The sequence below is a fragment of the Ruditapes philippinarum genome, unplaced genomic scaffold, assembly GCF_026571515.1.
Source record: "Ruditapes philippinarum isolate M1 unplaced genomic scaffold, ASM2657151v2 ctg1723_1_1_1_1, whole genome shotgun sequence".
In the NCBI taxonomy this organism is placed as follows: domain Eukaryota; kingdom Metazoa; phylum Mollusca; class Bivalvia; order Venerida; family Veneridae; genus Ruditapes; species Ruditapes philippinarum.
This window is the reverse complement of record NW_026862113.1, coordinates 244-288,601: the sequence shown is the minus strand read 5'-3', so window position 1 is coordinate 288,601 and position 288,358 is coordinate 244. Positions and strand designations below refer to the sequence as shown.

Genomic DNA, 288,358 nt, shown 5'->3' with positions numbered 1-288,358 from the left:
TTGCAGAGTTTTCTACTTGATATTTTTTAAAAAAATTATGTTTAAAGGATTGATGCCCTTTAAAGCCGCGGATAAAAAACAACTTCTGCAGAGCAACACCGTTTTGGAGACAAATATTTGGTTGTTGCTAAGAGAGAATTGGCTGTAGAGACGTTAAATTTATTGTGCAGTCTATGGCAAAAAATGATACTGTTTTTGAACAGCGGTTATTGCTCTACAGAGGCCGTTCTACAGAAGTAACTTTGCAGTAATTTTTCTATATCTCACTAAAATTCAAAAAGTCCACGAATATAAAAAATGTCGATACCGTGATCAAGATATTTGCAAGGTATGAATGTTAACAAATATAACTTGAGATAACTACTTTTGATTAGTGAAGAGTCTTTCGATGGTAGAGAGTCGTTATCTAATTTAACGTTAAAATTTGCCAGCAAAAAGCAAGAAACCGATATAAGGAATTTAACATTATATGACAATTAAAATGCTTGTTCATATTCTTTCGACAAAAGCGCCCATAGTTGCCATGTGACAACAGATGTCTGTACTTTTTATACATAAAAGACAACTCTGATACTATGGTTGAAAGTTTTTAGGACTATTATTATTACCGGGTGGAGGGTTGATATAGATAAAGCCCTCTCTCCAGTTCTTTTCGCTTCTCTTTCCTTTTCTTTCTCCTTTTCCTCTTCGTGTCTTGATTTAGATTTCTCTCGTCTGCGTACCACGTGAATTATGACGTAAAAAATAAACGACGCCCACGTGAAGATCATACAGCCACACATCCAGACATTTCCCGCAGTGTTATCCAAGTATTCCGGAAAAGCGACTTCGATTGAAATGTACTCTGTCATGACGGTCCACACAACGAGGGTGCCAAGTTTGATCCTCGCAGAGGCTTCATCCCTGTGTATCCAGAAACTAGACCATGCCATAAGAACAGCCATGAAGCTTGGTATGTATAAACGATAAAAAATGGATGGAAAATGCCTTTTTACATACAGTTTAACCTCCACACATGATTGTCTCATTCCTAGAAATAAATATTTCATTTGAACTCCAATTATACATGTATATCATAAGTGATTTTCTGCATCAAGTAAAAGACATTTTCTCAGCGTTTAATATAGCTTGTTTGAATATTTTCATAACTTGTGACCTTCCGAATGCAAGGATATGCATTAACTCCATTTCTCGAACTTTGCATTATCTAATGCTACATAACATTTGGTGGTTGTTTTGTACAATTTCGTCATTTTTCCCCGTCACACGAAAAACTAAACATGTTACAAACCGGTCAATATAATGTTCTATCTATTTAAACTCAGGATCTATCTCTCATATAAATTCAAATATACATTCACTTTAATTTTAAACATCTCCTATTCTTTTGGAGTTGCTAACAATCTTTTTTGAATAACTAAGTTATACATACCGCTCAAGTAATTCCATTCGCATGTACCATTTTCTTCACCAGTAATTTGAGATCCATCGCCTACTGCACCATACCGGAGTTGCATCGGTTCAATATTGGTCCAGTGCAATCGCACCTCGTCAATCAGGTGTGAATCTGAGAAAAAAAAGTTAAAGTTGTCGGACTCGTCTTGTCGTTGTGTCGCTAACGATGTACGCCAAACGGCGCGTTGTCGTGCGGAGTGTTGTCGCGATGTCACTTTGTCGCTCGGTTCAGATCGAAGGATTGGCTTATAAGCCGAGCGACAGGGCGACATCTCGTCGCACGACAACGCGCCTTTTGGCGTGCTTCGCTAAAAACAGGACGGCAAGACGACAGCGCTATCCACAACGCAACGCGCAATGTACCAAATCAGCCACCATACTTATCAGTTGTTTTAGTTTTTAATGCATACTTATGGATCAACTTCGAGCCACATCAGACACATTTTATGCTCCTATTGACTGATTTAGCACAATTTATACTAAGCTTGTCACAATTTTTTTCGTCGGGACAAACGTGGTTGACCTCACCCACAAAATCCACGAACTTTAATTCCCCCATGAATAAGAATGATTTCACAGTTCATTATAGATATTTATTTAGATCAATAAAAATATCACTATTTCTATAACGTTTTACACGTACGTGGTATCACTCGAGTTGTGCAAAGGAAATTTACATGCTCAATTCCTACATCTCTAGTTGAACAAGGAATCGTTGCTCGAAACCTAAAATATTAGAAAAGTACTGAATTTATTACAATTTTAGTTGGTATAAAACAAATTTAAAATAGTGCAATATTGGACCATTTTTTCTGATTTATGAACGAAAATTAGCATAGAAGCTAAGTTACATAAGCAGGCAGAAAGAAGACAGAAAACATGAAATCACTCGCTCAATGGAGTGGCGAAAAGCCGTGATAGCATGCTTTTTGAAGTACTAGTATTTATTTCATTTACATGCAGGGGCGTACGTGCTTAAGTGGTTAAGGTCGGTGACATCAAACCACTTGCCCCCCACCGCTATGAGTTCGAATCCTGACATGAACTTTGTTTCATGTGAAGAAGCTATCCAGCTAGCTTATGAAACGTCGGTGGTTTTACTCAAGTACCCAGTCGTGCCTGGAATAATGTACAGAAGGACACCTGAGGAATTCCTCCACCAGTAAAGCTGGAAAGTTGCCATATGACCTATACTGTGTTGGTGCGACTTAAATCCAACAAAAAATCATTTACAGCCCTTGTTTTCATAAATTATTATACCTTTTACTGCTACCAACTGCCCCACTTGATATGATTCTCAAGATCAATTTTCCAGGATCATTATTCAGCGTCCATTCAGGCTCCAGATAAAGATCAGGTTTCCATACTTTGTCGTGGAGAGTATTTACCAGCGTTTCATTCACTGTTCCTGGGTTTCTCGAATGTGTGTACTGTAGACGCTGATCGTCCCATGTTGACTGTATATGCACAATGACGTCAATACTCTACGTCAAGAAAATTATAATATGTTCTATCAATTTTACATATCATAATACTGCACGTTTGTAACGTCGTTTTTCATTGGATAATAGTGACGTTTATGTATGAACTGTATATGCACGGCTGCTATTTTCTTTGCTGTATTATAAATATGTTATAAAGATTTTTAACATGTTATATTGTTCTCTTTCAATCTAGAGCAAACCAGCCATCGTTCTAAGGGAACATTTCAAAACATGTACTAACTAAATAGCGTGTTTTTACCTCTCTTTATTGTTAATACATACTTCTATTAACTATCACAAATTACTTGAGGAATATGTAAAATGACACGATTCTGCTTTGTAAGACGTTTTAATTTATGCAAACGTTATAGACCCATTATGCCCCAGTGTTTAAAAAAAATCATGTACTTTTGTAGTATCTAAAAAGTTACTCATTGGCCAATTACCTAAACCAATTTTTTCATCTGTTGCTTTTTGGCAATGAGTACAGTTATAGTGAATAAGTATTTTGTTTAGAAGTCAAATAGCTACTTTGTTTACATTTGCTTCTTTTAAGATAAAACCCTTACTGAGAATTATTGAGTTTTGGTTTGTTGGGCTCAGGGCCAGATTAACAAAACTAACTCCATCATGACCCATTTCCAAGTAGTCCAGGTTTTTAATGTTTCTACAAATACATGTAATTTGATGACCTATCATTTTTTGGGATGTCTATATGAAAATTCCATGCTAGTCAGCCAACAGTATAGAGCCTGGCCAAACTGCCCAAATGTCTATGCTTGCCTTGCTCTATACTGGTGGCAAAGTTAATCATTTCCGGTTCAAGCGTCGTAAGAAGATATCGTTTTTAAACAAATTGTTAAGTCTCGCATAGGACTCGAACCCAAAAAGCTGAAGTACGTAGACTTTATATTTCTATCTTTATTCTTAATTCTCTATGCAGATATGTTAAAATAATGAGAAAGAAAAAATTTGCGTGTGCTTGAATAATAGTTTTAATTCATGTTAACAGTTTAATTTTATCTATTTTTTGACAGATAAATGACTAAAATTAGAACAAACCTGATGTTGTATTGGCTGGACATCTGTGATAACAACCCTAACATTTACATGCGTAGCACCATCTACATTGTAAAAGAACAAACAATATAATTATATTATTATCTACAAAACAATAAGTTCATTCAATAAACAAGTGTTAATATATCAATTTGACAGCATAGAATATGATAATACGTTCATGTACATTGCTTAGAGCGTGAATATAAATTATACAAAAAATGATATATATTGTAGATGTAAAGATACGTTAGGCCATTATAATAAAAGATTTGCTGTAAAGACTAAAAATATGAACAGATAAAACAGCTGTCGATTGATAAACATACCTATATATGTATGTTAATATTTCATGTCAGTCTATAGCAATTATATAATTCTAGCACTTTCACTACTAAATGGGTATAATGGAATGGATTTCCTTTGAATTTCAAACTACATTTATTTATTGTAATTTTAAAAGGTTTCACTATTAGACCTAGCCCGTTCTAGAAAGTAGTTCTTTTATGTTTTGAAGTGGCTCATTTCAAGTCATCCTTGGTAAGACTGAATACATTTTAAGTATATTTTGTATAAATGTGGAGATGAAGTTTCATTTCTGAGTACTTTAAAGGTTGTTGTTCTTGTGTATCTTTGCAGGATTTCATTTCTTGGTGGAAGGTTTCAGGAAATACTATGCGCCAGAATACACCCCAGTTGTTATTTGGTTTATTTTATTGTGCTTACACAGAAAAAGTTAAAGGGCTAATGTATTATATTTTTGTGCTATATTTAGTTGGATACTTGTAGTATTGTTGTTGAAAGTTATAGCCAGCAAATGCCTGTTCGGGATATGCTGTTAGATGTAATGGATTTACTATAGGATACATAGTACGAAAATTCAGTAGGCCGTCTCCACATTTGACTAGCCAACAGTACAGGGTTTAGTAGCGCGTCCCGGTTGTATACAGACAAGCCTGAACTATGCCGACGGTATTGACCTGAATTTATAACGCTCGGGTGTTCCAAACGAGAACGGAATTGAGGTATTAGTCAATACAATGTAGTTTGCGAGGGGAAAAAGGTAAACACGACCGTTTTTCATGTAGTCGTGCTTAGTGCATCGGATTGATAACCCGGCCAGGGGTAGCGGGCTCGAGACACTGTGTCCACTGATCTCAGACATGTACTAGCATTTTTCTTTAAAATAGAGAAAATAAGAATCCCCGAAGGAAGCCCAACACGGCAAAATTGAACATGTTGCAGGCTCGTTTTGATTGAGCCTGTTCATGGACTCTTTAAAACACTGACTAAGAAATCACTTGTGAATGAATTGGTAATTACTGATAAGATATCCAGGAAAATAGTAGAGGTGGATTGATCGCTGAGAAATGACCAAATATGTGTTAAAATTGGTTTAACAGCAAAACAAACAATCGGATATATTTTGTGTTTTTGTGCCGCTACACGTACATAATACACGGTGCTAGCCTGCCACAATAGGTTACTATTATAACCTTTCATTTGAAGTTGTTGGCACAGTTTATTGAGAGACTGTCTCACTAAATCAGATAACAATTATCACAGAGTAATATTGATTTAGAGGTCATGCAAACTTTTACAGATTATTTTTTCCAGTCCCTGATAAAGTAAATTGATTTACGTTAATGAGGCTTTTCTCTTAAGTAAATAAGATGCTATCAGAATACGGAAATATAATTTTGTTTAATCCATTAGTCTCAGGTTAAAAGAAAATATGCCTTTACAACTTTCTTTTTTTTCTACTTCACAGGCCTGTTGCTTCTTTGCTTTTTCTCACAGAAATCCAAAAACGATATAATAGTCCATAAATTTAACTGAACTTCAGTCTACTTTATTTCGTAAATAGAGGCCTCCGGCCCAAAATACCCACACATGTATAAGTACAATATGATATACATCTATTGAATAAAAGTAGCTGCACAACATAAAATTAGAATAAATTTTTGAAGTTTTCAGCGAGTAAATACAAAAATACAGATAGTTTAAAAATGTTTTTTTTTCACTTTGTGAGTTCAACAGCGAATAAAAATCATTAATTTTGTTCCATTTGAATACCAGTTATATATAGATATAACTAGTTCAAATGTCATTATACTAAGAGCATTGAAAATAGGCATGAAATTCACAATTAGTAGCAGATACATACATTGTATATAATGTACATTAGTTTGGTAAAACAAACTGAACATATTCTTTCAAAGAAGTGGTACATTTTTGTCTCCCCATTTCAACGGGAACATCGAAACCTTGCAAGAGAAACGATATATTTCCCCGGAAAATCACAGTAAAGATAACGTTCAGGGTTAAGTTGACTCTTAATTTATAATAGTTACAACTTTAGATGCCCAACAAATTTGGCCAACCTTGTTTATGGACTTTAACACTTTGTAATATAAATGATTTACTAGTAATAGTTATATAGAAATTACCCGGATCAGAGGACTGAGGTCTGCTTGCATATTCATATACTGTATCTTGTAACAAGGCTTTCTCCAGTTCCTTAAAACTTAAAGAAAATACAGAATTATGTTTATTCATTTTAAACAGGGTTTTAATGCATTAATTTCCCCCAAAATATATTTTTGAAAAAGTAGGCATATTCAAAATCATTATCTTTCACCATCATCATCATCATCAACAACACCACCATCATCATCAACAACACAATCATCATCATCATCAACATCATCAACAACGTAAACAACACCATCATCATCATCATCATCAACACCACCATCATCATCATCAACAACACAATCATCATCATCATCAACACCATCAGCATCATCATCATATTATGCCTTTCTCCATAAAACAACAAACGAGATATACTGAATATAATGAACACTATCATAATTATTTTATATGACATTTTTTAATCTTATGTTTATTTGAAGACCTTATTCAAAATAAGATTTTGCATTGTTCGATGTTTTGGTTAAGTGTCTTTATAAGCTATCTTTGTTTTTATAAGCTATCTTTGTTAAAAAAGTGTTTATCATTATTATGATGATGATGATGATGATTATGGTGGTGATGATCATCATCATTGTAAATACAGCAACAACAACATTCTTAGTGCCATCATAATCATTAAAATCTACGATCGATCAATCAATCAATCAATAAATCAACCAACCAACCAACCATTCATTCATTCATTAAGTCAGTCAGTCAGTCAGTCAGTCAGTCAGCCAATCAATCAATCAATTTAATTAATCAGAAAGTCAGTCAGTTAGTATGTCAATGAATGAATCACTTAATCAATCAATCAAATTAATCGATCGATCGATTAATTGATTGATCCATCTCCCAATAAAGCAAACAATTATAAACAATTCTTTTTCATGGGAACGATCATATTTAAAAAAAACTACAAAAAAATGAGCTTAATCTGCATTAGTGAATATAAAACTGCATTAGTGAATAGGCTATCCTTATTGTATATGCATAACAGAAACCTTCTTAAATTAAAATAATTTTTAAAAAAAACTTCAAAATTGACCATATCAAAATCAGCAGTGCTTGACTGTTGAATGTACTACACATTTTATACATGCTTAACTGGATAATCGTTAAAAATACAAATATTTACAAAACGTTTTGGAACATGACTCTTTAGACAAATATATGCTTTGATAACTAAAGAAAACATGTAGAATAAATAATCGTTAAAATGCCTTTCCAAACTATTTGAGGTGTGAATATTATAAGAAATGAATAACCAAAAGTAACATATCAGTAAAAAAAAATCGAACAGCTTACCTTGTAAATGCAGCTGTCGCCAAATTACCATAGAGTATACAAAACACAAATACGAATCTTATTATGAACATTTTACTTTATATTACAGTCCAGGCTAAAATTTCTTAAATGTTGACCGTTTCCTTTTTTCTTATTTTTAAGAAATATGAAGAAACAAGTTATATGCGTACAGCAGAATACATCATGAAATACGCACGCTGTAAGTTAAAAGCAACACGAGGTCACTGTATCGTTGCGTTGTTTTCACAAATAGTTCAATTTTAAACATTTTTTAGTTTATTGACATGTCCTACACAATTTTGAAATACAAAGAGTACTGGGTTAACAAACTAACCCTTTATTATGGTAATACGATATAAAGCTCGTCTCGGATGAAAAACAAGGTCAAAAAGATTTATTTTTAAAAAAAATAGTCCGTGAAACTCGATTTACTCTGTAACTACATGTACTTGAACGTTAAGTCTATTCTGTATGTCGATCAGATGTTCAATAATTGGTTATATTGGAAATTTTTAGAGCTTTTGTCTATTTTTCTCACATGTTTTTCTTTCCTTCGCAGAAATAAACTTTTATAGCATTTGAATAATAATTGCTGAATTTTCTTTTTACAATTATTAAACACATTTTGACCAGATTGATGTCATAATTTGCTTTTAGTACATTATATTAGATCAGTTCAATTAATTTTTCATTATTAAGTCAGAAAAAAGTCAAACTTAAAAGTGAGATTTCATTTGTTTAATGATAATTTGTGCAAGTATTTTAGCAATAATTAGTAAACGTAAATATCCAAAGTTTAACGATCGGCTTATAGAAATCGCACACAAGGTCACTGTTGCATACAATTCAAAACGTTAATTATATTACTTATGAATATGTGCATTTATATTGCATATACTTACAAACCTCTGCATTTATATTGCATGTACTTATAAACCTCTGCATTTATATTGCATGTACTTATAAACCTCTGCATTTATATTGCATGTACTTATAAACCTCTGCATTTATATTAATGTACTTGTAAACCTCTGCATTTATATTGCATGTACTTATAAACCTATGCATTTATATTAATGTACTTATAAACCTCTGCATTTATATTAATGTACTTATAAACCTCTGCATTTATATTAATGTACTTATAAACCTATGCATTTATATTAGTGTACTTATAAACCTCTGCATTTATATTAATGTACTTATAAACCTCTGCATTTATATTGCATGTACTTATACACCTCTGCATTTATATTGCATTTAATTATAAACCTCTGCATTTATATTGCATGTACTTATAAACCTCTGCATTTATAATAATGTAATTGTAAACTTCTGCATTTATATTGCATATACTTATAAACCTTTGCATTTATATTAATGTACTTGTAAACCTCTGCCTTTATATTGCATGTACTTATAAACCGTTGCATTTATATTAATGTACTTATAAACCTCTGCATTTATATTGCATGTACTTATAAACCTCTGTATTTATATAAATGTACTTATAAACCTCTGCATTTATATTAGTGTACATATAAACCTCTGCATTTATATTAATGTACTTATAAACCTCTGCATTTATATTAATGTACTTATAAGCATTTGCATTTATATTATTGTACTTATAAACCTCTGCATTTATATCAATGTACTTATAAACATGTACATATATATTACATGTACTTATAATAATCATGTTCATTTATAATATGAAACTAGGTGCTACCTATGGCGCAGAATACACTTATAAATCTTAGATTCCGTAAATAATAAGTAAATGCAGGTATTTTGTACCGTTAAATAGACACGAATGCGTTTATATCACATGTACTTATAAGCACGGAAGGGCACCCGAGGTCTTCCTCCACAAGTAAAGCTAGAACGTCGCCAAATGACCTATACTTTGTCTATGTGACGTAAAACCCAATCAAAACAAACAAACAAAAGCTTGTATATTGTTATATCTAGTATTTTTTCCTTTTTTTTCTTTTTTCATTAAAAATTATCATTATACACAGTATACCTTCTTTTTTCTTTTTCTTTTTAAAAAAGCCAAACCTTTTGCATCCAATGAATTAGATTCGAGGGACAAATAATTTCGCACTCTAAGCTGTTGTTTCTTTGTTTCGTACAACATTATGTAGAGTTCCTGAAAAGGATCTGTTTTGTTGTTTTTGTATGTATATATTTTATATATTATATATATTTTATAATAATGTAATTGTAAACTTCTGCATTTATATTGCATATACTTATAAACCTTTGCATTTATATTAATGTACTTGTAAACCTCTGCATTTATATTGCATGTACTTATAAACCGTTGCATTTATATTAATGTACTTATAAACCTCTGCATTTATATTGCATGTACTTATAAACCTCTGTATTTATATTGCATGTACTTATAAACCTCTGCATTTATATTAGTGTACATATAAACCTCTGCATTTATATTAATGTACTTATAAACCTCTGCATTTATATTAATGTACTTATAAGCATTTGCATTTATATTATTGTACTTAGAAACCTCTGCATTTATATCAATGTACTTATAAATATGTACATATATATTACATGTACTTATAATAATCATGTTCATTTATAATATGAAACTAGGTGCTACCTATGGCGCAGAATACACTTATAAATCTTGGATTCCGTAAATAATAAGTAAATGCAGGTATTTTGTACCGTTAAATAGACACGAATGCGTTTATATCACATGTACTTATAAGCATGTGCATTTATATAACATGTACTTATAATCATGTATATTTATATGGCATTTTTTATAGAAATGTACATTTAAATTAAAAGTACTGAACATGTACAAATATATTGCACCTACATAAAACATGCGTATTTATTTTACATGTACTTACAATCATGTACATTTATATTACACGTACTTATAAATATGAACAGTTATTTTTTATGTATTGTCCAAGATCAGGGTTACAATCACAGGATAGGTCGAACTCGTTAGGGAACAAAGGGAAAACAACACATGATTTGAATATACTAAATACACAAATAGATTTCATAACATAGTTTAATAAAAGATTCCCGAAAGGAACTAACTGGGAGGCAAAACCCGCCCTTACAAAGAATCAAGATGTAATAACATAAGACCTGATGTATTAACAAGAAAACAAAAGAGACTAGATCAATTTTAGAGCAAGAATAAGTAAAAAAGCATGTATCATATTTTCATGGACCCTGATCTTGGCAACATTTGAAAGAGGTGGTGGAGTTGGAGGAGGTGGTTTTATTTTTCTTTAAAAAATTGGTAACAAACCAATGAAGGTCAAAATGAACAAAGATATGGCTTATCTGTATATCCATTGGCTTAGAAAGATCACGTGTTTCAATGTAAACATCTGATTGGGTAATAGCATAATTTATGCGTCTAGCTAAATTCTGATTAACATCGTTAAGTTCCGGACGTCACAAATAGGGTCCAATGACATTAAAACTTTTATGTGGGCATAAAATATTATGTATGTACTTTTAAACATGTGCAAGTATATTGCATGTACTGATAAACATGTGTATTGATCACTTATAAAAAAAGTCCGTCATATAGTTAGTTGTAGAATGGTTATTCGCAACAACAATCAAGAAACAATGGCATTTCCTTGTTAAATTATTTTGACAGTCTATATAGTTGAGTCTGTAGATTCTTGTCAGACAGAAAGTGTTTAATGTGTTCAAGAAATGACATGGAAGATGAATATCATTTTGTGCTTGTATGTGACCCTTATAAAATTTAAGGAAAAATATGTATCAGAAATATATACAAAAAGAGCTAGTATGTTTAAAAAGCGAGAATAAATACATTCTACATAGATTCCATTTTGTTGTGAAGGCTTTCCAATTATGGGATTCTAACTCAATACTCAAAATTAAATATCATTGTACTCTCTCATGCGCAACAAACTAACACAAATTAAATACATTTATATTTAACCGTAATGATGTATATAATTCAATCCATGATCTTTGTATGCTACTTATCTATTTGTAATTATTGTATATGTATGTATTTAAAGGTTGATGATGATAAGCTTTAATGCTTAAATCTAAATTCTGTTCTGTTAATATCAACTTGCGGGAGTACTGGAATGAGCTTGTATGGCGGAACGTCGGTGGTTCTACTCAGGTGCCCGTTGGTGCCTGAAATAATGTACGGAAGGGCTACCGAGGTCTTCCTCCACAAGTAAAGCTAGAAGGTCGCCAAATGACCTATACTGTGTCTATGTGGCGTAAAACCCAATCAAAACAAACAAACAAATTAAAAGCTTGTATATTGTTATAACTAGTATTTTTTTTTCTTTTTCATTTAAAATTATTATTAAACACAATATACCTTCTTTTTTTAAAGGCCAAACTTTTTGCATCCAATGAGTTAGATTCGATGGGCAAATAATTTCGCACTCTTAGCTCTTGTTTCTTTGTTTCGTACAACATTATGTAGAGTCCCTGAAAATGATATGTTTTGTTGTTTTTGTCGCCGACGTTCTTTATAGTTTGTTTGTATGTTTGTTGTTTGTTTACATCACTGGACTGATAATATTCCATTGTTTTTTCTCCGAATTGTATACAAATTGATGGAAGTCAGGACTAGAAACTCCAGATCATGTACTAATTCCAATTTTTCAAAAATTCTCGACGGTTCTCTGTGACGCTTAAATAGTTTCAGATGACCCAACATTTTAAACAGTTTAGACGCTTTAAACTCAAATCAGACTCAAATCGTACAAAAAATGTAAATTTAATTCTGACTTTACCTCTTCATTTTTTTTTATCATTGTGAGAATTTCATTTTCATTCATTCATTCATTCATTCATTCATTCATTCATTGTTATTGTTCTTGTTGTTGTTGTTATTGTTGTTATTATTATTATTATTATTATTATTATTATTATTATTATTGTCATCATCATCATCATCATCATCATCATCAATCATCATCATCATCATCATCATCATCTTTATCATCATCATTATTATTATTATTATTCATTTGAACTTCTTCGGAGCTCCTTCAAGACAAAAGAAGGCAATTGGAATGGTTTCAAATTTTATAACAGTTGAGTGTGTAACCCAGTTTGATTTGAAAACTGGGGACGGCGCAAAAGGTCGGACGACCTGTACCGCAGACCAGCTGCCGATGTACTGACTAAAGCCGAGGGGAGTAGCCCTACAAAGTAGGCTTTGAGTCGACGAGGATGGTGTGCGGGAGCCCCTAGCACAGATAGGCGGCTTAAACGGCACACCTTTTGCTGGCACCAACAGTCCTTGTAAGGGCTACCCTTTCATATTGTCTCAGGTTTGACATAAGGTTCTGATTAACCGCCGTACGGTGATCTACTTTTGGCTCAAAATTCATATCTTTGGCTAATACTCCGTGGAAATTGCATGGAGGTAAAAAATCACCACTTAACATTTTAAGAGCATGACTGGTGACAAGTCCGGGGTCCGTACTCGACAGCGAAAGCTGCATTTTAGCCCCTACGGGTGGATGGACCCTCATTAAGCAACGACTAGACTAAGAGGAAGATCGTGCCGTTAGAAAAGATCGCACGTGATTGTAAGCAGAGTTCTAGGTCAGGGTATCGCATTGTAACACGGCCAGCGATTGGCTGAAAAAAAGTGCAGGGAAAACCGTATGATTCAGTTTATACATGAGGTGATTGGATGAAAATGGGGTATTTTTAAGTGTAAAAACTAATTTAAAAAGTAACACTACAATGTTTTCTGAAGAAAATGAAATATTTCATGAGTCTCTGTGATAAATTTGACTTGGATATTTGCATTTATAAAAAGTGTATGTCAGTCCTGTGATCAGCAGAAAATTTCAATGAAATGGGGGGTAATCCTCTTTGAAGTCATTTTGCAAAAAAATTGGTTGGCTACCCCTATATAACAGGAACATTTTTATGTGTCAGGCATTTCATTCTGCTAGAAAAATTAGCTCTTTAGCATGAAAACTCAATTTTAAGGTAGGATAAGAGACCATTTCTTATAATGTAAGTCTATGGAAATATCAATGTGAGTGTCTGACCTCTAAGGTGGGTGTGTTATGTCTATGACATACTCGATTTTATTGTTCAGCTCCAAAGTTTCTGAAAGAATGTTATTGAAAGTATGCTAACTTTTCTGCCAAAACGGTCACCAGTTTTTATTTTGCTCGAGTAATCAAAGCCATTTAACCACAACTTTGTGTATAGGTATATAAAACACACATATACATAAGGAAACTTGTCTGTTATTTGCACAAATATGTTTTAATACTTTCAAATAGAAAACTATGCACAACTTTTTAATACAAAACACAAAATGTTCAGTGCAGAAACTCATGAAAATGTATGTATATAAGATAAATATCTCCATTGTCTTTCTTGTCTTTCAACAGAATAACATAACGCTAAATGTACACACACAACTTCTGAATCATATCAAAATATATACATGAATATGATAAATATACAAAATATAGACAAGAAATTGATAGAAGAATTTCTTATTTTTTGCCTGCCGGAAATCTTTTGATATCAGGAAAACATTGGCACCTTCCATTGTCAAGGAGTTTTGGAATCCAATTTCCGAAACACCTTTTCGAAGCGCACGGATTACTCCTGCAAAATATATCATTTACATATATAAAATAAACCTATCTCAAATCTATAACAAGAATTGTCTAAGCCAAGCATTTCTGTAACTTTTTCCGATGACGCGTATCTATTTCGGAAACAAACAAACAAGAGTGTAGTTTTCCCCTTTAAGTTGGGTTGAATGAATTGAAGTTAGATGAAAAAGGCATGTTTTTTTGGGTTTTTTTATTTAAACGCGTACGTTGTTAGTGTATTCACCAGAAATATTACAATATGGTCTTTTAGTATAGGCTCATATATTATTCCGGATTTAAATTATATGCCTTTAAATTTCATCACTAGGATAACCAACCATCTTAGTAGTCATGTTCTAGTGTAAAAAAGCAAATAAACATAAAATAAATATTGTTAATTTCTTTTTATACTAGCAACAGCTAGTGCATTAGAACTTCCTTTATTACGAATAAATTACTAACAATGTTAAGATGAAGACGTCTGGTTCTTGTTAGGCTAAATTTAGTAACAGTAGTTAACTAATCTGTGACATTAAGTTGGGATACGGAAAGATTTATAAGCCAATAATGACCGAAATGACGAAATAATTAAGCAGTCAAACGGAAAGAACAAATAATGAATAAACGAACGCGTTTCATTTTTACTCATGAACAACCGTAATAAGGTTTCTTTTAATGTTCCATTTCGTGTGACAAAATATAGTAACGCATTTTGTGCGTCTGTTCTACAAATTGAATATTTTTGGAACGAGAAATAAAACAAAAAAAAACATACTTGGGAGTCGGTTTTGGTGTTGGTTTTGGTGTTGGCTTTGGTGTTGGTTTTGGTGTTGGTTTTGGTGTTGTTGTTGTTGTTGTTGTTGTCTTCGTCGTTGTCGTTGAAGGCGATCGTGTTGTCTTATTCTCGTCACTATCATCATGTTCTTCCTTACCTGCAGCTAAAAGATGACCAGTTTCATTAAGCTTTAAACTTCAACAACAATATCAGGGTTAACATTTCCAAACATCCGCTATAAGTTAGTGCATATGTATTATTTCTTAATAAGTAACAACGAATTCGTGTTCGTAAAGCTTATATATTCACAGACACTCGGGGGTCACACCGTAACACTCGAGGATGCCACTCGGGGCTTAGACGTGACACTCGAGGATGACACTCGGGGCTTAGACGTGACACCCGAGGATGACACTGGAGGTTAGACCGTGATACTCGGGGATGACACTAGGGGGTCAGACCATGATACTTGGGGATACCACTCGGGGTTTAACCGTGACACTAGAGGATGACACTCGAGGGTTAGACTGTGACACTCGGGGATGACACTCGGTGGTCAGACCGTAATACTCGAGGATGACACTAGGAATATGACCGTGACACTCGGGGTTGACACTCGGGGGGTCAGACTCTGACACATCCTCGCTCAGCCATTGTTAATTCTCGATAACCTTGAACATTTAAACACGAGCGGCATCCCCTACTCATTCATAAACTTGGCTTGGTTTAATTTCCACGTGCTTTGTAAAAAGCACATTTACCATCAGGTCTCAGACTCAAATACGTAACAGACTTTGTACTCAACATGAATAAGGTGATAAGTTTCATTATATTTTAAAGGCTAACCAGGAACGAGTCACGTTCTGCCAAAATAAATCTAAAAATTTAAATGACGTTGATTCTACAGCACTCTGAAAATATATTAATTAAATTTTACCATCTGCATCATCGTCTTTTTCTTGTGTAACAGGTTTTTCTTTTTCTTCTGTAATAGGTTTTTCTTCTGTAATAGGTTTTTCTCCTGTAATAGGTTTTTCCTCTGTAATAGGTTTTTCTTCTGTAATAGGTTTTTCTTGTGTAATAGGTATACCATTTACATTGGTATCAATGCCCTCGTAGATCTGATTATTTGGCGTGTTCAAGAGAATATCTGGGTGGAGTTCAAACAGTTTGTCGAGGTCAATCTCTCCAGAGACGCCCATTTTCAATGTAATTCTGAAAATTGATTGGGTATTAAATAAACATTCATTTTGTACTAAACATGATTTATGTGCATTTTTTTTAAAATTTCTACAGATTCTTGTTATTCGTTGTTTTCTCATACCGTGTGATTTTGCGACCCGTTAAAAGGTAATGACGGCCGTGCATATATTTTGACGTGACAGTCATTTGCATTAAACAAATAGTTATGGAAGAACTGTTACACAAAGGATAGAGTTCTTACGATATCTTGTCACGAGTTCTTGTGATAACTGTCACGGAGTTCGTCGGAAAACTTTTAAGCACACTGGGCAGTAACAAAAGTTATCACACTCTAACTCTAGGACATCTTCAGAGTTATCACTCCAGAACTCCAGGACATTTGAAAAATTGGGCATAAATTTGTTAGCCGGGGCTTTGCATTATAATTAAGTAATTCTGTATGGCAAGGATGAAGATAAAAAATGAACGGGTCAATATGTGCGAATTTGCAAATAATTTGGAAATTTTACTCAAAACTACCATATTTTAAATAAGAGGCGATGAAAATTGGACTATAAATTAGCATTTGACACATACTGGCAAGCTTAATCATTTAAGTTTAATTTAGCACCTAAAACTCACTTTTTAAAGATGAAAATGATCATTTTTTACGAGTGTTTCTGTAGAATATACAAAAGTTTTCCGACGAACTCAGTGACAGTTATCACAAAAACTCCTGATAAGTTTTTGGTATGTGCTAGATATAGATAATAGTAGAATATTATATTCGTGTAGGTTCATTACTGTATTTTATCATTTATTGTCCAACAATTGTCCTGACACCGTAAAATACATTAAACATGTGGTACTTACTTGCAAGTAACAGAATTAAAATAGGACGGGTCCGGGCATTTTAGTGTATTTCTATTTGGACAGATACAGTCGCATTCATTCTCGTCCCATATTTGATCAGCTGAACAAGTCTTCATCAACTTAAGTCTCTCAGAGCGGCAAAGACACCGGCATCGTCTCGAGTCATACCTGTTCAAAGAAAAAAAAGTCTCAATTTACAAAAGGAGGTTAGTTTTATACGATTCCACCAAATGATTGATTTGAATTACTAATTTGGATAAGGAGTGGTCTTCTAAAAGCAATGGAAAAAATGGAAGGTAAATATTGCAGACTCGATTTGATTGAGTCTGTTTACGATCATGACATAACGACATATCTACCTCCCTTACACCGTCTTAAACACATATCAGTACAAAGTATTGAAAGGTAAGAAATACAATGACGCTTAGACAAAAACCAAGGAAACTGAAAAATACATCTGTACATCGCACAAACATGACCATTGTTGGTCACTTCGAGTCTTTTTCTTTGAAAAAAAAACTACAAGTGTCATATTCATAGAAGACCCGACATATGAGCCGCGTCACGACAAAACCAACATAGTGCATTTGCGACCAGCATGGATCCAGACCAGTCTGCGCATCCGCGCAGTCTGATCAGGATTCATGCTGTTCGCTATCAGCTTCTCTACTTGTTATAGCGTTTGTAGGCGACCAGCATGGATCCATGCTGGTCGCAAACCCATTATGTTGGTTTTGTCGTGACACGGCTCATATTCAGTTGAGTGGTTAGAAAATTAACTACTTGGCCACATTTTCAGGCAGAGAGCACCAAAATTTGTTACTAGTATTTGCTCGTAAATAAGCCTCCGAAATGAATAAAAAAATCTTTCTGTACAACATATTGCGCTTATTATAATTATTACCTATAATAATATGTTTACCATACTTCTTACTTATGATAATAATGTTTACCATACTAAGAGTTGCTAATATGGGTGATTAAATTCAAGATACTTGACTTCTATTCTATATCTTAAAAATTTTGAAACCAAAATATTTTAAGTTGATTTTGCCTTTTATATATCTTAAGTTTTGCTTCTAATTTATGTGATAAAATAAAGGTTAATATGTTTTCTTAGAAAATGCGTCACGTGATTCACATGAAACACTTACTTCTGAAATCTATGACACTCGTGCTCCTTCGTTTTACACTGTGCGTCACAATGCATGTGTTCAATGATTTTTACAATTCGTACACCCAGAAATTTAAACCTGTGTGCCCCAGGATACGGTAACCGTGTGTCGAAAACCTGTAATATATAAATTATGTACCAATCAAATAAAGAGGGTTTTTTCTCAAAAATATATATATAAAAAACCATTAAGAATTAATCTTAAAATGAGCGTAAGATATGACAGGAAATAAAAAAAATGTTAATCAAGTTTTAAAAAATTGTATCCAAACCGCATGTGGGCTTACCTTTTCACAATGTTGATAAATTGCATTCATTATAAGATATTTTTAGATTTAATATGCATTAAAGGATTTCAAAGGAACACATATGGTTCCTTACAACATAAAACTCACACAAATAAGTAAATACTGAATGTGGATAGCGTCTGCTTTTGGTAGTATTAGAAGCGAAATAACGTGTTATACAATGTTTAAATTATGTTCATTTTTTTAACGGATATGGAGCTAACGTTAGTAATATTATACTGCCCTCACACATACCTCGCGACCTTACTGCGTCCTTACTGCGACCTTGCTACGACCCAGGACGCAGCACAGTCGCCATGGACGCAGCAGGGACGCAGCGAGGTCGTAGCGAGGAACCCAAGGACGCACAAGGTCGCAGACCGTCGGCGACTATTTTGAACATGCACAAAACAGTCGCAGAAACTCTGCGTTCTTGCTGAGTCCTGGTTAGGTCGCCGTGGGATCGCAGTGGAGTCGCCATAGTCGCAGCAGCATCGTAGTAAGGACGCAATAAGAACGCAAAATAGACGTAGTACACTCGTACTAAGGAAGCCGTAGGTAACTGGTAAAAAGTATTGTTTTTATAGACGTAGCAAGAACGTAGTAGGGTCGTCGGTACAGTCGCAGGACAGTCGCCGGACAAACGCAATAGTCGTCGTAGAGTCGCCGTAAGGACGCAGAGAACATAGCACAAGTCGCAGCTGGGTCGCGATGATCGCCGTGGGGTCGCCTTGGGGACGCAATAACATTCGCAGTGGAAACGCATGGACGTAGAAGGTCGTATTGAGGACATAGAGAAAACGTACTGAACACAAGACTGCAGAGCCCCGGGCCGTCTGCGAGAGAAATTTGAAAGAAAACCAACGATTTTCGAAAGAAAAATGCTATTTTACTAGTTTTCAGGTCGCAGTAAGGTCGTGGTTTATGTGTGAGGGCACCTTTAAGGAGGTAGTTAGCAAATTTGTATAGAGCCGCGTGAGCTTGCACGTCAGTGAAGTCTGACAAACCTTCATACATGTACCCTAATTATTCAATTTTATTTTAATGGTAATGCAATCCCTGTAAATGCAGCTCAAACTTGAAAGTTCCGAATTCAAAGCAAAGCAAGTATTGCAAGCACAATTTCAACCTTGTAACATATACTTGTACGCTTTGAGTCCAAGTTTGTTCACATATTCAAACAACAGTTACCTTGTGATGTGAACGATTTTGGGAAACCGAATTTTTAATGTGGAGGATCAGAAATAATACGGAAACAACGTATAGTCCCGAAGGAAAAACTACAAAAATACAACAATACGTAGAAATGTATATTATTAGAACGGTTGAAATATGCACTTTAAACTTCAGTTTATTAAACAAGCTATGTACCTTCACAAATCTTTCCGATATAGCCGTTGGTTCACACGAGAACACGTCACTCGTGCAACATCCCCCGCATCTTAAAGCACGTGTACACGGAGGCCAAACTGTGATGTCAGGATCTGGATGTTTTGGTAAGGCTATAGTTTGTTCCCGGGGATTACAGGCATCGAATAATGCGACTTGAGGTGATTCTACAATTTTAGAAGAAAAAATATCAGTCTCATAAAGTTATTATTGTTGACAAAGAGTATATAGTTTATAGTTTAATATCCGCTCGTACAAACGTTTTATATAATTTAAAGAAAAACATTGTAAAGCATGGACCAGTTGGCTGTAAGTTTTTTTTTATGTCATACATTTTATCTCATGATTATAAAACAACAATAGCAACAAATGTTGAAGTCAAAAATCACCCGTTACATAGCATTTAAGCTTTAAAAGACATGTCTATCTTCGCCACGGAGAAAATCCTAGGAACAAAGAAAGACAACTCAGTACGTACTTACCGTATCCCGATACTAACTCCTTCTCTTCGTCAGTCGGTACAGCGTCTTCAATAACTGAAACAAAAATAGTCATAAATTATAGCCAAATGATAAAATGAAAAGAGCTTCGTACCATGATATGTGAAGAACTTTGCATTATTCATATTACAAAATATCTTTCCGTTTTTTTGTTTTTATTTGATTTTCTCTCAGTTGTACTGTCTAATTTCTAACAAAATCGGCATTAATTTTGTACAATACATGTACCTTAAAAGTATACTTTCTTAATGCTCCTTAGTTTTTTTTCTAAAAGCCAATTTCTTTGAACCACAGGGGATTGTATAAATCTAGTTTTTAATTACTATGATAAATAACATATCGATCTAACATACCATAATTGTACGAAAAATGTAATTACAACAAGGATGGCATTAAAAATAATGATGTCGATTAATACGTTGTTGACGTCGAACAAGATTATTCAGATGATAAGAACCACAACGAAAATGATAATGATGATGATGATAATGATAATAATGATTATGACAATGATGATTATCATGGCAATGATGATGATGATGACGATGATGGTGGTGATGATGACAATGATGATTAAAAAGATGATGATGATGTTGATAATGAGGATGATGATGATTATAATTATAATAATGATAATAATGATTATGGCAATGATGATTATCATGGCAATGATGATGATGATGATGATGATGACGATGAAAATGATGATGATGATGATGATGATAATGATGATGATGATGATGATGATGATGATAACGGCTACGAGGATTTGTAATATGATATTTACCTTGTTCACAGTCCGGCATGCCCATGAGTTCGCACCATTGCGAGATATTCTTCACCTCGGACATCAATTCAATCATGACATCATCTGGCTGTATAAATGATACAAAATACTGGTATAGAAATGTTCCCTTTATTCCAGGAGGGCTTTGTATTCACATACATTTATAATAGGAAAAGCAGTTTTCATTTATGTTAATAACAACAAATATATAAAGTATGAACCGAAAATTATGTAGTCACATGTCGGTTTTATATATAAACGATTGAAATTTTGTAAACATGTAAATAAATTTATATGCATATACATACATGTATATGTACCTTTTTACGTGTCTATGAAAGTTTTTATATACTCGTACATATACATGTACGTTGTTAAAGAGATATATACTTTACATGTATTTGTATTCTTCAACTCAAGTATTTCTAAATAAATGAACATGTTGGAGTATTATGGAAAAGAACATGTTTATAAGTTTTTGATTATCGCTATATATAATTTGATATAGTCTTGCAAATTTAAAAAATGGTGCGTCCTTTTTTCTAAATAAAGCGAAAATTTGAGTTATTTTTTATTTATTTTTTGTTCAGCATGGATATTATGATATCAAATCAATCAATTTTATCGTGTCAATGTACGGAAAATATATCGTTTTATTTGACTATATTTAATACTATTTCTTTGTTTTTATTCTTATTATTTAATTGAGAAAAAAAATCGTACAAGCGGATGTCCCACACATGTCTGTTTTCTGGATCACTTATCATGTAATTTCTGTTTAGAAATTATGATTGATGGGGAAGTCAGCAGAGAATTAGTCTCATGTAATTTTTTTATACTACTTATTAAATTTGTCCCAATCACCACAGTTTCCTGCATCTAATCCATTTCAATTTGTTAAATTTGCAAGTCGTGACGAAAACAAAATAAGTGTCTGGCTTGTTATTGTTCAATTTTGGTTTGTTTTCAAAGTTTAAATCGGGCTTCTATAGAAAAAAATAGTATTATCTGCATCATTATTACTATTTCATCATCATTATATCATTATTATTATTATTATTATTATTATTATTTAGTGATAATTCTATAATTCCTTAGGCACAATTTAGGCCGAAACCATTTATGTATTTAATGAATATTTTTGTGCTTTTTTTAACCCACCTTGCGAAACATATCTTAATTTAACGCCTTTTTACATTAAATGGACCCCACTGAGGGTTTTTGACAAGCATGAACTGGAAATATTTTTCCTAGGGTGTACGCAAACTACTTGTCTACTCATTGTACGTCGCAGAGAAGATACAGGGCATCGGCAGACATTTTAAGAACTTGAAACGGTGAAAAAGAAAACCGAAACTTGAATCCTGCGGACCAACTGCCGATGTCCCGACTAATGCCGAGGGGAGTGGTCCTACAAAGTAGGCAGGAACGACGAGGAAAATGCGCTAGGGTGCATGAGCCCCTAGTACAGAGTGACGGCTTAAAAGACATGCCCTTTGCTGGCATAACAGCCATTTTCATACTTCTTAACTTTTTAAGTTCGTTCTGATCCCCTTTCAAAATTCCATTTTATTTAGTTCTGCTAATTGTTTTCCCGTTAAGGGCAGAAACAATTTTTTTACTTGGGGACCATACGCCACTTTTCATGGAATGTCACGGACGCGTCACATTGAAGGTTCCATGATCACCCCAGACGTATGAACTCATTCATCTTCGGATGTTCATAAATTCATAATTTCACAATTACAAATGTTGAATACTGCTTCAGCCGAATCTAAGGGGCGTGGACGGTAGCTTGTATTTTCCAGTGCCGTTCAAGAACATACTCAATCAAACCGAACCTGCAACATTTTCATTTTTTCTCGTTTTTGAGCGTTCTTTAGCTATCCTTTTTTTTCATTATTCCTTTCGATATACATACATTTATAAATGATGATGCTACATGCTAAATATCTGAGTTTTGGACAGAAGAAGATTGGTTTTTAATGCTATGTTACTACTCAAAATGTAGTGACCCATGAAATGCCTAAAGAATAATTTATATATGCCTATAGAGGTCCACAAGGCATTGTTACATGTATTTACCAAATTTCTAACCTCTAGGTGCTCTAGCTTCAGTCAAGAAGAATGTGTTTACCCCCTTTAAGTCTATAAGTTATTCATTTGGTTTTCCCAGGATAAGGGAAAGGAAGATTTTGTTACGTGTACTCCAATCTGTAAATACGATCAAGATTGAATCGGATTTTGTTTCATTTAAATATCTAATTATTTGAAAGTTGATTAAAAAAGAGTTTTAAAGTCGTCGGTATTACGTATTGACAGAGGCACTATATCAATAAGTTATATTAGAAAGATATAAAGCATTTTAATAATGAGCATTTCAGATTATAATCTTCCAATTTTCACAATTTTGACGTCTGTTTGCCAATACGACACAAATAATTTTTATGGATTTTTTCCAGAGAAATACAATGGTATCTCATATTAAAAAGGAAGCGATTCAAAAATATTATTTCAAAATGTGTAGTTTATACAAGGATACAAGGATTTCATGGTCAACCAAATCAAATACCTTTATCAGATCAATGAATACGGCTCCCACAAATTTTTCAAAGTCGACACCATTTAAACCAGGCATCGGTTTGTCCAGTATGATGTTGTATAAAAGGAGTTACTGTATTAATTTTTATGTATACTGTCGGTAACATCAAAATAAAATTACTTTGCGATTGGGAAGCAATGTGTCGTTCATTTATTTTAGAAATCGTAGGTAAAATGGGAAAGTGTGATAACTTTCCGCATCTTTCTTAGCCCCAGATTTAAAAAATATGCAAACATGAGCTTCTTTCAGGTTATCAGCAAATGCTGTTGTTTATAAATAGTGTTTTTATATCACTATAATATTTAAATGTTTTTTATTCTTGAGGCATGCTGCTTTAAAATTATTTCTGAACAGAATTTATTCTATAATCGAGCAATCTGCAACATCCAGCTGTGTATAATACAAATATATCCACCCTTGAAATGAGTTGGGAGGCATCTTAATGAAACTGACTAGGTCCCATTAAATAAATGGATCTATATAGATTCAATGGCATGTAAAGTTCAATTTCTAGGCCGTATATATAATCTTAACGATTATCAATGTATCTTGATCCTTAATTAAGGGGAATATCATTCTAAATTGTGTTGCGCAATTTTTGCTTTGATCATACTCCTACGATCTTTTTTGAAATATATATATTCATTGTCATTTCATGATAATTATTCGTTATCATTTAACTGATATCTGCTGGTGATAACCTTTGGTGGTGAAATATATCTGGTGGTTTAGGAGGAAATGTTGTTGATAACCACGGACGACGGAAAGACCACAAAAAGCTCATCTCTGTGTACTTTGTTCTCAAGTTAACAAATACCGGAAATCATTCATCAAGAGGCCAAAGACTGCTTATGATAATGTTTATGATTCCGATAAAAAAATAAGGCACGTGACATAGACTTAAACTTTGTGATCATCATTGCTTTTTAGTATGTTTTTCCGTCTTCTTTTCTCCCTTTAAAACCCATAAATTACAGTATGATAAATCTTATCAGCCAGAATATTGTCAATCAAACAAGCATTCCGTATTTACAAAGAATGATCACAATAGGTAGGCAATTTCAATCAGAGACATCAGATTTTCCTCAAGATCTTTTTACATTTTTTCATTTATTTTGATTGATAACATTTCAGGTGTTGATTTTCCAAAATGTCTGAGGCTTGATTACATACTAGTAAATATTTCTCTTTTTTATAATAATCCTCTTTTATCTTGTACTTCAAATCATTGCTATCTTTTTCTGCAACAGTTGTTTTTCCAAGGAAATGATTAATTAACCATCCTTTTTGAAAATGTATTGTAGCTCTAGTCTACAATATGCGCTACAGTGGCACCAAATAATACCTCTTAATAATACTTCAGTTCTTAATATTATAACTTTGATAATACATTAATCATGGTGAGATCAGTTGAATGCCAAGTTCTTATCCTTTTCATGTGTTTAAAAGTTGAGATCTACAAAGTCGGTGCTGGGGTGGGCATTGGCGGTAGCTTTCATATACAACAAACGTGTATCAAACCGAGTTTGCTGAACGATTTCAACAATGCCATATTTAGCTATAGTCTACAGTTGTTTTTGTCAGATTTCCATTCTATCTAGCGCTTTTTCATAATTCTTTAAGAATACAAAACAGATTAAGAACATATGGCATGACGTCATATTCCCCGAGGGGTTGGTTGGCTTTATGGGTTGAGGCCTCAGAAGGGCAAAAACAGTTTCACCCTGTGCAATCGTAAGAGGCGACTTAATTCGAATTAGCTCCAGCAGGTGAGGTAGTTTTGCTTGAAGATTGGTTAGCAAAAATCATATTTCGCTTTTCGGCGTCATATGACCTAAACTGTAAAGCCAATTAAAAAAGGAAGAAAAATCATATCAACCAACTTAATTGTGTACGATTTAATTACGCCATGACTCCCCATCGCAAAATCATCAAGGTTTATGGTTATTATTTGAGTCTTCGTACAATAATATTGCTTATTGTTATGATATAATGCTAGTTGTAGAAAGCTGTACTTTGTTGTAAAGTTTAAAATTTCGAAATTATTTTCATATTTTTAATTTCATTTTTTTACTTGGCTTTTCATGGAATATCAAGGACGTGCCACATTGAAGGTTCCATGATCACCCCACAGACGTATGAACTCATCTTCGGATGTTCCTAAATTCATAATTTCACCATTACAAATGTTGAATGCTGCTTCAGTCGGGGCTAAGGGGCGTAGACAGTAGCTTGTACTTTCAAGTGCCGTTCAAGAACAGGCTCAATCAAACCGAGCCTGCAACATTTTAGTTCTGTTCTCCGTTTTTAGGCGTTCTTTATGGATTCTGTTTTTCATTTTTCTTTAAAATGATACCTTTTCGAAATACATAATTAATAAATGGTGATGCTACATGCTAAATATCTGAGCTCTGGACAGAAGAAGATTGATTTTAATGCTAGTTCACTATTCAAAATGTAGTGACCCATGAAATGCCTAAAGGATTATTGATATATGCCTATAGAGATCCACAAGGCATTGTTAAATGTATTTACCAAATATCTAACCTCTAGGACTAAGGTGTTCCAGCTTCAATCAAGAAGAATGTGAGTTCCCCCAAGTCTAAGCTATTCATTTAGTTTTCCTATGATAAAGGAGGATTTGTTTTGTGTACTCCAATATGATCAAAATTCAATTCAATTCAATTGAATTTATTTTACATTTAAATATCTAATTGTTTGAAATTTGATTGAAAAAGTGTTTTTTTTAGTCCGCATATAAAGTTATATTTACGTATTGACAGGAAGACGCTATATTGATAAAATATATTAGAAATAATATAGGTTCTGATATGGAGCCTTGAGGCACTCCTGAGTCCTGATTCTTTTTAACAATGAGCATTTCAGATTATAATCTTCCAATTTTTATACTTTTGCCAATAGGACACAAATAATTTGATAGATTTTTTTCTCAGAAAAATACATTGGTATCACATATAAAAAAGGAAGCGATTAAAAAAAATATTTCAAAATTTGTAGTTTATAGTATACAAAAGGATTCCGTGGTGCCTTTATAAGATCAATGAATACGGCTCCCACAAATTTTCCAAAGTCGACACCATTTAACCAGGTATGATGCTGTCTGTGTTCTGTGTATACTGTCGGTACCTCCAAAATAACTTTGCAATTGGGAAGCAATGTGTCGTTCATTTATCATAGAAATTTTAGGTAAAATGGGAAAGTGCGATAACTTTCCACATCTTTCTTAGCCACAGATTTAAAAAATATGCAAACACGAGCTTCTTTCAGGTTATCGAGAAAATACCTCAGCAAATGCTGTTGTTTATAAATCACTATAATATTTTAATATTTTTAATCTGGAGGCATGCTGCTTTAAAATTATCTCTGAACAAAAAGTATTCTATAATCGAGCAATCTTCAACATCCAGCTGTGCATAATACAAATTATCCATCCTTGACATGAGTTGGGAGGTATCTTAATGAAATTGACTAGGAAAGGAAACCATTCCCATTAGATAAATGGATCAATATAGATTCAATGGCATCTAGTTCTATTTCTACGCCGCATATATAATCTTCATAATTATCAACGTATCTTTATCCTTGACGGGAATATCATCCTGAATTGTGTTGCGCAATTTTGTTTTGAACATACTCCTACGATCTATTTTAAAAGATATTTTCATTGTCATTTCATGATAACTATCCGTTATCATTTAACTGATGTCTGTTTGTGATAACCATATATCAGTAGTTTAGGAGGAAATGTTGATAATAATGGACGACGGAACGACCACAAAAGCTCACCTCTGAGTACTTTGTTCACACATGAAGTACCGGAAGTCATACTTCAAGAGGCCTCAGACCGCCAATGATAATGTTTATGATATCGATAAAAAAATAAGGCACGAGACATAGACTTAAGCTTTGTGATCATTATTGCGTTTTAGTACGTTTCCGTCTTTTTCTTCTCCCCTTAAAACCCATAAATTACAGTATGATTAATCTTATCAGCCAAAACATTGTCAATCAAACAAGCATTCCGTATTTACAAGGAATGAACACAATATTGAGATCAAATAGGTAGGCAATATCAATCTATCAATCAGAGACATCAGAATTTCTTCAAGATCTTTTTTACATATTTTCCTTTATTTTGATTGATAACATTTCAGGTGTTGATTTTTCAAAATGTCTGAGGATAGATTAAATAAATATTTCTCTTTTTTTTATAACAATCCTCTTTTATCTTGTACTTTAAATCAATCCTATCTTTTTCTGTAACAGTTGTTTTCCAAGTAAATGATTTATCAACCATCCTTTTTGAAAATGTATTGTATCTCTAGTCTACAATATACGCTACGGTGGCACCAAATAATACCTCTTAATAATATTACAGTTCTTAATATTATATCTTTGGTAATACATTAATCATGGTGAACAAAAAATATCGATCAGTTGAATGCCAAGTTCTTATTATTTTCATGTGTGTAAAAGTTGAGATCTACAAATTCGGTGCTGGGCTGGGCATTGGCGGTAGCATTCATTTACAACAACCGTGTATCAAACCAAGTTTTTGCTGAACGATTTCAACAATTCTATGTTGGACTTTCTGTCAGATTTTCATTCTATCTAGCTCTATTTCATAATTCTTTAAGAATACAAAACAGATTAAGAACATATGGCATGACGTCATATTCCCCTACCCCTTGTCGCTGAGGGGTTGGTTGGCTTTATGGGTTGAGGCATCAGAATTGCAGCAACAGTTTAACCCTGCGTAATCGTAAGAGGCGACTAAATTCAGATTAGCTCCAGCAGGTGAGGTAGTTTTGCTTTAATTTTGTAACACCCAAGGTTAGTAAAACTCATATTTCGCTTTTCGGCGTCATATGACTTAAACCGTAAAACCAAACAAAAACGAAAAGAAAATCATATCACCCAACGTTATATTACGCCATGACTCTACATCGCAAAATCATCAAGGTTTATGGTTATTATTTTACGTCTTCGCACAATATTATTGCTTATTGTCATGATATAATGCTAAATGTAGAAAGCTGTTTTTTATTGTAAAGTTAAGGATTTCGATATTATTTTTTATATCTTTTAACTGTACAATCATAGTTGCAAGACTTGAGACAATACCAGTTTGTTCTTGCATTATGGAGTTGTGATATTTGCATCTGATGAAAGTTTTTTGGCTCACATAATTTAGATTCTCATAGGATAGCCTTACAAAGGAATGTGTTCACCTTCTTCATAGTCTCATATTGGAGTTTTAGTTTTTCTTCTTTGACAATCTTTTTCTTGATTTCCAGGTTTTTTGTCGATTTCGTGCTTTTGACGACGTAGAGCTGATTGTATTCAATATCTCAAGCTTAGCGATCGTAGGCATAGTTGACCATAGTTAAGGCACTGCTATGTGACTTGTATAAAACCTACGTCGTCACTTTGAAGGGATGTAAGTATTTGTCAAATTCAGTAAAAACCCTCAATTAAGACCACCATCGGGACTAGACCAAAGTGGTCTTAATTGCGGGGTGGTCTTAATTGTGAGTATTCTTATTGCTACACACTTTAAATTTATGACCATGGTCTATTTTAGTCATTTTTTACAAATAAACAATATGTATCTTAACCTGCAAATATTAAAGTATGTTATAATGTTACATCTGATGGGAAGAAAATATATTTCTGAAGAAATTTGATATCAAATTCTATTTGATATGATTTCAATATTAATTATTATATGATGTACATAATACACCCAACAAATAAGAAATAAATTCATAGCAAAATCAATGCACTTAAAGCAACATTAAACCACTCTAAACTTTACTTTCTCACCTTATTTCTTACAATATCCCAATAATATATGTGTTTTTGACACCTTGTGAAATGAAGTGTCATGCCTTAGAGCATTTAAGCAGAAAATAACAACATAACCTAGGTAGGTGTTAACTTTAAATCAGTGGTCTCAATAGTGGGGTCAAATGAAGAACAAAATAAAGGATTGGGACTGAATCTGGTGCTCTTAATTCTGGATAACGTAACCATTGACATAAAGAACAGAAAATTCCGTTCTTATAAAAAATGGTCTTAATAGTGGGGTGGTCTTAATTCCGGGGTGATCTTAAGGAGGGATTCTACTGTATCTAGATTTTTAGTTGAACCATGCTTTTGTTGATTGTTTGCATGTGAAAATATTTTCTTTATAGAAAATGATACAGAATTATTTCACGTTGTATGTATTTACATTGTATTTATTAAATCGTAACAATTTATGCCTTAACATTTACCTTAATTGATACAATAAAAAATATGTTCTGTTATAAGTGTACGCAACATTTGGCTCCCAACATAATGAATAAAACTAGCTTAAACTTGTTTAATATCTTTAGCAATATGTAGCTCTTCGTCAATAAAAAATTAAATTCATTTATGTGTGAATCTGACTTTCTTAGTAACTGTTATTTTAGATATCGTTCAAGTACAATATATGTAATATATTGTAATAAAATTATAACGCCAAAACAATTATAAGGAGATCTTTCAATTGTAGTATATATATATTTTTTTTATATATCATTATAAAATTACTAACCCAAAATAACTACCCCAAAATAATTATTAGAAACAACAGACAGTTAAAGAAAGGTGATTTTATAGACGAATCATCTTATCATGCTATATTAAACTAACAATATCAAAATTAACATTAACAATTATAAATTTTGGTACAATAAAGCTCACAACATTTCAAAACTAATACAAAAACCAACCTCGATATACGTCCAAGATGTCTGCGTCAGAAAAACTATTGTAATTCCTAGGCACAATAACAGTTCTTTTTTCATTATTTAAATTATTTAAATGTACCCGAAAATATCACACACAAAGTGCACTAACTGTTTTATTATGTGACAAGTGTTTCTCCTTTGAGCTTCATACAAAAATATGTTTATAATGTATTGTTCAACTCTATTTGAGTATCACTGCGGCAAACTATGTCCGGAACGCTTTGGCGTTCTTCCTACCTAGTTGAGGAGAAAAACAGGGGTGTTTTATACTGTTGTTGGCTTGGCTAATGAATATTGCGCGCATTCTAATCGTGTTTTTTACTATTGTTTCTGCCAAAGTATCTAGAGATGATGATGGATGGATAAGCTTGTTACAAACGATCTGGCAAAGGTCAGACTACTAACATTTTATCATTACATGGTGGGATATTGCATATGTTGGTTCCAAATCATTTTAAGTTAAATATTTAAAAAAATCTTTTTTTTTTCTTTTTTGTTACTTTCAGTCGAGGTATAACGTTTTGTTCGAAGTTATTATAAGTAATTTCGTTAAAATTTAAAAACCGATGAAGAAATATTATTTTAAAATTGCACGTGTTTGTAATTTTCACTATTTATAAGAAATATAATTTAGATACAATACCATAGAACAGTTGAAATAATAATTTCCATCAGTTCTAAGTATATGTTATAGTTTATTACTAAGTATTTACAAAATCAAATTGGTCAGGCGCGGCGCAGTGTTTTGAATTAATTTTATGAACAGTCGGTTTGCCGATTTGCCAAAGAAAAAAGTGTTTCGATTCAGTTGAATCACTGTAATCCTATGAACAAAAAATGATTTCAAACACTAAAGTGGTAATAAGTAACGTAGTATCGTTAAAATTACCAAGTTAGCTTATATTTTTTAAGAATCCATCGGAAGAATTTAAAAATAATTGAATTATAATACAAATTGATTGCTCGGATTATAAGGGGTACTTACTAAACTTGTGAACATTTACAACTGGAATATCTGTAATACCATAAATCATTAATTTAATAGTATTTAATATCATACACAAAATAATTACATATTGATGTTGTTGGTAGTGTGAGAAATATGATCCGATATTTCTATATGTAGCAGATAATTAATTTTACTAGAACAAAAAAAAATATTTTTCATCATACAATGTTCTAACTAAATCTCTTCCAATATTGTTTTTGTTGTTGTTGTTGTTTTTTTTTTGTTGGTTATTTTTTTGTTATTTTTGTTGTTGTTGTTTTTTTTTCGTTTTTTTTTCAAGAAATATTTTACTGGTTTTATAAATTATTAGCTCGACTTTTTTTTTTTGAAAAAAAAAGTAGAGGTATTGTTATAGTCAGGTCGGCGTTTCCGTTGCCGTTGCCGTTGCCATTGCCGTTGCCGTCCGAAAACTTGTACCTGGATCATAACTTTTTTATTTCTTGGTGTATTGTCTTCATACTTGGCCACAACAACCCTTGGGACAAGACCTTTCAGTAGACCACACTAACCTTGACCTTCATCCATAAATGACCTTGACGTTCAAGGTTAAAATCCAATTTTTGCTTGTTCATGCTGTTATTGGCTGTAACTTTGTTATTTTTGAATGGATCGTCTTCAAACTTGAACATAATAATCTTTAAGGATATCCCTTAAAAATAACCAGCCAGACCTTGACCTTCACTCATAAATGACCTTGACTTTGAAGGTCAAATTATTGAAATTTTCATTTTTTTGGCTTTTATTGGCTGTAACTTTGTTATTTTTGAATGGATTGTCTTGAAACTTGAACATAATAATCTTCAAAGATTACTGTTAAAAATATACCGAAAGACCTTGACCTTCACTCATTAATGACATTGTCTTTGAAGGTCAAATTATTGAAATTTTCATTGTTTTGGCGGTAACTGACTGTAACTTTGCTATTATCGAAGGGATCAACTTTATATTATAAGAGAACATTCTTAAGGACCAGACCTTGTTGTTTATCAAACCCAAATTTGCTTGGGCTCTTTAATGACCTTGACCTTGAAGGTTAAATTACTGAATTTTCTCAGATTTGTGCATTAAATGACCATAATTATATATTTATTGGTGTGTGTGTGTGTGTGTGTGTGTGTGTGTGTGTGTGTGTGTGTGTGTGTGTGTGTGTGTGTGTGTGTGTGTGTGTGTGTGTGTGTGTGTGTGTGTGTGTGTGTGTGTGTGTCTATATATATATATTTACAACAACAACAACAACTAGAATTGCGTCATTGTTTCTATTTATAGAATTGCTTCATTGTCTTTATTTATAGAATTGGGTCATTGTTTCTATTTATAGAATGGCGTCATTCTTTCTATTTATAGAAATTGCATCATTCTTTCTATTAATAGAAATTGCGTCATTGTTTCTATTTTTAGAAATTGCGTCATTGTTGCTATTTTTAGAAATTGCGTCATTGTTTCTATTTTTAGAATTTGCGTCATTGTTTCTATTTTTAGAAATTGCGTCATTGTTTCTATTTTTAGAAATTGTGTCATTTTTTCTTATTTTTAGAAATTGCGTCATTTTTTCTTATTTTTAGAAATTGCGTCATTGTTGCTATTTTTAGAAATTGCATCATTGTTGCTATTTTTAGAAATTGCGTCATTGTTGCTATTTTTAGAAATTGCGTCATTGTTTCTATTTTTAGAAATTGCGTCATTGTTTCTATTTTTAGAAATTGCATCATTGTTGCTCTTTTTAGAAATTGCATCATTGTTGCTCTTTTTAGAAATTGCGTCATTTTTTCTATTTTTAGAATTTACGTCATTTGTTCTATTTTTAGAAATTGCGTCATTTTTTTCTATTTTTAGAAATTGCGTCATTTTTTTTCTATTTTTAGAAATTGCATCATTGTTGCTATTTTTAGAAATTGTGTCATTTTTTCTATTTTTAGAAATTGCGTCATTTTTTCTATTTTTAGAAATTGCGTCATGTTGCTATTTTAAGAAATTGCATCATGTTGCTATTTTAAGAAATTGCGTAATGTTGCTATTTTTAGAAATTTTCTTAATGTTTCTATTCATATATATATACAAAATATATAAACAAAACTTATGTGACAGACCAACTAAATTTATAAAAAGGAAACATTAAGATATGTTCAAACCTTTCTATGTTTGCGTTTAGAAAAAGTAAAAAGTCGAGCGTTGCCCCCGCCCGGCGGTGGCTCTTGTTAAAATACTTATGATAAATGTGGCCATTGTTAAATATACTATAGTTGTAGTTCAAATTAACCGAAAGAAATATTACTTACAATTATTTTTCGAAAGTATTCGGGTGTAATCTAGTTATAATTCACTGGCGCCTAGATGCATGCATGATATTATGTAATTACCCATTAAAATATCATACAATTTTATATTGTTAAAATACAAATCAATTAATCGAAATAGTGCTTTAAAACAAATTACCGGGAGTTATCCAGTAATAATTGATTACATTTCCAAAATATATAATTTTATGGTTATCTAGTTTAAAAAATATATAATTATGTTGGTTCTACTCAGATGCTATTTTATTGCATGGAGTGGCTCCTGAGGTCTTCCTCGACCACTTAATTAAACTGGAAAGTTGCCATAGGACAATTACAAAGTACTGGTGTGACAAAATATATATAACAAATGTGTGTTATACAAACCACAAATGCAAATAAAATACGAATTAACCAATCAAAATATAACTTTATTAGTTTTCGCTATGCATAAAATTAATGATAATGTATGAAAGTAATTATTTTGGAATTCAAAGAATGAATTCTTGAACTAAATTAACAAAAATTATATATTAAAATAAATTTCTGACAGTTTTATTGTGATAATTTCATAAGAACTTTCGTAATTTTCTTATTTACGTTATATTTTCCAAAGTTGTTTTTTGTTGTTGTTTTTTTTCCACCACCATGGCACCAACAACAATAACAACAGCAACATGATTTTTTTCATGTCATGCTAATATACAGAACAACATGACATGTTTTTCAGGTTTATGAAAATGACGTTTCTTTCTTCAAAAATAATTGAAAATGTTTTGCTTCTTGAACAGAAGAACACCCCTGTGAGTATAATTTTACCTGGTTGTTACTCGCATTTTCAAAAATCTTTTTTTTTAATCGCACGTGATCATATATATCAGACGTGACGTGCCTACGATAAATATCAAATTTATGCTTCAAGAAGATTCAGGAAAAACTTCAGAATTATCTTATCCCTAGAATCAAATTTTGGCAAACCCGACTGTTTCGTGCGAATAATAACGGGATTTTCACGATTGTAATAAATAATAGAAAACAACAACCTGTTAACCTAGGGAAAAAGATGTTGTAAACATTTAGATAAGACTATGTTAAATTTCATAGTGTATTTCAAAACAGAGTATAGAGAAAAGATATATTAACAAATAGATGTTCGGTGCTTTTTAGTTTGTTTCAACTTATAGACAAGTCTGGTCAGTGGTATGTAACTTATTTGGGTTGTTAAATGTGTACACCTTCCTAATGCAACATTTAGGAAGTGGGTGTAAAAAACCTACACTTTCCTTGTCCAACATTTAAGAAATGGGTGGTAAAAAACGTACACTTTCCTTGTCCAACATTTAATTAATGGGTGGTTAGAAGCGTACACTTTCCTTATCCAACATTTAGTAATGGATGGTAAAAAGCGTACACTTACCTTATCCAACATTAAGTAAAGGGTGGTAAAAAGCGTACACTTTCCTTGTCCAACATTTAGGAACTGGGTGGTAAAAAGCGTACGTTTTCCTTGTCCAACATTTAGGAAATGGACGGTAAAAAGCGTACGTTTTCCTTGTCCAACATTTAGGAAATGGACGGTAAAAAGCGTACGCTTTCCTTATCGAACATTTAGGAAATGAGATGTAAAAAGCGTACGCTTTCCTTATCGAACAGTTAGGAAATGAGAGGTAAAAAGCGTACGCTTTCCTTATCGAACATTTAGGAAATGAGAGATAAAAAGCGTACGCTTTCCTTATCGAACATTTAGGAAATGAGAGATAAAAAGCGTACACTTTCCTTATCGAACACTTTGGAAATAATTTCAAATAACCGATATACCATACAACAATTTAAATGATTGTATAACCTTACACTTGGTACTACATTGTAGATGATGTTTGGTCTATAGAATAGTTTTCATCTATTACTGGATTCGAAAAATTACCGAGACAGTAGGTCACAATCAAAGGAATTTGGGACTTGCAAAAATGCACTAAAACCTACCCAATCATATATGCAATGCTCATCATTTCTGTCCTAGCAACCCTATAATTCAAAGCCTTCAGGAAATATTGAAAAACAACATTTGTTTTACTTTTAAACACAATGGAGTAACATTTGACGGTATTATATTTAGAATTAATCCCAATTTGCGACACAAAGATATTTTCATTGAAAATACATGTACTTCATGTAGTCCAAAAGCTATTCTAGTTACCTCCCCAGAAAGTCTGTCCGGTAAATACTTGTAAAACACATTCTGACATGTATAAAGAAATACGCACAACACCATGTAAAGTGTATATTTTCACATACATCTAAACGTATTTGTTCTCTTTTTTTGTATATGTGTAATAACATAACAATTATCCAAATCGTCTTGGCGGGAAACACTGACACCTGCCGTTGTCCAGTAACCTTGCTTCCCACATTCCAAAACATTTTTTGTCTTTGCATGGGTTTGACCTGAAAATGATATAGATATAAGTATACTAATCATCATATTACAAAAAGTGCATAGTTTAGGTCAAATCTACTCTCTCTTACAAACCGATGTTTGAGCCTTTTTGAAAAGAAAACCACCAAAAGATAAAATTTCACAAAAGGTTTAAACATTTACATTGAGCTACTTGATTGATAAACTTCTTGTGTCAAAAAATACCCGTTACAGGTTTTGGCATTTTTATCCTGGTAATTTCTAAGTTGTTAAAATGATTTTTTTATTGTAAACATTGGTGTTAAATGAAATAACTAAATGATAAATCTAGGTTTTCAGAAGTACTTTTTTCTTTTCTGTAAAATTGAAAGAAATGCTTACATAAACTATCAGATGTTATGAAGAAATGTTTCAGTTTAGGAACGACATGTACCAAGACGTTCTTTGTTTAATTCTTAACACTATGGTTAAAATTTAATCCATAGTTTCAAGGGTAAAGCTTATTTGAATTGAAATTCAAATGGTTTATCACTGAAAGGAAGTATATACCTATTGATACATCAACAATTAAAACCATAACATTGTATATTATTAACCAACAATCTTACACAGTCTTTACTGGTGGTTTCTTTTCTTGGTTTTCGTTCTTTACAACAACCTTTTCTTCTTTTTCCTTCTGAAAGTTCTCCACCACTCCGAATGACATAGTTTTCGGTTTAACATCATTAACCTTTTCCTCTTCATCTGCCTCGCCCTTTTCTCCAATGTCTTCTAAGCTCTCTCCAAACTCTTTGACTTGGACCTTTGTACCTTTCATACCAGCAATCGCATCGATATCTCTCTCTTCGTCTTTACTAGATTTCTGATTGTCGAGGAGCATATCTGAACCAATCAGACCTTTGTCAAGTTGTTCAAACAATTTATCCAGATCTATTTCTCCTGTTACACTTGTTTTAAGCGTGCATCTGAAATGAAAACAGCGAAGAACGAAATAACTAAAGTTGTGAAAGGTTTGTCTTTCCACATTTTTGAAAAAATATAGTAATAGATAAAAGGTGATTTCCAATTACCACTCATCAGTTGTATTTGAAAGTCGATCTCATAAATCACCATGGGACAATTCCATTACTTTTGCTGTCTTATTCAACAGCTTACATAGCTGAAAGCGATTGCAAATTTTCAAACCGTCAAATTGACGGTAAATGAGAAAATGAGTGTCATCGACTTCTAACATAATGATCCACAAGCAAATTATAACGAGATTCAACTAAAAGACTGATAAAAGAGTGTTCTTGTTTTATTCGATCCTTCCCTTAAAACAAAATTCTCCTCTCCTCTTTTTGTCTTAACAGTGTTTCCGATTTTTGTAAAATCCATGACGAAGTGTTCTATTTATGTAATGCCAAAGGTGGTATCAATAATAATTTGTTACAAAGAAAATATATTTAATTCATTATTTCTTTGCATAATCAATACTCTATATAAAAACCAAAAAAAAGAAGGAAAAATTGTCGTCGTTGAAGCTGTTGACATACTTGCATGTATCTTTATTGAAATAGGACGGTTCCGGGCATTTAATAGTGTTTCTGTTGGGACAAATACAGCCGCACTCTTGGTCGTCCCAGATCTGATTGTTCTCGCACGAATTCTTGTGTATGAGCATCTCTGGTCTGCACACACAACGACACCTCCTGGCTTCGTACCTTCAAAGACAGCACAAACATGCATATTAGCAATAACTGTAATCTTTAGTTTAAACATATTTTATTGCATATATTATATAGTCAAACATAATACATACATTTTAACAACCATACAAACATAATACACACAATGGATTTCCTTAGGAGTATTGAAATCATAACTGAAACGACACTGCGCGCTGCTTCACTGGCTTTGCCAAGGAATTTCTTGAACTATTTTATTTATATACATATACTGAAAACAACAGAATGCACTACAAAAAGTTCTTACATTTGATATTTATGACATTCGTGCTTCTTAATTTTACACTGGGCGTCACATTGCACATGCTCAATTATCTTGACAGCCCGAACGCCAAGAAACCGGAAACGATGTGCTCCTGGATATGGCAGACGTGTGTCAAACACCTGAAGTATAAATGTATTTTTGAGTTCATATTTAGATTTTGAAAGACACCGACTGTTCGTGTTTAAATTTGGACACGGAATAAGTATTACCATTGGTAATTGGTAACTCTTTTGTATTGGTGAATGATAACAATAAAACGCAAATATAAGATAGTAAAAATTTTAAGTGCTTCCGTTAAATAAAAAAGAGTTACGAAAATAGTGTCTTAACTTATTCATTGTTTAAAGTTTCAATTGATAAATTTAAGTTGTTTTGACGTACACTCTGGTTAAATATTCTTTAAAGATTTTGGAAACTATTGCTATGCAGTAATTATCTGAGCCGTCAATGGAGAACAATAGACAGTCAGTGTTTATATAGCCAAGTAAGAGACATTTAGTTTGGCTTTTAGGTCGAACCATCTATGTAAGGTCATATAAAACCTTGGAGGGCTATCTCAGGATCTTCTTGGCACGAGCAGACACCCGGGTTGAACCATGGACCTTCCGTAAACAATCCAAAAGAGACTTTCTACCTTCACGAACTTTTCTCTGATTTCCGTAGGTTCACACGAGAACATATCACTCGTGCAGCACCCACCGCATCTCATAGCACGAGTACATGATGGCCATATTGTAATATCTGGGTCAGGATGACGTGGTAACGCTACTGTTTGTTCACGAGGATTACATGCATCAAACTGGGCAAGCTGGCTTGTTCCTATAGTGAACGTAAATCAAAATTAAAAACATAGCGGCTACAGATTGTAGTCTTGACCTTTCCCAAATATGTTTAAATGTCTTATTTAAAGGCAGCAAGTGAATTTATATAATTAAATCAAATTTACCCTTGTTTGAACAAATATGCAAAGCAACACATTAGTGAGATATCAATGAGATAATGCTATCAGAATAGAACTACCAAATAAACATGTATGCTTTTCATAACCAATCATGTGATCATCAAAACAGTCATTAATTCAATACAAAAATGTTTGAATATATAGTACGAACATATTCAAAATCTAAGATATATTAGTGAATTGGTATATAATGAAAGGTCTGTTATACAATAAATAATTTTGTTGATAGAATTTTGTATCAGACATAACAAACCATGAAAGAATTATATATGGCTGTTGCTGGCAACTGTGAGATCCGATTTGGATATATATATTTATAAAGCATATGATAAAATGCTCTAGTGCAAAATATTATTATTAATCATATAATTGTTCATACTAAATCACTTATTTATCAACGTTTTTCTCAAGCTACATTTTATAAGAATAATCAAATGATACATTTCTATTGTTTTTATTGCTATCTTAAATACTTGATAATGTGCCCATTGTAGACCAATCCACTTTAAGCCCCGCTGTTAGTATCTCCAGATTTAATATGTAATACACGTAGCCTTTCTTTTTTCATCATTTACACTTTTTTCATTTTTTCAGTTGTTTTTTCTGATAACAAAGTACAATATTTCAGTACTACGCATTTGTAAATATTTCAAAATCTAAACGAGATCTCAGACTCTTAAAGATAAACTTCGCTGCGGTATATCAAGATATAAAATGTTATGAACTTAAGTAGTGTTTTCATTATTTACATGCTTTTTTCCCTCTCTGATAACAGACTACAATATCGTAAAAAGATTACGCATTTTCATTTATCTAGAAAATTTAGAAAAACAACATATTAACCTCCAACGAGCATTTTCTCACCAGTCTCGTCTACTCCGTTTACTGGTTCAGAATTTATCACAACTGCAACATAATGTAGGAGAAGATTGTAAGAAGATGTATTCTTTTAACATTTTCCTTTTTGTCATAAAAACTTAAAACTGTTAGAACTTGAATTAGAGGGGCTAAAAAGATATAGCAGTTTGATTGCAATGCACGAACTTGTTCTTATAGTACATGTAATATAGAAGATAATATTCTAAAATTCATTTTCAAACATGCAAAGGAATTATTAAATATATTTTTTATCGGAGATCACTATAAGTGCTATGGGGAAACATAGCAAAAAGTGATATTCAGATTCAACAATTTATGAGAACAAAGTTTACATTTTTTTCTATCAATACCAGAATAACTCAATTTTAAGAGAATGGGAGCATAGTTTAAGATGAGACGGATCTTGATTATGTATAATAATAACGACATATTTATTTAAGAAAGTAACGCGTGAAGATATACCATCATAAAGATCAAATGTCATACTCGTATTTTAACGACATTTAAGTATTTTTGTACATAAATACAGTTTTAGAATTGTCGATAGTATAAAAAATAAGAATGAGTTGCTACAATTATTGAACATATTGGTCAATAATCTTAATTTGAGGGAAATGTATATTTTACCGTTTTCCAAGTCGAACAAGAATCGCTTACTGTAATACAGTGGAACTATCATGGAAACAAATCAAATAAAAGTGATTTTGAAATTGTATTTTTATGACTTTTTCATGACTTTCTTTATTTCATATTGAATTCAAGGGACTTTTACGTCTGTGTTTTCTTGATATCGCATTTTAGAGATAAAAAATTATAAATGTTACAAAACAACAATGTTTCACCAAAATTAGGTGAAAGACCACATGTTAACATGGAAAAACTAGATTTTGGGTGATTCCAAAGTTTCCATCATTTTTTGTTAACCTTTTACCCCATCTATACGCGAAACAACGCACTTTCGACCACCCCCCCCCCCCTTTTTTTAGGCCTGAAATAGTGAAAAAATGTTGATGAAAACTTTGGAATCACCCAAAATCTAGTTTTTCCATGTTAACATGTGGTCTTTCACCTAATTTTGGTGAAAAATTGTTATTTTGTAACATTTATAATTTTTTTAGTTAACCCTTTCCCCCATGAGCATAATAATTGTGAAAAATGGCCGTTTTCACTGAAAAGCCTCATGTTACAAGTTCAAACTGCTATGAAACTATGAAAAATGCTTCAATACTAATCAAACATGGCACAAATGTTGACTGAACCATTGCCTTTGTAACGACATGCTCAGTCTTAAATTTCCTGTTACCATGGCAACGAGGGACATCTCAAAAAATGCCAAAAATCACTATTTTTGCCTCGACTTTTTCCATCAAAATTTATTTCAAAGTGCTGCAACTTCTCAAGGGATTGAGATAGAGTCAAAGGCTTTTTCAGCGTTTGTTACACGTTACCTTTTATGATCCACCTGTGGTCATTTTTAGCCTCTCACAAGTCCAAAATTATTTTCTTGGCGATGAGGGGGACTCCGCCCCCCTTCAAAAGTATAACACTTGCTTTCCTTCTTGGTTTATTTCAGTTGGCCTTTCAGTTTTAGTTGCTATTAGCGTCTCTTGTTTCGTAATCCTTCTTGTCGTCGTATCTACTCTCATGTGTATGACTGTCCGTATGTATAGAAACCAGAAACTCAAACATAGACTTGCTTCGCGGTCTACGCGAAACAACGCACTTTCGACCCCCCCCCCCTTTTTTAGGCCTTAAATAGTGAAAAATGTCCTATTTGGGCCCAAAACACATGTTTTCGTTTGAGAAATGTTGCTAAAAAAGTGAGCATTTTTTCGGCGCCGCCCCCATCCAAAAGATACATCAGGGGGTTGCCAGAAGGGGGATGTGCCCCCCTCTGTTTGGGGGTTTGAAGGGGGGGCGGAGTCCCCCTCATCGCCAAGAAAATAATTTTGGACTTGTGAGAGGCTAAAAATGACCCCAGGTGGATCATAAGGTAACGTGTAACCAACGCTGAAAAGCCTTTGACTCTATCTCAATCCCTTGAGAAGTTGCAGCACTTTGAAATAAATTTTGATGGAAAAAGTCGAGGCAAAATAGTGATTTTTGGCAATTTTGAGATGCCCCTCGTTACCATGGTAACAGGAAATTTAAGACTGAGCATGTCGTTACAAAGGCAATGGTCCAGTCAACATTTGTGCCAAGTTTGATTAGTATTGAAGCATTTTTCATAGTTTCATAGCAGTTTGAACTTGTAACAGGAGGCTTTTCAGTGAAAACGGCCATTTTTCACAATATGCTCATGGGGGGAAGGGTTAACTATCTTAAAGGAGCGTTTGTAAAAAAAAAACATCAAAATTTGTTTGTTATAGGTTAAAATCTTAATGGAATAGTTGTTATTGTTTTATGATGCTTTGTGTTTGTGTTTCGAAGGCCACATTTAAAAGTACGATATGTCAATTGTTTTCTACGATGGTATATCTTCATGCGTTACTTTTTTAAATTAAAAAGATATTATTATTAGTATTATTTTATTTAAATAATATATTAAAGGTTTTAAATGATATAAAAATCACCATTTTCACATTCGTATGGACTCATGCTCATCAAACCACAAAATTCTGTATAATTCTTGACATTCGACATGATCTTGTGCATGTATAAATCCGGCTGAAATGTTAAAAGTAAATGCATATACAAGCTCATTTCAATTTTTAGGAATATTGTTAGAAATGTCTAAAAAAATCATAGTTTAACAACTCATTTTGGTCGACATGAAAACAAATATTAAATTAAAGCAAGTTTTATGTTATGGACAGTAGATGATTAAATTACCCAGACCTAATGATTACATATATCTTTAAAAAAGGTTAGTGAGATAAAAAAAATTCAACATTATACATGTACGAATAATGTGCAATATTACTTGAATATAACCAGCAAGAAAAACTTCAATTCTGTAATATCAATAATAAATCAAATTAAATGGCTGCCTGCATGAGAAAGCGATCCTTATCGTGATTTTTAAAAATAACATCAAAAGAAATTTGCTATGTCTTTGACGTTTAATATAAAAGAAGTGAATCACCCTTTGGATGTTGAAGATAATTATGAATAGGTAAAGATAAGCTGAATTCTTTAGACGTTTTTAAAATTATTTCAAAGCCTGAAGAACTGAATATACCTGAAAAAGTAAAATATGCCAGTTTAAAAAATGACGTTAATGGAGTTTCCACGTGCGGGCGTTTTAACATAGTATTGTGTGATAGAACTGTGAAACTAAACCAACTGACTCTGATATTAGTTTTATGGGTGTCAATCTAAAAAACTTATTAACTAAGAACTATGACTTTCATGCCAAACGCTAGAGAAAACATTGGCCATTTTATTGCAATATATATGTTAAGAGGTGGTGTCAAAAGTTCATTGTTGTTAATTAAAAAAAGGAAGATTGAGAGGGTAAATCCTGGGGTCACGTATCGTCGTTATTTTTATGTACATGATAAACAATGTCTCAATTAGTTTTACTTCAAATTCTGACTCGTTCTGTGGGGAACCTTTCCTAAAAGGTGGATTGAAATAGAGAGAAATAGAATCCTAAAGAACGTCCTAAACAAATGAAAATATTGCATGCTCGGTTTGTTTCAGCCTGTTCATGGACGGTACTGGAAAGTGAGGGTACTGTCAACGCCCCCTAGCACCGGTTTAAGCAGAATTCAACATTAAACATGAAATGGCAAAAATTTAAAGTTGGAAACATCCGCAGATGTGTTCATGCGGCATATATCATGAACTTTCAATGTGATAAATTAGTGTCATTCCGTGAACAGCGGTATATGGTCCCACAAGTAAAAAAATGAATGTATGTGTCCAAAACGACAAAACAGTGGGCGAAAATAAACTAAATAAAATGGAATTTTGAAGGGGATCAGAGGTTATGAAGTCTGCAGTCTAAAGACAATTTAAAAAAAAAAACAACTTAAGAATCGTCGTCATTTTTTTCCTTTCTAAATTAGTAGCTTAGACATAAAAATGTCATTTATTAGTTTAACTGCTATCTATTGGCATTCCAGTGAGTTATCAAAATGGTAATAAAGTCGTATGCTATTTCATAAATAGTATATACAGACAGTACTACCTAAAGCAAGAGAGTACAATTCCAATACTTTTAAACAGAATGTCAAACGAAGCAAATAACTTTCAAAAGGTAAATTTATCCTGTGGGTCGGATATAACATAACAAAGATTCGGAAGGAAATTTATAAAAACAATCAAGACAATGTATGAGTTTTATATTATTACGAAAATGAAAGTACAGGAGGAATATTAATTTCCTTTACTTTCTTTTACCGACACGAATTGCTAAATTAGTACATCAAAGAAAACATCACACATATTTCATAATTAGACCCTTAGTGAGTTAATTGTTATGTTAATAATAGCATTAATATTTTTCTATAGTACAAAACTAACATTAATTGGCTGCGCGGTGCACTTTCAGTTGACCGGAATGAAAGGCTGAGGAGGCGTTCGTATTGTTACTTACAACATATTCCTGAAACCTTAGTATTGATACTTTTATCACCAGTGACTAATTGGATTGTTAATGTTGGTCAATAGTTCATTCTTTCTTCTGTTGACAATTAATCACTGATTCGGTTACAATTTTATCTATAAGCTTTCAGCCATCCTAATATTTCATACAAGTTTGTTAGCAATAAGAACAATAGAGACGACTAATTTTTGCCCTTGCAAAAGCACTAGAGCAATATTTTGCGACAATACAAGGATTCCGTGAGAACATCTTTCTTGCGTAAATGTCCGATTATTTTATCAAGAGCGAGATCGATTCCTATTTAACAAAACTTATTTTTGAAGAATATTCCCGTATGATTTTCATCTTGAAAAGAGTAGCAATAATTAAGAAATATGGCCAATACTAATATTTCGATCATTCATATTATTTGACTCAATATCATTTAACGAATTGCAAAACAAATGGATAACTGTTTCTTAAGCATGTGTTTTTGTAAAATAATGTTTTAAGTTGCGACCAAAATATTGTCTTTTCTATATGGTTATTCTGGTCGTAAAAAGTCGCAAATTTTATAGAGCCGCCATTCGAGATAAAAAATCAACTAAAATTAGGGCAAAAGTCATACCTTTTGCTTAACCATGCGAATTTTTAAAATGACATTCAAACCTTTCAGAATCAATTCTAGTCAAAAATATTCTTCTGTATTGTATTTGTAGACTAAAATGAAATTTTGATTATTTGAGAAAAAGTGCTAATTAACTTAAATAAGTTTAATGAAATGCTTGCCTATGGACATTTTAGAACAAAACTGGAAATAAGTCATTTCATTTTCTGACTGATTTCAGTTTCTGATTTACAATGAAGGTTACTTAGAATGACATTACACTGTGGCGATGACTTATTCATCAGTCTTTTTTCAACACATGGCACGCCACCGTTTTTAAAGCAGATTTTTTTCTGCATACTTATCAAGATTTCAAGTGTTAATTTAGGATAAACATACAAGATGTTCATTGTCACATGTAGGATGATATACTGTACATGTGATATGACATGATAAATACACAGATAAAATACTAATCTAAGAGAAGAAAGTGGAAAAACACAACAAACAAAAAATTAAAAACGTATTCCATAGTTAATCAGAAAAGACCGACAGATAACGAGTATCTTTGCGATAATGGATCTCTTTGTCCTTTAACTGTAAGCATTTCCATAAAAAATACATTGTGTTACTATATCTAATCACATTATGCCTCAGAAATCCATATTTTTTTTTAATTCTTTAGAAATGTCAAACACGTGTTTAATAATGTTTTAATAATAGATTAAGAGCATATCAGGTGTTTAACAGAACAGAACAGAACAACTGAAGAAAGTAGCGCTGAATGTGGTGAAATGTGTCGTTAAAGTACAAAATGTAAACAAAGTAGTATATTACTTTCATACAAAGCAAAAATTCATAATAATTATATCCATAGCTAAAGGAGCAAAAGACAATTCATGTGTTTGAAAAATTAGTATTCTCTTGGAACTTTAATAATATACCAAAAATTAAAAGTTTTTGAGAACTAAAAATGATAACATTTCTGAGGCATAATGGACCTTTATTGTTATAGTACCTTCTTTCAACCAAATAGTAACCAATAACCAATATGAATTGACTTGATAAATAAAACTATACATAGAATTAAAAATGAAATAAAAAAGTTTGACTTTTTTGGAGTTACATGAAGTCGCCCTTTTCTACTGCCACGCTGACAATTAGATAATTTGTACTTTGACAAATAGTTTAACCTTAAGTCTTATTTGTATTCAAAATATTTGCTCTTCAAATACGATAACAATGATTTAAGTCTACAAAATCAGAAAAAAAATGTGTTTGTGTCTTGGCATTAATTTAAAAATGTTGTGATTGCGTAATAATCTTTTCATGCAAATTTTAACAAGAAATAATTCGCATTAAATTACAGGTTATTGGTACCCATGTTGGTTTTTAAGTTTCTGATAATGTAAAAAGGGCCTCAACATGGCCAATGTATGGATACGCAGACATCTCTAACCTCAAACATTAGTATTAAGTCTTTCTCATTTTAACATTAATAAAAGATGTATCAGAGGATTACAACAAGCAACAAATAACCATTTACTCAGTAAAATTAAGCAAGACTTAATTACATTGAATTTAGTTTTTATTTCGTAAGTGGTGTTCAACATTTGTAATAACAGTGTTTTGATAATGACTATACGGTGACTAGCAACTTTTTTCTCCTTCAATTAGTATATCACATTTTGTAATATGTAAAGCATTTTGTAATATGAACTGGATTTTTTATATGATTTAGAATAGCACAAGTATATAAAGTTAATACTGTTTGTTAAAATGGCATCGTGAAATTTAAACAATACTAAAATAGTCGGCCAAAAATATTGTTGATATTAAGCCTTAACGAATCTTTTTTCATTCCGTACACAAACACACGTATAAACAAAAGAAGAAAAAAAAATCTTTTGAAAAATATAGTCTTAATTAAGAGATAAGATAAAGGAAACCATCTTAAATAAGAAGAGGAAGAAGAAAAAGGAGAAAACGAAGAAAAAAAGAAGAAGAAGAATTTATTTAACTTACACATTTACATATAACTCGTAATACATCAAAAACTACTAGTAATACATGTAAAAACATTTTGTCGCGGTCAGTATTAAAATGTACCAACATAAAAAATGTTTCAGTTTATACAATCTAGATTCATACATATACAGGCATGCCTACTATTACTAAAGCCATACCTGCTGAGCCGATACCATACTTGCCAAGAACACGACAAAGACTCCAAATTCAAATATCGTTATTCTCGTCATCATTATAGTTCAGAAAACAGTTTGTCCACTTGTAGAGTTCCTGACAATGTCCAGCGGTTCTATAAAAGGCAGATAGTATTTATACTACTGGACAAACTAATTGGATGTTACAGATATTGCGAGGGAAATCAGAAATGATATTGAATATTGGGGAGAGGCTTTTCATGCTGTTTATCTCCTTGGTCCATGTGTAATAGCGTTTTAATTTTTTGTTATTTTAAAAAGTAACAAACGATATATGTAAGAAGTTTTGCTTTTATATTTAATTTACCTTGAGAAAGGTAAAAATGACTCGTTTATCCTTCACTTTTTGTTACCCTCCGTTTTTAGCTTCGAAACATTTTTCATGTAGTTATGTTTTAATCTCAAGAATCGAGGGATAGCTTTTGAATATAAGAAGAGAATAAGTCTTTTAAAGGTGTTTATTTGAAAATGTGAAAATTCCCTGAAAAAAAATAGATTAAACAATAATTCTTTATAAAAATATTAAGTATTTCTTACATTTCATACTGGTACGACTAGAAAGATAAATAAAAGAAAAAATCAAATAGAATGGACAACACCCCTGTGCACCATAACTCAAGTGAATTGCATAACTTGAAGTATTTTAAAAACAACCATTTCCGGACACTATAAATATCTGAAATGAGTACAACTATGTTGTCCTTATTAATTGCCCTGCGTAGAAATTATAAATTAATAATTATAGTTGATATACATTTTTATATTATTTCGCTCCATCCCAGTTTTATTTGTTAGTGTACATGTCTGAAAATGTGAACAAAAACACATCCTCGTCATGTTGAGTCAAAATAAAAATTTGAATAGAACTTAATAATGAGTTAGTTTTTTCATTATTTCTGTATCCACAATATATATGTACTTTGTCTTGCGAGCCTATACAATTCAAGAAGTACTCTGTCTTGCGAGTACAATTCCGATCACTGTACCCTTCTTGAAAGCCTATATATTTTAACTTATATCTTTCTTGCAGGTAGAGGAAGTAGTATATCCCATGCATAACTTAGTACAAACATGTTAAAGACTTTATATAAAATGTAAAAACTACGACTGATGGCTATCAATTTTTGATAAATACAAACGGAAGGCGACTGTTTGAGAATACAGCTGGAGATTCTTTCTAAAGAAGAAGATATTTCATTTTACCCTCCTTAAATCAAAGGATTATGACTGATCACAATGATGTATAATTTTTAATCAAGGGTATGAGTCAAAATATCACTCATCGATCTGAATCAAAGTTCATTTTTATCGACCATTGGTCATATGTTTTATGACGTCATAAAACGGCGATCCTTTTTGTTTACAAATGATTATTTGACCCTTATTTTTTAAGTTTCACACTGAAAAGGTTTATTTGTCATCTTTTTTATCTTTGATGTGTTTAACATTATTGTTTCATAACTACATCTACTTAGAAATATGTAGTTCAAGATCTTGCTACTTACTGTACAGCTATCTATTATTACACATAAGTGAGTTTGTTTACTAAAGCATTTTTTATTGTTTTAAATACCGCACGTATACAGGTATCTGAAATAGAATATATAGAGGATAATGAATACTATGTAGGTTCGATACTGAATTTACTGAGAGAGTTGAACTTATATTATGCTAGTCTCTATTCAAAGAATTCAATATATTTAGTAATAAACCTACACTTATTCAATATCCTCTATATACACGAATCTATTTATCACATGTCCAAAATATGAATTGTTTATAGCAAAAAAGGAAACACCTTTTCACTGATATGAAGCGCCTATTGTGTAACGCTATCAAGGGTACGCACATGAAAGCAAATATCAACAAGAAAGGGTGGTATTCAATAAATACACCATCCAACAAAAACCAGCAACACAGGACCACCCTGCAAGGAACCCAACAGGGCACCTGTCAAAAACAGGACAGGACACAAGGGCGAATCCCTGACATTAAAGAGGGCAATTGATTGAAGGTCTGAAACAGGTATATAGTTAAGTGTAGAGAAAGGAAAAAATGGCTGGGGGATAGAGAGTTTTGTGTGGCAAAATTTGAAAAATAACAAGAAGGTGGATACTTTACTTTCGCGACAAAAACATTAAAGTGTCACCAAAACTATCAAGACTTAAAATATAAATTGAACAAGTAGCAATAAACAAGACAAATATTTTACCACTTGATATAGTTCATTGGCGTAATATGTAAGACTTAATACTACATGTATATAAAGAAATAAGAAAGAGTAGATACATAAGATACATAATTATGAAAGGGTTATTTTAAAAAACAACACCTTGATGCAATGTCATTTACAGCAATGTATTTTCATGTAAATTTATTTGATTCAGGGAAGATCGACTTCTTGCCGGTGGTCTTCCAGTGCGTTGATTGGATATGCCACCCTTAATTCTTTGTTGATTAAAAGTCTTCCTAGAGGACCAGGGCTTCCTTATTACATGTACTTTATTTCTTTACTTTATACCGTAGTACTTAATTCAAATGAGCCAAAATATGTGTATTTGTCTGCCCTAATTATATCGTGACTTTCCGATCCAAAAAAAATCCCTTACAGTATGTATCCGTGTTCTCGTAGTGTATCCATTGTCAAGAATATGTGAAAAAGAATTTCGTTTAAAATTAAAAAACAAAAAAAAACAAAAACAAAAACAGTAACAAAAACAAACAAAAAAACAGCAAGAGCAATTATCTCAGATTCATAAAAAGAAATGTCAAAACTTCAAACAAAAAGGTCAAAGACACTGCATTCGTGAATTTCTTTATCTTGTTTAATTGAATGCCATATATTGTAAATTAGATTTGTATTTCTTAATATGTTACCTTCATGAAACAAAGTGTTTATTATTATTATCAATTTAAGCTTATTTAAGTTATTATCAATTTAAGCTTATTTAAGGCCCTATAGTTAGAATAGTTTTCCGCAGTTTGGCATCCTTGGCAAAAATATATGGTTAACAAAATATAACAAGTTCAAATGTCAGCTGCCAGATATGTATAGGCCAAATATGTAAATACAGCTAGTGTATCTACAATGTTAAGTGTTCTTAACTGGCAAACTCTAGAGCAGAGGCGCAACATCAGCTCTGTTACTCTCCTTTATAAAATCCAACTCAATCTTGTGAGAGTTGACCATCACCATCCAGATAGGGCACCTGCCAGAAACCTTAACTTCCTGATACTCAAGGACTTAAACAAACTAATCCCAGCAGGATAGCTGCAGCATTCTTACCACTTGTGAAATCATTTTATCTCAGCCTTGTAGTTTCTTTTAACTTGCTTTTACCTAATATACAGTATTTGTAATAAGAGGAATTCCATGACAACGAGGTTGTTATGTAGATGTAGTACTTTGAACCTTCAGCTATCGTTCGAATTCGCCAATTTCCGCCTATTTCCGTGAAATCGAAAATATGGTATGGGTAAGGCGCAAAAACTTTAGACTGTACCCAATATGAAGGCAGTTCATAACAAATTCTGATTTACTCACCGACATGGAGCTTGTTTATAGCATCGATGTGTTTCAAAAGCCATATGAAAAAGATTGGGTTTCTGAAGAACGCAACTGTCTAAATCTCTCATGCAGAAACATTTTAGCTTTGTTGAAACAGTCTGAAATTCCTGACAGGTAAAAAATACCCCACCCACTCCTAATAGTGCAAAAAATATTTCTAGAAAGAAATACCCAATATATATTAAGACAAGGAGTTGAAAATGAAAAATAGCCAGAATTTCAAAATAATTCCAGATTTCAGTCGGTCTTCGGTAAAATATGTTAAGCAATCTCGGGCCTCGATAAAATCATTCACTAGCTCGCTCGCATTTGCGAGTGAAAGTTTGGGTCGGTCAAGTAAAAAGCTGATCAAACGTGCCAGGCCGGGTAAGATTCTCCCACACTTACAAACTTTTGCTATATGCAGTATTTCGATAGAGCGGAAATCAGTGCCCCAGCATGCGCTTTAGCATATCTCGTTCAGTTACCGTTCACGTTTTAAACTTGGTTGCTATGTAGCGACACTTAGTGTACATGGCTTTTACAACTAAAATATCAGCAAAATACATTAAAACAATACACATACACTACACATAGTTGATTTCCATATTATTATTTTGCATTTTCAACTGTATCAGTTCTTGTATCTCAATATTCTTAGCGATTTAATGTATTGTTTACATGTGATGACAGCAAGTTAGCAGGCGAACACTGTGTGTTAGATTACCTCAGGTCCAGAAAAATCCTTTGTTTACCATCAAAACTCATATGTTTACCATAGCAACCATATATAGATAGAAAGCAAATTATACAAGAGTAATGAAAAATTGTCCGTTTCTGGACAAAAACTCGAATAAATAATTTTAATAAATACAAAGTCTTTTAAAAAGGCCCTTTCTTTGAGTTCATTTAAAAGGGGAATAATTTAGTGGAATTTTATACATGGAAACAGGAGTTATCATTTGTGGTTAGGGAATATGGCCGACTGAAATCATGCAAGCAAGTTTGTAAGTGTCCCACTCCAAATGATGTTTCTTTAAACAGTTATAAATAAAGGTTTTTGGCAAACAATCAATCTGCAGATGCCTTTTCAATTTTAATACCTGTCCAACGAGAACTAGAAATCAACCTCCTGTCTAAGTATAAAACTTTACTGAACACATATGATGAATATATTAACCCCTCCCCCTTCTGAGACCACAACAGCATTTAACACTGTTTTATTTGCATTTGCTAAAGTTTTATACTTAGCCATAGGCCGATTCTGCAGCCAAGTCAAGTGCGTAAAAATTTTAGTGAAATAAGTGTATGGGCTACAGATTATGTCGAAGGTTATATATTAAAAATTTGACAATATAAATAATTTGTATTAAATAAAGCCAATTATACCCATAATGCATATAGACCGGTAAATATTAAATTTGACTATTTTTCTCCGTCGAAATGCAGGGCAAGTACATTTTGTGGTGTAAATTTGGGCCATGACATAGAAAAATTCTTCATGGCCTGACTCACCATTTCTGTTAAAACCAGGTTTTTATGTCTTATCGGGCATGCATTCAGCACTTGGGTGTCCAAAAATGTGTCTTTGTAACACTCCAGCTAATGACAAAATTGACATTGATTGGTTTTATTTCATGCAGCAGCCATTAATGTATATGTACATGTATGTAATATTTTCAGCTCTCATTTTGACCGCCAGTATGAGGTTGTTGTGTTGGATATTGATAAGCCGTGGGAACCACATTGTGTGACATCAGTTTCCAAGCAACTGTTACATATTGTATGGGATACGACAGGAAGTAAATTATTGCTTATAGATGTAGATGGAGAATGTCAAGTGTGGGCGATGAAGGTACATTTGTAATAAGAAATTTTGTGTTTTACTTCAAGTGACATTGTGATCAAGATTTACCGTTTATATGGTGATTTAACAATATTAAATTGATAATTACAAATGTGTAGGATTAGAATAAAGAAAACCTGCCTAAATTATAAACGGTCTGCCTCACTCTTTTTACATATTGAACATTATCGATATTGCCCGAAGGATATTTATAGATATTTATGTGGGTTACAAGGGTTATTGATTACTCAGGTGACGTTTATTAAGAAATACTTAACAAATATGACAAACTGTCAAATTATTTAACTTCTTTTAACTTTTAAGTTATTTTACTTTTACCTGAACACTTTCCATTTTCTTGTAGATGGGCATAATGTCACTTTTAGCTTAAGGATCCTGAAACTTTTTATTTTTTTAAAACTGATGTTCTATGATTTTAGTAAAGTTTCACAGATATGCAAGCTGCCCTGACTGTACAGATGGTATAGTTATTTGGTGTAAGGACTATTGAAACTTCATGTATCATATTTGTCCTTGCAGGTCCTTGAAATTTTTATTTGAATCTGATAAAATCTTGCAGAATTGGAAGTCAAAGTTGAGTTAACATTCAATACATAGTTTGAAAAATTTGCTTAGAAGTGATGAATAGTTTTTGTGGAGATTGAAAGATGGACAAGTCCATTTAAGAAGTTCAGCAAAAGAAACAAAATTATGCTGTGGTTATTTGATTTTAAAAACATGGCTGTTTGGTTTATCACTTGAACTTATAGGAACTACACTGGCACTGAGGTTTAACAGCCTAAACTTGTAAAATTTGAAATTATTTCATAAATCAACTTGTGCGCTTAAAAAAACAACTGTACAATAGGTAATATATAAATATAATCGTTTATAATTTGATAATCAATTATTTGTGCTGTAGTGCAGTTATTGTGTTCAATTTGCAATGCTTTTAATTTGAGCAATAAAATTTAATATCCCAGGGAAGCAGATCAGAGCAAATGATTTGAAACTGTGTGCACTAGTTATTGGTCCAGATCTTCATCAAGTAATACAAAAAAAATAAAATATTTTTGGTCTTTTCATGTTAAAAAACATCTGTGGACTGTGGAGTTCCTGAAGAATGTGGAACAACAATAATATAAATTGAAAAATGCATAAAGTGACAGCCATGTGATGTTTGGCTGTACCTCTATTGCCTGACTGTACATGTGACATTGATTAGTAAACTAATCATTTCTGCATGTAGTGTTTAAACTTGAAACGTTTATAATTTCAAACTATGTTTTGTTATCTGTTTCAGGATCATCTGTTGAATGAATGGCATTGTATAGGATCAGTGAACAATGCTGGTGAGGAAGTGCTCGCAGTGATGTGGTTCCATAATGGCTTACAGGTTTATACTTTATTTTACTTTTTCATCTGCAGATGTACATGTAGGTTAGTCCTGGTTTTTCCCAGTAGAATTATTTTTTAAATCATGCAGTTTTCCCAGAAATCAAAATTTACACCAGCTTTTTATTTTCCCAAATCAGCAATTTAAGTGATACTAACTCCCAAATTTAATAGGCGAAGAATTCTTCCCATGAAAAAGAGGAAAAACCCTGTTAGTAAGATAAGGACATGATAAACTAATTATTACCTAATATAGAAAAAAGTCTGGCATCAACATGAGACTAGTGTTTAGTGATTAGTCTCAGGTAAGATGTCTTCTGCAAACTACATGTACATTGCATTTGAATTTATATTTTTGTAAGACTTATATTTTTGACTTGACTTGTTAGAGGATTTTTATGGCTTTTTAGCTCACCTGTGATGGTCTTAAATCCATTTATGCATCATTTAAAAAACAACAATCATCATTACAAACTTCACAGGTATGATTATGTATTTGTTTTATTTTATTTCCAGATCATATTTGACCCAGATAAGCGAGATAAAACACAGTACATTGAGAAGTTTGTACGTAACATGAGATTTACACCATCACTGACACAGTTTGGAGGATGTTTTCTCGAGGGATGGGTAGTTGTCTCATCATCAGGTTTAGTATGTATTAACCTATAACAGGTTTTCCAACATTTCTCAATTAGTATAGTATATTGTTCACTTTAATCTTACACAAGTTCATAAAGAAATAAAGCTGGTATAGCAGACTCACGTGTGTATTATACACAAGTTTCAAGGTACATATCTAGTTTCCAGGTAGTTATTTGTGCACTGTACAAATTATAATGTAATTAATGTGCCTGTCATCATACCATGCTATTAGTTGACTACCAGCATTTTACTTGGTATTCAGCAACAACAAAATGAACTCCGTCAATTTTACTCGTATATATATGATCTTACTATTATGCATTTTAGTGTATACAAATTGTTTTCTAAGTTTGGATTGTGTTGGAAGCTATGAGGTTATTGAAGTTGTCTGGTAGCAGTGAATGTAAAGATTCTTGCTCACAGAAGAAATGGCTTGCCCCTGACAGGGTTTGAACTCGGGCACACAGCAATTCTAAAATAACTAGTCTGCCATGTTAACCAATCAGCCACGCCACGCCACCTTTATTTTATACATTTGAAAACTTATGCATACTTAACAGTAAACATGTGAATCAGTAAGATAACCAATTTTCAATTTGAGATAGCATGAAATTGATTTAAATTAAACTGAAGACACATTGATTAAAAAAAACAGAAAAAAACCCCAAGGTTTTTAGAATAAGATGTATATTATACCTGCTGTTATTTGTTACATCACTTAATAAGAATTTTTTTAATGTTTTAGGTGACTGTTGGTGTACATCAGTCTGACGGAAGTATCGTAACGTCATCTGAAAGTTTGTCTCGCAACCACATGCGTCTTACAGCTGCCGATATAGCTAACACAGGAAATGGTGATATCATGGTTGCTACAAGCGACGGTCAACTTTCCTCGGCTATCCAGTGTTTCCTGGTGTCGGTGAAACTGTCCGGAAGAAATATAGCTATATCTTGTGTGAACAGTGCTAGCTTGTATACTAAAACACAAACAGAGTATGGTAGCAGTGAAAATAATACAAGGTATGATCAGTAGTCTAAATAAAAAATAATTAACTTGTTCATAGCCATATAGTAGTAATGTAGGTTTGATTCATTTATTGTTTACTTTTTCAACTCTGTTAAAATAACAAAGAGGAAAGTGATAATGTTTATGTGTAAAATGATTGTGCTGTTAGTCAGCAGGCTTCTTTCAAACTGTCTTAAAGAAATCCTTTACATTTTAGTTAATGTAATTTGTTTGTGTGCAGTTTTCTTGTCTCATCCTCTTACTTTTAAAGGGACTACACTGAGGTTTAAAAGCCTAAAAACATAACATTTGAATTTCTTACATAAATGAGCACTAAACAGAAATATATGCAAAGATAGTTAAGAAATATACTTTGAAATGAATTGAAAATCATATTTTAATGCTTTTCTTAGCCCGAATTGAATGAAGTGTTTAAACACTTTTCAATTAAGGTCATTTTTTTTACAATATGAATAATTATTCTGGAAAAACGAAGTGAGCGAATGATCTGAAATTTTGCACAAAGATCAGTGGCAAATGGTAAATTTATCTGGAAAAAATATTTTCAGTCCCATCATGTCAAAAAACCTCAGTGCTTTAAGAATGAGTAACAAATTTGTTGTTGTTTTTGACTCAACTATACAAAGAAAAGGGAGACCCAGGCGTCTGCATCACACTTTGGTTAAGTTTTTGTGTGCAAGTTGGTATCTAAACTACTGAAGGGAATGGGTTGAAACTTCACACGCTTACTTGAAAGCATAATAGGAGGTCACTATCCAAGGCCTATAACATTAACATTGATTGTGACAGAAATTTGACTCTTTTTGATCTTAAATTATTCTACATTATCCAGTCTCTTGTTTATCTATGAAGCACTAAGAACAGCCGAACAGATTGTCCTACCAACAGCTCTTGTTCATCTACTAATGGGCCACTGTTGATTTTCATTATAAGTTGATTAAGTAGGAGTTACCTTTTCGAGATATTCTCATCATATCATAATGTTGTTTTATTTTGGTTTCAGGATCACTAAGGTGATGTTTATGAACAATGAGAGTAGTGATACTTTGTTAATTTGCTGTGGTAGCTCGTCTTACAGCAGTCTGGAGGTGTGGCAACTGCTGGAACAGATGCTTCCTCAACATAAAATGTTCTCCTTAAATACTGCACCATACAGTTCCATCAAAACTCACAAGTGGATGCATAAAGCTACAATACCCCACCCATCTCAAATAACCAGTATTGCCGGGCCGAAGTTACCGATGAGCCGCAACGTTGTGGAAACGTCCGGATTTCTTCCATACATTGCTATGACGTATAAAGATGGTACGCTACAACTGATTCACAGATACACGTTCCAGCCAATCTCGACGTCAAATTTAGACAGTATTTGTCAACCGGCTCAGTCATTTTCCCCGCAACATAGTAACAAAAAGATACACATGACACACCAGTTATCAGCGTTGACACAAACTGGAAGTGGGTGTGGTATATTTGGACTGCATGATGGACGCGTTTATTTGTTCAGCACGTATAATGGAAGTAGGGACAGTACAATGCAGTTGTCACCATCAAGTATTGTGCTCTTATTGGAGTATGCCATGGTTACTGGACAGGATTGGTGGGATGTCTTCCTAGCTGTCAGACAAGGTATACAATCAGTTATTTACTATTTTTGTCACACAGTTGCCGCTAGATAAATTCAACACAAATTTCCAGGGTGGATAATGGTACTTGGAACTGTAAATAGTGATTTCATTGATTAAATTAAAATATAACTTAAAAGAAATAGTTGACTTTTAAAAGCATTAATACATTTTGTAGTTTTACATATTGTGAATTTGTCTAGATTGTTACCTAGAATCCTATAGGATGTATTGCTATTTGTTTTAACCACTTGACTAAATTAGTATTCCATATTGTTAATTTTAGGAAATAATAGCAAATCCATGATAACAATTATGTGCCTGGCTGACCTGCACATTTGTACACTGACAAGATCTATTTTTGCTGTTTGATATAGTTAAATTATCTTCAATTCCAAACATTAACTTAGAAACACTGTTCTATAATATACCATTACCCTGCTAGTGGCAACAGATTCTGTCTATACCACAAGTGCAGACCAAGATGAGGTGCCTTATTTGTGTGCTGTCTTAACATGGCTAGCACTGGTCTCTGTTCAGTCAGTACAAAATTTGAAAATTTCCCCTAAAAATGAAAAATGGATTTGTCCAAATTGAAAGATTGGCAAGTAAAAATCAGTCCATTGGACAAAATAAACAAGGAAAGGGTAAAAATGTTATTTAATTTATTTACAGGTATGATAATGAGTATATGTCAGACATTGACAGATAATTTTGGGAAGCAGGTACATACAATGCAGGACTACGTGTTTATCAGATTACTCAGTATGAAGATGGGACTATACAGCTGTTACAGGTAAAACATCTTATTATACCCCTTAAAATTTTACCAATTCAATTGTAGTGTTTGAACCATGTGATGTTCCAATAGAAGTCATTGTTTCATTTTTATTTCCAGAGTAAAAAAGAATAGAACCTCAGTATCATTTTCGAAGTCCAAAATATCTTTATTAAATGCATATCATACTCCATCTAGCATTTATTTATTTTCTGGGCTAAAAAAAAAGGTCAAACAAATTTCTTAATGTACTTTAACAAAGTTCTGTTAAATGTAAAAAAAAAATTGGTGGAGTGAAATAAAGAGAACAATCATGGCCTTGTCCAATAAAGGTTTGGCAGCTGTGTACTTGTACTAGAATTCAGTATTGTACAAAACCTCAATTTATTATACCTGTACCTTTATCAGAAACTTGTCATGTTTTAATTATTACTTGCTGACACTTGCTGACCTTTTTGCTGAAGATCAGTGGTTCTAACAAAAAACTGTCGATACTTGTAATCATACAAAGATTGCATAAGAGGTCTTCCTCCATTAAAATTTGTTTTAAATGTTACTACATAAATTGACCAATTTAGATTTGACTTCAAACACAACTGTATAACGTCACAATGATGATTAGTGCAGTAATGGGTTAACACCTTATATAATTTAATAGGAGTTAACCCGCTACTGCACTTAGGTGGTGATAATTGTTATTAAGGTCAAATATGAATTTCAAGTTTCACAATACCTACATGCTATTCCTCTTACTGCATAACTTATTTTAAACTTTTTATGTCGAAATGGTTTTAATATTGAAATTTTATTTGGTGATAAATAAATGTACTCTAGAAGTATTGTTATATATTTTTACATTGTAGACACTTGATATATGTTGCTTTATACACCATCAGTTTATATTTGAATATGTTATGCACTTATTTACTATATTTGTGTAATTATTCAGCGCTGGGCATCAAAAAGCTGTAGATTACCATACACAGTTGGTGTTGTATTCCATTGGAAATTATATTAAATCCATATTGAAACCACGCAACATTACATCACAAGATAAAGTATGATTTCTCTTTTGTTTAAACATACAGTGTTTTTAAAGTTTTCTGTAAATATATTTCTACTGTTGTCCAATAAATACATACTTTTAAAGTTTTCTATTCACATATTTTCTACCATTTTCCTTTCCCAATATTTCTACCATTTAAAGTGAATTGGCCTATAATGGAAGGTATGTAAAACAATAAATAACTATGTTGATAGTATTAAGTATCAGATATAACATCAAACTACATGTACAAAAGATTATATATGGATGTTGCTGGCAAGTGTAATATACATGATCCGATGTTACATAATTATGTATATTTTATATAGCAGGTAGTGAAATGTTCTTGAACTATCAACATTTCTTTTCTAGCAATATTTATAAGAAAAAATATCCACATGATACATTTCTATCGTTTTTATCAATATTTGAAATACTTATTGAAAATCTGGTCATTGCAACCCAATCCACTTAAAAATCAGATATGTCTACCATTTTATACCAACATTCAAGTTTGTAATATTTTTAGCTCACCTGAACTTGCTCAGGGTGAGCTTTTAGGATCGGTGAATGTCCGTCGTACGTCGTCCGTCCACAATTGCTTGTGAACACTCTAGTGGTCGCATTTTTGCCTCAATCATCATCAAACTTGGTCAGGATGCTTATCTAGTTGAAAGCTCGGATGAGTTCGAATATGGGTCATCTCGGATGAAAAACTAGGTCACAAGAGCTAAAAATAGAAAAACCTTGTGAACACTCTAGAGGTCACATTTTTGACCCAATCATCATCAAACTTGGTCAGAATGTTTGTCTAGGTGATAGCTCGGATGAGTTCGAACATGGGTCATCTCGGATGAAAAAGTAGGTCACAGGAGCTATAAATAGAAAAACCTTGTGAACACTCTAGTGGTCACATTTTTAAACCGATCATCATCAAACTTGGTCAGAATGCTTGTCTAGTCAATTGCTTGGATGAGTTCGAATATGGGTCATCTCTGATGAAAAACTAGGTCACAGGAGCTAAAAATAGAAAAACCTTGTTAACACTCTAGTGGTCACATTTTTGACCCAATCATCATCAAACTTTGTCAGGATGCTTGTTTAGATAATAGCTCGGATGAGTTTGAATATGGGTCATCTCGGATGAAAAACTAGGTCACCGGAGCTATAAATAGAAAAACCTTGTTAACACTCTAGCTGTCACATTTTTGCATCAATCATCATCAAACTTGGTCAGGATGCTTATCTAGTTGATAGCTTGAATGAGTTTGAACATGGGTCATCTCGGATGAAAAAGTAGGTCACAGGAGCTATAAATAGAAAAACCTTGTGAACACTCTAGTGGTCACATTTTTGAACCAATCATCATCAAACTTGGTCAGAATGCTTGTCCAGTCAATTGCTTGGATGAGTTCCAACATGGGTCATCTCTGATGAAAAACTAGGTCACAGGAGCTAAAAATAGAAAAACCTTGTTAACACTCTAGTGGTCACAATTTTGACTCAATTGTCATCAAACTTGGTCAGGAAACTTGTCTAGGTCATTGCTGGGAATAAATCGAACATGGGACATCTCGGATGAAAAATTAGGTCACAGGAGCTAAAAATAGAAAAATCTTGTTAACACTCTTGTGGCTACTGTTGTGATCCAAATATTCTGTTAATTGGTCTGAAAGTTTGTTTTGATGATTTCTAAGTCAAGATCGAACATGGGTCATCTTGGATGAAAAACTAGGTCACACCGCCCAAATATGGAAAAACCTTGTTAACATTCTAGTGGTCACATTTTCAACTCAATTATCATCAAACTTGGTCAGGATGCTTGTCTAGGTAATTGCTTGGATGAGTTCGAAATCGCATGTGAAACTAGGTCACCGGAGCTAAAAATAGAAAAATTTTGTTAACACTCTAGTTGCTACTGTTTTGATCCAAGTATCCTGGAAATTGGTCTGAAAGTTTGTTTTGATGATTTCTAGGTCAAGTTTGAATATGTGTCACCTGGGTAAAAAACTAGGTCGCACTGCTCAAATATGGATAATCCTTGTTAACACTGTAGTGGTCACATTTTTGACTCACCTGTCTTGAGACTTGGTCAGAATGCTTGTCTAGGTAATTGTTTGGATGAGTTTGATAAGTCAGGTGAGCGATCTAGGGCCATCATGGCCCTCTTGTTCTTATACATATTGCTATGTTTTGCTTAACAATGTCCTTATACATATTTCTAATGTGTTGCCTTGTAGGTAAGGTATTTCTGTCTGAAGAAAATATTTTAAAATCTTGTTTCTTTATTATACTTGGCCACCCTAATTATTTTTTTAAATACACAGTTGTTATATATTTGTTTACTGTAGGGACCAGCAGAGAAAGTTGGGATATTGTGTAGTAAACATAATGATGGTGATATAGACATGGTATTGAGAAGTCTGGACAGTGAAGAATTTCATGTTGATGTCAAGAAGAAAGACAAGGCTGATGGTTGGTTATTTTCTTTAAAGGCACACATTTCTTCAGAAATGAATCATTTTTCTTCTTAAAAAAAAGGGGGTGGGGGGCAAACATGAGTTTTATAATGATTAAATTATGGTTTTAATGCATGTTAGATGCTTATCACCTGAAGAAAGTAGCACAGAATATTAAATTATTTGTTACAGTACAAAAGTAGCAAAATGTAAACAAAGTAATATTTTGACTTCCATACCAAGTGTACTATTTGCTAAAAACAAGAAATTTAAAAGAGGGTTTAGGTAATTGGCCAATGAACTATAACGGGACACCAAAAATGAAAAGCTTTCAGGAAATAAAAATATAAGCATTTTCATGGCATAATGGACCTTTAATTAAATCTTATGGACATTAGTCAAAGGATATTTGCTAAGTTATTCCTGCTATGAAACTGAGCAATAGTCATTGTTGTAACTAAGACAGGAATGCTTTTAACTGCCAACTTTTAACTGCTGAGTAACCTTATAAATATATACAGGTACTTTTGTTCTCATTAAGATTATTCTTGCTTTTTTGTAAAATATATGACTATCTACATGTATAATTTTAGGAAAAATAGATTTTCCTTTTCTAGAAAGATATTTATTAGGTCAAAGGAGCTGATATTGTTATTTTTAGTTTAACTATTTGAAAAAAGGGAGAGTTATTGTATTTACCTTTGCTATGGCATCACACTTTGGTAAAGTTTTTTGCATGTAAGTTGATGACTCTAAAAGTACTGAAAGGAATAAGTTGAAACTTCACACACTTATTTGAGAGCATAAGAGGAGTTCTTTGACCAATGCCCATAAATCTAACATGGATTTTGACAGAATTATTGCTCTTTTTGAATTTAAGAAATTCTACATTATTCAGACACTTGTTTTACTATGGAGTACTGAGAATTGTCAAGCACAGCTCTGGTTTATGAATTTTATATTAAACTTCAAAATGCAGTACAATGGTGATTGAATTTTTTTTCAGTGACCCTGCTAAGTATGCAGCCATTAATCCAATGGGTCTCAGACTTCAGTCTACAGTTGCTTAGTGCAGCACCGATGTTCCAGTCTTTCTCAAGCTTCACTGGATCATCTCTCCTCACAGACTCCACGGTTCTCCATCAGCTCCGAGAGCTTCTTGTCATCTTCAAAATGTGGGGCCAGATTTACCCGACTTGTCTCCCATCCTTTACAACAACATCAATAAATCTAGATATATTAAAACATTTGTATAAACTGTTAACTCGGGCGTGGAATTGTTGTAAAGAAGGTAGGAGTATAGAGTTTGATGATACGTTATTAGATGAATGCAGTGTGCTACCTAGCAAGGTCTTTATTCCCGGTCTGTCTCAGAGTTTTCGCATGGACAATATGGGCTTTACGGTTTTCACACAGACGTTACCGTTGGAGTTTCAATTTAATGAGGAACCGGATTATTTGTATCAGAAAAAGATAACAAAAACGCACAAAAGTATTGTAGATCAAACTTCGCACACTGATCAGCATCATGATATCGTCCGACAAATTCATCTGGGTACGAAAGTTTCCGGGGAGACGAGGAAATGTACGAGATGTGGCTGTTTGTCTCTGTTAAAAACTGTCGGTAAATCACAGACAATGATATCATGGGAACAGAGATGGACCAGAAATTGTCTGTGTATGGGACATTGGAAATTGGTTGCCCAGTGAATCATCAATGTGACTTGTTTAGGATTGATGATATACATAAAAGTACCGGAATGTGTTCTGTATTTCTATCGTAAATATATTGTGAAACAAACTTTTCGCTGATTCTTTGTGTTTCTTGTTTCATATTGGTACATATTGTTAATATACATGACAAAATTCTTGTATTTTAGCAAGTTTTACAAGTTATTAGATCTTAAAATTATTTATAATTTTCATAATTTTAGACTCAGTTGATTAACAACAGTTGATTATTGATAATATAGATGACTGATACATATATCTTCAGTTAATTAAAATACTTAGCATTAGAATTATATGATAATGTGATATTTTATTTACTGATCACTCACTTAAGAACAAATTAACTTTATCTCCATTTTTCCATTCTGTTAAAAATCAATTTTTTTTTTTAATTCTTTAGATAGGTCAAACATGTGTTTAATAATGTTTTCGTAATGGATCTATTAGGGCATGTTAGATATTAAACAAGTATCATAGTAATATGTTTAACATCATTCTAATTGTGAAAAATGACCCAAAATTGAATTGTTACAAAGCTTTTCACTCGAATCAGGCTAAGAATAGTGCAAAATACATTTTTTGATTTATTTCCTTTTGCAGTATCTTTTTACTTATTATCTTTAGCATATCTTTCTGTTTTAAAGGCCCAAGCTGATCTATGTAAGAAATTCAAAGTTAATGTTTTTAGACTTTTGAACCTGTGTGGAGTTCCTTTAAAATATTTGCTCTTTGTAGTTAATTGTAAAAAACAACACAAGACTAATTTATTAAATAACTGCTGTCATTTCTTTGATCTGGTCGGTATTAAATTTGCTGAGGAATATATTAAACTGTTTAGTGTTTGTAGCAGTAGGTTTCTATATACAAAATTTGAAGTCAATTTTCTACAATGAGAAGGTTCTTTGCGTGTTTGATACAGTGTAACTGTGTTAAGAATATCATTTAGTTTTGTGACAGCTTTAGTAATCATTTAAAACCATTTTATTTTACATTAATCAAGTAATTGTCATTTTACTTTTGGATTGATATATTCAAAATATAATTCTTACAAACAATAGCAGTTTGATAGTTTCATGCAATTCATGAGCACAACAGTCCGACTTGTTTTAACATAAATCACCCTGGAAGTCACATGTGTGATTGGATTTTCCTCAAACTTGGACATAATTTGACGACGATTTGTCTAATGATGTATTGAGCAAGCTCTAATATGGCTTATCTGTTATCAATACTAGGTCATTGGGTAAAATAAGCAGTAAGATTTTTGAAAATTAAAGTTAGCAGTTCATACCTAGGTGTAATAGGCATGTATTAGAGATTTTTACACAACAGAGAAGGACCTGATGGTGATTTTGGGCCTGCTAAATGAATAATGGCCCCCCGAGGGATATTGTATATTTTCAGCCAATTATTACTTTCAGGCGTGTCTCCACTGTGTATAAATATATTTTAGTACAATTGTTGTTAGATGCATTAGCAGCTCTAATTTTTAATAACTTGTATAAAATCCTATTTCTCAAACTAAGGCACAGAGTTACTTCCCTTTGTAGAAATAATCACTAAATAACTTCCGTTGTAATCATACAATCAAACCCTCTGTACTAAAAAATCCCATGTTCTCTAGCTTTTTGTCGATGTCTTCATGTGACCATTTTTGCACATGCTCGTGTTCAGCAGGTCAATTATATCAACCCTTGGCCACGAGCATGACACTCGTATCAGTTGAGATCATGGAAAACTTTGTTACCATCTATAGTAACAATTTTATCTTACTGAAATTAAAAATTTTGATTCCTAAAAAAATAACAAACACATATGACTAATTTATAAATTTACTTTAACATGAAATGACATCTATCTATGTATATGATTACATACAAAAATGAAGTGTTATACAAATAACTGTACATAATTTCTTAAAAATATGTTCTGAACACATAAAACACGTGAAACATTCAAACATTTACATCCAGAATTCAGTCACATGATTTTTGATACAGGATGATTAATACAATTTCATTTATTGTACATACTTAACCTTCACCTGCTGGAACTGGAAGAGATTAGCTTTTGCCACCAGTATAAAGCTAGGCCAGCCTTTACTTCTGAGCACTCTATGCTGGTGGTAGCTTTGATATTGAAAATGCCCTGAACATTTGAATGGACTGTTCCAAATTTGAAGCAGGGCAAATCCGGTACACAAATTCAGCAGGTTAAGGGCAAATCCACTTGAGCACCAGCAATTATTATGATGTATCATATACACAGGTGCACAGCCTAACCAGTCTATACTTAAGGGCAGTTCTGTATACAGGTGGCTGCTCCATTTCATTAATAGGTTAAATTATCCCATAAAGTATTATTATTATTGGGCAGTTTTAAGTTCATGAATACATAATTTTAAAGGGTTAATAGTTAAAGTTACCGAACCATTTTAGAGGGGTAATAATTAAAAGTACTGAACCATTTTAGAGGGGTAATGGTTAAAGGTACTGAAATATTTTAGAGGGATATTGGTTAAAGGTACTGAACCATTTTAGAGGGCTAATGGATATGTTTTTGAACATTTAGAGGGGTAAAATGGATATGTTTTGAACAGTTAGTGGATCAGTGATCAATCTATTGTATCAAATATTTTTCTAAGTAATAAACAACAAAATTCTAGCCATGACTAAATCTTTAAACACTGAACAGAGGCATTTAAAGCAAAAGAAACATTAAAAAACACAGAACATAATAAAGCCTAAAATAGACATAAAACAAACTAAGTCTTCATTTAAAGGCTAAAAACAAGTTGGTTTTTATACACTATACAGAATACTGAAGAACAACAAATAATGGTTTTATAGGTCACTACCAACCTGCAATAATTTCTCCCTTAACATACACAATAATATTTCCTTACACTGCAGGAACTGTTACCAATTTCTTGGTACAGGAAAATAGGAATACATGGTCCCATGTAAATGGTTTTTAAGTTTTAAGTTCAAAAATAAGCATTTGCAGAAAGTATCACATTTTGATTTGGAAAACTTCCTATTAATATAAGTAGGTGGCCGGGGCAACTTCCCCAGTAGAGGCAAGTACAAAGAAATGCCAAATTGTTTCACAAATTTTCATAGAGTTGTAGTAAAATTCTGCTTTTTCTATCACATAATATATATACTATGTTAATGATTTCTGAAATAACCTAATTCAAGTCATAAACAGGTCTGCAAGTTAAATGTTTTTTTTTTTCCAAGAAGAACAAAGTCATTAACTGCTTATATACAATTATGTATACTCATAGAATCTATTGCCATTTTACTTACTCGGAGGCTTTGACTTGATACATATATTTTCAAATCAACAATGTACAGCTGTTTATTCAAAATCTGCAAGTTGACTGCAGAAATTTAGAGAGGCAACAGTTCAGAAAATACAGTAATATTCTCTGATTATCATTTATTTGTAATTTTCTCTCTTACTGATAGGACTAAGAAGTGCAAAAAATTAATTCACAGCTCATTTTTCCTTGCCTGCAAGGGGTCACTAAACTTACCTATTAATACAGAATTAAAATGCAAGGTAAAACTTCTATAAAATGTTATAAAAAAATGTTGAAGAAAGTGTTGGGTTATGTAAAAATCAATTTTGATTTTTATACAAGTCTCTTTTTTTGCAAGTTCATTTCTGGACATTTATTTATTAATTCTGAGTAATTTCATACCTATTTACAAAACTTTAATTCTAGAAATTGATAACAGTCTTCTTTCTTTTTGTTCAAATGATTCTTACCTAAAACACATTTACAAAACATTATTTCTAGAAATTCATAACAGTTTTTTCTCTCCTTTTTTTTTTACAAATGATTTTTAAAGTCAGCTGCCCTAAATTTATCAAAACATTTTATGAACATATAAAATGAAATCACTGTAGCATAAACATAGATCTGTAGAGAGTTTAAATGCCAAATAAAAAACTAAAAACCTAACAGAAATTAATCAAATCTTTTTCTACTTTACTATTAAAAAAATGACATAACAGATCAATCACAATTAATCAATTGGTTGCTTCTATCTATAAAGTTAATTAGATTATAAATTTGTCAAAACCAAAACTGCTTGCTTATCAATATAAACATCACAATTAACCATGAAAATCATCATTACAAAATGCAGTATTAGAAAAAATTATTTCTAAAAAAATTGAATTCTAAAAAAATTATTTGATTAATTATATTTTTGTACATCATTCAATACTGGGATTGGCAGTTAGTTTCCTTGTTATTATTTCACTCATTCATTCATGTAGTGGTAGTTAAAAAATCCAGAAATCTTTCAAGATAAATAATGAGTCTAAGAGGAACACAAATGGCTGATATAGAGTAGAAAAAATAATCTTAAACCTGATCTTAAGTACTAACAACAATTACAACTATGCCTTTGCCACATGAATACAGCCATGCTAGTGATTGACGTCGACGAAGTATATTGGCATAAGAATAGCACAAGGCCAGCCTACACATTACTGCAGTGCTATATGGTCACAATAATGGAGCCAAACTAGAGATTGCACGTCCATGCAATGTATTGGCATAACAATAGCACAAGGCCAGCAATTACTGCAACCTGACAAAGTTCAAAAACTCATTTTTTCTTCTTCATATTTTAATACTGAAATCTATTTAACTAGTAATGGAAACTTCCAAGTTCCAAGCAGAACAAAGATGGCGACATCAATTCATTTAAGGTTAAGATGTAAAAGTAAACATAAATTTCACAATCATAACAATGGCTGACACAACGACAAAATGTGTTATGTTGATATATACAAACAATTTATCATGAGAGTTCTTATTTCTGTGGTCACAGGGATGATCCTTCTATAACAAAGGTTCTACATGAAACAAAATAGCCTGGGGTTTTACCACAGCCTTGAGGTATTCTTAACAAGCAGTTTCTAAAACAACAACTGTTTTATGGCTTGACATCTAACAGGGATTACACCTGCTCTAAAATTTCTCGAGGAAAGAAAATACTGGATATAATCGAAATATCGAATTTGGTGTAGAAAAGAAAACAAACTTCAATCGCATCTATATGAGATTGCTCAAGTGGTCAATCTAATAATGCCAAAATGTCATAAAGATTTTTTGTTACATTAGCAAATCTATAACCTTCAAAAGGTTCTTTGTTTGTTTTGTTGGATTTTAAGTCAAACTGACATGGAAAATGGTTTTTTTTGTGTGTGTGGTTTTTTTTTGGTTGGGGGGTTTATGTTGCACCATCAACTTTACCTTTGTAAGTAATAGATTTTAGTGCACATTGAAACATTAAAAATGAGGGAACATACATATGTGTCAATGGTTTTTCAAGGTTTGTATACACACCAGTCGTATGCTTTACAGAGACTCATATCATATCTCATTAAATATCACTAGGGGTCTTTCACATACATTACAAATGGTAACTTTAAATACAAAAAACGTCTTTAAGTACAAAAGTTTTTTTATAGAGCGTTTTTTTTGACATTAAGATTTATCACTAAAATAAAGGACTTGTATCCTACTAAAAATAGTCTAAACAATTCTGTATTTTAATGCTTAACAAATATAAACTTAAAATTTCTTAATCTAAAATAAAATTTCACTGAATTTCATTCCTTAATATTCTTCATAAAAGGCAAACATGCTTCAAATTTTTTTATATAATTGTGGCCATAATTTTCTTTTTGTTCTATATTCTTAAACAATAAGCAAGTATTCCTCAGAACAAAAAATGTTGGCAACATTATTCATACAATTGTTCATTAAACCATTGTGTTTTCCATACAATAATAATGACCACAGAGATTAATTAACAAGAGATGTATTGCATTCAAAATCCCACATCACTCATAATGTGTGATTAAATGTATAAATGCTAGACTTCAAAAAGTTCCAGTCACAAGAATTTGTTCAACATGCAAGGTACTCCTAAATTACTGCAAATACTTCATCTGTACATCTCTATGAGCTTTCAAGATGACTTCCTACATTAGAAGATCGTTTGAGACCAAAATCATACATGCCACAGTTGAATACAAGTTTTTATTCCACTATTCAACAGTGAAACAAATCTGTCAAGTACAGAAAAACCACAACTGGCCAGCCGTAGATGTCACCCATTGGCCTTCTTCGTACTAGCAGTTTTATTTCGTTTTTTGTTTTTATATGAACCCTGATTTAAACCTTTTCTTTATCCGATCTCATACTGGAGTCTGTACGTTCGTTCTGCAACTCATTTTAAAACCATCTACAGACACTTTCCAACTATTTTAAAACTTGTAAAGTTATTTTCACCATAAACAGTATATTGTCACTACTCAGTTACTAGCTGCCCTGAACACGGCTGAAATGTCACTCTCTCCATATCCTAACCGTCTTGCCTTCTTATATAACTGAAAAAAAACGTTACAAGCAAAGTTACTAATACCATATTCACGTCTCAAGCCAATTCATTTCATCTTTTCATTATACAAGCCCATTATTGAGAAGATTTTATGAGTTACTTGTATTTATAATTTAATGTACATTTATTGGTAGTCATGACAAAAAGTCTGCATTTTGACATAAAAGTGAAGGTCAAATTGGCTGGCTCAAGACAAGATTTAAACAAACTTTGTGGAGATCCAAAAAATAATGCTTATGCACAATATTTAAGAAAGATCCAAGCCTTGCAGTTCTGAAGGAGATTTTTTAGTTTCCCCAATATATAACTATATAAGACTATGTACCATGGATGGGGCCAATTTTACTACAGAGGCCATGATTCAAAGAAACTTGGTAGAGGCACACTAGGTAATACCTAATGCCTCTTTACTGTTGGTAACTCAATTGTTTTTGTGTTTGGTTTTATGTCACACCAACACAGTGTAAATCATATGAAAGCTTTCTGGCTTTACCAGTGAATAAAACCTCAGGTGTCTCCCAGTGCAATATTTCTAGCATGAGCTAACACCAGAGTAGAACCACCGACGTTTCACTTATTTTTTGGGGGGTAAAATTTCTATTTTTAAATCCGTTTAACTGTTAATGCACTGTTCCAAAACTCAAATCTCCGTAAATCCATTGCACATATTCAGAAATTTATGGGATTATTAAGTGTAACATGCGATAGAGACATCAATAAATGGGTTACCTCGTTGGCTGCTGCAGCAATATATAGTGGTTGCTCGACTTTGTCTCCTAACTGTAACGCTAATCTGAGATCTTTCTGCTGATGTTGTAATGGAAAATGTGGGTCATATTTCTGGTTTAATATTGCTGTAGGAAAAAACACAAATGCAAAACAATAATACATGCAAAATCAATATTTAAAAGAATATTCGACACTTTATTAATAGTTTATTCCATATCAGTTTATCATTTTTGTATCACTTTTCCATGTTGGAAATTTTACGCTAACAATATTGAAAATCACAAACTTTAATCAGATTCTTCATGAAGAGAATAAAAACAGTTCATTTACTTAAACTCAAATGTTACATCTCTGACAAAAACTCTTGGAAAGAAAGGTGCAAAATAACTTCCGAATTTGTTTCACTTAAAATGTTTCTTTTATCATATTCTAACAACACGCCAAGTTGTAAGAAATTCTATTGAACAGTTTTAATTTTGCCTATAATGTCTATATGAAAACTTCGGAAAATATCCTTAGTAGGAGTTAACCTGTAACTGTATTAAGAAGACAATATATCTAAAATAAAAAGATGTAATCTCACATTTTCATTTTTTTATAGGAAAAAAATGTATTTTCGTCGAGACTCATTAACTTACCTTGACTTTTATGTACTATGGTTGGACAACATAATGAGCCGAGACTTAGGACCTCTGCCACATCTTCAAGGTCAAGGCCAACCTTTTCAGCCATGGCCATACCTTCAGATAAACTGGCTACAACAGAACCCATCACCATGTTTATAATCAGCTTCATTCTGGTAGCTGCCCCAGGATCAGATCCTACAATGACATCCATAATATTGTAAGTGTACAATTTATATAAAAAATCAAAATTTCCCACATGTATTGATAACAGTAGGTTACTTAACTCATGAAACAGAACATCTATCTTAAATTGTTGGATCCAACAAGTTGCCCTAATTCTACCATCAATGATGACTTGCCTATTAGTAAGGCAATTCTATTATTCTACAATTCAGTCATAGTAAACTTAAAACTGTTGACTGCTTAATTGCAACACTTTTTTATATCTAAGTTTAAATCAAGGCAATGTCACTACCGGTACACTAATTTAGTATGGTAAAGGTTAACCCTTAACTTCTTGGAAACAAAAATGATTAACCTTTGCCACCAGTAAAGAACCAGGCAAACCTGTAGATCCATGCATTCTGACCAGGCTCTATACTGTTAGTAACTCAATTTTTGTTATCAAAATATCTTAAACTCTGCATACACAGTTCCTTCCATAGAAATAGAAAAAAAAACCTCTATTGGCACTCGCAAAAGGCCAGCATCACTTTTAGTTGAACATCTCAAGAAGTGGTATTTTACAGAATTTCTAATTTCTTAGAAAACTTCTAGTGACAGTTGAACTGCTATATCTACCTAAAGGTCATAAAACATCTGACTGATTGTGTAAGTATGATAAAATCTAGCTAATTAGATAGCTCTACATTTCTCTATTAATGTCTCTTCAAAAACCATTGACAGGAACCATTGAAAAACATTTCGCTGTGTATAAACAGCCTTTTCAATGTATAAATGTCATGCATACATTATGCAACACCTTACAAATCAATAACATACCCAAGTATAATGATTTTTTGCCTATGGCCTCAAAACATGAGAAACAGTCATCAAATAGTTTCCTATCGCCGGATGCCAGTATAGTGAGCTGCCCTTCTAGAGCTGGTACCCTGCTGCCAACAACTGGTGCTTCCAAATACACACCCCCTCGTGCCTGTATTGCCTAGATAATGAAAGTTATAAAATTAGCATTCTTTATTGCAGTGACAAAATATGTTAACATCTTCTATTCTATCATCATATGTTACATCATATGTGTTAAGGTCTCCGACTTCAAACCACTTGACTCTCACTATTTTCTATCTAAATCCTGCAAGGGCTTTGGATTCTTTCATGCAGTTATCCAGCTAGCTAAAGGTGGTCCTACTCAGGTGACACTTCAACCTGAAATAATACAGAGGGGACCTGAGGTTGTCCTCCCCTAGTAAAGCTAGAAAGTTGCCATATGACTGTTAAAATGTTGGCACAACCAGAACAAACAAACAATTCTTCATCTAAATTGTAGAACTTTCATTTCAGTGCCAAAACTATCATAACTAAATCTTATATTTTACATAATAGTTCTGGGTCTATATTATTGGCAGGCACTGGTCTAAATCTAAATCAATGGCAGGCATAACTCTTGATCTAAGTACATGACAGGTATAGCTCTGGATCTATACTAATGGCATTTATAAATGTGGATCTAAACATGCCATGTAGTGTATTACTCTGCATCTATAGTAATGGGCACTTTTCATTCTGGAATTATAGTAATGGCACTTTTTTTCTGGATCTATCTAATAATTGCTCCAAATTCAAACAGGACATTTTCATTACACAAATTCATCAGTGTATGTAGTAAGAAAAATACGGAATACAAACCTCTGCCACATCCTGTACAGTTTCCTCGTCTATCGTTGACATTTCTACAAAACATTTACCTGAGGCTATACCCCGCAATACTCCCTGACTACCAAACACTATCTGTAAACAGAGAAAATATACAAGACTTTATATCATGAAATGTTGGGAAAAAAAAGCTGCTGCTTCTCAACAAACAAGTAATGACTCCTGCATATTTCAAAGTATGAAATAAAGATGAAGCTGAACTCTGCTACAAGATTTCAGCTCAAATACATGAAAATATAGCACACCATTACAGTCATATACTAATAAAAGAATTATTTTTAAATAAGTATTAAATCAATCATTAATGAAATCTTTTTCCTCCTACATGTATTTACAAAACAGGAGACTGTCAATTTACATTTAAAGCAAACAGCAATGAAAAAGTTTAAAATTGTCTTAAAAACATGAAATTATATACTACAACCAGAAAACACTTCATTATGCTCATGTATAGCATAAAATCACCATCACATGCCAAAATACACTGATTAAACTTCATGCACTTCTCACCATAGAGATAATAAGAGGAATATTTCTTTGAAACATGTAATTATCTGGTAGCCACTATAGCAGAATTAAGCCAATTTCTTGGCAATGATTCTGTGCTCAGAACTGCAATGATGTCATTAAGCTTGCCATATAATTGAGTTCGTGTTTCACCCTTAAGTTACTGGTATAATTGTCATTTCTTGTTCTTAAAGGTGACTGCTCCAATCTTGGTAAATAACATATTTTTGTAGGCTTTAAAAAAAATCACAGTAACTTAAGAGTCATATTACAATTTTGCAAAGCTTAATGGTGGAGAAAGACCTGATTATCTATTTGTGCATAATGTCAAGCACAAGCAAGCAAGAGCAACTGTAAACTTGCTGGATAGCCTCCTAGTTTTAAAAGGGGACTTAAAAGGTCAGTATTTATAATGTATTGCATAAAAAAGGGAAGAAAATGTGTAAGTGGGTCTGGTTGCTCAGTAAATAAAGTTGTAACATCTTATCCTAGGATCAAGACTTTAAACACTGGTCAGGATGCACATTGTTTTCACCCTGTGTCATAAATACCACACTATATAGACCCTGTCAAACTTAAAACTGTCACAATCTTGTCACATTCTTACATTGAAATACGCCACTATATGTCTATAGTTCTTCAGCTTTTGTTTGTTTAGTTCTGATTTTTTTTACACATTTCTACACATTTTTGGTCATTCCTCAATATTTGTTCCATCTTAACTGGATTCTGAATCGGTGGTGAAAAAAAACCCCAAATGACCATGAGACAGGGCATAGTGTGACTGGGTGTCCAAGATCACTTCTCACTGTGAAATGTCACCTCACCCAAGGATTGAACCAGTGACCCCCTAGTTAACAGATCTAACGCTCTCCCTATTGCCCTAAGCAAGCTTCAGGAAAACTGCACTTTAGACCATAAACCTATTTAACTCAAAACAGCATTGGCATTTTTAAAATTGGTATTTCTACAATACTAAAGAAGACAAACAATCAAATATGAAAACACAAAAAGAATTTCCCCCAATATCAATGCAACATCCTTTTTGTATCAATTTATTGCATTACTTCCATGATTCTTATTCTTCTCACAAAAATGTGATGATTTTTTATGATGAAGATCAATTAAATGAAGCTATCTGTTTCCAATAGTTACTATCACTCACAGATCACATTTTCCTATAGAAGCAATCACTATAGTAACATTTACCATGTTATTTATATAATTCCATCTGGGGCTTGATTAATTTTTATTGAATATAAAATAGATCACTCAGGGCATTTTTTAATCCACCTACAGACATAAGCAACTTAAGACTTATTCTACTGTTTTTTATGGTAATGTTTTACAGTAAGAATAAAACATGTATGACATATTCAGTGATTCTCAAAGATACAGTATATCTTTTTTTTGAATTTCTTAAAACTATCAGTACCCTTTTTTGAATTTCTTAAACTATCAGTACCCTTTCAAGCACTTTGATAAGAACCAGTTACATTGTATTTTCAAATTCGACCCCCAGTTTTCAACACAACCAAAATATGCACCGTCTTAACTGATATCCATGAAAGGCCAGGGGCATCTAGCTTTCAAGTTAACAATCAGAACTTGTTGATCATGAATATTTTAGAAACAGTATTAATCTTCATAAAAACACTCAGAAGATCTTTCCTCCTTAAAGTTGACTACAAAACATATTTAACTGACTCACTTTAGGTGGCTGAAAACCCTAGATGCCAGTCCTAGTATTATTTCAGCAAAATGCAGGTACAAAGGTAGCTTTAAGATCTATAACCCTATTAGAGAAGCTAGATGACTTTTCCACATAAAAGATTTCAATGACAGGAAGCTTTTATAAACTAGGAGCTTTTCACAACTTGAAACAGATGTGTCACCAATACTGTGATGTTATATTGATAGTTATGAAACAAAATACTTACATCTTTTACAGCAGTAGTGTCTGCAACACAACAAAATGTGATATCACACTGTTGAACAACCTCACACGGGGAACTACCCTTTAAAGCACCTGCTTTTACAAAGTCTCGGCACTGAAAACAGAAAAAGACAGATCATTATTATGACGTCATTTTTCAGGTCAATTTTTAAATCATATTAAGTCATATAAATAGCAGGTGCCCCTTAAATAAGTATTTCTGGCTTAAGGTTTAATCCAATCCCTCAAACTAATTCAATCCTGTATAAGTTAGCTTGATCAGGAATCCCGTACTTGTTAAAGGCAACAAGTCTACATGGTTGTGTGAACTAGCAACAGTGTCAGGGCCAAATAATATAAAAGTCTGTGACTATAACCATTCCACCATGGATGTTCCGCGAAACCATTCCACCATGGATGTTTCCCTACCATTTAACCATGGATGTTCCAAAAAAATCATTCCACCATGAACGTTCCAAAAAATCATTCTGCCATGGATGTTCCAGGTGAAAAAAAATTATGACATGGATTTTCTGCAAACTATTCTATTCAGCCATGGATGTTTCATAATACTAGTTCACCTTGGATGTTCCAAAAACAAACAGAAGGCTTCTGTTTCATTTCTAACATTTGCTGTTGCCTAAGCCATTGATTCAATCTATAAACAGTAACCATTTATAGACCTTAACAACTATTTTTAACACCTTTATTTCAGAATGCTATATTAGTCCAAGAATATGGAAATGTGTTGCTTCTTTTAGACTGCCAGGAGCCAGAAGAACAGAATCTGTCTGTAAAGGTCAATGTTTCCTTTTACTCTTTGACAAATTTGTACTTAATAACATTTTTTTCGCATGTAAAAAATCTTTTTGATCATTTTGATAAAACACTGTGAAACAATCATACATGCAATTTTAAGCTTTGTTCAGAAACTAAAAAGTCACAAATTTTGAGGACATTTTCAAGGGGAATGAAAAAGCACACATTTTTTAGTATCAAATAAAGAAAAGAAATAATGAAAGTTATGTTATTTTACAAAATATCAAATCTCACATCAGTCATGAAATGGATAATAGCATACACTGATACAGGTTACAGAGCAATAGCTGGGATGCACTTTAAGTGCACATGTACACATATAACTTAAAATCCATATCATTGCCTCATTGCACAGAACATTCAGTTTGACAAGTTAAAGATAAGATAGCAAATGCTAATGAAGGGTAAATCCTGGATGCTTTGTTATAAGGTCTATAATACCACTATATCACATTTTTGAAATCAATATAAAATGTTTTTTGTCAGGTAGTAACCCGTAGCAACTGAATATTTGAAAGGGAGAAAATTTACTTTATCACTAAAATGACTAGAGAGTTAATATCATATAAACATCACCAGGTCTTGCTAAATCAAAGTACTTAATTATCAAGTCAGTCCACGGCACCTCAACATGATAAAATGCAGGTCTCTCAGGGTCTTCATTATAAATAGATTGGTGATCCATATCATTGATCGAAATGCTGTTAAAATCAGTTGTATTTTCAGCCTGAAGATTAAAATACCCCCATGACCCTTGGCCAAATGGCAAATAAAAATGAAAACCCTGTCTCTAAGGGCTGATGAAGGTGGGGAAAAAAATCAATGAACAGTTATGTCACAATTAAAACGTAATTTTCACCAATCAAGATTATTCTTTAACCAACCATATATTGGGGCTAGAATTTAAAGTTTGTCACTAATCCAGTATGCATACGTGAGTTTATGCAAGTAAATACTTTAAACAACAGTGTTAATGTAATATTATCTGATTCATTTTCACAATATTGCCCATTTAAATCTGTTACAGCATACTTTTATCATCTCTTCACTGGAAAATGTAAACACTTTAAATATTAATAGAAATGTCCTATTTTGAAATTGTCTATTAATGTTTTCAAGGATTTCTAAATAGGCATCTGTAGCATGAACCCATTATCAGACTAAATATTGATATAACATAGCTAGAGTCTGTCCTGGTGACCTAGGTTTGTGATCATCTCAGCAGCTAGCAATTGATGAATTCCTGCACTTGGTTAAGTATCATTTATTTGCTAAATTAACGCACTTGACAAAGTAAACTTTACTTTTAACATTCATATGAGAGTGAGCAAACAAAATGAGACATTTTTTATTATAACTTTTGAAAAATGACCGAAAAGGCATGTAAACACTGTGAATATATTGACTTCAAAATTTTAATGTTTACAACTTTACACTATCACTAACACACGCTTTGTTTTTAAGCAATGCAGGACACAAATGATAACAAGACTGTCCTCATGACTTTGCATAAAAAATTTTAAGGATTATCTGCCCTTTTGAAATGTCATCCTCTAATGACAAAAAACAAGTACACCAAGTTTGAAGTGAATAGTTTTAATAGTTTCTGAGAAATGGTTAAGCAATCAGAGGGTCAACTTTTTTTTTCGGAAAGTGGAGCTAAAAATACAATCTTCCATAATCAAGCTGGATGGTTTTGCATACATAATTTCAACATCCCTAGCTACCAAAAATTCAAATCCTATACTGGAAGCATCATATAATCATACATGCACCAGAGTAGATGATAGACCAAACTTCATAACTAAAATCATTGTTTTAAAATGATCTAAAATAATTGGGTGTGGAATATTCAATATGTCTATACATTATATATGATATAGAGACATATGAGCCGCGTCATGACAAAACCAACATAGTGCGTCTGCGACCAGCATGGATCCAGACCAGCCTGCGCATCCGCGCAGTCTGATCAGGATCCATGCTGTTTGCGGATGCGCAGGCTGGTCTGGATCCATGCTGGTCGCAAACGCATTACGTTGGTTTTGTCATGACGCGGCTCATATGGTCATATGATATTCATGATACACAATACTCTTTTTTACCTGATAATGCTTAAATACAACAATAACTAATTACCTAGGCAACCGTTTCTAGGCTCTTCAAATATCACTAGCGAACATCAATAATTCACATAAATGAAAAGATAATCACATGTAAAATAATAGCTATTTTTACTACCTGACACAGCAACTTTTGAAAAGAGGAAAAATTTGTTTGTCTGTTTGTTTGTTTCATTTTACGCTTTTTCCCAACAGTGTTTCAGTCATATAGGCGGTTGGTTTCCCAACCATCATTCCTGGAGAGTAATACACCAGTACTAGACTACCTTCCTCTGAGATAAACTACCAAAGCATCTCCCGAGGATCGAAACCCTCAGCAAGATATCAATGAAATTAAAAATATACATTATGTGGAAATCACCGGACAAAGTTATAGAGAACCCATGCAAGAAAAATAACATATTATAAGGAAAGGTATAGCATTTAAAACGGCCCCCTACTTGCAGCAACAATGAGATAAATTCAATCTTGATACTGCAAGGACTTGAATCAATGAAGAATTACAAGGAAACTTTTTACAACTGAACCTCATGCCTCCTTTTTAAATATTTTGAAACAGAAATCTCTAAAACTCAGGAAAGATGTCTAAAAATCAAAAGCAAGGCATGTCCATTATATACAAACTCTGCATATTAAATACAAACTCTGCATATTAACTGGGTTAATGACTCCCCTATTGGTTGGCATAATGGATGTACACAGTAAATAAAATTAACTCAAGATTAATAAATAATGAAAATGGGCTCTAGGCATAGTGTTATTATTCCCTTAAGACTTTTTCTATCACCTATTCAGTCAATGTAGACATTAATTCTATTAATTCATACATAAGATGAACCCAAAATGAACAAGCTGCCAACTTGCTTCTTTCACAAGAGTCTGCAGTCAGTGACACACATATTTCATGTTTCTAAGGCATTGAAAGATGCAATGTTATCACTTATTTCTCCAAACTTTACTAACTACAACACATGGCCGGTTACATTTTATCAGCAAACTATCCAATAATCTATACATTCCCCCCCCTCTTGCCATGCCGGATATCACTCCTATACAAACTTATTGGAAACCAATATAACCTCTGTCAGCCTCACGTCTGTAGAGAGAGGTACAAGTCACATGACCTGAATCAGCCAATCGGCAAACAGAACCTGATTAAAAGCAGCCACTGTGTTCATAAAGAGAAAGCTGATATATACAAGTTAAATACATACGGCAAGATTTAGGTTAATGCAGTATATCAAGAGTATAACTACGGATATTGTACATCATTAACAAAGGAACATGTGTTTATAACATGTAGAACAGTGTTAAATATACAAAGATGTCCGTGTAAATTGACATTTTTCATGTAAAGTTTTGGTGTATGCTTTATTACATGTAATGGAAAGAAATGGAAAGGTTGACTCGAAGTAAGTGACTTTTTTTTCTTATTATTATCACATCATGTGCCACATGTAAATCGTTCTACAATAACGTGCCAGGATATGCCAGGTATGAAATCTATATTGTAATGAATGGAAACCTGTGCAAGATTAATGTCACTGCCACTGGTAAAAAAGTAAACAGGTGTCAGAAAATATATGCTGTACAGGAATAAGCCACTGGAATTTATCACCTGGGGTGCTTTTTATGAAGATCTGTCTTTACTTTATACTTTACAGTAACTTACAATAACAAATACATAAACAGTGAGCAATAAACATATAAGCATTACCTAACCGCTAAGCCGTGTCTATTTCCATCATCAGGAATTAATAAAGAACGTGACTCAAGGTCAAGTAACTTTACTATAAATGTATTATCCCGAAACCTAATAAAAATTTTTTAACAGACTTAAATTGATAAGCCACTGTAACTTTATGCAGGTAATTAAATTATCAATTTTATTTGTGATCAAGATAAAAATATGAAGATTGGAGTCTGGTGTGACAGCTAACCTGGCATTATACAGGTGTTAACAGTTCAAAAGTGCTATGGTTTATGTACAGATTCTCACTCAAGACCTCAGATGTTCAAAGCAAGACTCAAACTAGTAACCAATGAGAGTAAAACTATCATTAATATATGCAGGCAATTTGACTGAAATCATATCAATTTAAAAACACATACCATTACAAAACAACCTGTAATTTCAACAGTTCAAAACTTTTCAAAGTACAATATATGCCAGTCAAAGTCATTTACTAATTTTACAAATTCTATATTATCTCTAAATCATAATGATAAATACAAAATCAAGAAGCTTCCAGACCAGAAAATTGTTCAGACTGTTGAGCAAAATGATGGGAAACATACATTTTCAATGTTTTTTTGCACTGTGTCCTTTATGTCACATTATACTTACAATTTAAAACAATTTACATAACACAATGGTTTTGATTGATCCAAACCTGCTTCTGTTACCACACATTTGTCATTTTATATGTACGTGCTGGTAATTAAACCTCTATTTTCTCCTTCCAGTGAGCTATATATGAATAAATTATTTATAATTAAGTGTCTATATTCATCATATCACATGTATGTGTATATAAATACACTATATATTAATGAAACTTTACATTCTTACTTGAATATGTACATGTATATAAGCATAACATTTATGTAGAATACCATATTTCAACTTGGATTAAAATTTAACATATTTGGCAGATTCTAAGTTTTTGATTTTATTCCAAACTTTATTGCATTGCTAACACATTGTAGCAAATATCTGGCTATAAGACAAATTTCAAATGTCACTGTACTATTAATTCACGCCACTTGGAACACAACTAGTTTCAGAAGAACAAGAGCTGTTCATAAGCCAGCGTGCTTGACTATTCTCAACACTCCACAGTAAGAAATGGGGTATAACTCTGTAGAAAGGTAACTCAGGGTTATGAGACATGTACCCAAAATGTTTTAATCAGATTGACCAAGCGTAACAAGTTTCTACTATTTTCTTCAATAATTTTGGAGAAGCAAAAGCTTAACTAAAATGTGACTGTGATGCTCAAATGTGGTCAGTTTGAGTATAAATATAGCTCTCCCTTAATCTTCAAATAATCGAGCTAAACAAGGTATCTGAAATCAAACTCTTCAGACTTCCTCTAAACTTGACCAGCAGTACATCAAATGTAAACAGGAGATTAACACATTCTCACTTCATCCTATTATTTTCTCCATCTCAATTGAATACAGGAAACATCTTGGTAATTTATTAACTTAGTAATGAATCTATTTCTCTTATGAAGTACTTGACTTTCATATTACACAAGTGACACCAGTATTTAAGCTGTGAAGTATGTCAAGAGTTAAACATTCAATGGCTTACATTCAAACATATAGACAGACAAAGAACAATCAGTCCCCGAAAACTCTGAATGCACTTAAGTTAACTCTGTGTGCTTGAACTGGTCAATGGGATTATGAATTCAGCTTCTAAATTTCTTTTAACCAATCAATTTACAAATAAATTATGTAAACATTACAAACCATCCTCTCCTATTGAACAGGATAGAAATTATTTATACAAAATATTGGAAATCAAGGTTACAGATCCCTGTGGAATTCAATCTAAATAATATACCACATAAAACTAATTTATAGCCTTATGTATAATATATGAGATTATTTATCTAATAACAGAACTTATTCTGAGTTATATGCTTCTAAAATGTGAGTAGTTAAGAATGATTATAAATCATAAGGAAATGGACCTATGATTTAATAAGATTTATTGTTCTGTAACTGTAAACTGCAATTTCTAAGATTATTAATCCCTATGGATCATGATTTCTAAGGTTAAATGTCATTTTATGGGTTATAATTTCAGACTTTTAAGACCCCTATGACCTATTATTTGTTAGGTTATAGAACCCTATAGATTGTTATTTCTAAAATTAACCCTAAGAATTGATTACAATTTCAAGGTTATGGAACCCTATAGACTATTTATTAGGTTACAAAACCCTATAGATTTAAACTTTCAAGACACCAGTTTCCAAGGTTTATTTAAAACCCTATGAGTCTGAAGCTCTCAGACTACAAGATCACAATCAAATATTGCATTTCTCATAATTACTGGTATATACCTCTTGAAAGTAACACAGTCTAAGGTATACTAGCCAAGCTTCCTTTCCATTATTTAAGACAACACTGACTGACATATTTTTTTCATAAAAGTTGGCAAAATAAAAACTGACAAAGAAAAATGAAATAACCACTGGGAAGTTAATAAATCATTTCATGGTCACTTTTGGGTCTTAAACCATTAAACTATATATTCAACAGAGACCTTTCTTGTGACAACTGTCTAAAGAAGTTACACATCTCGTCACATCAGATTAATTCTGTTTAATTAGGCTAATGTGCTTGTCATAATGAAAATTTTATTCCCCCATTTAACACTAACATTGGGAGTCAGCTGATGTTTATGGGGTCCTATTTTCACATTTACCTATGTATTCAACTATAATAACTGCATATCAAAACAGTGGCACAGGAGCATCTTATAGGCTGATAACCTAGTTTTGAACTGTGATAAACACTTGTTTATAACCACTACACTCATTTACAATTTCAATTAAGGAGTGAAATTATTAAGTTTATATGGTATTTAGGACTTGGCTATATTCGACTATTCAGCTACAACTTGACAACATATTAAGGTAAGAGATTAAGGGTTTCTTCTCTATTCTTGATAGCAAAAGAAGCAAGGCTTCTTCTGGCAGTTCTGAGTAATAATTTGAAGTCTAATTAACGAGATGTTTTAATTAATTGTAATCAGTTAACAGCAATGTTGTCTGAACATATTTTGAATTACTTCAAAATTTTACTTCAAATGCGTGCCTGTGCAATGTTTTTTTTAACTCTTAGCTTGATGATGGCAATTAATGCTACCCATGTAACCAGTGCAGACCAAGATCAACAAAAACCAAACTTCAAATATACATTTATTGCCAAACAGGCTGTAATTCTGACTTTTTGAAAAATCAAAATCATCTTTTACTAACTGTAATTTTCTCCTTGATTGTGTCAAACTAAAATCCTAACAACTGGCATCAAATATTCCATCACTAACATATAAAATGTCAAAATAATGCTGCTAAAAGTTTTGATTAGAAAATGTGTCCTCCAAAGTGATTCTTCTACTTAAATCAAGCAAACCTTTTCTACAAAATGTTGTCCTTTGGGTTCAATATAATGAGAGGAAATGACTGCTGCTCAATTCTGCGGGTGTAGGAAGCAATGTGTGTATCTCTAACTTTAGCAGCTATTGATTTACAACTTTCTCCCTATATTTTTTCTCCTACTATTTTCACAGTTCTTTTTCTCTTCCATTTTCTCTTCCATTTAGTGAGACAGTATGATAAAAGGTCAAATAAAAATATTCTGCCAATATTCATAAGAATGTTTCAATAAAAAAAATGGCATTCTTGTTATGGAAACATCGTGTGGAAAATAAACAGTTGTTTGGGTTAAATTTCAATCTTTTACTAAAAATTTTCACATTTTATGTTTTTAGACTTTTTATTTGGACCTCCGTGGAGCTTCTTTAAGTTTAATGTGTGGCTGAACAAAATAATTCATCTCATGTTCCTTTGAAAGTTAATCGCTAAATACAGCAAATAATTCACACACAAATTTTAAATTGCAAATTTTCAACTGCACTTAATTAAATACCAATCACAATGCAGCAGGGGAATCGAGCAAAAGATTAGGAATGTACCCAAATCAAATTAAATCAAATTACCGCCAAGATTAAATGCACAACAATGTTGCTGATTACACTACAACACAACAAACAGTCTTACATCAAGTGCTATGTTTGGAAAATTGTGCTGATGCAGCAAATTTCTCTTTAAAACTGCTGGCATCCATTCCAACATGAAAATATTGCATTAAGTGAAAACAAAACCCATTAGCAGATTTTTTTTTAAATACTCCTGATAATTATAAAGAAAAACACATGTAATTATATGCAGCTTATTAAGATTAATGTTGCTATAAAATTCTAAATATAGCTTAATCAGCATTAGATACAACAGAGAAAGAGCTGTGTCAGGGGTACAATTAAGAGAACATTAACAAAGCAGTCAATAGAGACAGCCCTCTGGAGTTTAATGTTTCATGAACATTTCTAGCCTTAAATTTTAATGCCTGAAGCTTGTAAATCAAACATTATATAAAAGATTCCCCTTCCCTGTTTAATGTGACAATGTCCATGATTATAATCTATATCAAGACTTTTACAAGATCGCGCGCGACAGATTTAACATAGTCCTTAATATAAAGACATACTTACTTTTAACCCTATGTTAGAGCAAGGTGAACTTAAAAATATGTGAATAAGATATAAAGATATATGTATGTGAGAACACAGTTATCTATGTGTACATCTGTCTGTAGAGATATGCCTTAATAGGTAGGTCAGACTTGTGTACTGAGACTATTGTACTGATGATAATGATAACAGGCACCTGATAATAGGATAACAAGAGGGTTGTCATCCTACAGCAACTTCATCTTACTGACATAATGCCTCAAGGAATACAACATCATTGTTATAAACTTCACATGGCCTATATTTCGCCGTATATTTCTTTATTTTTTTTGTCTGTTGATGGCTAAGTCACGGCTAGCACTCCATACTTAACTTGCATGCCTTACATGCATTTTTGCCTGCTCTTGTTTTTTATAGATTAAATGCACATTTTTGTTTTTCTCTCCATGAAATTCTGCTTCACAATACAGTGTCACACAGCTTTCCACTAGATCAAATCTGGTTACTTAAACTTACATGTAAATTCTGTTAAAAACAGTTTAAAAACCAGAAAAGCAAAATCAATAAACATAGAGAATGACCAAGCTTCTTTCCACCCTTACTAATGACAATATACTGGAGCAAACAAAGGGACAAGGTATCACTTGATTTTGTTTAAATTATATTCCATGCTTAGAAAGACTGAAAAGCAGCCGAAAAAAATTAATGCTTTATCATATAATCTCTTAGACTTTTTGTCTTTCTTAAGTATAATTTATGATGAATTGTTTTTCAAAGTAAAAGCAACACTGTTTAACATAAACAACACTCACTTAAATACAATTCACACCAGGGCGTAAATTATACTACATATGGTAAAAGGCACACTTATTACACTAATTATTTACAGATAATGCAATAAATGGCTGATAAATACATAGGTAGAACAAAGGTTAATTATCTATAGCCAATACCTGCCTGGTACACTCTCAAACCATGTTAACAAGTACAATTAACATTTTCCTTTTACCTGCTTGCATCAGTAAGTACTGCATTTTTTTTTATAAACCCCCACCCACCACTCTCTTATTCACCTTTTGGCTTCTCAAACTTGCTGTAAACTAAGCATGAAATTAGATGTTCAGAAAACCTGCCTGTGGCTTAAAGATTCTGATTGGGAAAAGTATTTTGTACTCAACATTACATGTATATCTGGATATAATTTCTGTGTTATAAAGGAATAACCATTTTTTGTTGTTGCCAGTGGCTTATGTGATAAACTGTACATAAAACAATCTAAATGAATTTATTTATGCATATCAATTTTTAATAAGACAGTGGGAAAAGGTGGTCTAGTGGTTAAGGTGTTGACCATTACACTTCAGCCCCTACTTGGAGTCACGACAAAGCTTGGGTTTGTTCACCGGGCGCGGACTCGGAAATATAGCTTAATAAAGGCAAGAACTTTGTTCCACAATAAACATAAAATAAATGTGTTCAAACTAAATAAGAAAGTAAAATGTATACAGAGAAATATTGAACTGTTTACAAGGTATCCTGATGACAAAACATCACATTTTATTGTAAGGAAACAAATATATCTTCAGAAGAAGAAAAAACTGGGTAGTGAATCAATATAAGTAACACATGTTACAAGGCAGTGCATGGAGGTAATTAAAGTTGAGAAAAGCAATTATGAAGAAAGTGAATCTGTTGGCAGAATACCCTTTACCAAAATTGCTATACCATACCTTGATTCCCTCCCTGTGTTTGCCATACCTTGATTTTCATTGTGGTTCTTGAAAGTATATATTCTTGTTAAACAAGCAGTGGGGGATTCCTTATCTACTTATGCAGACTGCAGTATGACTAAATTCATAACATAAAATTATACACATTATTTGCATAATATTTTCTAGCATTTCTAACTAAAGCTGTTTATCTCTTCTTGAGCTACTGCAAGGCTCTCTTTTGATTGCCTTTCCTTTTATTATTTTCCCCCAAAGACAACTAAATATTAATGCATGTAAACACAAGTGTTTTAGGCAACATTTCCCACCGACTAGCTTTATTTTTACCTCCCTTGGAAAATGATTATAATATAAATATTTCTAAGTATTTATCACTTATTGTCACTGAAATTATCAGAGTAACGGCAATCAAGTTTAATTATCACTAATTGACTAAAAGTAGCTATTTTGCCAGTTCCGGAATGATGGACCGACGCAAATATGACACGGCTTTGGCACTCATTTATCGTAAATTGCAGCAATTTTGTCAATATTTGATAGCAGGACAATTTTGTAAACAGATCTGTCAAAGGCAAATATATAACAAATCTATATCTGTCTGTTTGTTATATCATATTTTATGGTGCAGAAGCTACATGAATCAATATCTCCTCAATGCCAACTGTCAAGGGAGCACTGAGATGTAGTGTGTTGACAAAAATCCTTACAATCTTTTAGGAAATAACGTGTTTCATACAGGAAAGGCTCTATTTTTTTATTCACAGTAAATTCAAGCGTGAATCTCATTGTTTAATTCTATAGAAATAAACTGATTTCTAAAAGGAAAATTTCCTTCAAAGAAGTTATACATATTTCTTTATGACAAGGGTTTTTATGAGAAAAATTAATTGTTAAGAGATATCATGTATCATCAAAGACAAAAAGTATAAAATAATTGCCTACTCATATATGAAAAGTAAGAGGAAATATAATTGTGTGTTTATTTCTTTCTTCAGCATCTGAACTTGTTTTTTTAATTCTCATTTCAGAAACCAGATGACAATAAGAGAGATGATGTTCACCTCTCCATAGGCTGCGGCTGAACATAAACATCAAGGTCAGGGGTCAAAACCATGGTTACACTGAAATTGCTATGGCTGACCATATTCACCATAGCAACAAGTGTGGAATACACTTTAATGTGCCCAGCACAATGTCTGTGTCGGATAAACGATCAAACGAGTCATGTGACCTGTGCCAACCAATCACTGAAACTGATTCCGGGGAATATACCAATCACAGTTACAGACCTTGATCTCCAAGGCAACAACTTATCTAGTCTTACCGATGTCTTTCAAAATTTCACACAAGTGCAAACAATTAATTTAAGCTTTAATAAAATAAAAGCATTCCAGTCTAAAGATTTCAAATACAACATACACTTGGAGCAACTAAATCTGGCAGGAAACCTATTACCTTCTATTGAGGAAAATTCTTTCCAATATTTACCACGGTTAAGAGGAATTAACCTTGCAAATAATTCAATTACATCCTTAAACGGTGCAATCTTCTACGGTTTATTCAATTTGGAGGACTTACAACTTGAGGCAAATCAGATTTCCAATGTTTCCAGTGATGCTCTACAGTTTGCTGACACATTGATACATCTCGATCTCAGTGCTAACTTCATCAGGGAATTACCAAACAACGTCTTTGTTAATCTTCCAGCTTTACAAGAAATCAATCTTGGGAATAACTTACTTACTACCTTCAATGGGCAAAACATGTTCGGTGAAAATAATGTGTTGCGTTCTATTAACATTTCACATAACGCTATTCGAGACCTGTCGAATCTGACTTTTCTGCAGTTAACGACTTTGGACCTGAGCTGGAATAACCTTTCTCACCTTACAGAGGATTATTTTGAAAACCTTGAAAATTTGACGTCATTGGTTTTAGATGGCAATCCAATAGATATGATAAACACAGCAGTATTTGAAAAGCTGAAAAATTTACAAAGCCTCTCATTGTCATATATGCCCAATCTTTTCTATTTGTCAAAGTCAACTTTTGTTGGGCTTGGTATGCTGGAAGTTTTAAAACTCTCAAACAATCCCCTCCTGTCTTTCATTCATAAACAATTATTGCTACCCTTGAATTCAGTCAGCATTATTGATATGAGTTATAACAGTATATCTTCACTTCATAATGAAACAGTATTTGAGAATTCACGCTTGATCAGTCTGGATATTACAGGAAATAATTTCACGTGTGACTGTGCAATAGAGTGGCTAATTTTAAATTGTCAGTCAAACCAAAGTTTAATTGTTCATTCGGAAGAAATAAAATGCGTTTCTCCGCATTCTAATGCAGAAATGTCAATAATGGATATAAATGTGGATGAACTTCATTGTAGCGAAGTGAAAATTCTCAACCATTCAACGGATAGTGCTTTCGAACTTGGAAAACCTGCCCTATTAAAATGTGTCGCTTCAAGTAACCCGGCACCTGAAATAGTTTGGATCACCCCACGGAAAAATATTCTTACATTTCACAACTTTCATCACCTAGCAGCAACGGAATACCTCCATCCTGAAGATCAGGTATTACTGATGGCCTCTAGTAATGCAGACGGATCTTATCATTCAGAATACGAATCTAAGAATGATCGGATTAAAATTCTGGCTGATGGATCTTTATTTATTGAATACTTTTTGAGGAGTGATGGCGGACCTTACAAATGTGTCGCCAGAAATCCTCAAAACTCTACGGAAATTGTGATAAACGTAACTGTTGATTACGCAGTGTTAAATATGGTAAAAATATGGAGTTTCATCGTAGGATTTTCAAGTGCCGGTGGATTTTTTTTGCTAAATTTAACCTATTCTTTAACGCTGGCAGCTGTAAGACGCTGTGTAAGTCAGCGGAGGCGAGAACGTATTCGACATATCTTTGAGAACATGGACCAGTATAAGACGGCTCATTTGGCGAGAATTAAAGAAAATTATAATCATCAGGTTGGGAGAATTCGTGATCAATATAACTTTCAATTAGGAAGACTGAGAGAGCATCACCAAAATCAAGTGGGGAGAATGGGGCGTATGCGAGAGGGCGCTTCTCAAAGAGTTGAAAAATTGAAAGATAATTACAACAATCAATTAGGCAAATTAAAAGATTATAGTTCTAGTCAATTGCTTCAATTGAGAGAAAAATATAACAGTCAAGTAGACAAAATCAAGGACTACGGCAATGACAAATTGGACAGGATTCACGAAAAATATAAGCTAAAACAACAGCATGTGATAAAACTAATTGAAATGATGAACCTTGACAGCTGTCGAACAGTTTTTGAAAGCGAGTGCGTACGAACTGAGTCAATGATATTACATTCAGATTTATTCCCTGCTGATGTCCCACTTCACAGCAGATCTGGTTCACTCAGTACGAGTGATTCCGAGTATGTTACAGCCACAAGCTCAGAATCATCATCCATATATTCAAGTAAGCAAAATATCGATCAAGATAGTGAGAATGTAAAAAGTGAGATTGACAGCGATCAATCATGTCCAATCAATCCTTATTTACCTGAAAGTGAGGATAACTACGATGCAAACCTACTGCAACTGATGAGTTCTAACAATGAAAGCTTACCAAATGAAAATGATCCTGGTACATCAACTGGTATAAAGCCAGTCAACACTAAGCAAAAGCATAGTCAAAGACGGCATAAATCACACAGAAAGCACAAAACTAGAGGCGAAGCCTCAGCAGAAACTCAAATACTTCATGATTATTGCAGTGATAATGAAAGAAACGAAGCTTTGGACAGTGTAGACAGTCGCGTGAAAAAAAGCAAACAAAAAGTCGTCAAAGACAATGATGCAAGGGAAGTAGAAGGGAATGTAAGTGAAACAGAAGATACAGTCTGGCATACAGGTAGCAATGCTATACTTGCTAAACATACAACTGATGACTCAAACACTATAGGTGCACATTCTATAAGTCAGCATGTGAACCCAAGTCAAAGTCAGACCAGAAGAAGTAGAAAACATAAGAAACGATATAAAAGTGAAAGACCTAGTTATAATGACAGTCAGGAATCTACAAAACATGAGGATATTACTATTGATATAGGTGATGAAAACGATGAGTTTAATAACTGGACTATAGGTGATGAAAACGATGAGTTTGATAACTGGACTGTCAAAGAATCTGTTGTGTAATTAAAAAAACGTTGTAGGTAATGGGCCTGATTAAACATTTGTCCATTCCCAGTCCATTTCCTATTGCAAATGTTGATTTATAATTATATGTTTTATTGGTGTAAATCTGGATTTTTTTGTGTAAATCTTATTGGTGTAAATCTGGAATTTTTTTTGTGTAAATCTGGATTCACATGATGTTATTGTTGTTAAATATGTGTGCTGAACTTTTTTTGAAGTGCCAAAAATGGTTACACTTTATAAACTAAAATTTTATAATTTGGCGGAAAATTGATGACGGCTATTCTGAAACTGTTTTCTTTATCATACATAGAACCAAAATGTTTGACTGGGACCATCATGTACAGAAACTTCTGGGATATGAACTTATACAAAATATAACCTACATATCTCATAATGATTTGATTTTTTTTGTTGGTGTTTGAGAGCTTGCAACAGTTATAGCCAAGGAATATATTCGTTTAGAATGATGGGTAAATGATTTACTTCTCAATTAAACATTTAGTTATTTGATTATTTGGATATGATAATTATATATATACAATTATTCAGAAATACTGAAAACTATGTGGAGCTCATATGATAATTGCTGTGTCATGCAGATATTAAATTTTCATTTATTCATTTTGTCAAGTATCTTTCATTCCAATATTCAAAGTAAATGTATTCATATTCCATAACTTTTATATAGGCCAGGAAATTAGCATTCTAGTTAAAGAGCAGTCTGTAACAATAAACAGAAAATATAAAATATGCAAAAATAAAACATACAGAGTACATGATTCTAACTGTTTCAGAATGCTGTGTGCATTCAATCTGCACCTTTTTGGTGCTACCTCTTTTTACATTTCTTTACAAATGTACAGAGAAAGCTTGGAGCTATAACTGCTCATTTTCTCTCATATTTTCCCATGCCTTATCTTTTTTTGAAAATGAAATGAACAGATTATTTTTTGGGAGGTAACATTTTACCAGAAGCAAGATACGGACTGAATCAATTCATCAATCTAACAGAGAACATTGCACATGGAATTTTGTTCTCAATAACATGAATCAAAACATAAAAACATTTGAGCATCTGACTGCCTAACCAGTTATTTATCAATTTTCTCGATATGCCTACAGCTTCACTATTTCTCAATTAAAATACAATTATAAACATATCTTTCATCTTGAAAAGCCCATTGTCTTAATGGCCTGAGCTCAATCTATCATAATCTGGAACCAATTTAACACAAATTTTAAGTGAATAAAAGGTTTTCAGGAAAACTGCAGAATCTTTCAAAATTTTCTGCCAAAACAAAAACACATCAAGCATCAAACTATAAACAAAACAAGGCCAGAGTACTTATCTACATCTGTAAATAACTATTGTTGTAAAAGTCGATGCCGTCAATTGGTAATTAACTTAGATTCTTACGCATCTGCCATCATTTTATTGTTCACTATGTACAGCTACAATATTAACCAGGTTTGAATTATGTATGAATCAGATATTTATCGTAATCACATTATCTTTTGATGCACATAAACAGAATCAAGACATCGTAAAGTTTTAGTTAAGGCTTAAAATCAATCCAGATTCTAGTAAATATAAAGCGCTCACACAGCCCTTCCCTAAAGTTGATCAGTTATATTTAAGGCTCATTCAGCAGAAAAATGCCCCCCCACCCCTAAATCTTTACAATGCATAGACTCACCTTGCTTTAACTATTGCTGTCTGATCAGGGTATTAAGTCAATACTTATTTTTAAATTTTCCCTTAAAATGATGAATGGTTCTGTCTAGATTAAAGATGGACAAGTCCATTTTAGATATTACACTCAGTAAGGGTGAACTTTGGAACTATCCGTTGTTGTTTTATACCATAGTTATATACCAAACTAAACAGTATACTTTACAAACTGTACATCTTAACATTATTCTTTAATCCCATTTTCCACTATTATAAAACATAACTTCTTCACATTCTATATCAAGCACACCCCCAACACAAAAAATAATATATTCTTCAACTTCTTTTATAAAATATTAATGTTTCACATTAATACCATCACAAAATTCTCAGAAATCAGCAGTTTCAAATGATAAATGTACATGTGGATCCATGTTCATATAAATTTCAAATTTTTAAAAACATTTTCGTATTCAGTTTAATATTTAATATTACACTTCCATGGTTCTCAATTCAATCAGTTTTATAAATATTTAAGTAAACCCATTTTTGTTGCTAGGAAATAATTAAAACCACACTAATTTTTTATCAGACTCTAGATTCTAGAAGCTTGTCAGCTGAGGAGCTGTTATTAAAAATTTATTGATGTAATATTTTAAGACAGACTTAACTTGATATCTCTAAACTTTGAACAATTACATTTCAGTTGTGACTTTTCTAATAATAAATGGCACTCTGAGAAAAAATTCATATGAATTATTAATGATTGGAAATAGGTACCTTTACTGTATCTGTCTTATGAAAACAACATAGAATTTTATATTTACAGGAGTTTCATTATATAACCTGGTGGCCGGGGTAAAATTGTCCCTGTAATATGTTATAAGTCATTTGGCTATAAGGTGATTTCACATAAATTTATTTCTGTATTTATGTACCAACCAATTTAAAGATGTGACCCAGCTTCTTTCAATTATAATGAAACCCTTAGAAAATATGAAGCAATTAAGGTCTCAGCATGAAAATTGTTTATTTTGTATATTACATGTTTTAATACTTGTATGTACTGGTGTTTAACTTTATTATGATTTTTACATAACACTGATTGTTAGGTAAGAAGCCACTGATTATTTCTGCCAAATAATTATTTGATTAGCTCATAATTTTTGTGCCAATATAAAATCAATTATTTTTTTTGACAATGAACTTCATATATGATTCTTTTATGATTTTCAATCATCAATGATTACTTTATCAAAATTTGTAGGACTTTAATTATTCTCCTTAATTTGTGTATATTTGAGGATTTTAAATATCAAAATAGAACAGCCAATAGAATAGATCAATCTTTTTGCTCATACACTAGTCACATAGGCCTAAATTATTGCTTCCGGGGTTGAAAAAGTCCAAAACTGTTTTTCCATTATAACAAGTTTGTAATTTGTGCTTAGGTAAATCGTACAATTTACTTGCTTTGATAGATAGATAATTTTCACATCTTACTTCAGTCACCTGTACATGGCCAAATTAATTAGTATCATCTAAATAATTATGCAAATTAGTCTCCACAATATTCATATGATATATGTGTATAAAGAGTTTCTAGTGACTGTGGCAATTGCTACCACTATACTATTTTCAGCTTTTTTGAAAATATATTTATTATCATATATTATGTGAATAATAATTGTCGAGTGTGCTCTTTTCTAAAGTTAGTACATTATGTTAGATACATTTCATGGGCGCAAGTTAAAAATATCAGAAAAAACCTGAAAAACCATGAATTTAGTATTATTTCAATTGGTTTTTATATTGAAAAAAAGAGAGCTTTAAGAGTAGAAGAGATAAAAACAGCTTGAACTTCAGGCAAATGCCTGAAAACTTGTACCCATGCAATTTATCACTACATTATTGTTGGGGTTTTATTTTAACCCAGGATTTCCTCATCAGATGCTAGGAAGCTATCCATTCTTTGTTATATAGTATGAAAGTCATATTTATTAATTAATTGCTTTTTATGCATGTCACATGATGTTTAATCTAGAAAAAAGGAGACATTTTTTCCATAGATTTATTTAAAAAAATATTGGTATATTATATATTGTTGTGAAAACTTGTTATAACTATTATCTGGAAATAAAAATTGTTTTCTGGTTAAACTGTTTTTTTTTTTACTTCTTCAAATACGACTGGAAGAAGAGATAGATATCTTACTAGAAAATGTGTAATACTAAATGCATTTTTGATGAAGCAAAAAATATGACACACTTTGAAAGTGCACAGACATTAAGCTGGTGTAAAAAGTACATATCCTGCAAGCCTCTACTGCAATTTCGTAGTATGACTAACGCATTTCTGTAGGTTCAACCTATGTGAAGCATAAGTTTTTTTCATGACGAAAAAGTAAAAAGCCCACACAAAAAACTACATCAAACAAACATTTATCCTGCAACTCGACTGGCTACATGAAATCAATGCACAATGAAAATTGCTACATTTTGCTGTATAAAACAATAGTGATTCGTACAGTAGGAAACTGTCTGCAATTTCCTCTTGTATCCCTGCACATGAATTTCCCTGACAGATTACTGTCTACAGAAGAGAAAACATCGACATTACTTTAAATTATTGTCTACGTGAAATACGTCACATAAAGACTAGAATAAGTAAGAGATTCCTCACTAAATGCCCCTGCCTTGTGAGTTGGACATATCCTTCGCTGTTACAGCACCACAACAAAACCACCACTGTCCACATTTACTTAGAAGTCTGGGGTTAGATGAAGTTGGGTTTTTATTTATTGGATTAAACATAGCACCATGTATAGGTCATATGGTGACTTTCCAGCTTTACTGGTGGAAGAAGACATCGAGTGCCCCTCTGTACATCATTTCAGGCCCAAGCGGGCACCCGAGTAGAACCATCGACGTTCTGTAAACTAGCTGAATAGCTTTCTCACATGAAGAGTTCAAAGAGGCTAGCACGGCTCAAACCTAAAGAGGTGAGAGGCAAGTGGTTTGAAGTCAATGACAGTACTCACTCGGCCTCAGTAAAAATGTGACTCATCTTCCCTACTATACCCTGTACCTCCCTTATTGTTAGGTTGGAAATGTGGTTTTTTATTGACTGGTGCTTTAATCAATATATACCTATGACAATAACCTTGATGATAAATGATAACCATCTGCATGTTTCCATATAAATATCTTCTCTGAACAAATACCTCATTTATAATATGTAACTTAAAACTTGTATTATATAATAATCTATTATTACCTCCTATTATATAACAGTTAAAGAGTAATGACAAAATTCATCAAACAATATAAATAGCCAATTAGTTCATTACTAACAATCTGTCTCTGAAACCCATTACTCAGCTAAATCTGTGCAAATTGTACTTGATTTTACTTTAAAGTTATGTGCAGTCCATTAAAAGATTTCAATATCATAATACTAAAATGATAAGTTACTTTTCAAGACACAAGTAATCAGACTGTTTCATATTGTAAAACAAGAGGGCCATGATGGCCCTGAAGTCGCTCACCTGTATATAGGCCTTGTGACAGGTGAGCTAAGTCGTCCGTCCAGACGAAAAGCGATCAAAAACAAAATTGTTTCTCTTCTTTATTTTCGCTAAAAGTAGAACCAATTTCATTAAACTTCTTTCCGCAAATAAACTTGTACAGAAGAAAATTATTTGCAGATCAAGAAATCAAACAATCAGCTATCAAAAACTTAATGACTGCAGCATGCAGCTACCTGGCTTCGAAGCCAACATAATATTGTTATGACATAAGTGCACTGAGGAACTATTAGCTGGAAATGTTGATTACAAAATTCCAATGCTATCCACTTCATAGCACAATGAACCGACTCTGAAAGTGTTCAAAGATCTAGGGCCTAGTCTGTCAGTGAGAGATGAATGTCCTGGGAGATTTTAAAGAAGCACGACTTTCTCTGATTAGTGAGCCAGACATGTAAATCAAAACTTCTATACCTTATAATGTATAAACCCTGAACATGCTGAATATTTTAAATGGACTTGTCCAACTGCCATTTTTGGGACTGTCCATTATCAATTTTAGGGATGTCAATTTGAATAGTTAAAGTTTGTAGAGCCTGATCAGACTGCACGGATGTACAGGCTGACCAGTAGCTCTATACTGGTGGCAAAGGCTTAACACTTTCAGTTCCAGCACTTTAAAGGTTAACAAGAAAGTAGTTTTTCCCAAGATTGTAATCTGAGACTCTGTTATATTATAAAAAAAATGTGTCATGTGAACAGAAAAGAAGATAATTGTCACCATCAATTATAATAATTAACTCCCTTTATGTACTGTTTACGACATATTTACGGAGTAAGGTAGTCTAGTACTGGTGTAACTCTCCAGAAACGATGGTTAGGAAACTACCCGCCTATATTACTGAAATACTGTTGGAAAAAGGCGTAAAATGAAACAAACAACATATTTATACTGCAAAAAAAAAAAAAAAATACTTCTTACACCTTAAAAAATACAATTTTCATCAACTTTCGGGAAAAAAATGCTTTTTCCATATCCAATTGGTTGCCAACAATATATATAAGCCATAAATTCGTTCTCTATATTATCAAAGAAGTTGAAGCTTCTGGTTGGAAGTCATTTGGAACTGGTACAATAAATTATCATAAATATTTGTCAAGAAATTGCCTTTATGGACGTTTTTGGGAGTTTTCGTATAGACATATAGGCATAATTAAAACAGTTCAATAGAAATTCTTTAAACTTGGCATGTTGTTAGAATAAGATAACAGAAACATTTCAAGCATCTTTATTTAAGTACATTAGGAATAATTTACTTTATACAGCTTGTGCTTTATTCTGCAAGTTAACAAACAATACACAAAATGAAATTAATACAAAATCTTTTTGATGCTTTTGACATTTTCTTAGAATTTTTTTCTTTTGTTTTGTTTTTCATTGTTGTTGTTTTTTTCTCCAAATAAATGAAAAGTATAAATTTCTAAGGGCTTGTCAGTACATGCTATTTGATAATAATATACAGACTGTTTGCTTTTTGAACCTGTTTCTCCGAGTATTAACTATATTGATTGATAACAAAGTGATAAATTCAGAATAATTGAATGAATTAATTATTTATTGTAATCTGGCTTACACATGCACAATCAAAGCAAAAAATCAACCATCATAAAAAGGCTGACTAATGTTATACATCATACAGTAATTATCTGCCTCCAATAATTCTACACAAATTTTCCTTGTAGACTTTTTTTTCCCGTTGCATGCAAATTATCAGTGAACACACGGATCCTATAACAAAAAAGTTGCTGTTTTCATCTACGTTTCTCTAATTAAAATTGAAACCAATAGGGTGCATTTTGCCTGCCTGAAGCATGAAAATAAAGATTGATGTTCTCTTCACCATTATTAACGAGATACATTCATTAACACAGCAGCTACAATATATACATAATTCCCCTAAGGATCCAAACTGACTTTCACCTATATGGGTTCAAATCCTGATTGTAAATTTCCAAAAAGGAGCACTGCGGGTATAATTATTTCAATTAACAAACCTGAAAGCAGGTAAACAGCTTATACCAAGTCACTGACACTTAAAATGCAACTGTTGAACAAAAAAAACTGAAATCTGAAGAAACAGGTCCATAGAACAAAGATGCCCCCACATTACACTGTTTTGTAATAATTCTACTAACGAAGCATAAAAGCAGTACAGCCTGAGGGATGGTCAAGGGCAAATATTAATCTCCCCTGCCCCTCCTTAAAGTGATGGGGGCATAAAAATATTCAGAAGAGTGATGCCATAATGTAATATCAAACATGCAGATGGCAGTGTAACGATTCAAATATCTGCCCATGGACTTGGTCACTAATTTGACCAGAGTGAATGTTTCTCCCCTGGTCATTCATCATGGATTGATTAAACAAGATAGTTTGACTGGTGTAACAAGATATCAGATAGAAGACATTGGTATATTCATTTTGCTTTTGTAAGACCAGATTTGTATCAAGCCAGTTAAAATTTATAAAAGAAGAGAAATAAGCAAAATATAAACTTACTATTCACATATTTTGGCTAGATGTCAAGAAATGTTATGAAGTACAAGAAATAAATTTTCACTAATTCTTTATTTTAAGTTATAATGTGTTCTTAACATTAAGAAAAGTACATCCTTGGAGCAAACACTAATACAAATTTATTTGTTGCTTTCCCGTTTTACTGTTGGTGACCTTGTCAAATATGTATGACATACATTTTTAATGCACTAGTGCGCGCATTTCTGTAGAACCACAAAACTATCAGCTCAGGCCAGCCTTTTAACATTAAATTCTTCAACATCTATTTCAACCCAAAGAAACCATTCTGTCACAGGAACCGCTCAAACTTTCAAATTATAAGATTTATTTCATTTATTAGAAATATTCTCAAGCCTAACTCCTAAATCTTAACTCAAACAGCATGCAACAACTATTTATAAAAGGCACACATTTCTGCACATTAAGCAAAAAATAACTTCACATTTTGAGTATATTTACACAGTCAAAGAGACATGCAAAACACGAGAGACTTGGTAGCACGATATCTCTCTACATCAAATTGTTTCCACTCACAAACTTGACATATTTGGCATGGAAATTTATTCCAAACAGACATTATTCCGGAGAAATTTTCCTGTTATACAAATAATGCGAGGGAGATAAAAAAGAAAACCTCTCAATATAGTATCAGTTCATGAATGCATTATGAAATGACATTTCTGAAAGCATCTTTACAAAGGAAATCTAGTTATTATAAGAAAAAGCTAGTACTCTTGTGTTAAGAAAAGCTAGTACTCCCTATTACGAAATTGGTTAAGGAATGATTGTCATAGCTTCATTTAAGTTAATTATTACCAAACCCCTAATATTTGTGATTGACAGTTCCAAAGTGATTATAGGACAAGATCTTCATACAAATTAAGCTCGGTAAGACTTATCATCATTGATATTTCTAATAACGGCTGTCTATTAAATCATAAAACTTTCTCCAATATCATTTGGAAGCATGACAGACCAAACACATTAAGGAAAATTCCATCGGAACCACTCTGAGGAATTATATGCTTTGTCAAAATACAGAAATTCATATATAAAGAAACGCGTCTGTGGGCGTTCAGACAATACCAATAACCTGGTAGGCTATTATAGCTATATATATATCAACTTTGCTGCTACGATAGCCAAATGTTACAATAATAAATACAGGGCATTACGAGCCTTGAAAGTAAACACTTTGTTAACCCTTAACCTACTGATTTTGCTACTTTGATATGTCCAGTTTCCATTTATGGATCTGTCAATTATCAATTTTAGAGAAGAATCAAAATGAAAACTAAGTAAGTCAGTTAACAGTGTACAACCTGGTTAGACAAGGTGGCAACAATATGCTCTCCCTTCGCGGAGCATATAAACAGGCTAGCCTTTTTAACATTAAATTTTTTAACATCTATTCAAATCCAAAGAACTGTCGATTATCAGTTTTATAGATGAACAGTGAACAACCTGGTCAGATTTCTAAGACCTGCAAGCTGGCCTTACTCTACACGAGTTGACAAAGGCTATTCACCATCAGTTCCAGCAAGTTATAGGTCAACATTTATCCTTCTAAATTTATATCCATAAACTTGCTCTCCATCAATTTAAAACAGTCCTTTCCTAAATCTAATGTATTTAGATGAATTAATCAGTTGTTTTTTCTCTTGTTATTTCACATTAAAAAACATCTATAACTGCAGAGTAGAAATTGCATCCATATATCAAGATATAGTTTAAAAGACATCATAATAATAACAGGAAGGCTGAGAGTGCTAAAATACACTCAGAAAAATTCCACTCCATCCAGGTCTAATACCTTATCACTCTAACTTAAAATCAATGTGAACATAGCTCATTTTCTCTAGGTGAACTGTGTGTGCTAAATCAACTTCAATTTATTATGGTATCAATTCTGATAGAAACGTAGAAATAATGGTGTTTGACAGAGATACAGAATTAATAGTATTTTTGTTTATTCATCTAAACACCAGCCAAGAAATGGTGTTTACATTAGTTAACAACTGAGATAAGAAACCTGTCCAGAGTTAAGACAATAAGAACAGATAAAATGAATATGTGAGGCAAAAGGGGCTTTCCCTTACCCACCAAGAGGCTTTTTGTCATTAAAAAAAAAAATCATCAAGTTTTCTGTTGGAAGTTTTCTCTGTTTGGGTGCAGTGGGGTGTTTTGTTTGATTTTAATCTAAAGGTCATATGAAGACATTTCGATTCCTCCTCCATGTATTATTTCAGGTACAAGGTGGTACCTGAGTAGAACTTCCAACCTGTTGTCAGCTACCTAAGTAGTTACCCAACATTACAGAATTCATGATCCCACCCACAGCGGTGATGGGCAAGAGGCTCAAAGTCAAAAACCATAAACAGTCTCCCACAGACAGTCCTCTATAACAATTAATGCATCACTTAAAAAGGGGTTAACAGTTCCTTTTTCCAAACCACTTTCATATAAATGCAGAGGAAAATAACAATATAGGATAAATAGCTTCAAAATTCTAAATTTTTGTCTAATAGAAAGTGACATTCAAAAGTACAAGAAACTATTTCACATTACATATGTTTACAGATCTTTTAACAGATAAATTGTTGTTCAGAAATGTCAAAATATAAAAAACATTAATAACTGCATGGAATGCATTGTTTTTTTTCCTTGTCATAAACAAAACTATGATGAACAGAAATTTATCAGATAGAATCTAGAACAGAGAATATAAGAAAGTAACACTGACTGCTGGTAAAGATCAGAATATCTGGCACAGGGGTAACTGTTTATGGCAAAACATTTACCCAGGTGTCAGATATTATTGTCTGTGATGGAACACAGTATTTGATCCTTTTTCATGCATATTTCTTATCAATTAAAACAAATACAATACAAAATTAACAGCAGGAAAACAGCTCCCCTACAAAATGTAAGGAATTTCATTTACAAAACAGCCAAGACCCTCAATATTTGGACAATACCATGGATGAACAAGACACCTTTTATGTTAGACACTATAACATTGATGTTACGGGGGGGGGGGGGAGAACAAGCAACGAGACAATATTTGAATTTGTTATCAACTTCCTTGTTTCTCACATTTAGATACACGACACTGGTGCTATATATAACTTAAATAGCCTATGGCCATTATAACTTATAAAGCATAGAGCCGTTATATATCAATATATATAAATAACTAGCAACTGTAAATGAGACTGACATAAAAGTCAAAGACCTCTTGTTACTGACTTTCTATATCAAAGTACTTACATTATCTTTAAATCAAATATTACAGCCCAATGTTTGTGTCAATCTTGCAAGCTAGGTCATAAAACCTATCTATTTTTTTGTATTTTTTTTTTTGATGTTAGAATCAATTCAAGGGAGATAAATACATCTCAAGGATTGTATTAACATCAGATCTCATTTTGCCAACTGGAAAGTCACAGAAAAGTATCTCATTTCTTGAATATCGTAATTAGTGTCACATCTTTACAGGCAACTTTTTATTAAAATGACATAATACCATAGATATCTCAAGCCAAGATAACATCATTCTTGCCTACAATAAGGGCATATCGGAAAACTATTATAACTCACACCAAATAAAGTAAGAGATACAACTAATTAGCGCCCATCTTCATAAATCGTATCATCAGAATATAGCTAGCTGTTAAGATTTGTCATTAAATCTAGGATCAGGGAATGCACATGTTTGCTGAGTAAAAACATGCTGGGAACTAGATGTCATATGAATGCCTCATTGTTAAACTATAGCACGGGAAAAATTCAATTATTCTAAGAATCCACATTTGGTGATGTCACAGATTTATATAATCTTAAAATCTTTTCTGAATAAGAAAATTAGATTATTGTAGTTAAAATTCTAGTCACTTTTTACACACAACCTGTTTGTGTTACTAAACAAAATCGCCTTCAGTATTAACAACATAAACCTGAAAAGTTGAATGAGATTTAAATTGCAATCATTTTGTATTCTTTAAAAGAAATACAAAATGGATCTAAACAAACCATATTATGTTTGAGTGCTAACAAATAGTATTAATCACCTCCATACTTATCCAATTTGTGTATAGTTCCTAACACTTTTCTTAATCAGCTGACAGGGCTTCCATTATGTTCCAAAAGTGAGAGACAGCAAACTATCTGACATCGGAAATCACATTATAAAGGTAAAGGAAAAGGATTATATTTTGGAAGTCAAAAGCTAAAATCAGGAGTAAATGGTTCCAAAACTTCCACTAATGGTAATCCTATAAGCATTTCTACAAAAATTTGAGTGTAAACTTTGATAAAAGCAACACAAAAATACCAACAACATCAATGACAATGTACATTTGAAAATGTCCATATGAAAATATGCAATACTCTGTCATAATCTTACCTTTTGTGCTGTTCTGTTCCACACAGTGACCTCATGCCCTGATCTCAACAAGTTCATCACCATACCCTGTCCCATAATGCCCAGCCCGAGAAATCCTATCCGCATTGGAGTAGGGATTACAGATTTAACTGCGTTCTTTGAGATCTCTTCGTCCTCCAATTGTGTCCCTGAGGCTGTAGACAGAGGTTGACCTGGTGCTCCTAAATTAGGGTCATAGCCAAGGTCACTTTCTACCTGTTATAATATAAAACATTTTATTATCATGATAATAAAGTATTCCAATATTCCTAATCTAGAGACTTGCCAATTCCTGAAACATGTATTTATAAAAATATTTTAGCTTAACATGTTGTTCAAGTACTACTGTAGTCAAATCTATTTTCTACCAGTAAAAAAATACTATATTTAACATGTTATGTTGATTAAAAACACATGAACTTGTTGGCCTAGCAATCCTAAACTAGGCATGTAACCGAGGTCACTTTTTAGTTGTTTTAGACTTATGGCACAAAAACCAGTTAATTTAAAATCTTGATCCAGTGCTCCAAAAATAGTGTTGTTAAAAAGGTAACTCTCTCCTTGTAAAAAATGTAAACCATATTAACTGTATTGTCTTTATATGTAGATCAACTGCTCCTAAAGATGGGTTAAAGCCAACGTTATTTCATGTTATAATATGAAACATGTAAATTTTATAAATTGATCCAGAGCTCCCAGCCAATTACTTTCTAAAACCTGTAGTAATTTCAGAATTTTATTATCATAATTATAGGAAAAGGTGTCATAGAAAGATTTTCATTAAATATTCATAACAGATAAATGCATATATACTGAAACAAAAAAGAAACTTTCTCCAAGTTTGAATGTAGATATGTTAGTACAGTTTTTCAATCCTTTTGAAACTCGATTTTTACGTTGAATAAACATATCGGGCTTTTATATGGGTATTAGCCGACCGATTTTGCAAACAAAACGAGTTTTACAAGCTACTACATGTATATAAGTGTTTACATCTAAGTGATACCCTTGAACAACTGGCACATACTTTGCGAAAGTTTCTTTTTTGGTTCAGTATATAATATACTGTATATACATTGCAGTCATACATTTATGAAGTTTTTTACATATTTCCTCAAATAATAACTAGGAAATGTGCAGAATATAAACTTGTTACAGAGATTGTTCAGTGTGTTTGATCCTTGAAATGACTCTTTGACCCTTCAAATTTCCAAAAGGCCTGATTTGACCCTCAGGATTTTAACTGGAGGGTCAAATTTTGTTAAAATCACGGAGATTTGACCTTGTAGGCGGTAAAACTTAGTCAAATTGACCCTCAGGATTTCATGGCTAGTGAACACCCTGATTGTTGTTAAGTTATATGGCCACAAATAAATGCATATTTTTGGCAATATAATCCTTATCTAACTGTTCATTTCATATAAGCTTACAAAGGTTAATACTGGGTCATATAACCCCTGAAGAGTCTATAACTTACAACACATCATCTATAGAACAAACTATTTACATTGAGCTAATCATGAATGAAATCTTATAAATGAGTCAAAAATAGATTTAAATGTCAATTTTACTGGCAAAGCTAACAACTGACTATTAAGTCAGCAAAGTAGCACTTATTTTGTACTTTAAAAAAAATTAAAGTGGCAATACTTTTAAACTGTTATTTGGTAAATGTCAGTTTTCAGTTAACTCCGTTATTCATATATTAGATCCATATTTCTGATTAATAATTATCTGTTTTAAGTTTAAGATAATTATTTATAATAATTCAAGTTATGGCATGACTTGCTCCTGATTTAATAATGTTAAACATCATTTAGAAAGATATACCTAATTTTTATATCAATTTAACAAATATTTCACTATCAAACATAAATCACCCAATATGGTAAGATTAAATAATACACAAACAATAATCCTTGTTATTTATCCTTCATTTGACCTAAATATTACAACAGCTTCACAATTGACTTTCTGTATATACATGTATATCTAATTTTAAGTTAACAAGTGTTATTATATTAATTTACTACATGTCAAAATACATTCAAGTGTTACCATGGCAATATATAGTGACAACCTTGTTCCATTACATTAGAAATAAATATAATATAAATGCTGTTGTTTTATATAGTGTAATGAAATCTTTACATAATTCATAACAGCTTTTCACAAGTAAATCACAATGTAGGCCACATTTATGTTATTTGTTTTCTACGATGGTATATATTCATGTGTTACCTTCTTTAAATAAAGATATTATTATTATTATTATTATTATTATGCAATTAATGACAACTGTTCTTTTCAATTAAGATAACAATGTCACAAGTCAAAATATTCTAACATTTGATGTTACAAATTTTTAAAATTTGATCTAACAAATTTTTTCTACTATTCATGGTTAATGTAAACAAAGTTTGACACTTCTGTTTCTTTTTTCTTTGTTTCTATGGAATCTGAGTCAAGACTGTGAAATTAATCTGACAGACTATAAATTGGGGTTGCCCTGCCAACAAAATGTTCATTTTTTACTACATAACATCTATTTATTTCACTGACAGATGGATTTGACCAGCAAATAATTGACAGTAAGAACCACATTTTCTGTTGGAAAGACTTTCTTTAACGAGACATTATGCCCATCCAAGGGTTTATAGTGAGTGAACAGGTGAAAGTAAAAATAAGTTTTTATTTTGCCATTTTTCCTTTCAATTAAATAATTTACTTAAATAAATAAGTGAGGTTGACCAATGACATTTCTGTAAATATCTTTTGGAATTGAACTGTAAAGGTCACTTTATATAATTTAATAAAGAGCGGGGCAGTCTTTTTATAGCAGATTTATATTCTATCATAAACATTTTTCAATATTAAATGTTGGTGAATCACTATTTTAACAGTCAATCTTTTAAAATGTATAGTCAATTCAGCTCAAGTTGACAATGAAATAATGAGCATAATGTCAAGTTAAATCATTTGAAAAGACGCAACAAGAAACTGTTGACAAAGTATGCACAATATATTGTAATTTTCTACAAAATTTTTATCGATACAATTAAAATTTCAAGATCAGTTTTAAGAAAAATTATATCCATGGTTTGGATGAACATTTGCTGTTGATTCTTTTATTTATTTAATTATCATTTCATATAATGTCAATATTTGAAATAACTAATAATAGTTAATGCAGTTTTTATTATCTCTCTTTATCTACCTCAAATTGCCTTCTAAATTGATTTTCCCACTATTTGTTTCTATAAACACAGCTGATAATTGACTAATAAGAGCACCTCTGCTGTTATTGACATTGTCTAATTGATGTTTTAAAGGCAAAATTGAAAACAAATTTCTTTTTGCAGGATGCTTGAATTGAAAATGTAAGCTATATTTATGTTATTTAAATATCATTTTACTATCCTTAAGCAGCAGAAAAGAGTAACAGAAAATCATTCATTAAAACAATTTTATGAATTTGAATATTACTAACTAAGCAAAAAAGGGAGGTAATAGCAGGAAAACCCATTAAAAAGTAACTCTATAATCAAGATGGCTTATTATTTCAATTTCAATACTGCTGATCTTTACATAAACTGACTTCATTTTATAAACATTTCACAGCTATTAACCCTTAACTTCCTTGAGCCTCAAGTGATTGGCCTTTGCTACCAGTGCAGAGCCATGTGAGGGTGCACATCATGAAGTCTGACTAGACTCTATTCAATGTTTTGTGCAATTTTTGTATTTTGACAGTTACATTCCTTAAACTTTGAATGGACTGTTCCAAATTCAAAGCATGACATATCCATTACATAAATTCAGCAAGGTAAGAGTTTTGTTTGTTTGCTAGGGTTTACCTTGCACCAACACAGTAATTGTCATATGGTGACTTTTCAGCTTAACTGGTGGAGGAAGACCTCAGGTGCCCCTCCATGCATTATTTCAGACACAAACAAGCACCCGAGTAGAACCACCAGTGTTTCGTAAGCTAGCTGGATAGCTTCCTCAAAAGAAAGAATTCAAAACCACTGGCAAAACCACAGCATTCAGGGGCAAATGGTTTGAAATCAACAACCTTAACAACCCAGTCACAGATGCCCAAGCATAATACACTACATAATAATTCCAATGTCAGACATGCAAGGGAGATAATCCAAGAGATAATATGAATAAAATATCAAGTACAAACCTTGAGCTCTGGTATTTTTCTGTCTTTGATCTTTGGGGAGAAGGATTTCTTTGGTGATAGAGCAGAGAAGATGTTAGATGATGGGGAGGAACCTACTGTCTTTTTTGCACGCTTTAAAATCTTTTCTGATGGTGTTAATGATTTGACTGGTTTGATCTTCTGAAATACAAGAATTTTCAACGTAAAAAATCAGGGGACATACCTCTAACATCATATAAATGCACATCATTTGGTACAAATTAAGGAAATGACTAACTACAATTGAGTTAAATGAGAATAACTAAAGAATGCAGTGTAAGATTAAAAGAAAATATGTTTGTTTTGATTTGATTCGGAACAAATCACACAACAAAGTGAGATATTTTTCTATATTTTTCATCCTTTATTTTATTCAGTTTTAGGTTACATGGCGACTTTCCAGCTTTATTGGTGGAGAAAGACCTCAGGTGCCTTTCTGTGCATTATTTCAGGCAAGAGGTGAAACTTAAGTAGAACCACTGATGTTCTGTAAGCTAGCTGGATAGCGCTTTCTAATATGAAAGAATCCAAAGTCCCTTGCAGGATTCAAACCAACAGCAGTTAGAGGCAAGTGGGTTTATTTTTCATTCAGGCATTGTACTCTTGAAAATGTAAGAATTTTAATTCCATAATGAGACATATTCTAATTTCACTTAAAAACATTTACTCTATTTCTTTACCTTTTTACCGGTGGAGTCGCCTGCAGATGTTGCTTTATTTTTATTTACTTTTGGTGTCTTTTTTGGTGATACTTCATTTCCCTGAAAAAAAACAAACAAACAAAACATTTCAGATATGTCTCGAACTTTTACTTTTTCTTGTTTTTGCTTTCTTCATGATTTCAGCAAACAAAATTTCAAACATGTATTAGTACCTGAAGCGAAAAAATAAACATTCAACTTTGATGAAAACATTTATTGTTTTTCATCTTGACTGTCTTTAACCCTTTTTAGAAATTATAAATACACATTTTACGCATAAACTCAGTGTGGAACATTCTGTGAATTCATCCCCAAACATCCTGGCTAACAAATGATTATTTTACACTAATCAGTTGTAGAAGAAATTGACTTCATAGCAATCTGTCAGTCAGAACCCAATTAAGAAGACATTAGTACTCAAAAACAAAATTTCCATGAACTTAATGACCCTGACAAGTCTAATTCATCAGGAAATTGGGAATTTCAGTGTCAGTCTAACTGGTATGAGACAAAATGAGTGTGATCTATTACTTAAACAATGTATTTTTTCTGTTTATAATTAAATCAAAATCAGATTAAATCAGTCTTTTCTTAAATTATAGTTTCTGGAAAACACCTCTCTATGTGCCTCATTAATATCTATTTTCTGCCTTTTACCACAAAATATCAAAGCAATAAATAACATTTATAAACTTATCAAACATACATGATTCTATGGTGTTTTTTAACCTCAAAAGACAAAAACATCAATCAATTACAGTCAATTTTTATTATCTTGCCATAATTCTACAATACACCTTTTTTCATGAATAATTCTAGCAAAATAAAATGTGTTTCTCTTGTGGTTAAATAAAATGTGTTTCTCTTGTGGTAAGAAACCGGTCAATGTGTCAATTTGATAAAAATAAGATTTACATTATGACTGACATAACTTGAATTATCTCCCATTTTCAGTGTCATTGACTCATTCCAACTATATCATATGCTTAAAATTAGATAAAAATCTCTCACAATTGTGAGCTAATAAAAATCTTTTAAATTGGTGATTTACTTATATTAAACTTTACACATGTAAAGGAATTTGAAAATTCACCTTGAATAATCTGTTAAATTTAATTAATTTTCATATGTTGTCAATTATGTATATTGGATTATGACCCAATTTTGTCATGGGGGGTCCATACCCTCAGTGCCTGAAAGGGCAGATGGACCCTCATTAAGCCTAGATTACAAAGGAGCTTAATATTGCAAAAATCTGGAAATATCTATGTAAGTGTAGGTAGTTTAACTGGGTAACCGCTACTTCTCAGATTCAAAACCATTTTGAAAGTGAAAAGGTCTAAAATGGGCACATTTTCCATAATTATTTCAAATACTGATAAATACAAGAGAAATGTGTATTTGAACATTTTATTATCCACTTTATAAAAGTTAATACATGAAATATTCCATCATGCATCTCACACTTGCCAACAACTTCTATGTATTATTCTTTTGCGGCTTGTTGTTTATGTCTAATACTATTTACTATCAGAATAAGTAATAGAAAGAGCATCAAAACACAAGGCTATCTGATTTGTATGAGGGGGCCACCAAGTATTTATCAGATTGCTGAATGTTTTATGTTCTTTCTTTTTTGTATCATAGTAACATGAAATCACACTCCCTCTTGTCACAATATGAAACCCCAGAAAAAAGTAACCAATGAACGAGCATCTGAAAATGACATTTCAATCGCTTTCCCTTTCTCTTCCGTAACAATAAGTAAATCCCAGCAAAAATCAGCCAATCAATTGGCATATTCTGGAGTGCAGGTAACTGATACTTGCACTCCAGTTAACGCACTGTGCATGTATATGTACACGATTTAACTCTGACAAATTTTCAACAGAAAGGTCCCCAAATTATGATACAATTATTCATTGTTTAACAAACCTTCCATTACTGACGAATTCACTTTTACATGATCAAAGGAAAAAAGATTCACAAAATTAAAAAAACTTTAACATATGTTATGTGTAGGGCTGTGCATTGCCATTTTTTTCTGTCACGATACGTATCACGATATTTGTTTTTCAAAACGATGCGATTCACCATATGTATTGCATACTTTGAAGAAATGCGATGCATATTGCGATTCTTATGTTGCGATGCGATACGTATCACGATACTGACTTTCAGACTTAGTATATAAAAATTTGGCCATTTGTTTACAGCATATTTATGAATATTATACAAAACTATTACAATAACAAAAAAATAAACTCTATCTCGTTGTTACAACTAGGTTTCGGATTTTGATCTTTTAACAATTTACTTTTCTGATTACTTAAGGATTAAAGGTATTGTTAATTATACCAAAACAGCAAACTGATATCTACTATTCTAACACTTAAGTCCACTACTGTAAATATGGCAGTTTAACATTTCAGTCTTACAATACACCACTAAAGATTTTTCTTGTGAAAAAAAAAATAGTAACAAGTGGTTAACAAATAGGTCAACAACTTTGAAAATAACAGTTTATCCGTTTCACTCTCAGTTTTCTCGAAAGATTTGTGCTCAACCCCAGAGTATTATTTTTTTTGAGTTTGCAAATTTTGCAAACACTCGACATCCGGTCTTCCACATTATACATGTTCCCAAAACTCGTGAATTATATGACAAGGGAGGATTAACTATAGTTTCCCCTGCTAATTTTTTTGCAGTCTACATGTTTTCTGTTTGTTTATTTTGTTGTTTTTTTTACGGGAAAATGATGTCAACGGAAATGAAAGTATAAATACGTGACGAATATCACATGGGAATGTTGTCATCATCACTATTTTAATCCGACATCAAGTGCGACTAAATAACATTACAAATTCATGTTTGTACGTTGTTTTTTCTTGAAAACGGATAGATCTCTAATTATTTTTTAATTATAAACAAGTTCAAAGAACACCAGCCCATTTATATGGAATTGATAAAATTTGGTTAGTTACCGTTAAATGATTTCGGACATGGGGAAACGAGATGACAACGATGATATGATAATAGTCGCGCTTGTTCATTGTTTTCATCCAAGCCTGTTTTCTTTCTTCAGTCTTTCAAAAAAGACGTTTGTCCTTATATTCCTAGATATTGTTAGTGTATTGCGATACGTTCCTGCTATATCAATACATCGGGAGATGAAAATTTGTATTGCATCGCAATATATTGGAATTTGTAATTTCATTACGATGCATACATCGAGGACAGGGCAGATCGCCATGCATCGATGAATCGTTACACCTCTAGTTATATGCCAAGCTGTCAGAGAAATAACTGCATCAGTCCAGTCTCAAACATATAATTTCAAAGTCATAGTGCTTGGATTTCTTAATGTTACTGAATGTAGAAAACAAAATGTCTTTGAGCAAAGAAACATTTTCCCTAAATAAGTAGTAAATTCCAGAAGCAATGTGCTTCATGCAAGTCATTATTAATTTTATGAGGACTTATCTTCATTAAAATCATCGGTATGTAAGTTGAAGTGAGATTATGCCCATCTAAGTGTAAATGATGGGTGTTAAAGGAAGAGTCAAAATAATGTTACAGTTTGCTGTAATTCTATTCTGCTTTCTAAAAATAATCACAAACTCACATGATCTACAGAATGTTTATGTAAATTATTGTTAATATTCATATGGTTAAAAGATTGGGCAGTCTGTTTTATGTAGTTTTATATACCGTAATACTTATCATTTGTGATTATCAATAATTGGTCAGTCACCATTTAAATAGTCAATTTTTTGAAATGTATGCTAATTCTGTTCAATTTGACAATGAAAAAAATAATCATAATGTTACTTTACTTCAATTTCATGATCATATACCTTTGCTTGCCAAAATATAATTTAAGTCAATTTTCATGATATACTTCAGACCTGCCTTTATACATTCAAATCAATTTACATGATATTAAGTCAGTTTTCATGGTCACATACTTTCACAATTTCATATACAATTGTCTGGAATATTTATCATTCATCATAACTAATTTGCAAAAATGCCTTTATAAATCTGTCAAACTGCCTGCCAAAAATTGACTTTACAAAAGTCAGGACACACAATTACCTGCAGCTGCACATTCCATTAAACTGTAACAGTCAGTAAAACTTTAAACAATAATAATAATGTACAAAATAAAAAAAATCACTATAAAATGAAAACTAACAACTTCCACTAAAGATAAACTTAAACACAATTTCTATCCCCTTTTACAAATATACAATTTAGACAGCTAATATTTGTATATTTAGTAAATTAAACATTCTATATATAACTTGGAAAGTTATAAATTTATGTAAGTTTAAAACCTCATCCCCAGGCAAAATTACCTTGCATACTCATTACATACTGATCTGATAAAATTCTAGAAGTCATTTCAATTTTACAATTATTTCATAACTAACTTGTCATTTCAATTCAAAGCTGATTTATCATTAATTAATCTTTGATGTTCTCCTAAATGCAGTCAATGGATTAACACTGTTCAGAGTTGCTTGCCCTACATAGTGAACAAGTATTTCAAGTTTTATTAGAAAGTATAATGATTTCTGAAAAACTTAAGAAAATATTCTAAGTGAAAGAAGGGGGAAATAATCAAGCAAAAGTTACTTTCAAAGTTATATGCCCACTAAAAAAGTATACAAAGTATAAAGTGCATATATTGGACTGGATATTTCTGGACTTTTTAATCCTCAGCCTGCCAGAGGCAACTGATTCTACTGATGTAACCAGAAATTACCAAGATCAGCCGGCAATAATGTGCTCTCTGATCTAAGTCTGCACTATTCCCATTTCAGGCAGTGCTTATTTAAAAAATAATACGTAAAAAGGTAGAACGGTTTTGTCTCCATTGAAAGATGGACAAGTCCATTTAAAAACAATTCTTATATCTTATATCTACTAACTAGGGATGGCAACGAATACAAAAATCAATACTCGAGTACTCGGTCATTTTTCCGATCGAGTACTCGGTTACTCGGATGATTCCAGTGATCTTCAAAGTTTATCACACAATATCAACACCGTCCGCTTGCTACTTTCGTTTTCTATTTAAATTCATTGAATTCGTAACTATAAATAGGACTGCAATAAATACATATATAAATATAAACATAACAAATGTAAATGACAGCATTTATTATATACCTACACATTTTCTCCCTAAAATAAATGAATACATGAATTCTGTAGATAGTAAATAGGACTGCATGGGAGACAAATTAATTATAATTTAATCAACAACATAATATTTTACAACGTTTTAATTAATGCAACATGTATAACAGTTCATATATCTTTTTTCTTCTTGAAAAAAAAAGTTTAACATGGTCTAAATAACTGTTACATTTATTCTTACATTCATGATAGCAATCGGCCCTTTGTTGTTTTCAAAACAGTTACACAATTAAAGGTAATTAATATCATAAGATGCTGGATGACATAAGCGACAAAGGTGCGCGTGTCAAACTGTTGATCACCTCGTTAAATTTATGATATCATTTTCGCACCTCTGCAAGGATGTTTTGATTGCAATTAACGGGTATTTATGAAGATACATGCACATCTCCGAATTTCTGAACTAATTGGATACACCAATCTTTCTAAATCGCAAAAAAATAGAAAATATATATTTTTCCGAGTAATCGAATATCAATTTTGTTAACCGATATTCGGACGTTCGATCGAGTACTCGGTTAACCGGTTACTCGTTGCCATCCCTACTACTAACTGATTTAAATTTTTTAAGTTTTAAATGGAAACTTTCAATTAGAAAATTCAAACAAGAGGGCCAATAAGGCACTGGATTGCTCACCTGAAATAGATTGCTAAAAAAAGGTCTTTCTGTAGGTTACAATGGGTTTGGTATTTGTTATCAAAGCATAGAGCCGGGACGAGTATCCGAGTACTCGGAAAATCACGAATCAAAGTAAAAAATCGAGTTTGAATATTCGTAAGCCAAGAGATCGTGGATCATGATTTAATATTTTTTTATATACATTCACTGTTTCTCACACTCTTAAAATCGAGAAAAATACTATTTGAGTTTAAATTATATGATAATATGAAGTTTAACTAAATACAATTTGCCGGTTAAAGACCACGTACCATGATGCTGAGCAAGGAAGTAATTGGTTTCAAAAAACAAAACAAAAATACTCCTCCAAAGAATAAAAACATAAACCTAGTTTATATGTTTAATGTTTAGTATTGTTGTTTTTTTTTAAAAAATAAACATGTTTTTTTATAACTAATGTACATGTTTTTATGGGTGTCTTGATAACCAAAGATTTGTGGTTCGATTTGTGAATCGTAAGTGCTGAATCGTGGTTCGGATCGGATCGTCACTTATCCGACGATCCACACCCCTATCAAAGCATCATAATTCTTAAAAATATTTGTACAGATCTGCTACTATTAATGCTTCATGACAAGTATCTAAGCTCTAGGCATTGCAGTTTCACAAAAGAAGACATAGGATTTTTCTTTTCTTTACTTTTTCTCTTTAAAGAATATAATCATAAGTTATATATTAAATGGTCGATTAGCTTTGTTAAAGGAGAGGACAACCATGAGCTAAATTGCAGCTATCAGTCCAATTCCTTTCCGCTTTAATGAGTAAATTATGTACATGTATAATATCTTGAATAAATGTGTAGATCAAAAGAGGACATAAATGTTTTTTCAAGTGATCCCATGCACATAATTTATATGAATTTTGTGAGGGACCACAAGGTAATGCTACATGCAAAATATCTAAACTCTTGGCATTGTTCTTTCAAAGGACAAGATTTTTAAGACATTTTTACTAATCAAGTCTTTGTAAACTAAATGTTACCCAGAGTGGGCCCATTTTTGACTACTTATATAGCTTTTGTAGATGTCCACATGCTACATGCCTAAAATCTCATGTTTGGGCATTGTTTTCCTATACAAGTCTATATAAATTAAGTCACCCAAAGGCATTCTTTATATAACTTTTATAGGACATTGTTGTTTCACAAAAGACTAACATATATTTTCCAATATTAGTCTATGTTAATAGGGCACCCAAAGAGAATACTTTATATAATTTTTGTAGAGGACCTCATTAAAGATCTGGGCATTATGGTTTCTGAGAAGCAGATTTTTGAAGATTTCACTTTTAAAGTCTATTTTTATCTCCTGTGACTTATGTGTCAGACTCAAACAATTTATATAACTCTTGTAGATGATTATTCCTGTGAAGCTTGGTCTCAAAATCCATCACACAGTTTAGGAAGAGATGTTTTCAAGAAATTGTGGACAATGACGGACAACGGACACAATGCTATCACAAAAATTTCACCTGGTGGCGCTCAGGTGACCTAAAAGACACCTTTTTTTAATTTGGGAAATGACGAAAATTTTAGCTATCAATCTTTGAAATAAATTTTAACTTATCAATTTTATAAGAAATGCATCAGCTGTGAAATGCCTCTAGGGCACTCAATAACATTCCACTCTTAAATGAATGACTTTTTAAGGCCAAGGTCCATTTAAGGTCTTTATAAGGCCCTACACAAAATTTTAGAAACTTTTCAAAGTCTGAACTAACCATGTCAGCACATCATTTCAAGCACAACAACCAGCCTCTTTCGGGCAATGTTGATCAAATAATACAATTTTCTTACCTCGTCTCCATTGCCTGCACTTTCTCTAGGTCGTTTTTTCTTCTTTGGTTTATCTGTTTTATCTGATGGTGGGCTGTCTATACTGTTGTTTAACTATAAGCAGAAAAACAACAACAATATTACTGTTATTATCTCATTAAGTAATAAGAATGTTTTCAGGAGTCTTCATATGTTTTCATAACTTAAAAACAAGGATAGTGATTCTAATTTTAAAGCTTGAAATGTTTCCATTATCATATACCAACATTTCTGTTGTAATGTATCAACTGATGAAGCTAATAAAGGGAAACATGTATTGATATCTAAAATTGTGTTGGTTTTTTATCTTTTTGTCCTATCATATTCTAACAACATGCCAAGTTTGAAGAAATTTATTGAACAGTTATAACTTTGCCTGTTTGTCTTTATGAAAACTCCTGTCTATAAAGAAGCTCTCACTCAGATAAAAAAGGTCTAAAAAAATGAAATTTGAAATTCTTAAATATTTAAAAAAAAAACCTAAGCTAACTCTGGACATCTCCAATTCAAACTGAGTGATGTCAATCACACAAAACAACTATTTTGAAGTAATAAAACAGAGTATATGAGTATGAGAGTGTGACATTTAAAATGCTTCAAAAATAAACTGTTCAAATATTAACCAATACTTCACAAATGATTAATGTTTCATTTTAGTTTCTGATAAAGAGCTTCTTTAAGAAATGGTGAAATAAAGGAATAGGAAAAAATAGAGATGTTAACTTCTCTAATTAACATTTGTTCCTTTTCTCTGCCCAAACCTAATAAAAGATAACATGCAAGTGGAAGTATATCCAGAGGTGGCTATGATTCTCTACCCTAAGCATTTTTACAATACAGTACATGTTTGATAAACTATTTTTTCAAGGAACAGTTATGTTTATACAAATTTTGCAGATATATACAATTTACTTTGAAGCCTTAACTGGCTTTCTTTCTTTCTTACCGAGATCTTGGATGGGACATAAATAGATTTAGTGTTTCTTCTAGGACAGGATTGCATTAAGGACACCAGTCACACCACATAATATATTAGTGTTTGATGTACATATATTAGTTCTATCTTCACTAACCTTATCCATTTGTGTGAACAGCCAATTTAGTGAATGCAAAGAAGAAAGCAGGTAATTAGATTAGCCAAAGTAAATTACCTACATTTTAACCCCAAAATTAGTTCAAATAACTAACATAAAGAAGCGAATTCCAACCATTATTGTCTGTTAATTTCAGTTTAAAATAATAAAGTCACAGCAATAACACGTATAATATCATTTTTTTATTTTTCCAACCTTTCGGCAAATGTATGCCTTTTCAAGGAAAATAAATAATAATGTTTTTTTTTTTTTTTTTTTTTTTTTTTTTTTTTTTGTTAATTTCAGTAACATTTATTCCTGACATGAACTCAGATATTCCCAAACAGGCTTTTTCTATTATAACTGCAAATTGTTAAAAAAAAAGTTTCAGAATATGAAATAAATGAACCCTAATGAAGCAAATATGCTATAAAACTTGTGTTTGTCTTCTTTTTCAAAGTATTGGTCACAATCAAAAATTTTACTTATAGATTGAAAACTTGTTCACACATAACCTTGCTGCTTTTATGACTCTGTAAAAATGGTATTGCATGACCAATCACTAATCACTTATCTTGATGTGACATCAATTGTGTTATACAAACAAAGTATAAAGACACGCTAAATGTTAGTGTAACAAAATAGATGCATCAATGAAAAATGTCACTTTTCCATTTTAAACAGTCTTTATTTTGGGTATGTGATAAAATAGAATACTTTATTTGTGTCAGTTCATTACCGATCTTTTTTTAATTGCTGAATAAAATAATATTATTTTATTCAAATTGTTCAATCAATTCAGTACTGTACTTAATTTATTCAATATCTTTTTATATTTAATGATTGCATCAAAAAATTTAAGTTTCTTCAAACCTGACTCCCAACAAACCATCGCATTTTATAAATTTCATCATCAATTGACATACCATCTCAAAACACACGTACATTGAAATATTACACTGATGGAACACTATAGTCAAAACTTACTGAATCAAACAATGGCACAGAATTTGTGTAAATGTGTGCAAATATTGTTATGTGCATATGTGTACAATTACAATAAACAACAACATCGAAACTAATTTTTTCCAAAGTTAATATATAGAAAGTTTTACAACATGAAAAGCATCAATACTTAAAGCAAACTGAATAATTCAAGTTTACAAGGTACATTAATCTGAATATTTTTTAAACTTACAGGGGAAATTGCCAAATAGAAAAAAAGACAATAAGAAACAAACATAAGAACATGGAAATAAAAATCTTATTACAGTTTTCAATCAATTTTATACGTATAATCTGTTTTGTATAATTTTTAGGAAAAGTATCAGCTTATGTTCGTATTTAAAAGGAAGACAATTAACATTTCTATCCACATATATTTCCAAACTTGTACTCTAATTAAAATCCTTTCTGGACAAAAACTTTTAATTTAACGGTTGCTTTACACTGTAAGTAACTGAACATAATTGAACGGTTTACAGAAATTGTTAGGTCACATTATGACAAGTAGCCCATAACATGTTATGGCACATAACTGATCAAGGGAGGTAATTATACACAAAACTGACATCTAAACTTGTCATCCCATACAATCAAGTCAGACATATGGATATATTTTAGTCAATCTTACATTTAAAACACGACTATCAGTAGGACAGCATGCTTGACAATTTTCAGTGCTTAGAGTATGGAAAATGTAGAATTTTCTAAGATTAAAAAAAAACCCATAATTCTGTCAAAATCCATGATGGGGTTGGTTATTGGCCTTGGAAAGTGACATCATATCATGCTCTCAAGTAAGTGGTTAAGTTTCAACCTATCCCTTTCACAAGTTTTGAAGATACCAACTTGCACAAAAAAGTCTTAGCCCAAGTATGAAGCCAATGCCGAACCCAAGGTGAGTATAATAGTTCCCCCTTCTCTTTGAAGAGTCAAGCTAAAAACTATACCAATTTGAATGTTTATTTACCAGTTTGTTTCTTTGCTTTATTGGGTTTTATGTCACACCAACACAATATAAGTCATATGGCGACTTCAAGCTTTACAGGTGGAGGAAGACCTCAGGTGCCCTTCTGTGCATTATTTCAGGCACAAACAATATTTACCCGCAATTTACAGTTTTTACAAATGGGAATGAAGCTCAAGTGTAACACAATTTAGTCTAATGTTCAGTCTGTTTTGCCTGCAGATATATACAGTGATATGGTTTGTTTTTGACAAATGTAACATGTACCATGAGCTATAAACCATAGAGAGAACTGATGACTATCAGAAAATAAGCTGGATAAATTTAAAATTAAATCTTGCTAACACTGGTGAAGTAAATAGAAATAGGACTAAGAGTTTAGCAATACAGTGACAGATGTTCTTTAAAAAAAAACATTATACCACAAAATCAACCACATATTAAAACAATACTGGAGTAACTCATTGAAGTTACATAAAATATATGCCATTGGCATACAGGTAATATAGATATTATGCTTAAAGCTTTCATGGGTCTAAAAAGTATTTACTTTCATTTCCTCATACTGTTAATAACAAATTTTACTGTCTATAGATACAAGTTTTGTCATATTTACTGTTCGTTATATGAATATAGAATATCTTCTTTCATTGCAACATAATGTAAAGTCAATGGACCATTGGTAATATCACAGTAGATAAAAGAAGTCACAGTACCCTGAGCTTATACATTTCAATGTGTACCCTGTCAGCATTTGTTATTTCTGATCAAAGTACATTTCTTGGTAGCCTATATATATTTTAATTAACTTGATAACATGAAGTAGACTTGTTTATATACTGTGAATATTTTTTATTACTTTTAATATACAATATTGTAATGAACTTGACTATCCAGATTATTAACTCTAACACTGCTGAAACAGAAAGAAATTAGCCTTTGCCACCAGTATAAAACCAGATGAGTCTCTTACATCTGTGCAATTTGACCACGCTTTTAACTGTCAGGTGACAAATTGAAAATTTTAATTTTGATATCCCAAAAATTAATAATGAACAGTTCCAAAAAAGGAAGATGGACAAGTTCATTCAAGAAATTGGTTAAAATTAGGTATATTAACATTATTTTTTGGTAGGTCTTCCACCATAGCTCATTAATAGAACAACTAGAAATGTGTCATCATGCCACGGATGCCCCCACATGCAGCCAAAATTTCAAATGTTATAATATTTAGTTTCAAATTTGTTTGCACAAATTATTTTTTTCATTCTATGTTCAAAGCCCTTAAAACTTTACAATGTTAACACAAACCATTTTTAAACAAATTGTTCAAGGCACTGAAATTATTCAGTCTTAACATTTTGAAAATAGCATATTGCATATTTGTAGCCAAAATAATGGCTATATACATTTCCACAAAAGTATGAGTGCTGAAACTGAAAGTTCAAAATTTTTCCAAAATTCAGGAAAGATGACTTTGTCCAAAATCATTGAACAACGACCAAATTCCAACTTAAACTGCTTATTCCTAAGATGTATCTATATTATTTTCAAAGTGAAAGGGACATAACTCTGCCAAAAATTCATCGAACCATGAGCAAATTCCAACTTGACCTGCGCATTCCTTTGACATATCCATATGTCAATTTTAAGTTAAATATGTAACACTGTTTGGTTGATAATGAACAGAAACTGTAAATTTCATATCATTTTCAAAGTGAAAGGGGCATTACTCTGCCAAAAATCATTGAACCATGACCAAATTCGAACTTGGCCTGCGCATTCCAAAAATATATCCATATGTCAAATTTGAGTTGAATGTGTAATACTGTTGGGGAGATAATAAACGGAAACTGAAAATTTCATATTATTTTTAAAGTGAAAGGGGCTAAACTCTGCCAAAAATCACTGAACCATGACCAAATTTGAACTTGACCTGTATTTTCTCATGACATATCCATATGTCAAGTTTGAGTTGAATGAGTTGTACCTTTGGGGAGATAATGAACGGAAACTGAAAATCTCATATTATTTTCAAAGTAAAAGGGGCATAACTCTGCCAAAAATCATCGAACCATGACCAATTTCGAACTTGACCTGTATTTTCTCATGACATATCTACATGTCAAATTTGAGTTCAATATGTGCAATGGTTATTAAGATAATGAACGGAAACTGATGATGACGGAAGGATGGAATGACGGAATTACAGAATGACGGAACAGGGTAACACTATATGCCCTTGCCATTATATGGCAGGGGTATAATAAAAAGTTGGATTTTAAATTTTCAATACAGTATAACATATTGAGATAAGTAAAATATCTATTTTGAAGTTAAGTTATTAAGTTTTAGTTTTTATATTAACATTCATAAATAAGAAAATATTCATTTCAACCTTTCTTTTTCTTTTCTGACAACATCAAAGCTTCTATTATTTAAGAACTCATTCATACTTTGATAAAAATAAAGCTTTTGTTATTTAAGAACTTTGGGATCAAGGACCAAAAAGCTTTTGCTACTTTAAATCTTCTGCTTGAATTATTACAAAACTATTATCAATACAACAACTTCCACACAATACAATATAGATCAGTTTTAAGAACTTCTGATTACATAATCATTAGGCATAAAGTTGTTTATGAGTTAACTTGCATTTTTATAATTACAAAGCTGTCTTTATGTTTAGGTCACAACTGCACAAACCTTATATTGTTATATGGCCATAAAGACTATATACTTTACTTTCATGTTTTAGAAAAGAAAACATGCATAATTTGTTCATTATAAATGATTATGGATGGCCCTTTTCCCCTTACATAATTGGTACTGACAGAGGTATGAAAAACCATGAAAATGTATGTTTCTTTCACAAATTTCTAAAGGTCAGTCAACATTAAAATTGTTGCAAAAAGTATTTTCATTCAAAAGCTTATCTCTTGATATTACTAACATAAGATTGAGAAAAAATATGATTATAAAGGCTTTCAACAGAAACTTCTAATATTCTTTCATTCATTATAAGTTTAACAGATTATATAAGTGACTCTTAAACTTGCAATTTGGACAATTTAAACCCCCCCCCCCCCCCTTAAAAACTGCAATGGTGTTAGTAGTATTAACAAGAATGCCAACAATAAGATCCGGATTATTATAGCTCATTAACAAGAGCCATCTTTGACCTCAATGCGAAAAGGTCACACAAAATTGTTTTCTTAATATAGAAAAATATCAGGAACAGTAGCTGTTTAATGTAACAAAGAATGTGCAGAAAACAAATGATGATGCCTTTAAAATGCAAAGAATTTTTTTCATGCTCAAAGAAGTACACCCTTTGCTTAAAATTTCCAATAAAGCTGAATGATGTGCAAGTCTGTCATGCAATTTTGGGTGTTTGAAAAACCACATCATAAATTGAGGAGGCAGAATGCATGTTTTTAAGAATGTTTGATATAACAAGGATTTGGCCATGTTTGATAAAGATATATTTATAATAACAGACAAGACCTGAAACAGACACATGCGTCTCAAGCAAGGCCAAGTAGAGAAACCATGACCTTTGACTTGCAACAAAGGCAGACACAAACTTCAGTGCAGTTTTATATAAAATCATACAATGATTATGGACATACAAGTACGACCTTGACTTTTATGCCAGGGACCAGATTATTTTGCACGACAAGTCACCATTATACATTTATGCTAAGTTAATTAAAAATCCATCCAGGAGAGATAAAATTGATGATCGGACCAAACATCAGTGCATTTTTATGAAAAAATTCATAACATAGTGGATCTTTGTGTGACCTTGACCTTTGATCTAGGGACTTGATTCTTTTGTGAGACACTGTCATGACATATTTATGCATGGTAATTTTTAAACTATCCAGCAATGACATAACTGTTGACAGGACATGTCGGAACATCAGTGAATTTTTGTGAAAAATTTTCTTTAAAGTCAAAAAATGAACTTAACCTTTAAGCAACAAACCTAGATCTTGTGTGTGACAAAAATGCTATTAGTCTTGGGGTCCTACTAATTTATACAAAACTAGAAATGTGTCCATAGGACACTGATGCCCCCACACGCCACTGTTCTGTCAATCTTATGACTCTAGGTCAAATATTTTTTGGACTACATGTGCCACAAGTTGAAAACTAAAAATCAACAAAGGGCCAAAATTCTGTTAAATTTGGTCGCAGCAAAAAATCCTTCCTTTACTACAATCTACACATTAAGGTTGTTAATCCCTGGAAGTTTAAGCAAAATCTGCCATCCGGTTTAAGAGGAGTTGCGTTCACAAAATTTCTATATAGTATATAATGAAAAAATCAACAAAGTGCCATAATTCTGTTAAATTTGGTCGCAGCAAAAATTCCTTCCTTTACTACCATCTACACATTAAGGTTGTTCATCCCTGGAAGTTTAAGCAAAATCTGCCATCCGGTTTAAGAGGAGTTGCATTCACAAAATTTCTACATAGTATATAGTGAAAAAATCAACAAAGGGCAATAATTCTGTAAAATTTGGTCGCAGCGAAAATTCCTTCCTTTACTGCCATCTACACATAAACGTTTCATCCTTGGAAGTTTAAGCAAAATCTGCCATCCGGTTTAAGAGGAGTTGCATTCACAAAATTTCTATATAGTATATAGTGAAAAAATCAACAAAAGGGCCATAATTTTGTAAAGTTTGGTCGCAGCGAAAATTCCTTCCTTTACTACCATCATCACCTTAAGGTTGTTCATCCCTGTAAGTTTAAGCAAAATCTGCTATGCGGTTTAAGAGGAGTTGCGTTCACAAAATTTCTACATAGTATATAGTGAAAAAATCAACAAAGGGCCATAATTCTGTTAAATTTGGTCGCAGCAAATATTCCTTCCTTTACTACCATCTACACATTAAGGTTGTTCATCCCTGTAAGTTTGAGCAAAATCTGCCATGCGGTTTAAGAGGAGTTGCGTTCACAAAATTTCTTCATAGTATCTAGTGAAAAAATCAACAAAGGGCCATAATTCTGTTAAATTTGGTCGCAGCGAAAATTCCTTCCTTTACTACCATCTACACATTAAGGTTGTTCATCCCTGTAAGTTTAAGCAAAATCTGCCATCTGGTTTAAGAGGAGTTGCGTTCACAAGATTTCGGGACATACGGACGGACTGACGGACGGACTGACACTCGGACGGACAAGTGCAACGCTATATGCTCCCACTCTGTGGGGGCATAAAAATTTCAGAATCTATCCATACATGACAAAGTTATGGACCTGACACAAAGTTTTGGATGAAAGGACAGAAAGATGGAACAGTCGCTGCAAAAAAATATGCCCTAGTACTGGGGGGCATAAAAATGCTTGCAAATTAGCACCCACCAAGCTGAAATATTTTCTCCTGAAGCAATGAGGTTATACTAGAAACAGTGTTCTCTCTATCCAATACCCAATTGTTATAGTATACTAATATTTTAAATTTTTAATAAAATATAAGCAAGTTTTAATACTTTAAAATTCATACTACTGTCTCACTGTTTATATTGGAAAGTGCAGGGAGAAGAACAGTATGAGTGCAAAATTTTGTACATGAGAGTGCTTTAGTAAATATGTAGCACAACAATTGGCAACATTATAAAATTTGGATCAATTGGGTCAGAAATAGAGAGAATGCTGTTTTTTTAAAAGTGATGCACAATATAGTACAAGATAGATATACGATATAAAGTCACTTGATCAACAAATGTTACCTACTTCAACAGGCTCTGGGTCGGGTTTAGCCATTCGCTCTTGGTATTCTTTCATTGCCTAAAGTATAAACAAAATGTTATGATTATGCAAGCAAAAACAGTGACTGTACCTTTATGGATTGTTCATCTGCAGAGGCGGAGTCTGAGAAAATCTGGGCCAGCTCTTCATCAATGGAGGGAAGGTCTTCAGCTTTAAGGCGGTCCTAAAATTGGATGGATGGCATGATTTCTTAAGACTGTCATTTTTTTTCTGATGGTGAACAATGAATACATTTTTGTTAATGACATGCCTTTGTTAGTCTTAATAATAAATAATTTACTTCTTAACTGTAACAAATATATTCTAAAGCACATTTAAAAACAGAATGCATATTCTTCCCCATTGGCTGAAGAAATACAAAAGTAACATATACGAAATTGGTATTTTCTAAAAAATTAAGAATTTATCACTAGTTTAAGACATCAAGATATTTAATTTGTTGCTTTTTTTTTATTAAATATCAAAAGTAATATTAACAATGTTAATGCCATATGGCAACTGTCCAGCATTTCTAGAGATGATCTCAGGTGCCCTCTATGCATTTTTTTCAGGTAGAACCATTAATCTTCAGTATGTCATCCGAACAACTTCCTCACAAATGAATTTCAGGCCCCGACAGAATTAGAACCAATGCTGAGAGGCAAGAGGAGCAACTGATTTAAAGCCAGGCACATTAATCATTTGAACTCGCCACCGCAATTTATTGATGCTCAGCTTTTATGTGTACAAAATTCCTCTAAAATTGAATGACTGAAACATGTAGGAATAATTGTGATAGAATATGACACGGAAAAAAACTGTCACCTGCAAAAAATAATAATATTGTTTAATCTTAGGTTAACAGATTTATTAATGATTTTAAGACATTTGAGGAATGGAAGATATCTAAATAAAAATATTCAGAAACGTAACCCATCTAAATCACAATAACACATCTTTTTTGGCTATAAAAAATCATACTTGTGCAAAGAAATAAACTGTATACAGAAATTCTCCATGAATCAAGTGAAGAAAAACCATATCCAGTACACAGTTTTAGAGATGAAAATAATATAAATACTAATCGAACACTCAATTAAACAATACAATTATACATATTATTTCATATAACAAATAAAAAATCCATGACAAAAATATAATATCACCTGATTATACATGGTATTGTTTTATATTTTTTGTTCAAGAAAAGACATAGTTCATATTTCAAACTAAAATACGACAAACCACATATTTACAAACTTAACATCAGTCTGTCAGTTAAGTTAAATATAGAAATTTTACAGAAAATTAATTTCCATCAAACACACTGTGCTTTTATATATATACTAGTTGCTGTTGGCAGATAAAAGCACAGTGAAATCTTATGTAAAGATTTCAAAGATCTTATCAGTCTTTCCGAAAGACCGTCGGACCGTCGGCCCTGACCGGTAAAAAATCAGAAGGTCCGATAAAAATATATGTTTTGACGGCCCGGTAAAAATTAAGGATTTATAAAAACCTTACAATACATTCAACATTTTGCAAAGGCCGATCATTTACCTACATTCAAAACAAATCAAAATGTTGTCATTACACAATATAAGCTCGTGCAATGCTTGTCAACTGTTATGCATTCTCATAATGCAAACTTTAATGTAACAACGTAAGATAAAAATATCCGACAACTAGTACAATTAAAAGTCAATAAGCGGCCGTGTAAATTACATAAGCGGCCCAGATGTGAAAGGTCAACCGCTATTAGTTTGTTTACACAGATGAAAGTGTCAGTGAATTAATTGGAACAATTTACGTCTTTAATCCACAGACTTAGAGAAATGTTAAATTACATGTGTGCTCAACTGGTGTTTAGCTATGAAAGATCGTCCAAGATGTTGACAAAAATTAAACTATACTGTGAAGGTACCAAAATCATTGAACAATTAATCTGTCAACTTCACTAAATTACCGATATATATAATTCTGTTTACATATGCCAGACTTTTGCTGAAATTTACCCTCTCATTTTGCTAGTATATAGTCTGTATGAAATTAAAGTTTAAATAGCAAAATCCATTGAATACATGTATAACAATATTTATGTTTACATTTTGATTGTGGTGAAAAAAGATAACTTCACTTCGTTGATAATACAATTTTCTTTTTGTACACAAATTTTTTGACTGCTGACACTCAAATGACTCAAAATGCTATACCAATCAGGTTTTTTTCGGTCCAGTAAAATCATGTTTGGTCCAGTAAAAATTTTTCAGTTTACAGGACCTACTGTCCAGTAAAACTCAGAAGTCTTTCGCATAGACTGTCTTATGTAAAGATTTTAAAGCCGGTTAGCAAATGATGATGATTTTCAATTTTATTTTTTTTCAACATTTTGTGACCAGATTGCACTGGACCTTTCTGGTATTTACAGTTTTATGCAAATTGATTGAATGGCTATTCAACAACAACTCTGGGATTTTATATGGTCACTAGCTGACCAGACCTGTTTACACAAAAGAACACGTGGTTTTATTTGTGATACTGATGTGAAGCATTGACCAAGAATTGAATAGATAAGGTGGGGCTAAACTTTTCACTCAATTATGTGAAAAACAAAAAAGTGATATGCAAAAAGTATATGTTTAAAACAATTAGAAGTTCTGCACTAGAGATAACCTTATACTGCTAATAATCTAAATATAAAAGCTGTTTTTACAATTGACTTTAGACAAATCTAAACAATGATTTGTTGAATGTTTGTGCATTTTACCAGCCAGACCAATACCTTACCTCTTCTGGCATTTCCTTTATAGCATCCTCTATTGCATCAATAGCTTCCTTAAAGCCTTTTGGCACACGTGATCGCAGCAAAAACTTTTCTTTGTTCCCGATGTAGGCATGCACTTGTTCATGTGGCAACCAGGCACTACAAAACCATCATTGATATTAATCACATGAACTTATTTTCAATTTGTTACAATGTATATAAATTTCCAGAGTTTAAAAGAAAATAATAAAAATATACATCAGCAAGAAAAAATTAAACTGTCATTATGAATAGGAATATCAAACAAATTAATTATTTTACTTGTTTTTTTGCAACAATACACACTCAATTTCTAATCAATTTGGAAATCTTAGACAATTAAACTTTGAAAAACAAAATTTACTGAAAATAAACATGCACTAATGTCAGCTTTCCAAATGATAGTAAACTTGGGTGACTATAAGAAATAAAAAAAATGTACAGATACAGTATAACCAGTTGTTTGAGCAATACTGCCATATGGCTATTTACTGTTACAGTAACCACTTTTTAATGTTTGGTAATTACAGATATCTTTAAGTAATTTAACATAAATATATCACACTTACTAGTTTTCAGAACCAAAGAAGTAAATGCAATGGTGGAGCTTATCTTTTTTAGGCTTTTTTATCTCTGGCTTTGCCTCTATAATCTAAAAGAATTAAGAAAAATATACATAATGTAGAGACAGCAATTGCAAAACTTGTTAGGACAATGCATTAGCTAGGTATGTGTGGAAATTATTTGTCAGAAATATATATAAAACTATTTACAGCATAAGGCTGATAAGCTGTTTATTATAATAAGAAAACATTCAAAAATTATAATAAGCAGCAGTACAAATTATAATTTTCAAATTCCTTTAAGTCTCACAACTATTATTTATTAAGTTCTAATAGATGGCATGAATATTAAATCTTTGATGTAGAACTATTCTTAGTCAACACGACTCAACAGGCTGGTGAAAACGCCCGATGGGGCTTACAATATAAAAACTCATATATCTAGAAAAACAATAGATATTTCTTTTTAAAAATTGTTTTTTTATTGAGCAAAATATATGACATTTATATAAACAGAAAGAAAAATATTTGGTTACTGTCACTTTTGTGAGAATTATTTCCCCTTTTTCATGTTCATGTAACATATAATTTTTTCCAAAATAAACAAAGTTTAAAAGAAATATCTTTATTGTTTTTCTAGATATAAAGAGTTTTATGTCGTAAGCCTGATTGGGCATTTTCATCAGCCTGGTCAAGTTAGTGTTACTTAAACACTTAAACTGATATTCTACTTCTACATGATACTCAGCTTTAAAATCGTTTACGATCACTCCAATCAGGTAAACTGCTCTGATAAAAATAGTACAAAAAAGTATCATTTATGTTCATAAATGAATACATGAAATGGAATAGCCTCCGCTTATTAAAGATTTCTTTATTAATGTTTACATTACACAACTTTTTTTGTTTTCCTTCATAAACTGATTAACAAGGCTTAAACAGTTTAAGATAATTTTGGTTTGCAACCACAAATTTTATGCTACTGAAATTTCTATGCTGATGCCGTTGAGTTCTATCTTAAATAGAACCCTAATTATGGTGCTACATATACAAATGCTCATGTAATTGTTATTTAAAGATCATAATGTCATTGTGTTGAAAATTCAAAGATTCCATGGCTAGACAGGGTTAACTCCCTTGAACGTCCCATTCAAAATGAACACAAATTCTTACCTTTCCCGGCCATGCAGGAAAGCTCTTCATCTTAGCCCTGAAATTAAAGGAAAACAAATGATTAACTTAATTTTTTTCACATTAAATGTGGCAAACATGTTTTAACTTCAAGGGGAAATAAAGTAAACATACCACACAAGATCGCCGATTTGCAACTTAGACGCCATCTTTGTTTGGCTAGCTAAGGATTGTGGGTCAAGTCACAGGCGCGTGTTTTGAATTTGTTTGTTTGCTCTACCGTACTGTATGCAAATCGGAGACTTGGATAAATACCGTAACGGGAAAAGATACTTTATACCGGGAGATACTTTGTACCGGGAATGTGAAGATATTACAAATAATGCTTTTATGGGAAATTACTATTGTGAGCAAGTGTTTTGATATATATTTCATAGCAAAATATGTCATATTTCGATGAAAGTTTCTAGTTTTCATAAGCATAGCCGCACAAATACTTTTTTTACATATTTAAACCAGTACCTACATATAGTTTTGTTAACCATTTGAACCCAAAACATGACAATTAATTTTGAATCTGTGTGGAAATGTATGTCAACTTTTTACCCTTTTACTGTGTATTAAATATTGAATAGAACTTTATTTTATTAGCAGTTTTGTTAAATATATTTTTGAGGGAAAAGAGTCAACTCGGCCCTATACCAACTCGGCACGGGTCAACCCGGCCCACTTTACAAAAATATATATGACGTTTTAAATTTGCTTTGCATGTTGTTAATGTAAATGAATATTAAGAAATATCTTATTATTATATAATTATACATTGTACTTCTTCTGAAATAAAGTATATCTAGAAAAAATGTTATTTATCTGTCTTGCAGATTCAATAATATTAATATAGATCTAGAATCAAATAAAATGTGTTTCCTTAGATGCATTTTGTTTGTAAAGTAATATTTAAAAAAATGAAACAAAAACGTGTTTACTTAATATCATAAGCTTCTAATTAAATCTTCCGTATAAGCGCATTGATTGCTGCCGAAATTCATTTGCACGTGTCATACGTTTTTTTCTTCTAACAAATAGAAAGATTTTGTCTGTGCATTATATAGTTACAGAACAGAAATTAAGTATGTAGAAATACAGTGGGATTCGCAATCGGTTATCTTTACTCTCAATTAGAACTACTGATCAGAAAATCTTGTCTGCTGCTAGTTCGAAACTGTCAACCCGTGTATTATAAATAATTACAAAAACTACAATAAATAGTGTTAACACAAACCTAAATATTAATAATTGAAAAGTGGGCCGAGTTGACCCAAGCCGAGTTGGAAATGGGGTTTTTTAATCATGAACCAATAAATAAAAACATGCGAACAGCATGGATCCTGATCAAACTGCGCGGATGCGTAGGCTGGTCTGGATCCATGCTGGTCGCAAACCTATTATGTTGGTTTTGTCATGACGCGGCTCATTTCAGCCAAACCTGAGTAGAGCCATCGACGTTCAGGATGTTAGCTTCCTCACATGAAAGAATCTAAAGTCGCTCGCACGATTCGAACCAACAGCAGTGAGGGGCATGTGGTGTGAAGTCAACAACCTGAACCATTCGGACACGGACGAAAAAAAAATGAATATCTAGACAAAAAATAATTCTAGTTAATTAAACGCTCGTGCATGTCCCGTAAGAAAATATGGCACATTTGTTTCAAATAGTAAAATATTTCTAAATGCTAGGAAATAACCGTTTCGTGAGAGCGATGTAATTGTTTTGATTTGAAGAGGAAAATAAAGTTGTTGCTGCATGTAAGACAAACTGTTTACATATAAATATAACAGTTAAAGCTGCCTGAATGTCAATTTGTATATATATTGTTGATTTATATGAATGATATAGCTGAAAAACTTACAAATGTTACATGGTTATTTGCAGACGATAACTCATTAGCATTAAGTCTATATAAACTCTGATCTTGTAATTATATCTACCTGGACAAATCAGTGGTTAATAGAATCTAACGCTGCTAAAACTGAAGTTATGTATTTTTCACTTTCAAAAAAAAAATCAAAAAAAAAAAAAAAAATTCGCGACACCCCGAATATTTACTTCAAAATAAACATCTTTACTTCTTTCATTCTCATAAGCATCTAGGTGTTACATTAAGTGATGATGGTATATGGTATCAACATATTTCAAATATAACTAAGTCTGCCTCTAAAATTCTTGGATCAATGAGAGTGGGTACATAGAAAAAACAACAACAAATTAAAAAGAAAAGCGCTTCATCAAATTTATAAAGTCTATCGCGAACCTTTTTCATGAAATTGGTTGGACATCACTTGCTTAATTCTTAAAAACTTAATTCTAGTTTTTAAACATAACCAAGGCCAGATTCCCTTTTATGAGAGTGATATTTTTCCAGAAATAGTTCGTAATACTAGTACATGTACATATAATTTGATATCCGACATCTAGAAATTTATTCAAAATCAGTAATTCTATTAAATTATGAAACAGTTTAGATCTTGAAACTCGAACTACCCGTACACTTTAACGTCTTTCAAAACCAAAATTAAAAAGCTTTTTACGCCGCCTCAAGTTCCAATATATTTTCTTACTGGCAAATACACCACGCGCGAATAATGCGTAAGTGGCGATTTGCACTTCAATCACTTACGTGACAATTCGAATTATGAATGCGTTTTTCTTTTATTCTGAAGACGCAGACCACCACCCTCTTAGTGCCCATAAATTGCTTTTCGGTATCAATCACCATAGTGATGAAGAAAATAATAGGTTATTCCTTCATGTTCAAAATTGTATCTTCAAGAAGATTTGAAAATGACTAACAGCTCGAATTTTTAAACAACGTTTTTAAATTGTTGTTCATAAGTATTATATCGATGCTGAGGGAAACTTCTACATGGTGCTTTTCATTCTTTCCCTTTTCTTATAATTAAATTCTATTATTCACATGACATCATATTGTTAGCTAATATGAACCATTCATTCGATTCCAAATACAACATAATTTATGCACATATTTTTACTATTATTGAGACAATGTGGGAAGGGCCAAATCTCGAATGTTGTTAAAACTTGTTTGTCCGACCCTAGCTTTTCCTTTTTATAAACAATTACAGCATCCATGTAAATTTATTCGTTATTGTTTTGTCTTATGTTTGCATGTGACATTGTATCTGTTTTTTGATAGAAAAAAAATCCCAACAACAAACCCCAAAATATGATCAAAGGCACATTATGCCCCAGAAATCCATATTTTGCAAATTCTTTAGAAATGTCAAACAAGTGTTTAATAATGTATTAACTTGTATGTTAACAACTGAAGAAAGTAGCACTGAACATGCAGTGATGTGTCATAAAGGAGGTAAAATGTAAACAAAGGAGTATTTTGACTTCCATACAAAAAACTTATTGACTATAATTATACCAATTGCCAACAGAAGCAAAATTTATTCATCTATATGACAAATGATTGAGTTTTTGGAAACTGTAACAAAAAACAAACAAAAAATTGAGAAATTAAAATGAAAGCATTTCTGAGGCATAGTGGGCCTTTAAACTAAAATGGATCCTATCTTATCATTTAGCCTCGCGTTCAAAATATTTGTGTTCCGTCTGATCTCGTTTTCATTTTCAGGGTCAAAAATGCAACTCTAAATGTTCTTTAAGTACCAAAAAATCTGTCAAAATCTAAAAAAAACATGGTGTTTTAAAATAAAAAGGACATTATACGTTATTGAGTACAATACTGATTGTTTTCTATTTTCGACTGGTACACAGCTGAAAACCCAATATTTGACTCGGCTAGCGTCTCGTACAATATAGGTTTAAAAGTTGTGTGAAATAGAAGGGGGCTTGTAACTTGTTTCTTAAAAGTTATATAATATAAAGCCCTTGGGCTGTTGATAGTTTTCACAGATTAAGAATGCTGTTTTTGATTCAGTTTATCATAAAATCTAAGTTAAAAGGCTGACAAAAATTATTGACCAAAGGGCGGTAAATGCTTAATACAAGTTTTATGAGTTTTGCAAGGACAAGTAATGCTACTGCTCTGGCAATTAAGTTTTTATACAAATACTTTTCTTAAGTCTGAAAGCGATGATAATTTTTTGATAAACGAATTTAATAATCAACTATTGTTGGGCGGGCCAATAGGATGTATTAATACCAAGCTTTGTTAGCTCGATTCATTAGACCACTAACTGTCACTCCTGAGGTCCCGGGTTCGATCCTTGGTAACACCATTGGGATTTTTCAGAGACACTTTCAGTGTTTCCCATCTACCTAGATGTGTACTGGTATGAAATCCTGTTTACCCTCGCATGTATCAGTGCTATACACTAGGCATGTAAAAGAACTAAAGGGGTCTATATTCTATAAGAGCTAAGGACTGGTTCCCGGATTCCCTGGTATCTCATAGCTGTCTCAGGAGTCATGTTTACGTCCCCGCGAGGGGGAAGATAAATTAATCAAGTGGCCCCTGGGGCGGGCCAATATTGAACCAAGACACATGATTCATATCACTTTTGTAAAAGTAAATAAGGAAATGCTAAGTTTTATTTTTTTCTACCGGTTCAAAAGATATAGAGCGGACACGAAATTTTGAAATTGATACAAAATAACCAAGTGACGTTGTCTCATTATGGTAAACATCTCTGCCGAGTAGTTGGTACAAAACATAGACCGGGCACAAAAACTGCTACAGAGGGACGGACAACCAGGTGCATAAATATTGTCCAACAATATTGACCTGGCACTTCATTAACTTTCGTAAAGGTCATTTGAATAAACATTGACCAGTATCTATCGAATATATAAATATATTTGCTAACTTCACTCGTCATTGAGGTGTGGTTTATTGGTATAGATGTCAGACTACCGATCTGAACGTCTGAGGTTCGAATCCTTACCAACATCACGTTATGATTTTTTTTTATTTACTTGCAATAATCAATTTGAAGCTGGTTTTAGAATACCTTTTAAAGGCTGTTTTTATACACAGCTATATTTTGTTATTTCATTACAGAATCATTCAACATAATTCTTTGTGACATGCAATCTTATAATTATGCTTTAGCTCACACACACTATAAAGGCAGTTACATGTATTAAAAATACTACACAGATAGTACACAGAACAAAACGGTTTGCAATAGTTTTTCGAGAATATGAGTTTAAAAATTAAAATAAAAAAGAAATCGCTGAAATAGGATTCGAACCTACCAGTTTACGTCTACATTCTTCTAGTAAAACCCCTTTACCAACTGCGCTAAGAGCGATCTTCAATTTTCAACATTGTAACAATTGGATCGATTTAAAAGTAGATCGTAGCGGTTACGGAATATACCGATTGCTAGGTCATATGCAAGAGTGCCAGGTCAATGTTGTTGGACAATACGAGTTTTTTTTTTCGGGCGTATAACAATGCTTTTGAGAAACAAAACATAAAAGCATTTCTAGGGCATTAATGGATCTAAACCTTTTTATATAGTCACTTGTTTGACTTTCCTTCCTTGATTTCGGTTAACCGTTATAAGAAAGACATCTCGGGGCAAGTATATCACAAATGTTTATATCTGACCAGAATAAATTTAAGCATAATTGGACCCTCAAACATCCGCTCTTGGAAATAATACGCAGAACTTGCGGTCTTCTTCCACCAATTTAGCCGGAAAGATGTCACACGACTTTTAAAGATCCTGTAACACATTTTTATATAATAAATATGATGCTCAAATTAAGATTTATCAATTTTGTAAGTTCCAAAAAGCATTATTTATAAAGATATTACAGAATTTAACATTTCATGTAAATAACGGGAGGTAATAAATTTTTTTTTATTTTCTTTAAAGACTAGGTCAAATTTTTCAATAAGAAATGAATGCATATATTTTAATGCTTACATAATAATATGTACTAATATTTGCAGTACATATTTTTCGATGCTTGAATATTGTTTTATAAGCATAATTACATACATATATATAATTTCATTTAAGTGTGGTTAACAACCTCAATTACAACATACAGGACCTTTAAATCAGCTTAAACAAGATATGTTTGTAAAATTGGCAGCCAATTAGTCTTGTGGTCAGGTTATTGTGGCTGACTTTTGACCTAGTGACCAAAAATCAATAGGGGTTATCTACTCCTAATGACTAGTTTGGATTTTTACGGCACGTCAACACATAACTGGCCATATCGTGCCGAATGCTATAGTTATGTTAAACTTTGTAAATGACAATAAAAATGAGCCAATTAGATCTTAGAATACAAGTTTAACTCTTCCAAATAATCAATGAATTTTTATGAAGATTAAAATCTTTCGTTGTATTTACACAATAACAATAAGGGCAATTTGACATTTACTACCTAAAAATAGGGTTATCCCCATAGCAAATGACAGATCCAAACCTACCAGTATAATATTGTGAAATTTGATAAAATTTTTACTCCTAAAATTGTAATTACATCTTAACGCCGTGACCCCTTGACCCAAAAATCAATTAGAGGTTATTTTCCAAAAGCCGAATATCTGGAAGTTTGAAGGTATAAGGCCCATGAGATGTTGAGATATTGATCAGAAACTGTTTTACCTATAATGTCAATGTGATCTTGACCCCTGACCCCAAAAATCTATTGAGGTCATCTTTTTACCAAAAGCAATCCACCTACAAAGTTTGAGGTCCAACAACGCATGGCTTGTCAAGTTTTTGATCAGAAACTGTTTTTTACCTACGAGTCAATGTGACCTTGACCTTTGACCCCAAAATCGGTAGGGGTCATCTACTGGCTGAGTTCAATGCACCTACAAAGTCTGAGGGCCAACAGCCCATGGGTTGTCAAATTATTGATCGAGAACTTTTTTAACTTACAAAGTCAATGTGACCTCAACATTTGGCCCCTTGACCCAAAAATCAACAGGGGTCATCTACTGGTCATGAAAAACCATCATACCGAGTTTGAAGTTCCTAGGCCTAAGCGTTCTTTAGTTATTGATTGGAAACCGTTTTTACCTACAAGGTCAATGTGACCTTGACCCCTTGAATCCAAAATCAATATGGGTCATCTGCTGGTCATGAAAAAACATCATCATTGAAGTTCCTAGGCCTAAGCGTTCTTTATCGGTACAAGGTCATTGTGACCTTGACCCCAAAATCAATAAGGGTCATCTACTGTTCTAGAACAATCATACCAAGTTTGAAATTCCAATTAAGGCCTAAGCGTTCTTAATTATTGATCGGAAACCATTTGATCTACGGACCGATGGACAGACAGACAAAGGCAAAGCAATACTAGTATACCCCACTTCTTTGAAGTGGAGCATAATTAATCGTGGCATTTGATAAATTTTGTAATTTCATTCACCGGTCATCAGATATATTGTACTAATGGAAACGTCATAAAATAACAATTTATTTTTAATTCATTTTTTATTCACATCTATAAAAAGAAACATAACAGAAAAAGAGAAGACTATAATACTGGTGTATATAAAGTGTATGATTATGGCTCTGATAAAGTAAAATAAAGATTTATTCAGGATCTTATGTGCATTAATTTATATAAATACCTTTCTCATATACTTTAAGACTTTTGTTACATTCACACAAGTGATTATATATTTAACATTCAAAACATACAAATGTATATATATTTTAGAAATAAGAATGATCAAGAATATACACAAAGGATAACATTATAAATTTATATAAAATAGAAATTCATATCACACAATATTCAATCACAGAATAATAGCTTTGATGAATATAAAAGATAAGGCTTAATAGATGACACATTGTTACTTTTGAAATAAGAAAATTTACATACTTATACTAATTAACATGTTTTTGGTTCAGCTGGATAAATAGGACATTCCCAGTTTTCAAATATTTCAATACTGTCCAATAATAAGACACTAACACTTATTCTAAGCACTTTTTTTACAATACTGTCCTAATATATTTGATCAACAAAGAAATCTTTAAAACGTAATGTCATAATGTCACGACAGCAAATGTCAAATTTTGTGTACACAAGGTGGCCTTTATCATTATAATCTTGTCTGCTCTTCCTTATCATTAGGAGGCAGATCTTCTACTGCCTTTTTTGGTTTAACTTTTGAAGACTTTTTCTTTTTAGTGTCCCTCATTTTCTTTAGCGGAGATGGAAGAGTTGCCTTGTACTTCTCCCAAGGGGACGTTAAACTTGAATCCGTTGTAGTTAGAAGACTTTTTTGTTTCTTTTTCTTCTTCTTTACATCATCTAACCGTGGTGTTGACGCCCTTGAACTAGATAATGAGCTTGCCCCGCTGAAGTCGCTATCTAGTAATGGGAGAGGTTTATCTCTTGATCCGAACAGGTCCTCATGAATCTGTGTAAAGTCGAGGGGATTGGGATGGACGTTTCGAGAGAAATGGATATTAGGTGATTCATTATGTTCCCTTGAAACTCCATGCTCACCTCGGCGTAGTCTTGGTGTGATTTGTGGACTTCCGCTTCCACCCTGACGTTCTCGGGAAAATAAGTCTGGTGAATGTCGACCTCTTAAGCTGGTAGGTGCGTTTGGAGCATGCGCAGGAGAAGTAATTTCTCGTTGTCCAAATGTTCTAAGGGGCGATTTCAAATGCTCGTCAATTTCGTGTTGGTTATCATGATGTTCTTTAAACCGCGACCCATTTGGGTGTTCATTGTCGCTATTAGGAGGAGGATGTGGAGAGAATGGTCGGTCGGACTGAAGGGTTTTATGAAACATTTCTTTTACAGTATGTGGTACAACAGGTTTATCACCCTTTTGATGCTTATCTCTATTAGTTTTTTCGTCATCGTCTGTCGTCTTACTATTAGGATCGACATCTATATGTTCAATATGCCCTTGATGTGGTTCGACCGATTTTCTTCCAAGAAATCTATTAAGGGTGGTTGAAAATTGAAAATTTTCATCTGTAGAAGTTTCATTGCGCCCGTTTTTATGCTCATTATCCATTGTCTCCGAAGGTGGTTGACCTATGAACAACATTGGAGATTCAAATAAATCGTCAGTGTCTATTGAAGGCCGTCTACTGATATGAATATGGTGACTGGAATCAGGCAAATCCCTGTTATCATGAGCAAAGTGAGGGCCTATTCGAGTACTGGTTTCCCATCCAAAGGAGGTTTCGTGTGTTTCATGCAATCCTTCATTATCATAATGCATAAAAAGCTCATTTCTAAACTTTCGACTTCCAATCAACTTTGGATCTTTATCCTTATTTTTCCTCCTTTTCTTTTTCTTCATACAAATGCAGAAGCAACAACAGGCGACAATAATGGATATTATCAAAACCCCAACACATATTATAAGTATAATAGCCCATACAGGAAAACCATCATCTTTTTCTTTTCTATCACAGAAATAGAAAAACCCATCATACAAACAATCGTCAACACCTACAACAGTCACGCAGTAGTATATAAGCGAATAATGCAGTATTCTCGCAGCTTCTTTTGCACCAACCCGTTGATGTTCACGAATACAAGCCTCAAGAAAATGGTCCACAACACCACTTGCTATGGCCTTGCAATTTTCGACAAAAGTTTCGTTGTTAAGTACATCAAGACAATCAGTTGCTGCAGTTGTGTAGTTTCTGTCATGATGACTGTAAGTTGTCAGTGTTTTAGGTAGGTGCACTGCTGGTACAGGAATTGTAGACGGAACCCATGTTTCATTATTAATGGCTCCTGAAGTAACAAAAATTACGAAATAGAGAAGCACTGTAGAAATTTATTGGCCAAATTTATTGACGATGCAATTTATCAATATTCTGAATAAGTATTGAATTATTCATGATTTTAAACTGTGAAGTTGCATGAACGAGAATAATACAACAAGAATTTGTGAAGATTTCTGAAAATTTAATGAGAAAATATTAATACGCTTACAAGAATTTGTAATTATAAAATATTTATGAAAGTAGAACCCATGGCGATATAAATGGTTATTTGGGTTTAATGGCACATCGGAACATTATTGGTGAAACTGCGCCAAACACTATACATGTACTTATTATAATGAAATCTTAAGTTGAAACATAAATCACTTTATTTACCTGAAATAATACCATCAACAGTTCCAATAACTGATCCAGAGCTTGTTCCATGGTTTGTTTGGTATGTTGTTACCAACGACGACTCCCCTGTTCCCTCATCGAACAGTACTAACAGCATTAACGTCTTATCAGATGTTATTGACTCTTCGTAGATATTCATTTCAGTTATTATTTCATTTTCTGTTTTTGACTTAGCCCAAACACGAATATAATCTAACGTCACACGAGTAGTAATAGATGAGAACATTTTAAATTCCTTCCAGCTCACGGTATAACCAGAGTTCAGTGTGAGGATTTCCTTTTCAACAAGCCCATTTCTGATAAGATAAATAACAGCAGAGCCATCGGAAGATCGCCATGTAAATGCAAAGTAATACCAGCCATCTTGTTCAATTTTCAGGGAAGTGGTGAAGTTTTTAGTCCAGTTAACCGTCAAATAACCAGACATAACACTGAATATAACTTTTGTCGAACCGACATCAACAGTAAATAGTGTAAAATTCATTGTTTGAGATGAGAAATCAGTTGTACATATCATCCAATAACTGACTGTAAATGCTAACACATTTTGTTCAACAATAAAGTCTTTTACACGGAAAAATTGTTCATCTGACAGTGACAATGCGTATCCACCAGAAAAAGATGTTTTGAAGTTCAAATGAGATTTTGTAATAATGATGTCCTCAGTACTTGGCATAAACTCTTTCAAAATGCATTCTCCAGCACGATTTCCTGTCATGTCATCTCCTAAATCTTTACACTGAACGTCATTTTCCCAAGAGCCATCAGCTGATCCTAGTAGCCCTTTGTTTGACTTAGACAAATCTTGATGAATTTTAGACGATATAATTAAACCAATTTCTGAATCATACACAATAATATACGAACTTCTAAACTTTATTTTTATGAATGGGTCTTCTGTCCAAACTGTTTCAATTTCCCCCGAAACTTTTGTTGAAGGGAAGTACAATCTTTGGTCGTTCAAAGTGACAGTTAAATTTTCTTTAGGATTGTGTTGAATTACAAGTATTTCGCTTCCCACATTGACAGCTAATTCTTTCATAAAGCGACATCTGTATGAGCTATAACAAGGTAAAAACAAACACTGAATGTTGACGGAAACTGTTTTAAGAAGGAAATACACTCCTGGTGCTATATGTGTGAAGGACAGACCATCAAAAGTAGTTATATATGATCCATACACAATGCCAACATAACTAACTTTCAACGAGTTTGAGAAGTGGCAATCAGTTCCTATCCAGCTCTGCGAGCATTGGTTACAGGTATATTCCACTGAAATATTCAATTTCAGGGATGAAACATAACTCTTCCAGACATCTGTCAGTGTGACTGAACTAGAATAATGTCGAGGATGGCAATAACAGAAACCAGCATTGGAGGAACATACCCCATATGAGCTGCAAGCTCCTTGTTGGCTGAACGGGCAGACAGATGTACATGCAGGGTCCCAATGAGAATCTAAGCAAACGCATGACTGTTCTTTAACACTTCCGAATATACATTTTTTGCATGTTTTACCACTTGCTCCTATGTACTCAGAGAGTGATTCTACTACGTTACATATACTATTAATTGGATTGGAAGAAGAATTATCAGCCCCCATGACTAAGTCTGCCGCTCCAGCCAAAATGTTGTCAGCTTGTTTTGAATCGCCAGTGCTTATAATTTCATCAACGCAAATGTCATCTAAAGTCTCTGTTAACATTTCAATAGTAGATCCAATTATTGAGTTGGAAAAATTACTCATTAGAGTATGGCACTTTTCTTCTGCTAATGCTAATTCATCTTCATTTATTGCAAGTTTTGTTGTCAATTTTTGTTTGTTAAGGTCAAAGTTTTCGGACAATTCAAGGTCGGACTTTACCCAAAGTGGAGGATTCACAGTATCAATAACAACCATGTTATCAATCTGCAAGCTTTCATATGCCGTTAAACCAATTCCTTCATTGAAATTCCAGTTGTATAAAATATCACTTGTGTCGGACGTGACTTTCATTCTGAAGTTGCTAACAATAATAGTGGGGTTGTGTGGCCTGGACCAGATACGAACTTCATCTATATCACCCTTGAATTCTCCCATCGCAATGTCTATATCCAGACCAGGAGTTACCTGACCTAACGTTAACGTCCCGGCATTTGTAAACTGTATACTGGACACCGACAGCACTTTAACAGATGTTACTCCTGAAAAAAAAGTTATGAAAAAATATCTTACTAGTATAACGAGCAATTGTAAATTATTTATAAGTAAATAATAACTTTAAAGAACATTCATAAATTTTATGATTAAAAAGTAAAATATATAAGACATCGGAAAAAAATAAACTACTTGTGAAGTGATTATTCATGACTATTTATTTTTTACCTGCATTATTTGTATGGTAGACTTCCAATATATTTGACACATCCCTCCATGCCAGACTTATTTGGTTCCAGTCATTAAGTTCTAGAACAATGCCGGTCGGATGATACAATCCACGGAGAAGAACAAGAATCCCTTCTGTATGATGAACAAGAATGAGGTATTCTGTTTGAATTGTATAAGACAGAATAATTCCACCAACAACTGTTGGTTTAACATGCAGTTCAATAGTGAAGTCAGACTTTGGTAATGTTATTCCAGTGGCCGATACACCTGTTCCAGAATACATCAAACAGTTGGATTTCAAAGTTTGTAAAACCATTCTTTCAATTTTTGCAATAAAAGTGAAATCATAATATGCGAACATCTTGAAAAACGTCTCAGAAGTATGGTATATCAATGGCATAACACAATCGTCTGGTAAGGTTTGTGATGGATTGGAACAAACCGAGTTTCGACTTATATTACATTTGTGTCCTAAAATTGCTAAAGAAGTGTTACAAGATGTAAGAATTCCATTTATTACTGACTGCATCTCATCCCACTCTCTTCTTGGAATGGATATTGTTGCCAGCAGCCTTTCATTGATAACCGATATTCTCATCATTGTATTGGAATTACCTATAGTAATTTTAACAGTTGTCTTGGATTCTAGTTTAAGAGTGATATGGCCTAAAACCAATGTGTCATATAATGTAAAAGTTGACTCTGATGCCATAATTTCGATTTTTGTACTTTCGTGAGCCTTGTAACTTATGTAATAGCTTTCACCGTTGTGGACTATTATGATTCCAAAAAGACAGAGTTGTAGTGCCGAGTCTGAACTGCAGACAGAAACTCTTCCATAAATTGAAATATCTAATGAATTGATGGAAATAAGATTGTAATATCCAGCTACAGGAATGTCCAGAATAACACCGTCAAATGTTGTTAGCTGGCCAATCAGACTGACCTGAGCAACAAGTATATTCGCTCCTTTTCTAAGGGGGTCATACGATGATTGTTTGAAAATTATACAGTCTTCACCAAACCAATCAGTGTCACACATATTGCAAATAGAGCCGGTAAAGTGACCATTGCATTGGCATTTACCGTTTATATCACAATCACCATTTCCGCTGCATGGGGTTTTAGCGCCGCCGGGGCACACACTGTCACACTTCACTCCATAGTATCCGTAAAAACATATACATTTGCCATTGCTTTCATATCCAAAGACACAACCAGAGCATTTCTGACTTAACCATTTTGGAAAGTTTATTTGTAGTGTACAGATTCCTTCATAAAGATGTGTTGCATTACCACCAGTCACTTTACATACCGAGACAAAATCTACCATTGAAATAGCAGTGTCAGATAAGTGTCCTGTTTTAGAAGCCGTTATCTTGCACGTCTCTTTGTACCACATTTTTGTAAAGTCTGAAACACCGCTACATTCTTGTTGTATTATTGATGACTCAAAGAATGATAAACATGCATTGTTGACAGATGACTCAACTTGAAGATCATCCCCTTCCTTTATAACTGTATGTAAAACTTCGAGTTTAAGATCTGAAAATGTCCATGTTGGTGCTTGCCATGGATAACTCGGTAGCTTTAAGTTATTTCCGTTTACTTCATCAAATGCTACAGTGCCGACTCCTTCAGAAAATGAAAGCAAAATCGATAATTTTGAGACAAAGTTGGAAGCTTTAGTATTCAGGAGATGCGCTTGATAGATTAGAAAGTCAGGAATAGAATCCTTCCATACTGTGAATTCATCAATGTATCCAATAAACACGTCCGAGTTGTATGTATATTCATCTCCTTGGATAGATGGCAAATATGCACCTAACATTACAACACCTCCTATCTCAAAGGTTTCTGGACTGTCAAAATCGACTATTTCATGCGTTATTGTTACATCTTTTCCAAAGTGGTACACGTCAATCTTCTTAGAGCTACGTCTAAAGGTTAACACGAGTTGATTCCAAATGTTTAGCTCAGCAGAAATTGAAAGGTGCACGGAAGATGTTCCATATTGTAGTTCCATCGGATTTGAGTTCAAAATAGCAAATGAAACATTTTTAGCATATGAAATAACGCATCCTCCATATTCCAATGGTTTGAAATACACTGATATACTAATGTCATGACTTGTTGATACATACTCACTTTGGTACACTATTGGCCTAGATAAAACTGCAGTATTGTTGAATTTTAGAGCGTAACTTGATCCATAACTACTATTCACGCTCGGAATATTGAGTGCTTCAAAGATTATACTAGTAAAGAGTCTGAAGTTTGTTGTAACATATTGTGTAATCTCCGCTTGTGTCAAAGAAATATAGTTTTTACCATTACTGCCGCATGTTCCAAAAATACCAGTTCCTGTTTGACAAACAGTAGAATCAGTTATGACAGATGCTTGAAGAAACTCATTTTGAACTATTACCGTTACTGTTATACTTCCGATGCTTGTAATTTTAATGCTTATTTCATTAAGTGAACCATGTATAACTGTCATAGCACCAAATACATTAATGATTTGCTCTAACTTTTTTGGCTTTCCGTCAAGGTAAAACAATGGGACATGATCTTGTCTTGGTGTTGTTATTACTGCCTTGTTTGTAGATGAAGATACAGATATTGCCGCAATACACGAACCGTAATTACAAGATACTTGGTACACATGGACCTCCACACCTAAGATAGAAGATTCAAACAACATAAATGCTCCAGTTTCTCCAATGAATGATATTTGCTGGCCATTAAATGTCATATAATAGCCATTGCTAGATACAGCTGCTATTATTGAAGACTGAGAAGAAAGTGACGCAGTTTGTAAAATAGTGCATTCTGGGCCTATCATTGAACCAGTACCATCTGATGTGCAAGAAGAACATTCGTTATTCCCATTCCAGTTCCATAAACATTGGCAAGTTCCATTCAATAGACATGTCCCGTGGTTACTGCACGGAGTATCTGAACCTCCCGGACAGACCATATTACAAGATGTTCCATAGTAGCCTTTAAAACAGGCACATGAGTCGTTAGCTTGTTGGAATCCATAAACACAATTATCATTAATGCAAGCTGGTATATAGTCTCCGTAACTTGTATCTTCACAAATAGAGTTGACAAATGTGCTAGTCACTCCATGTTCCACAATACATATACGTAGATAGTCTAAAATTACACTAATTCCCGATTCCTTCAGATTTGCTGCAGCCATTGCTTGCCGGCATATAATGTAAAAGAATTCTTTTGTGCTGTTACTTATACCTGGACAATCAGTATTATAAATATATGCCAAACAAAGTTTTTCCGCTTCAGTTTCAAATGATTTATTGGTAAAGTAAGTGAAAGCAAAATCAGGGAAGTAGCTACCTGTATAGTTAAGATCAGAAACAAACCAATCAGGAGCTTTCCATGGAAAGTCTGGAAATACAATGTCTGTATTAGCTATATTATCTTTGGTCAGAGTTCCGTCGCCTTCATTAAATTGAAGGGAAAATATAAGACTTTCAGCCGGAACTGCCGGATCCATTTTCCAAAGCTGACTTATTTCATTTGGCAGTACCATAATATTCCATATCATAAAATTTTCAATGTTGCCATTAAATCCTTTTGGAAGCTGATACATAGTGCCATCAGACGGGGGATACCAGTTCCCAACAGTAAGTACACCTGTATTGTTGAAAATTCCTAATGGAAGTTGAAATTGACCAGAAGTTGAAACTGCTGAATTTGTGTCAATCACAAACAATGACGTGATGCCGTTGCTGCTATCATAAGTTAAAATAACTTTGTTCCAGTGACTTTGATCAAGAGAGAGATTAGTATCAAAAACGGTTTTATCTTTTGTGTATGTGTGTACTTCAAGTGATGACTTGCCGCTTAGTATAACCAAAGATATGTCTCCAGTAAATGAAAACAAAACACCACTGTCATTGGCCATATTCTGTTTAACTAAGACTTCAAATGTTAGCGCTGATACAGAACTGGTGTTTATACTAAATTTATGATGTAAGCTTGTTTTCGTAAAGCTTAAACCATATCCACCTTGAGTCTGGTATCTATACTCACTACTAGGGTAATGAATTACATTGTCACAGTTCGAGACAGAAAATCTGGAAATGCTGAATATGGAATCATTTACGTATGTTTGTGTATATGGATCCAAAACCATCGTTATAGAGCTTTCTAAAGCTAATGCAGTTTGAACTGAAGCTGGACTGTTACAAATGGATAGTTCTGGTAATGATATTGCACTCAAGTGTTTCAGTTTTTCTATTGGAGCATCCATTGCAGCACCACTCAATAACCCTGACGTCTGATTTATTAAGGGTTTTTCCAAATCTATATCAAGATGAAGAAATTGACCGTCAGTTCTAATCGTGAAGTTGACTATATCCTTAACATCAATTCTTGCAGCAAAGAAGCTTGACCTGTATACATTAAACCCACTGAAAAATACAGTTTTATCTAACGAATTTGATATTCCATTTATATAAATGAGTGGTTTTGAATTGTACTCTTTACTGGATTGAACAGTTATGTTCGTAAACCCATTTAGACTATCCCCAATTCGTGCACCTATAAATGTTATACAAGAATAATTTTGGTAGCAAGTCACAAACTTTCCTTGAATAATTATGTTGTTTGATAAAGATAGCAGCAGAAGTTCTCTTTGTAATTTTACTGCATAGCTTAAGCCATCAAACGTGTAGATTGAACCAAGTTGGCCAACAATAGCAATGTACTTGTTTTGAAAAGATCTTTTAATGTTTGCTGCAACAGTGCAATTCTGTCCATGCCATTCATTAGAGCACATACTACAATCATCGGCCATTTTTCTGTTCAATGGACAGTTACATTTTCCGGTAGTCTGATTACATGTGCCATAACCACTACATGGTATCGAAGCCCCACCAGGACATATTGCCTCACAGCTTGAACCCCAGTAACCAATGTCGCAAATGCACTCTGAAGTTGATGTCTTTCGACCACCAAATGTGCATCTTGGTAAACAAACTTCATTCATGAAAGGGAATAAGTTGAAATCCTTTTCGAATTCAGAACATGTATTTTCTGCTGGCCAGAAATCCATACCGAGAGCATCTTTACAGTCATCAGCAAACCAAGATATAGCACTAGCAATATCGTAACCATCACCATCAGCATCTACACAGTCAATATATGCCACATTTCGTTTAGGGAGAAGATCTGTAGAACTGCAACTCCTATCAAATACATATAATATACGGATATAATGTTCAACAGAAATGTACCAATTCAGCACAAAGAGGATATTGAATAAGTATATGTTTAATACTGAATTTATTGAACGAGTTGAATAATATTATGCGATTCAACAAGTTCAATAAATTCAGTAATGAACTTACACAAATTAAATATTCTAATTATCACATTTCAATAATAATTTAAAGACCGTCTGAAGTGAAAAAGAACCTTTTTTTATTGACGCGCCTATAGTATATAATATAATTTATATAGTCATGACGCTATATTTATATTACACAAATGACGTCATGCAATACCATTTTTACGGGGCCACAAAGTGGCATAAGTATGTGATTAAGTATTTTAACACACATATAAAATTTAAATGACCTAAAAGTCAATGATTCTTACATTATTTAACAAGCTACCGCCAAGTGGGGATCACCCTTGACTTTTTCTAAAGTCAAATACATCGGAGAATGAATATTGTAGTAAAGACTGCTCATTATAGAAAAAGATCATTTTCTTTGTTCAAAATATAATCTAAATTTCATATTTTATCTTGACAATTCAAGGTCAAACTTAAATTATTCAACATGTCAATGTCAAAGTAGTGCTTTGTCCCAGTTATGCATGATATTTCATAATTATCAATAACAAATTTATGACAATTTAAGCTGAATTTACTTTTATTTTTACTTGTCACTAATGATCAAGGTCATTCAAAGGTCAAGGTCACATTAAAATTATTCAAGGTAAGTTTTGTCAATTTTCAACACTGTAGTTTTCAATGCAAAAAGTAGGTCACTAGGTCAAAATCTGGGTCAAATTTCAATTCTGCATCTGAAAAGTCTAAATTTCAAAGCTTTACTAATAGAAGGTGACTGAATCAAAATCTTGACCAATGTCAAGTTCAATTTTGCATCTATATATAATGTGCATCTAGTCTAAATTTCATAGATGTAGCTATAAAAGCAAAACATGGGTAACATTTCACAAAAGATATGGACGATAAGAATTGTGGCAAGGAAGTTGGCCCCTTTACATATTTTCATCTAAAATTTTATCTCTATGTGTGACCTTGACCTTAGTTACAGAGACCTTAATTTTATGTGCGACCGTGACTTTTTAAGCAAGAAAACTTGTGCCAAGATTATATTTTGCGAGAGACACTACGCCCACAATGGCGAACATTTGTGCCAAGTTTAATTGAAATCCCTCTATGCATGTGAAGTTTTGCTGCGGACAAGCATTTTTTAATGAGCTCTAATTGTGACAAAGAACTTTGACCTAGAGACCTGGTTATTGTACACCACAAGGCTTCTCATTTCTGTGAAGGTTAATTTAAATCTCTCCATTTGTGTAGGAGTTATTTTCCTGGAAAAATGCGACGCTGCCCGCCTGCAGGGCTATAATTTAAACAAAGTTGGAAGAGGTCCACAAAGCAATGTTTCATGCAAAATATCTATTGCATTAAGTCTTTATTGCCTTTGAAAAGAAGAAAGGTTTTACTTTATACATACAAAGAAAATTTATGACCCCCTGAGGCAGTTGTTGCTATATAGACCTACAAGGAAAATTCAGGACTACCAACCTGGGGATGAAACAAATTCAGAACCCAGGGCTATTATTTGAAAAAATTTGATACTAGGTCCACTAGACAATGCTTCATCTTTAATATCTTAGCTAAAGCCTTCATCATAATAGAAAAGAAGAATTTTTACTTTAATTGTACATATATGTATATGGACAAGATATGTTTGTAAAACATGTGTGCCCCCTATCGGCAGCCACTTAGTCATGTGATCAGGTTATTATGCATGACTTCTGACCTAGTGAACAAAAAATCAATAAGGGTTATCTACTGGTCATGACAAGTCACAAGGTAATAATTATTGTGACCGCATAGGTTGTGTGCAGCAATTTAAGCTATTAAAATCTTACCAAATAATATATGCATAAATTTTATGAATCATGTAGGCTTCATTAATGACAGCCAAGTTGTTATATTACATAAGACCTACGAAAAGCATTTTTAGTTTAATATAAAAATATCAACCAAGGCAACTTGAGTTGTTGAGTTATTGGTCAGAAAGTACAAGGTCAATATGACACTGACCCCTTGACCCCAAAATCAATAGGGGTCCTCTACTGGCCAAGACCAATGCACCTACAAAGGTTGAGGGTCAAGTTATTGATCGGAAACCTTTTTCACCTTTTTGACCTTTGACTCCTTGACCCCAAAATCAATAGGGGTCATCTGCTGGTCATGACCAATCATCATACCAAGTTTGAAGTTCCTAGGCCTAAGCATTCTTTAGTTGTTGATCGGAAACCGTTTTTACCTACAAAGTCAATGTGACCTTGACCTTTGACCCCAAAATCAAAAGGGGTCATCTGCTGGTCATGACCAATCATCATACCAAGTTTGAAGTTCCTAGGCCTAAGAGTTCTTTAGTAATTGATCGGAAACCGTTTTTATCTACAAGGTGAATGTGACCTTGACCTTTGACCCCTTGACCCCAAAATCAATAGGGGTCATCTGCTGGTCATGCCCAATCATCATACCAAGTTTGAAGTTCCTAGGCCTAAGCGTTCTTTAGTTGTTGATCAGAAACTGTTTTTACCTACAAGGACAATGTGACCTTGACCTTTAACCCATTGACCTGAAAATCAATAGGGGTCATCTGCTGGTCATGACCAATCATCATACCAAGTTTGAAGTTCCTAGGCCTAAGCGTTCTAAAGTTATTGATCGGAAAACGTTTTTACCTACAAGGTCAATTTGACCTTGACCTTTGACCCCAAAATCAATAGGGGTCATCTACTGGTCATGACCAATCATCATACTAAGTTTGAAGTTCCTAGGCCTAAGCGTTCTTGAGTTATCACTCGGAAACCATTTGGTCTATGGACCGACAGACAAATGCAAAGCAATATACCCCCTCTTCTTTGAAGTGGGGGCATAATTATTCTGAAACTAACCCTGGTCTGCTGAGCTACATGCAGTATATTTTTAACTTATAAAACTCTTTATTATAAAACATACTGAAACTTAAACCCTGGTATACTGAGCTACATGTTGTATAATTTGCATTTAAAATACTGACACCCATAAATTTATCTGTTTAAACTTTCAAAACAGTTATCACTGGTTAAAATCAATAATAAGAGATAGCGCTATATAAAACTAAATATTGACTTAAACAAGAGGGCCATGATGGCCCTGAAATCGCTCACCTGTATATAGGCCTCCGGGGCTGGGCCAATTTTAACCCAAGAGCTTTTATTTAAACAAACTTGGTAGACACCCATTAGAAGATGTTTCCTGATAAATATCTAAGCTCTGGCTCTTTGGGTTTTTTCAAAGAAGATTTTTTAAGTTTTTACTATACACATATAGGGAAAAACAATGAAACCCCACCCCTGGGGCGGCGCCAATTTTGACCCCAGGGCTTTTATTTGTTCAAACTTGGTAGACTCTCACTAGAAGATATTTCATGCTTAGTATCTAAACTCTAGTTCTTTGGGTTTTTTAAAAGAAGTATTTTTAGGTTTTACTATACACATATAACGAAAAGCAATGAACCCCGGGCGGGCAAATTTTAACCCAAGGGCCCTTATTTGAACAAACTTGGTGTCTCACTAAAAGATCTTTCATGCTTAATATCTTAGCTCTAGCTTTTTGGGGTTTTTAAAAAGAAATTTTTAAGTTTTAACTATTTACAAATAAGGAAAATCAATGATTTACCGGGGCTAGGCCAATTTTGACCTCAACTTGGTAGACACTGACTAGACAATGTTTCATGTCAAATATTTAAGCTCTAGCTCTTTCGGTTTTCTATAAAGAGATTTTTTAAAGTTTTTTCTTTCGGTTGCCATGGCAAACAGTTCTGCATGAAATTAAATTCTTTGAACAATTTTTAAAGTTGACAACAAATTAGGTACATTCCTGTGAAGTTTGGATGAAATTGGCTAAGAAGTTTATAAGGAGTTGCGACGTTAAATTTAAAGTTTACGGACAGACAGACGCTGGACAAAAAGCGATCACAATAGCTCACCATGTCACTTTGTGTCAGGTGAGCTTAAAACTGATAGCAAATTTTTTTTTCAATAAAACATTTTTGTGTGAACTTTGGAATACTAAACATTATTAAGATAAAATGGATTAAATGATTGGGTAACAAAAATTGGAATTTTATTCATGAAAATTGAAGTGTTTATAAAATAACCAACTTTATATTAATATGGATAGAAAACAGTGCTATTTAGCTATAAATAATGCATATTTCCTACCCATGCATTAGTTTGTTATTAATAAAACCTGCCAGTATTGATGCTTAACAAAGTTTAGATAACAAGTGTATTTAAAAATAGGCTTAAGATACTCAAAACAAAAAAACATTCAAAAGACAAAAAGATGGAAAATTCAGTAAAAAACAAGCATGGACAACAAATGAATGAGTTTACAGAACAAACACCTGAGATCGGAGACTCAGCCAAAAAGTCTGGAAAACTAAAAAGTGATGTAGGATTCCAAATTGAGAAGAACATAAACAAAACAAAAATATGCCAATTCAATGAGTCTGCACAAGTAACTGATGAATCTGATACAGAAAACGAAGATTCAACAAAGATCACCACTGAGGAGACTGAAGCATCAATACAAGATCTTTATAAACAACCCAAAACACAGATCACTCACAATACATCTTCAAAAGAATTCAGATCTGAAACAGGAGTATTTTACTTAAATTTAGGTCATGACTTTTCTGATATAGGATTCCAAGCTAAGAAAAACAAAAGCAAAAAAAAATGCCAAATCAATGAGTCTGCACAAGTAACTGATGAATCTGATACAGTCAACAAAGATTCAACAAAGATCAAGACTGCGAAGACTGAATCACCAATATTTCTCAAAAAACCAATCATGAATTCAAGACCATCTAGATCTAAAAAGCCAAGAGGATATGACTTTGACTTCCATCCTCTTGATAGACAGATGTCAAAAAAGATGGAAAAAATATGTTCTAATGACAAACCATCACCTTACAGATGTAATAGTTCTGACAATAATGAGACACGGAAATCAAGAATGGATAAAATCATAGTACAAGGGAATATCACCTATGTCCATTGCAGATCTCCTCCTCCACATCCACGTGGTCTTGATGAACTTTTTGATGAAAAAACTAAATTGAGCAGAGGATCATCAACTCAATACAGATGTAGTAGTTCTGACAATAATGAGGCACAAATATCAAGAATGGATAAAATCATAGCACAAGGGAATGTCCCTGAGTATGTCCCTAGGAGAAATCGTCCTGCACCTCCACCTCCTGATCCTCTAGCTTGAACTTCAACCTTGCACTTACTCACCAGAGTAAATATTGAAGACTACACTTTAGTGGAATCAATAGCTCACATTTACGCTCTAGTTGACTGGTTTGGTTTTAAGTCACACCAACAATGTAAAGGTCATATAAATTTATGTATACAGTAGAGACCTGCCTTACAAAGGATTATTGCTAACAAGCAAATTTATTGCTCAAACATCTTTATTGATTTATAACGATACCTAAAAATTGAACTTAAGTTTAGAAGTTTGTTTTTCTCCACTGTTTTGTTGTTTGTAAATTCTGCTTACTTTCAATTGAATATTTTTGTAATAGTTTTTTTTAAAAATGCTTTACTGATGATATTTCATTAGCATTACAATATCAAACTATATCAATAAATAGTCAACACCAAATTTCTTCCCTTCATTCAAAAGTCAACCTTTGTGTAGTTATAATTAACAAGAGCCATGTCAACATGGCCATCCCCCGCCAAATGTGTTTGCTCATTGGGAGAATGTATATGTAGAAGAGCGAATAATTCCATTTTAAGAGGTCTTTTGGTAATGAAAACTGATGGCTATAGTGATTACAGATTTAAAACCTATGTGAATACTGATGGCTGAAAATAACAAAGGGCAATTACTGAAAAATAATGCAGGGTAGGTTATCATTCTTGTGTGCTGCATCCCTCCTCAGTATAATCTATCCACCTTTGAAGTTTCAAGTTGAACATCAAATACTTTTTGAGAAAAAAATTGAATTGAAAAATTAAGTATGAAAAAGAACAAAGGGCAATAACTCAAAAATTATAAAAGGTAGAGTTATCATTCTTGTGCAGTGCACACCTCCTGAGTGAGATCTATGCACCTATGAAGTTTAATTTTGATATCTCAAAGGCTTTTTGAGTTATGCTCTGGACAAAAATTAATTTTGAAAAATAACAAAGGGCAATAACTCAAAAATAATGCAGGGTAGAGTTATCATTCTTAAGCAGTGCACTCCTCCTCAATGAGATCCATCCACCTTTGAAGTTTCAAGTTGATACCTCAAATACTTTTTGAGATAAGCTCTGGACAAAAATTAGCATGAAAAAAAAACAAAGGGCAATAACTCAAAAATTGTATAGGGAAGAGTTATCATTCTTGCGCACAACATTCCTCCTCAATAAGATCTATCCACCTATGACATTTCATGTTGATATCTCAAACACTTTTTGAGTTATGCTCCACTCAGGTGAAAAATTAGGTATGAAAAATAACAAAGGGCAATAACTCAAAAATACTGAAAGGTAGAGTTATCATTCTTGTGCACTGCACACCTCCTGAGTGAGATCTATGCACCTATGAAGTTTCATGTTAATATCTCATAGGCTTTTGGAGTTATGCTCTGAACAAAAACCAATTTTGAAAAATAACAAAGGGCAATAACTCAAAAATCATGCAAGGTAGAGTTATCATTCTTGTGCACTGCACTCCTCCTCAATGAGGTCTATCCACCTATGAAGTTTCAAGTTGATAACTTAAATACTTTTAGAGATATGCTCCGGACAAAAATGTCGGACGGACGGACGGAAGGAGACTATTTCTATATCCTCCGCCGAAAATTTTCGGCGGGGGATAATAAACAAACTAGAAATGTGTCCATAGGACAGGGATGCCCCTACACGCCACTGTTCTGTCAATCTTATGACTCTAGGTCAAATATTTTTTGGGCTACATGTGCCATAAGTTGAAACTAAACATCAACAAAGAGCCATAATTCTGTTAAATTTGGTCGCAGAAAAAAATCCTTCCTTTACTACCATCTACACATTAAGGTTGTTCATCCCTGGAAGTTTAAGCAAAATCTGCCATCCGGTTTAAGAGGAGTTGCGTTCACAAAATTTCTACATAGTATATAGTGAAAAAATCAACAAAGGGCCAAAATTCTGTTAAATTTGGTCGCAGCAAAAATTCCTTCCTTTACAACCATCTACACATTAAGGTTGTTCATCCCTGGAAGTTGAAGCAAAATCTGCCATCCGGTTTAAGAGGAGTTGCATTCACAAAATTTCTACATAGCATATAGTGAAAAAATCAACAAAGGGCCATAGTTCTGTTAAATTTGGTCGCAGCAAACATTCCTTCCTTTACTACCATCTACACATTAAGGTTGTTCATCCCTGAAAGTTTAAGCAAAATCTGCCATCCGGTTTAAGAGGGTTTGCGTTCACAAGATTTCGGGACGTATGGACAGACGGACGGACGGACACTGGGACGGACAAGTGCAAGGCTATATGCTCCCACTCTGTGGGGGCATAAAAAAGTTTATCTTATCATTAAGTAAAAGTAAATTGTTCCATTATGTATTTGTGTCTAATTGCTCCAAACCTTTTAATTCAGAATTCATTACAAATCACTTTGTGCCTACATAATGCACAAAAAATGTCCAATAAAGCCAACACTATTGTATGAGACAATTGGAAATTTTGACAACCCCACAATTAAGACCATTTTTTTTCTCCAGAACCACATGCAGTCTCATAAGTGGGGTTTTACTGTATAAAATGTTCCAGCTTTACCAGGAGAAAACACCAGGTGTCGCTCTATGCATGTCTCCCTGTTTGAGGGGCACATTATGACTATAACCACCTAACCAAGGATGTCCCCTCTTTTTTAACGGAGGGCACCAATTTTTCAAACTTATAAATCAATCAATTACACAATACTACAAAGTACATTGTACATGTATATATCCAAAATTTGAACCTTTTAATTAAAAGTAGGAATTTTTAAGTCATATCTTAAATTCTCAATGATAAAAGTGATGTGGAATCTTTTTACCCTAGAAGATAATTTACATGTATTAAAGATTTGCAGACAACCATAAGAAAACACAGGTTCCAATAATGCTTAAATCATCCCTAATTTCTAAACTCTGATGTTTCCACAGGAGGATTTACATATTTTGCTCATAAATAATTCTATGGAAAAAAACAGTGAAGTCTAAACACCAGATGAATTTTGACCCTAAGGTTACGTAGGGGACCACAAGAAAATCTATTTTGCGCCACTTAGGTGGCAATACCGATCTTTTCTTAATTATTATGTTACACCTTTTGTAAGTCAAGACAGCTCCAAAATTTGTCATTAAATTGAGACTGATTTATGAGTCAAAGTCCTGATCTGTCAGTTTTTACACCAGTCCCTTCAACTTCAACTTACGTAAGCTCTACTGTATATATACATTTAATACTAGAAATGTGTCATCACGCAACGGATGCCCCCACATGCAGCCAAAATTTCATATGTTATAATATTTCGTTCCAAATTTGTTTGCACAGATATTTTTATTTTTTTTCATTTCAAGTTCAAAGCCCTTAAAACTATTCAATGTTAACACAAACCATTTTTATACAAAGTTCAAGGCACTGAAACATAATTCAGTTTTAACCTTCTGTAAATTGCATATTCCATATTTGTAGCGAAAATAATGGCTACATACATTTCCACAAAAGTATGAGTGCTGACACTGAAAATACAAAATTTTTCCAACATTCAAGAGATATAACTTTGTCCAAAATCATTGAACCACAACCAAATTCAAACTTGAACTGCTTATTCCTAAGATGTATCTCTATGTCAAATTTCAGTTAAATCTGTACAACAATGAACAGAAACTTTCAAGAAGGGATAACTCTGTCCGCTATCATCAAACCGTGACCAAATTCGAAATTGACCAATGCATTCTTATGACATATCCATATCTTTAATTTGAGTTGAATATGTACAACTGTTGGGGAGATAATAAATGGGAACTGAAAATTTCTTTTTTTTTTGAAGTTAAAGGGGCATCACTCTGCCAAAAATCATTGAACCATGACAAAATCGCACTTGACCTGCCCATTTCTTTGACGTATCCATATGTCAAATTTGAGTTGAATGTGTAATACTGTTGGGGAGATAATGAACAGAAACTGAAAATTTCATATTATTTTCAAAGTGAAAGGGGCCAAAAATTATTGAACCATGACCAAATTTGAACTTGACCTGCGCATTCCTTTGATGTATCCATATGTCAAGTTTGAATTGAATGTGTAATACCGTTGCGGAGATAATGAACGGAAACTGAAAATTTCATATTATTTTCAAAGTAAAAGGGGCATAACTCTGACAATAATCATTGAACCATGACAAAGTTCGAACTTGACCTGTATTTTCTCATGACATATCCATATGTCAAGTTTGAGTTGAATATGTACAACCGTTACTTAGATAATGAAAGGAAACTGATGATGACGGAATGACAGAATGACGGAAGGACGGAATGACGGAACAGGGTAACACTTATATGCCCCAGCCATTATATGCCGGGGGCATAAAAATCCATGACCGCCCTGATGTGGGGCTAATTTATGTTCACCTTACTGGCTTTCCTGTATGACCAACCTCAGTTATTACTGACTTCTCCCCAAATGACCGACGATCTCTGAATCAGTGGTAAAAGACAAATGACCATTAGACTCAATGTTCAAGATTAATTGTCAAGTAAAGATTTCATCTACCCTGAGGATCAAACCAACAACCCTTGGATTACAAATCTGATATTATGCTAAGCAGGCAAAAATGGAATAAAATTATACTTACATTGCTAGTGTTGATGTAGCACCATTGAATATATTGTTACAGAGAGAGTCGTAATTGACAATGACAATATCTCTTTTCATCTGCTGATGTAGATTTCTTATAACATCCGCCCTTTTCGTTATCAAATCACTGTGTGAAACAGTAGGTGGCCATGGTGAAAAAACACTTCGTTTCTTACGATTTTCATTCACATTGATTTGCATATCATACTGAGGGCTGTCCGAGACCCTTTGGTAACATGATCTAAGAGGTAAATTGTTTATCTTCATTCGATTCCTTTCATCCTGGTTACCGGAATCACCAGCTAAATCTTCATCCAGTTCCATATATCCTTCAGCTAAATATTGAAAAAGAGAAAAAAGTACAGCACTTGAGCATCTAAACACACCAAAGTTATACATCCATTCTGTTTTTATTGTTCAATTTTATATTAAAGATTATTATAAACTAAGCAATATAATTTCATCTTCACAAAACAAATGACAAACACAAATTCACAACCTCGTAGTCTTGTAGTTACATATAATATTCACTTTTTAAGTTTGACTCTGGACAACTATTATTTAAGAGTTTTATGCATCATTTTGGGGAATCATTCAAATATTAAGCCACAATTATGCCACATTTTCCTTCATTAAGGATATAATAAATTATCATGTGACCAAAAATGCCGTCCATTCAATGTTTTTGTTATTTTTTTATGAATATTCTTTTTCACGTAAATTTTTCACTTGTTTGTACACTAAGCATGATTTCTTTACTGATCAGGGAAAACTACCACTGTTTTTTGAGTTGAGTTTGAGATAAGCATGTTAAAGTATTATAAAGGGAGATTATTAATAAAGCATTAGGGGGCAGGGGACATATTCGTATGATGGCCCCGGTCAAATTTTTTAATAACTCAGACATGGTGTTTTGAAGGTACTGATAACTTCTGATATTTCTCTGTCATTGTAATTCTTTCTTGTTTGTGTGTAGGAAATGAGATATATTTTTGGGTTTTTACCCGAAACTAAGCATTTTTGTAGCTTTGTATGTATTTCTGACTCTCCGAATGGAGGTGAAAAAGTTAAAAATCAAGGTTTGACAGTTGGCGCCAAACAAGTAAGAAATTTCAGATAAATTTTGTGAAAAATCTAAACGTATGACAGACACTTTATTTGTCATTTCTGAAAATGCTATAGCTTGCACTGCATGTTACTGATATTTTTAAAGGAATCGGGCGGATTCTGGAGTATGCTGCACCTTCATGAAGATTGCCCATATTGGTATTTTTTAGGTGTGATTTTGGCTGGGTGGGGGTAAATATAAATTGCTGTCAGTCATTTTTTGAAGGAGCAATGCATGCAAACTATTATTTTCTTCAATGTTTGTCATATATCATTGAATAATGCTGTGCAACTGGTTATCTGCCTGTGAAACAGATTTTGAAATATTTGGAATTGTGTTTCTGGTCACACTGAAATACAAAATTTTTCATTTTTAGGTCCCCTGCCCCCTTAAGGAAATTTTCAAATTTATAAAATGTGTTGGAATTGACCCAAATGGGCCCATAAACATTCCTTCTACATTTGTTAGTCAAAATTTGAAGTGACTGGTAGGATTTATCAAGTTATGTAAAGTTAGTATACTGTAAAGTCAAGGGAGGTAATAAAAATTTGGAATTTTGGCAAACACTGTACTTCACAGAATGTGCACATTTATCCAGATTTAACAGTTTTATATTGTGCAAATTGACATAATAATGCATAATTGAGCACTTTTAATTGTTACAAATGTATATAACGTCATATAAGTCAACAGTGGTATCTTTACTGCACTTTCAGGTGTATGCCAGAATAAATGGGGTCTGGTGTCCTGTAAAATGCATTTTTGGACATTAAATGTGGCTGTAATATTGTTTTTCTTGCTATAATCTCTTTCCAAAAGACTTTAAATACTCTGAAAATACTTTATGGTATTTAAATGAAGGTGGAATACAGAAAAATAACCATCTCACAGGTTCCTGGCACTTGATATTAAGTAAATCATATAACAGGCATGGTCATTGTACTAGTTACTTCCCCTGAAATATGGTCTTTTTTAAATATTTGATTAAATACAAAGTAACCGCAGTATTCACTTTTCGAAGTTAACGTTTAATGCGAAATACTCCATATTTTAAGAAAATAAAAGGAAACGCTTTAATGCGGATCACATAAAAAATCTTAAGGGGGCAGGGGACATATTCGTATGATGGCCCCGGTCAAATTTTTTATAACTCAGACATGGTGTTTTGAAGGTACTGATAACTTCTGATATTTCTCTGTCATTGTAATTCTTTCTTGTTTGTGTGTAGGAAATGAGATATATTTTTGGGTTTTTACCCGAAACTAAGCATTTTTGTAGCTTTGTATGTATTTCTGACTCTCCGAATGGAGGTGAAAAAGTTAAAAATCAAGGTTTGACAGTTGGCGCCAAACAAGTAAGAAATTTCAGATAAATTTTGTGAAAAATCTAAACGTATGACAGACACTTTATTTGTCATTTCTGAAAATGCTATAGCTTGCACTGCATGTTACTGATATTTTTAAAGGAATCGGGCGGATTCTGGAGTATGCTGCACCTTCATGAAGATTGCCCATATTGGTATTTTTTAGGTGTGATTTTGGCTGGGTGGGGGTAAATATAAATTGCTGTCAGTCATTTTTTGAAGGAGCAATGCATGCAAACTATTATTTTCTTCAATGTTTGTCATATATCATTGAATAATGCTGTGCAACTGGTTATCTGCCTGTGAAACAGATTTTGAAATATTTGGAATTGTGTTTCTGGTCACACTGAAATACAAAATTTTTCATTTTTAGGTCCCCTGCCCCCCAAGCAATGTAGGGTAATGGTTCTTTGATATTGCGTTTTCTCTTACTGGTCTCTATTTCAATGTGACATAATTGACAGTTTAAGAGTTATAATTTGGTCAAGCATTAGTATCTAAAGGGATTTAAGATTATATAAATACTGAGCAATGTATAATTATATTTCTTATTATATTTCTTGGACATTGCATTTCCTGGTCTCACTGGTCTCCAACACTGTGTGTTGTAATATTTAAATTCATTCAATACTTTTCAAGATTTTTTCCAGACAAAAGTTTTCAAGGACGAATAGACAGAATGCGGAGACTATTATTTGCTCTGCCTTTGGGAGGCATAAAATACACACTCCAACAATCTGCACAATCTTCTTGTACTTTACCAAAGTAACTTGCACATTGTTTAGTTATTCAAGAAATGCACTGTAACCAAAGCATAATTCTGATCCAAGGAGACATAAAATAACTTTCAAAATATCAACAGTGTACAGTTTACAACATTGTAAATGCTGAAGCAAAGGGAGTTCATGTAATAAAAACAAGTAGGCACTGACATGCCATTATCATCTCGCCTTAATACTAATTTGCAACACTATCTGTATATATGTTACAAAAAGTAACAAGAAATTTATTAAAAAACAAAATTATAAAATTAAAATTGTCATTTCATTAACTGTGACACTTTCTTTTAATCTTTAGTGTCTAAATTTAATTGTCATCAAATGAAAACGCTGTATTTCTTAAAAATTTCTGTGAGTTAATTTTCATAGAAGTACAAAGTCCATACTATATCGTTCATAGTCGACTTCTATTATTCATAGTACTTCATAGAACTGCATAGTGACGTAATAAAGTGAGTGATTGTTTGGCCAAATAAAGCTTGACATAAAGTATCCGTAGCTGTTATACAGAACAGAAATTAGAAACGTTCTCCTGTCACTGTCGTTCCCAATGAAGTTTCTTATTTCTGTAGAACAGCACGGATGAACACTAACATATACTTAGAAAGAAATTGCTCTTTCTCTCGACTTGGAAAAAGATAAGTAAACTTACAATAAAAAGCATCATCATCAAAATCGTAGTAGTAGAATTTTGCACCTATGTCTGTTATATATTGTTTGACCCAATCCATTGGTTTTGTGAACAGTTCAGATACAGTAGCGGCATCAAGGTATCTAAAATAAGAATGATAGGTTAAAAATATTGAAGAAAAAAAACCACAAACAAAAACAAAACAAAACAAAAACCAACAACATGAAATAAACAAACAACAGTTGCTTTGTACATCTGAATGACTTGCACAAGTGAAAGGAAATATCAATAAATGTAACTATACACAATTATACCATACGCTCTCAATTTTCAGATATAATTCAGTGTAATTGTAAACTTTTAACTGTCGACATAAACAAAGGAAGTACCGTAAGTGCAGATATTTTGGTTTCATTTTGATTTTATTTTAAGGTTGCAAATAAATCGTTTGATATATTTTATTAGACAATATGCATACTTTTATTCTTAAGTTTACATCTTAAATATGTATGTTACCTGGAAGCAAATCCTAATGAGTCGTAACACCCAACAAAGGAATCAAGCTTTTTCCATTTCTTTATTTCTTGGCTGACCTGGAACTTTCCGAGTGAGAGATCTCCACCATTCACAAATGGATTTGCTGCTTTAAAATCATTAATTGTAAAAACTTCGGGGCTTGTTTTATTGTAAATATTGAAAACATACAAATCAATCCTCCTTAATTGTTTGGAATAAGATAATACAATCTGGTACCAAATGTTATCTGACAGTCTAATTTCTGACATCCATTGGTTTCTACCATAATAAATACTTAGAGTACCGTTGTAGTCTAGACTGAAAGGCTTCTTGTTGTCGTATGAAAAAATAACACCATAACAGCCAGAACAAGTTTTCAAATAAAACGAGATAGTTGTTTCTTCCGTTAAGTTGTCAAATAATTTGAATGAGGTAACACTGGCACTTGCTGAATTACAACAAATTGCTGATCCAGTGACCTTATCTGAGATGTCTGTACTGTCAATGTAATAATCTATACTGAAGTCTGTATCCGCTGTACACTGAAATTTCAGAAAAAAAAAGTTGTGCAATAATTTTCTTTTATTCTATTGTCATAAATATCAAATCAAACATGAAATGCATGTGTATAATCAAATTGGTATTATGATGTCGTATCAAACATATCAATATTTTAAGACAAAAATGTGAACATAATTACAATTGGAATGCAAGAAAATTAAAAGTTAGAATACAATACCTATGTTTCTTATTAGTGATCTGCATTGACCTTATCAAAGCCTTTAGAATACAATACATTTTAAGACATAAGATAAGTTGAATTGTTGCAGAAATAATAATTTATAAATACCTCTTGTTTATTTACTTAAATTATTTTCTTAAAAGTTACTTACATAAGTTCCCGTTTCCGATCGAACTGGTTCAGATGATGTGTACACCTTGTAGTCTTTTTTTATCAAGTAATTCACTGATGTTGGAACGTAATTACAGAGACCCGTTGTATTCCACTTGCTTGACAATAGTTTTATGTCTAATTGAAAGAAGACACTCCCTCTTTTAACGTCCATTGTAAACCCTATTTCAGAAATGTTCACTGTAACTACTTTTGGATTTTTATTGATTATCCACATGCCACCAATGGTTTTGTCAATTTTCGTTTTCTTTTTCCATCGAATTCCATTTACAAAGGCTTTAAATTTACGTTTGCCACTTTTTGTAGATCCTTTCTGAATGGTTTCAAAGTTTATAAATTCACTTTTGTATGTTAAAAATACTTTGTCGACCACCAACTTTCGTTTTGCTTTCTTTTTTATTATATTTTGTCGGATCTGCAATAGAACATTTATTAAATTAATGAAATGCTTTATATAACATTGTTGCACATTCAAATATTACCGCAGAAAAATAAGCATTTAATTAAAACATATTTGTTGAATTTTGTCACCAACACACGGTGTGTCATATAACGCCTTTCCAGCTTTACTGGTGGAGGATGATCTCAGGTGCCCTTTCGTGTATTATTTCAGGCATGAACGGACACCTGAGAAAAAACACAGACGGTCGGAAACCAGCTGGATAGCTTCTCACATGACAAAAGCCAAAGTCCCTGTCGGGATTTCAATCCAAAGGGGTGAGGGGCAAATAAAATCAATGACCTAGAGCATTCGCCCATGGACACACAATCTGTAAAGGTTCCACTTTATTTTTATCATTAATGTTTTTGATATTCAAAGTTTTTATTTGTTTTTTTTTAACATAAAAGATCTCTGCAAAGGTTGAAGTGAAGTAATAATAACACCAGCCTTATGTTACGAATCACCTGATTGCTTCTTGTATTTAAAGAAAATATTTTAATAGAATATTGATATTTAAATTATAAGTATTATTACCATCATGGGTAAATACAGAATGTTCCCAAGATGACATTTATAGGACTCATGGGTTTGTTTTGTCAGAATTACGCTATTCTAAATGCATTTTTGGTCGTAAATTAGCAATCGGACAACCTTACTTGCTTTCATGGACAACTATCCAAAAATGAGCAAAATGAACTAATCCCACATGATTTCTGATTGGTGTCAGATAAATGACATTAGACTCGTAAGTTCGAGATCAATTATCACAGAGAAACTGCCTGGCCCGATGAAATAACAATCTTAAAATTGTCTTGTTGCTCCGTTATCAAAGGGGATATGTCTTACCTTTTGTTCATTTTGTTGCAATATTTACACAGACTTTATCTTCAACATTTAATAAACAGAAAGTGTTCTATAGAAGGTACATACATAATAACTTTGTTAAATTTGTCAATAAAAAATGTTTCTCTTTTCCCAACATTAAACCAAATATTATGCATCTTTTACTATTAAACACTTTTATAGCACATGTTTTTTTCTAGATTGCAAAAAATTATTATTAGAACTCACCAAAATACGTAGATTCTTCACCTCAAGCAACAGAGCTTTGTCGAATGTTTTGCTCAACTTCTTCCCCTTGGAGTTGAACATTGTAACCTTCCCTTTTTTACCTTTAACCTTGCACGTCATTCCTTTACCATCATCTATAATAGATGGTATTGTACTGTTTACATCAATAGAGTCATCAATGTGATCTTCGTCATCTCCAATATCAATGTCACCAATATTTGGGTCTGCGTTGAATAGGTCACAGTTACTTCCACTCCAATCCTTATTACAAATACTACAAACGTCATTTCCGCTCCATTCAACATCGCAATTACATTTTCCTGTCACAATATCACAATTACCATGACCAGCACATGGCGAATGATGACCACCTGGACATTCTAACTGACACTCTTCACCATAATACCCACTGTCACATACACATACTCCTGCTTTGAAATTTCCATACGAACATTTCTGCTTACAATCTTCTCCTCCAAAAACTGGAAATTTTCTATTGCCAAAGGATTTGCACAAATCGTCGGTTGGTTGCTCCGTGTATTGGTCTTGACGAACACATTCATCTAAGGTAGCTACTACGGTATCAATGGCATTATTATTGTCGCCCGTTTGAAGAATGTCGTTTATACAAGATACAGAAAAGAAATTCAAAAGGTTTGACATACTGGGACATTTCTTTTCAAGATTTTCCTTTAAAGATGAACAAAAACTGGTTGCGTTAGCATTTGACAAAGATTCCGGTATAAGATCAACACCATTTTGAATAGGTACACTGTAATGCGTTATAGGTGGATCACTATTTACCCATTCTACATTGCCAGTCAGGCCAATATATCCAAATTTTCCATGAACAAAATCTTTTATAACAAAGCCAGCACCGTCATTGAAATTTACTCCTATTATAAGATAAATCATCAATCTTAAAGATGTGTCAGAATCGTGTAATGGCAGATTAACGGGTGAAATTTTATGAATATTTAAAATAAAGAGATCAACAAAGTCGTTAATTGATTTTAGATTATTATAAATAAGAATCCTATCACAAATGAATACAGGCAATAATTTAGCATCACCAGGACCAGGTGTCTTGATAATTGTGGTTATATTTTGCCATTTCCCTAGCAAAGTTGTACTCCCTTCTACAATTGGAGGCCCATATTCTTTAATGGCATCTGAAATGTTGATTCGCTTGTATTGTCCGTAACTTGTCTCATGTATTTCATGGAAAAGAAGCAAACCAGATGTTTCATTTAGTGATAAACCTATACTTGTCCATTGTCCAGTTACAACGTGTATGTTTGTATTGTAATTCCATAAACCATATTGTATTGAATATTTATCATTTACAATCACGATACCAAACGTTGCCATTTTATTTGCAATACTCATGATTGTGCAAGTGAAAGCAATTTCAAATTTTAGTCGTATTTCGATTGCTAATTCATAAGTGTGTACACCAAAGGTATCTGTATCAATAACTGGCAAAGACACGTATCCACCGCCTGAAATTCGTACTGCTGTTCCTGATGTTACTTTTGATTGCCGAATATTTGCAAATATTGTTTCCGTAAAAGGTTTACTTACAGATTTGAAATACTTATATAAAGCTGCCTTGTCAATATTGTTGGTTTTTGCTGCTTCAACAATACCAATGTGGTCAATTATACAAACAAAATCTGAATTTGAGCATTTGGTAGAATCACCCTGTGAACATTTACCGAAAATACCCTTTGATGAACTGCAACCCGTTTTACTGATAGACATTCCTATTTGCAGACCGTCACCTTTAATGATAGTGCATTTAAATTCAAAGTTGTTTGGCCCTGTTACAACAATCTCTGTCTCACTGATTTTCTCAATTTTATATCCAAACTGTAAATCCATCTGACCAAGGTAAATTATCTGACCGTTCACCTTGATGGTTCCTGAATTCTGCGGATAGATAGTTATAATTTTCCCTTCAATATTAATTGCTATGGCCATTAATGCGCTTAGGTACAAGTCTGTTGGTCCTTTGAGTGCTTCAATTTGAATTGTAGGATCTTGGAAAATAGTAAATGGTCTGTCGTCATTGTTTATTTGTATGAAAGCTCCATCAAACGTTTTGAGATAACTGTTACTTGTTATTGAAGCTGTAAATTTATTTGTCGAGAAAATTTTGCTTTGAATCATAACATTGCAATCTTTACCATACCAGTTCTTTGCGCACTGAGAGCAATCATTCCCTTGCCTATTGAAGCTACATGTGCACTGGCCGGTTTGGGAATCGCAAATACCGTGATTACTGCAAGGCATCTCTGCACTTCCATGGCATTCAAAATTACAACTTGTTCCCCAATAACCTTTAGCACAAGTGCAAGTAAGACCGTCTCCAGTTGGTTCAGGATAGACACATTTAATATTACAGTCCTTGCCAACGTAGCCGGCACTGACAAAATCTTCATGGCACAGGTATCGCGTTGTATCATTATCTTGCGACTCGTTTTCCTCGTTTTCGTTTGTTTCGTAAAGTTGTTCATTACAGAGAGCTAAGTAAGACTGGAATGAAAACACAGCATTACCATCATCAGCAACCTCATCCATACAAATCCCTATAAAAAGTTCTTTTGTAGTTACACCTAGACTTGAACATGAATGTTTTATGCTTGGAGTGTCAAAGATCTGAGTACACTTGTTCCTTGTTTGTTCATACATAGCCTTGTCAGAAAATTCAGATTTCACTTCCGTTGATATTAAAACTGATGGTTTAGTCGATATTGTGAACTTAGATGCACCTTTGTTGTATGGGTCATGAATTTTTAGGTAATTTATCGTACCTAAGGAATCAGTAATTTTCTGACCCACAACTTTATCAAAATTGAAGTAGATCAAAGGTTCTTTTTCATTTCCTTTATACACATAGAAATCATCTATTTCACCAGTAAATGATCCACCACAGACCACTCCTAAAGATGTATTAAAAGCTCCGATAGGTTTTCCAATAACTAGTCTTCCATTCGGTGTAAAACATCGTGCAGGTATAGGAAATATACTTGTTTTTGTAATTGGCTCTTTTCCGGTTTCTTCGTTGCATGTTACAAGTAATGTTATGATCTGCCCAATATCATCATATGACATTTTAATATCACACCAGTTGCCTGTCTGGATATTTATAAATGTATCAATAATAGCTGAATCCGCATGCACTTTAATTCTACCATTTTCTATGTATAGCGTGAATGTTGACTCGCCAACATACTGAAATATGCCACCTGAACTGCCTTCATTCAGCCTTAAACTGAATTGTATAGAATTTCTTTCAGTTGGCGAGAAGACATTAGTCAAAATATTTGATGATATGATCGTGAATTTATCCCCTGTAGCGGAAACATTTGATATGAAAGGCTCATTAAAATCATCTCTTTCGTCTGACCGATTTAACGTTAAACTAAATAGTGCTTCAGTATTTGGTTCATCTAAACTATCTGATAAACTCTGGTTTGATTTGGGAATAGTGATATGACTAAAACTTGATGAATCATTTGGCTTGTATGTATCCAAAAATACAGAATCCGGTTTACACAGTGTGCTTCTTGTGCAGTTATTGCAGTCAAGTTTCATTAGAAGAGACAAATATCCTTTTCTTGTAAAATGCACCCGTAGTTTAAAATAATTGTTCAATGTACTTTTCTTGCTTTTGAGAATGAAAGTGTTTTCTGACTTTGATGTAAAAAGGAAATTTTGCATCGTAGATGTGCCAAAGTTTTCATTTACTTTTATTCTTTCAGATTTCTTTTTACTCATGCCACCAATAAGAATAATTTCAGACAAGTATGAGATTTGAATGGACTTTAAACAAATTTTCTTTCTGCACTGAATTGTTCTTACTCTTATTTCAGGGTAACCGTTTGTTAGAGGGTCTATCAAGATCCATTCATCAGAATTCTGTACTGAAATGACATTATTGTTGAATGTTTTTACTTTCAAAGAGCCAAATATTTGACAAATCTTTCTGACAGGGTTGGTGACATTCTTATTGATAGGTAGGTCTGGCAGTACCAGTTTAGCCTTTTCACAATATTCACCTGTAAAATTCTCTAAGCAACGTTCACAATTGTTAGTTTCATTAAAGTTTGTAAAACAAATACAATTTCCTGAGTCTTTGTCACATGATCCATGGCTATTACATGGTAATTTATCGGCACCTATACGATCTGGACATTCATTTGCACAATTCCAAGACCAAAATCCAATATCACATGTGCATCCATGATACGTGGGCGTGCCATGCTGGCAAAACTCTCCACAAAATGTGTCATAGTGACTGGATCTATGATCTCTGCATAAATCTGTAACTGGATTTATAACCGGACGTAAAATGGCGATACAGATGGTAACATAGGCCTGAAGTGTTGGAACGTAACTGTTGTCATTTTTACAAGCATCTATGTAAAATGTTGAAAAATCTTCACCAAATCCATTACATGCATTACTCAGTGATGCTATTGAAAACATTTTTTCACATTCAATAATTCGCTTGACCTCTTGAGAGCTTAAAACGGTTTGGCTGATTGTTGCCTTACCAGGTTTGTCGGAGAGAATCCAAGCCACTTTATTTTCAATTTCTGCAATCGTCATTCCGATATGAAACACCAAATCATATGAAGTAAAACCAAAACCTTCTGTGAACTGGTAATTTAAAATAAGTCCTGTGATTTTACTTATGTCTGCATCATTGGCCAACTGGTATGTCATTTGAATGTCTAAATATATATTCCACATTCTTAATTCTCCGATTAGTCCATAAAAAGGAGATAATGGTAAAGGTGGATCAATGATCCACTCCCCTGCAAAAAGGTTCCCAGATGGAGGGAAAAATAAGTCAGTTGCATCAAATCGAGTAAAATATTCGAGAGATCCACCAGAGTACACAAAAACGTTAAAGAAATTATCTGTGACCTGGAATGATGTTATGATATGATACCATTTCCCAATGGTTAATTGCATGTCTGTTGTAAAAATTTGTTGATGTATATATACTTCAAGCATGGAATTATTCACGTACAAAGCAAACTGTTTTGTCGAATCTGACACATAGTATCCTACAATGAAACCTGTTTCAGCTAGACATTTGATTTTTATTTCTAAAGACACATTCAAATGGCTTTCGTCATAAAACAAATGTGAGGGTACTTTGCCAGTCATAGCACCACTTCTATTGAAAAACAAACTATACCCTTTAGCCATATTTTCTGGTTCTGTAAGTGAAGTGTCTGGATATCCATATATAAAATGGTTACGGACAGATATAGTTCTTGTAAAATATAAAGAAAACTGGTTATCTATGATGTCATCACTGACGTCTTTATAAGCAACAGCTCGACCTGCACTATCCAGAAAGTCATCATCGGTATTACGATTGCAATTTCCCAGTAGCCCTGTTTGATCATTGTAAGAGCATTTTGTTTTAACGTTCACTGAAAGGTAAGGAGACAGTCTAACGTATGACACCTGAACAGTAACCTGTCCAAGAACGAACTGTAAAGTCACTTTATCAATCCATGAAATTGAAGCATCAGCATTTATTCGGTAGGTACCAAGGCTATCTAATGAAATTCTTCTGTTGTTGTGATGCAAAATAATTGGTTTGTTGTCGGTCAATGGCATTTTAATTGTGAAGTCATCTGAGGCTAAATGAAACCAAACTTGCTGTATACATGTCCTACTTCCGGCACAAGGTTTCATCCTCACAAAAACCTTGAGAACAGCTGACGTTTTCTGAAATAAAAGATATTCTCCAGGTGTCCTTATATTAAACGCTTGGCCATCAAACATGTTACAATACCCCTGCCCGAAGCATACTGCTGAGAACTTAGGTAAATCGTCTGGAATATTTGCCCCAACTGACGAGCAATCTTTACCAATCCATCCACGAGTACATAACTCACAACCACTCTTTGGGTCATACCTTGTTGATGAACATGTACATTGGCCAGTGTTTGTGTCACAAATACCCCCACCGCAAACTTTTCCACGAGCAGATGGGCATTGATGTTGACAGCTTTCTCCGAAGTAACCAGGGTTGCAGCTGCATATTTCTGATGTTAGAAGGCCAGCTCCAGTAACGCAATATCTATTACAATTAATGCCATACCAGTTAGACAAACCTGGGTAGACATTGCAAATAGATTTCAAAGGGTAATCTGCTGATGTCCGATCAAAGTTTATTTGTTCACTTATTGCAGTAGCAAGAGAATATATTCCTTCGAATTCTTGAACAAGATACTTGCTTATGAGACATTCTGTAAGGAACAAATAAGTTACAGATTTTGCAAGAAGTTCAGTCCCAGGGATATTGGCTATTGTAGCTTTACAATTTTCAATATCAGAATCTGATGACTGTGACAGAATAATGTCTTTTTTACTGTGAAAAAATGAATATTTCATTTTGTATGCGCCGATTTTCCAGTGAATATCTGCCCAATTGCCAATCTGCCATTTGAATATTTTCTGATGACGTGTAGAATCATACGTTTTGAAACCTCGACCTTCATTAAATCTCCAAATGTAAGATAGGTCATCTTCCCTTTCAACCATAATGACAGTAAATGCTCGAGCTAAAATTTCCTTCAAAGTAAATGAAGACTTCCAGATAAGTAAGTTGTCTATAAATCCATCAAAACTATGGGAGAGGTAATGAGTTGTACCAAGCATGAATGTACCGCCTGGGGCAAATGTGTTTAGCCCAATGCTTCCATGTATAAATGCATTACTGTAAGATAAACCATCCTCTATTAGGTAGAAATTTAACATTTTTTCTGAACTAGTCCAAACCATGGACAACTGATACCATGTTGAAAGCTGTACGGGTAACGTATTTATAACAGTTATTTGCTCACTTTGTGAAAAATATAGAAATGAAATATACATCTCACAAACCAATACAGAAAATACATGCCCAGACGGATTCTTGTACGACCATAAAGTGGAACATGTCCCGTGATCCGAATCTATACGAAAACTAATGTCAACGGTAAGTTCAGCATCAGTAAAGAAATGTAAGGGTTCACTTTCCATTGGGCTAGATTTAATTTCAAGACAAGTTTGAGCTGAACTCTCAACAATCCCATGTATTATGTGTGTAAATATTTCATCATCACTCTGCCAAGATGGCAGAAACAAATTTTCAATGTTGGAAACTGTAAGATCATACAATAAGCTGCCTTCTTGAAGAATGTTGCTATCAGATAGTTTAAAATCATTTGTTTGATCCATATCACATGATCCAAGTAAACCAGTGGAAGAAATACAGACAGTAGCTTTGCTTTTCACAAATATGTCAATCGAGTATTTACGGATGTCAATATTTACATAAAAGTTTGTTGATATTGTTAAGACAAATTGAGTGGGTGACATTTGAATTACTGTAACATCAGTGGCAATTTCAAGTCCACTTCCAATTGCAAATATTTCACCATTTAGCCATGTTTTACTACCCAAGCCTTCTTTATCTATTTGTATAACTAAAATTTTACTTGATAAAGTGATGGCAACAGCTTTTGTGACTGCAGTAACCAATCTGTTAGAACTTGCCACCTGAAAAGAATAAAACTTGAATTTACACATATTTTTCTAAAATAATTAATTGTGGTCTTACCTATCAAAAAGGAAAATATTTGGCACTAAAAGTTTCCCAATTGTTAATTGTCATCATTTAATACATCATGACAAAGCAAATGCTGATTGATAAATTTGAATGTTTTTCTTTTTAATTTGACGTTATTTATTCCAAAAGCAAAAGTCATCATGTCAATTTTCACAACAATACTATTTCTGTTGAAAACTCAAAATCAGTTAAATTGATTTAACGTTTGTTTACCCTTAGTGCAAATATTTTTAGTTCTTGAGATATTCCAATTTTTACACTTGTCACAAGGTATTGACCAAATGCATTGCAATCATATTTAGTTCCGTCAAATGTCTGGCAGCTACCAAAGCCATATATCATTCCTGTGTACCATTCTTTTGATGAATCTGAAAACAAATATTCATGATAAACAATATTTTTGCCATTTTTTTTATAAAATATTTCATCAGCTTAGATTTATTTCAATTGGTAATACACATAAAATCTTACCAGGTTGAAATTATAGCTGGAAATGCCAAAGCAAAAATAAACTATATAATTCTGCAATTTAGTCAGTATCATTTATCATAATCTGCTTTCATTCTGCAGTGGGTTAAATGGGTCCAATTCTTTTTGTTTTAATCATTACCTCTTACGGTTAACGGGAGTTTGCAATCACTACCAAACCATCCAGGGAGACAAGATTGGCAACTGTTGTTCTGATTAGCACCTATGTCACATTTGCATTCGCCAGATGCCGTGTCACATATTCCATTACCAAAACATGGATTGCTGCCTCCACCTGGGCATTCATTTCTACATGATTCTCCATAGTAACCATGCTTACATTTGCAATGTCCAACAATTCTAGGTAAACCATCCTGGATAGAATAATAAAAATTGTTTAAAAATGCAATATTTCTGCAAAAATCTATTATTTCAAGAAAGTCCTATTAAATCCTAGATGAAATTCTCAAGCTTTATTTAAACTTAAGATGATCTAAAAATAGAAAAAAATCAAATGATAATTAAGTTGGTATAAATCCATTGCAATTGAAGTACAAACTGTAATTTGCAATTACATAACATGGACAACTGCATTTTAATTAAATAGAAACATGCAAAATAAAAAGCGTAAAGAATATTCACTACTTTGTTAGGGTTCCATTCTACTGCTGTAACTACTGAAATTGGTATTTTGTAAAAAAAAATTCAGTTGAAAATGTACAATGAAAGAAATTTCTCACCAATTCAGGAGATTCTTGACAAACAATAGATGGGTCAACACTGGCCAGGATACTTGTGTAATTAAATTTCATTGTAATTATTCGCCAACTGTATTCTTTTATAACTGTTAAGTTTGCAGGTCTGTAACAAAATGTTTCATATAACATGACTTTACCTTAAAGCTGAGATCAAAAAACTAATTTCTAAGATGTTTAACTCAAAACTTTGCAATGCTAAACATTTAATTCATTATTTGCATAAAAATGCAGGAATCTAATAATTTGAGAATGTGTGAGAAAGAATTTCGACAATTAAATAAAATATTGATTAAAATATAAAAAGCTTAGATTGGTCATTATAATTTTTACCAGCTACATGTATCAATATTATAAAATCAAATTATAAAAATTATTGAAATACTTACACCTAAACTGAATGTGATTTAATATCCTAATGTCACAAATGACATTATCGCTATATTAATTATCAAAATTCAAGCATCAGTTTAAACATGTTTGTAACTGTCATATTTGTAATATCCCGTTTCAAACTGCCGACATATATTTGTATAATTCATCAATATGCTGAAAAAGATTGAATTTTAACTTGTGACATAAACTATCAGTCTTCTTTTATGAAATCTATGACTTACCCTATAACCATTGCATATTTCACAGTTCCAGATATGAATTTTGTGGGTAGGTTTGTGCCAGAAGTCACTCTTCTTTTGTTTAAGTAATTTGAGTTTTCACCTTTCAGTTTAATGTAAATGTTGTTCGGATTTAAATTCTCGTAGCCAAACCAAGCTTTGTAATTGTCAGACCCAATGTTCTCTACACATCTAAACACTGGGACAACTGAGGAATTTACAACTTCACCATCGTGGTCATCCACAAAATATCCCTGCTCGTCAATACATTCTATGTCACAATATGGGCCATCAAAATCTAAAACAAAGTTTAAATAGCATTAAAATTTAGTTTTTAAATAGCATTAAAATTTAGTTTTTAAATAGCATTAAAATTTAGTTTAAACATATATATTTCAATATTTTACATTTATTACATTTTATATGTATTTAATTGTTACATGAAAGGGATTAGAATGAAAGAAAACTTATATGAGTTCCTCTCCCTCATTAGAATTTAACTTGAAAAATTGATAATTTCATATTTTTTAAATCAGATAAATTCTAGAACTGACTCCCCCAAAATATTACCAAATTATAACCATTTAACACTTATGAACTCTCATACATGTGTCAGGGTAAAACAAGTCTCGGCATTAATGATTTAAAAAAAAACCAAGAGTATGACATGTGCAGTTTTCTACTTTTATATTATATCTTTAAAGTTTTTGGTTACTATGTGTCTTACTGATGCCTTATTTCAAACTAGCATTAGATAAGGTATCTTTCATTGTTTCCCACATTTATTTCTAAATTTTAAAAATTTATTCAAGTAACATAATATTTGTCTGTATTTGATAAAGGTATGGCTTTAATACTTACTTGAAGCACACTGTGTACATGTAGGTTTACTCCAGCCTTTTAAACAATCAGTACAGCCAGTTTGAGGATTGATCCAGTGTCCTTTAATGTCATCATCATGACATTCACAAACTCTACCACCTGTAATTAGTCATAAATCTAGTTAAATATGATTTTTAGGTTTCTATATTTTCCACATCCGCCTGCAATCATTATGTTTCTATATTGACACCAACCACCCAAATATTTTCACGGTTCTATATTGTCCACATCAGCCCAATTACCTTAGTATGGGCAATGTTCTGTTAACCTACCTCAGAATAACAAGTTTGAGCACTGGGCATGACACTTATGTTAACCCTATGTATTTCTTAAATAGATTTGTTCCAGATTCCAGTGTCTATTACTGTTAAATATCAATTTTAGGATCAAGATAAAAATGTGAAATTAGTAAGCAAAACAGTAAAAAACCTGCATAGACTAAATTGATATATACTTGTGGCAAAGGCTGCTTACTTTTCAAACAATACACTTTACTACATCTGTTCAGAAAAGTTTTTTGTAATAACAAACATTTCTTAAAAATGCTTATGTCTTCCCCCCCCCCCTTACTTTCTGTAATACATTTGAATGCAAAATGCCACAAGCTGTGCCTTTAATATTGGGACTAAACTCTTTGTTATATTGGAATTAATTTTGCCTGTTACAGTAAAGTAAAGTCAAAAAGAACATCATTTATTTCTCTCATTCCATGCACAAACATGACACATTGAGGTAACATAAGCTCCATAACATACAGACCTTTTTCTGTAGCAAATCCATTCACACAAATGACATCACAAGTTGTGTTGTAACCAATATATCCTGTCCTACATCTTTCACAGTTGTTCCCTTCAAAGTTTACCATACAAGAATCGCAAGCAGTTCCAGTGAAACCGTGGTTACATACACATTTTGGGGCAGTCTCTTCAGGTAGTAGCAGACATTCACCTAAAAAAGATACAATCCATATTTTGACAAAACTAAGACTCCAAAATGTGACTGTATGTATGTGATAAGTTATTGACTAAACAAGTCATAATATGAGAGGGACGCATTAGTTCCAAATTGTAGTCTGACTAATCAGCTTAACAGAATTCTTCTAAGTGTTCTAAGCCAATAACCATATTTTTCGTGTGTGTATTCAACTACTATGAGCAAAAAAAATCTATCAAGGGGTAAAAGATTTATAGGGCATGAATTTGTCTGACATTGGATGTGAGAGGTCTATAAAATGGAATCATTTTGTCATGTACTTCGTCAAGTCCATCACCAGATATCATGCCTGCTCTATCAAGCTTACATTTCTTTAAGAATTTCCACCAAAAGAAGACAATGTGAAGAGCTTATGCACCCTTGTGCCAACTCAAGGTCAAAGTCACACTTGAAGGTCAAATGTCAGACAATTCTGAATCCACTCAAATGATTAAGTGACTTTATGTTCAACATTAAATAATATTAAACAATACATATCCAATAACTGTTTAAGGTAATAATGTTAATAATTACATATACTATGGAGAAAAACTTGATCAATATTCATTTGTCACTAACATTATATCATTATAGTATTAACCTGAGTAACTCAAACCTGACGGTTTTCATAAAGCTGGCATAACTCATTGTAATAAATATTTTACAGGTATTGTATTATGAAACTTTTCTATAATTTTTTTTAATAATTTTACCAACATTTTGGACATGAAAGGTAAACTATGAATGCTTATTCTCAACCACTATTGTTGCTGAATAATTCATCACTCCACAAGAACAAGTTTTCAAAAATATCTTATCAAGCTCTTAAGTAGTTGGTAAAAGAGACTGATTAAATTTAACTCTTTGTTCAAGTGATCTAAAATTTGAGGTAAAGAAATCTATACTTATTATACAAAAAGCTTACCGTTTCCATTGCAGAAGTTATCTTGGGGTCCTGGACATACAAATTGAGAGCAGTCATCACTTTGGTAACCAGGATCACAGATACATCTAGATACACCCAACTCTTCATTTCTTGTACACGTTCCATACTTACTGCAGTCTGGCTCTCCTTAATAAATAGTTTTTTCATTTAATTTTTTATTATCTCAAAGACACTGATAATAGTCCAAGGTAAATCAAGAAATTTCCTAAGTGCTAAAAATCAGATCTTGGGTATATGTTTAGGAAGAAACTGGCGCAGAATGCACACAAACAAATGGAAATCTTGTGATTCCTGACAAGAGCTCAGGCAAAGTTATAGTGTTTTTTCATCTTTACTGGACTCCAAGTTCCCCACTAGCATTACATGAGATTCATTTTATCACTTGGGTATAACCACAAAGGTTTACAAAAAAATTTCCATGATAAATGTTCTTGAAATTTTTGTTAATCAATTTTAGGTCTGCTGGTGTTGGTGTCATATGAGGAAACATGGCTGTGACCAAAATAGGGCTCATACTCACAACACCTGGGCTTAAGAGTAGGCAACCATCCAACTTAAACCTGAAAAATACCTTGTGATTATCCTACTTTCTTGATGCTTCAGTTATTAAATCCAAGAGTTTTTAATCAAATTCTAGTATGAAATATCTATTTTCATCTGAAAATATGTATTTGCATTTCAAAAATTTTAAAGATATCTATATCTCAGTAGAATTAATTGACTAAACTAGAACTGCCACTATCATGGCGTGAATACCCCCGCATACCACTTTGTCAGAATCAACAGTGGCCATTAAGAGCTCAAGGACAACCTCCCTGCCAAATCTGAGGTTACTAAGCCAGTGCATTGCTAAGTTATGTATTCTACATGCTTCAAATGTGAAAATGTCAAAATCAATACATTGCGGACAGGACATTCTTTAGCAATTGAGAAGAAAAGCTTTTGTCAAGGTCCCTGTGACCTTGACCTTTGACCCAGTGACCTCAAAATCAATAGGGGTCACCTTATAGTCATGATCAACATCCATGCAAAATATGAAGACTGTGGGTCAAAGGAATCTTAAGTTAATGGGTGGACAAACTTTTTGAAGTCAAAGTCCCTATGACCTTGACCTTTGATCCAGTGACCTCAAAATCAAAAGGGGTCATCTACTAATCATGATCAACATCCATGCCAAATATAAAGACTGTGGGTCAAAGGAATCTAAAGTTATTGGGCAGACAAACTTTTTGAAGTCAAAGTCCCTGTGACCTTGACCTTTGACCTGGTGACCTCAAAATCAATAGGGGTCATCTACTAATCATGACTAACCTCCATTCCAAATATGAAGACTGTGGGTCAAAGGAATCTTAAGTTATTGGGCGGACAAGCTTTTTGAAGTCAAGGTCCCTGTGACCTTGACCTTTGACCTGGTGACCTCAAAATCAATAGGGGTCATCTACTAATCATGACTAACCTCCATGCCAAATATGAAGACTAAGTGTCAAAGGAATCTTAAGTTATAGGGCGGACAAGCTTTTTGAAGTCAAGGCCCCTGTTACCTTGACCTTTGACCTCAAAGTCAATAGGGGTCATCTACTAATCATGACTAACCTCCATGCCAAATATGAAGACTGTGGGTCAAAGGAATCTTAAGTTATTGGGCGGACAAGCTTTTTGAAGTCAAGGCCCCTGTGACCTTGACCTTTGGCCTGGTGACCTCAAAGTCAATAGGGGTCATCTACTTATCATGACTAGCCTCCATGCCAAATATGAAGACTGTGGGTCAAAGGAATCTTAAGTTATTGGGCGGACAAGCTTTTTGAAGTCAAGGCCCCTGTGACCTTGACCTTTGACCTGGTGACCTCAAAATCAATAGGGGTCATCTACTAATCATGACTAACTTCCATGCCAAATATGAAGACTATGGGTCAAAGGAATCTTAAGTTATTGGGTGGACAAGCTTTTTGAAGTCAAGGCCCCTGTGACCTTGACCTTTGACCTGGTGACCTCAAAATCAATAGGGGTCATCTACTAATCATGACTAACCTCCATGCCAAATATAACGACTGTAGGTCAAAGGAATCTTAAGTTATTGGGCGGACTAGCTTTTTGAAGTCAAGGCCCCTGTGACCTTGACCTTTGACCTCAAAATCAATAGGGGTCATCTACTAATCATGACTAACCTCCATGCCAAATATGAAGACTAAGGGTCAAAGGAATCTTAAGTTATTGGGCGGACAAGAAAAAACCGCCGGACAGCCGGACGGACAAGCTGATTCCAGTATACCCCCCTTACAACTTTGTTGTGCGGGGGTATAAATATATAACAAGAGGGCCATGATGGCCCTAGATCGCTCACCTGACTTATCAAACTCATCCAAACAATTACCTAGACAAGCATTCTGACCAAGTCTCATGACAGGTGAGTAAAAAATGTGACCACTACAGTATTAACAAGGATTATCCATATTTGAGCAGTGCGACCTAGTTTTTTACCCAGGTGACACATATTCAAACTTGACCTAGAAATCATCAAAACAAACATTCAGACCAATTTCCAGGATACTTGGATCAAAACAGTAGCAACTAGAGTGTTAACAAGATTTTTCCATTTTTAGCTCCGGTGACCTAGTTTCACATGTGATTTCGAACTCATCTAAGCAATTACCTAGACAAGCATCCTGACCAAGTTTGATGATAATTGAGTCGAAAATGTGACCACTAGAATGTTAACAAGGTTTTTCCATATTTGGGCGGTGTGACCTAGTTTTTCATCCAAGATGACCCATGTTCGATCTTGACTTAGAAATCATCAAAACAAACTTTCAGACCAATTAACAGAATATTTGGAGCACAACAGTAGCCACTAAAGTGTTAACAAGATTTTTCTATTTTTAGCTCCTGTGACCTAGTTTTTCATCCGAGATGTCCCATGTTCGATTTATTCCAGCAATGACCTAGACAAGTTTCCTGACCACGTTTAATGAACAATTGAGTCAAAATTGTGACCACTAGAGTGTTAATAAGGTTTTACTATTTTTAGCTCTGATGACCTACTTTTTCATCCCGAGATGACCCATGTACGAACTCATCCGAGCTATCACCTAGACAAGCATCTTGATCAAGTTTTGATGATGATTGATGCAACAATGTGACCGCTAGAGTGTTAACAAGGTTTTTCTATTTTTAGCTCCGGTGACCTACTTTTTCATCCGAGATGACCCATGTTCAAACTCATCCGAGCTGTCACCTAGACAAACATCTTGACAAAGTTTGATGATGACTGATGCAAAAATGTGACCACTAGAGTGTTAACAAGGTTTTTCTATTTTTACCTCCGGTGACCTACTTTTTCATCCGAGATAACCCATGTTCAAACTCATCCAAGCTATCAACTAGATAAGCATCCTGACCAAGTTTGATGATGATTGATGCAAAAATGTGACCGCTAGAGTGTTAACAAGGTTTTTCTATTTTATAGCTCCGGTGACCTAGTTTTTTATCCGAGATGACCATGTTCGAACTCATCCGAGCTATTATCTAAACAAGCATCCTGACAAAGTTTGATGATGATTGGGTCAAAAATGTGACCACTAGAGTGTTCACAAGGTTTTCTATTTTTAGCTCCTGTGACCTAGTTTTCATCAGAGATGACCCATGTTCGAAACTCATCCAAGCAATTGACTAGACAAGCAATCTGACCAAGTTTGATGAAGATTGGTTCAAAAATGTGACCACTAGAGTGTTCACAAGGTTTTTCTCTATTTTTTAGCTCCAGTGACCTACTTTTTCATCCGAGATGACCCATGTTCGAACTCATCCGAGCTATCACCTAGACAAACATCCTGACCAAGTTTTGATGATGATTGGGTCAAAAATGTGACCTCTAAGAGTGTTCACAAGGTTTTTCTATTTTTTTTAGCTCTTGTGACCTAGTTTTTAATCCCGAGATGCGCCATGTTCGAACTCATCCGAGCTTTCAACTAGATAAGCATCCTGACCAAGTTTGCATGATGATTGAGGCAAAAATGTGACCGCTAGAGTGTTCACAAGCAATTGTGGATGTACGACGGACGACGGACGGACGGACGACGGACATTCACCGATCCTAAAAGCTCACCCTGAGCAAGCTCAGGTGAGCTAAAAAAATATACAATATTTACGGGGGAATTACCAAACTTAGAGGGGAAAAAAATTGAAAAATATTTATCTTTAGAAAAAAATAACCCAAGAATATATCAATGAAATAAATTCTTGTGATTGTAAATCTAGCAATCTAGACAAAATTGAAACAAATAATATATGTGTACAGAGAGTATATGTACCTGGACAATCTAGTTGTTCACAAAAATCTCCCTTATAACCTTCGGAACAGTTGCAAGACTGAAAATTATTAAATATATGTATTATATATATTTCAATTTGAGTAAAAAAGGACTTCATTTTATCGTACTGGTGACATATAGGTCCAATGAGACAAGTGTCTTTTCTTGTCACTATATATTATGTTATTGTTATATACCCATGCACATGTTACAATGATAAACAATATCTTATCATATAATAGTTACCTTAAATTATGCACTTTATCTCCCTCTAAGTACTACATAATTATATTAAAGTCTGAATTTTTTATATTAGAAATAGTTTTGTTACATTGAGCTGAATGTTAACTATCATTTTTTGGAAGCATATAAATTACATCCATTATGACAAAAAATTGACTTAGACTGACATAGATAGTTGTATTTGTTTCCAAATAAATCACATTTCCCACACTACCATTATTCATCAACTTAATCTTGTTAAATGTAAATAAGATGATAAAATTAAAGTTTCCAAAAGTATATTATTATACATCATATGTCAAACAAAAATGGTTGAATAATTTTTTTTTTATATGAATGAATTTAAATAACTGCTTCACATAAAGAAATTAAAATAGCAGCCTTTGCATGAAAGAATGCAAAATTTCTAGCAAGAAAACAGTCATGATTTAAACCCTTCTTAATTAAAGCATTTAAACTGATAGAGTTACTTACCTTTGTTCCATTACCATTAGTTGAGCAAGTTCCTACACCATTACATTCAATATTACAGGCAGAATCATCATAGCATGGGTCACACTTGCAGAAAGAGGAGAAAGGTGGAGACTCTACACCATGTATACAATCATATTGACATTCTGGTCCCATTGAGTCGGTGCAATTAACACATCTAGGTGGCCAGTAGTTATTTCCATCACAGTCACCTGTATAAAGTAATTCACAATATACGCACATTAAAGTGGATTGGTCTAAAATTAGCACATTTTCCATAAATATTTCAAATGTTGATAAAAACAAAAGAAATGTATCATTTTAGTATCCATATAAAATATTGCTGGAACAAACAAAATTGTTGATTATAATAAAGCATTTTATTAATTTATTTTTCAAATAGAGTTTTAAGTCACACCCAACACTTTAAATGTCATTTGGTGGCACTCTTCTTTTTTATTGGTGGAGGAAAACATTCGGGTGCTGACTCTGTGCATTATTTCAGGCAGAAGCATGCACCTACGTAGAACCAATGAGCGTGCTGGACAGCTTCCTTACATGAAATAACTTTAAGCACTGGTGGGAGACAAACACACCATAGTAAGGGCCATGTACATGTAGTCCTTAGTCAAGAACCGTAAACACATGGCCACAAACACCCCTAATTTTCTGTACATATCATATAACTTCAAAAAGATGTCAAAAGCATGTACCACAAGAGGATAGTTAAGTCATTCTTTTAACTTTCTTGCTTCTTTTACTTTGAAACACTTGAATGCATATTTTTGCTAATAAGTAAGGTTTTATTTCAATGGCATGTTCTTTTTTTGCAAAATTAATCTACACAGCAAATTGTATAAATATGGAAAAGCACTCATTAAGATGGACTAATATTTTAGTCTCCTATATTGAATGATAAAATCTAAAACTAATATGTGTTGTCAAATATAATGTTACAATGTAAAACCGAAAATAGTTTTGTATATACCTTTACTGCTACAGTCTGGTGTACCGGGACAGTTAAAGACGTCACAACCTGCAGAAGTCCATCCAATGTTACACGTACATGTCTGTTCCCCTATATTACATATTCCATGTCCAGAACAACTTTCTCCTGTACCTGGGCAACCCTGTGTCTCACATGACTTTCCTATAAAATTCACATTTCGTTTCATTAATTTTAAATACTTTCTCTTTGATATAACAGTCTAAACATGCCAATGCAACTACGTGTATTTAAAGACTTTTGTCCTATACAACCATTTTTCACCCTTGATCATTTTCTCCGTATCTTTCATGTTTTAAGCCACTCTGCTCAACGTGATGATATTTTAAATGTATTTAAAAAATCTAAACAAATTAATAACAATTACATAACATTAAAAATCTTACTTTGTAAAATGAAAACAGATTAAGACAAAATCTGCAAATATAACAACAGCGAATTATGTAACTGATGATTTTGCCTTGAAATTTTTAATACCATAAAACAAAATTTTAGCAATTTCATTTTAATAATATTTTATTATAGTTGCCAAATTTTTATCAAAAATGATAAATAAACATGTACCCCAATATCCTGAATTACAGACACATGTCCCATTTTCACATTGCCCATGATTTCCACATATCTGTTTACAAGCTGCCCCAGTATAACAGGGATCACACAGACATGTGTTGTCCTCCTGTGCTGTACCATGAACACATTCATACTGACATTCTCGGCCCATGTAACCTTTGTTACATTTACAGCTAGGGCTTTCCCCACTGGCATCACATGAACCTTTGCCACTACAATCTGGTGTGCCAGGGCAGTCTGGCACATGACATGATGTTGAATTTATTGTCCAGCCCTCATAACAGCTACATTTTCCGTGTATGCATTTTCCATGACCACTACAAGATTGTCCGACGCCAGGACATTGCTTCTGCTCACACAGTTCTCCCCAGTGTCCTGTTGGGTTATATCCGGTGCCATCGTGACATTGGCATGTTTGGGTTTTATTGTCACAAATACCATGGTTATTACATGTAGAATAACAGTTATCAGCAGGGCTCTGACACTTGCTTTCACACACGCAGTTACCTTTAAAAAGATCAGACACATAATTAAATAAACAAACCTGCATTTGAAAATATGAACAAGCATTATAACAAGTTATAGAGCTTGTACGTTAGTGATTTTTAAACACATGTTCATCATGAAAGGTTGCAAAAGCATTCAACAGACAAGAGCATTGCATGCATTGTTAAAGCCTGTCTGTCTGTTAAGGGCAATAAATATTCTAATTTAAATGGGACATAACTCTTAAAAATATTGCTTTCAGGATAATGCCCCATGTCTCACAACTGTACATTGTTATGATGATCAAGAATTTCACGTTTCATGTTGATACTTTTGATAGTTTTGAAAATCATTCTATTTACTAAACAATATTCATAACAAATTTTATTTAAGCAGGGACATAACTAACAATATTTTTTTCAGAAAATTGACACTTGTCTAACAACTGTGCCATGCATTATAAAGAAATATTCCAAATTTCATGTTGATACCTTTCATAGTTTTAAAATAATTCTTCTTTGAATAGGAAATTTTGAGAGAAAAAAAAAGCTTAACTTAAAAAGGGACATAACTCCTTATAATAATGCTTTTAAGATAATGCACCCTGTTTTACATCTGCTAATTATCATGATAATAAAAAACTTTTAAGAGCCATGTTTATATCTTCATAATTTTGAAATCATTCTACTTTATAGGCAATTTCAACAAAAATGTTAACAAGTCCAAAAAGTTAGTTTTCAGAATTATGCCCCTTGTCTAACAACTGTGCCTCTTGTCATGATGAGCAATATTTCCAAGTTACATATTGATACCTTTAAAATTGTTTGAGTAAAGGGCCCCATTAGTAGTATAGTTTTTGCACATCAATTATGCTAGAGCAATCATAATAGCTTGGCCTTTTCTTTGAAACAGGCAAGCTAAAAATGACAATTTGTATTAATCCAGCCAATAACAATTTCAAAAGTATCTAAATATTTGAAGAACTGGCAAATTAAAATGTTTTCAATATATATTTCCTTTTATTATAATCCAATAATTGTGAAATTGTTAAAGATATTTCCATAATTTCAACACACAAGTTTACCACATGAAACAATAGAAATAAAATAAAACATTTTTTTCCGAAGTTCCTTCAGTTTAAACCTACCACTATCCATTGGTTCCTGTATGCCATAGCATCTAGTGTTACATTCTGGTCCGATCCAGCCTTGTTCACAGTTGGTACAGAATGGGACATCAACTGTGTCATTACACTGACCATGTCCCGAGCAGTTGTTTGGACATTCAGCAGTCCAGCAGCCTTCCCCTATCCAGTATGTCTCACATGTACATGTTCCTAAGATTTAAATAAATAAAAAATTCAGAACTCATTTTACAAAGTGTTCTATAGATATAATTCCCATAACTTTTTGTACTCTGTTGCATAGAAATTAGACATGGAAATTTTAGACTAAATATCTGGATTTCTTGATTTAATATTGAACAAAAAGAAATCACCATCAACTGTGTCAAACCTTCTTTGAAACAGATATCTATGCATAAAATCCTTAGCTTTAAAAAGAATATTAATGCATAAAGTTCTTAAATTTCAAAACAAATACCTATGTATAAAGTACATGTACTCCCCTCTCAAAACAAATATCTATACATAAATTTCATACCTTTCAATATGAACATCTATGCATAAACTTCTTACCTAATGACCAATAAATATCCAATAACACAATTTACATAAAATATTCCAGACCTACCTATATCAAAATTTGACTCTGTTAAACAGCTTCCATGACCAGAGCAATCACGGCCATATTTTCCTGGACAGCCCGCTCTTTCACATTTATCTCCCTTCCAACCAGTTGTCCCGCAATCACATGTTCCATTTACACAATGACCACGTTTGGAGCATTCTTCACTACACTCTATCCCTGTGTAGCAAGAGTCGCACTTGCAATATTGCGTAGTTAAATCGTCTGAGTTGGGTGTGAAGACGTTTCCATTGTCGCAATAATGCTCGCACCCTGCACCGAAATATCCACTGGTACAGTTACAAACAGGCTTGTCGAGTGGCAAACATACACCATGAGCACTGCAATCTTTCTCACATTTGGTAATATGGCAACCTGTTCCTGTCCAGCCAGGCTCGCAGGAACAAATTCCTGTAGATGGATTACAAGTACCATGACCTGAACACGAGACACCATGCCCTGGACATTCTTTTCTCTCACAAAAGTCACCTCTGTATCCTTCAAATCCACAATCACATGTTCCTGAAATAACAAATATACATACATTAAATATTAGAAAACTTTCAAAGTAATATCAAATAAGATTTATTGATAGTCCACAATTATTTCATTACATAAATTAATAATCAAACAAGTCCTTATAGCAGTTATTTTGAATTAACAATTTTGAGACTGTCATTAGGTTAATTTATTAACTCACTTGCTGCATTTCTAGATAGAAGATGTACAATTAAAAGTCTTATATGTTTCTTAGTTTTTCACATTGTTACCAAAATAATACCTTCAGATAAGGAGAAGAATTCTATAACACTTGTCTTTCATTCTTATCCTTTTCCATTATGTAAAATTTTTTTTGTTGTTGTTTATTTGTATGTATATAAATATTTGGGAATAAATATGTTTAAACCAATACCTTCAGAAGTGCAAGTTCCATGGTTGTTACATAGTTTGTCACATTCAACACCAGCAAAACACTTGTCACATATACAGCGGAAATCTCCTGGATTCTCAGTTCCGTTATAGCATCTTTTTATCGGATAAAAAATAAATATTAGAAACCATATAAATCATTTTTACATTTTCAATGTATTTCAAGGAATAAGGCAAAAATAAATTGGCACAATATTGATAGTAAAAGTGCATGCAATAGATAATCTGTACTGAATGAGCAGAGAAACACTGTAAGTAACAGTTATAGTGTTATGTGCGACAAAATCTTACTTTTACTGATGGGAAAAGACTTCTGAAGAATCAAAGTACATTACAAAATAATCAGGATAGAGTCTGAGCAACACTTTGATAAAAACTAGCTGCATAGGAAAAATTAAAGGTCCTTTGTAAAAATTTTACTTTTAAAGGTGACAAACATTATTGGTTACTGTGTGAAAATGATTTCAAATACATGTACATAGTTTTTTTTTGTTTTTTTTTGTGGGGGGTGGGGGTTGTGGTTGGATGGGTTAAACATTCCGTACAGGTAGAATGTGTACACAATTCAAAGTAACTGTTCTTGTTGAATTTAAAATTTTCGTTTAATTGATCTGCATTTATATCTTATCCTCAGATACTGTATAAGTTCATGTTCAGGAAAATATGCAGTGGAATCAATTGAATATGCCTCTCAAGACAAAAAAAACATTGCACAGCGCACAAATTGAAATATACATAAGATGTATAAGCTTCTAAATCTATAAGTGTTAAATGCTACAAATAAGCAATTATAAAGGCAAGTTTCTTATAACTAGAAATGTGTCCATAGGACACGGATGCCCCCACACGCCACTGTTCTGTCAATCTTATGACTCTAGGTCAAATATTTTTTGGACTTCATGTGCCACAAGTTGAAAACTAAAAATCAACAAAGGGCCATAATTCTGTAAAATTTGGTTGCAGCAAAAATTCCTTCCTTTACTACCATCTTCACCTTAAGGTTATTCATCCCTGTAAGTTTAAGCAAAATCTGCCATGCTGTTTAAGAGGAGTTGCGTTCACAAAATTTCTACATAGTATCTAGTGAAAAAATCAACAAAGGGCCATAATTCTGTAAAATTTGGTCGCAGCAAAAATTCCTTCCTTTACTACCATCTACACATTATGGTTGTTCATCCCTGTAAGTTTAAGCAAAATCTGCCATGCGGTTTAAGAGGAGTTGCGTTCACAAAATTTCTACATAGTATATAGTGAAAAAATCAACAAAGGACCATAATTCTGTTAAATTTGGTCGCAGCAAAAATTCCTTCCTTTACTACCATCTACACATTAAGGTTGTTCATCCCTGTAAGTTTAAGCAAAATCTGCCATGCGGTTTAAGAGGAGTTGCGTTCACAAAATTTCTACATAGTATCTAGTGAAAAAAACAACAAAGGGCCATAATTCTGTTAAATTTGGTTGCAGCAAAAAATTACTTCCTTTACTACCATCTACACATTAAGGTTGTTCATCCCTGTAAGTTTAAGCAAAATCTGCCATCCGGTTTAAGAGGAGTTGCGTTCACAAGATTTCGGGACGTACGGACGGACTGACGGACGGACGGACTGACTGACGGACGGACAGACGGACGGACGGACAAGTGCAACGCTATATGCTCCCACATTGTGGGGGCATAAACATGTACATACCTATACTGGCATTTATCCCCTATGTAAGGTGGTGCACAATCATAGCATCTTGGTTTCTCGTCACCCTCTCTCTGTTCACATTTTGCATTCACATCGTTACAATCACAGTCAGGTATATGACAACCATTGCCTTTCCAACCCTGTTCACAATCACACTGGTTTATAGCTTTATTACAGGTTCCATGTCCCATACAGTTATCAGGCCAGCCTGGACATCCTATCTCATCACACTGTTCACCTGTAGAATGTTAAAGGTAATTACTGCTCATTTTTAAAACAGTACATAAACAGTCATTTCCTTGAGACTATATTTATAACAGTACATAAGCAGTTATTCCGTAGGGACTATATTGTACTTCTTTTTGATATACATGTGTATCATAGAAATGCCAGTCAGTGACACTTTATTAAACATTAGTTTTTCTGGTCTATATATCTTTTTGTCAGTAACCATAAACAGTAAATGAAGGCTGTGAGAGAATGTCACCTATTTAAGCTTGAAATTACATAGTTTATTTGTTTTTGTTTTTTTTTCTTTTGTGAAAATAAGAACAAGGCATAACAATACCTTTATATCCCAGATTGAAATTACAGATGCATCCACCATTTTCATTGCAGACACCATGATTATTACATGTCATGTGACATGATATACCTGCAAATGATTATATCATAACAGACTATACAAACTGTATAAATGCAAGAACAATTTTTTTTTGTAATTCTAGTAGTAAGTAAGACATTGTTTACTACATATACAATGGACATCCACTTTATACAATAATAATTAAAGTAAATGGTTCAAGTGTAAAGAGCTTTTATGCAAATTATTAAATGATTTCCAGTTTTCCAGTCTGAGCTGGGTGCAAAGCTGCCAGTACCTTAAGAGCTTTGATGTTAAAGGCACATTATGGCTCAGAGACAAATAAATTTTTACTTTTTTAGAAAGTACAAACATAAATTTTATAATATTTAAATAATACTTTTAAAGCATGTTAGATGCTTGTAACTGTAAGAAAGTAACGCTAAATGTGACATAATTTGTCATAAAAGTTGAATAATGTAAAGAAAGTTGTATTTTGACTTCTATTCAAAATACTAAATCACTATAACTGTACGAATTGCAAAAAAGAAACAGAAGAAAAAGATGGTTTAGGTAATTAGCCAATGAATAACTTTCTGGAAACTCAATAAGTACACTAAAAACTAGAACTATCGCTAAATGCGATTCATACCCCCACCATTGTCCTTGACAGAAAACCACTTGGAAAGGTGGTTAAGGGAATAAAATGTGGCACAAATACATAAAAAGAAATTATCTCTGGTGAAAAAAAGACTAATTGTACAGACAATAGTTTATAAAATTTATATTTATCAAATCATGCTCGAAACAGTGACAAATAAACCTTTCGATTTTCCCAAAGTATTTTTAAACATTTTTATTTATAAGTCAATTTTTTGGACCTTAAGAGTGGCCTTGACCTTAATCTGGCACAAGGTAAGATGGTTTGACATCACCCAGTTTGGTTGAACATTTGAGTAAAGTTTGAAGAAAATCCTTCCATTAGTATAGAATTTATTAAGTAGACACCAATATATTGTCTAGTATTGGTTGTATGTAAATTTGAAGACTTAAAAAGCGGGCATAACTTTGTCAAAATGCAATACAGGAGCTAATGAAACTTTGACCTGGCATAATCTTATTGTGCCACACCTCATATATTCTTTTTAGTTTCAAGGGCCAAATCCTGCGCTAGTTTCAGAATTATTCAAGTACATTTGTTAACTTTTAAGAACATTTTCTAAGTTCAATTTTTGACTTTCAAGTGTGACCTTGACCTTTACCCGGCACAAAAGGTGACATGGATTCTGCAACATACCTTGTTGAGTTTGAAAATTTTGAGTAAAGTTTGAAGAAAATTCTTCCATTAGTATAGGATTTATAGAGCGGAACACAACATATTGGCAAATATTTGATTGCATGTAATTTTGAAGACTTTAAAAGGGGCATAAAACTTTGGTAAAATGCAATACAGAGTTATGAAACTTGACAAGAACAGGCATATCAGAATTGTGACCCTTCAAAAAATATTTTAAGTTTCAAGCAAAATACTTTTTCTAGATTTAGAAATATCAAATAAATTTTTAAAATTTAAGAATATTATCTAAGTCAATTTTTGACCTTAAAGTGTGACCTTGACCTTTAAGCCAGCAAAAGAGTTGGTTAGATGAAATTAAGAGCCAAGATTGAAGAAAAATTCAATTGTGTAGGACTTACAGAGCGGACACAACATACTGTGTAATATTTGATTGTTTGATATTTGACCTTCAATTGTGACCTTGACCTTGAGCTGGCACATGGGCAACATGGGTTCTGCACATCCCCTTGTTGAGGTGAAGATTTGAGCCAAGTTTGAAGAAAAATCTTACAAGTAGTGTAGGACTTACAGAGCGGACACGACATACTGTGTAATATTTGATTGTTTGATATTTGACCTTCAATTGTGAACCTTGACCTTGAGCTGACACATGGGCGACATGGGTTCTGCACATCCCCTTTTGAGGTGAACATTTGAGCCAAGTTTGAAGAAAAAATCTTTTAAGTAGTGTAGGACTTACAGAGGGGACACGACATACTGTGTAATATTTGATAGTGTTTATATTTGACCTTCAATTGTGACCTTGACCCTTGAACTGACACATGAGCAATATGGGTTCTGCACATCCCCTTGTTGAGGTGAACATTTGAGCCAAGTTTGAAGAAAATCTTTCAAGTAGTGTAGGACTTACAGAGCGGACACGACATACTGTGTAATATTTGATAGTGTTTGATATTTGACCTTCAATTGTGACCTTGACCTTGAACTGACACATGAGCAATATGGGTTCTGCACATCCCCTTGTTGAGGTGAACATTTGAGCCAAGTTTGAAGAAAATCTTTCAAGTAGTGTAGGACTTACAGAGCAGACACGACATACTGTGTAATATTGATTGTTTGATATTTGACCTTCAATTGTGACCTTGACCTTGAGCTGACACATGGGCGACATGGGTTCTGCACATCCCCTGGTTAGAGGTGAACATTTGAGCCAAGTTTGAAGAAAATCTTTTAAGTAGTGTAGGACTTACAGAGGGGGACACGACATACTGTGTTATATTTGATAGTGTTTGATATTTGACCTTCAATTGTGACCTTGACCTTGAACTGACACATGAGCAATATGGGTTCTGCACATCCCCTTGTTGAGGTGAACTTTTGAGCCAAGTTTGAAGAAAATCTTTCAAGTAGTGTAGGACTTACAGAGCGGACACGACATACTGTGTAATATTTGATAGTGTTTGATATTTGACCTTCAATTGTGACCTTGACCTTGAACTGACACATGGGCAAAATGGGTTCTGCACATCCCCTTGTTGAGGTGAACATTTGAGCCAAGTTTGAAGAAAATCCTTCAATTGGTATAGGAGTTATAGAGCGGACACGAAAATGGAGACGGACCGACGGACGGACGGACCGACCGACGCGACAAAGCGAATCCATTATAGCCCCCCCCCACATTTTGTGGTGGGGGTATAATAAAAAGCTTTTGAGAAATAAAAATAAAAGCAATTCTTGGGCATAATGGGCCCTTAAATGAGGAGCTATGTACAAGTAAATATGGCCTATGAAGGCTTGGTTTCATATATCAGTACATAAATATACTTAATCTAACTGTTTGCCTGGATTTTTACTTTGACATTTTTTTTATTGTTTTCATTGATAACAAGGGATCTCCTTATTTCAGAAATAAACTTTCTATAGTAATTCTTTAGCCAATACTACTTGAATTAGATTAACAATGAGTATTTAGAGACAGAACATACCTGTATCGCATGTCCTATGACATTTACAGATACCATCACCATGGTTTGTACCATTTTGACACGGAAAATTACATCTATCCCCTACCCAGTCCTCATTACAAACACATACACCAGATTCCAATTCTTTATCAAATACACAAGTTCCTCGTTCTGAAAATAGTAATATATTAAACAAAATTTCCTTTTTCAAAAATGCACATTCCTGTTATTCCTTATTTAATCATGTAAATATTTCCTATTATTGTTGTACATCACTTGCAGCTCCCCATTTTAAAAACAGTCATCTTTGGGTCCGAGTTCTCAATGTGGGATAAAAACAAGGTTCTGATATATAACATTATTACCCCTCACTTTTTTCGTAATTCTAATTTCCCATAGGCCTCTGGGAGTTATTTTTACTGTTAATGCAAGTGTACCATGTGACTAAGAATTTTGTACTGTTACATAGGTAACAGTATTTTTTAACAGTATAATATCTGGTCACGTGGTCTATTTTCTAAATAAAATGAAATAAAATGGCCGCCATTTTTCTCTCGATTCATTCTTATTTTCCACGTTAAACTCCAATAGGACATCAATTTCTTCTCTGGAGTAACTTTGACACCCATAAAATTTAGTTGTTCGCATCCTGGTGTGCTTTTCGTGTATAAAATATCTTTTTGTTCAATAGTCAAAAAGTGAACATCTGTTTTCAACAGAAGTACTTGCAATGTAAATAATTTTGTGTCAAACTGGAACTACAGACGATTTAAGCATGCAACAAAGGATAATTTAACAATTTTAATAAGTGAAACGTTACAGATATGGTGGACATAGGATATCATCGTTATTTTGTCAAAAACCATGCTAAGAATATTCTGGAAACAGAAGGATCAGATTTCACAGATCATAATCGTGCAAATGGGATAGTGTTTTGTTTTCTAAATAAAACCTAGCTTATTTCATGTTTATGATTTGTAGATATCATCACTTGCATAAAGAATAAAAGAAAAAGAAAACTTCTCAAGTAGGCCTAAAGTACACTTAAAACTTAAAAGGTAAGGACAGTATAGTTATTGTTACTCTTGCTTTATTTTCATCACAGTTCAAGATTTAGTTGACAATTTCAGATTATCGCAGTATTTTTGTTCGGGGTAATAAAATAAATAACACATGGGTTTGTGAGTAACAGTAAAAATATCATCTCTCGTAAAATACTGTTACCCTCGGCTACGGCTGCTGACAGGTAGAATTTTATCGTATCAGTGACAATACCCCAACCATATATATGAGCATATAATTTAACAGTATTGTATTTGTTTGAAATAAGACAATTTGTTTCTAATTCATTTAAACAATTGAAACAAATATCATTTTGTGAAACATTACTGGTTATGTATTATGAAATTGTAAAAATGTCATAAATGTGTAACAAAAATGGTAAAAATCATTAAAATAGCATAAAAACAAGACATGACAAGAAGATAATACATGTTTAGGATATTTCACAACAGCTTATTCTCCTACAATATAAGTATTACTGAAAAGTCATTGATTCAGAGGAAGCTTTCCTATGAAACAATTGAATATGAAATTCAGAGTCCCTAAATAATGTCTCAAAATATATTAAAGCTACCACTGTAATTCCAAAAGCAATGATGTCAAACACATGTTCTCTATTTAAGTTCTTTTGTGAAGAAGGCCAATGACTTTTCGAACAATTCCATTTTTAACACATTTTGGTCATATCTAAGCAGTCTGTCCACCGAACCGGCTTTCTTAGATAAAATACCAGTAATTACCAATGTCTCTACAAGTGACTAACTTCATATATTCAGTTTATGTCTGATCTGTTTAGAACATTTTCTGGACTTGCTAGTGTCTTATATGAGCAGACATAGTACTGAACAAAATTGCACTCACTGGGCTCAACAAAATCTTTGATCACCAAGATGGAGAGTAGACATTTACAATTAATCAAAATAATTCTTTCTGACATGTTGTGTTAACAGGTGAAGGTAACATACCGTTACAGTCTTCTGGACATTTAGGAGTGTTACAGTCATCTCCTTTCCAGCCACTGTTACAGACACATTCCATATTGATACAGGATCCATGTTGGTCACAGGCCCTATCTGATCCCGGACAACCATCGTCTTCACACAGAACTCCTCTATATGCTTTCTCTGTATAGAATGGAAAATGGAATTAGTAACAGAGCGTAAGATCCAGTGCTTGGTGCATACAACTCTTTGAAACATTTAAAAATCCAACAAAGTTGAGAAAATCTAAATATTTAATCTACTTTTTCCAGATAATATATGTGAATAGCTTCGAATATCTTCAAGCTGCATACCTCAAAATGAGCCAAAATATTTCAAGAAAATTAAACTTAAAAAAAAAATGAGCTTTTGAGAAAAATAAAAAGATTCAAGATTCAAGTGATGATATACATGTAATTTGCCATTAATGACTGATTTTGCAGTATTTATTACCATGTGCCATCTGCAATGTGCAAATTTCTTCACAAAACTTAACCTTTCAATACAATTTCAAAAGTTTCATGAAAATTAGCATGAATCTGGAGGCATGCTGCTTTAATTTTTGAAGTTATAGATGTAACATAGATAAATCCTATATAATATTGGTAGATTTATAATAATCTAACCAAATCAAATCAAATAATATGTTCTGACTTTTTATTTCATGCCAAATAAATTGAGCAGTCAAGGTTAAAATTAAACTAACTTGGTTGATCAAAGCAGATGCAGTGTTTGCCAGTTGGATCACATACACCATGACTAGAACACTCTAGTTGACACCTATCTCCATTATAGCATGGGTCACAAACACATTCTCCACCCAAACTGTTCATTACAACTGTACCGTTCTCACATTTCTTGTTACAGTCTGGTCCAAACCAACCCTGTAATATAAACTGACTTTTATATGTCCTGTATACCTTATGTATCAAATATAATAGTCAAACCTGTGAACAGAGGTCATCTAAAGAAGATAGCAAACATGATCTGTATATACAAGCTGTCTTTATTAGGAGGTCACTCTGTTCTATTTAAATCAATGACAAGTTGTTGTCAGTGACCTACTAATATACTCTCAAATAAGTGTATGAAGTTTCAACCCAATTCCTTTATTAGTTATGGGGATACCAACTTACACCAAAAAACCCCTTAAATTAAGTGTGATGCTGAAGCAAACACCTTGAGGATAAGTACAATAGCTTTCATTTTTCTTTAAATAGTTGCGCTTAAAAGAAGCTTACATTTTCAGTGTTACAGACACAAATAGGATCTCCACTTGAACCATCACATCGTCCTCGACCCTCCTTAATGAAACATGCTCCATCTCCACAATCTGGTATTTCACAGCCATCCCCTGTCCACCCTAAATATCAAGTATTACTTTTATATACAAATTGTCAACTCTATGTATCTTACAAGTTTTTTACATGTATGAAAATTGAAAAGAATTGTTTAAACAGATAATTGCTCTTTATACACTGGAACAGATAAAAAAAACACGGACTAAAGCTGAAGAAAACAAATTTATTGACTGCAACGTACTGTAAAAAATATATATTCATACAGAATATCTACTGACAGCCTTATACACAAATGTCAAACATTTGTAAATTGTATGTTTGGAAAGAAAAAGCCAATGCATTAATATGTTGTATTAGTGAAAAGTAAAATTATTGAATTAGTGAAAAATAATTTTTTGCCATTAATATGTTACCTGGTTGGCATGCACATTGGTGTAAAGCTGAGTTGCATGAACCATGACCAGTGCAATCTTTACCAATGCCGGGACATCCTGGTACTTCACATTTCGAGCCTCTCCAGCCTACGTCACATTCACAAGTGCCGTTGTCACACTTACCATTCCGGTTACATTCAAGATTACAACCTTTCCCAGAGTAACAGCTGTCACATTCACAGAATCCACTATTCATAGGTTTTTGTTCACCGTGTACAGCATCACAAATGTCTTCACAGGCCTCGCCCATCCATCCTTTGCTGCAGTTTTTACACTTTGGAGTGAATAACGTATGGTCACAGATTCCTTCACCGTTGCAGTCAGGTTCGCCAGGACAATCTGGGATATCGCAACCATTTGTTAGTGGGTCAACATATCCCATGCTGTCTTTAATACCAGTCCATCCACTGTAGCACGTGCATGTGTGTGCAGCAGAGTTACAGTCTCCGTGACCCGTGCAACTTTTATTAACACCAGGACAGCCTGGAATATTGCACACTTTACCCCACCAGCCAAAGTCACATTTACACTTTCCATTGATAATTTTACCATTTTCTGAACACTCAGAATCACAATTGAGACCAGCCCAACCAGGATCACATTCACAATTTTGACTTCCAACAGGATTCATCTGTCCATTAACGCAAGGTTCCTGGCATGCTTCACCAAACCAGCCATCAGAACAGCTACATAAAAAATAAACATAGTGTTGGAGGTTAAAGCAAACTAAACAACTAATATACGACCCAGCTTGCACATCTGTGCAGTCTGACCACTGGCTCTACATTGCTGGCAGATTAATTTTAATATCTGAAATAGAACTCCCTTATACAACAACCAAATGTTCGCTCTTCAAAGCAAATGTTTTTAATAAAAAGATGTATAGCAGGAAAAATTATGCATTTTTGAATTAGCAAGATTGGTATTAAGATTTACTCTTGGTTTAACATAAGTAGCTGACAATTCTTGATTGAATTAAATTAAGGCAAAAAATGCAGTCTACTCCAGTTGTAAAGAAATCAGTTAACGAGGTACCGCTTATAACATACATTCTGCTGAAACAATGAGGTTCTTTTCACAAAATCATGATCACTTTCATATTCTACAATATAAAACAACAATTCTATATATTTACAAGCATTGTGGAGGATCTGTTGCATCGCTACATTTGCCATGGTCGTTACAATCTGGTTCTCCCGGACAATCTGTATACTCACACCCTATACCAAGCCAGCCTTTGTCACATGTGCAAGTGGCTGAAGCGCTGTCACAACCTCCTGTGTATAATGAAATATACAGTTGGAAAAATTTTCATCATTTTTAATGTCATTGTTATTAAAATTAGAATTTATATCAAGATCAACTTGTCCTCATATCATTATTGTAACATTTGGCTGATGAGAATGAATTTAATGTTTCCTGCATAAAATGTATCAGTTGAAGTAAGCATATTCCTTGCGCTGATTATCGTTATTTCAATTCATAACTGAATTGCAGTACTCCACCCATTAGATGCATTGGATAAAAAAATTAAAACAATGTGTATGTTACAAACGGTTCCTAGACAGGATACATGTGTACAAAGTATTTTGGGACGACAACCAATTACAGACTGCCAAATCTCCTGCCAAACAAAATTAAAGTAAGAAGATAGTCCATTTACTCAAACTGACATTAAAAACATATTCATTACCAGTTATTCAATACATTTCCAAAAGGCAGCATACAGAACAAAATACTGACGGACACTTATTTTTAATTATTCTCTCCTCAACATATATAATTGTCATATTATATTAAAATTACCAACATATTTTAGTGCAAGAAAACTTTCATAAAATTCACTGTACTAACCTCTACCACTGCAGTCTTGACCATTCAATCCTGGACATCCTGGTATATTACACACACTTCCTTTCCAGCCCAAATGATATGTACAGTTACATTTTCCCGTGACACTGCTGATTTTACCATGCTCTGAGCATTCTGAATCGCATCCGACACCAGTATATCCCTCCTCACAGACACATATTCCGCTATCCATGGGCTCTTGTTTACCATGGAGACATGGATCATTGCAAGCTGGTCCCATCCAGTTTTCATGGCAGCTTACACATCTTGGCGGACTTGTCGTTTCATCACATATTCCACGACTGAAGCAGTTTGGATGACCTGGACAGTCACCTATGTGACAGGCAGCACCTTCCCAACCAGCATCACACATACACTCACGTTTCTCAGAGTCACAGTTGCCACGCTTACTGCATTCAACATTTGTAACAGGATGTCTCGGGCACCCTTAAATCACAATTGTATTATTTATTAAATCCCATCTAAAATACTAAGAGGAGACAATTTCAACATAAAACTTTTTCTTTCAAATACAAAACATAAAATAAGCCTGAGCAAGCATTAAGTGTTATCCCCTCCCCCTCCACAAATGCTTAATTAATCAATTCTTTTCTTTTCTGAGTGGCATAATATTTTCCCCATTAACCATGCTAACAATATGACTATACCTGTTGTTGTACTATAAGGAAGTTTATTTTATTTAATGCTATTTTTTTTGTTGCCATATTTGTGGTAAAAATAAGTCAAAAAATAAAATTCATACTCTTTCCAAAAGAACTCTGTGGTGTTTTTAAATTTGTCTGGCAAAAACACCAAACATGTACTTATACACTTAAACATAATTTCTGGCAAGAAAAAAGGATTAAAAATACAAGCAAACATTATGTAACAAATATGTACCGGGTATTTCACAGTAAGTGCCATCCCATCCTTTTAGTGGGTCACAATAACAGTCTCCTGAACCGTCAGAACTGCAAACACCATGACCAGAACATTCTATGTCACATCCTTTACCATGGTAACATGTTTTAGAACAGTTACACACAGTGTTATCTTGTATAGGTGTTCCATACTTGCAAACATCTCCACAACCTGTACCCATCCAGTATTGGTCACAGTCAGTACAGATAGGGGGATTAAAAAGCTTGTTACAGAATCCACGGCCATGACAGTTAGGCTCTCCTGGGCAATCTGGGTCACCACAATCAGCTCCTGTTATTACAAAAATAGAAATCATTTCGTTATGATATTTGGAGAATTTAAAATTCCAATAATTGTCCTGCATTATTTTGATTTTAAAAGTACAGTGGAACTTCGGTAAGTCGAAGTTGAAGGGACTTGCGTAAAAACTTCGACATATCGGGACTTCGAGTCATGAATTGCTCTCAATTCCGTGACAAAATTTCGACCTGTGACTAGTTCTAATTATAAGATCTATAACAAAACCTATTTCATGTTTTTCCATCATAAATCTGATATTTTTACATTTTACAATGATAAATATAGTATGTTATTTTTTTTTTTCAAGGCTAATTATTTGGATTACCCGTTCACGTAAACAATAGAGTTACAAAAGGCGTAACAACAAGAATGGGCGATAACTAAACCAGCTTATAGTAAATATTTCGCGTGTTATTCTCATGCGACACCGGGTTACCGATGTTTTCAAATGAAAGTAGTTTACTGTTTACTTTCAAATACCACTACGGCAATTAAAATAGTAATAGAAAGAGCACCGAAACACGAGGCTATCTGATTTGTACGAGGGGGCGTAGCCCCCGAGTATTAATCAGATTGCCGAGTGTTTTGGTGTTCTTTCTCTTTTGTATCATAGTCAAACATAAAAGCACATTCCCTGTTGTCACAATATGAAACCCCGGCAAAAATGAACCAATGAACGAACATCTGAATATGACATTTCTGTCGCTTTCCCTTTCTCTGCCGTCACAATATGTAAACCCCAGCAAAAATGAGCCAATCAATGGGTATGCTCTGGAGTGCGGGTAACTAATACCTAATACCCGCACTCCAGTTAACGCACTGTGCATGTATATGTATACGATTTAACCCTGACACATTTTCAACAGAAAGGTCTCCAAACTATGATACAAGAAACAATTAAAGCATTTTATCACACATTTTATCGCAAACAAAGGCTGTTTGACACACGGCTATGTAATTAACACCTGTCACATAAGTTGATTGGAAATCGTCTTCCCAGCCAGATAAGGTGTGAAAAATGTCTCGAGATCGAAGGTGTCAAAATAATTCAACTTATTTGTGGTAAATTGCACTAGATTTACTTTACATGGACCACGAAAAAACTTCGACACATCGAAAAATTCGACACATAAAATCTCGACTCATAAATAGGTTTTTATAAGGAATATAAACGGGAAAAATCGGGACTTTCATTTTTCTTCGACACATCGAGAAAATCGACTAATCGAAGTTCGACTCATAGAAGTTCTACTGTATGTTGTTTTTTATCAACATTAACAAAAATGAATTAGCAGTCTAAAGAAAAAAAAGTATTATTCATGCTCATCCTTTGAGTGACTAAATAAGTATTTTGCTACTTGAAATATATGATGAATATCCTACCTCTCCATCCATTGTCACAGAAGCATTCACCTGTCCCTGAGTTACAAATACCATGTCCATTACAGTTAAGATCTTCTCCAGGACATCCTTTATTTGTACACTTTTTTCCACCCCAATTTGCATCACATATACAGGCATTGGTTGTAGTGTTACATGTTCCATGATTGTTGCATTCTGATTCACACAATACTCCAAGATGGCAGTCATCGCAAACACATTGATCTGCTATGCATGATCCCGATTTGCTACACTCGATTGAGCAGTCTGGGCCAGAGAAACAAGGATGACATATGCATGTTCCGCAAGGGGAGCATTCCCCGTGTCCATTACAATCTGTATCTCTGTGACATTGGCTTTCACAACGTTCTCCAACATAACCAGTGGTACAGTTACACTTTCCTTCATTATTACAGACACCATGGGCACCACATGTATTAACATTGTGGCAGGAAAACTGGCAGTCGTGACCTACATACCCATCATAACACTGACATGATGATCCTTTCCATGTTCCATGTCCACTACATGCGGCACCGTGATATCTGTATGTTGATCCGCCTGAACCATGTGCCTTGGCTCCAGTTCCACCTGATACAGATCTCTGTTGAAGTAGAACCTTACTGGTGTATTCTGATCCCCATGTTCTAACTCTCCCACCAGCTCCTCCCCCTCCTCGGTGCCAATGTGACCAATGTGACGAACATCTATCACTACCAGCTGAACCCCCATTTGCATGAAATGATCCCCAACCGGCAACAATATCCCCATCAAGCCAAATAGATCCTCCTGCCCCTCCTCCACTACCACCTGAACCGTGACCGCCATTCATTGTTAGAGTGCCTTCTACAACACTAAAGGTATGTACCAGTCTTACTGCAGAACCACCAGTACCACCTGAGGTATGGGAACAAGATCCCCCACCACTGCCTGACAAAGATGGTAAAACTGTGCTGTCATATGCTCCTCCTCCACTGCAATCTGAACCACACTCATTGGAACAACTTCCACCACTCCCTCCATGCCCACCACCAGAGCCACAGCCACTGGAACATCCTGCACCTGACCCAGATTTTGCTGTATAACCTCTTGCATTCCCATCTATTTTAGCCCGTTTTGCAAATTCTAATACCCTACCCATTACATTTCCAGATTTCTCAATATATCCATGAGCAGTACCTTCCATACGAAATACGTCAGTGAATACTGCAATGCTTCTGTTTACATTGTACTGATTATTGGAATCAACTAAGCTGAAATACCCACCATACATGGTAGTAAATGTAAGGAAGTGATAGTTTCCAGCATGTGGGGCTACTATAGAACAACTGGACTGCCCATTTGCCATTAAATATGTATGACCGCGAGAATACCAGTGTCCAACCCCAACAATATAACCTTCATTATGGACATACTGTTCAATATATGTTGTAGTGGGAAAGTTCACTGTTCCATATATGTACAGGGAAGACTGTATGTATGTGAGCATTTTATCTTGAGCAATATCCAGTGTGACTCCAGTATTAATTCTAAGTGCACCTGTACCATCTCCACCTATGTGTTCAACTATGGTGTCCTATAAATGCAATAAAAACCTTAAAATTAACATTTATCTTGAAACAAAAATTTGTTTGTTTGTTTTGTTTTATTGGGATTTATGTCACACCAACACAGAATAGGTTATATGGTGACTTTCTAGCTTTTACTAGTGGAGGAAGACCTCAGGTGCCTTTCTGTACAATATTTCAAGCACAAATGGGCACCAAGCTGAGTGGAACCACGGACTTCCCGTAAGCTAGCTTAAAACAAAAATAAGAATAACTTTCGGTTTTAACTGCTTGAATGAAGTATGAGAAACTTTTTATGGAAATTTTGAATTTGACTTATTCTTTATATTTACATAATCTGATTTTATAGTTCTCCTGAATTTTAAATTTACATGCGTTACAATACAATAGGACATAACTAACAATTTATTCATTCACAAATTTCCTTCTTCAAAAATTACCTTTGTAGGATAAACACATGCTTGTCTCATAGGATGGAAGTGATTTATGCTGGTTTCATCAATATAAACAGGATATTTCCCACAGTCTAAAGACCTCATTCCATTGTCAACCCACAGGTGAGTTGTTACATCTGACCCTGTTGTAGATTTTATCCATACTGTTCCTGGTGAGCCATGATAGGTGGCGCTATTTCCACCGAGAGCGATAAATGAGCCTAGGAATCTTAGAGACTCTAAGAGATACGCACAGATTCTACCTCCTGATCCCCCACCATTTCCTGTAATCAATGTTGATGTATATATATACATGTCATGCTTTAATTTTTAAATAGACTTACTCCGGAATTAAGAATATTTGGTTTTTTCCCAGCTAATCCATAGGTACAAACAAACTTTTTACAGTTACAGCTTCGAAAATTAGTGAAACAGGTTTACTTATCTATTGTGACGTTCAGTGCATCGTGAAGCTATAATGGTTAAAGTTAGTTTGTACCTACAGATTAGCTGGGAAAAACCCACATTTGCCTAGTTCCGGATAACATCTATAAGGTAGAAATTTTCTATTTTCCTAAATTTTACTAACACTAAAATGGATGATTTATATTTTACTTAAAAAATGTATTAGTTTTTCTATTTTATTAACACTTAAATCGAAATTTTCTATGTTTTTTTTTAAAATGAGGTACTGGTTGGGGACCACCAAAACTGGACAACCACCTAACCCGGACGGTCCCAAAAATGCTTAATTTAGTTTTTTTTCTTTGTTCATTGGTTGTCGATCTATCAGACACTTTTCTTAAGAACAATAAATGCATGTTTTTTCTATAAATAAGTAATTAAATTTATTTCAACAGTGATATTTCAATGTCGTTCAAGAATGTTGATGTTGAAAATTTGGGCATTAAGAGTGCAATACCTGACCTGACATACCAGCTATAATCATTTGCAGAGTAAACAAAAGAATATCCAAAACTTTAGCAATTGCTGCTGAAATATTGTTTATCATGTTTATAATGAAAAATTAAAATACCCAAGCATTTAACAGAATTAAATCACATCATACACATATCTGTCTGGACACATGGTACTGTAGTGTAGACAATTTAGGTAATTTTGATACCCTCCTTAACGAGCCTCAGATATAAGTATCAATATAATCTAGTTTGTTAGTTAGGAGAAGAACCTAGCTGTACTGTGTCAAATTTTCAGGTCTCTCTGTTTGAAATTATGAAATCTGTATGAAAAAAATGTTCAAAAGTGTCTGGTTGATGGTCCCAACCAGTATAGTTTTCTATCTAATTTTCAATTTCTAAAGTAACTAATATGAGAGGAACACACGATAACTTCGGAACAAGTAAGGAATATTTATTAACAAGAGCGATCAGTAATCACATGTGTCGCCTCATGATGGCCAATTTCATGTTGGGACAAATTTTGTGACAGACGGACAGACAGACGGACAGTGCACAACTAGACTAACAACTTTGTACTGATCATTCCTGTAAAGTTTGGATAAAATTGCACCAGTAGTTTATGAGGAGTAGTCCGGACAAGCTTTTGTGTATCTGGCAACACACAGAAAAAAACACCTTTTTATCAAAGGGCCATAACTCGGCCAAAAATCATTCAACCAGAAAACCCGTGCAATATGCGCAAGGACTTGAGCTACAGATCAATCCTGTAAAGTTTCATTGAAATTGCATAAGTGGTATAAGAAAAGTAGTCTGGACAAACTTTAAAAATAAAAATTGTTAAAGGGCCATAACTGAAACAAAAATCATTGAACCAGAAAATGCTGACAATATGCACAACTAGACTTGGTACTGATCATTCGTGTAAAGTTTTGGATGAAATTGCACCAGTAGTTTATGAGGAGTAGTCCGGACAAGCTTTTGTGTATCTGGCAACACACAGAAAAAGAAACCTTTTTATCAAAGGGCCATAACTCGGCCAAAATCATTCAACCGGAAAAACCCGTGCATATGCGCAAGGACTTGAGCTACAGATCAATCCTGTAAAGTTTCATTGAAATTGCATTAGTGGTATAAGAGAAGTAGTCCGGACAAACTTTAAAATTAAAAATTATTAAAGGGCCATAACTCTGACAAAAATCATTGAACCGGAAAATGCTGACAATATGCACAACTAGACTTGGTACTGATCATTCCTGTAAAGTTTGGATGAAATTGCACCAGTAGTTTATGAGGAGTAGTCCGGACAATTTTTGTGACGGACGGACGGACAGACAGACGGACGGACAGACAGACGGACGGACAGACAGACGACGGAGAAGTGATCCCTATATGTCGCCACTACTCCGTAGAGGCGACACAAAAACCTAGCTCTTCTACTTTTGGGTATGCACATACATGTATGTATAATAACCCTTTTCAATTTTGTTTTAACAATGAGGTAAACTTCCTATTTTGTTAAGAAAGATGTTCAGACTATTTTACTTATGCTAAGACAGATATTTTCAATTTTACTAAAAAAGAAGGTAGTTTTACTATAAAAGATGGTAGAAATGATCTACACTGTATTTCAAAAAATTTGATATAAATTTCAATTTTACTGGCTCAGAGACTGCAATTTTCTCTTTGACTAAGTATAAGAAACTTTTTAATAACTCTGAGAATGAATTTATCAAGTATGTTTCCATGACAACAAATACGATATTCAAATTCTATATGTAGTTACCATGATGCTGAGAAAGAACTTTATATTTACTACAAATTGCGAACAAAAGAAATAATGAAAAGCATATATAAAAATTTTAAATAACATCTGCTTCATATATATGTTCATAAAAATAAACCTTTAATGTTTACTCACCAACAATTACATTATTGTATTTTCCAGTTGATGCAGAACCACCAATGCTTGAGAAGATTCCTCGTCCTACAAGTGTACTAGCCTTGACCTTGATTGTACCACCACTTCCACCACCACCTCTATAATTACCAGCTAGACCAGCTTCTCCATTCACAGATATGGTACCATACAGTGTTAGTCGCTTAAATTGTAAATTTTTTGCAATATCAATCATGTGTCAATAATGAAATAGTAATATCTGTCATGGGGATGTTCAAATCTGAACACCAAAAGCATGTCAGACATTATTCTTGCAAATATTACCGTTGTTTAAATTGTTAATTTTAAAGTAATTTTTCAAGAAAATTAATGTCATTTCATCCACTGTATTATTGTCTTACAGTAGCATATGAGCTTACAACCTCAATCATAACCACAATATGTAGTCTTATACTAAGTTTGCAGTTTATTCCTAAAATGCACAGAAATATGTATAGGTATATAAGAATACCAACATATCTTGTAGGATTCATATTTCTATTGTAACAAAAAAAGAAGGAAACTTACAGTCCCAGCATTGATTTCTATGTAACTTCCTCCTGCACCCCCATGTTCACCACCACCTCCACTGCCATAATGAAACCCATCACAGTTTGTTGTTCCATAGTATGATCCTCCTACTGCCCCATGTTGGCTACTGCCACCTGGATGACAGATTGAATTATACATTGTGTTTGAGAAGCAATTTAATTGAACATTGAATATTTATTATCATTAAAGGACCTCCACTAAGGTCCAAAAGCCTAAAAGTATAAAATTTGAACTTCTTACATTATGATCGACAGGGTCATATAAAACCGAAAGATTTGCAAAAGATAATAAAGAATCGTACACAGAAATATATTAAAAATCACATGTGGGATATTCTTAGCCAGATTTGATTGAAATGCCTTGCATAATAGACTTTTCAATTTTGGGACATTTTTCACATTAAGAATTATTATTATTCCACAGCAAAAAATCTGAAATTTTGCACCTATAACCTAAAAAGTCTTTAAAACTTATTAGTATAAAATAAAATTAGTAAGATCTAAGCATCATATAGCTTTCTTGAAGTTAGAACATTTAATGATAGGATTAGAAGGAAGAAAACAACATTACCTTTACTGGCAAGCCCGCCTCCACTAGCATCATAAGAACTTGCAACTCCTTTCCCAGGTCCTATAGCTTTCTCATATCCTTGACCTGTGCCATCAATAAGTCCTCCATATTCCACATCTAGATCTGCTGTTTCCAAGGTAACCCTTTGAGTTTTTGCTGCTAGTTTTCCACCATTACGTACAGTCAACAGTCCTGACATTATCGTTACATGATAGGGATTCATATTTGTTGTAAATAAACCTTTATAGTTTATTGATATTATAGCAACATCAAATATACCAGGAGTAGGTGTTTGCAATATTCCAAACTTAAAATCTGTAACAGCTAGAGTAGAGGCATCATTATCAATAATAAATTCAGCATTCCTTTCAATTATTAGTTCCTCAACGTTGATCATCGTTCCGCCGAGGATGGTTTTCTCTGTTAGCATGACAACTGTAGAAGGCAGAATTATTTCACCATCTTTGTCGACATGGAAACCACATGGAGTATCCAGATACGTATGAGTGGATTCTACATAATGTATCATCAACTGTTGATTATTTTGTACCCTAATCATGCCCTGTTTGTTGCCTGTTAACTCGTGAATTTTCACCTGTACAACGTGAACAGTGCGAGGATGGTAAAAATGAACATAGCTGTAACCTTCTACTTGTACTTCTTCAAACTCATAATACATACTATCTGTCTCCATGACAACAGCTGGGTTGGTAGTTTTCAAGTTAAAATTCTCAACAGTAAGTTTTCTGTGTTCTGGTTCTATTAAAGTTCTGTTTAGTCTAGGATTGTATTTAAGTTCACGATATTGTGGACCTCTATTTGACTCAAACTTGTATATTGTTCCTGGACCACCTGCATTTTGTGCATCATTTTTGCCACTTGTGCCTCCATGCGAGAGATATTTACCAGCATATAGATTAAAACTTTCTATATGAGCAGCAATTCTACCTCCACTTCCGCCATATCCTGTTCCACTACCATCTCCCCCTGAAACATCCAATGTGCCATAACCTGACATGTTGTAGGCCTTTATGAAGATTGTTCCACCACTACCACCACCTCCGTTACTACTGGCATCTTGTCCATATGCATCCACAATGCCATCAATATGGAATGACTTTCCTATCGTAAAGTTCAACGAAGCCTCCTCCAGATCCTCCTGTGGAAATACCGCCACCACCACTGCCAAGATTAATAGGATCAAACACTGAACCATAAGCTTTGTAGTCATCAGCACCACCTCCAACTCCACCATAACTTCCTCCCATATTCCCAATACCTTTTCCAGGTCCATCTTCAGCTTTAAAACCTTTACCTTCAAGACTAAACTTGCTGTTTGATTCCAAATCAACATCCCCAGCTACCACATAACCATGATTCATTAATACCAATCCACCATATTTAAGTTCAAGGAAAGCAGCACCAATTGTAATGTCTGATAATATTTTTCTAAATTCCAAAATTCCATCCATTCTTATATTAATTGTCGGCAATTCGAACTGACCAGGCTTTGTGACATCAATATACTCTTCATCTTGAAGTTGAGCAGTTGTAGCCTCACTGAGTACAGTAAGTGTACATCCATCCTCGATATATAAATGGTGCACGCCTACTATCAGGCCATTAAGGGTAGTGTTAATCCCTTGCATATGAACTTCTGTTGGAAAGATAACTTCAGCTCCCTGATCTATAATGTAACTTACAGGAGCTTCGGTGACATTTGTTTCTGATTCCACATATTCTATGTATATTATTTGTTTTGATCTGATGTGAACTTGGCCTGAGCGATCCCCAATAAATCTGTGTATGGTAACATTGACAATGTTGTTTTCAGGGTGATAAAATAATACCCTTACGAATCCATCAACTTGCATTTCATCTAGTTCATATACAGCTGTTTCATTTTCCATTACCATGGTAGGTACTGGAGACTTAATGCCCTTATTATCCATGTGTAAGTATCTACAAAGATAAATTTAATATATACCGGAAATACTCAATGTAATTCATAACCCCATCAATGTCTTTGATAGAAATTGGCTATGATAAGTGGGAAAGGGGGTAGCTTAAGGACATTTAAAAGTCATTTCTAAAGCCAAAAGAAAGATATAATTGTACAGATAATAGTATTAAAAAAATTGATATCTCAAATTAGGTTTGAAACAGGTCATAATAAACTTTGATTGTACCAATTAGGTACTATAACACTATTATAAAAGCTTTATCAAAATGCCTTAAAAAGATGTGAAATCTGGTCTGCTGTTTAAGCTCGTGATCTTTCAGATATGTTTCAAATATAAAGTCAACCTTGTTTCAATGATAATCAAGAAAATGGAAATTTCAGACTTTTAAGACTTTACAAGCATTTTATTTTCAAAACTTAACTATTTTATAAATTATTTTAAATTTTCAGCCACATGAGGGCTTTATCAAACATTTTTGGTTAGCAAACAAAATTTCAACAAACCTGTGATCGACCTCAAAGTAAGTGATATTTGATCCTTTCATGTATTTTAGTATCCTGTACTCTAAAGGTCTCCTATTGTTTTTCACATAAGTTGTGCCTGCTGCCCCTGCATGACTGTGCTTGGTATCTATGGTACCACCTATACCACCTTCATTCAAAAATGAACCACCATACCAATATCTCCACTGAAATCAAATGTGCAATGATTCTTATTTTGAATCATACCCCATTGGATACACCACTGGTTAAAATATTTAAGCAGAACATTGGGAAAAAAATTCTGTTTCGTACAAAAAAATCAAAAACAATTTATCGATTCTTAGCAGTAAAAGCAAGATATTAAGTAACAAAAATTAAAAAGACAGCATCATGTATCTTAATGAAGTGCAAATTAAGTTGAACCTACTGTCCAGTGAATTCATTGGCTGAAAGTGTCAGTTATGTTTTCAACACAAAGTTATCACATATTAACATATGCATAATTTAATAAAACATTTAGCTAATGCTTTCAAAAGTTGATATTTCCAATCAGATGATTTACTATTACTGTTTTGCAAATGTAAAATGTGTACTTAAAAACATATCAATCAAAAGGTCTGCTTTTAAATGCAATTAATTTCTATAGAACTAGCAAACCTTGCCTTAATAAGGTTAAATCAAAATATCTATATACCAAAAATATTTATGATAATTCTTTCAAGAAAAAGTTTGAACTCTTACTTCACAATGTATAGCAGCTCTGCCACCTGAACCTCCGCCCCCTTTACCAGAACCATCCCCACCTGCTGTATCAATTATCCCATGTCCAGTAAAGTTCATTGTCTCAATGAGCAGGGAACCACCACTGCCTCCCCCTGCATTATTTCCTATTCCATTGGTTCCCTGTAGAGCAAGTAGACCATGCAGTTCAAAGTAATGGCTATTTATCCAGTGTAAAACTCCTCCACCACTACCGCCTTTTCCTCCACCATTTCCACCACCACTGCCATCCTTTTTCGGTATCAAGATGCTGCCATATGGATGAGGTGCAATTGTAGGATCAGGTCCACCACCGTAACCGCCATGAGCACCACCATATCCTACACCAGACCTGGTAAAACCACCACCAAACCCTGCCTCTGCAGCTGACCCATGTCCATTTAGATGGAATACACCTTCACTTTCAATCCATGAGTAAGTGCTATTAATTTTTGCAGCATTCATGTATAGATTTCCTTGATATTTGACCTTGATTTCACTAATTTCTAAACTGAACTCTTCAATATCTAAAAATCCAGCATATCCATTTCTTTTAATGTGTAGTTGATCCCATGCAAAATGACTAGGATTTGTAGCTCTGAAATGTTCTCCATTTTCAAGGAATGATGTGTTTCCTGTACTTTTGAATTCAGCTCTTGCAGCATCTTCAATATATAAACTATGCACTCCAGTTATAAGACCAGCAAATGTGCTATTTGTTCCATGAATATGTACTTCAGATGGAAAAACAATTTCTGAATTATCATAAATAATGTAACTTACAGGAGCCTCTGTAATGTTGGAGATAGATTCAATGTATTCTACCCATGCTCTTTGATATTCCCTAACGTGTAGAGTACCAGTTTTGTCTCCTATGAATTTATGAGCTACAAGTTCTACAAAGTATGTATTAGAGCAGTTGTATAAAGACTCATTTACACTTGGAACATCACCTGAGCAATATTCTATCCAGGTGAAAGTAGATCCGGTTGGAACTGGTATTGAGCAATTGTATATCCATGTGACTGTCGAACCTGTGATTTCCATTTCATCAAACTCATAGCATTTCATTGGAGGGTCCTGTATTAATGTAGGGGCAGGGCTGTACTTCAGACGATTATCAGAATGAATCATTTTGTGGTCTACATCAAGAAAAGTGGTATTGTGCACTGGGTCATACTTCTTATGACGATATTCAAGTTCTCTCAAGTTCTCTTCTTTGTAAGTAGTACCTGAGGCACCAGCATGTTTACTTCTGTAACTTCCAGAACCATCTCCCCCGTAATTAAGATACTGACCACCATAGGAGTAACGCATTTCACATCTGATTGATATTCTTCCACCTGAACCTCCACCACCTTTCCCTATACCATTTCCTCCATTAACCGCCATTATCCCATGTCCTGTTATATTTGTTGCATACATTAAAATGCTCCCACCACTACCACCACCAGCATTCCCACCAACTCCATTAGAACCTGCCACAGTCAAATATCCATTGATTTCTATCAAGTCACCAGCATCCCATTCTAAATATCCTCCTCCTGATCCCCCAACACCACCCCCATTGCCTCCGCCACTTCCTGCTTCAAGAGGTGTTTTGTGGGAGTTGTACGGGTATCCACCAAAATTGGGGTCTGGACCCCCACCGTAGCCTCCATGCCCAGCACCTAGACCTGTCCCATCTGATAGTGTGAAACCTGCACCAGGACCAGTTTCTGGTGTATATCCAACACCAAACATATTTAGTTCACCTTTGCTTTCAATGTGCCCGTATGCAGAAATAACCTTTACAAAGTTCATGTAAAGCAGTGCTTGGTATTTCACATAGAATTCTGCCACATTTATTACACAAACTTTTTTTATGTCTCTAAACCTAGCTACTGCTCCAGCCATTACTCTTAGTATTCCAAATGTGAAGTTTCCATGTTCAGTCTCCATTACATATTCTCTGTTTTCCATACGAGCTGTTTGGCCTGTTGCCATAAACAAGCTTGAGCCGCCTCGGATCATCATATCCTCAACACCTGTTATTTTACCTGCCATAACAGTTCTACTTCCAAGAAGATTAGTTGTGGTAGGCAGAAAAATTTCGGAACCATTATCAATTCTAAAGCTACATGGTGCTATTGTTTCGTTAGAAACTGATTCAACAATCTCTACATATAACCTTTGCCCTTCCCTTATTCTCACCACTCCAGTTCTGTCACCATGGAAAAGATGTATCCAAACTTCAACTGCATAACGGTCTCTTTCATTTGTACCAATTGGATACTCAATCAAGAGGTTAGAATGACCTTCAAGCATTGCTTCATCAAATTCATATTCTTTATCTGCTTCTTCAAACAGCACTGTGTACAGCCATGGTTCTTTGTGGTCTACATACAGATGACTGTCCAAATCATCATTATTTATTTCCAACCTACCATGTTCCGCTGTAATGATTTCCTTTCCAGTAACATTATCATACTTAATATCTTCATATTGTAGTCCTCTAGCATTTTCTTGTAGATATACTGTGCCAGCTGCCCCAGATGGTAAACTTCCACTTCCTCGTCCTCCAACCACATTCAGCCTGCCAATAAAACGATTTGAGAAATTAATATGCACAGCAATCCTCCCACCAGATCCACCACCACCATTTCCCTTTCCTGCACCTCCATGACAGTCTACATGACCGAATCCAGTGAAGTTCATAGTTTCTATAAATATCCCACCACCACTTCCTCCTCCACCATTACCACTTTTACCAGCTTCCCCTTCAAGTGAAATTTCTCCATCAATCCAAAGCGTTTCTCCAATTTCCCATCTAAGATAACCACCACCTCTTCCACCTTCTCCATTACCATTACCTCCTCCACTTCCAGGATGAGTTGGTCTGTAAACTGAATCATGTGGCTTTTCCTTTACCATTTCAGGATTAACAGGTTCTGGGGCACCACCATGACCTCCATGAGCCCCACCATGACCATTGCTACCACTACTACCCCCAGCTCCAATGCCATTCGCTGCACTATGACCCTGAAAATCTATGTTTAGCAAGCCAAGACTTTCGACTACACCATTTGCTGAAAAGATAGTACCCTTATTCATCCACATTAGTCCCTCATACTTAATGCTAAGTTTAATGAGATTAAGAACAAGATTAAGTCCAGGATTCTCTGTGAAAGTCACTTCTGAGCCTCGCTGTATTGTAAGATGACTCAGACTTATGTTTCCTGGTTTTGTCTCATGAACATATTTGCCTGCTTCAATAAGAGCAGTTCTGGAGGTAGAAGTGAACTTACAATTTGCCCCTTCAGCAATTGTGAGATTTTGTACCATAGTCATGAGACCATTCATGTCTGACCGTGTTCCTAGAATAATTGTAGTTGATGGTAATATTATCTCTGCATCTTTTTCAATCTTGTAGCTCACTGGGGCAACTGTGTAACCAGGTGTAGACTCCTCGTATTCCGAGTAAACTTTCTGATGTCCAATTAGATGCATTAAACCAGTTCTATCTCCATTAAACTTGTGAACTGTTAGTTCTGAATCATCGCCATCAATCCATAATACTGCATGATTTACAGCATCAACTTCATTAAATTCAAACTTGTATGGTTTTTGTCCTTCATCCATCATCACCATGGTTCCTAGAATCTTGTTTCTATTACTGTTATCTATCAAAAGGTAAGTGTAACCATCAAGGAATGTTTCAGTACCATTTACTTTGGTCACTTCCTTTTTATCAAGTCCAACATCATTAGAGTCAGTGGTATATACTGTTCCAGCAGCCCCATGTCTTGTTTCATCTGTTTTGTCAACATCACTCCCAGCATAACCACCATAGGCTATTAAATCTCCTGTGTACTCCCTGAACCATTTAACATGTACAGCTACCCTTCCTCCAGCACCCCCATATCCTGTTCCAAACCCACTACCTCCTGTTACATCGATGAGACCATGCCCTGAGAAGTTTTGTGTGACAACAAGCACACTACCACCACTTCCACCTCCACTGTTCAAGCCAGTTGCTGCTCCACCAAGGTTTACAACATTCCCGTCTAGATGGAAACCTTTAGATACTTTAACATCAATGCGACTTCCTCCCATGCCAGGCTTAAACCCACCACCTCTGCTTCCGGTGTGATGTGGCTTACTGTAAGACCCATATGGTTTACCTGTAAAAATTAATGACCTGATTGCAATATATGCTGATTGCATTGTATGTATCTATTATCTATTAACTTCTTTACTAAAAGTTTTTTACTTTTGACATTTTTTTCATTCTTAACAAATTTTGCAATTCTTAATATGGGTAAGTTATTGTAAAACCTACTTCTATCAAACAACGTTATCATGGTACCTCAAACTATTCTTAATATAATTTCTGACATTGTTATACACTATAAATCATGAAGCCTTACAGCTATGAAAACATGCACCTTTAAAACCACATATTTATGTGACATTTAGGAAACACAGTATGAATGGAATTCAAAAGTAATCAACCCAGCAAGCTTATTGTTGCTAATTTGAATCAGGCAATACAAACATCAAATCAAAGAAATAAACAGATTTGTAATAAATTTACACTTGTTCTGAGTAATTTAAATATTATTCCTCTTTCACTGAAGTTCATAAATTTACTTTCCATTAATAGGTATCAAATATTGTGTAACATACCAGAGTTGTAATTATCATGATCAGCCCCACCACCATAACCGCCATGACCAGCACCTAGACCCACACTGCTAACTACAGTAGTTAGATCGGCCGCATACTTCACATTGATTTCACCTCCTTGTGTATTTTCTACAGTTCCTTCTCCTCCACGTCCTACAAGTGCATGTACATGTATCTCATACAAGTGAGTAGTGTTTACTTTGTTACATATATTTAAAGATAATCCCACTTCATGGGTGACAGTGATCAAACATTTAAAAGGTAAATTCTGTTACATCAAACATTTCTATTTAATGCATACAAATAATTGATAAGAAATCAATATCAAAGCTTCATGTTTTAATTAATCATAGATTTTAATTTCAGCATAAAATAATTGGAATTTGGTCTTAGTGTTCTTAACATTCTATGTCCAGTTTTAATTTGGCCTTTTTTGTGTGTTTTATTTTGTTGTTAGTAATCTTAATCAGCTGCAGAGAATGTCCACTCTTTTATATTCAACAAAACAATATGAAGAAAATAATCATAGCATGGCTGTTTTGCAAAGTCCTGTACAGCTTTCTAGGTGCATTTTCTTTTAATGGAGATAAATTTATTATCAGCTGATCATTGTAGATCTACTGACAGCTTACATATATACATGCATATTTACCCTTCGCTAATCATTTAGAATAAAGGAAACCAGCTAAATATCACCAAGTTTACAATACAAATTGGTTTCTATGACCACCTCCTTTCAAACTTTTAAAGCCACACAGATTACAAAACTGGCCCACAATATAATAAATATCTCATAAAATATTAAATTACAATCAATATACCTGTAGTATCAAAGGTGGCCTCTCCTTCCATATGAATATTGCCTGCTATAACAGTTATTCTCTTTGCGAGGATTTTAGAATTGTACCTCATGTGAATATCTGAAGCCTCAAAGTTGAAATAGTCATCATGTCTGATAAGTGAGTCTGCTTGCATTGCAAGTCTTCCTATGCCTAGGACTCCTGGAAAAAACATGTTTTAGCCAATAATCATAAACTCACAAGCTGGTAAGATTTGGCATCTCAGATTCAAAAATTGGTTGATCAAAGATTAAAATAGATAAATATAAAATAAGGAATCTAATGACCTAAATTTATAGCTTGTCAGTCTACAAAATCAAAATTTTCTTGAAACAAAATGCCTTTATTTTTTAATCTTTACCTATCCTTATGTTTGGTCGAGTTTAAAGTCACTTTAACATAACACTATCAATACAGATTTAAATTTGGTTAGGGAACTCCCAAAAATGATCCTCTGAGCATCATTTCTATCATAAATGGAACCTTAGTAGAACCAATACCATTTTTTTGCAACCAGTCAGTTAGTTTCCTACCGTGAAATATTTCAAAATGCCTAGCTGCACAGGCAAAATTTAAAAGTAGCAGCAACAATAACAGGAAAATTATATTATGATAGTAATGTCATCCAGTCTGCAATTGTGGTTCATTAATTTATCTAATACCTCTGTACATTTGTCACTTCTTAACATATTTTTGAAAGACACTTTAACATACCATTTTCAAATGTTTCTAGCTTCCCGTTGATAATTCTTCCATTCGATGCCGAGTCAGAAATGTACATTTTCCGGTCCTCTTCTAGAGTTAGATTTAAAACACCAATTAACAAACCATCAAGCTAGAAGAAAAAGAAATGAAACTTCAAGTAAAACCATAAAACCATTTCATCAAGTTTTTTGACAATTGGCTTTTATTTAAGACTAGAACTCCGCGAGTCGGATGTGTCGCCTTGTCAACAATATAGTTTAGGACAAATGGCCAGGACAAAAATGAAATACAAAAACTAACAAAGGGCAATAACTCAAAAAATAATAAGTGCAGAGCAGCAGTTTCTATGCACTGCACCACTTCTTATCAATAAGATCTATCATTCTATGAAGTTTCAAGTCCATATCTTTTATAATTTATGAGAAATGGCCTGGTCAAAAATAAAGTATGAAAATATATAAAGGGTGAAAACTCAAAAATAAGAAATGCAGAGTACCGGTCCTTGTACATTGCAATTATTTTTAATGAGATCTATCATCCTATGAAGTTTCATGTGTATAGCTTTCATACTTGAGGAGAAATGACCTGGACAAAAATAAAGTATGAAAATTAACAAAGGGCCATAACTCAAAAAATAAGAAATGCAGAGTACCGGTTCTTGGCACTGCACTTCTTCTTAATGAGATCTATCATCCTATGAAGTTTCAAGTCCAAAGCTTTTATACTTTCGGAGAAATGGCCCGGACAAAAATAAAGTATGAAAATTAACAAAGGGCAATAATTAAAAATATAAGAAATGCTGAGTAACAGTTCTTGTGCATTGCACTTCTTCTTAAATGAGATCTATCATCCTATGAAGTTTTCAAGTCCATAGCTTTTATACATTAGTAGAAATGGCCCGGACAAAAATAAAGTATGAAAATTAACAAAGGGAAATAACTCAAAAATTAGGAAGTGCAATATCCAATTCTTGTGCAATGCACTTCTTCTTAATGAGATCTATCATTGTATGAAGTTTGAAAGTCCATAAGCTTTTATAGTTGAAGAGAAATGGCCGGACAAAATTTAAAGTATGAAAATTTACAAAGGGCAATAACTCAAAAATTAAGAAGTGCAGAGTACCGGTCCTTAAGCACTGCACTTTGTGTTATTGAAAGAAGCATGCATACCAAGTTTGAAGTCAATCCAACTTAAAGTGACTGAGTTATGCTCCGGACAAGCTTTAGGGGACGCCGACGCCGACAACTGCGTCGCCGACACCGACGCCGACACCGCCGACAAAAGTTATCCCTATATGTCACCTTTTCAGGCGACACAAAAAGTTGCCATTCAAGTTCTACTTAAAGACATTCTTATTTCAAATTGATTTTTTTCTTTATCAAAGTCTTACACATCCATAACTATGAAATGATTTCTATGAACCTTTGATTTCTTCTTACCAGATTTCTAACCTTGTTGAAGATTTATCAAAAAGATGCTTTTGCTAATCTTAAATACATACCTGGAAGGCAGGAACATGATTTCCAATGACCTTGAAATCTGAAGACAACCAGATCTGTGACCCTTGATCTATTTGGAAGTTAACTGGTGGTGTTGATCGTAGAATAGAGTATTGAGAATATTCCAGGTATGATGTTTGTCCACCTTTCATGTGTAAATATCCTGTCCTATCTCCCATCATTAGGTCAATGTTCACAGTAGTGATATTATCTTTTCCTGGACCTATTTCTAACATGGCCTGAAAAAGAGGTTTTATATACATATATTACATGATTTACTGACAAGTTGGTGTTCTGTTGTTCAATAAAATTCAGTTTTGTACTCAACAATGTACAATAACCTCTTATTTGATATCGATGCTGTATAAGTGATGAGAATTCATTACCTGTATGCAATTAACATCTGTCAATTATATAATTGATATAATATTAGCCTTATATTTGATTTAACATTAAAGTAAAAGAAGGTAACTGTTCATGACCAATTCAACCCAAATATACAGTGTACCACAGAAAAAGAAAGAGTGCCTTATATCTGCAATTTATTATAGAATGTCAAGTAAAGGGTGCAAACTGGTACCAATGTTTTATATATGACCTGCTGAATATCAATTGAAACAATCCCAGTAAAAATTAATTCTCATAACAACTGGTGGTGAAAAAAAGTTTAAACAAGTGACAGTTTCTCTGGTGGTCCTTTCTGCTAACTACATAATACCATCCCCCTCCTACCACCACAGTACAGTACAAGTCATGTTTATTTAGAAACTTATGCAGTGTAGAGGAAATTTCTGATCTAGAGATACAGGCTGAAAAGTTAAATATGAATTCGAGTAACAAAAATAACCACCATTACTTAAATCTCTCTCTTATTATTTCTGAAACCTGTACCAATCTCTAAGAATGATAATTTTTTTAAAAACTTACACGTTGACTGAGCATAACATGCTCAAAGTCAAGTTGAGCATTGTTTGACGTTTGTAAACCATCGGCTGCCTGTTTAATATGTCTGGGGTTTATTTCATTTATCACCAGGGGTTTAGGTACCTTCAAGTTTCGTCCATCTATGTATAGCCTATAGAGAAGAGAAGTATATTTATTAAAAAAGAAATTTAGGAAGTATCAATGTTTTCATTTTGCCATACAAGTCCTAATAATATTTTTTATGATATTTATCAAGTCTTGGTAACTATCTATAGTTAATAGTAATACAAGTGTTCTTTTTGTTGTTGTTGTTTTACATATATATATATATGAACATTAATTACTAATTTCCTTCTTTGAAAATAGTTGAAAATAGTTGAATATTAAGTAAACCAAACAATCGCACAGTTCTCATACAAAATTGTCAGAAAGATTTAAGTTCAAAACTTTCTTCTCTCAATAACATTTATTGAAATTAACCCTCACAATTCTTCTAAATGTATATTCTTCTAAATGTATATACATGTTACACTTAATATTCTAAATTGCTTTTTTGTTGCTGTTAGAGTATACATTAAATACCAAAAAATCATGTTGTGAAGGTGAGAAAACTAACAGTATTTGCCAATTAAATTCTAAACAAAAAGACATCAAACTCAACAAATATTGTGTTAAACTGAGTATTTATCCTAGCATAAAATTAACCCTGAACATGCTGAATATTTTAAATGGACTTGTCCCACTTCCATTTTTGGGACTGTCCATTATCAATTTTAGGGATATCAATTTGAATAATTAAAGTTTGTCAGCCAACAGTATAGAGCCTGGTCAGACTGCACGGACGTGCAGGCTGGCCTGGCTCTATACTGGTGGCAAAGGCTTAATGCTTTTGGTTCCAGCACTTTAAGGGTTAATGTATGAAACATGACAAGCATTAAACATCAAACCTGCTCTGGTATGTGTAAGCATCCAGCTTATCTTCTACAAAGACTGTGCCAGGCCCCCCTACATCACCATCAGTGGTACCACCTGAACCATAGGCCAGCAACTCCCCCTTGTAGAGGTTTGAATCCCAGGTATGGATGGCAATCCTTCCTCCAGCACCCCCACCTGCTGACCGGTCACCTTTACCACCAACAGATGACACTTTACCATGTCCTGACATGCCCCCTGGTTAAAAAAAAAAATCATAATAGACATAAAATTGTATTACTATTCAAGACTAGGGGTATATGACCCATATAAATTGGGTCAAAAAAATTTTTTGGGACAATTTATATCTCCGGGGAAAATAAAAATTTTATAACATAAAAATATAATTGAAAAATTTTATAACAATTAAATTTACACCTTATTCAATGAAGATTGAGCCCCACTTCCCCCTCCACTGCTTGTTCCACCATTTGCTCCATCTACTAGAATTTTACCATCCAATAAGAATTCAGCTGGTACCCGAATTTTTACTCTGCCTCCTCCACGCCCACCATTAGCTCCGCCCCCCACACTGCCAGTCTGACTTGGTTTATATATAGATCCATATGCAACTCCACCAACTGTAGGATCACCACCAACTAAGAAATGTAATAGGATATTGAAAGATAGACATAGGCAATGGAATCACATAAATTAAGGAGTTAGAATCCCTGTTACACTAAATATCTTTTAACATTTTTTGAATAAGTTCAATTATTATAAAATTATTCTTAATTAAAAACAGCTTACTGGTACATCATAATTTAGTTTCATTCAAAATGTATGAGTTTGAAAACAATTACACAATAAAGAACTAGCTTGTCATGAAATATGATATAAATTGCAGGCTGTCCAGCACCTTCTCACAAAAAATTAGGGCAAATTTTAGGGCAATTTTTAAAAAAAATTAGGGCTAAAATTAGGAATTTTAGGGTAAATAAAGGAAAATAGCCAATAAAAAATGGAAAGGGAAAAGTATGCTTTAGATTTATTTTAGCTATTTATTTATCAACATTTATACATTTTATGGAACAAGTCTTGATCTTTCTTAAAAAACAATAAAAACAATATGACCCACTCAAGTCATTTCCAGGAATATTTAAACTTAAATTCAAACAGCAGGGTATTCACCTATGAAGAATTTGTTTAAGACAATTAAACCAGGCTACTAAAAATTGTAGAAATTTCACAACAATGTCAGTTTTTTCAATGACTTTCAACAGTTTTTTTTTCCAGATTTTCAAAAACTTACACTATATGTTATAACATATGTTCAGTACATGTTAATGTGTACAAAAAGGGCAACTGGAGGTGTCACTTCTTAATACCCTAATTAGGTACCAAAAGGGTTTAAGCATCCAATCATTACTACCAGTTTACCTTACCCACTTTATAATTAGCAATGGAAACTTGTCTAGATCTGCCAGCTGGTATCACTTACAAAAGATCTGTTCTACAGTCACCACTTGAAAATAACTTGATTACAAATTCAGATTTTATTAGTAAGGACCCCTACATAAAGTTTGATGATATTTAGTAGTTTCATCATGTAAAGATTTGCTTTAAATACACCTGAGACTGAGGCAAATGGTAAAACTCTGTAGCCAATAAAAATGTAACTTCCTTGGAAAAATTTTTATCACAATTTTAAACAGGTGATTATTTTGATATAGTCAAAGTCTGACAATTTTCATTGTTCCATTTAAAACAAACAGTTATTATTTTTCTGATAACATCTGGTAATTAATCAAGTATGGCATTGAAGTAAATACAACATGTGACTTTATGCCATTTTAAGTCAGACATGACATCAACTCCACTGACTGAATTTGTGATTGAAATATGGTTGTTTCGCGATATGTTTATCACAAAAGATAAAAAAAATAGGAATTTAAGTTAAAAAATAGGGCTTTTTTAGGAATTCCCTTTGAATTTTTCATTTTTTTAGGAATTTTAGCCAAACTGAAAAAAATTAGGATTTTTTAGGAATTTTAGGGACGCTGGACAGCCTGAAATTGTAAAAAAATAAGCCGAAACGTGCAGCTTATCATCACTCATAACCCTTTAATGAGTTGGAATACTAATAAATGAGACCAAAATTGTTTAATTTTGGCTTTTACAGATAAATTAAATGCAACACATGTATATAATTATTCATCTGCTGTAACATAAAGTGCTTCGCATAAAAAATGTGTCATTTTATAAATATATTGTTTTTAAAGCAAAAGTCGGAAGTTCAAGAAATAAAAGATGGCACTCACATCCACCACCAACAGTGGCATGTCCAGCGCCAGCACCAATGTTTGGTGAGTCTCCAGTTTGAGATTCACGTGAAGTCCCTATACACACAAACTGAGCAAGAGGTTCCAGGTAGAAATCTGTGGCTAGAACTTGGAAGGAATCTGCCTTAAATCGCGAGTCGTATTTGATATCCTGTTAAAAATGATAAGGTTAAGTCAACTGTTCTTTTTTTTCATTTTATTGTTGTTGTTTTTTAATTTGAAACATCCAAATACAAAGAAAATAACAATTTTAAATCTTTTAAAAGAGGAATTATCCTTTAAAAAGAAGTTTTGAAATTGCATGTTACATATCTAAATAAATATGTTTTAAATCTTTTAAAAGAGGAATTATCTTTTAAAAAGAAGTTTTGAAATGGCATGTTACATATCTAAATAAATATGTATTTATTTTCTCAGATTATAAAAAGTAAAACACCCCTAGAACCCTCCCCAATGGCCCACCCCCAAGTAAAATATAAAAAAAAAATCTTTGCTTAAATGAACCAAATGTACCACTTAGTATAATAAATACAATAAAATTGTAATAAAATTTTCATAACAAAACATAAAATTACCAATATGCCAACTGTCAACAACAGTGGCATGGGTGGAGGCAATTCCATCAGAGCAGTGGCACCTAATTCCATAGATGCAAATTGGAATGCTCCTGGTATACCAACTATTAATTTACCATCCTCAATTAGACTCGTCATAGCTTGTCTTTCGATATTAATGACCCGTCCAGGGATGATCCTAATGTGACGCACACTGACCATTTCTCCATTCCATTTAAGAGCTATTTCCCCGAGGCCGAGGATATAGATGAGAGGTGAGAGGTACGCTCGAGCACCTTGGTCTATCCATAAGTTAATTGGTAGTTTAGTCAGTGTCTGGTACTCTTCTAAGAAAGCTGTCTGGTTGGCCTGTAAAAGACAGCTTATATCAATAGAACAGTCTAATGCTTAAATTCTAATGCCTAAATACCATAACAGTGTTCCTTATTTCTGACAGTCAATATCTTTTAAATATGTTGTTTGAAATGATATATCATCATCTTAGTGCAATAACTGATTAATTGCTGTTAAATTTAGGACTTATTATGTTCTTGTACTAAGGTGATCATTTATTCTCCATGAAAGATATTAATTGAAATAAATAAATTAATTAATATTAATAAAGTTCAACTGTACACAATGAAAAAATCATATGATAGACCAGAGTTTTCCGCCTTCTTTAGATTTCTTGTAAACTTACAGACCCATTCCCAAATGCAAAAATTTCCACTTTTTCCTAAAATGGAGTATGCAAAATTCCCAATCACTATTGTAATTAATGATCGTCTAATATGGCTGTTGTTGTGAAAACTGTTATTCATAATTTATCTAAACAGCTTAATTTTCTCAGTAAGCCCACCCAGACTTGTTCCCAAAACCATAACTTACCCTTAAATAAACTCTTCCTGAAGCATCACCGAAAATCTTGTTACATGTTAGGTTTCTCAGTAAATTGTCTCCAGATTTTAGTTGAACTGACGCGTTCCGGGTTATATAAATCTCGTCAAAGTAGTAATTATCCTTGGAGGCGCCATTATCTATTTCATCAAGTATGTACTGATGATCCCATGACCTTCCTTTATTGTCTATATGAAGTTGTTCATATTTTCGAGAATATCTAAAATTTAATTTAAAAAGTTTACCAAAATTGCAAATTTGTTGAAAAAACATATTCATGAAAAGTATTTGCTATCAGGCTTTAATTTTAAATTTCTACAGCAAGAGTGATTTGCCTACCAGTATAGAGCCAGTCTAGGTAATTGAGTTTTCCTAACACACTATAGTACACTATACAATTGGCTACTCACAGACTTCTGTCATTTTGATTTCAATATCCGGGTCCATCTTCTAAACATTAGTGAAGAACATTTACATTACATTTGAAAACACCAGTTCACAAATTTAGCATGGTATCATATGGTTGAATATATAATCTCAAATTTGTCTTAAAAAAGACTATAAAATATGTGACAATGAGATAAATAAAGCAATAAACACATGTACTATAACTTAGGCACTAAGTAGAATTATGTTATAAAGGTATTAAATTCATCAACTAAAATGTAGAGGATATTTGTTTGTTTTTGAATACAAGATTTATATATTTTACAAAGTGAAAACCAGATGTAATATTTTCAAGAATGGCATAATTATGAGCGAAAATATAAGAGCTGGCATTCAGAAGCAAAATATAATTTGATCTTACATAAAAAAGAAACAAATTTTCTACTTATTTCATGTCTTTTAGGGGTTTTAAAATATTTTTTATTACTGATTTATAATAGCAATGATCCGACATCTGGTCTCATTTATGACATCATCAAATGTTAAAAAGTAATTCTGTAAAATTGTACAAATTTTGTAACAGTTTTAAAATCGTATTTGCAGATATTTATGTGCCTCTTGTTATGAAGCACATCAGAGTCTATTTTTAACAATATTTCCACCTTTTTAAGAAATATTCTTTTGCTCCACATTCAGATAATAGTCCTGCTAAAGTGAAAAACATTTTATAATTTCACTGTGAAATTATCAAAATATAACTTTCACTATTCACTGAAAAGCATGTAATACTTATAACATCTTAAAATAACATCTTTCAAAAATATCTCACAGCCTATCTAATTTATTACTCAAGTAGGTTTGTTTCAAGCAGTTGGAAATTTCTGGTGTGCTGGCTATCTCTGATCCTGTATGCAGAATTATGTCTTAGAACTTGTGTGTTTAACCACAGATACAGCTTCACAAATTATAGGTAAAAATTAAGACAGTCAAACCTTGTATCCTGTATGTAGACAGAACCAGGTCCACCTTGTGAGAGATATTGTCCATTACCATCCCCACCAAGAGACTGATATTTTCCATGGTAATACACCTGTGTATCAAGATACACTGCAATTCTACCCCCTGCTCCTCCACTGTAACCATCCCCACCCTGTGATTGTATGACACCATGACCTTCAAGGTTGATCGACCTGTGACACAAGAAAAATATATATTTTTAAATGAAAAAGAAACATGAATACAACTATCTTATAATATATATTTATATTTTACAGACCACTGTTTTTCTCAGTAAAAGAAATAGAAAGTTTTAACTTAAAAATCCTTGCTAAGAGTGACATTATGCTCATTTTTTCATTCTCAAGTTGAGCTGAATTGACTATATATATCTATGATGGTGATTGAAAAGATAAATTATACAGCTGAAATAAAATATACAAAGACTATCCCACTCTTTTTATAAACTGAACGTTACTGGTAAATGCTGATAGATATTTATTGAAATTTTCTTTGATCACACGAGTTATTTACAGTGAAGTTAATTATATATTTAAAAGGAAACATGGCAAAATGTACTTATTTTGACATTTTCCTGTTTACTCACTATGTACCCTTGAATGGACATGTCACTTAAACTTGGAAACCAAGAGAAGTCAAGAAGAATACTAGCATTTAAATTGATAAAGTGCCTCAAGTCCAAGAACAAGGTTGAATTACTTTTAAGATATGAAAACAGCTGTAAACATACTCAATGAAAATAGTTCCACCACTACCACCACCAGATTTACCACTTATACTGCCATGTGAGCCATCCACTGATATTGTACCATCTACAAGAAGGTCTGTAGCCACCTAAAATGTCATTCATAATGAAGTTATCAATAAACATTCTCTTTATTTGATTCCAGTAACAGTATTGACATACTAAAGCCACTAGCCTTGCCTACACATGCATGAAATCTGACCAGACAATATACTAATGGCTTTCAAAAATCCCTTCCATTTAGTGTCTAAACAAAATGATGTCAATTTTACAAATTTTGGAAGGTAAGGGTTAAAAAGTCAACATTAAAGCAGCATGTCTCAGGATTCATGCAAATTGTCATGAAAATTTTGAAAAAGTATTTTAAAGTAAAACATTGTAAAATGAACAAATTAAGTAATTTACACATTGCAAACAGCCCTAACAATTAAAACATGTACATGTAAATTTCCGATAAAGAGGTCAAAAAAGCAAAAATAGCAATTACTGCATTAGTCACGCACTAGAAATATGGTGATAAAGACCCCAAAATCAATACTTAGTTGTACATGTACATAACATGTAAATTGTTGTTTGTTTACTTTTCTTAAAGTAGTAGTAAGTTTAATTTTTTCAGAAATATTTTGGCCCATCCGGAGGCATTCACCTTTAAGATGACTACAAGACATGTACCTTAAGTTTAATGACACCTCCACCAGTGCCACTGGGACTGTTTACTCCAGATCCACCTTTACTACCTCTGTGTTTAGGTAGGTACAGACTGCCGTAATAGTTTCCTCCTCCAGTTATCACTGACAGATCACTGCTGTACAACCCTTAAATATTGATAAAAATAGTGTTTATATGCCCTGTAATCTGTACACACATGACTGGAAGAGTAGCTTCAAGCTTACAATATAATTATAACAAATTCTCTATCTAAAGCAATAAGACAACTATGCAAATCCATGAAATATAAGTAGAAAATATGGGTAAATATCTATAAAACCTTAAAAATTATAACGATATATAACAAATATATAGGTTAATTTATATCATTCAAAACCCTTTGTGTTTCAATCAAACATTATTTTTGACCATATAAATCTGGTCACTATTTAAATACTAAAAAAAACAAACCCAAAAAACACTAATTAAATCACTTACCTCCACCCATTGAAGCATAGCCTCCACCTGTAGCACCATTTCCTCCAGTTGAATCTCCTCCCTTGCCCAACTGTTCATCTAATGTATCCTGTGGTCTATATATAGCCGATGACGTCAATGTAGCCCCAGCTTCTATGTTCAGTATACCACATTCTATTGTAATGCTCTCTGCTGAGATTTTAGACTGGTATCTTGCATCAATTTTAGCAATCTTTTGTAACACAGTCTTATCTGGGGAATACTTTATCTCAGAGTAACTTCTCAAATCAAGCGTTCCGAATATAACAGTTCCTTCTGGCTGAATGTTTGAATAGGTCTGAGTATCTGCATCAATACCTGCTGTGTGAGCATGATCTCCAAAATAAAGCAAGGTTTCAAACCCAAGAATCATGTCTGCTATTCCAGTCAGTCTCCCAAACATAGCTAAAGACCTAGACTCAGTCTGGCCAGTCATCAAGACTCCTTCACCATAAACATACATTATAGATGGGAAAAATACTTCTGATTCATAATCAATAATGAAGTTTACTGCAGTAAGGAATGCATTTCTTATCAAAGGTCTGTATTCCGCCTTCAAGACCTGGTTTTTATGCACTTGAATTAAACCTGTACCATCTCCAAACACCTTGTCAACTTCCAGTAAAGATTTCCTGTTATCTTCCACCATGTGGACTGTAGCTTTATTCACAAGATGCATTTCATCAAAGTAATGGTAGGTAAAACTTTCATCTATAGTTGCATATTTGTCCCAAGGTCTACCATGGTTGTCAAGTAGAAGACGCTTGTATGCTCTGGATGACCTAATATCCTCTAGATAGACTGTGCCACCTCCTGCACTCTGTAAATCATTTGCCCCAATCCCTCCATACATTATGTAGTTTCCCTCAAATTCAATTACAAGAGTACAATTAACTGCTACCCTTCCTCCTGATCCAGCACCATTGCTACTCCAGCCTGCTCCACCTATGACAGAAATCTTTCCATATCCTTCAAACTCATAAACTTCAATAAGAACACTTCCCCCACTACCTCCTCCACCATTTGATGTAGCCTTTGCACCATCTGCTGAAATGGTACCATCATTTATCAATAGGTTTCCGATCTTTGTATGTATCCAACCCCCTCCCATACCTCCAGTTTTTTCTTTAGTTATAACATTATAAGTCCCCCTGCTACCAGCACTTGTTGGTCTATACAATGAGTTGTATGATGTTCCATAGACAGTTTTTTCACCACCAGAGACTGCTGCATGACTTGCCCCTCCATTGTAACCATTGTTTGGCTTTCCAGACCCTGTGGTAACATCCATGGTGTTGGAATTTGGCCTGTTTGGGCTTGAACAGCTAAGACTGCTCTCAAGTTCAAGATCCAAGTTAGATGCAGTTATGTTAAAGTAGTCAGCATATATTCTGGCAGAGAATTTCAGATTAATATTACTTGCTCTCATTTTAGCTCCAGTGTTAGATTCATATTCAACAAAACTGTCAGGCTCTAGCTGAAGTGTTCCAAAGTTAACATAATCAATAGTTGACAGATCAGTTGCTGTAAAGGTCACTATCTTAGCTTTAGATCCAATTTTCATTTTTCTTCCCGGGCCAAGATAAAGATTAGAGGCACCTCTGAGAATACCATTCAAGTCCAGGGCAACTTTACCTAGACCAAGGATAGTGACTGTTTCAGACATGATGAATTCTCCTCCATTATGAAGTTCCAAGTTGATCCTCAATTTAGAGTTAGCTTTTGTATCAGTTATTGACCTTTCAAGAGTTCCTGTTTGATCAGCTTGAATTCTTATCAAACCTGTCCCATCTCCATTTACTTTCATGACATTCAATTTCCTTGTTTTTCCATCTTTATTTAACTGAAGTTTGGCATTGTTATAAATATCTACAAGATCAAAATTGAGATCCAAAGTAGTTTCATTTAATGTAGTGTAATAGTCAGTCTGTCCATTTTCATTATCCAAAATAAGTCTTTCTCCATAGTTGCCTGATAAGAGATAAATGGAGCCTGGACCTCCATTACCATGAGCTGCAGGTGAAGTTCCACCAGAAGCACTAAATTTACCCTGGTATTCATCAGATTTCATATCCACTGATATATGACCACCACTTCCTGCCCCTGCACTGGATGACGTCACTGAACCACCTTTGGACTCCATTATACCAAGACCTTTCAGAGCAACACTACATTGGACATAAATACTTCCACCAGCCCCACCACCCCCGCTTCCTGAATTTAAACCAGAGGATCTTAAAATTCCTCCAAGTATTAGCTCATCTGTTAAAATTTTGATATAGCCACCTCCAGCCCCACCTTGACCACCTGAAGCTCCTGGAGTCAATGGTTTATAGATTGTCCCGTAAGGCTCAGATGCTGCGTCAATAGAGACACCATTAGCTACCCCACCAGCAGAGGCATGGCCTCCACCATTCTTTCCTGTGCCATGAGCTCCTCTAGGTATTAGAGGACTATCTCTTGCCGCTTTCCCATTGGTGCTTAAAGCTGCTCCTCTTTCAAGGATTATTGTAGCAGCAATCAGATTTACAAAGTCGGCTTCCAGAATCACATATCTTTTCAACTCTAGAGTTCCTATCACCATCTTAAATCCACCTGCCGGTAAGATGAAGTTGGCTCCAGCTTTTAACTTCATTGAATTTAGTTCATAACTTCCTGGAGAACTTGTTGGGTTATACTGACCATTTACAAAATTGGAAGTAAATGTTGTTACATAGCCTTTGAATGTTCCTCCTCTTTCAATAACAATATTACTTATGGTACTTGTTCCTTTTATATCAAGGGTAACACCAGCTACAATTAATGTCTGAGGTACATGTAGAACGGCGTGTTCTCCCACTATAAAGTTGATGTTTGTTGTGAAAGTTCCTGGAATTCCTTCAACCACAGCAGCCAGAACAACCTGTTTATCTGTTACGTGTATGGTTCCAGTAGAGTCACCTAACATGTCATCTAGTTTAAGGACAGTGTCAGGAGATCCAAATACCATGTTTGCATAGCCTGTCAGATGGCAAAATAATCACTTTTAGCAACAATCAAGCAAGCCATAATTAAACTATACAATTATCACAACTCTTCTTTGTCAATCTTATGAACCTTAATTAGTAACTCTGATACAGCTTCCCTTAGCAGAGACACCATCCAAATGCTAATAAAAGATTAATATTAGCATTTTTAAATGTACATATTAATAGAATATCATGTATTATTTCCATGAGTATTTTTTAAACAATTGAATAGTTTACACTGAAATCACCTGTGCTTCCCAAAATCATACCTTACTCTTGCATAAAATCAAGTATTTAGTGACACTCTTTAAAAAAAAGTATTTTATCTTAAAGGGACTTCACTGAGGTTTAAAAGCCTAAAACATAACATTTGAATTTCTGACATAAATGAGCTGGGGCACTTTAAACAAAAATATATGCAAAGATAGTTATGAAATATACTTTGAAATAAATTGAAATTTTTATGCTTTTCTTAGCCCGTTTTAAGTAAAAAGCGTTTAAACGTCTTTCATTTTGTGGCATTTTTTTACAATTTGAATAATTATTCCGCAAAAACAAAGTGCGTGAATGATCTGAAATTTTGCACAAAGATTAGTGGTCTTAACCTACTTCAAATGGTCCATTTATCTGGAAAAAAATATTTTCAGTCCCATCATGTCAAAAAATCTCAGTTGAGTCCCTTTAAAGAACTTAATAAGACAATTATACACAACATTATTAGCTAATTCAAGATACCAACCTGTTAGAGTGAGCAAGTTATAATGGAATTCTGCTGTTGTTCCATTGATGTATGTGAATGTTTGATTTTGAACAGAGCTGTCAACATCTCCCTGTATTTTCAGTGAGTGGTTTAGTCTGGGAGCTTGTCCTTCCAGCAGATATATAGTTCCTGGACCAGCTTTTACAGTCTCTATGTTATTATCATTGCCACCACCATATGCTTTCATTGTGCCGATAAAATTGTTTCTATTAAAAGAAAAAACAAAAATTCAAAGTTAAACATCAAATAATTATGTTTTACCTTGGCCTGAAGGCTACTCATATTAGGTATCTGTTGTCAGATATTTTCCTAAAAATAACATTTACACTGTTGCAGCATGATGAGCAAACTAAATTAATCAACAATGAATTCAAAACTCAGGTTTTTTCTTCCTTGTTAAATTTGTGAAATTTAATCATATTTCTGAAGTTCTTTTGATATGATATTATTCTTGTAATTAAGTTTGTACATAATCTTTGCTATGTTTCATCTGAGACCGTTGACCTTCACTTTTGTCCATGACCCATAATTTATTATTCATAATAATTTATAAACTTACTCTTCTTTGACCCTTATCACCATTCTACCACCGGCTCCACCTCCACCATAACCTTGACCTTTCCCACCATTACATCTGATTTCACCATCACCATTCAGTAGAGGTGTTGTTATATCTATAGTACCGCCACTTCCACCACCACTGTTAGATCCTGTTCCAGCTTCCCCATCTACTTGTATTGTGCCTTAAATAGTTATCACATTTCCTTTACCTTCACCATAACTGATAACTTTTCTTTTTATCTTAGTTGCAATTGAAACTTTTTAAGAATATTTGTGTAATTTAAAAACCCAAATAATAAAGCCAGGAAAGTAGAAACATATTCATTTATTATATAAAGTGCTTATGATTTTACTATTTATTTCATCAATCAATCAATCAATTAATCCACCACCATCATACTGACTTTTGGTTAAATTGAAATAAATTCTGATTTTAGCTGAAAAATAAAAGTATTAATAATGCAACGTACCATCAACTTTGAGCAGTTTGAAGAGGGACAATTTCAGATATCCACCGCCTGTACCACCAGTTCCACTAACTGAGTTACCACCACCACTGCCAGTCTCTATAGGGAGTCTGGTATTGTCATAAGATGCCCCACCTTTAATACTCGTTGTCCTAGTTCCTCCAGGCGCACCATGTCCGGCTCCAGTACCAATGTTGTCCACCTACATGAATGAAAGATGAAATTGCAAGTATGATACTTGAAGAGATGGTATAGCTTAAAGTTGTGCTTTATTTAAAATGTTCTGACTTGTGAAAATACTTCATTTAACTTCTTGATTATACTATGTCAATTCACATATTCATGATTTATGCACATATAACCCTTGATATAAATCATTTCTACAATGAAAGTAAAACCAGCTAGTAGTTTGGCATATTTTAAATTATAAAACGTAACAGATATCTAAAATACAGCTTGAAGTATTTGATTCCTGTACAAAAAGACCCTTTAACAGTGGTAAATTTAAAATATTTCAAAATTAGTTTAAGTCTGTTCCTTAGATGTAACAAATTGTGCAAGAACTCTCAACACTTTTGGACTAACTTAAAAACTTCACTGAGAAAATTTGATTAATCTTAAATGCATGTACCATTTTTCCTGCTCCAGGTCCAAGCTGAGATGTGTATCCACCTCCTTGTAACTTCATCTTTGCTCCAGGATGTAATATGATCTCATTTGACGTTATATCCAGACTTTTACCAATTAAGGTCGACCCATAATGCAACTCTAGTACAGCAAACTTTATCGCCTTTAGTGTAGATGGATCTTTTTCAAATGTTACTTGAGCATAATTTTTCAGAATAAATTTGAAGAAGCTGTATTCTCCCTTTTTAGTTAGAGATCTATGTGTGCCATTTTCATAACAGCATAAACCTGTTCTTGCATAAGGTGACAAGGTCAGTTGTTGATTGGCTGAGATTATCAAAGACTGAATATTTGACAGGATACCTGAAAATTAACAAGAGGTTTCAGCTGTTCAATGAAAATAATTTTGATGTTGTTAATGTCGCAAAAGTGGACTAAGAACATATGGCTTTTGGTAAGAATTAAATTTGTTTGTAATCAGTACATTTAATTTTCTTTTCATGAAGATATTATTACATATAACATATACATTGTAGCTGTCAAGATCTATTTTTCTTTGTCCTATTTACAATGTTAACTCTAATACAAACATGAACATATGTTGGGAAATCTAGCAAAAATGGTTTCTTAAATACACGTACATTGTACTTACTTACATGATTGTGAGTCACACAGAACATCCTAACTTCATGCCACACATAACAGATATTTGACAATTGTCAATTCTAAAAGAATTTTTAGTCTGCTAAAAGAAGTTTTAAAAAATGTAAGTTACCTTCCAAAGTACTTGATTTTCCTTTCAATTCTACTGTATTTGGTAACCTCAATTCTCCATCTTGTTTCAGATCAAAGCTACATGCTATAGCACTATAAGTTTGATACACATTGGCACTAAACACAACATGATTGTCTACAACAATTTTACTTCCTGTCCCACATTCCAGTGTCCTTGCGATGAAATGTAGAGAAGGTGTTGTGAACCTCAATTCAGTATTGTCAGCAATATGCAAGCTATCTAGTGTGTGTAGAGATTGTCCTGGTAAATCAATAAATGTTACACCCATTGTGGCACCAGAAGAGCAAGAATTATCTAAATAAAGGTATTTGACATATCCAGGTATCCCAGATTTTCTGAATACTACAAAGGATGTTCCAGAGCCACCAGCCTGTCCAGATGTTGATGTTCCACCACATAGTCTGTAATCTCCAAGGTAATCAAAACTTCCATCTACATTAATATGAATCCTGCCCCCACCTCCTCCTCCCCCTGTCTTAGAGCTTCCTCCCCTAACAGAAATTATTCCAGACCCTTCCATATCACCTTTTACATATATCTTGATTCCACCTCCACTGCCACCACCACCATTGTTTATGGTATTATCTCCATCTGCACTCAAAGTTCCATGTATATTCAGTAAATCAGCCACTGTCAATTCAATATAGCCACCTCCTCGTCCACCTGATTCTGTGCTTCCATCTCCACCAGCAGAACCAAACTCTGTAGCACTGACAATCACACCAGTGTAATTTGAGGATGGTTTGACTGCAGAAGCTGATATTCCACCAGCACCCCCATGGCTGCCACCAGATCCAGATGTACCAGAATTACCTGCTCCTGTTCCTTTGTCACTGTTCCCACCATTGACACTTAACTCACCACCATATGCCACTTCAAGTATAGGTGTTTTAATATCAAGATTTTGACCTATGACCTTTCCACCGTATTTCACATTTAATTCTTTGATCATTTGTACAGTGTATTTTTCCATGCTGTCTAAACTTAACTCCAACAGACCATCTGTTGTTACATCAATTTTGTTCAAAGATAATGTTCCAATTGGTTTTAAATCAGTTGAGGACAGTCCGGACCTGCTCTTTGAATGAATCAAGGCTCTCCCTCCAGTGGAAACAGTAAGTTCTCTAACAGCCAAAACAGTTCCATATAGCTCAAGGTTATACCAGTCTCTACCAGTAGTGTCATCGTCAGTTAACAGAATTTTAGGGGGAATTTTAGCTTGCCCACCCTCTTTGATAATTAGCTTGCACATCAAAGCATATGGTGTCAATGTTCCATATGATGAAGCAATGTCAATGGCTTGGTTTGCAAAGATTGTCATAGTCCCAGTATGGTCACCAATGATTGTTCCAATTTTTATTGGATACGTCTCACTAAACTTCACCTGTCCAAATCCTTTAATATTAAGCTCGGTCAGGTCATTGATATCACTTATATAAGTCATGGAATCACTTACTATGCCATTGTTGTCAATAATGACTTTCTCTACCTCTGAATTACCTGATGTTTTATAATGCTGATATATAGTTCCAGCTGCTCCATTTGATTTTGGGCCACTGCCACCGAATGCAGCAATATTTCCAAGGAACTTTGACATTGATGTAGCAATGAGAGCAAGTCTCCCACCTCCTCCACCACTTCCTGAAGAGCTTTTTCCCCCATTTACTGACAGTTTACCATGACCTTGCAGGGTACCAGCTTTTATAAGGATGGTTCCCCCACTAGCACCACCTGTAGATGAAGACATTGCTCCATTTGCAAGCAGGGCACCATTCACTTCTGCTGTGTTTTTAACATTTAATGTAATTATTCCACCACCCTTGGCATTTGGTGTTCCACTTCCAAACTCAGTAGGATCAACAGATGAACCATATGTAGAGTCTTGGTTTGATCCTCCTTCCCCACCATAGCCGGCACCTCTAGTGTCAGGAGAGGACCCAGGTGCTGGGCTGCCTTCACCTCCCTCACTGACATCGATAACAGCTCCATCTTGAAGGTCAAAATTTGTTGCAGAAATGCTTACATTCTTTTTGGCACCATTTATTATCAATTTAGATGTGGCATTCATTTTAATTGAATTTGATTGAATATCTAGTTCGCTGTGTGCAAAAATAAGATTAGCTGCAAAGCCTATTTCAATATTTTCAATGGATATCTTGTTTTCATCACTGCCAATTGCTGCATTAATAGCCACTGAAGAAACAGTCCAAGCATGTAATTTTATGGATGATGTCAATAATTTGCCAGATGATGTCACAGTGAACTTTCCATGGTTGTCAATAGTCAGGCTGGTTGAGTTAATTGTTCCAGACAACATGAGAACTGAGTGGTCACCAGAAACAAACAAAGGTCCTTGAACTGTAACATGGCCTCCTTCTTCAATTTCTAGCTGACAACTAAACCCACTGTGTGCATTTCCTGAATAGAAATAAAACATCAATAGACATTTTATAAAAAAAATGTTTCAGGAAATTCTAACAAAATACTTCACTCTTGATTTTTTTGCGACAGGCAATTATACAAAATATGACATCCATGGCACACATTTCCCGTTGAAGGGTCACAATAATAAATTATAACATCTATAAAATTCACTGATGCTTTGAAGTAGAATTTTTTTTTGTTGTGGAATAAATCTTTTTTTGAAAGCTTGTGGGTTCTGAGTAACAGTATATCACATGATGTCCTTTGTTTTCCAGGTATATAACAATAAATTATTACATTATTTAAGATATTAAGCGACCACTTAGTAGAACCATCAGAAGCTTGCTGGATAGCTTTCTGACATGACGAGATTCAATCTATAGATCTATAATTATCAACAAAGGCAAATGTCAAATGGAGCCAAACAGACAAATGTCAAGAGACAATATCTCAACTCTTGAATTTTTTTTTGCGGCAGGCAATTATACAAAATATGACATTCATGGCACACATTTCCCGTTGAAGGGCCACCAATTACAATTTTACAGAGAGGCTACTTTATAACATCGATAAAATTCACTGATGCTTTGAAGTAGATTCTTTTGTTTGGTTTTTTTTGATGCGGAGCAATTTTTTTTTTAAAGAATAAATCTGAAAGGTTGTGGGTTCTAAGTAACAGCATATCACATGATGTCCCTTGTTTTCAAGGTAATATAATCATTAAATTATTGTATTATTTAAGATATAAAGAGACCATTAAGTAGAATCACCAAAGCTTGCTGGATAGCTTTCTGACATGATAGAATACAATATATATATAATTAACAATTAATTGTTTCCAGCCAACAACAGGAATGGTGAAGAAACCAAAAGTCAGTAACCTCTGAACCATTAGGCTGTTAGGACTACATGAACAATGGATTTACAACAACACTTTCCCTTGTTAAGTTTCTACATACACTAAAATACTTCTATAGAACATAAACATACCTATGGTTGAGGTAAACAGATTTGTTCCACGTACTACTGTCAATTTACAGACTGTGTAAGCTGACTTGGTAACAAGTTTCCGTATTGTAACATCGGCTGCAATAGACACCGAGGCATTCCCAATGACCAGAGTGTCCATGTCAGATGTAACTGGGGTAGTTTCTGTACCAGTTCCATCTATAATGACTTGTTCTACTCCTGGGTATTTAAGATATATCGTTCCTGTAAATTGAAAAAAATAATGTGTTCAGTATATTCTGTATCACAACAAAATGACATTGTGAAATTGCAAATATTACTTATCATGAAAAATCAAAATGCCATCATTTGATTGTATCTAAATGTATCTAAGATACTTTAAAACTGAAAAAAAAAAAATAGGCATTTAAAAATCTCCGCATGTTTTTTAAGCCTACTTGTTAAATAAAAAAAAACCAGCTCACATCAAAAATGTAACATACCAGAAGATCCCTTTTTTCCTGAGTTTGTTTGACCCTCAGCTGACAGAGTGCCAGTAAAAGAGTAAGTATGGGTAGCAACTGCAGCGATTCTTCCTCCACCACCACCCTGACCACCGTTAACAATCATGTAACCATCACCAATTATCTTCCTTGCCTCAACGAAGATGGAGCCTCCACTACCACCTTCTCCAGAGTCTGCACTCATATCTATTCTACCTTCAACATGTAAAGTATCTGTCGCCACTATCTTAACCTGTCCCCCACCACGTCCCGATGACAGTGTTGCTCCATGACCATTACTTCCGTATTCTGTAGGTGACTTCATATTACCATAGGTATTTTTGGTATTTCCAACACCTTTTCCAGCATGAGTTGCACCTTGACCTGCCATCAATGGAGAACCTGGACCATTTGCTTGGTAACCCTTACCAACCCCTGTTATTACACCATCAAAACTGATAAATACATTATCTGCTTTAATAGTAGTAGGTGATTCTTTTGAGTCCCGTCCATCAAGTTTAAGTTTTGCTCCTGGACTGATTGTAATGGAAGTGTAGGTATGTTCCCCTGGTGGCAGAGTGCAATACTGACCCCTCTCCAGGTATATTGACCCATTTAATGGACATTCAGTTTCATTTCCCATTACTCCGATCATAGAAACATTGCCTACAAAAGATGCACTCAGTACAAATTTGTCTGTATCAAGATTGAAGTCTGGTGTTCTATTAAAATGAGTTAATTGAAGTGTGACTTTTTCATTGAGCGAACCGCAATACTTAGTTTCCTCTAATCTACCTTCATAGTCGATCACAAGGGTGTTAATCTGTAAGTCTGAGGCTGGATGTGACATTTTAAGTGCACCCTTCTCTCTGACTATCATCTCATTCACATTGGAAGTGATTGTTCCGCAAACGTCTACAGACCAGCCTTTGTCAATGATAACAGTTTTTGGAAGATCAAGTTTCCCATTGTGTTTCACATAGACATTTGTGTTGATTCTGAGCAAGTTAACGTAACCGACCCTCGTTCCCCAGAACAGTGTTATATGTTCATCAACCCTGACTAAAGACTGGGCATTTCCGATGATTCTACCGACATGTGCGTTAAGAATTGGAGTTGATGTTTCTGGCCGGGCCAGGAAACCAATGGTTGCTGGGCCAACCACTTCAATAGTATCAATCTGAACAGTAACCTCAGACAGGGGAAGTGCCATTGTGGAAAGAGCAGTTGTAGCTCTATCACTCTTGATTAGTACCTAAAACATGAGATTAAAAATGTCATTTTGTATCTAATACATAGTCTGTAAAACACATGTGTTACTCAATAATTCAAATTAACATTAGGAGAAAAATTCTGGAGCTACACAATTATTTCAGTTTGGGCTTTAATGCACAATTTGAAGGAAAAATGGATATTTATTAAAAATCAATGATAATGCACAATATGAAGGAGAAAAGATAAAGAATTGTTTCTTAAATATCCATGATTATTCCTGCAACACCATAAAATAAGATACACAGTTGGTTGGGTAAAGTTCTTGTCAGCATCAATATTTTTGCTTCTATTTTCTTAAATCTCCTATTTTACCACATACTACTTAAAGATTATAATTTTTTTTTAACAGATTTAACAGGAAGAAACTAAAACAAAAGGTAAATGAAACAAAAACCAGTTTCTAACCTTTTCATTAGTATTTTCTTCAAAATAAATAACCCCTGCTGCACCATTAACTTGTCCACTTCTTGAGGCCCCACCATAGGATGTAATATAGCGATCATCAACATATCCCTCAGCGAAGTGAATAGCAATATATCCTCCACCTCCACCTCCAGAGCTTACAGAGGATCCTCCATTGGTATGGATTATACCTAAAACAAAACAAAACCATATGAATAGAAGTTATAACAAATCCTCCATTTCTAATTTTAACCTCTGTGACCTTAACCTTGACCCAATTAGACTCAAACCCTGCTCGAATGTAGATATTTAAATAAGGTACCCTTTCACCAAATATTTAAGGACAAACAGTCCCACTAAAGATTCTGGGGGCATATCTTAAATAACTTGTTTATTAAGATCAAAATAATATATTACCAGCAATGCTTGCAGACTGACAGGTTATCCAAATACTACCTCCTGATGCTCCACCATGCTTATCTTTCCCTGCACTACCACCACTGTAAAAACAGAATTATTGTTGTCGATATAATACATAATGAAACATTATTAAGCCAGGTGTTTAGTAATCTAAAACTAAGGGTAAACATTTTAATGTAAAATGTTTCATAACTTACCCAGAAGCATTAAAATAAAAAATCACAAAATTGCGTTCTTATTTTACAAGCGTGAAGATCATTTTTTGCTTACTGAAACAGCAGGAGTGTGTTTCACTAACGCACTTAAGTTATCGTAACTGGAGTTTGATCGTAACTTTTTGCATAAGCTGAACTTGCGTATTTATTTGTGTTTCACTAAACTTTCTTAGCTACACACTTGCATAAGTTTAAACGTAAAGTTACGCTCACTTATTATTGGCGTATATTGCAAGTTCTGTTTAGTGAAATGCAACTTACCAGTATGTAAATTTACGTTTTGCGTAATATCAAATTTACGTAAAACTTGGGTAATGTTAGTGAAATGCTCCCCAGTTCAGTAAGAATATAAACTTTAGACAGATAATCAAGACTGTTTCTCATATCTAACATACCCTGTTAATTGTTCATTTCCTAAAAATCCTGTTAATAATTTATTTCTACAATATCCTGATAATCATTTATTTCTACAATATCCTGTTATTCATTTATTTCTAAAAAATCCTGTTTATTCATTTTATTTCAACAATATCCTGTTAGTTATATATTTCTAAAAAAAAAAATCCTGTTATTCATATATTTCTAAAATATCCTGTTATTCATTTATTTCTTAAAAATCCTGTTATTGTTAGTCATTTGTCATTATCTATGACATCATGTTAACCATTTATTTCTATGATGTCCTGTTATTCACTTATTATATCCTGTCAATTATTTATTTCTAAAATATCCTGTTTTTAATTTTTTTTTCTATACAAGAAGAACAACATACTCAGCTTTGATTTCCCCTTGTATGTCAGCTGTTCCAGATACATCCAGTATAATGACTCCGCCCCCATAGGTATTATCACCTCCTGATCCTGGTAAAGAGGGAGACTTAAAATTATCATAGGCTTTGCCATGGCTGCTTGATGAACCTCCACCTTCTCCACTGTGACTTGCTCCATGGTTTGCTAGATATCCTGAAATAATTTAAAACATTTCAACTTATAATTTCAGAATCCGTTCCTTCTTGAAATAATAAAAGTAGAAGAGAAGAAGTAAAAGCAAGTGCATAGAAATAAGTAACCAATAATGGACCATGACACTATTTGTCTTGTTTTATTTAGGATTGAAGTTTAATTTATATATACAATGATTTGTTGTGCAACTTATACAAGTACCTGGTCCAGCTCTCAAATATCCTCTCGCGTTTAGATTGATAACACCTCCTTCTTCTATAGTAGCTGATGTAGCCTGTATCAACAGGTTCCTGGCTTCAACAAGACCAGAAGGAGCTATATAAAGGTGGTCGATAACAAGCTGGTAACTAATATCATCAGTCACTTGAAGGACGCCATCTGCCATGACACTGATACTGTACATCTGGAATGTTCCCTCCCTTCTACTACCCTGTGAACAGTACAAAAAATAAAAATTTTGATTCATGCAATGCAACTAAATTCAGTGTAGTGACTTTTCTTAACAAAATTAACAAAAAATTTTTAACCCAAGACAGCAGAGTCAATATGATAATGATGAAATAGAGGATATTGAATGAGTGTAAATTTAATACTGAATTTATTGAACTAGTTGAATAAAAATATGTTATGCGAGCCTCTGGCGAGGATAATATTATTTTCTTCAACGAGTTCAATAATGAAATTATACAAATTTAATATTTTTTTTATTATCACATACCAAAATTAAAGATCGTTTGAAGTGGAAAAGAACCATTTTTCATTGGCCCGCCTATAGTATAATGCTAACATTAAACATGTCTTAAAACGCTATGTTTATTAAATGAAAATGAAGTCACATCAAAAAATTTAGGCACAGTCTTGCAATACCATTTAGGCTATAGTTTCTCCAGTTTATAGATATTATGGCTAATACCGTTTTTATTTTTTTTAGTTTCACATTGCACAAGTAGAGATCATATGGTGACTTTCCAACTTAAAATTATCAGCAGACAAGACATAAATAATAAGCCTGGCACTGTCTATGGATCAGTGCTGAAGCAAGAAACAGACTTGCAGGAGCAGTATCATTTTAAACTAGGAGAAATCTGTTTGTACCTTAGTCTTATGTACTAGACTGATTCCTATTGTTTCATAGTAAATCATGCTAAGATGCTTGTCTCATGAAAATTGATATCATAGGATATGTGACCTTCACATCAGAAAAATGATCCTGACAAAATTTACATACAAATTTGCAATAAAAACAAGAGTTGTGGGTTTGAATCACAAGCTATAAAATACCTGTGTTTTACTGGTTTTCTTCAGTTCTAGTTTAGACTTTATCAAAGTAAGATCCGTGACACCGCCTATTATTCCTGTGATCACACTGTTAGAGTTGAACCATTTTACAACAGGAGGCATTTCTAATATCCCATTTGTATACACCATGGCATTAGCAGGGAAGTATAGATCAATGGCCCTGGAATAGTAACAAATATGGAAATGTTATTTTTTACATTTTAAACAATGATCATCAGAAAAGCTTGTTAAAAAAATTTAAATTCAACACTCAAAGCATAATTGTTTTGTAATACGAAAATAACATTATAAACTGTTTATACAAACATTTCCTTACTGTAGAATATATAACATAAAAATCTATGTTAAAATAAAAGTTGCTGAAATTAATCACAGACATAAGGTCAAAATTTTGTACTCAAGACATAGCATAATGTTACACCTGAAATTTCTTAAGATATCTTATAACAAATTGTTCATACCTGACTTTGAACAACTGATTAGGTCCCACATGAATGGTTCCCAGCTTTGCTGCATCATTTATAAACCCATCACCACTAAAGCCTTCTGTAGTAAATTCATGTTTCCTGGCTATAGGATCTGAGGCTGGTTCCAGTCCTAAATGGGCTCCATTGTATAGATACAGTTGATCTACATACAGGGAACCAGACCTTGGAAATACAATCCATGTCCTTCCATGGTCATGATCTTTAATTCCTACAGTACTGTAGTCTTGTATGACCTTAAAGAAGAAACAAAAAACTCTTACCAAAGGAGGATATGCTTTTTAGAACTCTAGCAATTTATACATTTTTTAAAGAAAACAAATAAACAGAAATCTTTTACATGTACATAACTGTGTTGAAACTTAACATGCTTTTTAACCCTTAAATTATGTGTTTAAGCCATTATTAGGAACATGTATCCACATACATCATCAATTCTGTAAATAGAGGCCAATATTTTCAATTATAATAATAATTTCAAGTTTCATAAAAAATGTTTTCAGTGCTTTTTGAGTTATCACAAATATTGTTATATTTGCCATATTTTAAGTCTATTTGTTGCCAAAGCAACCATTTTTTTCAACATAGGAAGAAGAAAAACGATGTGCATAATCTCCAGATAGCCATCTACCCATATTTCAAGTTTCATAAAAAATATTTTCAGTTCTTTGTGCATTTTCAGATCTGATTTGTGTGATATATTTGCCATATTTTAAGTTTATTTGTTGCCATAGCAACCAAACTTTTTACGAAGAAAAATAAATAAGGTGCATAATTTCCAGACTGCCATCTACCCATATTTTAAGTTTCATAAAAATATTTTCAGTATTTTTTGAGTTATCAGTGATGGAATCTAGTTTTGTGGACAGACAGACAGACTGACAGACAGACAGAGGGTATACCTAAAGTCCCCTTCTGGGTAGAGGACTAAACAAGAGCTGTCGGTAGGACAGCAACGCTCGACTATTCTAGTGCTTGATAGTAAAAAAAAATGCTTGATAGAGTTACCTACTCCTGTTTACAGGTTGGTGTCATGATGGTGAACAAGTATGCAAAGTTTCAAAGCCATATGTCAATGGACTTTGAAAATATTTCAGGTATTACAAAAAAATTTTAACGTAAATTCTAAGTCGAAAAAGGGGCATAATTCTGTCAAAATGCTTGATAGAGTTACCTCCTCCTGTCTACAGGTTGGTGTCATGATGGTGAACAAGCGTGCAAAGTTTCAAAGCCATATGTCAATGGACTTTGAAAATATTTGAACTATTACAAAAACTTTAACGTAAATTCTAAGTCGAAAAAGGGGCATAATTCTGTCAAAATGCTTGATACAGTTACCTCCTCCTGTCTACAGGTGGGGGTCATGATGGTGAACAAGTGTGCAAAGTTTCAAAGCCATATGTCAATGGACTTTGAAAATATTTGAGGTATTACAAAAACTTTAACATAAATTCTAAGTTGAAAAAGGGGCATAATTCTGTCAAAATGCTTGATAGAGTTACCTCCTCCTGTCTACAGGTTGGGGTCATGATGGTGAACAAGTGTGCAAAGTTTCAAAGCCATATGTCAATGGACTTTGAAAATATTTGAACTATTACAAAAACTTTAACGTAAGTGGTTACGCGGACGCGGACGCTCGGGTGACTACAATAGCTCTACTTATTCTTATCGAATAGTCGAGCTAAAAAGAAAGGAATCTTGTCAACATACTGGTAAATTATACGGTGTCTTATTGTCAATGATCAGTTTAGATTTGTCGCCATGCAGTACATAGATGGTTCCTGCTCCACCTGTACTGTACTGTGATCTACCACCATAAGCCTGGTACCAGCCAGTGAACTCTTTATACTTGTAGCTGACTGAGATCCTACCTCCAGCCCCACCACCTGTTGATGTGGATCCTAAAATCATAAAAACATTTTTTCATAAAAACAAAATTTCATATCAATTTTGCTCCACCTTGTTAAAATGTTTTAACAGTATTTCACTTTTAGTAAATGGAAAATGCTTTCTGATCACAGAAATGGTAAAAAAATGCTTGCATACTCTACTTATTTGGTCTCTCTAGGAAAATGTTTGGCTACTTAGATAAGATTTCTCAACTTATTTAGTCAAGACTTATAAAGAATATATATTCATACTATGGGAAAAATATAACCACTAAATGGTTATGCAAATATTGAACATAAAAATGAATTAAATAATAATCGAGTGACACAAAATAATCTTACCAATTCCTCCATTTACTTTAAGTTTGCCTTTGCCTGTGAAATTTATAGTTGTCAATTTTATACTACCACCACTGGCTCCCCCAGCTTTACCCTTGCTATCTTCTCCATTACAACTTATAATACCTGTTAAATAGAGTGTACTGGTATATAGAATCATACTTGTCTTTTAATTAACTTTATTTTTAATTGCCACAGGAAACCAACATGAGCAACTCGCTCCTAAAGACCATCAGTAATTGTACTTTTTGTTAGATGAAGTAACTGATACACAAGTAGAGACCACTACACTTCTTTAGAATGCACACTGTAAAGGACCATTAATTAGCATTTTATGTTTAAAAGACAATCACTTTTAAATGGAGCTAGAGGGAATTTACATACAAAAGTCACTGGCACTTAAAACTACTTTTTCACACTTCTTTGATGAACCCTTTTCTCCTTTAATGATGAATTACCTGTGTGGCACTATGAAAGAACTGATTTTTTAGAGGTTTCTGGACAATTTCAAATATTTTATCTATATAGTCAGGTCTGAGACTCCAATGGTAATCTACATCCTGTAGATATTATTGACCATTCAATTTCTTGTTGGTTATATGTCAATGATTGCCTGCATTTAAAAATGCTGAATTTTTTTATATGAATATGCCTGTCTTTGATTCTGAGTACTGTTTGTTGTTAGTTTAGGGAATTTCATCATATCAAAGTTCTAAATGTAAGCAGTTACTGTATAGAGACATAGTCTGAAAATAAATTACAGAATGATTGTCTTTCAAAGCCCTCTGTTAGCGGCATAGCCCTGCCTACTTGACACAGTAAATACATATTTTTAATATCTTCAATGCCTTACCATCAATGTGAGCTGTTTGGGTGATGTCAAACATTAATATTCCTCCACCTTGTACTTTGATATCAGTTGTCAAATCTTTATATACACCATCACTTCCTGGTAAGTCTGGTGTCACGATATCACCGTAGTATAATCCTCCACCTTGTATTGAACCCCTGCCTCCCTGACCACCATGCCCAGCACCTCTGCCTTTCTCCCCTTTACCTGGGCCACCATCTATATGCACAGCCTGTTGGATTTAATATTGATGTCAATACTTTTTTTAGTCATTTGATTGACTGGTATTACAGTTACAGAAATATAAAACCAAACTTTTACTCATTTTTAAGAACTGAAAACCAAGATCAATACTTTCTGGTCAATAATTGCATTTAATTCAGTTTAAGAAACTGTGAAAACACTTTTTCAGTTTCACTGAATTCTTAACAGAACTAGCTAAGAAGGAGTAAAGAATCTTTTCAATGCATATAGTATTCTAGTTGGAACATTCTATGCATATACATGTAGTATTCTTAAGGAATCAAAACAATCATACTTCTAGATAGGGCGTTAACTTGATATGAAAGAAAATGGTCCTTTCTCAAAAACTAGAGCATATAAGAGAAGAGAAAAATGGTTTAAAGTCAAATTTTCATACAAGTACCTCATTAAACATATAATTATGACATTACCGGTAATTCAAGGTTCATTGTTTCATCTATTAAAGATAAAAATCCTGGGTTTTGCACAAAAAATCAAACTAACTTTTATGAATTTAATACACTCAATTTCTATGAAATGTGTCATAAGTAATAATGATCTTATTTACCTGTTTATCAGCTGTAATGTAAGCAGAGTCTTCTAACATCAACATTTCAGCCTCGACTTGTAGATTGTCTGCTTCTACCAGACCACCACTGTGTATAGTGAAGTTTTTACCTACCAACTTCAAGCCATGTCCATTTGTGTCAATAGTCAATGTACCACCTCCCTGTACAGTCACCGAGGTAAATGTAATCACTGGTACACTACCAATGATGTCTGGCCTGTAATTTTAGGGAGGCATTGAGATTTTGAGTTAGGAACAGTACTATCTTTAAGAAATTTATAAGAAATTTAAGCCAACTTATTAGTACAAATATAAATTTGATTAACTAAAACTATTGATAATTGCAAATAAATAACTGTGCATGACAAATACCTATTTTTACAAGAATGCTGTTTGGAACAAGAAAACAGGGAGAAGTTAAAGAAGAAGTTATTTTCATGTTGAAGAAGGATACAGAATCATGGAGGTGCTTGGCCTTTTTTGAAATCATACAACTAAAATTATTTTGTAAATTCCACTACAAACTGTCAATCATATTGCCATACATATAATAAGAAGAAGTTGAAATAAAAAAAAGTAAAATCTTCTTGAACTACACCAAGTTCTGTTCATTTTAAGTATTATGGTTTATAAAGACAAATAAATTACCTGAGAATTATCTTTCCTTTTGGTCCAATGACAAGATTGTTGACCCCACTTAGGATTCCTTCATTCACAATAGTTATACCAGATACTGTTAGAGTTTCTTCAGCATTCATTATTCCATGTTTGTAAACATACATGCCAAACTGTAGCTCTGGACTATCATCTGGTAAACTGGCAGCAAATGTCTGGTAAGGACCTTTGAGGGAAAAATGATTTAAAAATATTATCATCTTCATACTTCAATGTTTTTTTTTTCCAAATATTTATTTCAAGAAATATAGGCCTAATATACGAGGGTTGTCCCAATATTATGTGACAAGATTGATTAAAAGCTAAATGAAATAGGTACGAATTTTTTTGATATTTTAATATGTTATAACCCCATATAATTAAAACATTTTCACAAATTTACATTGAAAAATATCAACAAACAACAAAAATATGCCATCAACACCATGGCAACTAACTGAATGGCGGCGCACGTCAAACGTCAAAGACAACGTTAAATCTATATCAGGCGCCTTTCTCAAATACTCTCAATGGCTTTCAAAGCAATAATGGTACCCATAAATCGTCAATTACAGATTTAAATCACGTGGTTATTAATGTCTGTTGCATGTTTGGATGGCATACATTAATTTTTGCTATACGCGAACGTCCGGTCTCCTTGCACCTGCTTTTAGCTGTAGGAAATAGGCGACGAAGATCGGTCTTCCTATCCGTGTTTTCCTTATTTTCGCTTTTTGTAGCGCAAAACTCTGGTTCCGTTCATGCCTTTAGTAAACAAATGCTCAGGAAATGTTGCTAAACTGTTCTATTTGGTATATTTGTTAAAATTCGTAACATGTGTCATCTCGAAAGAGTCATGAAACCTGAATTACCTGTTCACTGCGCCGCAAATTCTTAGAACGTCGCCATTTTAACTTTCCTATTTTATATGAGATATTTTTATTTATTCGTATCTTTTTCGTTTCTTAATTTATTTAACTAAAATTTTCTGAGATGATGTAAACATAGCAGCAGAGGAAGTCAGCGTGACATTGTGCAGGCACATCATCAAATATTTGAAATATACGTAATTAATTTTAGCCTATTCATAACAAAATGCAAATTATTTGACGTGCGCCGGCAACACAAACCAATATCGTGAATACTGAAAATTTCTAAGTAACTAGAGTAAATATTTTGTAAATGATTTGTTGTAATGTTAAGTAATAAAATTAACGGTTATATGTGTGAATTATTTTCTATTGGCGTTAAAAATGAACCGTCTATAAAATTTGTCACGGACTTTTGGGACAACCCTCGTACACACCAACGTGTATACAATTTAAACATACATTGTTAATGAATTGTGATCATACCTTATGTATATTGTACATGTATATACACATTTGAAATAGATATAGTTTATCAATGCCCAGCAAACATCACTGCTACTTTGAATTACAGTACATATACATGTTAGGTAACAAATATGTATCTATAACAAAAATATATTTTTTTTTTAATTAAATATGAACACAATTTTGGCAGATCTCTCTTTCTCCACTTTTCTGAAACTTCAAAATTATAATAAAATATCAAAAGTTAAATTGCAGGAAGGCAATTTGTAAATGGGAAAATGAAAGTCCCTCCTTCATTAACAGGTTTTCTATGTCAGGTGTTTTATGAGATAGTCTTAGCAAATAACTGACTGTAGTAAAAATGTTTCATGATCTTACCAATATGCCACTTTCCTGATTTATCTCCCTCTGTCTTCCTTACAGTAATGTTCTGTGCATAAACAGTATGATCCTTTCTGTATAGTGCTAGTTGAGCTTGTCCACTTAGATGCACAGCCTTTTCAAAAAGAAAAACTAGAATGTAAACATTTAGTGAAATGTCTTTACTTTACTCCTTGTATATAATACTGCTTGACCAACAGTCCTTTAACCCTTAGCCTGCTAGCAACAGATTCTACCTATGTGACCAGTGCAGACCAAGATCACTGGCACATCCATGCCATCTAATTATGGTCTGCACTGTTTGCTATTCAGAATGTATTTATTATGAAATGTTCCCTAAAATGATGAATGGTTTTGTCCAGATTGAAAGCTGGACAAGTCCATGGAAGATATTTAATGGAGAAAGGGCTAAAAGCATGCAATTAAGATAAATGTAGGGAATGTACTGCTTGATTAAATTCATCATAAAGAAAACCTCCTTTCTTGGTTATCACTCCAAAGAAAACCTTTTTTCTTGGTTATCACTAGTTTTGTTCCAGTAAATATATTAAAACTTCAAGGAACACAGGAAGAAGAAAAAATTATTCTGGACTATATTTTTTTATTTTATTATATCAGTTTGAAATACATATAGAACCAACTAATGGTCCCATGATTACAAAGCACCCTTCCTACAAACAAGAAATCTGTATAATATTTGCAATATAAAACTCAAATGTATAACTTACATCAAATTCATGATTATGTAATGTTGGTTCATCAAATAGCCAGGTGTAGAAACTGAGTTGTCCTCTATGGGTTTCTGTGAGCTGACTCCAGTCAACTCGGGAATTTAGGGGTGTACATACATTCTCATTGTCTACAGTAAGATGCTTGGTTGAATTATCAACATCATATTTCAATACAGTTCCTGCTCCACCACACTCAAACCCGGCACCGCCGTGTGCCCTGATCCTCCCCGAGAATGTGTCCTTCTTGTAGTAGATGGCAACACGCCCACCAGCACCCCCTCCACCTCGGCATTGTGGATCTGATCCTGTTCTCGCGGAGCCACCTTGTGCGAAGATGTTACCATCACCATATATATCAGATGCCTACAAAAAAAAACAAGACAAATTGAAATCATTTTTATTCCCCAAAGCTAAAATTACATTACTCAAATACACATTTTTATTTTCTGAAAGTATTCTTATATGATGCCGAATAGCACATAATTATGTTTGATTAAGTTGTTCTTGTTATTATTTTGATGGTTGGGTTTAACGTTGCACAAACACAGTAAAGGTCATATGGCGACTTTCAAGCATGACTGGTGGAGGAAGACCTCAGGTGTCCCCTCTGTGCCTTATTTCAGACATGAATCTTTAATTGAATTACATCAGGACACAGAAAAACATTTTCGATAATTGTTTAACTAAGCATCTAGAATTCTTTGAATCCATTTAAAATGATACTTCAGCACATTATAAGATATAAGGTGTCAACACTACCTGAATATAAACACTACCAGCAGCACCTCCCCCACCTCTAAATCCACTACTATCACCTCCATTCACCCTCAGATCTCCATCAAGTAGTAAATGACTGGCTGATAATTCTATAACTCCACCTGATGAATAAATATATGACACATTTAGACATAAATTTATTTTACTGTAGTAAAAAGCAACAAGTTACCTATTCAAATCCTCTCTTTTCAAAGTCTTAAGCTTTTAAATAAATATGCTAAAAATCCTGTACTTTTGTACAAATAACAGTTTTATGCAAGATTTTTATTAACAAATGTAACACTTTTTTTTAATTAATGTGAAAAATAAGACTTCAATTTTGAACTTGAAAGAACCTTAAATGTAACATTTTGGGGTTTTAGGACAAAATTTCAACATAAGCAGAATGTACATAAAAATTAAACAAATTTTTGTACAAAACTGCTCAAAGCTTCTCTCTTCTTCTAGAAAAAGTATATCATCCTTGAATATCATCTTAATATTTTCAATTTATAGAATATAAATGTGATACATATTTATTGCATATTTAGAGGGACACACAGGCAAAATTTTCATTTCTTAGTTTTGAACTTTTCATTATTCTGTAAATGCCCTCAAAATGAATACATCAGACAGTCAAAGGAACAAACTTTTCTCCATATAAAGAATAAAATGGTGGTTTCCTAAGTAGACCTGCGTGGGTCAGGTTAAAGCCAATAGCGCTAGGATTTCAAAATAGTTGTCACAGTGAACTCTGAAGATGTTAAAGAACATGTCAAATGAATAACTTAGACTTGTTTCAATCATACAATATCCACAATATCTGTTAATAATCTTAGGAAAATGAAAAATCAGAAGCAACAAATTTTATCTGTACTGATTTTTTACCTAGGCATAATACTATTTCGCTTGCTCGTAATTATTATGACTGTAGTTGATAAATCAGATCAGTCAAATATGAAAAACAAAGTAGGTAACATTGTCATAGCTAAAGGTTATGACATGTATTTTACCTCCTCGACCACCATTATGTCTTGATGATTGTGTACATCTCTGGTATGATGTGGACCCTCCACCATATCCTCCATTTCCACCATATTGTGTAGGTTCATACATAGAACCATAATCTGGAGGTGGTCCCACATAGTCCTGGTACGACCCTTGACCTCCTGCAGCACCATTACCACCACCTGATCCTCCTGTAACCATGGAAACACACACATGTATCAATAAACAGAACTATGAAACATGACTCCCAAAACAATATTTCAGCTTATATGGAAAACTATGTCCAAATTTTAAAGAATCAAGACTTAAATAACTTTCAGTGCAGTAATTTAATTCAAACTTTTTTTCCTCTTATGGTATTGTTAAAATAAACATGAGAGATACAAATTTTTAATTTGATTAAAATTTTCAAGGCTTAGGATAAATTAGAAACAAACACTACTGGTATACTGGTAAATGTAAAAAAAAAACAAGTTTACTTGTACAATTATAAATATCAAAAGAAAAACAAGATAACAGTATAAATGTTTTACCCCCAGTGTCTGTGTGTACCCCGTTCTGTTGTAGTTTTGTCGGAGCTTGTTGACTGGAGTCTATCAAACTGGCTGAGTCAATCAACACCTCACCACTACTGGCATTCACTTTAACCCAAGGTGCCTAAATAGAATTTGATAAGTTAACTGTTACCTGTCATAATTTGTGAATATACTGTGTCTTTATAGCAGCAATTTAGTTTCAGCAAAAATCCTGACAGAAAAACTAGTCAAGTAAACTTTCAATAATATAATTTCCATCAGATAGCTGAAAAATTAAATCAACACTAATTTGCATATTCAACTGACATTTAAAAGCTTAAGGAAAAGGGAAATGGAAATATAAAATTATGAAGCTGTCTTAAACAACTATTTTAACCTATAAAATAAAAAAAAAACTTGTTGTAATTTATTTAAATTACACGACTGAAAATTACCCTAATCACTGCTCCAGCATGTAGTTTTAGCAAGTTTCTTATATGTAGGACTAATGAGGGTGATCTTTCTTGTAAATATGTTGAGGTCATTCTCCCATCTGCATAAATCTGTACTTGATCAAAGCTAAATGTCAGTTTGTCATAGCCTGAAGTAAATCCCTGAAAAATGATAAAGTGGTAAATTATTTTAACATCTACTTATGAGTGAAAAAAGTTATGATACTTAAATGTAAAAGTTAAAAGTTATTCTTTTGACTGCTGATCCTCTCTCTGCTGATTCTGTTTTATGAACTCAATGTCCTCTTTTTAAATATAAAACTTCTTGGTCAGTCTACCTTACTAAACATAAGTGTCTGGAGGAATAGGTTAAAGATATCAACAGAAAACCTCAAACCTTGTCTTTGACTAACTGACTAAATTCGGCCAAATCAAAAGAAACAGTACTATAAAATGTCAGGTGTTATGCAAAAGAAACAGAAGAATATTCAGAAACATACTTTAAACAACCATTTAAAGTAATGAAAATGAAGTAACTGCAAATAGGCTTGATAAATTGGTCTTCTGTTTCATACAAGAGACCCGTACTTATTTCAATATGTAAGGTAGTCAGAGTAAAAAAAATGCAATTAAATATCCTTGAGTGAATTAATTTGCAGGAATATATTAATACTTACATTTTCCCCAATGAAGAAATTCACTCCTTTTCCAAGACTCAAGTTTTTTACTCCACTTATCTCTCCATCTATATATATGTCCGTATACTTCAAGTTGGTGAAATATAACTCTGAAATGATGGTATTAATTTATTAACAAAAACATATCACATATAACATTTTGCTCATTCTCTCAAGAAAAAGGAAAAATGTCCTTAATAAGTATGACTTAAATCTGGGACATTTCTTATTGATTGAAATGCAAGTACAACCATGATATTTGATGGATCTTTGAGGATATTTGAAAAAAAAATAATGAATAAGAAACATGCAGTACACTATGGAGATATTTACTACTTGGATCTCTAAATTAATGCTTTGAAGAACCAAGGTGTTTGGTTTTGTCCAAACATATTAAATGACACAGTCATTAATGGTTTACCTATATAAAAACAGACATTTTATATCCACAAAAACTTCAATTCTTTTGAACATATACATGCACAAGAATGTATAATTCTCTAATGACATACCTTCAGGTAATTGTATAATGGCAGTATCATAGACTCTGAAGGAAGCAGGTATCGGACTCTCACTGTCAATTATAGAAATCTTCTGGTCAACTGATGTATGCACCATGCCACTTAAATCTCCATGCAACTTGTTAATTATGACATTCACATTGGTACTGGTGACCTTCCTGAAAGCTAAATGACCTCCACCTTTGATGTGTATGTGGTCAAAGGTCATATCATCGGCTGTGTCACCATCAGATGTTATTATGTATGTCCTACAACTGTCTTGTAACTTATTACTGATATAAACATTATCTGGGAGAGAATTGTGGTTGTCAATGTAAACTGTTGATTCCATATTTCCAGTGCTCTTAACTGGTGTTTGAACATATACAGTACCTGACCCGCCACTTTCAGAGAACCCTTTACCACCATGTGTTGTGTAATCACCTCGGTAAGTATTTTCCTTGGCAACGTGGACAGCAATTCTTCCTCCACCTCCCCCTCCACCTGCCACCTGAAATTATAAATCAAAGAAGTTCAGTTTAAGCATGCTTATTTTATCTTGATAGTACTGAAAATATGAATTACTCTTGAAACAGTTTCTTCCTGGACTTTACAGGTACCAGTGTCATATAAGAAACATGATTGTGGCTCCAATAGGGCTCCAACCCACAATCTCTTGGTTAAGCAACAGACACCTGAACTCCCAAATCATCTCTATTTTCAAGTATGTTAAAATAGTTGTATCATAATAATATCTATAAAGTATTTTCTGGCACCACTTCCATATATATGCATATATTTTATGACTTCAATAAATAAAAGCTAAAAGTAGATTATGATTGATAGGTAAAGAATGTCAAAACTAAAATAATGTTTGATTGTATAAAGATCATTGGATTTTATTTTAGCACTATGATGAAAACAAGAATATGACATGACCCTAAAGCATGAAGCCAACACTAAAAACATGTGGCCATTTGTGGCAAAAACAAAATACTGGAGAAAAAAGGAAAGATTTTGACATATTATTAAGTTGTTACTACATACTGCAATGACAAATCTTAGTTTAGTTTATACTAATTTTATTTTAGTTTGATTGTGTAGGAAGCTATAAGCTTATTGAAACACTCTCAAATCCGTTCAAGGAACCATCCAGGACTAATCAATGAGTGTAAAGTTTCTTGCTCATGGAAACAACAGCTTGCCCCTGACAGGGTATAAACCAAATGACAAATCTTATCTTTCAGTTTTTCCTTTAGACCTTAAGATACCTTTTCACAATGAAAAATGGCAAATGGTTTTAATTACCTCTTGTTCTGGTACATTCCAACGATGCAAGCACAAATATTTCCACCAATAGTAGTTTACATTACATTTGATACACCTCCTGTATGAATCACACCTGGCACAGTTAGGAACACAAGCACCTGCCCCACCATTAGCTGATATTATCCCGGTACCTGAATAGATATGACAAAATATTCATCCCTAAATTGTTATAAAAATCTGGAAACAAACTGATCCTCGGAAGCATTAATCACAACAAAATTACATGAAAATTGTAGACTCAGTTTGTATATCAATAATTGTCAGGCTTATGCCAAAAGTATAGTCACTGCAGCTAAGGTCAAATTACATATTGAATCAATTGACTGTAACATTACAAATGTTTAATAGAAGGAGAAACGTACATATTTCTTATATCATATTGGAAGCTAGAAATGTGTTCAAAGAACAAGGATGCCCCACATTCCACTGTTTTGTTAGTCTTAGGAAGGACAGCGTAACTGACACATGGTCAAGGATGATAAATATACCTCCCACCTACTGAGGGCATTACAAAGAGTTTTACAATAAAATCAAAATTTTCTAACCTGAGAAAGTCCCAGCTGTCAGATAGATGGAACCACCTGCACCACCACCTACTGCTGTAGTACTAGCATCTTGCCCATCAGCCATCAATTCTCCATCTATTTCTACAAAACCACTGGCCACCAAGCTAAGTATCCCTCCACCTCGGCCTGTGGTCACTGTACCAGTACTTCCACCACCACTGCCATAAGCCTCAGGTTTGTGAGTGCTGTCATGAGCCAGTCCGGCATAGGATGTACTACTTCCCTTTCCACCTACACCACCATGAGAGCCTCCTGAGCTGCCTTTGGTATTCCCTACGCCCGCTCCAACCCCTGAACCTACTGCATAGCCCTTCTCTGATACACTTAGAATCCCCTCTGATTCTATAGTAATATTCACAGCTGAAAGAACACAATATTGGATAAGGTTATAAATTATACGAGGCTTCCAATAATGGATAAGCTAAGTTTTAACTCATATATCTGTGCCCACTCTTTATTGTCAAAGGATACAAGGCAAAGTACAAATAAATACAAATACATTGTAACCATTAGTCATTATGAAATTTGATGTATGAATAAACCAATTTGATGCTGCCACTTAAAATACCTGTATATTTAAAAATAATAAAGATAAATGTAAAGTAATAATTATTCAGTGAATAAACATTCAAAACATTTAGTAAATGACAGGAAATACCTTTGAGTACAAGTTTATTAGCTCTCATCTCACCACCCCCTCTGATCATCAGATCTCCGGCCAGATTGATAGTCAGAACATCTTCCGCCTCGGCTGTTCCAAAATACTGAAACACTCCCCCGTCAAGTATACTGATCGTATTCAGGTCATAAACAATATGTTTAAAGTGTTGGTCATTAACTGAGGGCGGATAAATTTTAACAGCTCCCCCTCGTGAGATATTGAATGTTTCTAGCCCAGTGATTGTTCCTCCATAATCAGATACTGTCACATCTTTCACATAGGTGTCATCTGGTAAGTTGATTTGTCCATCCTAGAAAGTTAAAAATATAATTACTGCATGAAACTATGATGACTTTAACCTTAATTCTCATCAAGTAAAGGTCATAAAGATATACTTATTATATATACCATCCTAAGAAGTAAAATTCTAGAATTTCTTTTCATTAACAAACATAACTCTATTTATCATGTAAGTTTTTGAAATGACATTATTTTACTTACAGGATAGACAGCAACACTGAATGAGAGGACAGCAGAATCATTGAAGTCAATGTTCAGCCACATTCCACCTTCTACATGAACTGTAGCAGTATAGTCACCCTCTACCAACTTTATTATATGAAAAAAAATATGTCATTGATATAGCTGGATATAACTGAGCACAGGTTCATTTTAAAATCATTATTAACATTTGTAATATATCTAAATAAAAAACAGTGCTTAAAGGGACTCTACTAAGGTTTTTGACATGACAGGACTGTACAAAATTTTTGAAATTTTTGTAACATTTAATGTAGGTCTATACCGGTAGCATGCAAAATTTCAGACCATTCACTCACTCCCCTTTTCCAAGAATAATTATTCTAATTGTGAAAAAAAATAACCAAAATCGAAAAGAAACTCTTTTCACTCGAATCTGGCTAAAACTAACACAAAACATGATTTTCAATTTATTTCTGAGTATATTTATTAATTATCTTTTGCATATTTTTCTGTTTAAGTGCCCTAGTTGATGTATAAGTAAGAAATTAAATCTTCATGTTTTAAGGTTATTGGACCTCAGTGGAGTTCATTTAAGGAACTTGTTGATAGAAGAGATTGTCTATCAGGCAGAAATCCTATCTATAAAGTGAGTCACCAGCTGCCATGTTTGGAATTTTAAGGCAATTTTTATCTTATTTTGTAATTTTTGGAATTATTTCCGTTTCATATGATTTATTGATAAGAACATTACAAAATGATATTTGTACATATGCTTAAATTCCTTTCCATTTTTAAAAGAAAATCTGAAACATTTCATTTCTCTCACTCTTTATATTCTTTCAACACTAACCTGCAGGTAAAGGTCACGCCTTCCGGCCTTTGGATAACCTAAATTATCTGTTGCCAGGAGACCAACTTCAGCATAGTCACCAAGATCGAGTGTGTCTATATCATGGTCTTCTGTTTTACTCTCTGGTATAGTGATTCTAGTCTTACGATTCTGAAACACAAAAGATAAACAGAATCTTAGCATATATTCATAAAGGCAGAGGTATGGAGCAAGTTTGGTCATCCTGATTTTAAATTTTAACTACTGACTATTGGCGCTTATTCCAAAATCCAAGTCTAAAATCTAAAGCCTATATTTTTTCTTTCTTTTTTTCCCTTAAGGCTACTGCTTGAGACAGGTACGAAAATAGCTAATTCTAAATAAATGTTTCCCACAACTGGCAAATTATAAGAAATGGTTTAGATGTGTACAAAAGACTCAGATTTATATACAAAATTCTAAGTCTGGAAGACTCATCACAACATGTTGAATCTGACTGCCTTATTTTTAGCACAAATCTTGCATTTCTCATTTTTAAATAGCTTTGTGGTAAAAGGCAATTAAGGTCATCTGAAAAGTAACATAATTTTATTTCTGAAGTTGACATACACTTTAAGTTATAACGAATGTTAGTTATCATTTCTAAGGTATCTATTCTAGTAATTGTTATTTTTCGTGACCAAAAGATAATAAGAGTATATTACCCCATCTCCTTTTCTGTTGTAGATCTTGAGAGTTTTCTTCCCACCTGGTGCTGTATCTTTAGTAAACACTGTACCTGCTGCCCCATTCTCCCCGCCATGTCCAACACCACCATTTGAGAAGTAACTACCAGCATAGTTCACATAACCATAGGAGATACCCATTCTACCACCTGCTCCCCCATTTCTGCCTGATCCGCCTTTCACCTTAGAAAGCAATGTCAGGTATATATATATAAACTAGATTAAAATAACTTCACTTTAATATCTTTGTTGGCATATTATTTTATCATTTTTTAACTGTTTATAATTAAATTATTATACACTTAGCACTTTGGATCAATAACAAGGTTTTCTGCTTGCTTTTTTTACCTAAACATTAATTATATTTCAAAAACATCATATTCTAGTACTTTTATTGACAATAAATTACATACACTACTTCTCTGACATGAAAAAAAAAACAAAAACAAAAAAAACAATTTTCAGATATTTACTTCAATAGTTCCTGAGCCATCTAACTCTGCAGTGGCCATGTAAATACTTCCACCTGACCCTCCCCCACCCGGAGACGAGCCATCCTGACCATTGGCACTTACTCTTCCATCAACTTTGAGCAGTTTGTTAGCATAAAGTGTGAGAATTCCTCCTCCACAACCACCTTTTGTAAGAGAAAGATGATAGATAAAATTACTGCTGTAACTTTCTGTTTCTAAATTAAGAAATTTAATTTAAAAAAGGAACAAATATCAAGATACTTCCAGGAGTTCACCATTTAATGATGAAACAAATATCAAGATACTTTCGTGAGCGTGCATCTCTACTTGTGTGTCAAAATTGTAATGCTTTTTATTTCGAATAAAAACATACATGAATATTTTAGTCCAAATGATTAGTGGTTATAATATTTGCTATCTGAACTCAAAACAAATAAATATTCCATAGTCTCATACTTTCAAATTTCTTCTTAGATCTGCTGATCAAATGTTAAAATTTGAATATACATGTTTATAAGAATCACCAACATACATATTTCAGAAAAATGTGGCTGTATGATTTTCATATGCTTTTAAATAAAGGGACGTAACTTTACCTTTGCCAGATGATCCATCCCCTCCAGCACTGCCAAATTTGTCTGGTTTGATAAAATTACCGTAGCACTGAGGGGAGTCATTGGTGCGACTCTGTGCTCCAGCTTCACCCCCATGGCTGGCTCCAGTACCTGACCCTGAGATAGTCTTGCCTGCCCCTGGTCCCACTTTAAGACAAACATAATGCTATTAGGCTTCTATATACAAAACATTTGCCTCAATACAGTAAATTTCAGTTAGATTTGTTTACATGTAGATTTTAAACACATTCTCTTTATATCTTGGCAGTCAGTGCACCTAAATGGCTTTCCTTGCCAACCTGTAATTACCATTTCCCATGCAAGTGACCAACTATCATTACCATACAATTTCCGAGTCAGTGTTGAGAGACAAATGACCATTAGGCTCATGTTCCAGATTTATAGAAAATTTCAGAACAAAATAACAGCATAAATATCTTGAAATAGGAAACATTAACAAGAACCTGCAACTTGAAATATTAATGTATTCAAACTTAAGCTGAAATGATTAGAGATATAAGACACAAAGAAGTTCCATACTGTATTTTCCATTATTTTTTATCAGTCTTAATTCAAAGGGGCATTTGTTTGATTTATTCTTAGTTCCTTAATAAATGATCAAGGCCATGTTGAGGGATGTATCCTTAAATCAAATGTAAATCATGTTTTCATTTGAGCAGTTTCTGATATTACAAATAAGCCAGCTGTTTTTTGACAATTTTTAACTTTCATAACAATGTGTTATTAACTAATAACTATAAAACGAGGCTAGCAGACTCTCAAAGTAAATTGTGGTGTACAATGTCCAAAATGGACAATTAAATGAAAACCTTAAAGACAACAATAGTAATTAAATTTATCATTTTTGTTCATAGTTGAAAGTAAAATATATTTACTCATGTTACAAAAGCCTTGCCCATCTGTATTCAATGTCCCCATCACATCAACAGTGAGTGTATCTACATTTACATAGAGATTCTTAGCTTGTAATTGTCCACCAGGGAATACCTGAAATCAATATTAAACATAAATAGGAAGATGAACTACAGTTGTCTCCATTTTATTTGTGATCTTTTAAATTTTATATCATTGATAAACATTATGTATGTAACATACAAATTTTTGTTATCTTTAAAGCACTAAGATTGCCACCTCAATATACCATGTTTGTTTATGGAGGTTTTACTACTAAAGGCTCATTGAATGACTAATTCCTTCAATTTAAGCAAACTTCTATTAGGAACATACATGGTAAACATGTTTTACAGAAAGTATATATGTAAATCTGACCAGAACTTTTAATGGGGTTGACAATGAGGATGCAGAATGCCAGTCTGTATCAGTATAGAGTTTTAAGTCACATCAATACTTATAAGGGCATATGGCAATTTTACAGTTTTACTGGTGGTCTGAAGAAGACCTCAGGTGCCACTCTGTGCTCTTCGCATTTTCAGACACAAGTAGAACCAACAACCTTCCATAAACTAGTTGGATATCTTCCTCAGATGAAAGAATCAAAATTTCCTGTCAAGATTCGAACCTAGAGCATTGAGGGGCAAGTGATTTGTATTTTGTGACCAATCCTTGGTCGGTCTGCACATCATGCTATGACAGAAATTAATTATTTCTTCATATTTCTTAACAAGTTGTCGCTCAGCAACCTAAGCATTTTTTCAGGATCTTAATATTTCATATTAATCATATAAAATAATTTCTACCTGTAAATTTTTGCCTATCATATTGTGTTGGAATATGTCATTGTTCATAAAGAGAGAGCCTCGGTTCCTGATACTGAATGCAGTAAAGGTGATGTCATCCATACGCTGATATTTCAGGTCCATCATGTAGTTTATCTTTAATGTACCTAAAGATAGTAATGTATACAAATGTAGACCTTCTGCTTTTGTTTTTAAATAACATATTTTTTTTGCATTTTCTTTCACCATTAAATTTGTGAAATGAACTTGCTCTATTATATATTTGAAACTGTTAATTTTTGATACAATTAATATCAATATAAACAAGAGCTGTCAGTTAAAGGCACTGCACTAAACTGTTCTTAGTGGTTGACAATAAGAAAAGGGTCATAACCCTGGGAAAAATTAACTCAAAATTATGGGACCTAAATTGCCTATCACATTAGATAATCACAGACAACAAGTGTGTGAAGTTCGACCTAGTCCCTATTCAGTATACCATATTGCACGCAAAAACCTAATAAAATTATGACAGTGATGCTTATTATATCCCTATATAATATAATAATCTATTGTGCAAATCCTTTCATGAAAAGTATACTCCTATATAATCTTTACATTTTCATGAAATAAAGGTGATACATATTTGTCTTAATGATATAAAAAAAAACCTAAAATATATTATAATGCCAGTTATTGAACATATATCCCATCAAAATAAGTCACTGTATACCTCCATCAACAATAGTCATGTTTTCAACATTGCCTATAATTCCTTCAACAGTTACTGTAACACCAGCCACTCTCAGTTCACCTTGTAAGGTTGTCAGACTACCATGATACAGTGATACATCCATAGGCAATGCTCCTGTACCTGTATAACAGAGTGAGTAAAATTGAAAATGATATTATGTATCAAATTTTCATGGAATGAAAAGTCAATAAGAGTTAATAAAGTCAATAAAATATTAAAATATTAGTAATTTGTAAAGTATGCACAGAAATTTAACAATAAAGATAGCTTAACAACTATGTATATGGCCATTAAATGTGAATGATAAAATGCTGCTAAACAGATAATAAATAATATGTAAGCCTTAATTCAATATATATTATTACACTTAATAAAAACAAAACAACAACAAAATGAATTTTGAATCATTTGCTGTTGTGGTTGAGTTCTAGTTTAAGAAAGAGAGAAGACTGTTGACATGCAGATTGAGGCGTCTGTCTTCATGGCCTAAAGAATACCTTTGGACATGACCATGTTTCCTAATGATATCCTTTGAAGATTTGAGACTGGTTCAAATATTCTCTAAACATTCTCAGCATAATTAAATATTTGTGAACTGTTTACTTCAAAATTAAAAGACATAATTTCATTAATACAAATCAACCTTAATTTGCTTTGTTCAGGGTAATTTAAATCATGTCCCCTAGTGATCTTCAAAATGTTACTCAAAAGGTTATGGGCTATAATTAAAATTCAGTATAAAATTTTTCATTGCCCCCTTAAAGAAAACTTTGAGTTCAAACATTACAACACAACACAGTAAAGAACCATGACAGCCTGAAATGCTATGTAATTTGACAAGAATCTGAAATCTTGGCTGATTGACAGACCAACTTCAAATTTATATCTTAATATCCCTGAAAGGGACTCTGCACTGGTGGCAAAGTCTATTCACTTTTTCTTCCAGTTTTAAAAAGGTTTCAGTGTTCTAAATATATATACATTTATACAAAATATAACTAATTATTGTACAGTTAAAGGATACAGAAAAGAGAGACAGTCGAGTCATGCAAAGCATGTTAATTTCATTAACCATATTCAAAAATTTCTTACACAAATTACATGCTTATTTCAATGAAAATTTAACAATATTTATAAAACACAAAGTAAAGACAAAGACATAAGTTTCCTGCAGGCATGCACACTGACTACTTTTACCCCTGGTCCTTTAAGAAACTATCTAATGATCTCCTCTGAGTCTTTCATTTCTTTTATGGCAGCTAATATTATGGCTTTATGGTAATTTATCACCATCTCATGTACATATTTACACATTAGCGAAGTACAGACTTGAACTTGGATTTTTTGGTCCCAAAGTACATGTCTAATACATTATGTGACTATCACTCCCCACACAACTCGTATATTAAAATGGTCATATATCCTCATATGACTGTTAGATAAAAAAGACCCAATAGTACTTTTTGACTTTTTTTTATTTGAATTTTTTGTTTGTTTTTATGTCTTTAATATACTATAACAAAAGAATATACTATTATTGTTAAAAGTGAACTGAAGTTTTTCCTGGCAATACTTGATTTTACACTATACAAACTACAAAAATACTCCTCAAGAAGAATATATAGCTGTTTTTTTTTAATATTCAGCAACAGTATTAAAAAAATCTAGTTATTCTTTTCCATAGTCATGTTCTGTAAGAATGATTTTCAATTTGAAACAGTCACAATAAATTTTAAGCTTCTCTAATTTTTTTAATACATTTTTTTCATTCAGACCAAATAACAGAAAGTATAACTATCAAACACAGATTACAGTATTTGTCCAATTGAAATAGCAGAGATTGCATCATGCATACATTGTATCAAAGGCATAGCATATGGTGACATAAAGAATGTAAAAAAAAAATCACATTTACAACACATGAGAATAACTTACTAAACAAATGATTGGGTGGAGCATTTTGACCACCTTTATATATAAAAGAATAATTTTGAAATTAGATATATCAAGGTTACACTTGAGATGGTAAAGTTTGTCAGAAAGATTCAGTAGTTTCAGGAACTCAAATTTACCTTTCAAATCTGAAAATGTTTGACAGTTTCAATATGGAATATTTGATTAGATTTTAATGTTACTCAGTTGTATATATGTGTATATACAGTTGGAAAGTGACAATAAAAAAAATCTACATTATGAAATAATCCCCAAATTTTTGACATTTGTATCTATACTTTTAGTAAATTTTGAAACATCATAATAATTATATGAAAGTCAAAATAAATTTCAAGATTTATTAAAGAAAATTACTGGACACACAATTCAACCCTTTATATTACCTTTTTTTAAACCTATGTATCATCATTCATATAAATGATAATAAATTTGTTTAATAAGCTTGAAAGTAAAATAGAAACACATACCAATAAAGAGGGTCTGATTGTAACCTATGTGTAAATGTCCACTTCTGTCCCCCTCTGTGTACCCTACAATCAGGTTAATCTTGTCTGTATGTCGAGGTCTCACCATTGCTAGCTGGGCTTTTTCATACAGCTATATTAAAACATAAAGACATGAAAAATATTTTCAGAGCTTCTAAATCCAATGTGCAGGCAACCTTTTTCTACTCGTCCTGCATCAGGTTCTCTTAAATCTACTTGTAACAAGAATTTGTAACAGAGTTACCAACGTTCCCCGCCTCAGGGAAGTTTTATATGAAGCATAAAATCAATGCTAGATCTGCAAATGCACCAATAAATTTATTAAAGAAATAAAATGTAACACTCAATTTAAAAATCTATCATGTTAAGCTTTGACCTCTAAGTGTCACCTTGACATTGGAGGTAGGGACACTGGTGTTACGCAAGCATATCATCTTATCATTGTGACTATTTGTGCCAAGTATTTTCAAAATCCCTTGATCTATGAAGAAGTTATGGACGGGACACAAAATATACCATATAACAGACTCTGTTATTTTGACCTCTAAGTGTCACCTTGACCTTGGAGGTAGGGGTGCAGGTGTTGTACTTGACATATCGTCTTATTATTGTGACTATTTGTGCCAAGTTATTTCAAAATCCCTTGAACTATGAATCAGTTCTACATTGGACACAATATACACCCTTTAAAAGACTATGTTAACTTTTGACCTCAAAATGTGACCTTGACCTTGGAGGTAGGGATGCTGGTGTTGCGCATGACACATTGTCTTATTATAGTGACTATTTGTGCCAAATATTTTCAAAATCCTTTGATATAAGAAAAAGTTATGGACCAGACACAAAATATACCCTATAACAGACTATGTTAATCTTTGAACTCCAAGTGTGACCTTGACCTTGGAGGTTGGTGACCGATTGTTGCGCATGACACATCATCTCATTATTGTGAACAATTGTGGCAAGTATTAACAAAATCCCTTCAAAGATAAGAAAGTTATAGACCGGACACGAGATATAACCTCAAATGGACAGTGTTGAATGAGCAAGTACGACCTTGACCCTGGAAGTAGGGGTCTGGTTGTTGCACATGACACATCGTTTTATTATAACAAACATTTGTGCCAAGTTATTTCAGATTCCTTCAATAAATGACAAAGTTAAGGACCAGACATGAAATATACCCTGTAACAGACTATGTTAATCTTTGACCTCCAAGTGTAACCTTGACCTTGGAGGTAGGTGACCGGTTGTTTCGCATGACACATCTTCTCATTATTGTGAACAACTGTGGCAAGTATTTACAAAATCCCTTCAAAGATAAAAAAGTTATGGACCGGACACGAAATATACCCTCAAATAGACAATGTTGACCTTGAATGAGCAAGTGCGACCTTGACCCTGGAGGTAGGGGTCTGGTTGTTGCGCATGACACATCGTCTTATTATAACAAACATTTGTGCCAAGTTATTTCAGATTCCTTCAATAAATGACAAAGTTATGGACTGGACACGAAAGTGTGACGGACGGACGGACGAACAGACGGAGGACAGACGGACGGAGCCTATTTCTATATCCCCCTTTTTTCTTCGAAAAGGCGGGGGACAATAACAAGTGGAATTTTCAATCTCTGATATGATATTGTTTTCTTCAATCCTACTCTTCACGAAAGATTCATCTCAAGAGTTACTAAGCTTTGGAATACGAAAAAAATGAACTGAACATTTTTGGAAGGAAAAGTTTTTGCTTTATTTAACAACGAGTGCAATTTAATACATGAATTAAATATCAGATGTTATTATGATATGCCTAGGCCTAAAAAAAAAAATTGTTTTCTTCGGGTCACCCGACCCTACCTAATAATATGCCCCGACCCTACCGTTTTTTTCGTGTCAAAAAAAAAAAAAAAAAAAAAAAAAAAAAATCGATGAAAATACCGTATTATTGAGGTACTCAATGAGTAGGGTGAAGGGCAATTCAGGCGAAAATTTCGCTGTGTATATTTCCATTTCGCTCTCCCAATTGATCAAAGAGAAGTCAACATCGCCGATAAAATCTTAATTCCCAAAGAGTAATTACTTGCCGATGTAAAGAGCAGAGATTGTATCCGCCCATATGACGACTGCTAATTATCATTATCCAATCAGAGCGATGCTATATACTACCCTTCTACCTGTATGCAAAGCGATAGACCGCCTACTCTAAACAGTAAATAATGAGAGCATCGGCCCGAAACGGGTATATTTTGCGAGTTTAATACGGGATTTGGTGATAATTATAGATTAATTTTTTCCCGATCATCTAAACACGTGCAAATCTTCCCTAATTGATATACAGGCGGTGTTTAACCGAAGTAAAGGCGATGTGCAATGGGTTTTTCACGGCTATCACAAAACTGTTAGTCAAATTCAATTAAATATTGTTATGTCGCTGACGTAATGGCTTGGGGTGAAATGCCCAACCTAGCAGTAAGAAAAAGTTACTGATTCGGATACACCTAATCAGGTACGTATATATGTTAATATACGTACCTGACCTAATACACGCGAAAATTTAAGAAAGCCAATTCGCAAAAATCTTATGATTGGTATGTTGTAGACAGTGAGAGTGTTTTGCATTGTTATCTTTGTAGAAATGCCAAATTTGACACAGCTTGTACGCACGTGGGCACAACATCCTAAAACTACGAATCATGAGAATCATGATCGGCATGCGACATATCGGTCGTATATCATGTGCTCATGTATATAACAACAAAATTTGTGAGGAAAGAAGTGTTCTTATTGTTTCAATATATATATTTGTTTTAATGTCATAAATATGACGCTCAGATTAAGATTTATTAATATTGTAAATTTCAAAAAGCATTATTTATAAAGATATTACCGAGTTAAACATTTCATGAAAATAAAGGGAGGTAATTAGAAATTTATTTTCTATAATTTCTCAGGCGAATTTTTCAATAAGAAATGAATGCATATAATTTTAGTGATCAAATATAATGTGCACAAATGTTTGCAGTACATATTTTACATATTCTTCGATATTTGAAAATTGTTTTATAAGCATAATTATATGCACATAAATGTGACATTACAAGATCACATAAACAGAACAGGATAGACAGATTTTATTAATCATTATCCAATGTAACTTTATCTTCTGTTAAAAGTGAGGAAAGTAAAAATATAAAGTTAATTTCTAATCATCATATTTTTTCTTGCACATTATTATCGAAAATATAAGAGAAAGCTTATAAATAGCTGATAAATAGATTGTGTTTCTATTCTAGTTAAAGGATGTATAGCCATGCATGTTAATGCATACACATTGGGATGTTTCCCTTCTGCCGATTTTTCACGAGGAAGTCACTTCTCTTCTCCCTAAAATTTCCCCCCAGGATGAGCCCTGGGTACGGTACAGGTTTTATCGCCGTTCTTAGTTACAAAATGGCGGATCACATTGTCAATATTTGTAAAACGGCGTGTGATCTTCACCAGAAGAACGCCGAGAGTTTAAGATTGTTACACCTGAAATGTCTTTTGAAAACATAGAAGGGATGTATTTGTGCCACCCGGGAGGGATGTCAGAAATTTCCATATCTGAATTTCAATATACTGGTGAATAAAAAAAAAAAAAAAAAAAAAAAAAAAAAAATCCGACCTACCCTACCTATTCCTTGAGAGCATGTTACCCTAACAAAACAATTTTTTTTTTTAGGCCCTATTACAAATTTGATCTGAACATTGGACAATTCTCAACTTCAAAAGATTTCTTCATTTCTCAAATTCTCATAAAAAAAGATTCATACCTTTATATGATCCAGAACAATATCTTCATCTGTGTTATTGACCTGTGTTGCTACAATGACAGATGGTGGGTATAAGCCTGGCCATATCCAGACAACACCACTGGCAGCTGTGTATTGTGGGTATGTATCAGTGAGATTACGAGCAGGGTTTAATGGCTCATAATCTTTGTTGTTAAGGTACAGGGTACGGTTGTCAATGAAGTCAGATGGAACTGTTCCATTCACAAGTTCAGGTAGTTTGTGAAGATAGACTGTGCCAGGGCCACCTGGTTCACTTCTGGCACCACCAGGACCACCATGGTTGATAAAGTCACCTGAAACGTAACTCAAACAATTTATCAACTTATATATTGCTACAGAGACCACTTTAAAATGTATATCTTGTTATTGTTAACTTTGATATGAGCAAAAAGTTTATTAACTTACCAACAAAAAAGTTGTACATGTAGTATAGTGTGACACGTCCACCTCCTCCACCACCTCCATGCTTAGACACACTTCCTCCATAACCTTTTCCACCAGAGGCATCAACTTCTCCACTACCATCAATGGTGTAGGTCTCAATATGGATGGTTCCACCACTACCCCCTCCTGCTGCCACAGACCTCCAAGCACCTCCCTGCGCTGTCAGAAAACCATCAACAGTCAGTGTATGATTAACCTTCAGGTATAAGTCTGCCTCCACCCACACCACCAAGATGGGGAAATTTAGAGTGACCACCATTCTTACCAAACTTGGTGGGATATAAGAATGAAGCATGGGCACCACCGGCTATTGGTTGACCTTCACCTTGACCTCCATTTCCACCATGACCTCCACCTGAACTTCCATCAAGGTGACCATGACCAGCTCCTACACCTGTATAAACATTATAAACTTTATCACCAAAACTTAAAGTACCAATTACTATTCTATAAATATTCCTAATTTAGATCAACATTCTGATAGCTGTTTTAAACTTGATTATATAGAAAATCCCTTTAAATTCAGATTTCCTTTAATTTTCTTTTTTAATAGCTTTAAATTGGTCAAGGTATCTTCCTATAAACCAAGGTTTCACCAGTCTGAGTCTTAATTTTATGGGGCTACATCAATTTTTCATGACATGGCACAAGAACTCATAGGTTTAGACATCAGTCAGTTTTGGATGAACAATCAGTTTTCTTTACCATTTAGCTAAAATAAACAAGTATTTCTATATTTCTATATAGATTATACAGACATGTAATTACCCTCATGTTGTAGATTGTATGGACAACCTTCAGTGACAGTCATTAGACCATATGGTTCTATGGTCACATTGTAGTAATCTAACTTCAGATCATTAGAGGTTAACTGAAAACACAAAACATAATGGTAAAAATAATGTATTTTTTGAAAGGCCACTAAATCTAGTATTTTCACACAATGAAGAATCATTTTAAACAATGAAGAATTATGTTTCTCATCCAAAGACTAATATTCTAGTCTAAATAAGTTACATCCCTAAAATTTTCTAAGCAAAACGGTGATTTGAAAAAAATGTGAAATTTTAAAAAATGACACTCTCATTCATTATACAAATACAATAATTCATTGATACATGTACTTCCTTCATGAAATTTAAATATTCAATTCAAAATATTAAGATTGTTGGGTTTATAGGTTGAAGTTACATGGCACATTTTCAACTATAAATTGTAGCTGAAGGGGCCAGAAAACAATTTGAGCATTACTTCAGGAACAAGCTGGATGGACACTATAAGCTCTTGTTAATTACAGCCGTTTTATAAGAATACAAAGCTTACCCTGGCACCACTGCGGACAGTGAGTGATGTACCAACAAGAGTTGTTAATGCCTCTTCTTCAGTAAAAACTCTGACAGATCCAAAAGTCTTGATGTCTAGATTATCTATAGAGTTCTCAGTAACTTTATGATGGTCAATTGTCAGGTTACATCTGGCATTCACTGTGAAGTTCTCCATTGAGTGAAAGTATCCTGAAATACAAAATTTAATCGTAAATATGTAAAACCAACAAAATCTATAGTTTCAACTGTATCTTCTTTAGTTGACCCACAGAGATATATCGTGGCTTATCAGCTTCCAGTCAGGGCAAGGTCACCATAGCATTCGAAAGTTGAAGATCAATTTTAGGGCTCAAAACGAAATAGACTTCATACAATTTTCAATATTTAGGTCTGGAAAATGTAGGTGTGATATTATTAAAGATTGACCGAGGTCCTGTAATAATGCATCATGATATTTGATATATTTCTTTCAATAATTTTTCAGCTCCTCACTGATAGTTTTGATTTAATACTTTGAATGGCATTTACAACTATTTAGATTCACTAAAGCAAATTTTGATAAGAACTTATGTGTTAGGAAATCTGATGTAAGTTAGAAGAAACGAAAGGGACATAACAATTATACAGGCATGTAAACAAAGACTAGAGCCATTAAGTTCACTAGATAAGGTTTATCAAAAGTTTACTACTTTCATTTTCTAGTTTAAGTATACCTTCAGAACAAAATTTATTATATTTAGTAAAGCATCTGAAAAAGCATCTCAAAAATTATCTTAAGATGACTTTTACGCGTACTGGAACTTTTTTGAAACACTTTTATCAAAAAAGTATGCAAAAATTAGTTAAATATTTTTTAACAACCCACCTTTAACATACATATCTATTCCCCGACAGTCAAGCTCTAAAGGTAAATTCAGGCTTGATTCTCTCTGAGTGAGGATACCAAATGTTTGAAGGACTCTATCCTGTGTGTTGTTATATGTCTGTGATCGTCTAAGAGTCACTCTGCCTGTATCGTCCCCATAGACCTGGTGTGCTGTTAGCTTCATGTTAGCATTGTCAAGATTAAGAGAGGCTCCTCCCAAAATTTCTAACTGTAAGCAAAAGTCAGGCATTCACACAAAGATGGTGTAATCAAAAAGATACAATTGGATTTGTACATTGATCAAACCCATAAAAATATTATATCATCTTCTTTGTGTAGTAACAGGTTAAGTCCTTCTAAATTTAATAGGAGTTAACCAGTTATTGCACTAAGGCGATGATATGAAATTTCTCTACAATCATGTCAAATATTATGTACAATTTCTATTCTTTAATAGAAATATTACTTACAAATATTTTATATTCTAAAATCAAAACTACAAATAACAGTTTGTCATTTAATGGCAAAGTATAAATTAAATACCAACAGGGACAAAACACCATTTTTGGGGAAGGGGCCTCAGCCTTTTTCTTGGGGAAAATATGCGTGATTTTGGCATTCTTTGGGAAAAGGGGTCTCAAATTTAACACAAACTTTTAACAAATTCTTCAAAATAGAAAAGCAAAAAGCACTGTGAAATACTAATACTGCAGTAAAAGGCCTTAATTCAACACCATCATTTAATTTTGTTCAAAATTCTATGGGAAATTTCAAAAGACTGGGGAATTTTGAGGACCAAACTGGGGAAAAAAAGAGGCTAGTTTGGTTGGGGAAGCAGCCTATATTCGGCCTCTACAAAGAAGGGTTTTTTGGCCCTGACCAATAACAGATTGATGTGAACATTTGATTAAAAAAAACAACAACTGAAAGTAATATACATGAACCTTTAGTAATGTTAAGATTTCAACCTTTTACACTTACAGCATGATTATGAAAACTAGAGACAAGTATATTTAGCATTTTACCTTGTCAAATGTGAATTTGGTGGTAGATGTCTCTGGTAGTATGAAGCCTGCACCATTACCATTGTTATATGGTGTCTGTGTGATAGATGTTGGGTCTTCTTGTACATATACCTCTACCTCACTGAGTGCCACATAACTTCCACTAGCCCTTAGGTGTATGATGATCTGCAAATGTAGTGTTGTATGTTTGTATGTGTTTACTGATACATGTAGTATCTAACATGAAAAAGTCATGAAGATTTTAAATTATTTTATCTTTTAGTAGTATATGTATGAATGTGACAATTCTTTAAATATTAACACATTTTTATACTTTGCACAAGGAATTTAATTTTTCATAAATTGTCTCTTTAGTAATTTAAGATGTATGGTGGCAGATAAAGCAAGAAATACATCAATGTTACAACTGCACAATATAAATCTTCTCCGTCACTAAACAAATAACAATTACAAGAGCTATCAGTGATCATTGCTGCCTGATGATAGCCAGTTAAGCAGTAGGGCTGAGGGGTGATTAGAAAGTTTGTTACCAATATGTCATGGCTTCTTTGTAGAAACACAAAACTCATTGACAGGCCAAAATGCGATTTTTTTATTATTCAAGGGCTATATCCCTTCAAAACAATAAAAGTGAACTAGACTTGGTTCTGATTATTCTTGTAAAATTAAGATAAAATTGCACGAGTAGTCCATAAAAGTTTTGACTCATTGACATAAATTGAAATTCTATCAGAAAAGTTAAAGCTTTGTGTGAAATAGAAAATAATGTTATTAAAACATTTTACAAATATAATCAGTAGTATTTACCTTGTCAATATTGTCCCTAATTTCTACAGTACCAAACTGGTCAGGTTCTCTCTGTGTTTGGCAATAGTCTGTATTTACAAAGCCATTTGTATGACTGGTTACTGTTCCACCTTCTAGTGAACTTCCTACTGCATATGCTGTCCCATATATACTGAAAACAGCATGAATAGATTTTCAAAATATTGAACTGTTCACTAATAAGGGGACAAAAAGTGTCAGTGGAATGATAACTTGGTATAATGGCAGAAGGTTATTCCCATGGTCATTGGTTTGAGTCCAAGTCCAGTTGCAATTTTTTTCTCACCCATACACTTTTGGTTCCCAGCTCAGGACCTTCATAGTATATAGGTCCATTCATTGAGTAGTGTTCTCTCTACCCATAAGAAATTCCACATATTATTTCAATCAAGTGGCGGCTTGGCCGAGTGGTTAACACGTCGGACTAGTAATCTTAGGATTGCTGACCGCGTCGGTTCAAACCCTGTCAGGGGCAAGCCGTTGTTTCCTTGAGCAAGAAACTTTACATTCATTGCTTAGTACTGGTTGGTTCCAGGAACGGATTCGAGAGTGTTTCAATAAGCTTATAGCTTCCAACACAATAGAACTAAAATAAATTTGTATAAACCAATCTAGTTGGGGAGGTAGTATGGTATAAACTTTTCTCTTATTAGAGGACAAAAGAAGTGAATTTCTAGGTATCTCAGTTGGTAGAGCCGTAGAACAGTATTCCAAAGGTACTAGTTTGAATTCCAGTCAGGCTGCAAATTTTTCTTAGCTCATGACATTTGACATCAAGCATGGGATCATGATGGTTTATAGCTCTAAAGTCATTGAGAAACTTCTCTGTACTAGGAAGAAATGTGAGGACAAATTTTAAGATAATATGTGTCATAGTATAGAACTGTTCTCTAATTAAATGAGAAAATGTGTTAAATGGGCAAAACATAGAGAGCATTAAAATATAACCCTCCTATTCAAAATAATCAATGCTCACAATACAAATCAGCAACTTATTTATCATTTTTTATTTCATGAAGCTATGTGGCACTAAAATGAAAATGACAGGTATGATGAGTTCAATATTATCTTTTTAGGAAATTACACATCATTTTTGCGAGATAGTAAGTTAAGAACTACTTACTTAAAACTCTCACAGTATGGAAATATTTGCAGATACTCCACATAAGTTTTATATGGTAAGTCAATGGTCAAGGTTGCCTGTTTTGCATGTGACATGTAGATCGTGTTCACATTTGCTTTTCCAGGTGTGAATAAATGGCTTAATGGATAAGTTGGGTAGTAGTAGTTGGCATCTGGAATACTATGTAACACACTATGTGGACGTGCTGTAGTTGTAGTATTAACACCATTGTGACTATGGAAGACCATTTCTGGATAATTTCTTGTTGTGTAATAATTTCCTGCTAAGTTGAGACGCTCCACTTCATAAATTCTGTTGCTTGTAGAATGACCATTGTTATCTACTGTCAGATGTCTATAGGCTGGAGTTACAAAGCGAGACTCCAGATACACAGTTCCTGGGCCACCATATTGCTCTGTACCCCACCCACCATGTACAAGGTATTTGCCAGTGAAGTGGTTTTGGTCTGTGTGATAGATAGCTATTCGTCCACCTCCCCCTCCTCCACCATTTGTACCTCCTGTAATATAACATTTAAAACTTTATTTCCTTGAACCATTTTTAGCTCGACTTTTCTATGAAAAGGGGAGCTATCCTACTCGCCCCGGCGTCGGCGTCGGCGTCGGCGTTGGCGTCACACCTTGGTTTAGTTTTTCGTACCACCCCACTTTATTTCAGAAGTATTACAAGTATGGCTTTGAAACTTACCATACTTGTTCACCATCATAACCTCCATCTACAGACAAGAGTACATAACTCTGTCAAGGTTTTTGACAGAATTATGGCCCTTTTTTGACTTAGAAAGTGTATTGAGCTTGGTTAAGTTTTTTGTACCACCTCACTTTATTTCAAAACCATTGGAGGTATTGCTTTGAAACTGACCATACTTGTTTACCATCACGACCTTCATCAACAGACAAGAGGACATAACTCTGTCAAGGTTTTTGACAGAATTATGCCCCTTTTTGACTTAGAAAATACATTGAATATGGGTAAAATCCACTTATTGCCTTAACCCTTTGAGATATTGCTTTGAAACTTTTAATGCTATTTCACATCATTACCCCCATCTGTACGCAAGAGAAGGTAACTCTGTCAAGGATTTGTTTTAAAAATTAAGGCCTTTTATCGACTTAGAATCTTGGTTAAGTTTTTAGTACCAGTCCACTTTTTGACTGAACTGTTTGAGATATTAATTTGAAAGTTGGAATACTTGTTTACAATCATGATTCCCAAACATGTCCAGGAGAAGGTAATTCTGTCAAAGATTTTATTTGAATTATGGCCCTTAACTGTCAATGTTTTGTATTATAGGCAAGCACTAAAAAAGTTTTTTTTTCTTTCTTACCAGCCCTCTTTTGACTTAAACATTTCAAACTTTGCTGCAGTGTTCAAGGGTATCACACAATTCAGTAAAATAATTCTTCACTAAATATCTTAATGCTCATGGCCATTGTTCACTTTAAAAATACAGAGATTCTTGTATTGCCTTTTACTGCAAAAACTTTTTTTATTGGCAAGCAATAAAAAAGTCGAGCGCGCTGTCTTACGGACAGCTCTTGTTAATAGTACTAGTGTGGCTGAACAACATGTCCATAGCAAAGATAAATAGAAAACTTAAGAACTTGCCAGACCAACTGGACAACAGAACATGGTATGATGCTATGTTAAGCATCTTCAAACTGTGTTAAAGATATAAGGATTTGAGTTGGTATCTGTTTTACAAAGTATAACCTGTAATAATATTTGGTAAGTAAAATAATCCTCAGACAGAAATACAATTTAATTTCAAAAACCAATTATAATATAAATCAATCTGGCATGAAAACAACATTGTTAAGCAGCAGCCTTCAAAGATTTGTTGATGACTTACTATGTTTTTTAAAGTATGACCTATTGCTCTGTTCATGGTGAGTAAGAACAAGGTTGAGTTAATTGAATTCCTTTTAGAAACAACCATTCATTAAATAAAGTTTTGGAGGATATCCTCTATTGGTTCTCATAAAAGTGTGTTTAAATTTTTTTGTAATGCTTTATTTAGCTCTACTACCATAAAAGAGATGTTAGGTTAAAATGAACAAAGTTAAAGAAGAACCAACAGAAGCGGCAAGAAGATAAAGTTCAATAAAGACTCAATTATTAACTAATTGGACAAAATCTTTAAAGGATTTTTCCTTTCCTAATACTTTTGTAGCCCATAAGTCCTCTGTCAATTAACATCAATGATTTGTAAATACCTGCTCCTCCTGTGACTTCAATAGATCCGGTTCCATCAAGATGATTGGCTGATATATATAGAGATCCTCCAGCCCCACCTCCTGCTTTACTGTCTCCACCTTTTTCACCATTACTATGTAATCGACCTTCAACCCTTAATTCATCTTTGATAAACATGTGTATTATACCTGAAAACAAATAAAAAGACTCACCTTACAGATAAATAGCATTGAATTACATAGGAAAACTAGTTGCATAAGCAAATCTTATTTTTCAAAGAGTCATTATCAACATGTTATGTTTTTGAAATATGTACAAACCCAAATGGCAACCAATCTGTCATGTTCTCCACCACCCTACCAAATCTGAAGACTGAAAGCCAGCTTATTTGGTGAAAGTCACTGTAAACATTATCCTCAATGGGTATGATTTACCATTTACATGAATGACCACTGATAACTGTAGGTCAAAGCATTGTATAGTAATGGCCAAGTTGTTTTGGAGGTCAAGGTCAGGGTTATTGGTCACAGTAACCTCGACCTTTGACATGCTGTCCTTGAAATCAATAAAGGTAATAACAACCATCCTTAGAAAGACAAGGTCTGGTCTTACTGACAAACACATTGACAAAGCACTACCTCATTTGTTAAAAGTGGGACAAGAAAGTCTAATTTTGAAACAAATACATTACCTCCACCCCTACCGCCATTTCCACTTGGAGAATTACCACCTCCACTACCCATCTGAGTGGGGAAATACATAGAATCATAAGAGTATGCTGAGAAATATCCATTTTTACATCTACCCCCACGACCTCCATGACCAGCACCAGTACCTCCACCTTCGTGAGTGTTGGCATTTCTTCCTTTACCATGACCCTCGTTGCCAGGGAAACCAGTGTAGTCAGCATGGAAATCACCTATAAATTAGAGATCATATCTTTTCAATGTGTCATTTGGTATCATTACTATAAACTAACAGTACAGTACTAAGCTAAGCATTGTTTCTATTTTCAATAACTCTGATGTTGTGTCTGATATGTCTACAGAATATGTTATGAGAAATCTGATAAAGATCTGATCAAGAAAATGCTAGCTATCAATCAGGCATTGTGGACATTCATTTACGTTTCTTTACACAAGACATTGGTTACTAGGCAGTATTATTTTTTGTTGATTTGTCAATTAAATCATCAATGGTTAAGTTTCCTATTTTCCTATTTTGTTTACATAGCACAAAAGTCAGTCAAGTTTAATGGTATGGCAATGTTTTGTTTTCCCCACTTACCTGACAGGTCAATTGTAACATTTGTAGCATTTAGTTTCAGGCTATTAGTCCTCACATAACCATTGCCGTTCACCACAAGCCTAGTCACGATCAGGTTCATCTGTTCTACAGCTGTCAGAGGCTCAAACTTTCCACCTGCTCTCACAGAAATGTTTGTTGCCACAAGCTGACCTTCCTTGTAGCCATCTGAGTTGGCATATGACCAAATGTACAGTTCTCCTTCATTTTCTACAGCTATAACATTCATGCCTTCTATAGTACCGTTAATCTCAGCCCATACTTCACGCAGCGTCACTTTTGATGGAACTTCTATTCTGCTATACCTAAATATAAGAAATAACAGATAGAAAGTTAGCCTCTTCTCATACAATGTAAATTGTTGAAATTCCACAAGAAACAATGAATTCTTTCACAAAAAAAAAAAAAAAAAAAAATATGGAAAAACTAAGGAGCAAACCTAGAGGCCTGTGTAAATATTCTCAGATATTTTTTTCAAAATTTTGGATAAACTTGATAAAATATCAAATATACAATATACAAAGTTATCAAGAGTATATTTGTAAACACTTATGCATTCACAATACCAAACAAGCAAATATCTATATTCTGCCTTTACAAAGATATTATTAAAATATTTCAAGTATAATTTCAATAAACTTTGACTCAAGTTTGCATTAATTAGTAATTCAACAGATATACCTCCTAGTATAGTAGGAAAATTTTAGACTGTCAAAAGATTCTCAACAAGAATTTATCTGCTTTTCAATTTATAAAACATTAAATTGAAGAAAAACATTGCTCTAAAGATTATTGTATGCCAGCAAATCATCACAGGAAACATATGTGACAATACCCCTTGAAGATAAAGATTGATGTATATGTATAATGTATATAACCCCTTGCATTTTGTAATGTTTCTTAAATAATCATAACCATGAAATACCTGTATGCTGCTAAGTTAGTCGGCAAATACACATCCACATCTCTCAATCCAAAAGTCTGATTTTTCCCAGCATGCAACACACCGGTCCTGTCGCCCCAGAGAAAATCTACACGTAAATCAATGACTTCATTGTCTGTGTCACTTAAAATAGCAACATGGGCGTTTCCACGTACGTCCAATTCCTTAAAACTGTACGCAAGTTTGTCATGATAAAGCCAAGTTACACCACCAGTGTTAGTGATATCTTTATATTCTCCATTTAGAAGATTTCTCAAGAAGCCAGCATTGTAATCTGCAGCATGAGGGTAGGCATGGCCATTGTTGTCAACAGTGAGTTTCTTTTTGTAAAGTGTACCGTTTTCGTGCCTTGCTTCAAGGTATGATGTCCCTGCCCCTCCGGTCTCACTGTTACTTACGCCTTTACAAAATTATGAAATAACACTATATATAAAAGTCATTTTGGGTTGGTTTAATCATCTTTAAACATAATTAGTGTTAATTTTTATCAATTAATTTTTTACATTCTACATTTAAGTGAATTCACATTTTTCAGATGTGTACACTAATTTATAAATCATCTTTTAAACATTATAAGTGTTAATTATCAATTAATGTTGTACATTCTAGGATTAATTAAGTGAATTAATGTTTTTCAAAGGTGTACAAATAATTAATCTTCAATATTACTCAAATTTAAGATTAATTCCATCAGTCTCCTAGATTCACGACCAATCTACATTATTGACATAAAGATTATTTGCAATATAAACATAATCATAATTCCCATTCAATCATTCATAATGGAACATGAAAATTAACTTTATTACCGCCATAAGCTCTCATGGTGATATTGAATTTATGGATGTTATCACACTGTACAGAGATTCTGCCTCCAGCACCCCCACCTCCAGCCTGACCTTTGACCCCTCCTCCATTACCACCAAAAGCTGTGATTGTTCCATGTCCAACAACTTCCTCACATATAATCCAGATAGCCCCACCAGCTCCTCCACCTTCATACACATAAAACCAAATTAGATAACTGTGTAATGACTATTTAAGATTTTCAGTGTTTTTTCCCAAGAACAAGAAGTTAGGTATTCATTTTGGTGCAATGACATTATATTTTACACACAGCTTTATTTTTACTCGACAGAAAGCTGCAAAGATGACCTTAAAAGTTTCTATGCAGGACAATAAAAAAAAACATTCCCCAAAAGTAAGTTCATTTATGAAATAAGAAACAAATTCTTTATCATATTTCAATCAATGATTTTTTAAAATCATTTAAAAAAAAAAAGTTTCAGAAAAACTACAGACATACATTTTTTTTATGCTCAGAAATAATGCAAAGAAGTTGTCAAATATAAATAACAGTTCTTTACCATTTTATATGTAATTTTCAAATAATACTACCATGAAAGATTACACTAATAATATGCTGTAAAAATTGAATGCAATGACTTATAAAACTATATATAATTGCACATAATGTACATTTATTGACTGTTCATTAGCTACATTAAGATATAACTTTTGTGCACCTACCTGCACCTCTATCAGATCTAGCATCAGGGTTCATGCCATTGGCAGCTACTAATCCATCAATGTCTACATGTCGACTACGGACCTCAAGTTTACCTCCACCAGGTCCACCTAAACCTTTACGTACCACAGTATTACCATAGACATTGTCACCAAAATATAGTTCACCTGTAACAAGACAGTAGGACAACATGCTTGACTATTCTTAGTGTTTGATAGTCAAATAAGAGCCTGGATAATGAAGAATTTTCAATGTTCAAAAACGGCTATAATTCTGTCAAAATCCATGTAAGAGTTATGGGCCTTGGACAGTTACCTCTTGTTTAGCTCTCAAATAAGTGTATGAAGTTTCACCCCATTCCCTTCAGAAGTTTTGCAGATAAAAATTTGCACAGAAAAACTTATCAAAGTGTGAAAATTATGTTGACCCCTTGCCAGTACAATAGTTCCCGCTATTCTTAAATAATTAAGCTAACAATAATGAAGATGTTTAAAAAGTATTTGTACAGTATTTATTGTCAACCTTTTGTCATCATACTTTCCCTTTCTTTCATCTTCTTTTTAAACAATATGCATACATGTACTTGTGAAAGCCTCAGAAACTGGAAATTATGATACCATTTTATCCATTTTTTTCAATCAAACAAATAAAGTTTTAGCAAGTTAACACTTGAGAAAAAGTATTGCCTTTGTCATTTTAAATCAACTTTACTGAAAAATCTTTGTCAAAAACTATCACTACAATTTTAAACTATAATATAGACCCTTTCATTTAAGCGATAACAGTCAGGAAAGAGTTACTTCCCTTACCGGATGTGACGTAAATGGGGGATAAAACTATGCAGGCCGCATAGAATGTTAGCTTATTGAAAAGTTAAATGCGTAAATACTGATCGTTCAATTATGATTATAACATGTAAAAATTTACGCATGCATACATAAATTCCATATCAAGACAATAGAAAAAATACAAAAACAAAGATTGAGATTTATTCTCGCTACGGAGTGAAATAGCGAAATTTCAAAGTGAATATATTTATAAGATCTAGATTTTCTCTAATGCAAGGATATAAAGCTAGTAACTAAATCAAATTTTGATATTTTATAAACACCCATACACACTGAAATTGCTTATTATAAATTTAAATGGCCCTTTTTCTGTTTTATTTTCTGTCATTTAGAAAATTCTGGCGTATTTGTGACAAACATGAAAATAAGATTGCCACTGTCTTTTAATGATAGTTTTTCAAGCTTTAATAGAACAATAACAAAATGCATTCTGTCAATACTTACTGATTCATTTACATTATGCCGTATAAAAATATTTCAAAGAACCAGTGAAGGATATAATTTTATAAATATTCCGGAAAGAGCGAAAACCATATAGCATTGACTCTTATAATTTTAGATTCGCAACAGACGATAATTAGATAATTTTGATATCGAAAATCTATTCTTTTGGTTATAAAAATAAAGCCCTTTTCCCAGTAACTTATTTTATAGATAAATAGATGTGTATATAAAAGCGCCACTGGACCGTAACATATTAATTAAGAGGGTACCTATGTTGTATATACCAGCGGCACTTGGCTGTGATATCATAAATCACCAGGGTGCAATTTTTAGAGTTATAACATTACATCAGATTACGCCACTTTTGTTAGTTGTCAAAATATTTATGGTCCAAATTTTGTTATGGATCATCCTAGGGACTTTATTGGTCATGCCTAACTGATTTGATACTCGATCCAGAGTCCTACCAACTGGCACAGTCAAAAATATGTAAAATTATAATTCAGTTAATGAACGTGTTCCACAACTTGTTTTTGTTTTTTGTGAATGTTTTAAATATTTGATTAGCAGAGTATGAATTAAAAAGTATCAAGTTGAAAACATTACTTAAATACCAGCTTAAATATATTGGTGTGAATCTTGGACTATTTTTTGAGAGTGCATTTTTTGCCGACACAAATTAATGGTATTAATTATGTCTTTACATTTATTTTGAAATAACATAGATTTATATTGTTGTTTTTCTTTGTCTTAGTAATGCTTAAATCAAAATGATTTTTAATAAACCAGTATCTTGCAATTAAATATTACGCAGCCGTTTTTCGAAACTACAGAATCCTTACATTTTTGAAACTCAAAATATCTTTTGGGTATTGTATGTAAGCAGACACATAGATACATTATCTATATCTCTGGTATTAGCATTCAGTTAGTACGATTTAACTGACTGGTAAAATTTTCATTATAAAGAATCAAACGAAAATGGTAATCATGATCAGTTACCCAGCAATATCAGGTCTACTATTAAAACAAGTCGTTAACCATATTATATAGTAAACATATTTATTCATTTCACCATCCTTTTTATGAAATATCTTATTCAATTACACAAAATTTTGGCAATTTCAATCTGCCAATCTTACAAGAGAAAGGATTAAGATCTTTATATCCCTCTATTATTGTACTTAATCGTATCGGCATTGTCCACCGTATCCCCCAATGACGTCATCCAAGGGCGACAACTTGAATACGGTCTTAAATGAAAGGGTCTATAACTCTCTTTTGTTTGTAACTGTTTATATGTACATTTTGATAGAGGCTCATAGGGAAGACTGCGGGCTTGCCTTACTTATAATGTTGCCTCTTTAAATAAAGTCTTTATTAATTATCATCATCATCATCATCATCATCATTAAATGCAAAAATAAAGTCTACAAACCAAAATGGTATCCATGGCCACCTGCTGATCCTGCTATATTAGGTTCATACATGGAGTCATACCCTATACCAACTGTTGTGAGCCCAGAGCCTCGACCTCCACTTCCACCGTGGCCACCACCACTTCCTCCTGATGCTGAACCTTTAAATAATGATACACACAATGTAATGTAATATTTTTCCATTTAATATAATCTTAAGCTTTTAAAAGAAACAGATTGTTCTTCCATATACTAATCTATGCATTCGGTCTTAATCTTCAGAGAAGACCTTAAACATTAAAACAGTAGTTTGAAATAAACTAATAAAGAAATAAAGTATGTTACAACTATTTCCAACCAAAGACTAAATGATAATTAATTGCCTAAGCCAGCAATATTCAACGTGATCAAAATCTGTCATAATAACAATGGATGGTTCAAGATTCAAGGCAAGACACTATGCTATTTAATGAATCTAGAATGGGAAGAATAAAGTAATTTATCTAACACCAAGAGGGCTCTTAAATGCTGTCAGAACTCAATGCTCTTCAAATAAAGTCATCCCAATGTGGCACCAAACACATTAAATCTCAGGTACATTAATGTTTGAAATAAACATACCTATTCCAGGTGCTGGTCCGTGATTCACTGAATCAGACAGAAAACCTGCTCCACTAAGATCTAACTTGCCACCAGAATATACAGCCAATAAATGGTGCACAGTCATTTTTAAAGCCGTGTTTACTTTGAAATGGCCTCCTCCATATATCTACATGAAAATTTATCAATATAAAGTTCATCCAAAATTCCTTTATAATTTTAATGGGACTTATTTATTCATGATGAGGAAAGATAGTATGAACAATTTTCATGCAGTAAAGTGAGTATTCTAAGTAATGTATGAGCATTTATACTTAGAACTTTTTACACTTTTTGACAAATAACCCTTGAATCATATCATTACCTACAGACTGGTAAACCTATCCAACTCAAAACAATATATATTTTTTATTACGAAAACAAAAACAACAGCATGATGCATCAAAAATATTTTTACTAAAAATTCCTATAATTTTTCTAAACGTCCATGACAAATTTATCATAATAAGATGAAAAAGCCTAGCGGCATTAAGGTTATAATTCACAACAAAGAAAACATTTTTCTTAAATTCGTTTTTTTTATAAAAATTTTAACATTGAATGTAAAACTATTTCACTATACTTATAGGGAATTTATAGATAACATACTGATATATTTGTTGCATCCATATTGAAGCTATCAAGAGATGTGTAAGATTTCATCTCAAACGTTCCTGCCTCCTGTACATGCAGAGATTTCATTGATACTTTAGCACTGGTGTGACTGGTTGCTATGCTACCACTCGTATCTATGGAAACCAGTCCTCCTTTGAACACATACAGGTCTTCCATTCCTGAAACCTGTTTATAAGCAAACAAGAAAAAATTCATGGGATAAATGCATCACTTTTCCTTGAAAAAGAAATGGTTCATAACAGGGTTGTAAATGGAAATATTGAAGTTGGATCACCCAAAATGACAATTTCAAAATATTGCAGACTTAGCTTGCTAGACTCTCAGTTCATGCAAGCTATCGTCAGCACAAGTTTAGGCTGAATTCTTCTAGAAAAAAAGCTGTTCATGTGGACATCACAAAACTGTCAGAACTTAGTTTATTGTTCTGCAGGTAAGTTGAGATACAACTGTTTTGTACTGCTAATTTTCTCTAATTTTCTCTTGAACTACTTGGAGCCCTGTGCTTGCTCTGTGTTTATAATTCAATGAAAATAAAAAAAAATCCATTTGTGCATTTTCATCAGAACAGCTTATGCTCAATACTAAATTTTTTCAGCAGTAGTTTCTTTATGCATAAATGCCAAAAACAAGTCATTTAATTATCACTCACTATTTCTAAAATCACAAAGTTGTGTCATATGAAAAGATTTCTGGATTTATGATTGATAATTTAAAGCTTCGGCTCAAGGAATAACATGATCTATTTCCAAATAAAATCATTCAAACGGAGGGCACATAACAAGGTCATTGTGTTTATTATATCATGAAAATAATTCTTTTCTCTTTCTGAACATTTTTCTCACCTTTCCAGAAGATACAAGTTTTGTCTTGTAGAAGAAAGTCCGTGGTGGGTATGTCACATGACCAGTTTCATAAACATGGGTATTAAATGGAACATCATATGCTGTTTTGTTAATAGAAACTTCTTGGTTGTAACCAACATGAAGAAAACCTAAATTAAAAGAAGCCTGTGTGATTATATACATATAAAGAAACATCAAAATTCTGATACAAACTTAAGAACCTCATGTCAGTAAAGTATATTTTGGCATCACTTAAGGAGTAAATGTGCCCAGATAACATTTGTGGCAGAACATTGGATTATCAGTATATGATAATGAAGATATATTAACTTTAAATCAAGACATAATTCATCTTTATCCTGTACCAAAAAATGCAGCAATGTTTATTAACTCAGACATATTCTTATATTCTTATATAATGATAATAAGGGACTGGGTATTACTCTTTATAACTTTGCGTTCACGGATATAATTTAAATCATTAAGATTTTAGAATAAATTAATCACTCACTTGATTATTGTACATGATTTTCTGCTGTTTTAATATCACATCACTTTTAAAATCATGGAATCCACACGCATATTAGCTCTCAAAACAAAACTATCAATTTCCAAGTATAAACAATAAATAAGAAGGTTAGGCTGGTCCAAGAAAAATTCACATACATTTAAGCGACTCTAGCTACTGAAAATTGAACAATTGATATGTTACCTGTTTTGTCTCCAATGACATTACCAACATCAACCAGTACACCATCTGTGTAGTCATGCCTTGGCATAAAGGCAAGATGAGATTGTCCTTTCAGAATGACCTCACTGAATGTAAACTGTTCATTACGATCGGCAAAGATCCATGTAGACGCTCCAAAAAGACCAATATGTTTGTACCTACAATAAGAAGAAAGTTTGTCATTCAGAAAATTTATGTTAACTGGTTTAATATTGAGATTCATTTAAACTTAAAAATATTCAGAAACAATATTCAATAGGTAAAAATTCCTTCAACCTCTTAATATGCTTAGATTAAAATACATTCAACATTTTTCATACCAAGTACTGTCACTGGGTGAAAAAAAGTGTGCAGTTTGACAGGGTCTCGAACACATGACACTCAGAATACTGTTTCAAAGCTGTACTGACTTAGCTAGCCAACGACTTACATATTTTCTCCTGAGTAGTGAAAAGTTCTATCCTGTAACTACCTTGAAAATACTTGTTAAAACTGAAACATGTTGATATGTTTTATAAAATGAACAGTTACTGAGTTCATTTGCTCTCTTACTAGAAGACTAATGAATCAACTTTGATTATTAAAGTTTAATGTATGAAAACTACATACTATTTAGCTAAAGCCCTTTAAATGCGAATAGCAATTCCATTTTCCTTCCACATCCATGTCAAACTATAATGTTATACTCAATGATTCTTTTATGACATCAACTGCTTTATTTTCTAACATCAAAACAATGGTCAAATTTGAATTAAAAGCAGTGTAAGCTCATTATACAAAATTATTGTCATATTTAGGATTAATTTCAGCAGTGATAGGTTAATTTTGAGCAGATTTCTTTTCAAAAATCTTACCTGAGCTCATCTGGGGAGGGATCTGAAAATATTTCAATCTCACACAAAGCTACATAGGAACTTGATGTACTGACAAGGTCAAAATCAAATTTAACAGCTTCTTGTCCGACAGGCAAGTCAATGTATGAGCCTTGTGTGCCATGGTTGCTAGGTAAAATATAGTTACTTGTCACCTCAAAACTAGATCCAGCCAGTTTGTTGTATCCTGTAACCTGTAGATCATTAGAATATAAGTTTATAAGTTAATTCTTAGGCTCCATAAAAAATGTCAAATGAATAAACTAATCATGTACATTTATTCAGTATTATGCTGGGATGTCATCTTTTTTTGAAAAAATTAAAGTGTTATTTCATTCATATTAAAAAATAAAAATAAGAAATGACTGAATGTGTGTTACAAAGCAACTAAGGAATATTGTATTTCTTCATGTTAGAAAGTGAGCTTACTGGTTTATGGTAGACTAACCAGATGATTGTTTCTTTTTGAAATACTGCATGAATCAAGGCACACCTAGGCTCTTCTTATATCTTTAATGTGGAAGTGTGGCAAGATGACCTAAACATTTTCCATGTGCCCTAAACCCTAAGAAAATAATTATCCTAATTTCAAAAGATTTTAAAATCAGCATAACTGTTTACCTTGAATTTAGTGCTGTACCCAATAGTTGGATAAATTTTGATTTTATTAATGTACATCTGTTGATTCAGGGTTATGGTGACCTTAGCTGACCCGGCTCTAGCCATGAAGAAGTCTGTCCATGAGGAGCCCATTGTATGGTCAAACATATGGTGTAGCCTGTAGTATTCATTTCTGTAGCTGTTCAAATAGGTGCGTACATATATTTCTTGGTTACTAGTCACCTGGAAAAATATGCGAAGTACAATGTACATGTATTCCTTTTTTTCTTTGTTAGATAAACTAGGATAATATTAATTTTATATACATATTCTGTATCATAAGTAACATTGTACAATGTATGCTTTTTATAAAGGAATTCAATGAGTTAAATAATTTTTTCTCCATCACGTTTTTTCAACAACAAAAATGCAGAAGGCTACTTATTTCTTTTGCACTGGCTATCATTCAATAATGTATATAAATATATAACATATGTTGTCAGATTAAGTTTGATTGCTATCATTTTCTAATAAAACAAAACAATGGTATATCATAAAAAAATATCCATTCATTTCATTAAAAGAAGTTTGTTTGAGACCGAAAATTAAAAAAATCTCTTCCACCAATATTCTACCTATATTCAATTTACTTACAGTAAAGAAAGCTACACACTTTGGCCCAAACAAAAATCATATAGGTAAGTAATGATTGATGGTGCAAATCTATGAACACCCATATGAAAATTCATTAGTTATAACTTATACACTTTTTTCTTTTAGAAATATTTGGAGAAGTAACATAATTTTAATGAAATGTATTCCCATTTCACCATAATTAAAAACAAGTTGATATCTATTTAAAAAGAACATTACAATATGTCCATGGGTTGTTGTGTACGATGTACTTGTACTGTACTGTCCCGGAACCGAGGAAAGATCTATCCTGTGTCCTTCATTCAATATGGCAGTCTCTTCATTTATTGATCTCTGGCCATTATTATCTATTTGAAGCATGCTGAAGAAAAGAAAAGAGAAATGTTTTTGTTTTTTGTTTTTTTTTAACAATCATACATTCTTTTATGTCTTATTCAAATGTTAATGTCAAGGTGAGCTGCCATACCCTTTTGTGATTCAATGATATGCATTATTATTATTGTTATAATATATACATGTAAATAAATGGTGAATATTGTTTGGTTTATGATAAAAGCATATGGAAAACAAAATGTATTCACTATGTTTTGAGACATATGCACCAGACCATTCTTCACCAAAGTTATGGGCAGGGATCACGTTTCTAGGCGACTTGGGCGACAAAGTCGCCTTGTCTCTCTCCATTTCGCCCGGATCGCTTAGAAAAGCGAAAACAAAGTCGCCCTAATTTTCAATAAACGCTTGCAATAAATTTTGAAGTGTCAAGCAGCTCAGTAATCGTCTACGCTCCTCCTATTTCAAAGCGATTTGTTAAACGCATTTTCATTGGTCGGTAAAATTGGAAAGCCAATGAAACGCAGCAAGACAATTTAGCGAGTGTTGGAATTGAATGGTTGACATCTTCGGGTATTGTCAAATGCCGACTTATTATCAATAAACAACAAATAAACAGATTAGCAGCGATTCATGTCAATAAGGATAAATTGGGGCATACTTATTGCAATAATTAGTCGGTAAGTTTATTGAGCTAATTCACACATTTTCTCTTTACAAAAGCGTGTCGCCAAAAAAGTTGGTCAAAAAAATGTTTCGATGTTTACGATTGTCTCAGCAATTTGGTAAATGGGTCTCTGTTATAAATGTTGGTGATGGTTTATCCCTTGATTATTATTCTTTAAAAGAACTTTTTTTAGAACGTTTACATTTAGTAAACAAACAACAAAACACTCATGTCATTTGCTGGTTAATGGGGAAAAGACCGGTGCAAATAGTATCACCGATAGATCTAATGCATTATGCAGAAAATCCGTCGAAGAAAAAAAAATTATCAACTAGCTGTACACGCGTTAGATTTTCTTTAAAAAATAAATAAATAAATGAAATAAAAAAAAAACATCCACATAAACCTTATCAAGTTTATATGAACTTTGACTCGGCAACCTTATGAATATTTCTGGGGAAAATGATGAAATACATGTAGATCTAAAGTATACTAGTGATATACTAATTTTTTTTTTTAATTTCAGCACAACATCACATGGCTGCAGCATTAAAATCAAAACAAGCTACACAAAACCTATGATAAAGATGATATAGAAGAAAAAAAACTGCCACATTTGTAATTTTGCTGTTTATTGTTATGAGTTACTTAATAAACTTTTATGTACTCCACTATGTTAATCAATCTTAAAACTTAGTATGAAATGGAACAGCAACACTTCAAAAAAATGCAGTTCGTATGCACTTCTCCTTGTCCCTAAAAACTTCTCCCTATTTTCACTGGAGGGAGAAGTCACTTCTCCCTAAATTTTAGGTCTAGCGTGATCCCTGCATGCATGCATTTTCTTTAAGATAGCTTAGGTTGAATCAAATCAAAATAAATCTGATCATGTAATGATGACAAATTCTATAATCTCAAACCAAAATAACTTTTTGATACATTACCATTGGATTTAGATAATTAATGAAAATAATAAATAACTGATGAGAATATTTGTCAAGTTTGTTACATATCAAATTTAATTAACATATCAAGTTTAATGAAATTAAATATCAAAACAGAAACAAACTGGATAAATTTTGTTCAGTGAACTTCAGAAATTAAGAAATTATTTAATTAACAAGTTGTCAAATGTCACTTAATAGAGCAAATATCAAAGCAAAGAGATATTCACCTATATGACCTTTCACCATCATGTACATAAACTGTGCCTGCAGCACCGGCTTCAGCATTGGTGCCTGGCTTCCCACCAAAAGAGTCAAAATAGCCTCTGTAGTGAGGTATGGTCTCATTGCGAGAATGATACAGAGCGATCCTACCACCAGCACCACCACCTCCTTTAGTAACATCTCCTGATCCGCCAATAACCTGGATGTGACCTGTATGACTTCCTGTTAAAGTTTTAATATAAGATTATTTCAGTTCCCTTTGATAATACACTGTACACTTAATAAGTGCAATTAATTCTGTTTCATAAATTATAACTGTGAATCATCAGTTAGAACTGTGAAATATTTTTGATAAATTAATGCTGATAAAAGTCTGATGTACATATGAAAATAGTAAATCAAGTCCAAAAGTTTGTAATAAAATAGTTTCAGGATAAAAATACACAGAGTAAACAAATGTCTTGATTATTAATGTAATCAAAACGTTTTGGTGAAATATTACATGGTGAAAAAAAAAGACTTTGATCCATTTAGTTCCATAAACTCTGACCAAGTATTACTTGTTACCACAACCTCTCTGTTGCATGGCACTGCAGGCACCATAAATCCCATCCCTTAATCTTAATGGTAAAATTAATATATCAATAAGAAATTGATACCTGTAAAATTGTGTGTATAAATGGTAATACTGCCACCACTTCCACCATTTCCATCACTCTTCACAATATTTTCACTGTTAGCTTTGATATAACCATCTACAGCCAATGTATGGGCTATCTTCATGTGAATGACACCTCCACCTTTAAGCAAAATAATATTCCACTGAGTAAATGAAAATTGGATATTGAAATAGCATTGCTATAATCATTATATTACAAATAAATGTAGTAGCAGAAGTAAAACTCCACTAACAGTAAAGGGTTCCCTAAGATTTGTATATTTTTGGTCCGGGGTTGGAAGCTTTAAGATTATTAAAACACACTCAATTCTGATCATGGAATCAAAAATACTAAGCAATTGGTGTCAAATTTCTTGCTCATTGAAAAACGGCTTGCCCTTGTCCGACACGTTAACCGCTCCGCCACTTGCCAATGTTTTTACGATTAAATGAAAGATTAGAAGAAAGCAAGTTTTAGTGAG

The 288,358-nt window shown here is 33.3% G+C and overlaps 10 protein-coding genes across 12 annotated transcripts in view; 2 read left to right on the top strand and 8 right to left on the bottom strand.

The window, feature by feature from the left end:
• Nucleotides 1-8,172, bottom strand: part of LOC132717979 (glycine receptor subunit alpha-2-like) — a 10,376-nt gene extending 2,204 nt beyond the window's left edge. Inside the window, exons 1-7 of the mRNA XM_060701588.1 lie at nt 7,785-8,172; nt 6,449-6,525; nt 4,002-4,063; nt 2,716-2,939; nt 2,099-2,181; nt 1,433-1,567; nt 609-1,030 (exon numbers count right to left, since the gene is read on the bottom strand). Of these exons, the coding sequence (XP_060557571.1) occupies nt 609-1,030; nt 1,433-1,567; nt 2,099-2,181; nt 2,716-2,939; nt 4,002-4,063; nt 6,449-6,525; nt 7,785-7,855 (1,074 nt within the window). The 5' untranslated portion in view covers nt 7,856-8,172. The remainder of the gene's footprint in view (nt 1-608; nt 1,031-1,432; nt 1,568-2,098; nt 2,182-2,715; nt 2,940-4,001; nt 4,064-6,448; nt 6,526-7,784) is intronic.
• Nucleotides 8,173-14,056: 5,884 nt separating this feature from the next.
• On the bottom strand, nt 14,057-31,038 carry LOC132717989 (uncharacterized). Its single transcript, XM_060701600.1, has 9 exons — nt 30,780-31,038; nt 21,396-21,483; nt 20,591-20,644; nt 20,091-20,275; nt 18,413-18,549; nt 17,259-17,426; nt 16,141-16,418; nt 15,204-15,366; nt 14,057-14,438 (listed from the first exon to the last, which is right to left on the bottom strand). Exons 1-9 carry the CDS (start codon nt 30,852-30,854, stop codon nt 14,324-14,326), a joined length of 1,263 nt encoding a protein of 420 aa, XP_060557583.1. The 5' UTR covers nt 30,855-31,038; the 3' UTR covers nt 14,057-14,323.
• Nucleotides 31,039-35,978: 4,940 nt separating this feature from the next.
• Nucleotides 35,979-47,782, bottom strand: LOC132717978 (balbiani ring protein 3-like). Its single transcript, XM_060701587.1, has 8 exons — nt 47,652-47,782; nt 42,901-42,994; nt 40,292-40,354; nt 39,122-39,306; nt 38,470-38,606; nt 38,031-38,198; nt 37,104-37,460; nt 35,979-36,524 (listed from the first exon to the last, which is right to left on the bottom strand). The coding sequence occupies exons 1-8, from the start codon at nt 47,724-47,726 to the stop codon at nt 36,425-36,427; spliced, it is 1,179 nt and encodes a 392-aa protein (XP_060557570.1). The 5' UTR covers nt 47,727-47,782; the 3' UTR covers nt 35,979-36,424.
• Nucleotides 47,783-51,192: 3,410 nt separating this feature from the next.
• On the top strand, nt 51,193-63,855 carry LOC132717988 (mediator of RNA polymerase II transcription subunit 16-like). Its single transcript, XM_060701599.1, has 10 exons — nt 51,193-51,369; nt 52,918-53,089; nt 54,384-54,476; nt 54,992-55,129; nt 55,866-56,140; nt 57,151-57,776; nt 58,448-58,568; nt 59,500-59,608; nt 61,947-62,070; nt 63,061-63,855. Exons 1-10 carry the CDS (start codon nt 51,236-51,238, stop codon nt 63,762-63,764), a joined length of 2,496 nt encoding a protein of 831 aa, XP_060557582.1. The 5' UTR covers nt 51,193-51,235; the 3' UTR covers nt 63,765-63,855.
• A 5,180-nt stretch (nt 63,856-69,035) lies between these two features.
• Nucleotides 69,036-129,444, bottom strand: LOC132717987 (uncharacterized). 2 transcript variants are annotated; one of them, XM_060701597.1, is made up of 15 exons: nt 129,335-129,444; nt 129,203-129,239; nt 128,036-128,118; nt 127,451-127,586; nt 124,755-124,847; nt 115,845-115,937; nt 108,142-108,222; nt 107,444-107,602; nt 103,237-103,470; nt 75,912-76,022; nt 73,438-73,539; nt 72,574-72,736; nt 71,584-71,766; nt 70,946-71,070; nt 69,036-70,205 (listed from the first exon to the last, which is right to left on the bottom strand). In XM_060701597.1, exons 1-15 carry the CDS (start codon nt 129,367-129,369, stop codon nt 70,131-70,133), a joined length of 1,710 nt encoding a protein of 569 aa, XP_060557580.1. In that variant the 5' UTR covers nt 129,370-129,444; the 3' UTR covers nt 69,036-70,130. The 2 variants fall into 2 exon arrangements, with proteins under 2 accessions (XP_060557580.1, XP_060557581.1); XM_060701598.1 differs by lacking the exon at nt 124,755-124,847 and adding an exon at nt 124,649-124,702.
• On the top strand, nt 80,000-92,597 carry LOC132717986 (immunoglobulin domain and leucine-rich repeat-containing protein 2-like). 2 transcript variants are annotated; one of them, XM_060701595.1, is made up of 2 exons: nt 80,000-80,261; nt 87,879-92,597. In XM_060701595.1, exon 2 carries the CDS (start codon nt 87,963-87,965, stop codon nt 91,050-91,052), a length of 3,090 nt encoding a protein of 1,029 aa, XP_060557578.1. In that variant the 5' UTR covers nt 80,000-80,261; nt 87,879-87,962; the 3' UTR covers nt 91,053-92,597. The 2 variants fall into 2 exon arrangements, with proteins under 2 accessions (XP_060557578.1, XP_060557579.1); XM_060701596.1 differs by lacking the exon at nt 80,000-80,261 and adding an exon at nt 83,350-83,504.
• A 7,646-nt stretch (nt 129,445-137,090) lies between the features above and the next one.
• LOC132717984 (uncharacterized) lies at nt 137,091-218,460 on the bottom strand. The gene is made up of 46 exons (XM_060701592.1): nt 218,243-218,460; nt 217,299-217,446; nt 216,374-216,610; nt 214,882-215,002; nt 214,150-214,329; nt 213,329-213,481; nt 208,643-212,823; nt 207,923-208,107; nt 206,960-207,417; nt 205,456-206,787; nt 204,862-204,998; nt 204,316-204,496; nt 201,484-201,761; nt 199,479-201,051; nt 197,775-198,086; nt 196,878-197,321; nt 196,159-196,300; nt 195,003-195,709; nt 194,530-194,651; nt 193,995-194,172; nt 193,274-193,432; nt 191,268-191,417; nt 187,971-188,057; nt 187,403-187,640; nt 185,698-185,810; nt 184,791-185,306; nt 184,187-184,375; nt 182,545-183,060; nt 181,963-182,124; nt 180,978-181,186; nt 180,261-180,318; nt 175,933-176,079; nt 174,795-174,983; nt 174,015-174,134; nt 173,157-173,451; nt 172,525-172,645; nt 171,927-172,158; nt 171,530-171,684; nt 163,672-171,246; nt 162,139-162,573; nt 161,246-161,787; nt 160,751-160,872; nt 156,847-157,183; nt 141,660-146,881; nt 139,274-141,478; nt 137,091-138,905 (listed from the first exon to the last, which is right to left on the bottom strand). The coding sequence occupies exons 1-46, from the start codon at nt 218,458-218,460 to the stop codon at nt 137,239-137,241; spliced, it is 33,048 nt and encodes an 11,015-aa protein (XP_060557575.1). The 3' UTR covers nt 137,091-137,238.
• A 179-nt stretch (nt 218,461-218,639) lies between these two features.
• On the bottom strand, nt 218,640-236,658 carry LOC132717983 (uncharacterized). Its single transcript, XM_060701591.1, has 15 exons — nt 235,408-236,658; nt 234,947-235,168; nt 231,512-233,950; nt 230,741-231,099; nt 230,113-230,311; nt 229,641-229,824; nt 229,061-229,287; nt 225,296-228,313; nt 224,822-224,964; nt 224,135-224,238; nt 223,380-223,577; nt 221,992-222,220; nt 221,125-221,472; nt 220,529-220,700; nt 218,640-218,866 (listed from the first exon to the last, which is right to left on the bottom strand). Exons 1-15 carry the CDS (start codon nt 236,618-236,620, stop codon nt 218,640-218,642), a joined length of 9,282 nt encoding a protein of 3,093 aa, XP_060557574.1. The 5' UTR covers nt 236,621-236,658.
• A 1,811-nt stretch (nt 236,659-238,469) lies between these two features.
• Nucleotides 238,470-267,082, bottom strand: LOC132717982 (uncharacterized). Its single transcript, XM_060701590.1, has 32 exons — nt 266,979-267,082; nt 266,172-266,604; nt 265,746-266,059; nt 261,917-262,046; nt 259,476-259,616; nt 258,764-258,909; nt 257,942-258,053; nt 257,028-257,192; nt 256,432-256,595; nt 255,938-256,141; nt 255,255-255,404; nt 254,423-254,530; nt 253,919-254,231; nt 253,240-253,620; nt 252,674-252,825; nt 251,378-251,876; nt 250,866-250,975; nt 250,192-250,350; nt 249,755-249,878; nt 249,227-249,412; nt 248,217-248,335; nt 247,455-247,820; nt 246,724-246,841; nt 245,003-245,195; nt 244,355-244,571; nt 243,547-243,775; nt 242,697-242,819; nt 242,176-242,366; nt 240,442-240,701; nt 239,963-240,140; nt 238,883-239,111; nt 238,470-238,681 (listed from the first exon to the last, which is right to left on the bottom strand). Exons 2-32 carry the CDS (start codon nt 266,503-266,505, stop codon nt 238,470-238,472), a joined length of 6,327 nt encoding a protein of 2,108 aa, XP_060557573.1. The 5' UTR covers nt 266,506-266,604; nt 266,979-267,082.
• On the bottom strand, nt 266,959-288,018 carry LOC132717977 (uncharacterized; the record flags this gene model as incomplete). The annotated part of the gene is made up of 22 exons (XM_060701586.1): nt 266,959-267,081; nt 267,534-267,724; nt 268,401-268,629; nt 269,426-269,590; nt 270,233-270,383; nt 271,374-271,893; nt 273,611-273,778; nt 274,282-274,509; nt 274,878-275,200; nt 275,821-276,238; nt 276,648-276,833; nt 277,369-277,533; nt 280,097-280,237; nt 280,698-280,845; nt 281,325-281,516; nt 282,194-282,342; nt 282,906-283,081; nt 283,778-283,989; nt 284,417-284,638; nt 285,269-285,410; nt 287,224-287,440; nt 287,878-288,018. Coding segments are annotated over 22 exons (4,607 nt in total), but the record flags the coding sequence as incomplete, so codon positions are not given.
• Nucleotides 288,019-288,358: the final 340 nt, after the last annotated feature.

Excerpts from the sequence above, each read along its gene's own strand:
- LOC132717989 (XM_060701600.1), bottom strand. The coding sequence starts at position 30,854 with ATGAAAAAAGAACTGTTATTGTGCCTAGGAATTACAATAGTTTTTCTG. Across the intron at positions 18,550-20,090 it reads TATCGGAAAGATTTGTGAAG|GTTTTCGACACACGGTTACC; the intron begins GTACATAGCTTG and ends TATATATTACAG. Across the intron at positions 17,427-18,412 it reads GAGTGTCATAGATTTCAGAA|GTATGACTCGAGACGATGCC; the intron begins GTAAGTGTTTCA and ends TTCTTTGAACAG.
- LOC132717978 (XM_060701587.1), bottom strand. The coding sequence starts at position 47,726 with ATGATGACGAGAATAACGATATTTGAATTTGGAGTCTTTGTCGTGTTC. Across the intron at positions 42,995-47,651 it reads GTATGGTATCGGCTCAGCAG|CCGGATTTATACATGCACAA; the intron begins GTATGGCTTTAG and ends TTAACATTTCAG. Across the intron at positions 37,461-38,030 it reads TTCAATAAAGATACATGCAA|ATGCACGCTTAAAACAAGTG; the intron begins GTATGTCAACAG and ends TTTTCATTTCAG.
- LOC132717988 (XM_060701599.1), top strand. The coding sequence starts at position 51,236 with ATGGAGCTTGTTTATAGCATCGATGTGTTTCAAAAGCCATATGAAAAA. Across the intron at positions 53,090-54,383 it reads GTCAAGTGTGGGCGATGAAG|GATCATCTGTTGAATGAATG; the intron begins GTACATTTGTAA and ends TATCTGTTTCAG. Across the intron at positions 54,477-54,991 it reads GGTTCCATAATGGCTTACAG|ATCATATTTGACCCAGATAA; the intron begins GTTTATACTTTA and ends TTTTATTTCCAG.
- LOC132717986 (XM_060701595.1), top strand. The coding sequence starts at position 87,963 with ATGGTTACACTGAAATTGCTATGGCTGACCATATTCACCATAGCAACA.
- LOC132717987 (XM_060701597.1), bottom strand. The coding sequence starts at position 129,369 with ATGGCGTCTAAGTTGCAAATCGGCGATCTTGTGTG. Across the intron at positions 71,767-72,573 it reads CAAAAAATCATTATACTTGG|GATCTGATCCTGGGGCAGCT; the intron begins GTATGTTATTGA and ends ATGTCATTGTAG. Across the intron at positions 71,071-71,583 it reads CATAGTACATAAAAGTCAAG|CAATATTAAACCAGAAATAT; the intron begins GTAAGTTAATGA and ends TTTTTCCTACAG.
- LOC132717984 (XM_060701592.1), bottom strand. The coding sequence starts at position 218,460 with ATGTCAGGACATGGTAAAGTGTCATCTGTTGGTGGTAAAGGTGACCGG. Across the intron at positions 208,108-208,642 it reads GAGCTGCTATACATTGTGAA|TGGAGATATTGGTATGGTGG; the intron begins GTAAGAGTTCAA and ends ATTTGATTTCAG. Across the intron at positions 191,418-193,273 it reads ATGTCCAGAAGACTGTAACG|AACGAGGAACTTGTGTATTT; the intron begins GTATGTTACCTT and ends TACTATTTTCAG.
- LOC132717983 (XM_060701591.1), bottom strand. The coding sequence starts at position 236,620 with ATGGCACTTCCCCTGTCTGAGGTTACTGTTCAGATTGATACTATTGAA. Across the intron at positions 230,312-230,740 it reads GACCTGGAGCAGGAAAAATG|GTGGACAACATTGGTACTGG; the intron begins GTACATGCATTT and ends TCATTCATGTAG. Across the intron at positions 218,867-220,528 it reads TGCCACTGTTGGTGGTGGAT|TTGGTGGTGATCCTACAGTT; the intron begins GTGAGTGCCATC and ends TACATTTCTTAG.
- LOC132717982 (XM_060701590.1), bottom strand. The coding sequence starts at position 266,505 with ATGCTTCATTCTTATATCCCACCAAGTTTGGTAAGAATGGTGGTCACT. Across the intron at positions 250,351-250,865 it reads ATTTCTTCATTGGGGAAAAT|GGATTTACTTCAGGCTATGA; the intron begins GTAAGTATTAAT and ends ATCATTTTTCAG. Across the intron at positions 244,572-245,002 it reads AAAGGAAAGATAATTCTCAG|GCCAGACATCATTGGTAGTG; the intron begins GTAATTTATTTG and ends CTAAAATTACAG.